This window comes from Dermochelys coriacea, chromosome 3 (genome assembly GCF_009764565.3).
Source record: "Dermochelys coriacea isolate rDerCor1 chromosome 3, rDerCor1.pri.v4, whole genome shotgun sequence".
In the NCBI taxonomy this organism is placed as follows: Eukaryota; Metazoa; Chordata; order Testudines; family Dermochelyidae; genus Dermochelys; species Dermochelys coriacea.
The window spans coordinates 166,946,679-167,190,471 of NC_050070.1; the positions used below are offsets into that span (position 1 = coordinate 166,946,679).

The 243,793-nt window shown below is 41.1% G+C and overlaps 1 protein-coding gene across 3 annotated transcripts; it reads right to left on the bottom strand.

The window, feature by feature from the left end:
• Positions 1–18,779: 18,779 nt before the first annotated feature.
• KCNK2 (potassium two pore domain channel subfamily K member 2) lies at positions 18,780–242,330 on the bottom strand. Of its 3 annotated transcripts, XM_043511755.1 has the most exons (9): positions 242,236–242,330; positions 241,725–241,881; positions 210,975–211,165; positions 158,084–158,394; positions 138,901–139,015; positions 76,549–76,709; positions 68,588–68,774; positions 56,936–57,075; positions 18,780–20,441 (listed from the first exon to the last, which is right to left on the bottom strand). In XM_043511755.1, exons 3-9 carry the CDS (start codon positions 211,006–211,008, stop codon positions 20,124–20,126), a joined length of 1,266 nt encoding a protein of 421 aa, XP_043367690.1. In that variant the 5' UTR covers positions 211,009–211,165; positions 241,725–241,881; positions 242,236–242,330; the 3' UTR covers positions 18,780–20,123. The 3 variants fall into 3 exon arrangements, with proteins under 3 accessions (XP_043367690.1, XP_038251838.1, XP_038251839.1); XM_038395910.2 differs by lacking the exon at positions 242,236–242,330 and having other exon boundaries at positions 241,725–241,945; XM_038395911.2 differs by lacking the exons at positions 210,975–211,165; positions 241,725–241,881; positions 242,236–242,330 and adding an exon at positions 160,694–161,559.
• Positions 242,331–243,793: the final 1,463 nt, after the last annotated feature.

Below are 243,793 nucleotides of genomic sequence, written 5' to 3' on the forward strand. Positions count from 1 at the left end.
ATGAATATGAATGCAGTTCTCCACATAGTCTGTCTAGACTGGGATTTAAAAGTGTGATGTTAGTTCACATTAGCTAGTTCAGTCTAATGAACACCTTCTAAAACTCTACTAGAGAAAAGACACGTTGTACTTTAGCATGTGCTAAATTGATTGAATAAAACCAAGGGGGAAGCCTAAGCTTTAACTTGAGTAGTTTAGTATATGCTAAAGTATGATTTATCTTGTCTTGACTAGAATTTTAGAAGGTGTTAGATCAAGCTAACAGGATCCAACAAGATATCTTTAAACCTTCATTTAGGCAATGCCTCACACATTTTTTTACTTCATTTAGCAATTCCTTGAGTAGCCAAATTCACCCCAGAGCTGCAAGCCTTGCTAAGAATTTCTTTTTAAACACACTCTGTATCTGACTCTCTTGGAATAGTTGTGAATCTTTACTGCAGTTGTACAGAGTATCGTGCCATTCAGGATCAAAGCCAGCTAGAGAGAAAGAGGAAACCAGGGGGCTGGAAGTTAGAAAGTTCAAGAGTTAGTCTGCACACACCTCTCCTTCCTTCTGTACTAAAATAAAAAACTAAACCAGACTAATGTGTCTGGCCTAACTGCCTCTCTGCATGACAGAAGCCAGCTGCAGACATTGATACATTATTTTATCCTTACAGTTTTATTGGGCCAAAAAACATATTCGTTAAGTAACCTTCAGCAATAAATATGACAAAACATGTTCTTAGGGAAATATGAATACAATAACTGTGAAGAGGAGGAACAGGCATCCCATCTTTTCCTGTATTACACATTCACCTTCCTCCTGGGCATTTCGCTGATGCTCCTTGATTTTCTCTATCGATACACTGTGGTTGCCATTAAGATCTTTATGGTTTTTCCTAATTAATGTCACTGGGATATTCCCTATACGCAGGGAATACCACAAATGTGGAAATGATAGTTACTTGTAAATGCAAGTTATAAAGATTTTCACAACAAAAACAGTATAGGTAATTTCTCCTATATGCTTTCTATGGTAATCTATCTATCTAATCTATCTAAAGTATCTAGGTATTTTTATGACCCTCATTGCTAAAGTATGCAAGTGCCTTTTAATCGTTAGTGGGTTTTATCCTCACTACACCCCTGAGAGGTGGGAAAGTTTTATTCCCATTTTACAGATGAATAATAGAGGAGCAACATAGATGTTGGGCTTGTCTTCATTGCCACAATTTCCAGCTTAGTACATTTGAGTTACTCCACTTAAGATAGCCTAGCTTGCATGAGAGTAAAGTGAGGAAAATCACACTGCGAAACAATACTCCAGCTACACAAAAGTGATTTGATTAACAGTTGATGAGCTGGAGCTACTGCTTCCCTGCTGTAACACTAGCTGGAGCAAGAGCAGCAATCCAGCTTCAACCCACCCCTGTATGTGCCAGCTAACATGAGCTAAAAGCACAGCTTAACTTGAACTAGCAATTTTTGTGTGTAGACAACAGTCAAGTTGGGGAAAAACTCGAGTTATACCTCAAGATAACGATGCAATGAAGACAAGCCCCAGACTATGACTTGCCTATGGGAAACATTTGAGTAAGCTGGGAACTGAGTGCAAATCTACTGAAGCCCAGCACTGAGCTATTTCTATTAAACTGCTAGTATTTGTGACAACTCCCTAGTTGGCCATCAACTGGGACTGAACACATGACTTGTAACTCTAAAACCTATATCCCACTTGAGCTAAAGGACAAAGTCATCTCTCGTTCTCTAGCAAGCTATCACTGCCCTCCACCAATTGGCCCATGGTGCCAGCCTCAACTGCCTACTTGTTATATTTTCAAACAAGCTCCTTTGTGCTTTCTCCCATGTCACCCCACAGGCTTGGGAGGTACTTCCTGTAAACATCCACAAAGCTACCTCATTGTCAACCTTCAAATCCCTCCCCAAACTCTCTTTTGCCTTGATGCCTACACAAAAACTTGACAATGGGTAGGTGGCTGGCGTGGTCTTTGCACATTAACAGCCTATAGCGCTGACCAGTATTGTCTTATTGTTTCCTAGTACTCCTCCGTCTGTATCCATTTGTCGTCTTTTGTGTTATACTTAGATTGTAAAGTGCTGGGGGCAGGCACCATCTTTTTAGTCTGTGTTTGTACAGCACCTAGCACAATGGGGTCCTGGTCCATGGCTAGGACTTCTAAGTAACACTAAATCTTAGAGCTTGTCACAGAGTTTGGGTTGCAATCCAGACCAGTGAGGGCTTGCGCTACCACTTGCTCAGCAGCCCTTTATAATGCTTTGCTGTAGCTCCCAGCCTGGGATGCTAACAACCAGCCTACGAGCTTCAATTGTTTTGATTCCACTACGCTTAAATTACATAGGAGATAAGTAAATTGCTGCCTTCTTTGTCTGGAAGGGAAACTGTTTCTCCCTGTTGGGCCTCATACTTTAAAGCATAATATCATTAAATACCCATATTTCTTCATATAGTGTTAATACATATATTTCACAATTATATTAATCACCAGTGAGTCATTAGCTTTCAGGAAAGACCTCATTCTATACTTTTATAATACAGTAATATGCTATACAATCAGTTGGTTCAATTGCTTATCACTTCAGATTCAGCCCCCCGTCTTCATCGACCAGTAAACCTTTGCTATGTATTATTTGAAAAATAAAACCCAGACCAAGCTTCTCTTTCCTGTTTGCTGTAGACACCATGCGGTTTCCTCCCTCACTTTTTAAATAAGTAGCTTTATTTACCCAATATGTAAAAATGGACCTTCATTGTCTTTGCCTAAAGACTGGGCTTGTCAGAGAATCAGATGCACATTCCTTTGTCTAAGGCAGTCTGTGCTTATGCATTGCTTGCCAAGCACACTTTAAGAATATAATGCTAGTACGTATTCATAACTTTTTGTACACATCCAGTGCATACATCATGCAAAAATATTAATGATTAGCGAGTTATTAATTTTCCAATGATATCTTACATGATACTTTTCAGATAAAGATTACAATCATAGTGAGTTGGATACACTGAATTGGTCAGGCCAGCGAAAGTCATTACCCAATATCAATGAGCCCCTTGCCCTCTGGCACTGTAATGCTTTTAGGGCTGCAGTGATTCACATCTCAGCTCAGTGTGTTATATTGATATTAACTACTGTCCCTCGTTAGTCTTTCAGCTTTTCCATTACAAAGCTATATTTCAGGGAGACGGCATTTTCTCATTTGATCAAGATTTAAATCATGATTTAAAGACTTCAGGGAGCAGAGAAGCCTCCCTCAAGTCACCCATGCCCCATGCTACAGAGGAAGGCAAAAACCCTCCAGGGACTCTCCAATCTGCCCTGGAGGAAAGTTCCTTCCCGACCCCAAATATGGCGATCAGCTAAACCCTGAGCATATGGGCAAGATTCACCAGCCAGATACTACAGAAAATTCTTTCCTGGGTAACTCAGATCCCATCCATCTAATATCCCATCTCAGGGGATTAGTCCTATTTACCCTGAATATTTAAAGATCAATTACTTACCAAAATCGCATTATCTCATCATACCATCTCCTCCATAAACTTATCAAGTAGAATCTTAAAACCAGATAGATCTTTTGCCCCCACTGCTTCCCTTGGAAGGCTATTCCAAAACTTCACTCCTCTGATGGTTAGAAACCTTTGTCTAATTTCAAGTCTAAACTTCCTGGTGGCCAGTTTATACCCATTTGTTCTTGTGTCCACATTGGTGCTGAGCTGAAATAATTCCTCTCCCTCTCCTGTATTTATCCCTCTGATATATTTATAGAGAGCAATCATATCTCCCCTCAACCTTCTTTTAGTTAGGCTAAACAAGCCAAGCTCCTTAAGTCTCCTTTCATAAGACAAGTTTTCCATTCCTCGGATCATCCTAGTAGCCCTTCTCTGTACCTGCTCCAGTTTGAATTCATCCTTTTTGAACATGGGAAACCAGAATTGCACACAGTATTCTAGGTGAGGTCTCACCAGTGCCTTGTGTAAAAGTACTAAAACCTCCTTATCCCTACTGGAAATGCCTCTCCTGATGCATCCCAAAACCGCATTAGCTTTTTTCACAGCCATATCACATTGGCAGCTCATAGTCATCCTATGATCAACCAATACTCCAAGGTCCTTCTCCTCTTCCGTTACTTCTAATTGATGCGTCCCCAACTTATAACTAAAATTCTTGTTATTAATCCCTAAATGCATAACCTTACACTTCTCACTATTAAATTTCATCCTATTACTATTACTCCAGTTTACAAGGTCATCCAGATCCTCCTGTATAATATCCCGATCCTTCTCTGAATTGGCAATACCTCCCAGCTTTGTATCATCTGCAAACTTTATTAGCACACTCCCACTTTTTGTGCCAAGGTCAGTAATAAAAAGATTAAATAAGATTGGTCCCAAAACCGATCCCTGAGGAACTCCACTGGTAACCTCCCTCCAACCTGACAGTTCGTCTTTCAGTAGGACCCGTTGCAGTCTCCCCTATAAACAATTCCTTATCCACCTTTTGATGTTCATATTGATCCCCATCTTCTCCAATTTAACAAATAATTCCCCATGTGGCACGGTATCAAACGCCTTACTGAAATCTAGGTAAATTAGATCCACTGCATTTCCTTTATCTAAAAAATCTGTTACTTATTCAAAAAAGGAGATTAGGTTGGTCTGGCACAATCTACCTTTTGTAAAACCATGTTGTATTTTGTCCCATTTACCATTGACTTCAATGTCCTTAACTAATTTCTCCTTCAAAATTTTTTCCAGGACCTTGCGTACTACAGATGTCAAACTAACTGGCCTGTAGTTACCCGGATCACTTTTTTTTCCTTTCTTAAAAATAGGAACTATATTAGCAATTCTTCAATCATTCGGTACTACTCCTGAGTTTACAGATTCGTTACAAATTCTTGCTAATGGGCTTGCAATTTCAGGTGCCAATTCCTTTAATATTCTTGGATGAAGATTATCTGGGCCTCCCGATTTAGTCCCATTAAGCTGTTTGAGTTTCGCTTCTACCTCAGATATGGTAATATCTACCTCCATATCCTCATTCCCATTTGTCATGCTACCATTATCCCTAAGATCCTCTTTAGCCTTATTAAAGACTGAGGCAAAGTATTTGTTTAGATATTGGGCCATGCCTAGATTATCTTTAACCTCCACTCCATCCTCAGTGTTTAGCTGCCCCACTTCTTCTTTCTTAGTTTTCTTCTTATTTATATGGCTATAGAACCTTTTACTATTGGTTTTAATTCCCTTTGCAAGGTCCAACTCTACTCGACTTTTAGCCTGTCTCACTTTATCCCTACATGTTCTGACCTCAATTAGGTAGCTTTCCTTGCTGATCTCTCCCATCTTCCACTCCCTGTATGCTTTCTGCTTCTTCTTAATCACCTCTCTAAGATGCTTGCTCATCCAGCTTGGTCTACAACTCCTTCTTATGAATTTTTTCCCCTTTCTTGGGATACAGGCTTCTGATAGCTTCTGCAGCTTTGATTTAAAGTAATCCCAGGCCTCCTCTACCTTTAGATCCATAAGTTCTTCAGTCCAATCCACTTCCCTAACTAATTTCCTTAATTTTTGAAAGTCAGCCCTTTTGAAATCAAAAACTCTAGTTGCAGATTTACTTTTGTTAATCCTTCCATTTAGTTTGAACTGAATTAGCTCATGATCACTTGAGCCAAGATTGTCCCCTACAACCATTTCTTCTACGAGGTCCTCACTACTCACCAAAATTAAATCTAAAATGGCATCCCCTCTAGTCGGTTCAGCAACTACTTGATGAAGGAATCCATCAGCTATCGTATCTAGGAAAACCTGAGCCCTATTATTATTACTAGCACTGGTCCTCCAGTCTATATCTGGGAAGTTAAAGTCTCCCATGATCACACAGTTTCCATTAGCATTTACTTTATTAAAAACATTAAAAAGGGCTCTATCCATATCCAAATTAGATCCCGGAGGTCTATAGCACACCCCAAGCACTTTACTTTACTAGTTATCTTCCCCAATGTAATTTTTGCCCAGACAGACTCTGTCTTATCCATTGCATCGCTTCTTATTTCTTTACATTCTACCTCATCATTGATATACAATGCTACTCCACCACCTTTATCTTTGTTTCTGTCTTTCCTAAACAGCACATACCCTTCAATACCTGTAGTCCAGTCATGACTACTATTCCACCATGTTTCTGTTATCCCTATAATATCTGGTTTCACTTCCTGCACCAGTAGCTCTAGTTCCTCCATTTTGTTACCTAGGCTCCTCGCATTGGTGTACAAAATCTTAATTTTTGCTGTTTGGCCTCGCTCACATTTTGTACCCTATTAGGCACAGTCATTCTACAGCCAGTATAACCTATTAGACTAGTATCCACACCGCCCTCGCTCCTTATATACATTCTCCTACCCACAGCTGTATCCTTTCTTACTTCATCTTCTTCCCTCTCAATGCTAAAATCTGGCGTGGAGATTACCTGGACATCTCCCCCTAATTCCTAGTTTAAAGCTCTCTTTATCAGTTGTACCAGCCTCGATCCTAGAAGTCTATTTCCTTCCCTACTCAGATGAAGTCCATCCCAAGAGAACTGTCCTCTGTCTGTGAATGCCTCCCAGTGGCCATACATCCCAAAGCCCTCCTTATAGCACCACTGCCTAAGCCATCTGTTGATAGTCATAATCTTGTCACACCTTTGTTTCCCTTCTCTAGGAACAGGAAGGATCCCACTAAAGATCACCTGAGCCTCAATTTCCTTAAGCGTCTTCCCCAACCTAGCATAGTCTCCCGTAATACTTTCCAGCGAGAATCTAGCCATATCATTTGTTCCCACATGAAGGATAATTAGGGGATTCTTTCCCGCTCCCTTTAAGATTCTTTTCAACCTCAGGTCTACATCCCATATCTTAGCACCCGGAAGACAGCACACCCTTCTATTCTCTGGATCAGCTCTAGTTACAGGCCTGTCTATTCTTCTCAATAAAGAGTCCCCTATCACATAGACCTGCCTTTTCCTGGTGACAGTGCTATTCTCCAGTCTCTCCCCTGTTCGCTCTGGCTGCAAGTTCTTTCTATTCCTATTTTCCCTTATAATCCTCTTCAACCCATCCTGTATCCTCCTGGGGCTCATATTTGGTGTAGTCTCCCTTGACTCTTCCGCTTTTTCTATAGGACTAGCCTCTCTTCTCTTCTTCCTTACCCTTCCACCTTCAACAAGTACCTGCTGAGCCCCTTCTTCATTTTCCAACTCTGCAAACCTGTTCCTAAGTTCTATTTCTCCTTCACTAGCCCGTCTTTTCCTCTGCCTGGTCCTTTTAGTCACATGCTTCCACTGACCACTTTCCTCCCCCAGTCTCCCCTCAAAATTCCCCAGCCCTGCTTCCATCTGTGAGTCTGAGCTTTTCCCTTCAGATACCTCATATCTTTGCTCAATCATCTGCTCAAACCCCTTCCTAAACTCAACCAGACTTTCCACCTGCATCTCCAGACCTCGGATCTTTTCCTCCATCAGCTCTATCAGACGGCATTTCATGCAGAAAAAACTCTTACCAGGTCCCCCCTCCAGGATCATGTACATACCACAGCTTCCACATCCAGTCATCCTCAATGTGTCTTCCACTACAGGAGTCACTCCCACAGCTGCCTCCGTATCTGTCATCGCCTTCCCACCTAAATCCTGTTAATCTGGGAAACACAAACCACACCAAAAAGAACCCCCCCCCAGTAAAAGCAAACCCCAAACAAGCACCACAATCCAAACTCCCCTTTCAAACTCCCACTCAAACTCCCCTGTTTACAGCTCTGTTTGCTAGCTCCTGTGCTGCTGCAGCTGTCTGTGCCGCTGCCTGACTGGCTGGCTACCTTTATGGGACCTCTAGTCAGAAGCCTCAGATATACTGAGGTCATAGTGAGTTGTTAAGTCTCTATGTCTTTAAGTCTCTATGATATAAATCTTTATTACATTTTATTCATGATTTTTCACTGTCAGGAGAATGTTTGAAGAGAAACTGCCAAATATTTTGCTTTCTGAAAATCTAGAAGACATCTTTGCCACTATTAAAATGATCAATACCCCGCCACACACATATCTTTTGAGATTCACATATCTTTTGGTCCTACATACACCTATCACAACAGGTAGTGTACCTCATCCCAGTCACTAAATGCCCCAATAAGAACAATGTGGTGAAACCAGACCATAGGTGCTGACTCTGTGGGTGCTCCAGGGCTGGAGCACCCACAGGGGAAAAATGGTGAGTGCAGAGCACCCACGGACAGCCTCCCCCGTTCAGCTCCCATCTGTCAGCGGCCCTGCGGATCAGTGAGAGCCTTCTCCCTCCTTCCATGCACTTCATGCCCACCACAAACAGCTGTTTTGTGGCATGCTGGGAGGCAGAGGGTAGGAGCAGGGACATAGCGTGCTGGGAGGAGGGGGCAGAACTGGGCGGGAAGTGGCAAGGTGAGGGTAGGGCCTTGGAGGAAGAGGTGGAGTGGGGGCAGGGCCTGGGGCAGAACCAGGGGTCGAGCACCCCCCAGCCCCGGCAGTTTGAAAAGTCAGCATCTGTGAACCAGACAGACAATCATTATGTTCTCAAATGAATGCACACAGGAAAATGATATAAACAAAAACACCACATCACCTGTGGGTAAACACTTTTCACAAAGTGATCACTCCATATCTGACCTATTGGTGCTCATCTTCAAAGGAAACCTGCACAACACCTGCAAAAGATGAACCTAGGAGCTTAAATTCATAACTTTGCTAGACACTAAAAATTATGGACTGAACCAAGACACTGGCTTTATGACTTATTACAACAAATCTGTAAGTCACTAACAATGATTCCCTGAAATATGTGTTAAAGACATGCGCTAACCAATCTGTTCAAACCTTGTATTTAGCAGTGACACTCTGAGGTAGTTTCCCAGCCCTGAAAAAGAGTTCTGTATAAGCTCAAATGTTTGTCTCTCTCACAACAGAAGTTGGTCCAATAAAAGAGATTACCTCATCCACCCGTCTCTCTAATATCCTGGGACCAACATGACTACAACAACAACAACACTACATACATTTTTGCCACTGTCACCAGTGCTGAGTGCTTGGCACAGCAATCGTGTGTGTGTGTGTCACTGTATGATTACACTAAGAGAGAAGCATAGGCAGTTAGAACCCCAGGTACATGATGAAGTTAAACTGATGCAAGTCCTGCTATGGGACAAGGAGAAGGACATAAAGCAGCTTGCTCAAAAGGCCAAGTTGCTTCTCTTTCCCCCACCGTTTCCTATCCTTTAATAATTCACATTGTGTAGGTCCATGCTCTTTAAAGATACTGCCCAATAGGAAGACACATAGCTTAATAGGAACAAGGGAATCTCTCAACACACAATAGTATCAAAACTCTGAGCAACTAGGGACCTGAGCAGTGGCTGAAGATCTTTGTGCCACTAGTGTAATGCAAAGGGACCTTAAGCCAGCCCCAAGTGGGATGATGGACATTTTCCCCAGTGTGGATGAAACCTGGACTAGTGTAAAACCATGCAAACTGGCTTTATGATACCGCCTCCTTACATCTCCCATGTAGGGGATGAGTGGGAATGGCTGGACGTGGTGCAAGGTGATGATGAGGCAGGGCGAGAGCATGATGTACCATGCCTGTTGCTGGTCACGGAATAGCCAGGAGGGGAGCATTCCAGGTGGCACAATTTAGAACAGCCCTATAGATGTTCCAATTTGCGCCAGGGTCACTTTGACCCCCTGGCAAGCCCAGGAATGGAATAAGTGTAACTGTGGCTTAGAGCTACCTATGCCTCCACACACTCTCCCCGCTCAGCTGTACTGAGATTGCAGCTGGGGCTTGGCCCCAGGTCTTCATGCTGCTGCTCACTTTTTTCAGATACAGCACTTGCCCTTTATATTGAGTTCATACTACTCATTTCTAATAGAACAAAACAAAAGGAGTGCAAGCCACATACATACAGCAAATAAATTGTTTAAACTATAGTCATTATGCAGGATGTCACTAAAGAACATAAAAATGTATTAAGTTAATTAACTATCACCTATGCATTGAAACAGCCACATAATAATGGGCACTTACTTACTCTTATCTCTTTAGCCAATTTTACATTTACATATTGAATTTTTCAACTTAGAATAATTGGGTTTGATTTTGTAATGAAAAAGGAAAAAGCCTTATTGTATTCCCTGTAGCTAAGAGTCTATACATATTTTCCATTGCCATTCTCCACTTTTAGAGTGGTAGGGTCAGAGCCTGCTCTCTCTGACACCAAAAAAATATGAAGTAACTCCACTGAAGTCAATGGACTTACACTGAAATCGGAATCTGACCATAAAAATTTGTTTCAGGTCTAAACTTGGCACATGTGGTTCTCAGCCAAGAAGCACATTTTTTTAATTCACAATTTTTTTTAAAAAAAGCATGATGTTCATGTTTCAGGCTAGTGTAAAAAACCCTTAGAAAACTACAAGTGCTAATTTAGTTTTAAAAATAGTTCTAATTTAATAAGAAATGTTGACCAAATTCAGAGGAGGAGCAGCAATTCCATAGGTGAGACTGGGCTACAGCTCTGATCCTAGCTTGGCAGGTTGGATTTTATTCTTCCAACCTCTCTCCTTCCTTCTCCCCCACCCCCCAATAAAATGCAGTTTCTGAGGTTTCATGGAGGTGCCTGTATCTTTACCAGTGACTCCTTATTCCATATGGCTGCTTTAATCCTATGAGCCCTAAACCTATTTCTTATTTCATACCCCCAAAAGGAAGGCTAAAGAATAAGCTTTGTTCACCTCTCATGATACACAATCTTTGTTGTTTGGCACTGAAATAAGATGGAATAAATTCATTTTTAATGCATGAACTGAGCTAACAGCAGCATTGCCTTATGGGGAAGTTCACTTCTGAGTCCTCCAGAAGGACAATAATAATGAAAAGAAGCCTTTGTGCCTATAAGCTTTTGGGATAATTATACTCACACAGTAAGGGGCATATTTCTCCTATCACCACTTTGCACAGCAGAGCCTAATAAATATTGCTGTTTTGCTGTAGTACAAGAAGATGTATTCTACTAAAATTGATATTCACATCCAATGACAACTACAAAGTGGGAAAGCAAGTATGACGATTGGGCGAACTCTCTGCTCCATTCTGCAACACACTGGCCTCACACCAGCCAGAGATTCCCACTGAAGTGTTCCCCCCCGCCCCCATGTAGGAGGAATCTTTGCTGCTGTTTAGCTAGCAAAGGTCGCATAACTTCTTATGCCAATGCCCTGTCCAAGGGCATAGGGGAAGGAGGAGCTATACTCTAAGTCTCAAGCTCCACCAGATTAAAGGACTTTGCATCAGTGGTGTAAATTACAGCAGTACCTCTCCTGCTCCAATTTATACCAGGAGTTAGTAGTCCTGAATTAGGGAGCTGGCAATGGCTCTCTGCAGTCAACACTTTCCACTCTGTGCAAGCACAGCCTGTATTTGGAAAGAATGGCTCTTTTGGTCATATCCTCAGCTTGTGTAAATCAATGTGACTCCACTGATGTCATCTTACATTACTTGAGGATCTGGCCCTGTGGATTTTCCCAAGAATCAGATTTAAAAAAAAAAAAAAAAAAAACCTCAGAAATCTTAGTTGGTTTTTCCACAGATGATTTTTTTCAGGAAAATTCTGAGTAGTGTAAAATAAAGGGAAACTTTGGACAAAATGACCATCTTGAAGACAACTTTAAGATATATCTTAATTTGTCCTATTTAAGGGTTCCTTAACTTCTGAAAAGACCCAAGTATTATTACTACCATCTTCACAGACAAGGCAAAAGCCAGACACATGTAGGGCCAGATCCTCAGCTGCTCTAAATTGGCATAAATGGAGCTAAACCAGTTTACACCAGCTCACGGTCTGGACTAAAGTAATCTAGCAGATTTAGTCTCTGTCTCCTCTGAACCAAATTTGGCTAAACTTTGGTGATGTTGAAAACTTATATTATCATTTTACAAACACTTTTTAGACTCAGCTATGTAATATAGAGAATCTAATTACTAGTGATAAAAATCCGTAGTAGATAGCATTAATCTTTATAATTTAAAAAGTCATTTCAAGCTGCTGTTCATCCACCAGAAAATACTGTTATTTATTACCACACCAATCAGGTCAGACGAGAAGGAATTGCCACTCTGAGACTCTTAATCATAATTCTTCCTGTAGTTGTGCAGCCTACGTATTACGCCTCATACAGGGTTATACCTCAGGGCATAAGTTAGAATTATATTGTCAGCAGTGTGTTTGCAAAGTAGTTATTGTATATTGTCTGAGGAATCCAAAAGTGTCAGATTAGAAAATTCCAACAAATAGTAAGCCTGCTGTACCAGACATAGCATAGGCAATGGTAAAGACAACAGAGGTTTTATCCAACTGCTCCACTGACAGATTTAAGCTCAGGTTTACTAATACAATGTGTTATCTGTCAGGGAGAAAGAAATGAGTCATATCGTTTGGTGGCATTTGAGGCTGTAAAGGTCACAAACATGTCAGATCGGTCAAGCCATTTTGGTGCTTCTATGACCGTCCTTTTTTTTGTGCTATTGGCTTGTGTTCATTATTGAACATAGTGAAATTCAAAATTACACTCTACCAAAGTGATATGTAAAAATCTTGCCCAGCCTTAATAAAGCAGCAAATGCCATGTCAGGCTGAGAACAGTTCTCTGCACATACAAAGGAAAATAGGTCTAAAAGGGGAATTTGGTGCCGTCATAACAATAATTATTATGGCTCTACATTGGGTATGTTGGACTAGCATATTTAATAATTTAACCCATTTGGAAGGAAAAAAGGAGCTGTCCTGGAACTTCAAAAGACAAGAAAGATCTGATTTTTATGTTAAAACATATATTTTTGCCAGTATGTTACAAAAATAATAAAGGGATATCTTTCAAGAAGCTGTGTCAATGCATGTTCAGCCCCTATAGAATTTGTGATACGATTCTGTATCTGGGGCAGTGGGGGAGCGGGGAGGAGGAGGGGAGAAATCTTCAGGTAAAATTAATGTTACTGGGCCATATGAACTCCACCGATTTACACCATCTGACCTATTGCATATTTTTGTCTTAATTCACTAAACTTCTAAACACTAGAACAAACCATTTTACAAATAAAGGCCAAACCCACCTATACTTTGTCCCATTAAGACAGGATTTGGCCTGCAATTTAAATTGAAAGAGAATTTCTTGAGAGAGAAAAAAAAGTTACTGATTCCCTGTGTACTGAAGTCTTAAACTGGATTCTTCCCCCTCCAAATATCATTGTGAATAAATGTTAAAATGATTTAACAAGTAGTAATAATAATAGTGAGCTTTTCATCCTAGGATCTTAAAACAATGTACACCTCACAGCAGGCCTCTGAGGGAGCAAGTGTTCTTAAAATACCCCATTAGACCTTGATAACTGGAGACAAATAGTGTTCTCTGATTTTGGATGATCTAGGTTTTAAGTGTCCAACACACAGTTCTAATTTTCAGAGATACTGAGCACCAGCAGCTCCCATTAAATGTAATATGCTCAACTTCTCTTAAAATCAGGCCCAAAGTGTCTCAAGCTGGACTCCCAAAAGCACTGGAAGCACCCACAATTAATAAATACTTCTGAAAATTTGTGCCTAAATGACTTGCCCAGGGAACACTGCAAATCAGTGGCAGAGTTAAGAATAAAGAAAAGGAGTACTTGTGGCACCTTAGAGACTAACAAATTTATTAGAGCATAAGCTTTTGTGAGCTACAGCTCACCTCATCGGATGCATCCGATGAAGTGAGCTGTAGCTCACGAAAGCTTATGCTCTAATAAATTTGTTAGTCTCTAAGGTGCCACAAGTACTCCTTTTCTTTTTGCGAATACAGACTAACACGGCTGCTACTCTGAAACCAGAGTTAAGAATAGAATTCAGTAGTAAGGAATGTGCTGAATGTAAGCACAGAACTCCAGAACCCCTGATATCAGAGTAGGAAGATGGGGTTCATTTAGCCCCCCATCTGCCCTTCTCACAGGTGCCTTCCTGCTAAATCCCCTACAACTATCCCCTCATCCTAGATCCGAGGGCACCCACACATTACAATAAATGTTTTCAGGAGGCCACAGGGTCCTGCTCCCCATCCTTATACCTTCCCTTTGTGGCTAGTGGCGCTCTCTATCCTCTTGGTTTTCAGAAGTGTTGAGAATGATTTAGGAGAAAGGCCTTGTAGAGGTCACTGCTGCCCAATCCATATAGTGCATCTGGGAGTGCAGAGACCTGATAATCCCCTAGCATGTTAACTAGGGAACCTTAGGAAGATATCAAGTGTATAGCTGATAAAGCTCTCAGGGTTTTCCTCACTATTGCATTAAGAATTATGAGGTATCTTTGTTGCCTGTTAATAAAGTATTTATTTTGTTAATGTTGCTATTGGGGAGTGGAAGGAAGTGTATCCCTAGGAGGTCCACCCTTGTTGGAGGAAACAGCTATCTGGCATCTGGAAGACCCTTGTTAGGGGTGAGGGGGCTGTTGCCTCAGGAAGATAATCTCTCTGAAGACACCTAGTTGCAGGGGGTGGCTGTGGATTTCTCCGGGAAGCATGAGTTCTGAACCACCCAAGTGAACCAATACCTGCTGCTTAACCCCACTTGACATGGCTCACCCAGAATGAACCCTCCAGAATTTACATGCTGATGAGTTCTAACTCTCAGTGCCAAGGTCCAATCACTATATTTATGGGTCATCATATGGACCCACGGGAAGGAGGCCCTGGAGGAATTCCACCTGGATTTCAACAATTTCCATCCCACCATCAACCTCAGCCTGGAATAGTCCACACAAGAGATCCACTTCCTGGACACTACAGTGCAAATAAGTGATGATCACATAACCACCACCCTATACCGGAAACCTACTGACTGCTACTCTTACCTACATGCCTCCAGTTTCCATCCAGGACATATCACATGATCCATTGTCTACAGCCAAGCCCTAAGATACAACCGCATTTGCTCCAAACCCTCAGACACAGACAAATACCTACCAGATCTCTATCAAGCATTCTTACAACTACAATACCCACCTGGGGAAGTGAGGAAACAGGTTGACAGAGTAAGACAGGTACCCAGAAGTCACCTACTACAGGACAGGCCCAACAAGGAAAATAACAGAACACCACTGGCCATCACGTACAGCCCCCAGCTAAAGCCTCTCCAGTGCATCATCAACTATTTACAACCTATCCTGGAGGTTCCCTACTCTCACAGGCCTTGGGAGGCAGGCCAATCTCACAGCCCCCCAACCTGAAGCAAATACTCACCAGCAACTACACACCACACCACAGAAACACTAACCCAGGAATCAATCCCTGTAACAAACCCTGTTGCCTTCTCTGTCCCCGTATCTACTCTAGCAACACCATCATAGGACCCAATCACATCAGCCACATCATCAGGGGCTCATTCATCTGCACATTTACTAATGTGATATATGCCATTATGTGCCAGCAATGCGCCTCTGCCATGTACATTGGCCAAACTGGACAGTCTCTACATAAAAGGATAAATGGACACAAATTAGACATCAGGAATGGTAATATACAAAAGCCAGTAGGAGAACACTTCAGTCTCCCTGGACACTCAATAACAGATTTAAAAGTAGCCATTCTTCAACAAAATAACTTCAAAAACAGACTTCAAAGAGAAACTGCAGAGCTACAATTCATTTGCAAACTTAACACCATCAATTTGGACTTGTATAGGGACTGGCTGGCTCACTACAAAAGCAATTTTCCCTCTCTTGGTATTGACACTGCCACATCAATTATTGGGAGTGAACCACATCCACCCTGACTGAATTGGCCTTCAACATTCGTTCTCCACTTGTAAGGTAACTCCCTTCTCTTCATGTGCCAATATATATTGTGACAAAGCTCAGTCCTTGCCTCCGTAGGTCCCGCATTTCCTGGCAGATTTCGCTAGCCTCAGAGGCTCACCGTGACCCTCCACGTAACCCTTCTTTCTCTAGAGACAAGGGTCACAGTCTACTGAGCCATTTTCATCATAAGCCAGTGAGGGAGGTGAGGAGCAGTTATCCTTCCTTGCACAGTCTCTGTTGTCTCCCAGTCTCAGTGATTAAACAGGGGACAAAGGTGGGCTGGGGGGAGCCTGGACCCACCCTCTACTCCGGGCTCCAGCCCAGGGACCTTAATAACATCAGCTATGGTAGCTGACCTTTTAGAAACATGACATGTACAATTCCCTGGGCTACTTCCCGCACAGCAGCCCTTACTTCTTCAAGCTCCACTTCACCCTTACCTCAGGGCCTCCTTCCTTGTTCCTGATATGGCGTGTACTACTCAGCCTCTCCAACCATGCAACTTGTTCCCACAGCTCCCGACATGCACCCCCACCTGACTGACTGGGAGGCTTTTACCTAGTTTCAGCCAGCCCTTGATTGGCTTCAGGTGTCCCAATCAACACAGCCTTCTCCCTGTCTTCTGGGAAGTTCTTAATTAGCCCCAGGTGTCTTAATTGACCTGGAGCAGCTTCCATTTCACTTAACCTGGTACCAGGGATTTGTTTAGCCTGGAGCTAACATATCTATCTCCCACTACTTTTCTATAGCCATCTGGCCTTGCCCCGTCACAATATTTATGCCTGTATCTGTAATTTTCACTCCATGCATCTGAAGAAGTGAGCTTTTTTACCCATGAAAGCTTATGCCCAAAGAAATCTGTTAGTCTTTAAGGTGCCACCGAACTCTTTGTTGTTTTTGTACATATACACAATGGATCGAACAATGGATAAAGGCCATGAGATAATGGGGACCCATTCCACTCCTGAAATGATATCAAAGGAATGTCTGTGAATAGCATGATAACTTTAATTTCTTGGTCACCTTTGGTTTATTTTATTACATAAGGATTAAAGATTGCTCACTCAGTGTTGCTAGTTTTAGAGCCAAATTCAGCTCTGTGTTACTTCATTGACTTCAGTAGGGTTTCACAAGTGTAAATCAGGGCTCAGTTTGGCACTTATTTTGTCCTGATGAATTTAAGTGTTAGATGATATACAAAAGAGTATGTCAGTAGGTACAGTATATTCCAAGGGAAGGGACTTATACGGTATATATTGTGACAAAGTTTCTTCTCTGCCTTGGTGGGTTCTGCGCCTTCTGGCAGATTTGCTCGCCTTAGAGGTTCACAGCAGCCCTCAGTTTGCCCGATTTTGCTAGAGGGTCAAACCTGCCGTTTACTCAGCTAACCTCATCACTGGCAAGCATGGGGGAAATGGAGAACAATCTCTGCAGTCTCTGTTGTCCCACCTAGTGGGTCAGGGACAGGCCAGATCCCTTTCCAAATTAGACCTTCCCCTCTGGTGTGTCTCACAGACCAGGTCAACTCCTCCTGTGTCAGATAGGGAGTTGAACCTCTACACTGCCCTGTGGATAGCAGATGTCTAAACATCTCCTGTATCAGTTGCGTGACAATTACAACTCCCTGGGCTACTTGCCCATGGCCTCCCGAGCACCTTATTTATCCTCACCGCAGGATCTTCCTCCTGAAGCCTGATAACGCTTGTACTCCTCAGTCCTCCAGCACCACACCTGCTCACTCTCTGCTCCTTGTGCATGCCCCACGAACTGATGGGAGGTCATTTTTAAACCAGGTGTCCCGGTTTATAGCCTGCCTGCCATAATTGATTCTAGTAAGTTCTTAATTGGCTTCAGGTGTCTTAATTAGCTTGCCTGTCTTAATTGATTCTAGCAGGTTCCTGATTGCTCTAGGGCAACCCCTGCTCTGGTCATTCAGGCAACAGAAAACTATTCATCTAGTGGCCAGTATATTTGCCTTCTACCAGACTTCTGCCCCCAACTGGTCTGGGTTTGTCACAATATATACATTATATTCCAAGGACTTATACTTTCTAATTGAAAAGTGTATTAGAATTGAAATTCAGGCCTGCCAAATTCCTTTTAAAAATAGCCACAAAACAAAATGTAAAGGTGTAGCAACCCAAAGAACATTACAGTTTAATATTTAGAAAAAATTTTTGATTGTTGGAGTCAAGTTCTTCTTTTCATTGTTAAACCATCTTAAATTCAAGCAGGCTGCAAACGAGTATAAAGACTGTAACCTTCGAGCCCTCAAACAGCTGGTGTCTCAAGTGATTTCTCAACATTCTGGTGGGGCAGCACCAAGCAGGCGACTCAGAAAAGCTTATTTTAAGTAAAAACTTTATTTTTCATTACAATTCACAGTTTATACATGGCAAGAAGAGCTTCTCACCACGTGGACATTCAGAACACTGTGCTGGGAGAGACAGGGGTCTTTTTCTTTTAAAAGAACATGGCCTGGTACTAATTCATGGAACTTTCCTTATTTTAAAAGCTTACTCTCTGTAAATGTTAATTGACTGATATTTACACTGATAGCGTTGATTAATCAGAGAACAAGATTAAGCATCCAGAATATTAACATTCATATTTTGTATGTTATCTAATGGTCAGAAATGCTAAAAATTTGTAATTTTCATCATGGCCAATCAACAAAGTCTAATTTTTCTTTAATTTGCACAGAGCCTAAATTATTCCCTTAGGGCTTGTTATATTCATTTTATGTACAGCCAGCTTACAATAGACTAAAATATGAAAAAATTTAAAAAAGACAAAATTATCCATTCCTCGTTTTTATCCTGCATTCCTTCTGAATCTCACACACAACTATAAACAAAACAACAGTTATAGAATTAAAATCAATGCTTTTCTTTAAAGCCAATACAGAAACCCCAAGGATTGGCTTCAGATCTGCATATCATCAGCCTGTCCTATCTGAACAATCATCGGCATTCAGATTGTGCTATTTATCAGCTTTCCTTCATGTCTGTATTTGTATTCAGAGAAGTCTGTATTTTATATGTAGAAAGTCACAGTGATACCAGTTTCAATTGCATTCCCACATCAGTCATAGTTCCGGTGTAGGCAACCAATGTACAGTGTGACATTCAGGAAAGCACTCCAATAGGATCCAATAGGAGCCTGGTGTGACTTGGCTTAAATAAAAAGTTTAAAATTCTTTTCAGAGAGTAACTTTCTGGCAGCAGATTTATGATTATTAGAAATTGCTGTGGTATTTTTCTGTAATGTTTTAATGAGTATGGTTATTAGAATGTACCAATTTAAAACATTTCCATATTGTATTAACTTTTACTTCTTCTTGTCATCTAGCAAATAATTTAATTACACATAACTGGAGATTTTTGGTAATCTGACACATGGGATAACATTGCTGAGCAATTCTTGAAAAATAAAACCCAAAATGGATCCATAAATTCTACAGGTCTGGTTCTAATATAGTGTGAGCATGCATCACCTTGATGTGAGTAAAATAAATATTTTCAGGGGACATTTTTGCAACTCTTGTAACTGCCATGCCTTTAAAGCTAGATATAGGAGTGTCGATTTGATGTCTGTTGATTTTTGGCATCTATTCTCAATGCTGGTATCTTCACTAAAGACACCTTTAAAACATCATCATTTCAGGCAAGATGAAAGCTCAAATGAAATACATTACTCATGCAAAAAAACAAACAAACACAAACCATATAAGAGTTATAGAGGTTCTGTTTCTTCAAAAGATAAGGCACTGACAAAAATTTCTTAGGTAAAAGGCTGCATAAGAATTTCTTGCCATTTACAAATGTGTTGTAGTCCATAAATGGTCCATTCCTAGGCTCAGTAAGGTAGACCCTGAAAATGTAAGGACTGATCCCTCAAAGCTACATTGTTAACATAAACAAATATAATTCATTATTTAGGCCATATGGCACATTAGGAGAAATGAACAACAGTCTGAGCACAAAAAGGCATTGGACGTTGCTTGCTCCAGCATCTATCAACAACAGAAATTCCATTCATCTTGTGTCTGAAGAGATATGATGGTGACACTGAATCCTTATCGTGGTGGTTTCTGTTGAACTCATGCACATGTATAAAATGCTACTAGCATCAATCATGGATAGGAAAAAAAAGGAAGTATATGGCTAGTTTAAGCCAAAAGCTTCTCCAAGGATCGGCATCCAAAAAGTCAGCACTACTTAATGTTTTCAATCACAGCAATATCTTCTGCTGCACAGTGAGGAGTCAAACCATTCATATAAATGCTGTCTGTCTTTGTTAGAGCAGGCAAGATGTCCTTCTCGCTGGAGAGGTGGTTGACTGACAGGGTTCTCTTGCAAGGGGTCAGATCTTGACTGTGGTTGACAGCGAGCTCTGCAGAGAGCTTCCTTTTGATGGAGGTAGCCCGTTGAAACTTGTCATAAATCTCCACACTTAAACGCCTGCGGGTTTCTTTGAACTCTGCCGTGACATTGGCTGTCCATTCGGCAGCATGAGCTCTGAACTCTCCCACCTGCAGCACACACAGTGAAAGAGAAGGAGAGAGAAACACAACATGACTAGGCACTTCAAGGATGGTTTATATTCAGGACCCCAGAATGAATAGAGAACAAAACTGTTGACCATTGGCACAACTCTTTTTTGGTTCAGGTTTACCTTTTGTTAAAAAAAGAGTCTAGTTTCATAGAGTTATATTCTTTCGTCCAAAAGGAAGAAATATTAATACAAGAGCTAAGAATGACATTAAACACAACAACAAAAATCTATACAGTTAAAAATGTACAAGCTGATTTATATAGAATCAATAAGGGGAAGTTTCCATTAAAAATGAGGTCCTGACAGTTGAGAACAACCCAGCTGGCCAGGGAGGTGTTGAATTCCCAGAAATCCAGACTGTGTTATGTATTGTTACCAGGGGAGATGTACAGGGTATTTATGGACACACTTACTGTCTGTGTAAAGATCTCTGTGAAGCTTGCCACAGGATTTTCTAAATATAGATGGAAAGGGCTTTTTAAAGAAAAATGTCAGCTGCTTGTATTCTATTTTTAGTGCATGTTCAAAACAAGGATTAATGTAAGTGACAGTTTTAGTCAAGTCAGCAATATACTTTGCTTTTTCTTTCCATTTCAATTAAGTCTGTTATTTCAAATAGAGAAAGGAATAGGATTACAATGTGGGACTCGAGGGCTGTCACTAATTATCCTGAAATGAAACCATGTCCACTAGTCAGAGAGCAGAGATGTTGTGGAGTCTCACAGCTCTATGATTCTATTGCCATTATAAAAATGCCTCCATTCTGATTGGCTACGGGAGGTGTTCTGATTTGCATAATGACTGCTATTTCTCAGTTAGGAAAGATGCAAATCCCTGCATTTTGACTGGTTCCTGCTCTCAGCACTCCAAATGCATTTGCCAGGAACTAACACAGGGGCTGATCCACTCTCACTGAAGACAGTAGTCTTTCAACCGTGTTTCTCCTCAACTTTACACTCCACTTAGCTTTCAGTATCAGCAGGCCTGAAGAACATGTGTGCACACACATGCATATGAGTGTGGGCAGGGGGTAGGGAGAGTCCAAAATTACCCTTTACTTCCCAGTGCCCAAAATGTTCAGCCTTTTGACCACTTGAAATAGGAAGGGCACTCTTTTTTGTAGAGGGGGTAAATGGAGCAAAGAAAAAGATAAGAGGATGGAGAGAAGTAAGGGAGATGGAAAATGGGGGTGGTAAAAAAGGAGAGAGAAGCTTTTAAATATACTGTTACAAAACTTATTTTTTTAAGGGAGCTGTGTGGGGGTTAGGGTTTCTTTCTAAGTAGCAAAGGCCCGGGAGGTGCTGAGGTGTAGCAATGGGAGGAAATGGATAAGAGGAGGGAGAAAATGTTTTCATATAATACATGGAGGGGGATTCCTCTAAATTTGACAATAACCTTACACTGCGCTGATATGAACCTCAGCCTCTGACTTTATTTAACATTAACACACTGGCCTTTAACTGTACTTAGCCCAGGATATAGTTATTATACCAAGCAGAGAAACCCCTCCATTTATCATTTAAAATAAATGAAGAGGACTCCTTGGAATGATTAGCTTGTTTTTCAGGGTTTTGTGTTGTTTGTTTTTTCAATTAAACTCAGGAACAGATATTTTTGGAGGTTTTTTTCCCTTAAGTCTCCACTTTTCAGACTGTTTTAATGGTAAGTTAGGCTCAGAAAGGAGATGGTAGAGTAGACTAATGTAAATCCAAAGCATAGTACCTTAAAAGAATTAAACCACTTAAATAAATTACTCTAATTTGTAGTGCGGAGTCCCAGAATTTCAATCACTGGCAAACAAGCAGTGACAAGGTGAGCACATATTTGTTCACAAAAATCAAATTAAAATAAAGTCAGAGAAACAAGAGGCTTTGCCTTTAAAATGATTATGTACATTAGCTCTGGAAGGTGGCCACAGGACTATGTATATTTTGCAGTGCCACTGGAAACAGAAACACAATGGTGGTAAAAGTTATCAGCTCATGGGAGAATGATAAGAGGGTGTTGAATCTAGCTTTTCTTCTCATTTCACAAACAAAAAAGCCCCCAGATCCAGGTCATGTTATTAAATCTGTACATCATTCAGCTTCAATATAATTACACCAAAAATGAATGTGGCCTAATATCTATATTTTTAAAACAAGACTTCTTTTCAGTTTTGCATAGCAGTTTACGCTAGCTGAATAATTAATCAGTATTCAAACCGGGCTAAAAGTAACACTGACATATGTACTTCATATTTTAGAAGAATAAAGCTTGTGATATCTACAGATTTTAACTGTGCCAGTACTTTTCTTAATAGAAAACAAGTAATGAAACCCCCCACACACACACCAAAATAATGAGCTAGATCCTCCCCTACATTAGGGCAGCTTTGCCCTACTGCACTGGTGCAAAGCTATCCTAAGGACGGCTTTCCCAACGCCTAGAAGATCCCCTGGAGAAGGGGAATCCTTAGATGGCACAGAAAAAGCATATGGGTTGTGTTATGATAATTGACTCTACAATGCTACTTTTTACAATGGATCTTAGGGTATGTGAAAGTTCATAAGATGTTACAATAACCATAAAAAATAGGTCAGTTGTTTACAACGATGAATGTTACAATAGATGTAAGAAAACCACACAGAGAAACGATTAGTCCAATCCAAATGGCCTACTGATATAAATCAAGGACTGTGGTGAGATTATACTTGGTAAACAAGACAATGTGGGAACAAAGTTACCTGTGCCAAATTTCTCCTTACAGAAATGGATGTAATTGGTGGACAAAACAATGAGGATATATGCCACCAGCTTTAATTCTTTTGGGACAGTTCATCCCCTAATGTGCCAGCACTTCAACGCCTCTCAACTCTTCTAAAGGACTCACTTCCTGAGAGGAAGGCTTGCTGGCCTTGCTCTTGTTTAAGGAACTTTGTCTTCCCATTTCAGAGCTGAAAGTCATTATATTATCTTGACATCCAGTCTGCAGTGAATAGCAGAGAGGCGAAAAGAGGGAGTTTGCCTGGGATCTGTCTGAGAGAAGGTATGCTAAGGGCTGCATTAGGGAGGTTGTATTGGTGAGTATCTGAGTGTCTGTTGTGGGGACAGTTTGACAGTTTGACCGTGTGACCATGTGGTTGACTAGTTGTTTGAAAAGTGTGAATTGGGAGTGCTTTGTTCCAGGTGAGCCTTGAGTGGGCCTGACTGTTATAAAAAGCCAGTCAGCTGAGCAGCGAAAAGCAGAGAGGCTAACAGAGGGAGTTTGCCTGGGAGTTTGCCCATGGAGAGCCCACTGAGGCTTACAACTTGCCGACTTCTCCGAGTAGTTTCTATAACTCCTGAGGAAGCTCGTAGAAGGAAGGTAATATGGATGGGGAGCGTTCAGCTGTTGTGACCTGAACTGGATGTGCCATGTTTGTCTTTCTTCCACAGGATAGAAGCGACTTTGTCTGTACAAAGTGCAAGCTGGTCTCCATATTGGAAGAGAAGGTTCAAGGTCTGGAGAAACAAGTATCGACCCTGCGTGCATAAGAGAAACTGAAGATTTCCTGGACAGACATCAGGATATGCTTCTACGGGCACAATGTTCTGAAGATTCAGAGCAGGCTCCACAGCGGGGACAGGAGGACAGTGAAGAAATTTGGTAGCATGTGACCTCCAGAGGAAGAAAGGGGAGCGTTCATGTACCAACAGCGCAGATACAGGTAAGCAACCATTTTCATGTTCTCTCCACAGGTACTAATGTGGAGAGTTGACTAGATGATACATCTGAGGGAAGGGAACACAAAGAGACTCTGACGATTGGAAGGCATGAGATGCACTGTCCTAGGGATGGGGGTTCCACGACCACCACTCGCAAGAGGAGGAGGCAGGTGGTGGTGGTCGGGGACTCTCTCCTCAGGGGTACTGTCTCCATCTGCCGCCCCAACTGGGAAAACCGAGAAGTCTGCTGCTTGCCAGGAGCTAGGATTCACGATGTGACGGAGAGACTGACAAGACTCATCAAGCCCTCGGATCGCTACCCCTTCCTTCTCCTCCATGTGGGCACCAATGATACTGCCAAGAATGACCTTGAGCGGATCACTGCGGACTACATGGCTCTGGGAAGAAGGATAAAGGAGTTTGAGGTGCAAGTGATGTTTTCGTCCATCCTCCCCGTAGAAGGAAAAGACCTGGGTAGAGACCGTCTAATCATGGAAGTCAATGAATGGCTACGCAGGTGGTGTCCGAGAGAAGGCTTTGGATTCTTTGACCATGGGATGGTGTTCCAAGAAGGAGTAGTGCTAGGCAGAGATGAGCTCCACCTAACGAAGAGAGGGAAGAGTATCTTCGGAAGCAGGATGGCTAACCTAGTGAAGAGGGCATTAAACTAGGTTCACCAGGGGAAGGAGACCAAAGCCCTGAGGTAAGTGGGGACTGGGATACCAGGAGGAAGCATGAGCAGGAGAACGCGAAAGGGGAGGGCTCCTCATACTGAGAAAGACGGACAATCAGCGAGTTATCTCAAGTGCCTATACACAAATGCAAGAAGCCTGGGAAACAAGCAGGGAGAACTGGAAGTCCTGGCACAGTCAAGGAATTATGATGTGATTGGAATAACAGAGACTTGGTGGGATAATTCACATTATCTGGAAGTACTGTCATGGATGGATATAAACTGTTCAGGAAGGACAGGCAGGGCGGAAAAGGTGGGGGAGTTGCATTGTATGTAAGACAGCAGTATGACTGCTCAGAGCTCTGGTATGAAACTGCAAAAAAAGCTGAGAGTCTCTGGATTAAGTTTAGAAGCATGAGCAACAAGGGTGATGTCGTGGTGGGAGTCTGCTATAGACCACCAGATCAGGGGGATGAGGTGGACAAGGCTTTCTTCCGGCAACTAACAGAAGTTACTAGATCGCAGGCTCTGGTTCTTATGGGAGACTTCAATCACCCTGATATCTGCTGGGAGAGCAATACAGCAGTGCACATCCAATCCAGGAAGTTTTTGGAAAGTGTAGGGGACAATTTCCTGGTGCAAGTGCTGGAGGAACCAACTAGGGGCAGAGCTCTTCTTGACCTGCTGCTCACAAACCGGGAAGAATTAGTAGGGGAGGCAAAAGTGGATGGGAATCTGGGAGGCAGTGACCATGAGATGGTAGAGTTCAGGATCCTGACACAGGGAAGAAAGGAGAGCAGCAGAATACGAACCCTGGACTTCAGAAAAGCAGACTTTGACAACCTCAGGGAACTGATGGGCAGGATCCCCTGGGAGAATAACATGAGGGGGAAAGGAGTCCAGCAGAGCTGGCTGTATTTTAAAGAATCCTTATTGAGGTTACAGGGACAAACCATCCCGATGTGTAGAAAAAATAGTAAATATGGCAGGCGACCAGCTTGGCTTAACAGTGAAATCCTTGCTGATCTTAAACACAAAAAAGAAGCTTACAAGAAGTGGAAAATTGGACAAATGACCAGGGAAGAGTATAAAAATATTGCTCGGGCATGCAGAAGTGAAATCAGGAAGGCCAAATCACACTTGGAGGTGAAGCTAGCAAGAGACGTTAAGAGTAACAAGAAGGGTTCCTTCAGGTATGTTAGCAACAAGAAGAAAGTCAAGGAAAGTGTGGGCCCCTTACTGAATGAGGGAGGCAACCTAGTGACAGAGGATGTAGAAAAAGCTAATGCTTTTTTTGCCTCTGTCTTCACAAACAAGGTCAGCTCCCAGACTACTGCACTGGGCAGCAAAGCATGGGGAGGAGGTGACCAGCCCTCTGTGGAGAAAGAAGTGGTTCAGGACTATTTAGAAAAGCTGGACGAGCACAAGTCCATGGGGCCAGATGCGCTGCATGTGAGACTGCTAAAGGAGTTGGCGGATGTGATTGCAGAGCCATTGGCCATTATCTTTGAAAACTCATGGTGATCAGGGGAGGTCCCGGATGACTGGAAAAACGCTAATGTAGTGCCTATCTTTAAAAAAGGGAAGGAGGAGGATCCTGGGAACTACAGCCAAGACAGCCTCACCTCAGTCCCTGGAAAAATCATGGAGCAGGTCCTCAAGAAATCAATTCTGAAGCACTTAGAGGAGAGGAAAGTGATCAGGAACAGTCAGCATGGATTGCCACCAAGGGCAAGTCATGCCTGACTAATCTAATTGCCTTCTATGATGAGATAACTGGCTCTGTGGATGAGGGGAAAGCAGAGGACGTGTTGTTCCTTGACTTTAGCAAAACTTTTGACACGGTCTCCCACAGTATTCTTGCTAGTAAGTTAAAGAAGTATGGGCTGGATGAATGGACGATAACGTGGATAGAAAGCTGGCTAGATTGTTGGGCTCAACGGGTAGTGATCAATGGCTCCATGTCTAGTTGGCAACCGGTATCAAGTGGAGTGCCCCAAGGGTCGGTCCTTGGGTCGGTTTTGTTCAATATCTTCATTAATGATCTGGAGGATGGTGTGGATTGCACCCTTAGCAAGCTTGCAGATGACACTAAATTGGGAGGAAAGGTAGATATGCTGGAGGGTAGGGATAGGATACAGAGGGGCCTGGACAAATTAGAGGATTGGGCCAAAAGAAATCTGATGAGGTTCAACAAGGACAAGTGCAGAGTCCTGCACTTAGGATGGAAGAATCCCATGCACCGCTACTGACTAGGGACCGAATGGCTAGGCAGCAATTCTGCAGAAAAGGACCTAGGAGTTACAGTGGACGAGAAGCTGGATATGAGTCAACAGTGTGCCCTTGTTGCCAAGAAGGCCAATGGCATTTGGGGTTGTATAAGTAGGGGCACTGCCAGCAGATCGAGGTACGTGATCGTTCCCCTCTATTTGACATTGGTGAGGCCTCATCTGGAGTACTGTATCCAGTTTTGGGCCCCACAATACAAGAAGGATTTGGAAAAATTGGAAAACATCCAGCGAAGGGCAACAAAAATGATTTGGGGACTGGAACACATGACTTATGAGGAGAGGCTGAGGGAACTGGGATTGTTTAGTCTGCGGAAGAGAAGAATGAGGGAGGATTTGATAGCTGCTTTCAACTACCTGAAAGGGGGTTCCAAAGAGGATGGATCTAGACTGTTCTCAGTGGTAGCAGATGACAGAACGAGGAGTAATGGTCTCAAGTTGCAGTGGGGAAGGTTTAGGTTGGATATTAGGAAAAACTTTTTCACTAGGAGGGTGGTGAAACACTGGAATGCGTTACCTAGGGAGGTGGTGGAATCTCCTTCCTTAGAAGTTTTTAAGGTCAGGCTTGACAAAGCCCTGGCTGGGATGATTTAGTTGGGGATTGGTCCTGCTTTGAGTAGGGGGTTGGACTAGATGACCTCCTGAGGTCCCTTCCAACCCTGATATTCTATGATTCTTCAGCCCATCAGTTGGGACATCTAATTGCCAGCACCACAAAGGTACCTAAGATCCTGTATTGTATTCCCTTTCCTTGTGTTATTTTCTGCCCTCCTATCTTTCCTCCTATCCTATCTCTCTAATGTAGGTTTTCATCAAATCCACAAGTCAACTATGCTGCATTCATTTAAACCTGCCTTGTCTAAGGAGAAAGAATCCAAACAGATGACAGCCCTAACTAAATCATAACTAACCAGAGTCCAAGCAGCGGGTGTTGTGGTCAATGTGCCAGCCAAAGCATCCACTCATAATTAACCAGAGATGCAGCATTCCAAAAACATCAACAAAAGCCATATTTCACCTATCTTTTCTATCCTGTCTCTCATCCACCTTGTGTCTGTCTGTTTGTTAAGAACAGGATAAGTGAATGCCCTTCACATCAGAGCTGAGAGTAAAATTAACCTTTTCCTTTTCATCAAAGAAAGGATGTTCTGAAAAGAAGAGACTCTGATACTTCAACTCCAAAAGGAGAGGAGACTTTGATAAGGTCTGAAGTTTGTTTTGTATAATCACTTAACCAGTTTCAATATAAATCTTGTTTTACTTTCTTCTTCTTTGTATGGGAGTGTGAGAGTTTAATCCGTAAATATTCAATTTGAATGAATGCTTTTGGTGTTTGCCAAGTAAACAAGTAAAACCAAGGCCTCTGTTTAAAATTCACCCCAAAGCTATCTATCACTGTTTAATGTTGACCAGTGATGAGTTTATAAACACCTTGAACTTTTTAGGCCTTTGAGATCAATATCCATACAACATTTCCCATGCTATCCCCACACCTTTGTACTCTCTCAGCTGTGTCAGTACTTCTTGGCTATCGCTGAGGATCTAGCCCAGATATTTCACTTTGAGACACAAGTCGCGTTTCAAGGGATGTTGTCAAGATTGGTACATTTAAATTTAGACCTGCTGAACTAGCTTTGTTTTGATTACCAACCTTCTGCTCTGTCAGCCTGCTCCATTCTTATGCCCAGGCAAGCTACTGAAAGCCACAAGCATTCTGAACTGACCTACCCACCACCCTTTTAACCTCATTCTTATTTTTCTTCTATTGGCAGCTTCAGCTCTATTCTCCCCACCCACATGCTTTCCCCGCAAATAATCAACTGGCTGTGCTGCTGGCACAACTAATTATTGGCAGTCCCGAAGACAAGCTTTGTATTCACTATTCATGGCCACTCAGCGACATGCAGAGGACCATGCTATCTTCATAACACTGGGCCACTTGCTGTATTTTAACTGTTAGGCACATTAATTATTCAATGGGATTTTAAAAGTGTAATTGTTAGGTTATCTAATAATTACATTCTAATAAAATCTCCTTTTGGGGGCTAGGTGGTGTAATTGGTGAGGCTCTCCAATAAATATCCTCTTCGGAGACTTTGATTCAACTCCTGATTTAGATAATAAAAGACGTGAATGTCGTGGTCTTATCATCTGCTCGTGTTTCAAAACTATCGCACAGTTTGCCATAAATCAATTCTTATAAAATAAGAGAAGGAACGATTGAAATGCAGTGGTGCTGCACGGGGAAGCTGGAATAACCGCTGCACAGGGAAGCTGGAATAAGTGCTATGTATCCTATGCCTGGCCCAAATTGCTGCTTTTGGCCCCTAACTTTTGTGGGCCCTGGAATGCACTTAAAGAAAAATTTTACCCTTTCAAAATACAACATCTTTTACCATGTAACATTTATGGACTTGAGCTCAAGGGGTTATTGAAAGAGTAATGTGCAATTTCTAAAATTGCCAGACCACATAAGCAACCTGCTCTTGTAATTTAATTCCTCCTCTGTTCATAACGACTTTTCAATGAATGTTCAGGTTCTTTCAGTCCCCAAGGTATGACATTTCCTCATACTGCTTTCAATTTTAGCTATATTTGGGGTCTGGTAGGCACTTCATATCTGATGCTAAGTGATTGAAATGCCAGTTGTCTCTGCTGTTCAAAATCAAAAGTATCTGCACATAAATTTCTACAGCAAGAACTGTTTACTTTTTCTTCAAGTCCCCTTGCCTCACAAAAATAGATTACTCTGCAGACTCCATAGGAGACATGTCTGCTTTTTTAATCAAATAGTTCTGAACCATATGATACACTGATGAAGACTGCTAATCACTAACATGGAGTGCAAGGACTGGAATACGCACAATATTTCTTAAGTGCTGGTGAAAGGTATCAGAATGACAGCCCAAAACTCATCCACATAACAGACAGTACAAGTGCCAGCAGCCCAATATCTTCTTGCCAATGGAACCTAAGCTAGAACACCATCATTAAATGTGAGCAAGTTCCAAGTCCAACCCCAAGTGTTGTCTTTTTCTACAGAGGCAATCAAAAATAGATTTGGGAGGAGTTAAACATCCTCATTCATCTCAGTGGAGTATTAACTCTAAAGCATTATGATGGCAATTTAAATGTCAATGACTAACTAACTTTTCTGATAGTTTTAAAGAAAAAAATATCAGCTATATTGTGACTGTGGGTAAGTCCTGAATTTGTGGGCGGAGCATGACTCACCTCCAATCTAACCCCAGATCAGGCATTCAGGTTATAGGTAGTTGCAACTTTTCTTTTAACCTCTCTGAACTGTATAAGCAATGTGCACTAATTTAGAATTTACAATTTAAATTACTGTGGTAATTTACGTATTCAGTATTACTTAATTTGCTTTTAATAGGAATTTTCAAACACTGCTTGTTTGCTTTGGGCTCTCCTGATCATGGACCTTTATGCTATTATGTTTCCTGACCCAACAGACACCACAGTCCCACAAGTCTTCCCATAGCAACTTCAAATGTAGCATCAGATTCTTCCAGAAATATGGTAATGTACTTATCATGGAACAGGAGAGAGCTCACTATCCTGAATAATGGAATTCATATTGAACCAGATGTTCAGATGCTCTCTTGAAGAAAGACCATCAATCTGCCTAAAGTGAAAATATCAATCTCAATTGGTTATAACATAATGTGGAATATTCTCTAATTTACAAATCTCTGACATATTTATCAAATAATATAAAACAGTTAGCCACCATTTTAGTGTGACACACCTAAAATATGTGAACTTTCCTGTTCAGTAACAAAACAGACCTTTGCACAGACCTTTTGCTGATGTTGCTAATAGACAAGCATGGAGGATTTGGCAGGACTAGGGAAAGTCCCCAACAGCATTAGAGTGGTCTAGTGGTTAGATTAAGAAAGTCAAACCCATTACCAAGAAGCCATGAAGATAAATGGAAGTGTCCTGAAATGGCTTGAGTCATTACAAGCAGCCGTCCCTGCACCTCCTGAGCCTTTTCATTTGGAGTGCCACAAGGCTTAGTCCTCAACACCATCCTAATCAATATCTACACAAAACTGTTGGGGGAGATGGTGAGAGAGCATGGGCTACAATACATCGGTACCCCGTATGTCAAATGCAATCAGCACCCTCTTCCAGCTTTCTTACCTCAGATCAGCGCCTCGATGAAGATTCATATAGCCTATGGCCAGAAGGGAGCATCTGGCTAAAGCAGAATACAGGCAAGACTGAGATGATGCTACTGGGAAGGAAAGCACTTTGAACAGGGTGACCAGAGAACAAGTGTGCAAAATCGGGACGGGGGTGGGGGGTAATAGGCTTCTATATAAGAAAAAGCCCCCTCAAATATCAGGGCTGTCCCTATAAAATCGGGACATCTGGTCACTCTAACTTTGAAGGACTTGTGTCTCTATAATTTCCCCCACTATGTGGGAACTTTACTCTCAGATCCTGCAGCCTTGCGATCCTTTGGGACTCCTCATTGCAATAGGTGCCCAAACAACCATAGCAACAAAAATTCCTGCTTCCATCCAGCAATACTGAGTCCCATTATATTAGACAGGGATCTGACCACAGCAAGGCATGCATTCATGACCTCCAAGCTTGATTCAGTCATACTAGGAATGAAACAAAAGACAATAAGACAGCTCTAGTTGGTACAAAGCACAATAACCGATCTTCTTAGTGACACAGATTACTGTGAGCACATCACCCAGGTGTTCTGTTCTTGCCTCTTGCAGAGAGTTGAATTCAAAACCTCTCTCCTGATATTAATAGCCCTTTATAAAACTGATCCTAAGCACCTGAAAGGTTGCCTCTCCTTCTGCAACCATGACTTCCAATAACAGTTCCTATGTTCCACTGGAACTATGAAATTGTTAAAAAATAGCAGAGGAGTTGCGAGAGACTTTGGAACTCCCTACTAGAAGAGGCAAGAATGACTATGGACCTTTCCACTTTCAGAAATAAATGCAAAACTCATCCTTTGACTTAGCTTTCCTGCTACAAATTCATTCTCTCTCTCTCTCTCTCTCTCTCTCACACACACACACACACACACACACACCCTATAATCTTAGCAAGCAATTTACTTCTATTTACAGGGAAGGAAGGGAGATATCACTATTTCTAATTAAGATACACTCAGCTACTGTGATAATGGATGCTATATAAGGAGATAGATAAGTACTGTGTATCACAGGAGAGGAAAAAGGAAATTTTATAATAAGTATTTCTATTTACTTTGTTTGGTTTTCCTTGACAGCTGTACTTTTACATTATTTTCTTTGGCTTGTGCATTTTAATCATTTTCCTAAAGCTACTTTAAGCCAAAAATAGGAATTAAATAACAATTTGGTGGGCTGGGGCTGGAGATATCCCCCTATTAATTCTGTAGAGAAATATGTGAAGCCTGGTTTACAGATATTCTTAAAGCACATGCTCCCAAGTCTGTAATGTCTGACAATTACCACTAATACCTTCCTCCAAAGCATTGCAATTTCATTTTTCCCTGAGGTGAACTCTTCTTCAAAATAAAACTTCAAATTAATCTCTCTTGGACACAGTAGTCTGAGTCAAAACTAGAAAGAGTATGTAAGTGTCACATTGTCCTTGCAGAAGAGGAGAGTACATAATGTTTTGTCCTTTGAGAAACTCTTATGCAATATTCTCAGAAACTGTACAGTTCAGCTCTTTTTTTAAATGTAATTCATATAGATAGGAAACAAGGCAACAGGGCAATTGTTGGGTGGGTTGATACATGGCATGAGCAGCAGAGCTGGCCTATTCCTCCCCTACTGTCCTGCAAGTGCAGGCTACAGCTCTTCTGGCCTGCGGGCATTACTGCACTGAACTAACTTGTTGCACAGCAACAACCTTAGCCACATACAGAAGCTACTAATGCCCCTCTGTTACAAAGAGGGGTCCTCTTCAAGGCTCACACTGCTGAAAGGCTCTTTGGGCTTCCTGGCTCTCTTTTCCATCTTTCTCACTATCTGTCCTCCTATCTCTCCTCAATACCACTACTCCACCAAAGTAGCTTCTTCTAGACTTGTCTGTCTGTCATTCCCCACAACGATGGGGGAATTATTACTATATATTACTATTGTATTATGATAGTGCCTAGCAATCCCAGCCAAGGATCAGGGCACCATTGGGCTAGATGCTGTACAGAGATGTAATGAAACAGAGGACAATTCCTGCCCCAGTAAGTTCATAATCTATAGTTCAAATAGTATGCAACAGGAGGCTAAAGCAAAACGATGTTATAAGAAAATGAACAGAATTGAGGAGAAAGATAGAAGTCATCAACTAAGTCAATCTAGCTGGGAGGGATTTGTATGCATTACAGCAAAGGAAAGTATAAGGAGAGATTTGAAAGTGGAGTGGCTCTACATATCTTCAAATCCCTTCCAGTCTCCTAACCACCCTCTACCCACTCCTTTTCATACACTGGATGTTTGCCGCTGATTTATATAAAATGCCTCATGTAAAAGAGGAGTCTCTGACCTCCATTTTTCCGTATTTCCATTGACGTATAGATTTGTGACTATCCATTGTAATGCTTCAGAATATATCAATTTGTAATATTCAAGAAGGTTGTTTTTTAACGGTAAAACAAACCTGACCATGTAAAGCCATATGCACAGGTTGTCACTGGCTCAATATCTACAGCAGGCTGAATGTTTGGAGATGCAGGTTTTAGAATGGGGTAGTCAATAGGCAGACCTCTGGCCAAATCCATACCACTAGATGCTTTTGAATGGACCCTGAAATCTTTTTATTTATTTATTATCATTATTGTTATTGCAGTGTGAAAAATGTTTCTCTGGAGTCTGGAGCCTTGACTTTATCTTGACCAAAAAATGTGGACCTTGACAAAAAAATAAGACTGCCCCTGTTCTAAAACCAAATTTTCAAGAAAATTACGAAGGCACTGTCCCCCTCTCATAGGACAGTGAGAGATGGGAAATACTCCAGAGAGATTTATTTTGTCTGGATTGGGCTTCTGTTTGGACATTCAATAATTTCTTTGCTCCCAATAGTATTCAGCAATCATGCAGCACTTTACATTTTCATAGCACCACATAAGCTTTAACTAATTGATGCTCAAGTGCTACTTTTGAAAATTTTAGTGCATGACCAAGTAACAGTTTTAAAGATGTGGGTCACTTCCTTTTTTTTGATGGAAACAATTTCCTTCTCTCTCAGACAACGCACAACCACAATGATGATGAGACCTACTAATGTTTATAAAAAAAATAAAGCCAGCTTCAATTACTTACAACATTATGCTAGGAAAGAGAACAATCAAAAGTGAGCCAATGTATTAAGGTGACATAAGGATCATGTAACTGAGTAGTGGATAATAGAGAGTTCAGTTTATTGTGCAAGCATTTCTCACAGAAGATTCCCAATATTACATTATCAGTGGCTAAATCTTAACTTTTAATGTCAAGATTTACTTGGTCCTTTGACCCTTTGAGTTATAGTCATCTCTGGTTTAATTCCATTGACATGGAGTGGAATTATACCAGGAATTGATTTGGCCCACAGTTTTGGGACTTAAATCCTAAAAACTGGAAAGTGCTTTATTTTTAAAAATAGAGTATGGATACTGTTGGGGAAAGATATCAAAAGGGTATTCGAGAGACATGGTCATATCTTTTACTGGCTCATGAATAAAGTACATGCATTTAACATCTTTCATTTGGAAGGCTCCCCAGGCACTTGATAGCCATGCAATGCCAATTTGCCAGAGAAGGCGGGCACCTTCCAGAGCATGTATAGCAGTTAGGCACACAGCAGATTGCCCAACAATAGCGGAAAGTGATTTGGAAAGCTAAGGATCCCTTTTCTTATTAAAAGATGTCATGGGAGCTTCAGGAGCCACACAGAATACTAAAAAGGGGTACTAAAGTTTCACACCAAAAGTACTGGACTCCGTTTATTGACATTGAAAGGCTGAAGGACTAAATCAATCCTACTGGAATTTGAACCCGTGGTTACAGAGAGCTATTCTCAACTCCGTCACAAAACCATGGCTAACTTCAAGGTCTATAGTTTCTTATGTGCTCATTAGCATGACTTTGCAACTGAAAAAGTACACTGAGCTTATGAGTCAGTTATTGTCTCTCCCCTATGGGATTTAACTTAATACACTAGCCTTCCACTTCTGGAGACGTGGGTTTCACTATGCTTCTAGCCATATTCTAAAAATGTTGGTTGTTTGCGGCTACTACAGGGTGACAATTTCCATAGAACTGACAAGGAACACAGATTCTTCTGGTGAGTGACCTTAAGCTCAGGAGCTAGAACTTTGCACAAATATGCAAAGTAATTTCTGCTGACTAATGCTGGAAGGTAGATACAGCTATCTCCAAGCAGGATAATAGAAGAGATTTGAGTGTCTCTCTGAGGCAGAAGGAACACAGAGCTGGGTTTGAGAGAAAACCCTAAAAACAGCCTACTTTGGTGAGAAAGATCATCCATGGCTTTTTCCTTAAGTTATCAATAAAGTCAAACAAACTCCAGATAAGCAGTAAGCCTGGATTACATATGTTGTGTGCATACTCTTTTCAGAACATGGTGGGAACAACAGCTTATTACAAATACCTATATGCTGAGAAGTTGGAAAGAATAATTTCCAGGAGCTATCTAGCAGTAGAATAGTTCAATGTCTAAAAATAATCCTTATGTGCTTACTCATGTTTAACTTTCTGAAAAAGAACTTAAGGAATAAAAGAATACAGTAACAGTGAGTAGTTGTGTGTTTGAAACTGAAAGAGGCATGTTATATATTAAGTAACACTCCAGAAGAGGGCAGCTATTGGTTGAACAGGACTTCTTCATTTCCACAATAAAGGGAAACATTAGCTAATAAGAGAAACATGAGCACAGGACAACTATTAAATGATTAAGATCATTTATTTATTTTTATTTTTAAAAATCAAAAGGATAATCACTGAGAGATCTCATATGAAAGATCTGTTCTGTGGTGATGAAGGTCACAATTAGAGCTGGCTGGAATGTTCCAACTCTTTGTTTTTTTATGCATTTAGTGAAAAAAAGATTTGACAACACCAAAACATTTTGTGAATTTGGATTGATTTCACAAATATGTTTTGGTTGAAAACAACTTTAAACAAATCATTAGACTCAAAACAAAGCTTTTTTGATTTTTCTATTTGCCAAAAATTTAGGACTGAAACAATTTTTTTTTAATTCCCAGCAAACTGAAACGTCCATTATTTGCACAGGTTCAAATCCTGACCCCTCGCAGGTGGTAGAGTCCAATGGTTAGGCACTGTGGCTCATGCTTACTACATACACTAATCATAACTAAGGCTCCATGTTTAGCATGGATTCCGTGACTTTCTGTGACTTCTGCAGCAGCCTGGAGCAGCTGGCCTGGGAGCCACTTGAGCAGCTCAGGTAGCCCCTGGGTCAGTTGCACTGGCTGCTGCTGGGGCAGTCTCAGGCCCCCCTGTACCCCAGCAGCAGAAGTTTGGGGGGGCCTCAGGATTGGGGTGTGGGGCAGTGCTTACCTGGGGAGGCTCCCCAGAAGGGGCTCCCCTCCCTCAGCTCCTAACTCCACATGCTGCCTCTGCCCGCAGGCACTGCCCCCACAGCTTCCATTGGCTGCAGTTCCCAGCCAATGGGAGCTGCAGAACCGGGGCTTGGGGCAGAGCAGCGGCAGCACATAAAGCTAGTAGCTGGGATCCCCGCTTCTCAAGAGCTGGGAAGGGAACCTGCCCCAGCCCTGCCAACCCCCCCCCCCAGCAGCCACGGTGTCCCCTGGGCCACAACTCCCTCCCCCGAGTACCTGTGGTGTTTCCCTGGCCATGCCCCTCTAGCACCCCAGCCCCCCCCCACAAGCACCTGATGTGCTTCCATGGACCACGACCCCCTTAGCTGCTTCCATGCACCCGTGCTCCCCCAGCACCCACCACACCGCCCGGGCTGTTCCCCCAGCACACGTGGCACCCCCAGGGCCGCCCCCCACGAGCCACCCTCCCCAAGTTTTAGTCAGGGGTATACAGTAAAAGTCATGGACAGGTCACGGGCCATGAATTTCTGTTTACTATCAGTGACCTGTCCATGACTTTTACTAAAAATACCTTTGACTAAAATGCAGCCATAGTCATAACTACCTTGCTGTTTCCTTGTGGTCTCCCCTTCTGTTTGCTGTATAAATAGCAGTCTTGCTTTATATTTAGAAACAATAAGTGAAGCAGGGACAGTCTTTTCATTATACAGATATACAGCATTTAACACAATGGGGTCCTCATAGTTGACTGGGGCCTCTAGGCACTACCACAATACAAATATTAAACCACAATATCATCACCACCACAACAAAAACACCTCAGGCCTGATTCTGGTTCTTGGCTCTGGCTCTTTTGTGCTCCAGCATTTCTAGGGGATGGAGAGAGCTGGTCCATACCACTCACCTTTTCCTTCCCCTTACGCAGATGGAGGGGGCCATTCCTGCATGGACCATGAGCATGAGATGGCCAGAGACAGTGTTCTCCAATGATCACGGATGTCTAGGGGACTGCTCTAGTCAGCATAATTTAGAGTAGCTCTTAGGCTGCTCTAAGGTATGCTGGGACCTGGTTTGGCCTCTGGTCAGGATGAGGATAAAAAGAGTGGAAAAATAGCTTAGAATAATCTTGCCGTCTATTCCAGGTCATGCACCAGGCACAACTGAGTTGTTCTAGGGCTCAGTAGACTAAGAGCCCGAGGAGTGTCCCTGAACTAGATGAGCAGACTTCTTCATAGAATATCAGGGTTGGAAGGGACCTCAGGAGGTCATCTAGTCCAACCCCCTGCTCAAAGCAAGACCAATCCCCAATTTTTGGCCCAGATCCCTAAATGGCCCCCTCAAGGATTGAACTCACAACCCTGGGTTTAGCAGGCCAATGCTCAAACCACTGAGCTATCCTTCCCCTCATCTTCATGTTATGTGCACTTCATTGCATTTAGTAGCTATGTTCTCTTTGTGACGGGTGCTCAGTACAGGAGCAGTGTATGGTGGACTGCACTGAGTATTTCATAATTAAAACCAGAATCTACAGCACTATAACCCACAATCAGGAAATATTGTTTTGAGAAGGGGGAATAGGCCAAATTCCACTCAGAATCAATTCAGCCAGATCGCCACTAATGGTTAATGATACCAATACTCCTGCTCACTTACTAATTGCCACTCTTTTTTGAATCTCTCATTAATAAAAATCTCTTTTCCACTGATCCTATTAGCATTATCTGACCTATTTGGTATATGGAGATGGTCACTATCATCCAGTATGAAAATTACTACTTCAGGGACATATGCAAGAGACAAAATATCCATTCTAATCATTAAAAAAAATTCCATTGCAAATTTTTTCCAGGATATGAAATTTAACAGCTAAGCGGAGTAGATTTAGAAAGTTTTCAAAGTACATGGCACCATAGTGCAATAGCCATCCAGTTAATACTTTTCATTCATAACAGCACACAAAATGCATGAGAGGTGAACTGTATCTCAAATAGATTTTTTTAAAATGCAGTTGTTGGATTAGTACATCTGAGCAAAGGCATCTGGATGTATATTCTGCCAGAACCATTTATGAGTTTAACAGTGCTTTGGGCCTTTCTAACATCTGATTCAAATATAAATGCCTAGAAACTATTACGTTTCTGAATCCAGCACTTCTCTATAAAGCACACCTCACCCAATATCCTGGATTGACTGAACAGACTCTTGGATGTACCAGCTACATTGAAGCACACTTCTACTCAAGATGCAAAAGCATTCGACAAAGGCTCTCATTCTTTCACAAAATAATACTATAATTCATAACTATAAAGAGATAAGGGATTTATTAACTAAAACTGACTTGTTTTTCCCTTTTCCTCTCATTATAATCTATTCCTCATTCTAAAAGAAGATCATGTTATGAAAAGCTGTGCACTTTCCAATTGTTACTTACGTTTTGAGAGAGAAAGTCAAGCTGGGCTAAACTCATCACTGGTGTAACTGCACTGACTCAAACATTTACGGTAGTAATGAATTTGTCCCATTATACAGCACTGTGCAATTGGAAAATATTTAGGAGTCATTCAGCAAAGACTACCTCTGCATCGCCTTTCAGTTTTTTCATGGGTCTCCTAAAATTTAAATATTTGACATCTATGTCATAATATCATCATCCATTTGTATTCCAGTGGTGTCCAGAGGCCCCAGATGAGATTAGGCCCAAGAGTGCTAGATACCTTACATAAACATAGTAATAGACATCACAGTGCAAATGTACAAAAGGTAGAATCTCCTATTTTTTGAGTGTTTGACTTTGCAACCTTTTCATATTGTTTTTGTTCATTATATCTTTTCACACACTGAAGCTAATGCAAGATTCCTCACTATAGTACATCTTCTACTCATACCTAGTCCAGTTATACCATTACTGAAGTATAGGGGCTCTCACCACTCTCTAGAGAAGTTTACTCCACAGTAATTAGGAATTGTAATTAGGAAATCTTCTCTGATATTCAGCTTAAATTTACACCTTTGTTCACCTTTCACTCCAACTTATTTTTGCAGAGCTGTCCAGTTTTGTCCAGTTCCATTTGTGAAACTTTATGCAAATTATTTGCAAAGATGCAAATTAGCTCACTGCATAATTTACATATTTTCAAGTAATTTGTATATGACCGTAACCTTCAATTTACCTAAAGCTGCACAAAAGGTGGTAGCTGTGGTAGGCAGTTAGATGATGAAGGAAGCCTTGGGAATAGGTGGGTGTTGGGTAGGGCTGGTTTGAGGGGAGGAAGCCAGGGCATGTGGGTTTATGAGGATGTTTGGGTGAAAGATGAAGGTGGATGGGGGCTACCAGAGGGTCTGGGTGGGTGGAAGAAGCTGGAGAAAACTGGGAAGTAGCTAAGGGAAGTTGTGTTTCTGGGGGTGTTTAGGCAGAAAACTGGGTAAGGGCGGTTGAGTGAATCTAGGCATAGCTAAGGGAAGGTGGATTTGAGGGGGTGTCTGGGTGAAGCAGGGAGAAGATGGAGGAGAAATGAGTTTGTGGTGTTGTCCAGTGAGATAGCTGGCTAACTAGCGATTGGCTGAGTGGTAGCTAGGTAACCAAGGATGTAGCTGAGTAGAATGGGAATAAACTGGGGGCTAACACAATAAATAAACAATAAACTGGGGGCTAGCACTACAGCCTCCATGTTCTCCTGCTATCAACGCTGTCACTAGACTGCTCCACACCAGCTCCTCAGATCCAGCAGGGGAAGCAACAATATAGAAACTACTTAGGCCACTATGGTGCCTGCTCAACTGGCATCGCTAGTGTGGGGGGCCTCACGATTGCAACCCATTTCTGCAGACCAATAGAATGCGTGACATTCAGTCTGGGCTGCAGGAATACATGAGTGGTGGCCTGCATGAGTGTCGTGACCCTTGGCAGGACTGCACTAGATATAACCATTAAAGGAAAATAACCTGCTTCATTAACAAACACTGGATATGTCCTAGATTTCATTAAATTCATAAATTTAAAGGCCAGAAGGGATCATTATGATGGTCTAATCTGAATTTCTGCATAATACAGGCCATAGAATTTCACCTGCATTGAGCCTATAACTTCTGGCTGAGCCTCGGGTGACCAGCTGTCCTAATTTTATAGGAACAGTCCCGATTTTGGAGGCTCTTTCTTATATAGGCACCTATTACCCTCCCACCCTGTCCAAATTTTTTACACTTGCTGTCTGGTCACCCTGGCTGAGCTACAGGTTTATATTTTAGAAAGACATCCAATCTTGATTTAAAGAATGCCAGTGATACAGAATCTACCATAGCTCCAGACAAGTTGTTCCAATGCTTAACTACCCTCATTGCTAAAAATGTGTGCCTTATTTCTAGTCTGAATTGGTCTAGTTTCAGTTTCCAGCCATTGTACTTTATGGTAGCAGACACCCATGTAGCAAAGTGCTCTCTACTATCCTCTCCCCTTGTGGGTATTTACAGACTGTTTTCAAGTCACCTTGTAACTTTATCTGGAATAAGCAGAATAGATCGACTTTTTTACATCTCCAATTATAAAGCATATTTTACAAACCTGAAATAAGTCCTGTAGCTCTTTTCTGAACCCTTCTTAATTCTTCTACATCTCCTTTGAAGTGTGGAGCACAGAACTGGATGGGACTGGAAGCAATATTCCAGTCAGGGTCTCACTAATGTTGTCTGTAAAGTACCATTTCCTTTCTCCTACTCAGACTTCTTCTGTTTACAGCCATGGATTGCGTTAGCCCTGCCTACCAGAGCGTTGCACTGGGAGCTCATGTTCAGCTGGTCACTGACCACGACTGCTAAGTATATTTCAGATTCACTACTTTCCAGAAACAGTCCTATATCATGTGAGTGAGACCTACACTTTTTGTTCTTAGATGTATGATCTTTTATTTGACTTTATTAAAACACACATTCATATGAGCCCAGCTTACCCAGTATCCATTTGTAGAACTGACCTGACTTTATATATATAGTTACCATTTCACCAATTGTTTTGGTCACCTGTAAACTTTACCATCAATTTTATATTTTCTTGCAGATAATTGAAAATGCTGCATAACAGGTGATATTTCCTTGAAAAGAGTCCCAGCCTTTCCATTATTTTGAAAGAAACAAATATAGAGTAATATATCACTTAAGATCAAAATTTATTTTGTGTCCTTGTAACATACTACATACTTTTGTAAATATACTCCTAGTGACAAATTGCTTTTATTCATAGATTCCAAGGCTAGCAAGGACAACTGTGATCATCTAGCCTCATCTCCTGGATAATACAGGTCATAGAACTTCCCCCAAAATTCCTAGAGCATATCTATTAGAAAAACATCCAATCTTGATTTAGAATTTGTCAGAGATGGAGAATTCCAATAGTTAATTACCCTCACTGTCGAAAATGTATGCCTTATTTCCAGTCTGAATTTGTCTAGCTTCAAGTTCCAACTATCAGATCTCATTAAATCTTTGTCTGCTGGACTGAAAAGCCCATTATTAAATGTTTGCTCTCCATGTAGGTATTAAGACAATAACCAAGTCACCTCTTAACCTTCTCTTTGTTAAGCTAAATAAATTGAGCTTTTTGACTCTATTACTATAAGGCATGTTTTCCAGCCCCTTAATTATTCTTGTGGCTCTTCTCAGAACCCTCTCCAGTTTATCAACATCCTTCTTGAATTGTGGGCACCAGAACTGAACACAATATTCCAGGAGCAGTCACAGCACTGCCTAATGCAGAGGTAAAATAACCTCTCTACTCCTATTCAAGATTCCGGTTTATGCATCCCAGGATCACATTAACTCTGTTGGCTGCAGCATCACATTGGGAGCTCATAGATTCATAGATCCATAGATACTAAGGTCAGAAGGGACCATTCTGATCATCTAGTCTGACCTCCTGCACAGTGCAGGCCACAGAATCTCACCCACCCACTCCTATGAAAAACCTCACCCATGTCTGAGCTATTGAAGTCCTTAAATCATGGTTTAAAAACTTCAAGGAGCAGAGAAGCCTCCCTCAAGTCAACCATGCCCCATGCTACAGAGGAAGGCGAAAAACCTCCAGGACCTCTCCAATCTGCCCTGGAGGAAAATTCCTTCCCGACCCCAAATATGGCGATCAGCTAAACCCTGAGCATATGGGCAAGATTCACCAGTCACATACAGCAGAAAATTCTTTCCTGGGTAACTCAGATCCCATCCATCTAATATCCCGTCTCAGGGGATTTGACCTATTTACCCTGAATATTCATGTTCAGCTGATTATGCACCAAAATACCCAAATCTTTTTTAGAGTCACTTTTCCCCAGGATAGAGTCCCCCATTCTGTAAGGATGGCCTACATTCTTTGTTCCTAGATGCATACATTTACAGTTAGCCACAGTAAAATGCATATTATTTGCCTGCGCCCAGTTTACCAAGCAGTTCAGATCTCTCTGGATCAGGCTACCTGTACTCTTCATTTACCACTCTCCCACTTTTTGTCATCTGTAAAATTGATCAGCAATGATTTTATGTTTCCCTCCAAAAAAATGTTAAATGGCATAGAGCCAAGAACCGATCCCTGCAGGACCTTACCAGAAACATTCATGCCTGATGACGATTTCCAGCTTACAATTTGGAGACCTATCAGATAGCCAATTTTTAATCCATTTAATTTGTACCATGTTAATTTTATAATCAAAATATCACGTGGTACCAAGTTAAATGCCTTATAGAAGCCGAAGTATATGACATCAATGTTATTACCTTTACCAACCAAACCTGTAAGCTCATCAACAAACAATATTGTTAATTTGACAGGATATATTTTTCATAAATCCATGTTGATTTGCATTAATTACATTCATAGAAGATTAGGGTTAGAAGAGACCTCAGGAAGTCATTTAGTCCAACCCTCTGCTCAAAGCAGGACCAACACTAACTAAATCATCCCAGTTGGGGCTTTGTCAATTCATAGAATATCAGGGTTGGAAGGGACCTCAGGAGGTCATCTAGTCCAACCCCCTGCTCAAAGCAGGACCAATCCCCAATTTTTTCCCCAGATCCCTAAATGGCGCCCTCAAGGATTGAACTCACAACCCTGGATTTAGAAGGCCAATGCTCAAACCACTGAGCTATCCCTCCCCCCAGTAAGCTAGACCTTAATAACTTCTAAGGATGGAGATTCCATCACCTTCCTAGGTAACCCATTCCAGTGCTTCACCACCCTCCTCGTGAAATAGTGTTTCCTAATATCCAACCTAGACCTCCCACACTTGAGACCATTGCTCTTTGTTCTGTCATCTGCCACCACTGAGAACAGCCTGGCTCCATCCTCTTTGGGACCCCCCTTCAGGTAGTTGAAGGCTGCTATCAAATCCCTCCTCACTCTTCTCTTCTGCAGACTAAATAAGCCCAGTTCCCTCAGTCTCCCCTCATCAGTCATGAAGACATTAACCTCCTTTAATTCTTTATTAGTTGAGCCACATATCAGCATCTTGTAACTTTTAACATTTATTATAGATGGAGCTAGACATGTCTGATGATGCAGTTGTCTTTCTGGCATGGCGTCTACGCTGGGAAGTAGACTTACATGACAAATTGTCAATTTTATCCATCAGACAGCAGATGGACATGACGATTCACAAGCTACTCTAAAATCCCTCACTTAAATGTAACTATTAAAACCTTTATTTTTTTTAAAAAACTCAAGACTTGCTTTACATTGCTGAAATTCTATTTACACAAACTGATGAGATTTAGTGTTTTCCTGCAAAATACCACAGTGTGGGGTTTTTTGGTCCAGCCAATCCCAGCCACAAAGCAGTACATTTTACTGCTCCCTCATTAGGGCAGCGGGTCCTGCGGGACCCTAATCCCACTGCAGTGCTCTACCTACAAGTATAATAATTTTCCCCCTCAAATTTCAAAGCGAAGGGAAGTCACTATTTTTCATTGCTGAAGTTCTAGATCCACTCTTTAAAGGCCTTACCCAACTCTGCTCAAGTCAATGGAAATTATCCCATCAACTTGAACAGGAGCTGCATCAGAGCCTGAGGCTGCGATTTTCAAAGGAGCCTAAGGGAGCTAGGTGCTCAGCTTCCATTGAATTTCAATGAGATTTGAGCTTCAAAGTCCCTTAAACTCCTGTGAAAATCCCAGCCTAAATTATTAAAATACTTGACCTGGGCATGTATTCTCACAGGAAACACAGCAATTTAAGAGCAGCAGCACTCAGAAGTCAAGAGAAATCCTACAAGGGAGAACTCCTGTTGAAAGGAACATATAGTCAAAAGACCAAATTAGAGTTCAGAGTAATCAAAGTCTAGAGAATAATGAAGAGGAAATGAAATAATTGTTTGAGGAAAGTTAGAAGTGTCAAAGCTGAACTTCAGAGAGGCAGATCGCCTACTTAAGATTAGTGCGCACAGCATGCTCCCGTGCCTTTCTGACTCCTCGTCTGTCTTGCTGTATGAATTGATTCTATCAACAGATCTAGCCTCTAAAAACTCCCACCTCTGTCTCTGCTTGTCTTTCACTTTCCACCCCATTTCAAACTCTCAAGTGTGCTGCAAGAGTCTAAATTAGGATCATCTGAACTCCTGGCAGGCATGTTGGTGATCATACTTTTAACCGTAAAAACACTGAGATATTACTGAGTACCTCCCATAATTAAAAATCTTCAGCAATGCAATGGCATTTCATTAAAGTAATTCTATTTTAAAAATATAAACAATGCATTTAAAAAAATCAAAGGAAGTGTATCATCAATGGGGTGGTGTAGTTTTTCATCACACCACCACTTATTCCTGACAGACTTACCTGTGGGATCTCAAAAATGGTATTATGAATGTTATTTCTGTTGGGACAGTAAAATGTATTATTCCCTCCATACCTTCTGTAAATTCCTTTTTAAGAAAAATATTAGCAAAGGCAGAAAAGGTTACATAGGCCTGTAGATCTTAGACAATATTAATTATCAATAAGACCATCTCCTAAGTCCCAATTAAGTACTGATACGCTACTCTTGACTTTAGCAAAAACCCCAAGCAACGGTAATAGAGTTATGTGCATTATAATGGCCATATATGAAAGCAGCTATCAAAGACAGACTAAAACATGGTTGATTTGTATAGGGGCTGGGGACGGGGGCAGGAGGGGATGGGTGCTTTACAACTGGGGCTGGACTGATACCTGGAGCAATTTAGAACATCTTGAGGGCTGCTCTCAGTTGCTTGGGCTGATACTGGCATTCAGAAGGCTATTCTCCCAGTTGGAGGTGACCACAGCGGAATAGTATTGCAGCCATGCCTCCTCTCCATATGCCTAGGGCCAGTAGTGGGGAGGAGGGAGTAATTTCTGTGTGCTGGGAAAATCCACAAATGACTGGTTAAAGCTGGCTTTCGGACTACTTTGTGCTGCCATACCAGATTACAGCAGGTTGAACAGGGATCCAGGATCTATTCCACAGGTGTAGTTTAAAAGACACTTATTCTTAATGAGTTAATGTACTTAATAATAGGGCTGATCTGCTCCTGATTCAGGAATTGATGTCAGGAATTTTGCTATTGATCAGTGGGAACAGGGGCAAATCTAATGGAATCTTCTGCTTTTAGAAAGGCTGGCCTGTAGCCCTTGAACAATAAGAAAAACAAAACTAAACCATGGTTAGCTGTTAATACTATTAAAACTTATATGGTCCTTGTAAACCAGGCTCTGCTTTGGCCAGCTAACACTCCCTACCAAACCTTACAGAACTGCATTAGGAAATGCAATGTCTGCCCAAATCAACTAATTTACAATCAGTTCTACTTTTCTTAGTAAAGGGTCATGACAAATCTACCATAAAACCTGGGTAATTTGCAGGCCTTATTGCTGTATTTGTAATATTTTTATAGCTGTGTAACTCTACCCTAACTGTTGACATTAACAACCGAGGATTGTCATTAGCTACTGCAGCTTGGTTGAATAAAACATATGCTGCAGCAGCAAAATTTCCTTTAACTAATATTTATCTCATCACTTGATTGGACAAAAGATTTTAGCTCTTTTCAAATGTTCTCTCGGACACTGGGGCTAATTAGTGGAGTCATACTGTTGTTTTGTTGAATCATAGAATCATAGAATCATAGAATATCAGGGTTGGAAGGGACCCCAGAAGGTCATCTAGTCCAACCCCCTGCTCAAAGCAGGACCAAGTCCCAGTTAAATCATCCTAGCCAGGGCTTTGTCAAGCCTGACCTTAAAAACCTCTAAGGAAGGAGATTCTACCACCTCCCTAGGTAACGCATTCCAGTGTTTCACCACCCTCTTAGTGAAAAAGTTTTTCCTAATATCCAATCTAAACCTCCCCCATTGCAACTTGAGACCATTACTCCTCGTTCTGTCATCTGCTACCATTGAGAACAGTCTAGAGCCATCCTCTTTGAAACCCCCTTTCAGGTAGTTGAAAGCAGCTATCAAATCCCCCCTCATTCTTCTCTTCTGCAGACTAAACAATCCCAGCTCCCTCAGCCTCTCCTCATAAGTCATGTGCTCTAGACCCCTAATCATTTTTGTTGCCCTTCGCTGTACTCTTTCCAATTTATCCACATCCTTCTTGTAGTGTGGGGCCCAAAACTGGACACAGTACTCCAGATGAGGCCTCACCAGTGTCGAATAGAGGGGAACGATCACGTCCCTCGATCTGCTCGCTATGCCCCTACTTATACATCCCAAAATGCCATTGGCCTTCTTGGCAACAAGGGCACACTGCTGACTCATATCCAGCTTCTCGTCCACTGTCACCCCTAGGTCCTTTTCCGCAGAACTGCTGCCGAGCCATTCGGTCCCTAGTCTGTAGCGGTGCATTGGATTCTTCCATCCTAAGTGCAGGACCCTGCACTTATCCTTATTGAACCTCATTAGATTTCTTTTGGCCCAATCCTCCAATTTGTCTAGGTCCTTCTGTATCCTATCCCTCCCCTCCAGCGTATCTACCACTCCTCCCAGTTTAGTATCATCCGCAAATTTGCTGAGAGTGCAATCCACACCATCCTCCAGATCATTTATGAAGATATTGAACAAAACGGGCCCCAGGACCGACCCCTGGGGCACTCCACTTGACACCGGCTGCCAACTAGACATGGAGCCATTGATCACTACCCGTTGAGCCCGACAATCTAGCCAGCTTTCTACCCACCTTATAGTGCATTCATCCGGCCCATACTTCCTTAACTTGCTGACAAGAATGCTGTGGGAGACCGTGTCAAAAGCTTTGCTAAAGTCAAGAAACAATACATCCACTGCTTTCCCTTCATCCACAGAACCAGTAATCTCATCATAAAAGGCGATTAGATTAGTCAGGCATGACCTTCCCTTGGTGAATCCATGCTGACTGTTCCTGATCACTTTCCTCTCCTCTAAGTGCTTCAGGATTGATTCTTTGAGGACCTGCTCCATGATTTTTCCAGGGACTGAGGTGAGGCTGACTGGCCTGTAATTCCCAGGATCCTCCTTCTTCCCTTTTTTAAAGATGGGCACTACATTAGCCTTTTTCCAGTCATCCGGGACTTCCCCCGTTCGCCACGAGTTTTCAAAGATAATGGCCAAGGGCTCTGCAATCACAGCCGCCAATTCCTTCAGCACTCTCGGATGCAATTCGTCCGGCCCCATGGACTTGTGCACGTCCAGCTTTTCTAAATAGTCCCTAACCACCTCTATCTCTACAGAGGGCTGGCCATCTCTTCCCCATTTTGTGATGCCCAGCACAGCAGTCTGGGAGCTGACCTTGTTAGTGAAAACAGAGGCAAAAAAAGCATTGAGTACATTAGCTTTTTCCACATCCTCTGTCACTAGCTTGCCTCCCTCATTCAGTAAGGGGCCCACACTTTCCTTGGCTTTCTTCTTGTTGCCAACATACCTGAAGAAACCCTTCTTGTTACTCTTGACATCTCTTGCTAGCTGCAGCTCCAAGTGTGATTTGGCCTTCCTGATATCTTTCCTACATGCCCGAGCAATATTTTTATACTCTTCCCTGGTCATATGTCCAACCTTCCACTTCTTGTAAGCTTCTTTTTTATGTTTAAGATCCGCTAGGATTTCACCATTAAGCCAAGCTGGTCGCCTGCCATATTTACTATTCTTTCGACTCATCGGGATGGTTTGTCCCTGTAACCTCAACAGGGATTCCTTGAAATACAGCCAGCTCTCCTGGACTCCCTTCCCTTTCATGTTAGTCCCCCAGGGGATCCTGGCCATCTGTTCCCTGAGGGAGTCAAAGTCTGCTTTCCTGAAGTCCAGGGTCCGTATCCTGCTGCTTACCTTTCTTCCCTGCGTCAGGATCCTGAACTCAACCAACTCATGGTCACTGCCTCCCAGATTCCCATCCGCTTTTGCTTCCCCCACTAATTCTACCCGGTTTGTGAGCAGCAGGTCAAGAAAAGCGCTCCCCCTAGTTGGCTCCCCTAGCACTTGCACCAGGAAATTGTCCCCTACAATCATACAGCCAACATTAGTACCTTTCAGCAAATACTGAAGCTGCATTTCTTCAATACTAACAGAATATCATTCATCTACATTTAACTTCTGGAGGGCACGTTTTCATTTTTGGATGGAGCTCTTGAGCGGCCTGCTACAGTACTTATCAAACAGATTTTCTGAAACCTCTGGCTCTGTGTTCATATCTGGAGAGAGTCCAAGTTACTGCATGTTTGAATATATTTTAAAAATATATATTCTTAATACTATATTTCTTATATAAACTGTTCAAACAACAAAGGAGAAAGGAGGAAAATACACACACGATTCTTTTCTGATAGAAAATGTAATAATTCATGCAGGCAATACTGTTATTCCTTTTCCAAAGGGTCCATAAAGTTTCTTCACAGGCTTTGAAAAGATGTCAGAATTATTCTGCAATCTGTACATCATTCCTTCAGAACCTGCTGCCTGTTTAAGTGCAATTCTGTTTCTCTAGGGGGACAGATACTCTTTCAATGGTACAATTGGTTTTGCCACTATGAAAGCTTCGTGTAGCCACTTCTTACAATAAGTAAGGATAGTTAAGATTAATGTTGTTCACAATACTGCACAGAAGGCTGGAGTAGCTTATTATGATGATTGGTCCATATCCTGCATTACTTTCTGACTCAAAGTTCTCTTTGACTTCAATGGGATCTTTCCCGGATATGGCTGTTTAGGCCCATCATTTTTAAGTCACTTATTATAAATGTATATTGTGTTTAATTAATAGAGCAAGACAAAATGTCTTAAAGAATTTACAAGCCAAGTTACCAAAGACAAACAAATGAGAGAGGACTATAGTTCAGGTGGAGAGAAGCTCTGGGGATTATTGATGATGAGAAGGTGGTAGGAAGAGTTACTGGAAAAAAAGCAGTGGATTGCAAGAGCTAGTTTGCATATGAGAATAGGGAGGCAGGCAGTATGAGTGAAGGTGTAAAGCAGAAAGTGGGTGGAGGAGACAAAAGGAGAGAGGATTGAGAAGGCATAAGGAGCAAGTGGAGGAGTACAGGGAAATTAAAGTAGAAATGTAGGCATAGCTTGTATTTTGACATCTAATACAGCTTTAACCTGTCTCATAATCCATCTGTTATGCATGGTTCTACTATCCATGATATATGCTCTTCACTTTCTACTTCACACCTTCAGCAAATCCCTATTGTCCTTAATTTTAAGCAGAATATTTTAATGGAGTCCAATATATTCCACTAAATAGATTGAATTATTTCCGTTTTAGCCATGCATCATTTATGGCATTATAGATTTTATACTAAACTCTCTCTCATTGGATTTCAACAATTTCATTTTTCTGGATTATGACATAATGAGCAATTCCTCCAGAGTTGGAAAGAGAATCAAATGTCCCTGATGTGTAGTAAATCATCAGGCTGCTATTTAGAATTTTCTATTGCAGTCATCATTGTGGCACCTGAGTTCCAATCAGGGACCTCCACCAGAATCTGCACAGTGAAAACCAGAACAGACCATGGGTGAACTTGGCTCCAATGTCTACCTGAAAGCCAAACAAATACAATACTCAGGTTCACTCAGAATCTGCTCTGACTTCCTTGAGTGCAGAACCTTGTGGGGAGGCCAGGATGACAGAAAGTCAAGTGGGCGTTCCCAACAACAAAAGAAAAAGGGGAACAAAGGAGCACTCATTTAGCACAAAATCAAGATGTAAGGAATAACATTTTAATCAAGGCACCAGGGAACTTGAAGAGAAGAAATTCTTAAATTGACTGTGCATCAATGCTAGGAGCCCAGATATTAAGATGAAATAGAATTGCTCGTTTATCAGTATGAATTAGACGAAGTTGATATTACTGAAACCTGGTGGGAAGATTCACATGACTGGAATCTTAAAATCCTTGGTATAACTTATTTAGGAAGGTATGAGTGACCAAAAAGGGAGGGGGAATGGCATGCTGATCCTGAATCCTTATGGATTAATGTTCTAACAGATAAAGCACAAAATGGAATACTAATTGGCGTCTAAATAACATTAGAGAACGACAGCCTAGTTACACATCTATCTACAATGTGTAGGGGTAAATATCATGGAGGACTTAAATCTGAGTGACACATGCAGGTGATCTCATGCTGCCAGTAATAAAACTTCCTTGACATTTCTAAAAAATTATAGACAAATTTCTCACTCAAAAAAAAGTTGCATCCAATATATGGGGAAATTCTATATTAGACCTCACCTTGTCAGATAAAGAGGGACTTGATCTCAGAGCTTAAAAAAAAAAAAAAAAAAAAAAAAAAAAAATCAGTGGTTGCTTAGGTGCAAGTGATCAAGACTGGATTACATTTGTAATGTGCACACATAATAAACCAGTAGTATATTTATGTGGTGCTTTTAAAGGGCCAATTTCCCAAAGTTGAAAAAAATTCTGAGCCAAATCAGCTGGAAGAAACAATTTAAATAGAAAAATGTGAATAATAATTGGGAATTGTTTAAGAATATTTTACTGAAAAAGATTTGGGAACCATAGAGGAAAATCCATTGAACATGAAGTCCCAGTGCAATGCTGTGGCCAAAAGGACTAATTCAATCCTTGGATGTATAAACAGGGATATCGAGTAGGAGTATATTACCTCTATATTTGGCAGTAGTGCAATCTATTGGAGTACTGTGTCCAGTTTTGGTGTCCACATTTCAAGCAAGATGTTGAAAAGGGTTCAGAGAAGAGGATAATGATTAAAGGATTAGAAAACATGGCTTTATCACAAAAGGTTCAAGGAGCTCAGTCTCATTGTCTTATCAAAGAGAAGGTTAAGGGATGACCTGATCACAGTCTGCAAGTACCAACTTGGGGAACAGGAATCTGTTTATGAGTGTTCTCCAGTCTAGGAGATGTAACAAGAACCAACAGCTGGAAATTGAAGCTAGACAATTTCAGATGGGAATGGCATGTACATTTTTGGTAGTGAGGATGATTAATCATTGGAATATCTTAAGGGTTGTGGTGGATTCTCCACGCCTGGAAATTTTAAAATCAAGATTGGATGTTTTTCTAAAAGACATTCTCTAGTTCAGTGGTTCCCATACTTGTTCCACTACTTGTGCAGTGAAAGCCCCTGCCGGACTGGTTTGTTTACCTGCCGCATCCGCAGGTTTGGCCGATTGTGGCTCCCAATGGCCATGATTCACTGCTCCAGGCCAATGGGAGCAGCTGGAAGCAGCGGCCAGTACGTCCTGCACCGCTTCCAGCAGCTCCCATTGGCCTGGAGCAGCGAACCGCATCCATTGGGAGCTGCGATCAGCTGAACCTTTGGATGCGGCAGGTAAACAAACTGGCCCGGCCCGGCAGGGGCTTTCCCTGCACAAGCGGCGAAACAAGTTTGGGAACCACTGCTAAAGTTCAAGCACAGCTATTGGACTCAAAACAGGAATTAATATAGGGAAATTATGGTTTGTGTTAGACAGGAGATTAGTCAGGTAATCATAATGGTCCCTTCTGGCCTTAAAAATCTATGAACTTCTTCATCATGGGGTCCTCAGTCAGTCGAAAAGTCAGCCTCAAAATTATACTAATGGAGTAGCATGTTTGACCTTGAAAAGTCACTTGTAGAGAGAACTCTTTGCACAATAGGGCAAGGAACCATCCTGTATGGTTGGAGAAAACACTGAATGAGGTAACTGGGCTTTTCAAGTTAAGCTTTTACAATTTATCAACATAGAAAAAGCTTCTTCTAGACAAGACTTACAGCATAATACCATATACCTTTATACAAAGTGCATAGGAGTAGAATAGAAAAATAGTGTATTAATATTTTCTTAGAATAGCACAAAAATCTGCCAAAACTCAAACTGATTTCTGTTACTTCTGAAACCTTAACAGCTATGGCTACAACATTCTCTGTTGTGAGTACTCACAGACATGCTTGATCAATGGGTTAAAGAAGCACACAGTGAGTCTTTGCATTTCAACACAATGAAAATTTCAGTACCTGAGGGATGCAATTACTTGAGCAAATAGTGCCAGCTATTCTATGGCTGTATTTAATCTGACCTTTAAAAAAAACAGAGAGAGAAGTGTATGACAATATCCTGTATCCCTGCATTAGCTAAGGGAACATGAATATATATACATATATATGAAGAATGAAATGTTCCTTTCTGTAGCGACAATGAATATGCTTGTTGAGGCTACAAAAGAGAGAAGGGAGGGGAAAGGGAATAGGGTATGCATTCTTGGTGCTTGAGGGACATCTGTTTGGCACTGTACAGTGCTGCATCACCTGGCAAGTATAATTTTACTTAATATGCAATAGGGGAATGAATTTAAACGCATCCATAGGCCTTGCCAACTTGTATCTGTTTAACTCTTACTCAGAATTGAGTTTGGACTCAAATGCCTATAGTGCATAGTTAAAATCAACACACGTGAAGTTTAAAAAAAAAATCCAGGTCCAATTAATAAAAATAAATCTTAATGTCTGACACGGTAGTGCATAGAGGCCCCAAGCAAGAGTAGGGCTCCATTTTGCTAGGTTCTGTACAAACATTTGTTAGCGATAGTGCCTTACCCAAAGAGCTTACAATCTAAGGCTACATCTATATTTGGACCAGGACATGTGATTCCCAGCTCATGTAGAGGTACCAGCTCTATCTCTGCTCGAGCTAGTGTGCTAAAAATAACAGCGTAGCTAGAGTAGCATGGGTGGCAGCTCGGGCTAGCCATCCCGAGTATGTACCCACCCAGACCCTCTGGGCATGTACTTGGACAGCTAGCCAGAGGTGCTGCCATGCCACCTCATTGACAGTGTTATTTTTAGCATGGCAGCTCAAAGAGAGCTAATGCTGATTTGTCTATGCAAGCTGGGAATCACATCCTCAGCTTCAAGTGTAGACATAGCCTAATAGAGAAAATAAAAGGGTATACAAAAAGAAGCTTTATTATCTCTGTTCTATAGATGGGAAACTGAAGCACAGAGAGAATAAGGACCAGGTTCTCATTTATACTCTGCAATGAGAAGTTAATGTAAATGAGAATCAGTTTTATGTGACTTGCACAAGGGGACACAGGAAATCCACGACAAAGCAAGGAACCTAACCTAGAATCCCAAGCCAGTGCGTCAACCACAACACCAAAATGTTCCAAAAATATTAAATTACGTCCTTGCAGTTTCACCAAGTTCAAAGCATGTTCACTGAAACCAATAGATATGGTAAACATTAATTTCTGGAGAGCTTTCAAAAGTGTAAATGGGATTTAGGAGCACCAGTTCTGTTGACTTCCAATGTGACTTTTGCCCCTAGGCAAGGCCTCTTAGGCACTTCTGAAACTCTCTCCCTTAGTGATGAAGTGCCCATCTCCACACAGAGTATCTGGGATGCTCAATAAGCTTTAGAGAGAACGTAAACAAAACGTGGATACATGCCCAGAGAGATCAGCTTGTTTCTTTCACAAAACTGGATGAAAGAAAATAGTCCAAAAATAGCAGATGATGAAGAAAAAAGGAGGAGATTGAATTGGTAAAGATGCACTGACATGAATAGAAAGGCCTTGCTCTAAACCCTGAAGAGAGCCACAAAGGGAGCCTGGCACAAATCCTTACCTAGGAGGTTCCAGAAATTGCTTTCCTGAGCTAAGGAGGCCCTGTAAAGGAAAGATTCAGATGGAATATCAGGAATACTGTACAAGAATTACCTAGCTGACTAGTTATTGCCTCAGTATAATAGAGAGAGAGAGGTTTTTCCTCAAATGTGTCAGGCTCAGATTCATGGGCAGTGGGGATAAAAGGTCAGGGGAGGCAAAAGTCCACCATGCAGCGGCAGAAATGGCTGTGGCTGTGGTGCAGGTCACCCCTCCAGAAGCGCGCCAGCCCGCCACTTTTGGAGTGCCGTAAGCAAAGCTTGATAGAAGGGGGTGGAATGGTGCCCGTTCCATAGCCCCGCTCATGCTCTGCCTCATCCCTGTTCCACCTCTTTCCCCAAAGGCCTCCCCACGGCCATGCTCCTCCCTGCCTTTTCCCCCGAGGATCCACCCTTGGGCCACCTCTTCTTGCCCCTGCTCTGCCTTGTCCCCTATGGCCTCTCCCTGCCCCCTCTCTTCCATCGCTCACCTAAGGCAGGAAAAAGTGATGGGGCCATGACCCCATGGCGGCCCCTGCCGTTCTGGGAAGGGGACCAAGAGAAACAAGTGGCAGGGGCCTAGGGGGAAGGGGCGGAGAGGAGTGAGTGGCAGGCGGGGCCTTGGGGAGGCAAGAAGTGGAGCCAGGGTGGGGATTTGGGGGGGGGGGGAGAGGCTGAGTGGGGCGGGGCCATGGTCCAGGTGCCAGTGGCCCAACCCACTTCTAGGGCATTTCCGGTGCTCGCATGTGAGCCTCCCCAAATGGAAGACGCACACACCCCCATGCTAAGATTACTAAGGGCTATAACAGCAAGATTTGAAGTAACCTGTTTATTTACTAGCAGCCAATGCTGAGTGGGCATCATAGATTCCTTCACCACTTTTCCAGAGAGCAGGGTTCCAAATGTGCAAATGGTTAAACATGTTGTGAATGCAACTAATCACATGTATAGTGTCATTGACATCAGATGGACTATTCATGTAAGTAAAGTTACAAACATCCTTAGAGGTTTGCATGAATAAGGCCAAGATGAGCAGCTATCTTCAACTACTGCAGAACTAATACACTTATTGTCTTCTAAGAGAGGACATTAGATTAATACCCTTTCATTAATTAGATGTCAATTCTTTTCTCAGAATAAGTGACTATGAATTCACACTCAAAATGCATTCATATCAATGCTTTGCAATCAGCTACTTGAATGATACCACTAAACATAGGCAACACAAGACAGCGCTAGATATAGCAGAGCAGTTCACATTGTATCTCCACTGAAAACAATGATTCCTTGTATTGTCTTTGATTACTGCAGACTAAGTATTTGCAGATGACGTGAACCTAGAGCACATGGAATAAATATCTTGCTTCTGAACAAAATATTTTTTCTTAACTAATGAATTTCTGTTTAAAGCTTTTTAATCAAGCCTGTTCTCATTAGCCATAACCAAAAGAGGTTTTACTTATCCCCAAATGTTTACTGAAACCAAGCCATTTGGCTAACTGATTACATTTTAATTAAACTACTTTATCATCATTCCAATGATGGAAACAAATTTACATGAAAAAGCACATTTGAACTTAAACCAACACATCTGACTGCGAATTAATATGTATGTAACTGAATTAGACTATTGTAAAACATCTCTGGGCATATTTTAATGGTCCATGCCTTAGGTGCAGTGCACTGTATGAGAAGTAACATAAAACAAATTAATGTATCACTAAAACAAGTCCAGGAGTCTCTTACTGTTTAATATGACTATGTGGTGGTACATTTGATTCTTTTGCTTTACATATCTGTATCATATAGTGAAAAATCACAGGAAAATATTATTATTACTCCAAACACTGAGTGCATAGCTTAACTATCAAAAATAGTTCCTATAAAAAGAGACATTTCCTTCCAGCAAGGTAGGTGTACTTTTCTACTGCACATATTTTCCTTTAATTGATATCTATGTTTACCTGAGTTTATATATAGTGACATAAAATCAATATATATTCAACCAGACTGGTACAAATGAATTGTATGACATCAGCAATTTCAGCCCATGCTGTACCTCATATATAGGCAACTTTGATTCATGCCTTAAAAGCAAACATTTACTATATGTTTGCCTGTCCTCTAATCCAAATATAAATGAAGAAGCAAGTTGTTTTTAGATGCAAGATGCTTTTACCTCTTCCTTTGTCTTTTTCGATATGACTCTTAGCCAGTCTCCAATCATGCTCAGGACAGCAGCAAAATAAGCAAGTCCTACAAGGATCCAAAACCACACCACTGGCTTGTAGAAATCAAGGTATTCAATGTCTGATCCCCCTGAAAGACAAAGTTAAAAATAAAGTGTGCTTCATATTGGTATACACAAAATTGTACTTAATGCTTTTTTTTCCTAAAACACTCAATTTTAAAAAAGTACATTTTAAGGCTTTTAAAAAAATTCTTTTTCCCCAACTGAGTTTTTCACATCAGTACAAATAAGAATAGGCAACAAAATTAAAGGAAAGAAAATCATTGAACAAGACAAGGGGCTAAATTCATCCCTGGTAGAAAAGCACTGAAATCCATTGCATTACACAAAGGATAAGTGTGGCTCAATAACTGCTATCAGGTTATAATAATTATAAAAATGAGCCCACCTAACAGCTGACAAACTTATTTATAAGCACTGCTGGTTCTCCCATACTTGCTCCAAACTCCCATACTATGTCAGCTTTAAGGGCTGATCCAAGTTTAAAGGAGGAGTAGGTAATATGTCAGGGTTTGGGGGGTGGGGTGGGGTGTTTGTGGAAGCAGTTAGAACTACATTGAATAGAGGTTTTTATCTGTCTAGGTATATTCATGATCCCCATCACTTTAGTGCCCTGAGCACCTCACAAACATGAATGACTTTGTCCTCCCCATGCCCCTGAGAAGCAGGAAATAATATCACCTCCATTTTACAGATGAGGAAACCAAAGCACACGGAGACTAACTAAACTGCTCAGGGTCACAGAGCAAATCTCTGGCATGACACAACCCAGATCTCTTTAATTCAAGTGCCAAGATCATCCATCTTTCCCCTTTTATTAAAAAGTAGAGAAAAATCTGTGAAATGCCCATGGTGGCGCCATCATAAAGAATAGACATTCCAATTCCAGAGGGGACTCAAGTTATGGTTACCACAGAGCTTTCACTCAACATTAAGTAGTTTATATTTAGTACCACATAGCACACTGAGCACTAAACCCCACACTAGCAATTCAGCCTGGCCATGATATGATAAAGCCCCTAATCTGGAGCCTCTGAGACTGCAGATTTGGCAGCAGCATCCAAACCAGCCATGTTTATAAGCTTGTGGTTGTTATTAGTCAATGAATCCACCAGTTACATGGAAATAACATACAGATTATGGAATTCTACTGATGATTACTTATTAGAGGGAAAGGCTTTTTAATGCATAGATTTAATGCTATATGTACAAATAATAAACGTTCCTGTCAATCAAAACTGTTGGAGCAAACCCATGGATAACAAGATTTTTTATCCAATTGTGTATGAACTTCCAAAAATACAGGGAAATTCTGAATTCAGTAACATTCTGCAATTCCACTGATGGCAATGAAATGTAAAAAGAGGCTGCAAAGATATAAGAACATAAGAATAGCCATATTGGTAAGATCAATGGTCCATCTAGCCCAGTATCCTATCTTCCCATAGTGGTCGGTGCCAGATGCTTCAGAAGGAATGAACGGAACAGGGGAATTATTGAGTGATCCATTCCCTTTCGTCCAGTCCCAGCTTCTAGCAGTCAGTGGTTTAATACCTGGCACATGGGATTGCATCCCTGACCATACTGGCTATTAGCCACTGATGAACCTGTCCTCCATGAACTTACCTAATTCTTTTTGAACCAAGTTATACTATCTGACCTTTACAATATCTTTATGTTTTACCTTATTATATACTCAGACTACTATCCTTATAAAACTGAGGTTTGAGTTGAAATTATATATCAGCAACATAGGGAGGAAAACCTTAATATAGAATGTTGTAATTTAAGGATAGAAAATTCATTGCCAGGATAAGGTGGAAAAATATCACTTGCAAGTGTGAATTTAGCAGCCACAAATAATGAGATATAAAATGTGCTTGACTTGATAAGAAAAATCTTATCTATAAGATCCACTAGTGTGTTTAAAATGAAATTACAGCCATTAAAGTGATGAAAAGATATTACTGGCTTCCTGTGTGCTTGCTCAAATGTAGTCTACTGGACAACGAGGCAAATGGATGTGAATGAGGGTGGTAATTTGACACATTAAAAATGTTGGTCAAATGTTATCTAATTGCTTTCAAGACAGAATGGAATCTTAAGCTACTAACTGAGTCAGAGTTAAGTATTGATGAAAAAAATCAAGTACAAAATCTTTTTCGTATGGACTGCAATTCCCCTTACTTATGCAAAGAGATGGATCCTCAGAAATAGGTAACACCCATTTCTCCCAATTTAATTAGGATCTTATGTTGGTATGGCAGAATATTTTTCATATGCACTTTTTGTTTATTGAGATAAAATACAAGATTTAAGGATTGCCTGTTAATGGGAGGAGTTTTTCTCATTTGTCTTAGAACACAAACATGCAGAAATAAGAAGGACATGGAGGTTGCTAGTCATAAGAGCAGCCTGGGAGGAGATCCCAGACTTCATTTTGCAGCATTTTTTGCTTCTCCATAGCGGATGTTATTCTTATATATAATTTATCATTATTTTAAAAGAAGAGGTGCTTTTAAAAAGTTTTAACACAAAAATGATAGTCCTTCTACCGTATTGAATTATTATATACTTGTTAGTTTTTATACTGTGGAGTTTGTTAACAAAACAACTGTAGTTGCACTATGCACATTTTTATTTCTCCTCTGGTTAAAAAGGTGATCCATGAAGGGAAAGTGCAAAATTCCAGCAAGTTAACTAAGTGTGATAAATACACTCAACAGCCAGCCTAGGAGGGGCATTCAGCAAAATTTTCCTTTATAAAAGTGACTTTTTTTCTTTTAGATCCCAGAATATTCACCCCATTGCAGCTGGCTCCCACTCCAAGCAATGGCTCTGCCACCAATAAACCTTGCTGGAGTCTGGAAATAGTCTATAGGAAGTCAGGAACGTGTCCATTTAAAATAAAGTGCTTGGTCTTGCACATATAGGAAAAACATAAAGGAAAAACTATTTTAAATATGGAAAACCCCATATATATGTTTTAAAGCCCTCAGCATTTAGCTGACTCACTAAAAGCTGAGTCCATGCTACAATAAGCTTCTCTAGCAGCTATAAAGTCACAACCATGGTGCATGCTGCAGCATTATTCAAAGTGGGAGTCAGATAGTCCCTATAGAGATGGTTGTGTGGCACCAAGCCTGGAGCTAATATGTTAACTTCTTCTCTTCCTCTGGCTGTGGGAAGGATTCAGCACATAAGGTTAAACCTCATGGAGTTCTGTAATAAGGTTAACCAAGAATCTCATTAAATTAAATAGGTAAGAGAATGGGATTCAAATCACTAATACAACTGTTCTGAAGTTAGAGTTAATTAGATTCATTAACTATTGAATCACAGTTCAGATGAATGAGTATGATAGCAAATGCATCCCCAATAAAATGTATGAGAGTAGCCAGCTAATGAATTTACCGGTTTATACTGTAAAAAACAAAGAAAAAGAAAGGAGTTCCATATGTAACACATTTGCATTGACTTTTATGCAGCATAATCATTTACTCAACGTTGTTATCTTTATTTTAAAAGCCAGAATGCTCTATTTAGCAAGAAGCAGAAACCATTTGAACATGTTTCAGAGTAGCAGCAGTGTTAGTCTGTATTCGCAAAAAAGAAAAGGAGTACTTGTGGCACCTTAGAGACTAACAAATTTATTTGAGCATAAGCTTTTGTGACCTACAGTTCACTTCATGAAGTGAGCTGTAGCTCATGAAAGCTTATGCTCAAATAAATTTGAGCTTTTCTTTTTTTCATTTGAACATGTTTTGCTTTGCAGAAACAGTACTGAGGGACAAAATTCTAGTTCTTTGGCCAGGCGGTTTGCGCAGCCTGGATGCAGTTACTAATAATGACCATGGAGAAGAGCTGTGCCGCTCTACCCAGGGACATGGTCTGTTTGATCTGTGCACAGATCCATTGACCGCACCCCTTGCCTGCCCATAATCCTCCCTTCATAGGGCTCTATAGAGGTCCACCACTGAGACCTCCTCACTAGTATGCAGGGGAGTGTGGAGTACACCAGGGGTCTGACCCAAAGCCCTTGAAATCAATGGGAGTCTTCCCATTGTCTCCAGTGGGCTTTAGGCAAAGCTCCAGGATGGGGTCTACACTACTACTGCCTCTCTGCATATCTTCCCCACAAATAAGTGATTTGAGACTTTCAATGGTTACCTAATATACCCTAGAACCTGGGCCCAATCCAAAATATAAATATATTTATTTATATATAAGTAAGAGACAAGATAACCCCTCCAGTGTTGTAAGTTTCAGTATTAAGAGGTGGTTACCCTAAAGCTAACGCTTCAAATATTATTAGTGCCACTATAAAAAATCCTGGCTCTGGTGAGCTGTACATTTGAGACAGCCAGCCAAACATTTTCAGGCAGATGCAGGACATGTGGCAGAAGCAGTCTAAGGTAACAGGGAACTAGGCCATTTTGGCTTTATAAACTGTAACTAGTACCTAAAGCATATAGGCAGCTACTGCAGAACATGAAAACAATTACAATATGGTCTCTCCAGTCTGATCTATTGAGGAGGTGTATAGCAACATTCCACACTAACTGAAGTTTCAAGTAGCCTTCATAGTTCACTCCAGGTAGAGCTTATTGCAACAATCCAGCCCTGAAGTGACAAAGAATAGTTTATGTGAAAACTGATGTAACCCCAGTTACAATTATAAGAACTTATCAGTAAGATCATCTAGTGGTGGAAGACAAACTGTGCTGCAGTGACTAATACACTTAGCATTCCAGCTTTACGAGGTTGTGTGAAGCAAAAACTGTCACTAGTATTGAACTTTGCTTTCAATTATAGGGCTAAATAATTTCATTGACTCCAGTACATTAGTGGAAACATTTAAGTCTCCATCTTAACGTTGTTAGGCCATTTCTGTGCCCTGCAGACAATGGCAGCACTATCAATAATGCCAATATACTGAATCTAAGCACTGCAGAACACCGTAAGGAATTTTAAGGTGAACTTTAAGGTGGAGGCAAGTAAAGAGGATATTTTGGAGTCAATTTTCAAAGTGGTGAGCCTGAGATATGCAGGCAAATTTTACCATGTATTAAACTGCACTGGTTGTGATGTGAGCTTACAAGTCATGTCAAGTTTATTAATAATGACTCAGCCATAGGCCAAATGAACCAAAACCTAAATATAGTACAATAAACTAAATTCAGAATTTTAAAATCTGTATAAAAACAAATTTGAAAGAATCTAAACTAATTAAACCATATATACTTCCTAAGCCACTAGTCTTTTCCTTCTTTTAGCAGTTGACTATACAAATAGGACAACCCCTTGGTGCATAGATACATTGTCAGTTCCTAATAAGTATTCTGTTTTCTGAGAGTTTATAGAAAAAGGCATCCAGGGACAAAAACACTGAAAGCCATTTTGATCTCAAGTGGCAATACAAATTACAATATAATAAATAATGGGGTAGGACTTCTACCTGGCCAGAGCTGCATGGACAGAGACAGTTACATTTCTCAACGCTGGTATATTGGCCTTCTGAGTAAGCTGACTGCATAGATTGAAAATGGAAAGCTCTAAAGGCCCTCTTCCTTAACTTGTTATTGGACAAACTGTCTAAATATCTGGCATATTGATAAGTCTTTTTAACAAGGGGGAATCAAGAGAACATATTGCCATGTCTAGTTGCTTATTAATATCATCTATCCCATCTTGATTAGGGATTTCATATTTTTAAACTTAAATCTAATCATTTCCAATTATCAGAGGTCTAGAAAATGAAAAGAATTTTGAATGTACTCTAACCAAGAAAATGTATGCGAGAAAGTCCTGCTGAACAGTTTCTCTAAGCAAAGCCTTTGCAAACATTGTGGATGCATATTATGAATGGGAAACCAAAAATTAATATTATGGTATTACACTTTGGATAGAAAAGAATTCATGCTTGACTCGACTCTAAGAAGAGCAGCTGGGGTAGTATTTGGGAGACCAAGAATCTTTCTAAGAAATTTGTTTTCAATCACTTTCAGTCTTAAGGGATTATTCCATGCCCATATTTCCGCACCACGCAAAATTTGAACGTATACCTGACACCTTGGCCTCAATCACTAAGGGCAAGAGCAATTAAGTTGTCTCAGTGAGCCAACAATATCATGCATAGCTATGAAAATTCAAGCCTAACAGACTTGCATAATTTATTTATATGCAGCTCCCATCTTTGACCTTTGTCTAATTTACTTAAGTTTTTGGACATCTCATTTCAATTATATATATAATACCTGCCATATTAAGATTAGCTATTTCAGAAAGGCTTGACAATACCTGTTCATCCACCTGTTATCTACTTTGCACTATTTTTGTATACAAATAATTTATTCTTGTGTTACAAATATTGTCGCTTTGAGGCTAACTTTAGTACCTGATAATATCTTTCATTATACTGAAAGATGACAGATGTGACATGAAAAAGCTCTCCACTTTTGACCTTCATAGAACATTTATATTATTGGCCTGATTTATTTTGTACTATTAAAGTCAATGGTTTCACTTCAAAGCAAGAGAAGGAGAGAATTTAGAACCATCGTGTCCAATTTTTCAACAGAGGATATAGGTCATTCCACAAGCCCCGTCTCTTACCTCATTTTCACAAATAGGAACTACAGCTGTAAAGCTTTGTTCAGTTATGGAAATTATTTCTTTCTCAGGGACATGACCTGCAAATTAGATGGTCTACCAACTACCTAATTCTGCCATGCTTACCTATATTGATTAGTGCCTTCCTCTACAAGTAGCCTCACTGGAATAAAGGACACTACTCATATAGTAAGATACTACATCATGTGAGCAAAGGTGGCAGAATCGAGACCTATGTTAATTAGACACTATTATTTACATAGCAACCAAAGCACAGCACACAATTCTGTTTACATCAGTGGAGTAACACTGGTTTACACCTTTGTAAAACATATATATATGAAAAATGAGAGAATAAAACGCAACATAAAATAACTCAATGGTGAGGTCAACACACATCTTGTTAAAACTACTATTTATGTTTACATGGTATTTTGTTTGATTTTTATAGTACTCAGGAAAACAAAATCTTTAGTATTAGAAATCAAAATACAGGATATGGAACAATGGAATGCCACATTTTACCAGTCACTTTTTATTTTCCTCAGTAGGTACTGTAATATTCCATTTGAAAGGTTTGTCACTTTGTTATGTGTCGTGGCAAAGTACAATATTTTGACACTTGTTTTTGTCACAAATTGGATCATCAAAATATCAAATCCTTTCATAGGAAGAACATTATATAATTATTTTCTTGGACATATAACAAAAGAACTCTCTCTCCATCTCTCTCACCCCTTTTTTCCCATCCTGGGACACTTCAATCCTCTATGGTTGCTTTAAGATATCCTACTCTAATGGAACTAGCCACTGAAAGTTTCCACTGGTTCCAAATGGCAACTAGGTTTTGGATAGAATAAAGATATGTTGGTCTACTGCTTCCTGGGAATACTGAGTCTCAAACAGAAATCAATAGAGACAAGGAGAAAGAGTCTAGTGGCATCTACTCAGGGGTGAAAGTAATTTAAAGGACTTACCGGTACTCTGGAGTCCTGAGCGGGGGGCATGGCCTTGACCTGAAGAGGCGGGGCCTTTAAATACCCAGGCCCTTTAAATCAAGATTTAAAGGCCCCAGGGCTCCGACTGCAGTTGGGAGCCCTGGGGCCTTTAAATCACCCCTGGAGCTACCAGCTGCAGAGGCAGCTGGGAGCCCCGGGGCGATTTAAAGGGCCCCAGGTTCTGGCCGCCGCTACTGCAGTGGAACTCCGGGCCCTTTAAATCACCGCTGGAGCCCTGCTGCTGCTACCCCAGGGCTCTGGCTGTGGGGCTCAGGTGGCGCTTTAAAGGGCCCGGAGGCTCTGGCTGCTGCAGGGAGCCCTGGGGGTTCGGGGGGGGGGGGTGCTTTAAAGGGCCCAGGGCTCCCTGCAGCAGCCAGAGCCCCAGGCCCTTTAAAGTGCGGCTGGAGCTCCGCTGCCGGAGACCTGGGGTAACAGCGGCAGGGCTCCGGCCGCACTTTAAAAGACCCAGGGCTCCGGTCGCTGCAGGGAGCCCAGGGCCCTTTAAAGCGCCAGCCTGGGGAAGCTGGTCCGGTCTGGCGCGGCATACTTGCTCTTGCCGGTATGCCGTATCAGAACATACTGGCTTACTTTCCCCTCTGCATCTACTGGAATTTCTACCAAGGCAGCCTCCATTACAGCCTTTCAGTTTCATTACTCTTCTCTATGTCCAAATTCTTCTGTTTGCTCCCTTCCTTGTCCCAGCTACTCCAATGCACACTCAATCTCTCTCTCTTGTCTCCCTAAGGATTCAAGTCTCCTCCTTAATTTTCTCAGCCTCTTCATGTCTTGTTTTCTGCAAGGCTCCTCTCTTTAAAAAGCAATGAAGTCTGGGCAGGTGTAAGATGCCAGTCTGGGGACTTGCCTCTTCTCTTTAGGCACAAAACAGGCACCATTCAGGCAGTGGAAGTGGCAAGCTACACCACAGTGCCCAACCAGCATACCTTAGTTCTGACCTGGAAAGATCATCCCTAATGTATGGCTATACTGCAGCTGGGAGTGCTTCCCAGAGCAAATAGACAGACATGTGCTAGCTCTCCTCATGCCAGGACACTAAAAATAGCAGTGTGGCAGCGGTGGCACAGGAAGCGCTTGGGCTAGCCATCCAAGCAGGTACCCAGAGGGTCAGGCGGGCTTATATTCAGGCAGCTAGCCTGAACCACTGGCCGTGCCAACACAGCCACACTGCTATTTTTAAGCACACTAGCTCAAGCAGAGCCTAGCACGTGTTTGTCCACCAATGCTGGGATGCATGCTCCCAGCTACACTGGAGACATACCCTAAAACTGAGAGGAGGGAGGATACTTCAGACTCAATTAAAACTTGGCCCTCACTTCTGAGACAGCAGCAGTGCCAGCTGTAAATGAATTTTTCAGATGTAGACACCTATGCACTAAGACCTGGACTACAGATCCATTGTTACCTGCCGCATGACTCAATTGTAATAACTACAAAACTAGGCATCATTTCACATTTTACAGCTCCAACAAACTAGGAGATTTTATTCAACTGATGCACACTACTGTCTCAAAAGCATACAGGATTTACCCACTACTTCAGCAGAGCTAAATAGAAAAAGGAGAAAGCCATGCTACAGTGACTGAGCAAAACTCAAATCTTAATACAGTACATGATTCCTATTAAGTAGCTAACTTGCAAACGTTCTGTATGCTTTCTCATATCTAATAAAGAAACCTAACCATTAAGTTAGCTGTATGTTTAGAATTATGGAGAAATGAACTGATCTTTGCAAAATATGCCAGACACCTGCTGCTTATGCAGAATAAACTAACTCACAAACCAAGGATGTTTAACAAATCACCCTCCAACTTCAGATCTGTTGCAACCATTCTAAGTGTCACAGCTACAACAGAGATAGAAGTCTGATGCTCTTCCTCTAAAAGCATGGGCCCTTACAACTTGAAAATCACCATTACCAGTACACAGGACCCAGGACCCAGGACACAAAGGCAAGCAGTTATGTGGTAGACACATTGATTACATTACTATATAAATACCAGTCTTCTGCACATTAATCTGAGTGGAAATAAAAATCAATAGTTTCATGTTAATAGTGGAAATGTGAAATGAAAATGTATATAAAATGAACTATTACTGAGTAAAATCATGCCAGGATGTTCTGCAGAAAGATAATGTGTTTTCTGGTAAAATACAAGTTTTAATTATACTGTGCGGTGGAGGAACAAAATTATATCAAGTGAGCCCATGAAATGACAAATGTACAAACATTTATATTGAAAGAAATGATTAATGTGTACTCAATGTTTCAGTTATAGCCAAGTGGGCCATTTCACATTATGCCCCTACTATAAATATAACCAGGCCTTGCATTAATGTACTGCTGATTGCATCAAGATAATATAAAACTCCCAAAGCTTTGGCTTTGAAGCAGTGTGTCAGCTTTGACATAGTGCTAGCCAGCAGCAGGTGAATCTCACTGGAATCACAAATTCTGAGCCAATGTCTACTCCTGCAGCCAGAACAGCAAGCAGAGGAAAGGAAGAGAACATAAAGACTATAGAAAGGAATATGGGAGAAAAAACAACAAGAGACATAAAACATAACATGCATTCACATTTTATATTTATGTATATGTCACACAAACACTATGTTAAAAGAACATTACAGTTTTCCAGTCAAGCACTCGAAAATTAGGAAATGCCACAATTAAGTTTGCCAGTGCAACCTTAATTCAGCCCCCTTGGGCATAAGCATTATGCTACATTCTTTAATTACATGATCACATGCTATATTTTACACAGGGTCTCTGCCTCATTCAGTTCACAGGCTAGAGGGTGCTCATTGAATAAATCCTAGCTGCTAGGAGTAGCAATTGCAGAGAAAGACCTGCTCAGTTCCTGCAGACTTGGATGAAGCATGCTTAGTCACTCTGTGGGGATTTTCCACTACATGTATCAGATGAAATGAGCTGTAGCTCACAAAAGCTTATGCTCAAATAAATTTGTAAGTCTCTAAGGTGCCACAAGTACTTCTTTTCCTTCTGTGGGGATGGTGCATGTACAGTCCAATTAGCACTTGGGAGCTGTGAACATGCTCACAACAGAAAAAAAACTCTTCAGAAAAATGTAGCTCCCAAACTCTAACAAGTTTTAACCAAGCGTATGTGAACTGTGACTTTTCAAAGCCTATAATTTGGCCAGATTTTTACAAGAACAGACACGTTCTTTACATCAGGACAACCTCCCTGCCATGTTTCAAGTTCCTGCTAAAAAAACATGGAGGCATTAAAGCTTCTCAAAGAAACAGTTATAGGATTTTTTTTTAATGTGGACAAATAATTTTTCTTTATCCTCATTTTGAAAAGTAGTTACAGAGTTTTAGCTAAAACTTTCATTAAAAAAAAAAACAGACACTCAGTATGGACATTTTCAGCCCAAACAGTTAAAGTCTGGCAAAGTTATAAGTAACTGAACACAGGGTCTTGTAATGGAAAGTGCCACACAACCTTAGCTACAGCACAGTGCTGCCAACTCTGCCTAAAACATACACACACACAAATAGATACAGGGCAAAAGTGAACACAGGACACAGAAAGCACAGAAAAAGAGAGAGCATGACAGCTAGGAATATTTGTACAGCTGAAACCAAATTCCGAAACAATATTTTGACAAGTGAGAGCAGAAGATCACCATTGTCAGAGCTGTTTTTAAATGACTCCAGTGTAAAAACCAAAATATTTAACAACCTGAAATAATTTACTTATTATAATATTGTACTTGTCTAAAGTACGAAAAAACTATTACAAAGTTAAAACAAGTTTTTTGTTCTTGTTCATGCAAATGATTCTGATTGAAATATCAAATAGCAAAAGCATCTACATTCTGATGGCTACATGAACAATAGTTATATTAATTATCACAATGCAAATCCTGTATAACTATTAAAAATATTACAGATTTAGGTTGCGAAAAGAATCATGACAAAATCTTACCTGCAACATAGTCACCAAATCCAATGGTAGTTAAAGTGATAACTACAAAATATATTGCATCTAATGTGCTCCAGCCTTCTATATGCTTGAATATTACAGCAGGAAGAGCAACAAACAGCACACAGCCAAACAATATGAATATTATTGTTGATGTGATGCGAATCTTTGTTTGACTCACATTCCATTTCTACAGAAGAAAGGGAGAAGGGAGAAAGAAAAATCCATGGTTAATAAAACTGTGATTGTACTTGAGCACCTATCAAATCCAGAATGAGGAGCATCATCTTTACTAAGGAGCAGAGCTGGATGAATAATTATTTTTTCAGTTCATTGGCAGTTAAGAAAAAAAAATCAGTCAACCAGAACGGCAACAAAACGTTTCAGAATTTTTGGTAAACTGACACAAATCAACAGAATTTTTTTTTCCAGCTGAATGAAATATTTTGTCCAACCAGAAACAAAGTGTTTAATTTAGTTTATAGGCATTTTAATTCTTTTTAAAAATAAAAGCAAAGGAAATGAAGGGCTGGAATTACAAAATGGCCAGAGGAGGAGAAGGAGCTCTACTTATAACCTTTAGCCAGTGGGTATGCACTCAGCTAGGATGTGTGAGATACAGGTTCGAATCCCTAATCTAAACTAGGGATTAGAATCCAGGTCTCTCCCTACCAGGTTGAGTGCCTTATCCCCAGGCTATTGATTATTCTGGAGTGGGTTCCTCTCAGCCTCTCCTGTTAAAGCTATTCTACTTCACACAAATAATTAAATATTCATTGGAGCAGGGTCTTTAACTCAGGTCTCTCCTTCTTTCTCATCAACATCTCAAGTAGCTCCTAAATGTCCTTGTGAATCCAGCCTGAAAAAAAAATTAGAGCTGAAATGATTCAACAAATTTGTGACTAGATTTCAGTCCACCTAAACTGCATTTTTCAGCACATAAACTATTTGTCTGAAATTTTTTTTCCCAGCTGCACTCAGAAGGATAGGATATTATCATTCTGGGTACGTCTACTCTGGAATAAAAGAGCCGCAGCTGGCTCAGGTCTACCGATCTATGTTTGTGGGGCTCAGGCTGCAGAGGTAAAAATTGGTGTGTAGATGTCCTGGGTCCCAGAGCTCAGGCTCCAGTCCAAGACCAAATGTTTGCACAGCAATTTTACAGCCCCACAGCCTGAGCCCCATGAGCCCAAATCAGCCAATCCAGGTCAGTCACAGGAGTTTAATTGCTTTGTAGAATTACCCTCTGAGTCCACCACAGGAAGAGAGGTTTTTATTCAAAGCAAATGTGGATATTCCAGGAAACATCTGCAGACTCTGAATGTGATTCCCTTTTTGGGCTGAACGAATGGCATTTATACCACTAAGTAATACTAAAGTTTCAGCAGATTTGTCATACTGGAATACTTAACTAAATGTTTAAATGGGCCTCAAATGGCTTCTATTTTTGTGGGTGCAGTTTTGCACCTGCAAGTAACTATGAGTAAAAATCATGCATTTTAGCCTCCTAAATATCTGATTGCACCCACAAATCAGGTAGTTGCCTAACTATACTGGTTCAATTAAATGCAGGCAGAAAATTGTACCCACAAAATTTGAGACTTTCTTAAAATCTGGCCTATTGTATAGATAGACAATAAAGGAGCTCAGAAAAGAGCTAAACTGGTTCCTGATTGACCTTTCCTTACATTTTTTTTAACTAGTTTAGTGCTTGTGAAAGCTAGTCCAGACAATCATCAAGACCAAAGTCAAGCTTTTATCATTCAAAACCAGGAAGCACAGGCTGTGGTGATGTAAAATCTCCTATGATGTGTCTCAATTTTTATTTTATTTTGCTGGTGGGGAGTGGGAGGGAAAAATCACCTCTAAGAGTGAGAGAGCCATTCAGTGTCTGACTATTGAAATCAAACCTGAAGAGACTGCCAACAAGGGAGTAAATTGCTGCTCAGTTTTAAAATATGGATACTGTGACAAATTTCCTCCTCTACCTTGGTGGGTCTTGTGCTTATTGGCGGATTTGCTCACCTTGGAGCTTCACAGCAGCCCTTAGTTTGGCCATTTTCATAAACCCACAGTCTAGGTCAACTCCTCCTGTGTATGACCAGGAGTTGGGAGGTTTGAGGGGAACCCAGGCCCACCCTCTACTCCGGGTTCCAGCCCAGGGCCCTGTGGAATGCAGCTGTCTAGAGTGCCTCCTGGAACAGCTGTGCGACAGCTACAACTCCCTGGGCTTCTTCCCCATGGCTCCTCCCAACACCTTCTTTATCCTCACCATAGGACCTTCCTCCTGGTGTTTGATAATACTTGTACTCCTCAGTCCTCCAACAGTATGCATTCTCACTCCTAGCGCCTCTTGCTCCCAGCTCCTTACACACGTACCACAAACTGAAGTGAGCTCCTTTTTAAACCCAGGTGCCCTGATTAGCCTGCCTTAATTGGTTCTAGCAGCTTCTTTATTGGCTGCAGGTGTTCTAATCAGCCTGTCTTAATTGTCTCCAGAAGGTTCCTGATTGTTCTGGAACTTTCTCTGTTACCTTACCCAGGGAAAAGGGACCTACTTAACATGGGGCTAATATATCTGCCTTTTATTACTCTCCTGAAGCCATCTGAACAAATGGGTATAAACTGGCCACCAGGAAGTTTAGACTTGAAATTAGACGAAGGTTTCTAACCATCAGAGGAGTGAAGTTTTGGAATAGCCTTCCAAGGGAAGCAGTGGGGGCAGAAGATCTATCTGGTTTTAAGATTCTACTCAATAAGTTTATGGAGGAGATGGTATGATGAGATAATGGGATTTTGGTAAGTAATTGATCTTTAAATATTCAGGGTAAATAGGACTAATCCCCTGAGATAGGATATTAGATGGATGGGATCTGAGTTACCCAGGAAAAACTTTTCTGCAGTATGTGGCTGGTGAATCTTGCCCATATGCTCAGGGTTTAGCTGATCGCCATATTTGGGGTCGGGAAGGAATTTTCCTCCAGGGCAGATTGGAGAGGCCCTGGAGGTTTTTTGCCTTCCTCTGTAGCATGGGGCATGGGTGACTTGAGGGAGGCTTCTCTGCTCCTTGAAATCTTTAAACCACGATTTGAGGACTTCAATAGCTCAGACATAGGTGAGGTTTTTCATAGGAGTGGGTGGGTGAGATTCTGTGGCCTGCGTTGTGCAGGAGGTCAGATTAGATGATCAGAATGGTCCCTTCTGACCTTAGTATCTATGAATCTATGAATCTGGCCCGATCCTGTCACAATACCTATCTGTTAAGAAATGAATTAAGCTATTTTCCACACAGGGAGACAATTAGCCAATAAATGCAAATAGAGCTGGTCAAAATTTTCCAGAATTTGAATTTTTCAACAAAAATTTTCATGAAAATTTTGATTTTTGAAGAGAAGTAGTAAAGAATGATCAAAACACCTCATGATGTTTTCTTTCCATTTTTTTCAGCCAACTCTAGATGCAAATGGCTCTTGGTTGCCAGTCATCCAGCTGGGTTTGAAATGGTGGCTTTGAGCTGAAAGTCAGTACCCTGAGCCTTTTCTTCTCGCTTGTCTTAAAGCCAGCATTTGCTTGGTGGATGGAACTGTCTGGCATAACACCGTTCTGCATTGTGAGAATCTCAAAAGCAACCATGCTAGCAGACAGTTCCTACTGTAAAGGAAAACAGGCAAACAATATGGCATGCTGCACAGAATTGGTCCCTTTGAACCTACAACAGTTGCAGTGCTCGTACAAACAACAGGAAACTGCACTGCAAATTAAGGCTGCTAAATAAACACGTATTTAAAAATGTAATATGACAGGTACTGCACCACCTGCTGCCACTGGGACAACCAGTGCTCGGGTTGTAGCTGTAACTGCTTCAGCTACTGGAGGCTGAAGTAGACCTAGATGCAACTGAGGGACTTCTGGCCCTATAGCACAACAGGCAGCCACAGAGAGAGGCGACACGGAGGAGGAAACACACGCTTCTGTAGGTTTAACTAGGCAGAGGCAGAGTTTGCTGCTGTCAGCACATGCTTCTTGCTGCCTCTGCTTCTGCTTTTTCCCGATCCAGCAACAAGTGTGGGGGGCAAGACTCATCGTGGTGGACGTCAGGTAAGAATGGGGAGGTTTCCATGTGACTGGCCCTACTACAGTGTCTTTAAAAGGAGCAGTTTTGCCAACTTTCAAATGTTTATTGCAATTCTTGCAGCCGTTGGCGTTTCTCTTTAAGTCCTGGCTGCTGAATTCCTGTGAATGTGTAAGAATCTCAGCTTTCATTTTATGTTTTTAAAGTGTCCACCCTTCATGGCTGCAAAGATAAGCATGAAAGTGTGACCTCGGTGCACCTAACTAAGGCTCAAAAACCAGAAAGCCAATAAAAAGAAACCCAAAAGTACTTTTCTAAAAATTGCAATCCTAGAGGGCCCTGACTCATTGATTTTTGAATGTTTGGGGTTGGCAACTTGCTCCTAAGTTCCCCCGGGACAATTTTTGTGCTTTTACAATTACACTGTCCTGTTCTGAAAAGATGTTCTTCTCTGCCCTATTTCTACTGTAGATTAAAGACCAACCCGAACAGGGGCCACTTGCTCAGACTTCAAAGACTTATGTATGTGAGTAACTTCACACGTGAACAATCCCATTGACCGCAGCAGAACACCTGATGGTGTCATAAGTAGGACTCAGGCCTCAACTATGCCAGAAACACTGAAGCCAAGACCTGTCAATTACACATGAAAAAAAATGAAATAAAAGAAGAATTTTTTTCTAAACAGTTACATTAATTGTAGGTCTTACTTGAAACAACAGAGAAGTACAAATTTTTAAAAAAATCATACTCTGAAAGTTAAATTGCTAGTGTCCTTTTAGATATCTGTTTTATGGCAATCAGTGGGATAAAGCTATTATAGGCTCAGAAAAATAAATGTATAAAACAGGCAATGGGACTTAGTTTCAAATGGATTCTTGTGTATGTGTAAGCACAATTTTTGCATACTACCACTTGCACATGCTCAACCCGTGTAGTCACACTTATAATGAAGCAGAAGAGAGCACTGGCCAACTAAAACCCTCTGATCTCTCTCAAGTTCTATTTTCTTTATAGAGAGTATTCTTGTAAAGACTATATTCTCTCCGCCCCCCTCCTTTTTAAAATTAAACAGAAGGATGCTTGTTTTAGTTCAGGAGAAGTCCTGGAGAGGAGGAGAGTCCAAAGATCACTTCCTGTGCTGTGGGTGCTGTACAAGGAGGGCAAGATCTCAATACAGTATGGGGAATGGAAGGGCAATAGAAGGGCTCACTAGAAGGTGAAGCAAGGAAGCACAGGAGTTCACTTCCTGCTCACTTTGAACACTGCCTATGATATCAGTTTTCAGAGTCACTGCCATGTTAGTCTGTATTCGCAAAAAGAAAAGGAGTACTTGTGGCACCTTAGAGACTAACAAATTTATTAGAGCATAAGCTTTCGTGAGCTACAGCTCACTTCATCGGATGCATTTGGTGGAAAAAACAGAGGAGAGATTTATATACACACACACAGAGAACATGAAACAATGGGTTTATCATACACACTGTAAGGAGAGTGATCACTTAAGATAAGCCATCACCAGCAGCAGGGGGGGGGAAGGAGGAAAACCTTTCATGGTGACAAGCAAGGTAGGCTAATTCCAGCAGTTAACAAGAATATCAGAGGAACAGTGGGGGGTGGGGTGGGAGGGAGAAATACCATGGGGAAATAGTTTTACTTTGTGTAATGACTCATCCATTCCCAGTCTCTATTCAAGCCTAAGTTAATTGTATCCAGTTTGCAAATTAATTCCAATTCAGCAGTCTCTCCTTGGAGTCTGTTTTTCAAGCTTTTTTGTTGAAGTATAGCCACTCTTAGGTCTGTGATCGAGTGACCAGAGAGATTGAAGTGTTCTCCAACTGGTTTTTGAATGTTATAATTCTTGACGTCTGATTTGTGTCCATTCATTCTTTTACGTAGAGACTGTCCAGTTTGGCCAATGTACATGGCAGAGGGGCATTGCTGGCACATGATGGCATATATCACATTGGTAGATGCGCAGGTGAACGAGCCTCTGATAGTGTGGCTGATGTGATTAGGCCCTATGATGGTATCCCCTGAATAGATATGTGGACAGAGTTGGCAACGGGCTTTGTTGCAAGGATAGGTTCCTGGGTTAGTGGTTCTGTTGTGTGGTGTGTGGTTGCTGGTGAGTATTTGCTTCAGATTGGGGGGCTGTCTGTAAGCAAGGACTGGTCTGTCTCCCAAGATCTGTGAGAGTGATGGCTCGTCCTTCAGGATAGGTTGTAGATCCTTGATGATGCGTTGGAGAGGTTTTAGTTGGGGGCTGAAGGTGATGGCTAGTGGCGTTCTGTTGTTTTCTTTGTTGGGCCTGTCCTGTAGTAGGTGACTTCTGGGTACTCTTCTGGCTCTGTTAATCTGTTTCTTCACTTCAGCAGGTGGGTATTGTAGTTGTAGGAATGCATGATAGAGATAGGTGTTTGTCTCTGTCTGAGGGGTTGGAGCAAATGCGGTTATATCGTAGAGCTTGGCTGTAGACAATGGATCGTGTGGTATGATCTGGATGAAAGCTAGAGGCATGTAGGTAGGAATAGCGGTCAGTAGGTTTCCGATATAGGGTGGTGTTTATGTGACCATCGCTTCTTAGCACCGTAGTGTCCAGGAAGTGGATCTCTTGTGTGTGGACTGGTCCAGGCTGAGGTTGATGGTGGGATGGAAATTGTTGAAATCATGGTGGAATTTCTCAAGGGCTTCTTTTCCATGGGTCCAGATGATGAAGATGTCATCAATGTAGTGCAAGTAGAGTAGGGGCATTAGGAGACGAGAGCTCCTAATGGGGCCATGCGGGTACCCATCGCAGTGCCGCTGATTTGAAGGGATTGAAGGTATATGATTTTGAAGGTATACCTTCAAATCAGCGGCACTGCGATGGGTATCCGCATGGCCCCACAGTATGCCAACATTTTTATGGCTGACTTAGAACAACGCTTCCTCAGCTCTCGTCCCCTAATGCCCCTACTCTACTTGCGCTACATTGATGACATCTTCATCATCTGGACCCATGGAAAAGAAGCTCTTGAATTGGAATTAATTTGCAAACTGGATACAATTAATTTAGGCTTGAATAGAGACTGGGAATGGATGAGTCATTACACAAAGTAAAACTATTTCCCCATGGTATTTCTCCCTCCCACCCCACCCCCCACTGCTCCTCTGATATTCTTGTTAACTGCTGGAATTAGCCTACCTTGCTTGTCACCATGAAAGGTTTTCCTCCTTTCCCCCCCCTGCTGCTGGTGATGGCTTATCTTAAGTGATCACTCTCCTTACAGTGTGCATGATAAACCCATTGTTTCATGTTCTCTGTGTGTGTGTATATAAATCTCTCCTCTGTTTTTTCCACCAAATGCGTCCGATGAAGTGAGCTGTAGCTCACGAAAGCTTATGCTCTAATAAATTTGTTAGTCTCTAAGTTGCCACAATTACTCCTTTTCTTTTTATGATATCAGTGTATGCTTTATCTGTGGTTTACCATAAATCTCAAAGCGTCTGCACCGATTCCCCTATATTATCTAAAGTAATCCCATTCAGCCATATTTCTGTGTCAGTGACTTCTTACTATCGTGCAATACTATAATTTTTTGAAACAAACTGTTGCTGCTCTAGAGTATTTTAAAGGAAAATAAAAAACATAAGTTGATTTGATTTAGATCCAATTTCTTTTCCCAGTCCTAATTATTTTAGGAAACTGAATCTAAATGTATATGTTGAACTTCACCCAGTTCTCTATCAACAGTGTGGGATAACATGTATTTAAAGTAACCTTCAACACACCTTTTGCCAGACATTAACAATGACTCAATGCATTATTCTCTTTAAAAAGTTTACTGTATTTTTACTTAATTTTAAAGTGAGGAGTAACATTTAGGACAATATATTTTAGCATACTTACAACAAATGTATCTTCTACTTTGGCAATTCCTTTTCCAAATATGGTCCCTAGTTGATCTCCAACTCCAGCCAACAGAAAACCAAACAGAGGAATTCCCAATAAGGCATAGATGATACAGAATATCTTTCCACCTTCTGTACGTGGCGAGATGTTCCCAAAGCCTACATTACAAACAACTTGGGCTATTTATAAATTACTTACACGTATTAAATTACATGTCCAAAAGTATTACAGGAGGAGAAAACTTAAGCGGTCCCTGTTGGATCAACCACATTATACACTGTATATTTCTATAGATTCACCCTTATCATTTGATTTTCTCATTTTCCTCATTCAGAGTGTTGTCCAATTAACCTATTTGTCTCCCTTCTACGTATAATTCTTATATCGCTGAATTTTTTTCCTTCTCCCACAGAGTAGCTTCACCATAAAGGCTGACTCCTTGCACTCCTTACTCAGGCAAATCTCCCACTGAAATCACTTGGAGCAAATCTTCCATTGACTTCAATGGGAGATTAACCTGAGCACAGGGCACAAGATCAGACCATACTAAGTGGAAATTACTATAACTGGAATTGCAATTTTGCAGACTGCAATGCATTGAAACTGTATGCAACTTACATTCAAATGTAGTATAAACAGTGTTCCAAGATCACAATGAGCCACATTTTCAAGGGAGGCAGTATGAAACCACACATTTGGATGAGCAAGATGAGGATTTGTACTTTAAGTGAGACTATTCATATACTTTAGGACTGAAGGAGTGCACACATACAGGTTTTTGCAGGCACAATAAGACTTTGCAATTTGATGCCACTGTCCATTTGAAAACTCAAATCACTTACGAAGATTATTGAATTTAGTTAAAAACATACTTCTAGCATGCATATTAGCTCTATTTCAAAACAGGTAAATGGAGGTATAAATAGTTCAATCCTGTAAGATGCTGAATGCTCTTAACTCCAAGCACCTCACAGGACTGGACCCTAAATGACTTGTCTGTGGCCACACCAGAAGACTATAGAATAAAATCCAGATCTCCTGAGTCCCAGTCCTGTGTCTTAACCCAAAAGCCTTCCACCTTCCTTGGTTCACCCAAATTTTTCATGGGATATTTGCTGCAATCTCCTGTCCCTATAAGCAATTTCCATGCTTCACTTTTCACCAAGATGGTGGCCACTAATAAAGGCCTGCAAATTTCAGCTAAAACTCCCTCCCCCTCCCCCGGTTCATATTCATCAAAATCTTCTGCAGAAAATTTCAAGTTTTCTATGAAATATCAAATCAAAATATTTTGGTCACAAACCAAAATCCGTTTTGTTTTCAGGCATTCAGTTTTTCAACAAAATATCAAAATTTTCCATGGAAAGCAGACATTTTTTGCAAAAAATTTTGTTTACTCAAAAATCCAATTTTCTATTGAAAAACAATTTAGACAGAAAACTTTCAACAAGCCCTACTCAGAATTTATAATTACTTTTTTTCTTTCTTATAGAGTTCACCATTTATACTGATTGAGATATATTAGAGGCATTTGAACTTCAAGAATGCAAGAGGTCATACAAATAAGTGAAGCTCTTTTTTGTATTTAACCCAATTTCTGTTTGTTTATTTTGAGCATGCTGGTTTAGCACCAAAAACAAATTTTCTTCATATGCAGCATATTGTTTATTTTTACTACTGCCCTTCTTGAAATTTAGAGATAAATCAGAACCAAAATCCTGTATCCAAACATCTCCCCTTTTCCAACACATACACACTTTGGAAAATTTTAAATGAAAATCTGATTATGAATGCTATGGCTTGAGCCATACATTGGAAAAGTTTGTAATAAAGTATGTAGCAGTTGTATTGAACTAAGAGAAACACTGTTATTTCAAATTTCAAGAATGTAAAGTATCCCAAATCAAATTTATGTTTCAGGCATTGTATTATTCTTAATAGAAACACTACCAGTATCCTTTTGTATACACAGGGGACAAAATGATCCCTGGAATAACTCCCCGGAAGTAAAGAGAATTATACAAGGTCTGAATTTGGCTCAATATGGCCTTAATGTAACCTTTAACCTTAATGTAAATTCCCAGACAAAAAATGAGTTATGAGGGAATTAAGGTTGAGTACAGATCAGGAATCAACAGCAAAAAATGTTATCTGTGTTGTAATTATCCCAGAATCAAGCATTATAAACCCAGAAAATTCAGTTAAGGTTAAATGAAATGCCAACCTATTAAGGAATAGAGATGCACAGTTAGGGCACCTAAACAATCTTAACTCTGCCCTGTAGTGACACTATGTAAAAAAATCACAATTATAATTAAAACATTTTAGCATTTGTGGTCTCTTATTAGACTAAACTGATTTTAACTAAATATATGTTTTCTCCCTTCCCTGCCCACTACCCCCATGATGTCACTATAGGGCAGTGTAATACAGTGCTCTGAGTTAATCTGGAGCCAGGACTGGAACCACTGAGGTTCACCATTCAGGGAGTTGTAAACTGATGTATTCCCCACTTTACTGCACCAAGCAGATCTCAGGGCACGATAGAATCTGGCCCCAGATTTTTAAAATAAATTAGCTTTTGTTTACTGATGGCCAAACCAAGAGAACGAAACAAATACTAGTTAGTCTGGTTTAATTAACAGGTCTGTGTATACGGCTACAGTACTTTTGAACAGATTCTGTTGTTCAGTTTTTATAAGGCCTTTGAGAGTAGCAGCCGTGTTAGTCTGTATTCGCAAAAAGAAAAGGAGTACTTGTGGCACCTTAGAGACTAAAAGTCTCTAAGGTGCCACAAGTACTCCTTTTCTTTTTATAAGGCCTTTGCGTGACTTAGAGCCAAGCATCTAGGGGCACCACGTGCAATTCAAACTCTTGTCTTTGGGAATAGCCCTTGATTTTGGTAGAGCAAAGAGACATGTTTCCCTGTTCCACATCCTCTCAGTGATGATAAAATACTCACCCAACTAAGCATACTCAAAAGAAAGAGGCTGTTTTTTTCTTTTTGACTCTGACATTTCCATTTCCATTCCTCCCACTGCTGTCAGAGGAGATATGTTTTTTGTGCACTCTATTTGTAATCTGCTACTAATCACTTCCAGGACATCTAGTTCCCATTCAGCTCTATATATTTACATCTTTACAGAGACGTACTTTACATAGGAACCAGATGATGCATCTCTTTGCTTTTACGGCCCTCAACTACTTGTATATGCTCTTCATAACAGATTTTTTCATGTAGAAACACCATAGAAAAGATCTCTTTTTAATTAATTACATATGAAGGGTTCTCACACACACACATTCTGAATTAACAGCCAGCCGTGACAGGTGGTGCAATGTACCTCTGGCTGGATGTGCACTTCTCAGGAAAAAAGACAATGTATTTTGGGATCTATCATTATAACTTAGTGCCCTAGCAACATGGTCTGTTATAAGATTTCCATCACCCGCACAATATTATGTTTCATAGTAATATGCTACCATGTATTACAAATCAGCCTGTCTTGATAGCTACATTAATTGTCCCTAAATAATAATGTCTTATTACTTCCCCACATTGTGAGGTATTCTTTGATTTAGGGAATGGGAGAGTAAATTTACATGTGCTTATTGTGGTTGATTTAATTTTTGAACATTTTGTCTAAAAGAAAGCTATGGTTCTCTAAAAGCATGCTGCTCCTACATAACACAAGAGAAAAACTACATCCCACATAGCTTCATCGTGCTGATCCTAGCATAAACCGTAGGGACACCACTATATGCCTCCAAGTATCATGCAGCTCTTTTCTACTTTCAGTGATTACATAGACATTCACAGCATTACTGTACTTGCTATAGCTCTATCACTGAATAAGTTACATGGCAGCAAAGATCTTCACTGCAGAGTTCTCTCTTTTGCTCCATTAGCAGCTCTAGGCCCATCCAGATGCTGGATCCTGTTCCAAGTCTGCCATATTGGCTGAATTACCTCTCCAAATCAGCAACATTTACACCCCTCCACACACTCTCTCCTCCCATCCCCTGGACCAGAATTTGTAAATAGAAACATGGCTGGGTTCTCAGGCTCTGCACACAGGTCAGCACCACAACCACACAGGCAGTTGCTGTGCAAGGAGAGATTCTTCACACCTCCTGTCCTATGTGTGTTTCTACTTCTCTGGTTCTGGTACATAAGTGATTCCTGGATTTAGCATCTAGAGTCAAAGTATTACTTTCTAACAGTGGACATGAACTAAGGTAGTGTTTTTCAAACTTTTTTGGCTGCATATCCCTTTCCTGATAATGTAGCCTACCACGTACCCTCATCTGAGATAGAGTCATAATATACCTATGATTAGATTGCCCAGTCTTACTAAATAAAACGCATTGTCCGCCATTACAGGATTTTTCTCGCCTAGACCCAGTTCGAAAACCACTGAACTAAGGGATCCAAAACCCACTGAAGTCAATGAAAAGATTCCCCTCAAAGAGCTTTTATCAGGCCCTATCTGCAGTGAACTAGAAGAGAATCAAACATTTTACTTCCAACACTGGATCACAGACGGAATGTCCCTTACCTTACTTTAATAAACTGTAGCATGACTTACCTCCTGGTTTCCTAAAATCCCTTCCATGCTGTGTAAAATGCTAAGTGTGCCACTAATGTCCAAAGGGTTCATGTGCAGTTTGAGTATGTTTAACATTTCAATTTCTAATTTTTTTTCCATGACCAACAACAATTTGCATTGAAAACATGAAAAACTTTGAATTTCATGGAAATTTTTGCTAAAAGCAAACACTTCTAGGCCACAAATTAGCCTGAAGTGAAATGACAAATTCTCACATACAACTGTACAACAAAATGGTCACTTTTTCATCATTCTAGAAGAGAAATCATGTCGATAGCCAGTCACATATATAAAAAGGAGACTGAGAATGAATGTACAAAATCTAACCTCTATTCTCAGTATTATCAAGCTTTTGCTTTGGTTTCCCAGTTAACAGCTTGATTCAGTCATTCAGGAAAGAATCCTTAGGTCCTTTACTATAGTTTCAGCCAATTCACCACTATACTAAAGAACAGACTTATCAGACACATAGATTAACACAATTTGTTGGGGGAAAGTCAACATGTTTTGTGTAAAGGGAAATCATGCCTCACCAATCTACTAGAATTCTTTGAGGGGGTCAACAAGTATGTGGACAAGGGGGATCCAGTGGATATAGTGTACTTAGATTTTCAGAAAGCCTTTGACAAGGTTGCTCACCAAAGGCTCTTAAACAAAGTAAGCTGTCATGCAATAAGAGGAAAGGTCCTCTCGTGGATTGGTAATTGGTTAAACGATAGGAAACAAAAAGTGGGAATAAATGGTCAGTTTTCAATATGCAGAGAGGTAAATAATGGTGTCCCCCAGGGGTCTGTATTGCGACCAGTACTGTTCAACATATTCATAAATGATCTGGGAAAAGGGGTAAAAAATGAGGTCACAAAATATGCAGAGGATACAAAACTACACAAGATAGTTAAATCCAAAGCAGACTACAAAGAGTTCATAGATTCATAGATACTAAGGTCAGAAGGGACCATTCTGATCATCTAGTCCGACCTCCTGCACAGTGCAGGCCACAGAATCTCACCCACCCACTCCTACAAAAAACCTCACCTATGTCTGAGCTATTGAAGTCCTTAAATCATGGTTTAAAGACTTCAAGGAGCAGAGAAGCCTCCCTCAAGTCACCCATGCCCCATGCTACAGAGGAAGGCAAAAAACCTCCAGGGCCTCTCCAATCTGCCCTGGAGGAAAATTCCTTCCCGACCCCAAATATGGCGATCAGCAAAACCCTGAGCATATGGACAAGATTCACCAGCCAGATACTACAGAAAATTCTTTCCTGGGTAACTCAGATCCCATCCATCTAATATCCCATCTCAGGGGATTAGTCCTATTTACCCTGAATATTTAAAGATCAATTACTTACCAAAATCCCATTATCTCATCATACCATCTCCTCCATAAACTTATTGAGTAGAATCTTAAAACCAGATAGATCTTCTGCCCCCACTGCTTCCCTTGGAAGGCTATTCCAAAACTTCACTCCTCTGATGGTTAGAAACCTTCGTCTAATTTCAAGTCTAAACTTCCTGGTGGCCAGTTTATACCCATTTGTTCTTGTGTCCACATTGGTGCTGAGCTAAAATAATTCCTCTCCCTCTCCTGTATTTATCCCTCTGATATATTTATAGAGAGCAATCATATCTCCCCTCAACCTTCTTTTAGTTAGGCTAAACAAGCCAAGCTCCTTAAGTCTCCTTTCATAAGACAAGTTTTCCATTCACAAAGCAATCTCACAAAACTGGGTGGCTGGGCAACAAAATGGCAGATGACATTCAATGTTGATAAATGCAAAGTGAATGCACATTGGAAAACATAATCCCAACAATACATATAAAATGATGGGGTCTAAATGATGAGGTCTATAAAATCATAACCGGTGTGGAGAAAGTAAATAAGGAAGTGTTATTTATTTCTTCTAACAACACAAGAACTAGGGGTCACCAAATTAAATTAATAAGCAAAAAAAAGGAAGTATTTCTTCACACTATGCACAGTCAACCTGTGGAACTCTTTGCCAGAGAATGTTGTGAAAGCTAAGACTATAACAGGGTTCAAAAAAGAACTAGCTAAGTTCATGGAGGATAGGTACATCAATGGCTACTAGCCAGGATGGACAAAGATGGTGTCCTTAGCCTCTGTTTGCCAGAAGCTGGAAATGGGCAACAGGAGATGGATCACTTGATGATTACCTGTTCTGTCTCTCTGAAGCACCTGCCTTTGGCCACTGTCAGAAGACAGGATACTGGGCTAGATGGACCATTGGTCTGATCCAGTATGGCCATTCTTATGTCCTAATTTTCAAAACAACTGCAAAGAATATGGGCTCTACTGTAAATTAATATTTGGAAATATACTCAGACAAATTCCTGAGCAAAGCACAATCTTCACTAAGGTTAGCTGAGCAGAAAGAAGTATTTTTATGCAAAAGGTTGCATACATCATTTTGATTTATGTGAACAGACCCAGGGAGCTTCCTGTTTTATTTGCAATATTAAGTAAGCGAGAAAGTCTCACTGATTCACTTATGTGATAGTGATTTATCTTCACAATCAAGTGGGATCAAAGGTCTGCTCTCTCTAATATTTTCCTTTCATAAGAAAGTGCAAGTCCACATTTCAAATGGGTGTTTTCTCGCAGTGAGTTTCATAGGTCTCGGGACCAGAAAGAACATGACTGGTTTGATAGCAATAAAGTGAAAGTTATTCTATGCCAAAACAACATGGTCAGGACACAAACATGTATATTTTGGAGATGAAAAGAGAATAAGATAGCTTACCTGGCTGGGATCAGTTTTTGAAGGCTCTGCCCCTGGCTGCCTCTCATCCTGGATTGATGGAGGGTCGTGGTTGTTGGTGCTGGCTGTTGCCTGCCCCAAGCTGGCAGTTCTGGCCATTTTCTGCTATCAGCTAGAGCAGGGGTCCCCAACATGGTGCATTTCGGCGGCAAGGCTTCTTTGTGCTGCTGCTTCTTGGCGCTGGGGTGTTTGGTGCCTGCCACAGTCTGTTGGGAATAGGAATGTACTATTCCCACAGAAAGGTTGGGGACCACTGAGCTAGAGGATACTCTTGCTTGGCTGCTGCTGCCAGGAGCTAGGGCTCTACCCTCTGCTCCCTTGCTGAGGCCCCAGTGGTCAGGGAAAGATGACTAGAATACTGCTTAATGTCACTCTAGCTGTAGCTCCAAGTAGTGATGGTTAGGAATTTTCCATCTGACTGATTTTCTCATGGAAAATGCAGTTTCAGAAAAGTTTCGATTTTACTGACATTTTGATTTACCATCAGGAAAGTCAAAATGAAATATTTTGTTTCAGAACAGTTTGAGCCAAATTGAATATTTCAGTTTGTTCAGGTTTCAGAGTAGCAGCCGTGTTAGTCTGTATTCGCAAAAAGAAAAGGAGTACCCGTGGCACCTTAGAGACTAACAAATTTATTAGAGCATAAGCTTTCGTGAGCTACAGCTCACTTCATCGGATGCATTTGGTGGAAAAAACAGAGGAGAGATTTATATACACACACACACAGAGAACATGAAACAATGGGTTTATCATACACACTGTAAGGAGAGTGATCACTTAAGATAAGCCATCACCAGCAGCAGGGGGGGGGAAGGAGGAAAACCTTTCATGGTGACAAGCAAGGTAGGCTAATTCCAGCAGTTAACAAGAATATCAGAGGAACAGAGGGGGGAGGGTGGGAGGGAGAAATACCATGGGGAAATAGTTTTACTTTGTGTAATGACTCATCCATTCCCAGTCTCTATTCAAGCCTAAGTTAATTGTATCCAGTTTGCAAATTAATTCCAATTCAGCAGTCTCTCGTTGGAGTCTGTTTTTGAAGCTTTTTTGTTGAAGTATAGCCACTCTTAGGTCTGTGATCGAGTGACCAGAGAGATTGAAGTGTTCTCCAACTGGTTTTTGAATGTTATAATTCTTGACGTCTGATTTGTGTCCATTCATTCTTTTACGTAGAGACTGTCCACTTTGGCCAATGTACATGGCAGAGGGGCATTGCTGGCACATGATGGCATATATCACATTGGTAGATGCGCAGGTGAACGAGCCTCTGATAGTGTGGCTGATGTGATTAGGCCCTATGATGGATGTAGAAGCCCTCTACACCAACATTCCACACAAAGATGGACTACAAGCCGTCAGGAACAGTATCCCCGATACTGTCACGGCTAACCTGGTGGCTGAACTTTGTGACTTTGTCCTGACACATAACTATTTCACATTTGGTGACAATGTATACCTTCAAATCAGCGGCACTGCGATGGGTACCCGCATGGCCCCACAGTATGCCAACATTTTTATGGCTGACTTAGAACAACGCTTCCTCAGCTCTCGTCCCCTAATGCCCCTACTCTATTTGCGCTACATTGATGACATCTTCATCATCTGGACCCATGGAAAAGAAGCTCTTGAGGAATTCCACCATGATTTCAACAATTTCCATCCCACCATCAACCTCAGCCTGGACCAGTCCACACAAGAGATCCACTTCCTGGACACTACGGTGCTAATAAGCGATGGTCACATAAACACCACCCTATATCGGAAACCTACTGACCGCTATTCCTACCTACATGCCTCTAGCTTTCATCCAGATCATACCACTCGATCCATTGTCTACAGCCAAGCGCTACGATATAACCGCATTTGCTCCAACCCCTCAGACAGAGACAAACACCTACAAGATCTCTATCATGCATACCTACAACTATAATACCCACCTGCTGAAGTGAAGAAACAGATTGACAGAGCCAGAAGAGTACCCAGAAGTCACCTACTACAGGACAGGCCCAACAAAGAAAACAACAGAACGCCACTAGCCATCACCTTCAGCCCCCAACTAAAACCTCTCCAACGCATCATCAAGGATCTACAACCTATCCTGAAGGACGACCCATCACTCTCACAGATCTTGGGAGACAGACCAGTCCTTGCTTACAGACAGCCCCCCAATCTGAAGCAAATACTCACCAGCAACCACACACCACACAACAGAACCACTAACCCAGGAACCTATCCTTGCAACAAAGCCCGTTGCCAACTCTGTCCACATATCTATTCAGGGGATACCATCATAGGGCCTAATCACATCAGCCACACTATCAGAGGCTCATTCACCTGCGCATCTACCAATGTGATATATGCCATCATGTGCCAGCAATGCCCCTCTGCCATGTACATTGGCCAAAGTGGACAGTCTCTACGTAAAAGAATGAATGGACACAAATCAGACGTCAAGAATTATAACATTCAAAAACCAGTTGGAGAACACTTCAATCTCTCTGGTCACTCGATCACAGACCTAAGAGTGGCTATACTTCAACAAAAAAGCTTGAAAAACAGACTCCAAGGAGAGACTGCTGAATTGGAATTAATTTGCAAACTGGATACAATTAACTTAGGCTTGAATAGAGACTGGGAATGGATGAGTCATTACACAAAGTAAAACTATTTCCCCATGGTATTTCTCCCTCCCACCCCCCCCCCCCCATTGTTCCTCTGATATTCTTGTTAACTGCTGGAATTAGCCTACCTTGCTTGTCACCATGAAAGGTTTTCCTCCTTTCCCCCCCCTGCTGCTGGTGATGGCTTATCTTAAGTGATCACTCTCCTTACAGTGTGTATGATAAACCCATTGTTTCATGTTCTCTGTGTGTGTGTGTATATAAATCTCTCCTCTGCTTTTTCCACCAAATGCATCCGATGAAGTGAGCTGTAGCTCACGAAAGCTTATGCTCTAATAAATTTGTTAGTCTCTAAGGTGCCACGGGTACTCCTTTTCAGTTTGTTCAATATTTTGTTATGAGGCAGTTCAGCATTGAATTGCATGTGCCCATTGTGTTGCTTTGTCTCATGGGATTTGTAGTTTGAGTGCCTGATGCCCCCATTCTCTTCTATGGGCTGAGCTCCCTGGCCAGATTACCTCTCCCCTCTGACTGAGCTGTGTGGTGCATCATGGGAGTCACATGGCTGCAGGTGTATCATGGGAGAAAGACAATTAAAAGGTTGGTACATTTCCCAAACAGGAAAATCCTTTTCATTGCCATTGGCCATGCCCTTTCTATGATAAGCACCATGTAGCACAGGTATTGGTAGATGAAAGTATTGTGGTTTGTTTGTTTTAAAATAATTGCCCTATTTACACAGACTTTATTCCTACACACTCTCACAGGGTCTCATGCCCTCCTAACCATGCATCTGTTACAGTAATTCCCCTTTCCAAAAAGACAACGGTGTGTTTTGGAGGCACATGTTGATTAGGAGGGAAAGAAGAACCCTGCCTCCACTCCCCACTCCCCAGGGAATGGTCTGATGGAAAGGAATTATATGGAATTCCTCGTCTCCAGTGCAGGTTTTTCCCTTTATAGACTGTGGTTTGGGTTTAAGAGATTAGTGCTAACATATATGCTTACCCATCAGTGTCAAAAATTATATATATATTTTAATAGATTTACGTCTATTGGTAACTGGTAAATGGGTGAAAACAATGATATTTCTGCACCACATAACCACTCAGTGAGTTGTTGCTACACATTTGATGCCTTCAAATGAAAATTGAATGGGTGGGTTCTGAAAATTGAATGGAAACAGGCAAACTGAGACATTTGAAAGCATTGGCTGATACATAAATAGAAATGCCTAATTTTACTCATTTTAGTTGTATAGTTATCTTGCTGGTTTTAAGCCAAAAGAAGAAAGATCTGAAACAATCAGAAGGCAATATTCTACCATAAGGGACATTGCTACAATACATAAAGAATAGATAACAATTATGTTTTGAATTTCAGAGCTGTTAGTGCCAGTTTGCCAACACACTGGTTTGCTCTTTCAAGAAGGCTGCTATAGGACCTCCATGTGAATGCTTGCAAAATGTATGTGTACTATTATTATTATTGGGGTAGTGCCTATGAATCAGTCACTGATTAGAACCCTGTGGTGCTAGATGCTACGCAGTCAAAAAAAGGGTGGTATATGTGCCCATATGGCAAGTGCACACCTTAAAAATTCTATTGCCTGGGCATTTACACTCAGGGTGTGGGAATGTTCAAATTTACAATTGGTCCTTTTTCCTTATCCACTCTTTTAACTATCTTGCCCAGCAAGAATTAATGTATGTGCACACACATACCAAAACATATACTCAGAGAAGGTAACAATATTTTATGGCACTGGCTCTCAAGTTGTGGTCCATGGAGTACTTGCTGGTGGTCTATGATTTAAATCTCCTCCATCTTGTTTCTAGCTGCTAAATTACAGCTAGAAATAATTAAATACTTTTCCACACAAACAATGACAGTTGCTCCAGTACACTAGTTAGCAGCTCAAATTTAGCTAGGGTGCCATATGGGCTTGAACTGAGACTACTCACCTATTTTAACGAAGTTAGCTAACCCAAATTAAGAACACACCTTGTTTTGCAGAGAAGCCATACCCTGAGTTAATTACCTGGGACAGATATTGTCATATAATCGCCTCTTATTAGTTCTGTTCAATTGTCCAATGCAGCTTTGCTTTTAGCATGATCTGGAATCCAACCATTACAACACCAAACATAGTTCTCATCAATACATTGGTCTCTGTTGGAACACTTCCAATATATTACACTGGACTGTAACTATGTTCCTGCACATGCCTGAAAGAATCTCTGTATGTCAAATTCTCTAGTAATATAACTGTCTTATTTTTCAACATTCGTCAACAGCAACAACAGAATTGTTGTTTATATTATATATATTATATAATATATATTAATGTTTATAAAATGTGTTTATAAACTATTATAAAATACTATATTAATGTTTATAAAATGTGTCATATTCCAGAGCAAGAAATTCACGAGCCAAGGGCCTTATCCTGATACATGTGAAGTCAAAGTGATGGTACGTTTGGTTTAGTCTTCAGTGGGGATAGAAACTCCAAGACAAAAAAATCAGGGTGCCAGTATTCACAGAAATTAAGTCTCCTTTCAGTTAAGGTAATGTGCCAGAGTGGGGAAGGAGATAGTCACAGCCTCGGTATGGGTCCTGAAGCTGTTGAAGAGTCCTGTAGCTGACATTCTGTTGCCAGGGTAATTTAGGTCCTACTAAAAGCAATCAATTCAGAGAGCTATGCTTATTGGCGTTGGATCTTTATTTCACATGGCGGTCACTTTGCCCCGTGAATATGAACTACTTTTATCAATAAAATATGTCTTTTTTTTTCAATTTTTTATTTGTGATTTTTTACTGTTATATGAATTTTCAAAATGTAATACTTATTTTAGCAAAACTGATACAATTCAAACAAAAAAGTCCAACCATTATTAAACACACACACACACACACACAGTTTGCTGAATGAGAATATACTTAGCTATCCAATTTATTAAAAAAAACTTAAAATCAAGCAAGTAAATAGTTGCAGACATCATAGATCTTGTATTACCCTCATAAAATAAAATTATGCTTATCAAGTACAAAGTAACATGTATCAACCTTAAATCTGATCCAGAATGAATATGTTATTTTTACCAGTAATCTCGTAATATAAATACAACAGAAACCCTTTTGAAAAAGAAACAAAAATTGTGTTTTTTTGAAATTAGTGATGCACACAGTATACACACTGATGAGTAAGCACATTATTGTCCCTTGGCAACTTTAACAGATTTTGGAAATATAGTGTTTGGTTTCTGGAACTGCAGTGTTTTATTTAAACATACCTTTTTTATCTTTCCATCCATTTTTTGTTGTTTAAAAACCAAGGAGGTTCTGGTTAATAATGGCTTTTGCTCATGGATCATTCAAACTACACAATCTATGCCCATTCACTAAGTAGCTAAGTTATGCTGTTTCATACTCCGCAGGCTAGATAATAATATGAGAGTACTCCATATTTCTAAAGCTAAACTGTCTCTTTATTAAAAATAACTATTTACAGAGGTGCTCCAGCTGCAGTAAGCATTCAAAGCACATGTACACACACTTGCTTCCTGGTGCCTCCTCTAAACTCTTCTCTCCAACAACCTGCGTTCCCCCTACAAGTTCCATGCAGGTTGCTACACCTTTCCATTCAAGGATTTTTGTTGTTGTTGTATATTTTGTGCCAGTATTTGCTGAGGCCACAGGTTAGTAGTACTGTAATGCACAACAGGAAGATGGCCTTTACTGCCCTCCCATTGCGACCTACTAGCCCTCATAGTCCTTCAAGGTGGTGATCTTTGAATAAGTCTCCCATTTGCAATGCTGAGAAATGAAAAGTAATGCACATTGGATAAATAAACATTGGAAAAAAATAATCTGAGCTATAGATACAAAATGATGAGGTCTAAATTAGTGTTACCACTCAAGAAAGACCTTGGAATCATTGTGGATAGTTCTCTGAAAATATCTGCTCAATGTGCAGCATAAGTCAAAAAAGCAAACAGAATGTTAGGAATCATTAGGAAAGGGATAGACAATCACAGAAAATGTCATAATTCCACTATATAAATCCATGGTACGCCCACACCTTGAATATTGCATGCAGTTCTGGTGGCCCCATCTCAAAAAAGATTTATTGGAATTGGAAAAGGTACAGAGAAGGGCAACAAAAATGATGAGGGGTATGGAACAGCTTCCATATGAGAAGAGAGTAAAAAGACTGGGACTGTTCGGGTTGGAAAAGAGATGACTAAGGGGGGATATGACAGAGGTCTATATTATCATGACTGGTGTGGAGAAAGTGAACAAGGAAGTGTTATTTTCACATAACACAAGAACCCAGGATCACCCAATGATTCTCCAACAACAGGCCAGCTGATGGCTGAGGCTCTTTTTAAATCTTCCTTGTCATAGATCTGGCCTGTCTGTCCAGCGTGCCTGCTATCTGCCACTATTATGCAGTTATCTTTGGTTTTGTTGCCACCACTGTCCTGAGAAGAGCTGGGTGGGAAACAGTTTTCCCATCCCATGAAGCTTTGAGATTTCAAAAATGTTCTTGTTCCACATCAGGACAAAAATCAAGCCTTTTCCATGTGTTCTGAGAAGAGAGATTGGCTATTCTGGGTTGGGTCTATTATCTGTCGGTCGGGGCACTCACCTGGGAGACCCAGTTTCATGTTCCTGCTTTACCTGACTCTTGGGAGGGTCTCTCATTATTTCCTGATGGAGCTGTTCCACTTAGTATGAGGGAGAGAGAAAGAGAGAGACTGACTGGCTCTATAGCCCAATGGTTAGGGCACTCACCCAGAATGTGGAAGACCCAAGTCCCTGCTCCAATGAATATTTAATTATTTAAACAATGTGCAACAATTCCAAACAGTAGAGAATGAAAAAGACTGAGCCTAGAATAGACAATAGCCTGGTGTTTACAGCACTCATATGTTAAATCCAGGTACAAAACCCTGGTTTGGAGCAGGAACCTGAACCTGAGTCTCCGACAGCCCAGGTGAGTGCCTCTGTGGTGAATCTCCTCTTTCATGTTGAAGATATTCTGGTGTTTTACTGTGATCAAATCCATAACTTGGCTGCCCTGCTGCTCAGCAGTGGATGGTGCTCCTGTGTGTCAAATTACTATAAACTTCAAGTGATAATGTCTCCTATTTCTTGGGTTTCTTATCCACAGTCTGAATTTGCCCACTGGCCTCAGACTGGTTTTACTGTACATCACCACCACTTGTTCACATTTCTCCAGTCTAATATTACTGCCTATCGGTGTAGCTGGGATTACTTGGCAGCTGGCTCCACAATCCAGCTGGAATTTAATTGTTCATTGGTTTAATAACATAATTGCAAATGTGATCGTTGAATAGCTGGCAGAGTTCTTCTTTAGTGCATGTACATTGTGAGTCCCAAATCTGATCAAGTCACACTGCAAATTTCCTCCTCTTCATTGGATATCTCTATGTCCTCAATTACTGCATGCATGACAGAGCTTTTCTTTCCTGGTGTCACTGCAACATCAGGACATCAAGTGGTTCTGTTTCCCACACCCCTTGCACCATTGCCACTAGGCTGGGTGGTTTTTATTCTGCCTTTTGTGTTGTTTTCCAAAATAGATACACTGGACCATGATACTTATATTGTTGGTCATTCTATCTCTGACCTGAGGTCCTGGGTTCCTTTAGCTTGAGCCTGCATATTTGTTTTGCACTAATGGCAGTGGGTCTCGGTTTTTTTAATCCTTTCACTGGACCGTTCAGATGCCCTTGCTATTTTGGAGACATTTATCAAGTGTTAGAGCTATTTTTCCTCAACACTCTCTCCTGGAATCACGTGTCCCACGAACATCCTGCCTTTAATTAGGGAATGTCCAAAATTATATATGTGAGTGTTAGAGTTCTCAGCTCTGTAATATGAATATTTATTCCCTTTTCTGCTTCTTGTTGTTTATTGTTTTTTGGTGGAAAAAATCTCTACCATCTCATTCTGTTTGGGGGTCAGAGTACTCATCCAGCACCTTGATCAGCTGTCCCAGTGTTTTGGGCATTATTCCCAGGAGCAGTGTCCATTCCCTTCTCATCCTTTTCCCCCACACAATGAGATAGTAAAAAAGCTTCACCTTCATTTTCTCATTTTTTTTCTCTAGGGCATGGTCAGGTCTGTATACAGATTGAATTCTTTCTTCCATGCTTGTGCAAGGCTTTTGTCTGGAGATCCAGTATTCCCAGTGGTCTCCATGCTGACTCTTTGGTGTTTCTAGGTCCTACTTTCTTTGTTAATTACACCATCTTCTTTTTTTGTGTGTCTCACTAAAATGACCACTACCACTATGTTTTGTATACTGTGTGCTGGGTCATAATAGAGGACTCCATTTTTAAAAAACTGAACTGGCTCTTTATTAAAAGAACTATTTACTATTTACAGATGTGCTGCAGCTGTCCTTCCAAATATGTGCACACAGACTGAGTTCCTGGTGCCACCTTCAAACTTTTCCCTCCTGCAGCATGTATTCAATCTTCCTTCCAAGTTCTAGGCAGGTTACAGTCTGCACTGTACATGCACGCGTGGCTACAAATATTGGTCAAATGTGCCAAAATTTCTTAGCAAATTAAGAACCAGATCCAAGACTAGAACCTACACTGATTAAGTCTGCCACCAGCATTTAACCCATTAAGCCCAGTGTCAGCCAATGTATCGAATCTCTGAGCATTACTCTGTTTAAAAATGTGGCTAATAATAATGCTTTCCAGTTACTTACTGATTTTCCATCTATATGTCTCAAGCACTTAACAAGGTTGTTAAACATTCCTAACCTGATATTACAGTTGTTCTAAATACAGTTTATATATTTATATATGGGGCACTATGGCTACTGGAGAGATCAAGTTTGTATTTCTAACTTTGCCATAAGATTGCATGTTAACTTCTGACAAGTCATTTAACTCTGTTTCTCAGTTACCTCATACACAGATCCCAGCGTTTCCTTTCACTATCGAGAAGTAGCCTTGACCAGTTTGGAATTCAGCTATGAAAATATTTTCCCTCATCCCCTCTTTTTTTCTTCCATCTGCTTCATTGAAAGAGAATTGTGTGCTTTAAACATTTTACTATTCTTACCGTTGAAAACTGCCTCATTTGTGAACCAATATTAAAACATACCTGTATGTTAAGAAGTGTATTTTCCCTGAGTGGATCAAAGTTACAGAGAAACACAAAATATTGCAAAATTCCTAAGAGGTTAAGGATTTTTTACTTTTAGAAGTTCTTGCTCAAAAAAAAATTCAGAGAACAGCCTAGTTGTTAATAAGACTTACACCTAAGTGTCTTGAAGTGAAAGGATGTTTTACTTCTTTATTTTTTGGAGGCACAAGAGGGACTTAAATCATCTTCATAAGGCGACTGAAGTTGCAATCTTAAATAAAGATAGGTTATCCCCTCTCCCTAATAAAACAACATACAGTTGATGAGCTAAGACTGGAGGCCTTGGTCTTCCTGTGCCACAAAATACAAGCTTCCACCATTAGAGCAAAAGGAATATCTCTGATAGCTGTCACCTACAGAAACACTTTTAATTTTCTTTCTAAGCTGTAATGAGAAAATAGTGGGTAACATGCTAGCCCCACCCTGGAGGGCCCAATTCAATGCCAAAACTCCCACAGACATCAATGGGGATTGAACCAATATTGAGATGTGTGTCAGCTGGTGTTTTGCTAACTGCTTCTTCACACTTATTAAACAGTACTATTAATACCACCAAAATGGTGAAATGCTGATGAACCTAAAATGTAGGTACTAATCTTTAAAGCCTTCAATGAGCTGGGGGGACAGCTGCCTTTGAGATTTTTTCTCTTCATGAGATCTGCCATGACAGCTATGATCGATGCCTGATGGAGTCCGCAATGAAACTCAGTGTGATTAAACTTAACAGACTGTATATCTGAGTTATTTTATATCAATTCTGAATTATGGAAATTTTATTTCCCAGGTAAATCCTGAAGTTATTGCTCAGTTCTTACTCAAGCAAAACTCCCACTGACTTCAGGTATTTGGGTTGACTCTTGCTGTGCATACTGTAGCCCTGATTCAGCAAACTACTTAAGCACACTCTTAAAATCATCCCTACTCATCAAGCATTTAAGCAAGTGCATATATACATATCCTATATGCATACATACATATACAAAGATGTATATAACCTACTAAACAAAGTAGTAAAAAATGTATTAGCAGTTTTTAAAAGTCATGAGGTAGCAGAAATTGTTCCTGGAACTCAAACTGTCCTATGTTCTCTTACTTCCTAGAATTTCACTCTGCATGAGAATCTCTTGGTTCTGATGTTATTTGAAGAGCTAAACCACGCACAGTTACAGGACAGTAAAAATATTTTTAAACCTTTCAAAGGACTAATAATTAATTCTATGTTTTCAACTTGTAGGAGCCTTAAAACGATTAAATAGATAGATAGATGTTGCTTTCTGTTCAATACAATGGATGCTATGCACTATATTGCTCACCAACATTATAGAATGGTCCCAGTTCATCAGTATGCGTAAACATTTACATACGAACATCTAATACACTGATTAACTGAATCCTCAATTAATATTCTGACTTGATTTCTTTGATACAGCCATAAAGCCAAAGCTGGGAAAGTTTGGAAGTGAACAGAGAGGGTATCTTGTAACATTGGCCTGGTGCTTCTAACACAGAGTTCTCAAAAGACAGGTCCCTGAATCCAAAATTGTCACTGTTTGTGATATAAGCAAACACAAAAATTATTATTATTATGAAGTACACTATCACGTTTTATTGGTTTTGGTCCATGGAAGTATTTTTGCTTTCCAAGCCCTTCTTGTTTCTAAAGCCATCCATCCAGCACAATTTTCCATGGACAGCAATTGCACCAATCAACAAAAAAATTGCACCATCTCCAGGTTACTTTGCTGTTAAATGTGTAGGCCATATCTTTTCTTGAATTAATTGAAATGAAGTGTTCCATAATATCAAATCACTTCACCTGGCTATGGGAAAACAGAACAAAGTAGAATGGAACACTTTACAAGATACTGATAGACTTTCAATTAAGGGACCTTAAGTTAAATTGGTTGAGACCTTCAATTCAGATCAAAGTGAGGCACAGAAAGTAGTAGAATATGCCCTATGTTAGAAAATGAGTGGCATTTAAAAGTCATTTTTCACTCCTGCCCCCCTCTAAAACTGATCTTAAATGTATATGCAGACCAAGCATGTGCAGCACAGGCCATCTGATTCAGAAGACATATTCTAGTGCAGCTCTGACGATGTATCTTGTGTGCTGTTCTTGGGTCAGGTGCTGAACAGAGTTTGGCCAAACATGCCAGCTCAGCATGTTCAAATTTGAGGGGGCTGAAGTTGTCTCTGAAAACAGTTTTCAAACCTGGCTTGCTTTCTAGGGTAGACAGGGCTTTTTTTTCCTAGGAAGGATAGCAGGATTTGTTATTAAAACAAATTAATAAAGTTGCATAACATCTTAAGCAGCAAATAAATCTTTCTTGTTTACATGCAAATAGCCTGAGAACAGATGAAAGCTAAGTTTTCAAATTCTTGTTTGGTTTTCCACTGACTTTAATGGGAGTCATGCACTAAATCCTTATATTCCTTTCTTAAAATCACATAGGTATGGGATTCTGGGATACATTTCAGCTAGTGCTCTTCTAAATTCTTCTCATGCTCATGTAAAAGCACTAATAACATCACTAAAAAGATTACAGATCTGAGGGTGGCTATCCTTCAACAAAAACAGACTCCAACGAGAGACTGCGGAATTGGAATTAATTTGCAAACTGGATACAATTAACTTAGGCTTGAATAGAGACTGGGAATGGATGAGTCATTACACAAAGTAAAACTATTTCCCCGTGTTATTTCTCCCCCCCACCCCACCCCCTACTGATCCTCAGATGTTCTTGTTAACTGCTGGAAATAGCCTACCTTGCTTGTCACCATGAAAGGTTTTCCTCCTCCCCCCCCCCCCCCCGCTGCTGGTGATGGCTCATCTTAAGTGATCACTCTCCTTACAGTGTGTATGATAAAACCCATTGTTTCATGTTCTCTGTGTGTGTATATCAATCTCCCCACTGTGTTTTCCACCAAATGCATCTGATGAAGTGAGCTGTAGCTCATGAAAGCTTATGCTCAAATAAATTTGTTAGTCTCTAAGGTGCCACAAGTACTCCTTTTCTTTTTGCGAATACAGACCAACACGGCTGCTACTCTGAAACTAAAAAGATGACTTCCAAAGAACCTGATGTGCTGATACTACTCTTTAATCTGTCAACGGACTAGCAAGTAGTTCTCTGAGGAAAGCATCCCTACCACATCCCACATGCTTAAATTTAAATCAGTGGGATATACACACATGCTTAAGTGCTTTCCTAAATCAGGCCTTACAGAGAGATAGGGAGGCAGACACTCTTCTGTGATCCATTGTAAAAGCTGCAATCAAAGGCAGATAGAGCCCCAGGATGAAATTCTAGGGTCTAGGCTCTCCTTGTGGTAGACTCTTAATATGAAAAGGAGTACTTGTGGAAGCTTATGCTCTAATAAATTTGTTAGTCTCTAAGATGCCACAAGTACTCCTTTTCTTTTTGCGAATACAGACTAACACGGCTACTACTCTGAAACTCTTAATATGTAATTCCTCAGATCAGGGTGTGTAAGAATCTTACACTTCAGGATACAATGTAAAATGCATCTTTTTGTGCAAGCCTTCACTCAGTGACAATGACTGCAAATGGTTGGAACTCTCTTGGGCACACACTGAGAACCTCCCTCTTAAGCAAGCAGAATAACTGATGGCAATTATATTACAGAATAATAGCAATATAGGTATGGAAGGGACCTCAAAGGAATATGTAGCCCATCACTCCCAGTTCCCCGCACTGAGGCAAGATTAAGTATACCTAAACCATCCTTGACAGCTGTTTGTCTAATCTGTTCTTAAAAACCTTGAGTCAGGCATTCCACAGTCTCCCTTGGTAACCTACAGTATTCCAGTATTAGCTATCCTTATAGTTAGAAAGTTTTTCCTAGTATCTAACCAACATCTCCTTTGCTAAAGATTAAGCCAACTACTTCTTGTCCTACATTCCCTGGACATTGAGAAGACTTGTTCACTGTTCTCATTATATGAGCCCTTAATGTATTTTAAATGTTTATTTTATTTAAAATTTAAAATTTATTTTAATGTAGTGGGGTGGTCACCCGCTCTGGACCTGGAGGGGTTAAAACAGCCCTGGGAAAGGGCTGCCCCAGGGTGCCAATAAGCTAGGCTGATTGGGGAAGCAGCCACAGCTGGGGCCATGCCCCAATCAGGCCACAGCTGACCCTATAAAAGGGCTGCTAGGCAGGCAGGGGCACCAAGCTGTATGGGACCATGGTGCCCAAGCTCCAGCAATATTCAGGGCCTGATTCTACCAATGTTTGGGGCCAGGTCTCTCCCCTGGCCCTGCCTGCCCCCTCTCCTCCCCCCGCACCTCTCCCAAGTGTCCCCCAACCCCCCTTGCTGCCCCCGTGCCCCTCCCCCGGTCCCGGAGTGTCCCTGCCTCTCCTCTGCAGCTCCACCCTGACTCCGCTCTTCTGGTTCCCAGCATGAACTGCCGCCACAGGATCCTAGTGCCCCCCATCCAGCTTGCCTTGCCTTGCCCTGCCCTGCCCTTCTGCCTCGGACCCTTCCTTTTTCCAGCAGGACCCTCCACCAGCACAGAGGGGCCCCCCGCCCACAGTCACCGCTCCTGCCCCACGCTGGGCAAGGGAAAGCCCCATCCCCCACCTCCAGTGAGGCTACAGTGAGGGGCAGCCGCAGGGGAGGAGGTGCACATGTGATGGCAGCTCCCCCCGGCGCCCACCATAGGGGAGGCAAGGGGGCTTCCTGGGCCTGAGAGGGGCCCTAGGAGCACATGCAGTGACAGTGGTGCGAGTGAGTGTGCTGCAGGGGGTGGATGGGGGGGCCCCTCCCCCAGAGCTTACTGCTGCCAGCGGAGAAAGGGCTGAGGGGAGTCCTCCTCTCTGGCCCCAGCCACGGGGCAGCCTGCCTGCACCCCAAACCCCTCATCCCCAGCCCTGCCCCACCCCACTCCAGAGCCCACACTCCCAGCCAGAGCCCTCAACCCCCTGCACCCCAACCCTCTGCCCAGCCCTGAGCCTCTCCAACACCCCAAACGCCTCATCCCCAGCCCCAGACAGAGCCATCACCCCCCGCACCCTAACCCTCTGTCCCAATCCTGAGCCCTCTCCTGCATCATGAATCCTCAGCCCCACCCCCCAACCCTGCACCCCATCCCTCCGCACCCCCTCTCACCCCCAAATTCTCTCAGAGTCTGCACCCCCTCCCTCCGCACCCCCTCCCATCCCCAATCTCATCTCAGAGCCTGCACCCCAGACCCCATCCCGCAACCAAACTTCCTCCCAGAGCCCAACCTCTCATCCCTTCTGTACCCAAAGTCCCTCCCAGAGCCTGCACTTTGTACCCCAAGCCCCTGCCCCAGCCCAGGGCCTGCACCCCAAACCTCCTCCCCCCACCCAAACTCCCTCCCAGAGCCTTAGGCAGGTGGGGGGTGGAGTTTGGGTGGGCTGGTTCTGGGCACCACTAAAATTTCTACAAACCTGCCACTCCTGGGGAGCTAGGTCAGTCTGTCTCCAGCCTTGGAGGGAGACGGGCCTGGCTGCCTGGGAGCTCAGGGCAGGGAGCGGAGCAGTGCTGGGGAAGGGGCAGGCTGAGCTGGGAAGCTCAGGCCTGGCAACCTCCCAGGCTACAGCATGATAAAAAGTCCAAAGCCGGTACTGGGCTGCAGGGAAAGGCAGCAGGTCCAAACCCCACCGTGCCAGTGATGAGTGGATTGCAGTCTGCCCCAGCGAGCAGGAGCTAGACGATGACTGGCAGTAGCCACTGAGGCAAGGTGGGGATAGAGGATTGGGGGTTCCCCGGGGAGGGGAGGACCAGAGACTGCAGGGATACTGCAGAGAGCAGAACCCCGAGGTAACGGGTCCGGGAGGGACACGGAGGGGCCTGAGGCAAGTGGGACATTGGCCAGCAGAGGGCGCTCCAGAGCTGGAGAGCTAATTCCCAGGATGACCAGCAGGAGGTGCTGCACCAGTGAGTCATCGGACCTTATTACAAGGTCTCTTCTCAGTCTTCTTTTCTCAAGATTAACATGCCCAGATATTTTAACCTTTTACTCATTGGTCAGGTTTACAAAAGCTGTTATCATTTTCGTTGCTCTCCTCTGGACTATTTTCAATTTGTCCACATCCTTCCTAAAGTATAGCACCAAAAACAGACACAATACTGCAGCTAAAACTTCAATAGTGCAGAGTAGAGCAGAACAATTACCTCCCATGTCTTACATACACTACCATTAATACATTCCAGATGATATTTGCTATTTTCACAACTGCACATATTCTTGGCTCAAATTCAGTTTGTGATCCACCATATCCCCCAGATCCTTTTCAACAGGACTACTGGCTGGCCAGTTATGCCTCATTTTATATTTGTGCGTTTGGTTTTTCCTTCTTAAGTGTAATATTTTGCATTTGTCTTTATTGAATTTCATCTTGATTTCAGACAAATTTTCCAATTTTATCTAGATCATTTTGAATTCTAATCCTGTCCTAATAAGTGCTTGAACCTCCTCCCAGCTTGGTGTCATCTGCAGAATTTATAAGCATACTCTCTACTCCATTATCCATGTAATTAATGAAAATATCGACTAGTACCAGGACCAATCCCTGCAGGACCTCACTAGATACATCTTTCCAGTTTGACAGCAATCCATTGATACCTACTCTCAGAGTACATTTTTGCAACCAGTTGTGCACCCTGGACTTTTCAGAGGAACTGATGATATTTTTAGATTTGGTGTCTAAATATTAAAGTGATGGATTCAATAAAAACATATAAACAGTAAAACTACTCACTTCCTCTCCCTCTGTAAATAACTTTTCCCCAAATCATTTCTCAATAGATTTAAATTACACTCAGTTATACAGTAGTGAGTTCATAATGTTCAAAACAAGCATGTATATTGGACAGAAATCAAATGTTTAATGAAATGCCTGAAGGCAAAGTTTATTCAGTAAATGACAGCTATCATATGCACATTCCTAGTAGATTAAGATGCTTATAAAATTTATTCTAGTAAACATAAGATATAGAAGTAAAGTTAAGTGACCCATTGCTACCTTTAACTGGACTAACCAAAAATAAAATAAGCAATCCTAAGAATCACACTTTTTAAATCACGCTCAGGAAACTGAGAGACTGTATGCAAGAGATTTTGTATAACATAATAGCACAGTGTTACTTTAGCATGCATTGTTAACTTCAGAAATACAATAAATCTGTAAAAAAAAAACTAGGTGCAAAAATATTGATTGGAGGGCCTCTATTTTTACCCAACTTTCTAGAAACTTGCCATAGGTGTCACTAAGAGAACATCAAAAATGCTCCAAAAAATAGTACCACTGAGGTATATTGACATATGTGAATGTATTTATTTACAGCAGAAGAACCTTCCCAAAAATATACTCAGACCAAGCTACAAGCACTAACACAATCAGGAACCCAAACTCAGAGCCTTGTATATTGTTCTAAAAATACAAATAGTAAGCTGTCAAGGTTCCTTCCCCACTCTGAACTCTAGGGTACAGATGTGGGGACCTGCATGAAAGACCCCCTAAGCTTATTCTTACCAGCTTAGGATAAAAACTTCCGCAAGGTACAAACTTTGCCTTGTCCTTGAACCCTATGCTGCCGCCACCAAGCGTGTTAAACAAAGAACAGGGAAAGAGCCCACTTGGAGACGTCTTCCCCCGAAAATATACCCCCGAGCCCTACACTCCTTTCCTGGGGAAGGCTTGATAAAAATCCTCACCAATTTGCATAGGTGAACACAGACCCAAATCCTTGGATCTTAAGAGCAATGAAAAAGCAATCAGGATCTTAAAAGAAGAATTTTAATTAAAGAAAAAGTAAAAGAATCACCTCTGTAAAATCAGGATGGTAAATATCTTACAAGGTAATCAGATTCAAAACATAGGGAATCCCTCTAGGCAAAACCTTAAGTTACAGAAAGACACAAAAACAGGAATACATATTCCATTCAGCACAGCTTATTTACCAGCCATTTAAACAAAAGGAAATCTAACCCATTTCTAGCTAGATTACTTACTAACAAGTTCTAATACTCCATTCCTGTTCTGTTCCTGGCAAAAGCATCACACAGACGGACAGACCCTTTGTCCCCGCCACCCCCCAGCTTTGAAAGTAACTTGTCTCCTCATTGGTCATTTTGGTTAGGTGCCAGCAAGGTTATCTTAGCTTCTTAACCCTTTACAGGTGAAAGGGTTTTGCCTCTGGCCAGGAGGGATTTTATAGTTCTGTATACAGAAAGGTGGTTACCCTTCCCTTTATATTTATGACATAAGCAATGAAAAATAGACTGTATCATGCATTTGCACATTACAGGACCAGTCTTTCACCTTTTGAAGTCAATGGGAATTTTGACACTGAAGGAGCAGGATCAAGATGTGACAGATATTGCAATTCCATGCAGTATCTTTGGGAGCCATTGTATTATAGTTATATAGGATTGTGCTCCACTCCATGGAGGAGGATTACCACAGCTTTTCCAGGAACTAAGAACAAAGGGATGATTAAGATGACTCACTTAAATTATAAACACTTGCAGAGAGGTACCACCCTCAGGTATGGTGGCATATACTGGTTCAAATTGGTTTTCCAGAGACAGACTAAAGAAGTGCTTTTGACATAAAAAGACTGAGTTTAAACTGACTCAGGGCCTTCTCTCTGATCTAGCAAATGGACAGGTCCTTCTGTCCAAAGGGGGCCTCCACAACCTTTGAAAAAGGATTAAAAAAACTCTGGCCTACTAGGGCTCCATATGACTGATGGGTGACTCCTGGTATGTTTAGTGCATGCTTAAACCTGTTCATTGTTTTTATTGTTTTCTCTGTAGTGCTGTTACCTTAAAATAAGTGTGTTTGCTTAGAAAGAGCTGTGTGATCACTGGGAACTGCTGGCAATACATGGTTCATAGCCCTCAAAGAGAAAAAGCAAAGCACAGGCAGTGGCCTTTAGGCAAGCTGGCTTGATGCAGATATCAATGGAAGGCAGAGAGCTGTGCAGTCTTAAAACCACTGGTTTAAAGTGAGTGGGACACTGGTCCCTCACCAGAGTCAGGTGATGGCTGGAGACCTGAGACCTGACTGGGAACAGCTGGAATGGACCATGGAGGGAGGTGTATAGGTGCAGTTATCCTGAAACTATGACACAAGCCTTGACAGAAGAAACATCAAGATGGGTAGAGAATATCCTAAAAATCGTTTGTACACGGGACAAATAAATATATATGGCATACAGTGTTAAAGCACAGAGGCTGGCTTGTTCTCTCCCACCACTATTTTTGTCCCTATGAATGTTAAATCCCAAAACTGCAGTATTCTCCATTCTGATGAGGTACTTGTATATCACAAGATCCCAGGTATAAAGCATGTGAATCATATTCTCAAGCACATCTAGGTATGTTTTTGACAATTAGAAAACTACAAACTGTGGGAAATGCTGTAGGTACCACAATAGCACCACATCACTCTTCATAATGAATCCTGAAGGCAAATTATTCAGCAAACTGATAAGTAAACTTTTCAGATATGGACACTAGCCAAAAGAAAACCAGAACCACTTCAACAATACATTAAATTCCATCCATCAATAAAAGTTCAAAATAGATTACTCTCCAAAACAATCCTATCTCTTAGATACCACCAGCACAACAGCATATGGTGAACTACAAATAGCCATATACAATAACACAGAGACAAGAATAGCTATCTCATAGAGCATGCTTCTTTCCCTGCACATCTTAAAACATCCATCATATAGGGCTAAACCACCTGATGCTATCACATCTATTTTCATTTTCACATGCTAAAAGGAGGTTTCTGGAAAAAAGGGCTATAAATCTGATCTCTGCACTTAAGAAATATAACCTGTGCTTAACAGACCCTGACATGAAGTGTTTCAGCACAACCTGCTTCCCCAATTAAAAACCACATTGTGTAGCCCCAACTGCAACATAAAATCCACACTCACAAACCTTCAGTAAATACCACTGAGCTTAAGTAAATATCTATTACAAGATCGATCCTTCCCACAGCAACTTTGGTATCATCATTTTCATGACCTACATATCTAAAATCAGTTGGTACAACCGAAGCACCCAACTGAACAATTTATGCTGGGAAACATGGGAAGTAAATCTAAAAATATGGACCAGCACAGCTATTTCAAGTATATGTAAACCTGAAGAATAAAAAAAAAATTCCAAGTCCAATTATTGTTTTCTTGCACTTACAATAATGATAGCTGGGTTTTTTTTGCCTATTGTTCATTTTATTAAAAATGTAAGTTCCTCAGAACAAGGATTTTGTCTACTCCATTGTACCCCCAACATATTTTGAGCACTCAGCCAATAATAAAGAAATGGAAATGTGTTTTCTTACCATACATTGTCTATTTAGAGTCTTATGCTATGCTCCATAGACAGTGCCTAAATTAGTGAAACTGGACAGAAAGTGAGAAGCAGCATGAACATTTTATAAGTCAAACTTTAAAACTGAACAAAAAAAGTTGAACAATTCTCACAGACAGATTGACTGACATTTCTTCTTTCATTCTTTTCTCATTGTAACCCCTAGTGCCCTCATGCTGGTGGTAAACACATCAATCTCCTTGGGCATGGAGTGTTTCTTATTATGTGTCTGTACAGTGCCTAGCACAATGAGGTCTCAGTCTTGGCTAGGGTCTCTAGGTGTTCCTGTACGACAATTAAGAATAAAAATGACAACAAAACTTCTCCCTGCCCTTAGAAGGATCTTGAGGTTCCTGAGACGAAATGAGAAAACTTGGCTTCTGCCGCCTCTTTACCTCCCTTTCCCCATCTCAACAAGAAAACCTCCCGCTCTCCCTGTCCAGCCCCCTTCCTCAGCTGACCCTTGTGAGGCTCCTTCCACTGCAGTTGTCCTCTCTTGCTCCTCACTTCAAGGCAGATATAGAGCCTCACATTCCTGCCTGCTTTACCTCAGCCACCAGCCCCTTTTCCCTGCACTGACATCTTTGCCACCAACGTACTGGTTTCTGGCTTCAGCTAGCTACTACTGCAGCCTGATACCTCCAGCTGTTTTCTGCCTGAGGGAGGGAGCAGGAGCTTACAGGAAAGTGAAGTGTGGCATCCTGCACCTGGAGGCTTGAGGAGGACGGTGGTTCTCAGTAAGAGGGAGGAGGGCAGGGATTTTTCCCATCCCAAATTAACTGAATGAGCTTCTGCTTATTTGCCCCTCTGGCCCTTGGAACATCCACACACACAGGTTTCAGGGGTCATAGCAACCAGTGAGCCCCCGGTAGCATAACTCCAATGGAACCATTCTGCCTAGATGCCAGAAAGGGAACTGTGCCTCAGAGATAATGTGGAGGCCCAAGAACCCCATACAGATGGTGCTTTGCTCCCAGTGGATATCCTAAGACCACTATGTTCTGGGAACTTGAACTACTTAATTAGTCCTGTGTGAGGTAGAATTTGGCTGACAGTTTCAAACACGCTTGTTACTGGTGCAGTTTTGATTTATAATATAGACAGGATCTTACAATCCAGCACTGAAAGCCCTTGGAAACATTATCAAAGAGCTACACTATACTGAGTTTGACACCTTCAGAAATACTTCCCAAGAAACACCACTATTGTCATTCCAACACCATCCTTTTCCAACAAGTTGAGTTTACTTGTCAGGCAAAAGCTCCACAGAGAAGAGAACAGCAAAGTATATGGTGTCACAGACCCCTATGATAACTAAGTGTGTATACACATATCAGCTGAAGATAGCACCCAAGAGAGACAAAGACATTCAAAGGAAGTTAGAAAATTTGTTTCACCATATATATAAATATCAGCTGCACAGGAGAAATAGTTAGTCCCTTTGAACCAAACGGTGATTTCAAAAATATAGATAATAAAGGACAAAGAAATGACTTCTCACAGTTGATTTGCCTCTAGCCTCTTTGTACTGATCTTAAAAGGAAATCTCCACAACACAAGAAATCGACAATTACTTTACAACAGATGGAAATACTAAATTTATGATGAAAAGTACAACCATATATAGCTTGTGTATAAATGCATATATATTTATAAACATTATATATGTGTGTATATACATACACATAGTTACATACGTATATGCAAGTATTACACGTGTACATTGTATGTATCTGCAAATCAGAAATATAAGAAGATAGTGACATACTGCTCTTCTTGGCGTCTGTATGACTCATGATTGCTGAAGCCAGTTTAAACAAATGCCAGTACATTCTTTTAACCTCACATACTATCATGTTTTGGGTTTTTTTTGCCATATTACAGAGAAGTTATTTTAACTCCTAGTGGATCTGAGCAAGGTAAACTGACACAATCATAAAAACACCTCTGTCCAGTCTATATTAGCACTCCCACTAGCACCAATGAAATCGCCCCGATGCTAGACCAATGGAGGGTGGGGAAATTCCTTAAAGATCTCAGGGCAGAAGCACCTGACTTGACTGGACAGGCAGACTCAGTTTCAGCACTACCTCTCTAGCATATTGTACGCTGAGATAGCATGTGTTGCATGAAGATGATAATAAGAAAGACCAAGATCTGAAAGTCTGTGCACTGCAGCAAGTCTTCATTTCAATTTATTTTAGGTTAATACTTTTGGGGTAGATAAGGGTAGGGGTAGAGTCCAGAACGTGCTGGGGGTGGGAATAACAGAGCAGCAGCTGGAAGCAAGTAGGAGTTGAGAATTTGATTGAAGAGTGGGTTTAAATGCTTTAAGCAGAATAAAAACCCATCCGCCAGTAAGAATATTCAACTTTAATTAAAAAATTAACTGAAAGAATGTGGATGCGGAGAGGGCTTAAAGAGTATGGAGATAATCTAGACATGTGAGGAGGTAAATTCTGCAGTACAGAAATTTAAGAAGTGACACGTTAAAAGAAAGGACTGAAGAGATTTCTCAAAGAGGTCTCAAAATCAGATTCTGGAGCTACACATATTGCTGGCATGAAGAGATTTTAAAGATTGCCTGTGTGTCCAAATACTCTACGGTATTCAGAAACTTACTTTTAAAGTGGATCCTTGTAGTATTTGCCATGTTAAAGATTTAGGAAACCTTATTTTAAAGTATGATTTTTTCCAATTGCCCTCAGATGAATTTATATTAAAATATCACAAAGCAGCCAGTGAGGAACATAAAATGTGACAAGTTCAGAAAGAAGCTAGAGTAGTATGTTACTATTGCAGGCAAAATATCAAACAGAAGAGTGAAAAATGTTGAGTCAAAGGGTATGTGTACACTATGAAATTAGGTCGAATTTACAGAAGTTGGTTTTGAAGAAAGAGTTTTTATACAATCGATTGTGTGTATCCCCACACAAATGCTCTAAGTGCATGTAGTCGACAGAGTGTGTCCACAGTACCGAGGCAGCCATCGACTTCCGGAGCGTTGCACTGTGGGTAGCTATCCCACAGTTCCCGCAGTCTCCGCCGCCCATTTGAATTCTGGGTAGAAATCCCAGTGCCTGATGGGGCTAAAACATTGTCGCAGGAGGTTCTGGGTACATATCGTCAGGCCCCCCCTTCCCTCCCTCCCTCTGTGAAAGCAAGGGCAGACAATCGTTTTGCACCTTTTTTCTTGAGTTACCTGTGCAGACGCCATACCACGGCAAGCATGGAGCCCGCTCTGCTAACCGTCACCGTATGTCTCCTGGGTGCTGGCAGACGTGGTACTGCATTGCTACACAGCAACAGTTTATTGCCTTTTGGCAGCAGACAGTGCAGTATAACTGGTAGCCATCGTCGACGTAGTCCAGGGTGCTCTTTTAACCAACCTCGACGAGGTCAGGGGGTGCCTGGGCAAACATGGGAGTAAATCAGCCAAGTCATTCCCCTTTTAAGTTTCGTTTCATGACGATTCAGTCCTACCGGCAGTGCACTGTCTTTTAATCTGCAGCCAGCAAAAGACAATGGCCAGCAGTCATACTGCACCATCTTCTGCCGAGCACCCAGGAGATGACGATGGCTCGCGGTCGTTCTGCAGTCTGCTGCCAGCAAGATGTATAAAGATAGATGAAGTGGATCAAAACAAGAAATAGACTAGATTTGTTTTGTATTCATTTTCTCCTCCCTCCCTCCATGAAATCAATGGCGTGCTAAACCAGTTTTGAGTTTTATCCTTGAGGTTTTGACTTCTATCCTTGAGGGGGCCATTCTGTTTCTCGCAAAGCCACCCCCTTTGTTGATTTTAATTCCCTGTAAGCCAACCCTGTAACCCGTGTCGTCAGTCACCCCTCCCTAAGTCAGAGCAACAACAGACAATCGTTCCGCGCCTTTTTTCTGTGCAGACGCCATACCGGCAAGCATGGAGCCCGCTCAGATCACTTTGGCAATTAGGAGCACATTAAACACCACACACATTATCCAGCAGTATATGCAGCACCAGAACCTGGCAAAGCAAAACTGGGAGAACAGGCGATGTCAGCGTGGTTACGAGAGTGATGAGGCCATGGACACAGACTTCTCTCAAAGCACGGGCCCTGGCAATGTGGGCATCATGGAGCAAATGGGGCAGGTTCATGCAGTAGAACGCCGATTCTGGGCTCGGGAGACAAGCACAGACTGGTGGGACCGCATAGTGTTGGAAGTCTGGGACGATTCCCAATGGCTGTGAAACTTTCACATGCGTAAGGGCACTTTCATGGAACTTTGTGACTTGCTTTCCCGTGCCCTGAGGTGCAAGAATACAAAGATGAGAGCAGCCCTCACAGTTGAGAAATGAATGGCAATGGCCCTGTGGAAGCTTGCAACGCCAGACAGCTACCGGTCAGTCGAGAATCAATTTGGAGTGGGCAAATCTACTGTGGGGGCTGCTGTGATGCAAGTAGCCAATGCAATCAAAGATCTGCTGATATCAAGGGTAGTGGGAAATGTGCAGGTCATAGTGGATGGCTTTGCTGCAATGGGATTCCCTAACTGTGGTGGGGCCATAGACGGAACCCATATCCCTATCTTGGCACTGGAGCACCAAGCCGGTGAGTACATAAACGCAAGGGGTACTTTTCAACAGTGCTGCAAGCACTGGTGGATCACAAGGGACGTTTCACCAACATCAATGTGGGATGGCTGGGAAAGGTACATGACGCTCGCATCTTCAGGAACTCTGGTCTGTTTCAAAAGCTGCAGGAAGGGACTTTCTTTCCAGACCAGAAACTAACCATTGGGGATGTTGAAATGCCTATAGTTATCCTTGGGGACCCAGCCTACCTCTTAATGCCATGGCTCATGAAGCCATACACAGGCAGCCTGGAGAGTAGTCAGGAGCTGTTCAACTACAGGCTGAGCAAGTGCAGAATGGTGGTAGAATGAGCATTTGGATGTTTAAAAGCATGCTGGCGCAGTTTACTGACTCGGTTAGACCTCAGCGAAACCAATATTCCCACTGTTATTACTGCTTGCTGTGTGCTCCACAATATCTGTGAGAGTAAGGGGGAGACGTTTATGGCGGGGTGGGAGGTTGAGGCAAATCATCTGGCTGCTGGTTATGCACAGCCAGACACCAGGGCGGTTAGAAGAGCACAGGAGGGCATGGTGCGCATCAGAGAAGCTTTGAAAACCAGTTTCATGACTGGCCAGGCTATGGTGTGAAAGTTCTGTTTGTTTGTCCTTGATGAAACCCCCTGCCCCTTGGTTCACTCTACTTCCCTGTAAGCTAACCACCTTACCCTCCTCCCTTTGATTACCACTTGCAGAGGCATTAAAGTCACTGTTGCTTCACATTCATGCATTCTTTATTAATTCATCACACCAATAGGGGGATAACTACCAAGGTAGCCCAGGAGGAGTGATGGAGGAGGGAAGGACAAGGCCACACAGCACTTTAAAATTTTAAAACTTTAAAACTTATTGAATGCCAGCCTTCTGTTGCTTGGGCAATCCTCTGGGCTGGAGTGGCTGGGTGGCCGGAGGCCCTCACACTGCGTTCTTGGGCGTCTGGGTGAGGAGGCTATGGAACTTGGGGAGGAGGGTAGTTGGTTACACAGGGGCTGTAGTGACGGGGTGCTCCAGCTGCCTTTCCTACAGCTCAACCATATGCTGGAGCATATTAGTTTGATCCACTAGCAGCCTCAGCATTGAATCCTGCCTCCTCTAATCATGCTGCCGCCACCTTTCAGCTTCAGCCATCTCTTCAGCCCGCCACTTACTCTCTTCAGCCCGCCACCTCTCCTCCCGGTCATTTTGTGCTTTTCTGCACTCTTACATTGTCTGCCTCCACACATTCGTCTGTGCTCTGTCAGTGTGGGAGGACAGCATGAGTTCAGAGAACATTTCAACGCGAATGCATTTTTTTCACTTTCTAATCTTCGCTAGCCTCTGGGAAGGAGAAGATCCTGTAATCCTTGAAACACATGCAGCTGGTGGAGAAAAAAAAAGGGACAGTGGTATTTAAAAAGACACATTTAATAGAACAATGGGTACACTCTTTCACGGTAAACCTTGCTGTTAACATTACATACATAGCACATGTGCTTTCGTTCCAAGGTCGTATTTTGCCTCCCCCCACTGCGTGGCTAGCCCCTTATCCCTCCCCGTGGCTAACAGCGGGAAACATTTCTGTTCAGCCATAGGCAAGCAGCCCGGCAGGAACGGGCACCTCTGAATGTCCCCTTAAGAAAAACACCCTATTTCAACCAGGTGACCATGAATGATATCACTCTCCTGAGGATAACACAGAGAGATAAAGAACAGATGTTGTTTGAACGCCAGCAAACATACACTGCAATGCTTTGTTCTATGATTCCTGAGTACGTGCTACTGGCCTGGAGTAGTAAAGTGTCCCACCATGGTGGACGGAATAAGGCTGCCCTCCCCAGAAACCTTTTGCAAAAGCTTTGGGAGTACATCCAGGAGAGCCGCGAATGCCAGGGCAAATTAATCATTAAACATGCTTGCTTTTAAACCATGTATAGTATTTTAAAAGGTACACTTACCAGAGGTCCCTTCTCCACCTGGCGGATCCAGGAGGCAGCCCTGGGTAGGTTTGGGGGGTACGGGCTCCAGGTCCAGGGTGAGAAACAGTTCCTGGCTGCCGGGAAAACTGGTTTCTCTGCTTGCTTGTTGTGAGCTGTCTACAACCTCATCATCATCATCTTCTTCGTCCCCAAAACCTGCTGCTGGTTGCCACCATCTCCATTGAGGGAGTCAAACAATACGGCTGGGGTAGTGGTGGCTGAACCCCCTAAAATGGCATGCAGCTTATCATAGAAGCAGCATGTTTTGGGCTCTGACCCGGAGCGGCCATTTGCCTCTCTGGTTTTCTGTAGGCTTGCCTCAGCTCCTTAAGTTTCACGTGGCACTGCTTCGGGTCCCTGTTATGGCCTCTGTCCTTCATGTCCTGGGAGATTTTGACAAATGTTTTGGCATTTCGAAAACTGGAACGTAGTTCTGATAGCACGGATTCCTCTCCCCATACAGAGATAAGATCCCGTACCTCCCGTTCGGTCCATGCTGGAGCTCTTTTGCAATTCTGGGACTCCATCATGGTCACCTCTGCTGATGAGCTCTGCACTCACCTGCAGCTTGCCACGCTGGCCAAACAGGAAACTGAAATTCAAAAGTTCGCGGGCCTTTTCCTGTCTACCTGACCAGTGCATCTGAGTTAAGAGTGCTGTCCAGAGCGGTCACAATGGAGCACTCTGGGATAGCTCCCAGAGGCCATACCGTCTAATTGTGTCCACAGTACTCCAAATTCGACCCGGCAAGGCCAATTTCAGCGCTAATCCCCTTGTCGGGGCGGAGTAAGGAAATCGATTTTAAGAGCCCTTTAAGTCGAAAAAAATGGCTTTGTCGTGTGGACGGGTGCAGGGTTAAATTGATTTAACACTGCTAAATTCGACCTCAACTCCTAGTGTAGACCAAGGCTGAGTCTCAGTGGTCTAGGAAATAATGAAATCTACTTTAAATCCCCAGCACATTTCAACTTCACAATAAAGAGATTTCCACATATGCCCTCTAAGGCCCTGACCTTTGGTGAGACTCCTCACATACTTAAAGTTAAGCATGTACATAAGTGTTTGCAGGATCGTGACCTAACATCTTAACTCTGTCACGTTTAGAACATTGTACAGTACTTTTAACTGTGCTTATGTTATATGCTTCTGTCCATTTATGGTACAAATTTAATAGCAATATGTACAAATACACTTGATTTTTTCATCTAAACCTAAAACTTCTGTCTGGTATCACCTTACTGATTTAATTTAACTTTATATTTCTTTATTGGGTAAAAATGATCTTGAATGTTCTGTAGGATTTAAGCATGACACTGATGATAGCATCATGTGCTACACGCTATATACAAGAAACACTGTAGTGGAATTGGGGGTACGTAATAAGCACACTCTTCAACTGGGACACTCTGAACAAGCCATTGTTATGATTTATCTTAAAATCCACAGTACTTTCAGTGGGTCAGATGCTGATACCCTTGTCTTTATTTCAGTGGGGCTGCTTAAGAAGTAGGGTACTATTCGACTAAGGATATCAGAATGTGGCCCAGTGGCAAAACAAATTGGTGGGTTATATATTTATGATTAAAAAAATAAGGTGGTTCTAAATGGTGTTTTCTTTCCTTGGTTTAACCAATTTGAGATATTGTCATTTATGATTCAAATGCAATAGAAACACTTTACATATCTTTAAGGAATCCTTTTCACAGTCCTAAACTTCCTCATCTTTATCATCTCTGTGCAAGTATGTAGTGGCATGCTGGGTCTACTACAGATAACAGGTATGAGGTCACTTCTTTCATCTTCCAACAGCCTTTAATGCTGTATCCCTGTCATTAGATGTAAGCTGTTTGTAAGGAAATCAGGATAACCCATTATAATAGGACTGCTGCTTACTTCGTTGCCCCTCCTATCCACAACTTCCCCCCTCTGTTTTACCTCTCTTCAGGGCTCTTTCAGAACTCACAGAGGCTTTGGTTAACAAATGCCCTGTCTGGGGTTAGTTTAATATCAGAACCAGTTTACAACCACCCAGAGTCCCAAACTCAGTCCATTCCAGCAACACAAAGAAAAAGTCCATACTTAGCGCACAGACTCATAGACTTTAAGGCCTGAAGGGATAATCATGATCATCTAGTCTGACCTCATGCGCATCACAGGCCACAGAACCTCACCCACCCACTCCTATAATAGGCCCATAAACTCTGGCATTTTCCTCTCATGCCCAGGGCTCTTCTTCCATCCTGGTCTGATCTCTCAGCCAGTCCTGCCAGCTCTCCCCTCAATGGGGCTCTGACAACCAGTCCCAAATGCAGTCAGGGTTTCCCACCCCTCCGGGAGCCTCCTAATCACTGATCTTTATTCGCCAAGCTCCCTAATGCCATGGGCCTGCAGGAACCATTTTGTTTTTTATCCCTGAAGTGTCGACCAGTATAGCTGCAGCTCCCTGGGCTTCCCTTTTTTAGTGCAGCCACCTTCTGCTCCACATAGGGAATTGCCTGATTCCCTTCTGGTGTGGCTTATTCCGTAATCAGGATTGGTTTAGCCCGAGGGTCTCCAGCCAACAGGGCAAGCCATCCTGTTACACTCACCTTTGGCAAATTCCTGACTTTGTCCAACAGAGTCATGGGGAGGGGGAATAAAGCAGTTCCAGTTGTACATCCAGCTCAAAAGTCACCCCGCAATTTCAGGGGAGGATGGCCAAGGGCATGGGGCCACCACGCACTGCTTATTGCCCTTCCGAATAGGAGTACAGTATACGGCCTCAGCAAGTGCATCCTGCTGGCTACAGCCTATATCCTAGCTTGGATAGTCCCATAACTGGCAGGCTACACCCCCTTGGGGGATAACAATACCTTGATATTATACTGCACTTTTCATCCATAGATCTCAAAGCGCTGAACAGGGCACACTGATGTAGATAGATGCCACCCATTTAAACACTATGGGCCTGCTTCTGCTAAAGTCAAGTGCAAAACTTTCTTTGTCTTCAATGGAAGCAGGATAAGGGCTTATGAAGGGACCCTACTCTGCGGCTAATGTGGAGAGAGTTTGGGGAAAGAGACCCTCTTTGCTTTCTTTTTCTCTACCCTCTAGCACACCTGTGAAGCATGGGACAGGATTTTGCTCTGTACTTTTTGCACAATCTGCCAACACCTGGAGAAGGGAAAGCTCTTTGGCCTTGAAATGAGTGTACTAATAATTATTTGCTTGATTGACAACTAAATTATCTATATTGCTTATCTTTCATGTATTGTATCTATAAATTCAATTATGAGCTTTGCTACTCTAAGCTCATTGTTTTCAGAGTGTGATGGAGAGTGTGATTATTTATTTTTAATTAAGTCCAATTTAATGTTTACACAGGAAAAGTGGGTCACCTGCAACAAATTCTTGAGTTTTTTTTAAACAGCAAATATGAAAAACTAGAATGCACTAATTATGCAGTTACTAGGGAAACAGGTTGGAACAAAATAATATAAGACAGATATGCTCTCGTTCTAAGGTTTTAATCAGCAATAAAAAAATCTGTCAGATTTTAGGGTAGCAACAAAGAATATTAACTGTCATCTCCATGCAAGGGTTAGTGTTGGCACAAACGTGAATTTGAGAACCACAAGGGGAAGGAGTCAACAGTTCAGCAGGAGCTCTGGTTTCACAAACAGTGCCATTAACCAAACAGAAAATGGACCAGCTCTAGATGGCCCTGATCTAAAGTCAATTGGAGCCAGTGAGAGTCCTTCCATTGATGTCAATGGGGCTATGGATCAGGTCCTAACCAGGCAAGTATGGAACTAGTTTATTCATCCCAGGAGAAAAATAAATCACATTATCTTTCCAAAACTCAGGTGAAAAGGCTGTTTCACAGACAGATCCTGGCCAAACTATGAGATAATAATGAGACCATTTGTGACAAATTCACAGAATAATAGAACAAATAAAATAGATAACACAACATATTTTATTTCTCTAGAGAGGTCTAATAGGCAAAGACAAGATGAAAAAAATTATGCATTCTGAAAGAGAAAACATGAGCAGAGACAGATAGATTTGTAGACTTCCTCTTGCAGTGCTATATTTGATATTTGTAAGTTCAAACAAATTCAAACCCTTTGGAAAAGTCCTAAAAAAATTAGATAGAAAGATCATCTTTCTTCTAATAAATTTTATAGGATGGTTGAAACATTCTATAGAAAGGTGATCTCGCTTTTAAATTAATCATATTTTGAGTAATTTATCCATTTGGTTGCAGTAGGACATTTCCACAAAAGAATAAACCCATATTATGCAGGATAATATCACTAATGCCCTGTGGTTTCTGAAATGTCCATATCTCCAGACCCAAACATGTACAGAAAACAAGTTTCAGCCTATCTGCAAATAATCTAGAAGTCTGATTAATAATGATCATTGCCCCAATCTAGTGCTGCCTCCTTCACACAACAGTACCTGAGCATTCTCCACTGCAACCACCTGAAACAGCTTTCCCGTACCTCTTAATCTGACCATTTCTTTAAATCTCCCTTGTAAACATTTTTTTTGTCCCTTACCTATACATGTTACTTAAACTATTCCAATTTTTATTATAGAATGCTCTGTGTGTTTTTTAACTCTGTAAATCATCCCAGTATATAGAAAATAGAATTTCTCATATCATATTACACTGTTTGTCCAACAAGGCCAATACTTGCCTCTGGCAGTCGCCTGTTACTTCAGAGTAGTGTGGAAAAATCCCACAACATAATGCACCTTTACCATTGTGTCAGACTATCTATACACAGGAGAAACAAATTATCTCCTGTCCTTTGTGCTGTTCCACAGAGAGTTTGTATTTTGCAGAGAGAGTGCATTTAACACTAAAATTAAGTTTAATGTAAACATTATATAACTCTAACACAAGAGCAAACAGAACCAGTGGTTGATTAGTAAAGAATAGAATTATCAGACACACGCACAAATATGATTTGTTGGGCAAGAGTCAACACAATTTTCATAAAGGGAAATCATGCCTTATTGATCTATTAGAATTATTTGAGGGAGTTAACAAACCTGGGGACAAGGGTGATGCAGTGGCTATAGTGTACTTGGACTTTCAGAAAGCCTTTGACAAGGTCCCTCACCAAAGGCTCTTAAGCAAAGTAAGAAATCATGGGATAAGAAGAAGGTCCTCTCATGGATCAGTAAAAGACAGGAAACAAAGTGTAGGAATAAATGGTCAGTTTTCACAGTTGAGAGAGGTAAATAGCAGAGTCCCCCACAGATCTGTATGAGGACTAGTGCTGTTCAACATATACATAAATGATCTGGGAAAAGGGGGTAACCAGTGACGTGGCAAAATATGCAGATGATACAAAATTACTCAAGATGGTTAAGTCCAAAATAGACCTCAAAGTATTACAAATGGATCTCACAAAACTGGATGACTTGGCAATAAAATGGCAGATGAAATTCAGTGTTGATAAATACAAAGTTATGCAAATTGGAAAACACAATCCCAGCTATAAAGATAAAATGATGGAGCCTAAATTAGCTGTTACCACCTGAGAAAGACCTTGTAGTCATTGTGAATAGTTCTCTGAAAACATCCACTCAATGTGCAGCAGCAGTCAAAAAAGCTAACAGAATGTTAGGAACCATTAGGAAAGGGACAGATATTAGGACAGTAAATACCATAATGCCACTATATAAATCCATGGTCTGCCCAGACCTTGAATACTGAGTGCTGTTCAGGTCTCCCCATGTCATATTAGAATTGGAAAAGTTACAGAGAAAGGCAACAAAAAAGATTAGGAGTATGGAAGAGCCTCTATATGAGGATAGATTTAAAAATCTGGGACTGTTCAGCTTGGAGAAGAGATGACTAAGCGGGGATATGTCAGAGGCCTATAAAATTATGGATGGTGTGGAGAAAGTGAATAAAGAAGTGTTATTTACTCCTACACATAACACAAGAACCAGGGGTCACCCAGCAAAACTAATAGGCAGCAGGTTTAAATAGAACATAAGGAAGTACTTCTTCATACAATGCACAGTCAATCTGTGGAATTCATTGCCAGGGGATGTTGAGAAGGCCAAAAGTATATCTGGGTTCAAAAAACAATTAGATAAGTTCATGGAGGATAGGTCCATCAATGGCTATTAGCCAAGATGGTCAAGGATGCAGCCCCATGCTCTGGGTGTCTGTAAACTGCCAGATGCTGGAACTGAATGATAGGATGGATCACTCAATAAATCCCCTGTCTGTTCATTCCCTCTGAAGTGTCTGGTATTGGTCACCATCAGAAGACAGGATACTGGACATATAGTATAAGGCAGTAAAGAATCAGGCCGACCAGTGTAAGAATTTCTAAATCATATCAAGCTCCACAATTACAGAATATCTCATTCAATCCTTGCAGCTGTCTGCTTCCTTGGTATTCACAGAGGGTCAAATCTTGCACCTTACATCAATGTAAACGGGCTTAGCTGAGGGGTATAGAAACCCCCATCCCTCTGCCTCCCCCGCTTCCCGGGTCAGACCCCACCCAAGGCCACGCCTGCAGCCTCAGGGCTGCAATAGGCTCAGAGGAAGCTGTAGCCCCATCCTTTTTGCAGGAGGCCCTGACAGTAAACCTTGTAATCCTTGAATTCCAGGCCAGCCTTAACACCTTAATCTCTATATACAGCAATTCAGCCGAGACTTCTATGGGATCCAGCTACTTGGGTATGCAGTGACTGCAGACCTCCTACTTCTCTACTGGCTTCTTACTTCCCCACCCAGTGCTGCAGAAATATACAAGCTCCACTGCCTAATAAGCCTTTGGCCCAATAGTAAAGAAACACAGGCAGAAGAGTACTTGTTTCTTCCTAGAATAAAGGTGTATTGTGTTCAGTAACTGATTCAATTCTTCTCTGATCTGCAATGGCAGAAGAAGATTACAACTTTAACTCAATAGTCCAGGTTTTTGTTATTTCATATACGTTTGTGTGCCTGGAAATAATGCACACTTTATTTGCAGTGCCTAATTTGAAGTGGGCAGGGGGAAGGTTGCATGCAAACAGATTCATTATTTTATCTAGGTTCAAACAGCTGAAAAAGCATACTGCTTTCAAAACACAAAATTGGAAGTTAAGTTCAATAAAGATTTAATTGCTATAGAGGAACATTGTATGAAGAAGAATTTTTAACAATGAAGTAAACAGAGAACTAAAGTGTTCCCAGCAAATGTGATGCTAAATTATGTCATTACCTATTCTTAAAAAGATAATGTCTCAGGACTCAGATGAAGATTGGTTAATCCCATAAAGAGGTACAACGAATGAATAGGCCTCAATCTTACGAAGTAGAATGATGGAACAGATAATAAACCCCTGTTCTGAGATGGACAAATCCTCTGCCCAGTGCTTAAGCCAAGTAGGAGCTCAGGAAATAGACAGATGTATGGACAGGCACGGGGAGATAGACAATTCCTCCTCTTTCAGGTGGAGGAGCCGTTTTACTAAGGCTACTACAGTCCAACAGCTGGAATGAGCTCTGTAGCTCTTACGCATCTCCACCTGGGAAGTGGGGAGAGACAAGGATGGAAGGATCCATGCAACAACAGGTTCCCTGGAGCTGCTTTTTCCTCTCAACTGCTCCTTCCTGTGCACTGCCACGAAGGGAGCCCTCATTTATCTTCATCAAGAGCCTGGCTGCTGAGTTCTCCAAATAATCTGCAGTTTTCTGATCAGCTTGGAGTCCATCAAACAGTATTCAAGTTTGGATCCCATAAAAAGCATGAATTACTGCCCAGGTCAGCTTTCAGGAGGACAGGATGAAACCTGGCAATGTTGTTGACAGTATAAGAGAATTTGGAGACACCTGAATATGTTCTAGCATATTTACACCCAGACTGCTGACAGATGAGACTGATATGATTTTACAGTGGTTGCCATTAAAATTGATACAAATGCCTCTGTAAGTTATTGTTTGTATTACTAATGTAGCCATGTTGGTCCCAGAATATTAGAGAGACACAGTGAATGAAGTAATATCTTTTATAGGACCAACTTCTATTGGTGAGAGAGACAAGCTTTCGAGCTATGCAGAGTTCTGACCTAAAGTTTGTCCAATACAAAACGGTACTTCACCTACCTTGTCTCTCTGTGTAAGTTATTACAAGGTTAACTCCTAAGGGGAATTCCTCAAATACCATGGACCTCCTTGCAAAGGAAAAGGTGCAATGATTTTAATGGCAACTACAGTAGAACTATTTAGGTGAGAAAATAATTGAAAGGATCGAGATCAACCTTTGCTTGGGACTCAAACACATTATTTCAGTTTTCCTGATTAGTTTTCTTTTTTTTAAGTGCTGTGCCAGCCAGAAATTTACACCCAGAAGACAATAGATCATAGTCTGATCTCCTAAGCTGCCTACCATACCAGCAAAATTAGAAGCCAGTGTAGAAAGGACTCAGTAATAATTTTTACCATTATTATCTAACTTAGCCGTTGCTGGAAGAATAGTGATAAGACATCCCATACATTTTAATTATGTCACTCGGAGGAAGTACAGAACTCTTTGACCTCTAGTGCAGAAATTATGTCCTGCTTCCAGAAAGCTCAGAAATTAAAATTAGCAGTATTAGCTACATATTGTAAAGAGATCTCAGATATTTGCTTAAAGTATCATCAGTTAAAATTAGCAATATAGAGACATTTGGGATATTTCTTAATGTTATCATTATTATTCTTTATTGTTTGTTCTCCCATCTAATTCAGGTCCCCATTGTGTGAGGCACTGAACAAACACCTATAAAGACACACTGCCAGCTTTAAAGACTTTGTGATCTAAATAAACAAGACTGACAAAAGGCTGGGGAAAGGGATACAACACACAAGCACAATGATTAGGTTGATGGTTGGGCAAATGTCATATTAGTTCCATGTTTGTTAGGATGCATCATAAAGTAAAAAGCCCCAAAGACCCCTGAACCCAGATCATTAATCCATATTTTTTCTTTTAAATATTTTATTCCAAATTACAAAGACGGAAAATTTAGACAAGCTGAACACAGTAGTCCTTATTAGGTAAGATGTAGACTATAGTGTGGACTTATGCTCTCAGATATTCATGGCTCTGATTTAAATCATCTAACCCTAAGAAATAATTTGTTAAATAGGTGTCATATATTCGGAAAAGCAGCAGAGGAAATGAGTCAACTCTTCTCTTATTAATCATGGGAACCATCTGAATGAGGAAAAGAAGAGTAAGACAAATGTAAGCAGACAAGAAAACTCAAAAGAAAGCAGCCAGAATTGAGAAGCATAAGTAATATGATAACATATTATGGTATCCTATAAAGCAGAGACTCTGTAAAAACAACAGGTCAACTAGAAATAACAATAATCAGGCTTAGGTTTAGGAAGTTTAAAGGAAAAAAATGGTATTGTGAATTCAGACAGTGAAAAACAGCAGCTGTATATATAGAATAAATTGTATTGAGAAGGGAACCCTAGAAGCTATTGTGCTATCCCATATTTAAGAAGAAGACTGAAAACTTTTATAGTGCAGAAAAAGGATTTAAGGGCCAGAACCTCAGCTAGTGTAGACAGTTGTAACTCCACTGGTTTATATATTAGTTATATGCTATAAAGGATCTGACCCTACAAGCATTCCATCTTCAAAGAGAAAACTCTCTTGGGATAAAGAAGTTTTGTAACTACCCACAGAGTCAGAGAGGGGTATTTTTGCCAAATCCCCAAATGGCAGAAATCTGAGATGCTATATTTGAGAAACATTAACCTCAGACTATTTGCCTAGATAGGAGAAAATAAGGAAGCAAGAACTGAGAATGAAAACAAACTGGACCTGATTGCAAGAGCTGAGATGAAACCAGACCAAAAGAGAAGAGCCTCCGTTTTCGATCTGGATACATTTCTACCCATCCTCCAAGACATCCTGGGAGATGAGAACCATCAACAACCAGAGACTTCCAGCAATTTTGCCCTGAACCTAAAACAGAGTACAGTGTAGATATCTGGCACATATCAGACAAAGTATAGCCTAAACACACATCGAACCTGAGAATTCCACTAAAACTGTGATGCAGCTGAAAAGAGTAAAATGTGTAGTTGATGGAAAATGTCTGAACAATGTAGTGAAACCCAATACCTGGGCATGCTGCAGAGCCAGACAGAATGAGAAAATGAACTTTACCACCCAAGTAATTTATTTTAAAGGCATTTTACTATCTCAGGGCCATTCTAACTCATGCTGCATATCACCTTCTGTCTATTTATCTTTGTATTTACATGTATTTACTCTGTGACGGACTACACCCTTGTATTCACACCCTACACACTATTGTAATAATCTCTGCACAATGTATGCCTTTTAAAGTATCATTTGAAAACTCATAATTTGATAGCCAGTATTGTCCTGGTAAAATATGTGTGGAAACATTATATGTGAAGTTATAAGATTCCCAGATATGATATTATTAACACCTGTTGCAAACACCACAACCCTGCCCAGGCAGAAGTCAGGTCTGTCCTAAACAAAGGAAGGAATGTGTGCTTCCCTTAATTTGCATTTAAGCAGTTAACAGAGTCATCAAGCAAGAAGAGAAGACAAAGGAAGTTCAAACAAGTGAAAAAAAATCAGGGAATATTCTTCCACATAGACTCTTTGTTTCCCAGGTTTCAGCTGGAAATGTTTTTCAAGAAGGGGACTGAAACTATAAAAAGGAGGGACAAACACCCGCAGGCAGCCTCTCTCTTTCTGTGCCCATTGCATTCACTGCATCTGAAGAGACAAAGGAAGGTTTCTGGGAGAGAGGTCCCAACCTAAAGAGTTTGGTCAGTAAGACTGCTGAAAGTATGTGCTGAGAAAACTTTTCTTTGAATCTAATGTAGTTTGTTAATTTAGGCACCAGAAAGTGTTTTATCTTTATTTTTCTGTAACCATTTCTGACTTTTATGCCTCATTACTTGTACTCACTTAAAATCTGTCTCTTGTTAGTTAATGGATTTTTTTATGGCTTTATCCAATCCAGTGTGTTCAAATTGAAGTGTCTGGGTAACTCCAGTTGGTGTAACAAATTGTGTGCATATTATTCCCTTAAAGGAATAACAGACTCGATATATTGTGTACCTTCTAGGAGAGGGTTGGGCAGTACAGGACATATGTTTCTGGGAGAAAATCTAGGACTGTGCTGGGGTCACCCTGTAGTAATTTTTAAGGATGATAAGAGCCAAAGGGTGGTTGGCTGGCTGGCTGCAGCACACACAGACAAAGTTGGGAGTAACTTACATGCTGGAGTCTCTTTGTGGGCAGTCTATGTTGGAGGCTACAGCAGCAAGGCACTGTAAAGAGCAACCCAGGTTACAGGACAAAGGTGACATAGCTACTCATTAGTCTGGATTGTACCCTGATATGTCACCCCCTCCCATCTCCTTAGTATCAAAGCACACTGCATCTCATGGTCTTCAACTGGACGACTTGCTTGAGTAATATCACACTCAGTAATGTGAGTGAGTGAGTAATATCCGAGAGCTAGAACCATGCTGGAGAGGACCCTGAAGGATGCCATCTGCTGCCAATATGTGGAAAACCTGATATAGAAGCTACACCATAAGGCGTTCGAGGTGACGTGCAAATGGGACCACTTTCTCCCCGGGGACAGCTTCACCCGATTTGCCGACTGGAGGTTCATCCACAGGGCCCAGCTCAACTGCGTCCCACTGAATGGAACCATCCGCCACGGGAATCGGGACAAGTGATGCAGGAAGTGCAGTTACGCCAACGAGACACTACCTCACATCCTGTATAGCTGCAAGCCCCATTTGAGAGCTTGGCAGCTGCGACACAATGCCATCCAAGATTGCCTGGATAGATCCATCCCGCCACCTGTGGGGAAGGTTGCCATAAACTCTGCCATCCCTGGAACTGACAGTCAGCTGCGACCAGACATCGTCATCACCAACGAGGACCGGAAGAAGATCATCATGGTGGACATCACAGTGCCGTTCAAGAACAGGACCCCAGCCTTCCACAATGCCTGAGCTCGAAAGGTAGAGATATAAGCCCCTCTGGCCAAAACCTTGAGAGCTAAGGGTTACCAGGTCCAGACACATATACTGATCGTCGGCGCCTTGGGCGCATGGGACCCCAGTAATGAGCGAGTGCTGAAAGAATGCGGAATCAGTCAACGCTATGTTCGGCTGATGCGGCAACTCATGGTGTAGGATGTCACCAGGTGGTTGAGGGACATCTACACAGAACACATCACTGGGCATCAGCAATACCAGGAAGGATGAGCTGGAGTGCCAATGAGAAGCACAGTCAGGAAAGTAACAAATACTTTCCTCATGGATTGTATTTTCTAAATGGACAACCAACCTAATTCTCAATTACTGAGGGACAATCTCCATTCATTGATATATTTTCCTTTCCACAACCAAATCTCCATAGAACTTTTCATGAGTGATGTACCCGAGTATTTGGATTCTAGTATTTAAACTGTATTGTTAAATCTATTCACCTAATTTGGGTTATTGCTGATTATGTACTCTATGTATCAAATGACTTTTAAAAACTAACTTTATATTTGTGAATAATCTAAGCACTGTACCTAGATGTACAGATACTCTTTTCCCAACCTTATATAACCTTTCCCAATATTATATATTTTTTAACATTAGCTTTAATAAAAAATTTAAATATGCTAGCCGTTGAGAGTAAGGGAGGCAGAACTGGGATGATAACATCCATTGGCCACCGGGAGCTGCAGGCAGCTGTGCAAATGTAAACAAACTGTCTGGTGGCCCTACAAAGGATTACCCTGATGGGCCATGTGCGGCTCACGGGCCACAGGTTTCCCACCACTGCTCTGGACTATGGACTTATACAAATGGAAGCATTCTAACCAAAGGACTGAGGACCTTCCAATGATTTGGAAGCAACCAGAGATTTAACAAGCCAGCAGTCTATTCCATCACTGCTACAAGCCTGAACCAAGAACTTTGCAATTATTGTATGTATTTGATTCCTTTAACTAATTTTAACTCTCGCCTTTCTTTCTTTGTTTCTTTTTATAAATAAACCTTTAGATTTTAGATACTAACAGATTGGCAACAGCGTGGATTATTGGGTAAAATCTGAGTTATATATTGACCTGGGTGTGTGGCTGGTCCTTTGCGATCAGAAGAACCTTTTATTTGATTAAATAAGTTTTAAAGAAGCACTCATCTTTAAGTCTAGTGTTTTTGGTGGTGATGCAAGGACTGGATTGCCTAAAGAAACTGATTTTCTGACTTCTTGTTAGCCAATGTGTTGAAACAGAACTTTACTTTTGTTGCCGGTTTGGTATATCTTATGAGAGAATAAGGACCAGTTTTGGGGTGTGTCTGCCCTATTTCTCAGCAGTTTGTCCTGGATTTGGTAGTCTCTGTTGTGACCCACGGAGGCATGGTTACACCATCATGTTTTCTTTCTGCAAAATGGGGCTCACATTTAGATAGTTCACTGCGGGACATTTCCCAAAACATTCAGAAAAAAAGATGTCTTACAAGTGCCATGATAATTTTTTGCCTCTAACTGTTTGGTTTCCTCCTATGTCAGTCCAGATAAATGGATGAGAACTCATGTTATACAATGAAAAAGAGAAAAGCAAATCTCCAGTGAAGTCACCACCCTATAAAACTGTCTGGCTGTTTGACCGTATACCCTTCCTGAAAAATGAATACTACTAATTCTTGAATAACTAAATAAATACTCTAAGAGCAGTTCTAACTCTCCCAATACAAAAAAAAATCACATCAAGGATGCCAGAGCTGGAAGAGAATGACTTAGAGAAAGTAAATTTACAAGAAACAAAAAAATACCATTCTTCAACATCTTCCTATGCCAGTCAAGATAGTTGGGAATGTAAATGGCAGTATCCAGTATCAGGACAGAGGACAGGCACCTAAAAACAAAGAACAACTGGTAGACTGCAGCTTCAGGGCTAATGGACACTCATCACCCACTATTTATTTTTCAGCTGAGCTATTATGCAGCCTTCCTTCCCAGTTTATGGCCCCTGCCTTCCTGCTGGCTGTTCCTTGGTCAGGCACAGGGTGGCCAAGAACTCCATACTATGTGAAGGACTGTTGGAGAGACTTCTGTGACCTACCCTTGCTCCTCCAAACTGGGGGTTCTTACCACCACCTGCCTTACACTAATTTCCAAGTGCATAGGGTGCTTTTGAAAATGTGTCTGCTCTGTGCATTTGGTGGCAGAAATCAGGTGCACAGTCATCAATACCCTGGCTTTTGCACCCAACCAATTCATCTGCATTATCAGTACAACTCCTAATTTTCAAACACCTTTGCACTGTTTGTTTGCTTGTTGCATTGCTTTTGCAGATTCTGGCTCTGCACACACATGCCTGCTCAAACAAATGTTCACTTTTGAAAATGTAGGCCCCCTGAGCCTACATTTGTCTGAGCAGAAGCAATGCTATAGCCACACAGAGCCCATAAAATATCTCCCTATGCAGACCTCATAGTAGGATTGGGCCATAGGAGTGAGATTCTTCCAAAGAATTTAAGGAGTTTAGGACCACAAGTCCCATTGAAAAAAATCAATGGGATTTGTGCTCCAGAATCCATAAAGTGTTTTTGAAAATCTCCCTCTAGTCTTTATTTCTTCCCAGCACAAGTTTTCCAGTTAGTTTTCAGTGGGAGCAAGCTACTGGTGATAACAGGAACATAAGAGAGAGAAAGCAGTATATGGAAGGCAAACATACATAAAATACTGATGGATTTTCTTTAGACTCTTCAGTGATTGATACTATGTTGTATCATGCTAATGATAAAGCGACTCTGACTAGACACCATCTCCATCTCATTTCTTTCTTCAAGAAATCTATTGGCACTATCATGCTCTCAATCTGATTGTACGTCCTATTTCTTGAGCAATGAAATTGTAGTTGCTTTTCAAATCATTAAAGACCACAGAAATGGTAGAATCCATAAATCTAAGAGGTACTATTTTTATATCAGGTTAGACAAGCTCTTTTTATTTTTGTTTTTAAAAAAACTTAACTGAAAAGCTTTTATCTTCCAAAACCTCAGGTCAGCATCCTGACTTTCTACAGCAGCATCACTAAAACATAAAACAGTACAGGGAACTGCACTTCTTGTGCTATTGTAGGCATTAGCGAGGTTGTCAAGTATAGCAGGAGAAATACATGAACACTGAATTCATATTTTGATGAGTAAGGAAAGGAGGAACTGATTTTAGATTATATTTGGCCAGGTTCTCAGTTGATGAAAACTGGCATGGTATTATAGCAAATAAATAAAAATAAAATTGGCTACTATTGGACAGATTTCCAAAATTGCTCAGCAAGAGATCTTCAAGTACTTAGTACCCAAAATTGGGGCTGATTTTCAAAAGAAAAGGCACCTAAATAAAGGTTTTACTTTTGTGAAGCTGGCTGACCAGGTCATGCAAGAGTATATTCGGGCCAATTCACTGGTATATTAGTATAGATCAGTGGTTCTCAACCTGCAGCCCAATCAGCACACAGCTGGGGCCCATGTGATCATACAGGTGACAGGGCCATACAGGTAGTATATATATTGTGTGGATGCAGCCCAATAACATATAGAGAACTGCATATGTGGCCCACTATGGTAAACAGGTTGAGAACCACTGGTATAGATCAAAATGCATGTAAATATAAGTATATTCAGGTGTTTAAACTTCACAAAAACTAGTGGAATGTTATTTGTATTGTTTTCACTTATCTGTTCCTGTTATAATGTAATTGCAAATATTTACATTATGTATACCCACCCATCAAAAATCTTGTGAAATGCTAATGAAGGACTTAAGGACTTTAACAGAAAATGCTAATTTCAAAGCAAGTGGCCATTATGTATGATGGTCGGAGGTCAAAACACTAAGTGCATTCTTCACTCACTGTCATCAAAGGAGAAGCCCATGTGGATAGAGATACTGTCAGCTTGCTTTCTGTGTGAAGAAGCTATAAATATGGATTTTAAGAAAGATCCTTCATCTCTGAACTGTTTGGACTCTTACAGGGAAGTGTGCCAGATGCAAACCAGAGATCCCCAGAAACAATCTGGGTACCCTGAAAACACTTTTGGGAAACTGGCAGTTTGTTACATCACTGCCACCTTTTGGAATTACAAATTGTGATTCACTTGTACATATATTTTACCTGCTTTAACCTCTCAATTATTCTTGTTCTTTTTTCTTAGCCAGTAAACCTTTAATTATTTTACTATAGATTTGGCTGCCAGCGTTGTCTTTGGTGTACAATCCAGAATACCAATTGACCTGGGGTAAGTGACTGGTCTCTTGGGACTGGGAGAAACCTTATGGGGTGTGATTTTTGATTTAAGCGACCATTATCACAAAGTTCACAAAGGTTGTCTGAGTGGCAAGATAGGCTGGAGAGTCTAAAGGGACTGTCTGTGACTCTCTGGTAAAACCGGTATAGTGATCCAGGAGTTCACATTTGTTACTGGCTTGGTGAAATCTAATTATAGAACACACCACCAGCTTGTGGTATCTGCTTGTTTCTGACAGTCTGTCCTGAGGTAGGCCTCACAGTCATGAGCCACTCCAGCTAATGTGACAACTTTCAAAAGTGGCAACTTTCAGCAGCCAGTAACGCCTACCGTGATATTTATGGTCAGATTTTCAGAAGAGCTTAGCCCCCAACATACTGAGCTCTTTTGAAAATTCTGACCTCTTATAACTATTTGACTGAAAGGTGAAGCCAAACAGCTGTGAATCATGCGGCACAGGATGGTAGATATGTTAACATGGTCAAAGGAGAGTTTACCATCAGCTTACCCAGGAGATCTACAGACTACAGACTAAGTGCTTTTATAGTGACCTTTAATAGATAAATACAAATCAGGACTCAAAATCACATGCTTTCTTCTATATTTTGTAAAGGAAGTAAAGCACAAGATCATGTAACTTTGCTGAGATTTCTTCCAGATGCAAAATCTTGTGACCCTCTCCCTTACAGAATTTGAGGCTCTGGTGGTTAATTTTACCAGTCCTGATGCAATTACTAAAACCAAGAAATAAATGAATGGGGTATTGTTTTACTCAGACAAGCATCCTAGAAATAACTTTGCTACGTTTAGCTGTTCTCTATTTTACCCCAGAAGGCTTCACTTGGCATCAGCTTATTATAATGTGAAAATTTCAAAGTTCCATACAGTGAAAATGGGAGACATCTATTTTATCACAGTTGATATTTAACGCAACAGCAATATTTTAGCAAAGCTAAATGTACAAAGTTGGATTTCCCTGTTGGATTCCAAAGTTGGATTCCTGAGGTAACTGAACCTATCCCTACCTCTCCCCTCACTCCCAAAGTCTGTCTCTTGTTCCCATTTGAGTCAGGCTGCTCCTCTTCCATGCTGCTTGATCACCAGTAGGTGAGCACTGAGAGCACACAATTGCTCTCAGTTCCTGTACTAAGCATCACAGTTCTTGGAAGCATCAATTACTGGGAAAGTACGGCTCAGTCCCAGCAGTCCAAGGATGGAGCATGCTCAGTACAGATGGAATCTTTGAGGAATTTAACTGCCAAACTCTCACGAGTCTCTCCTTAACATGTGCAAACTGAGATTTTTTTTCAAACTTACAATTTGGTCAAATTTGGGTGGTTTTTATAGGAACACTAAAAGGCATTTCATAGAATCATAGAAGATTAGAGTTGGAAGAGACCTCAGAAGGTCATCTAGTCCAACCCCCTGCTCAAAGCAGGACCGACCCCAACTAAATCATCCCAACCAGGGCTTTGTCAAGCCGGGCCTTAAAAACCTCCTAGGATGGAGATTCCACCACCTCCCTAGGTAACCCATTCCAGTGCTTCACCACCCTCCTAGTGAAATAATTTTTCCTAATAGCTAACTTAGACTCCCACACTGCAACTTGAGACTATTGCTCCTTGTTCTGTCATCTGCCACCACTGAGAACAGCTGAGCTCCATCCTCTTTGGAACCCCCCTTCAGGTAGTTGAAGGCTGCTATCAAATCCCCCCTCACTCTTCCTTGCTGCAGACTAAGTAAGCCCAGTTCCCGTAGCCTCTCCTTATAAGTCATGTGCCCCAGCCCCCTAATCATTTTCATTGCCCTCCGCTGGACTCTCTCCAATTTGTCCACATCCTTTCTGTAGTGGGGGGCCCAAAACTGGACACAATACTCCAGATGTGGCCTCACCAGTGCTGAATAGAGGGGAATAATCACTTCCCTCGATCTGCTGGCAACGCTCCTACTAATGCAGCCCAACATGCCATTAGCCCTCTTGGCAACAAAAGCACACTGTTGACTCATATCAAGCTTCTTGTCCACTATAATCCCCAGGTCCTTTTCTGGAGAATTGCCACTTAGCCAGTCGGTCCCTAGCCTGTAGCAGTGCACTTGTCCTTGTTGAACCTCATTAGATTTATTTTGGCCCAATCCTCCAATTTGTCTAGGTCACTCTGGACCCTATCCCTACTTTCCAGCATATCTACTTCTCCCCCCAGCTTAGTATCATCTGCAAACTTGCTTCGTTTGCAATCCATCCTATCATCTAGATCATTAATGAAGATGTTGAACAAAACCGGCCCCCAGATCGACCTCTGAGGCACTCCACTTGATACTGGCTGCCAACTAAACATCGAGCCATTGATCACTAACTGTTGAGCCTGAAAATCTAGCCAGATTTCTATCCACCTTATAGTCTATTCATCCAATCCATACTTCTTTAACTTGCTGGAAAGAATACTGTGGAAAACTATATCAAAAGCTTTGCTAAAGTCAAGGTATATCACGTCCACTACTTTCCCCATATCCACAGAGCCAGATATCTCATCATAGAAGGCAATCAGGTTGTTCAGGCATGACTTGCCCTTGGTGAATCCATGTTGACTTTTCCTGATCACCTTACACTCCTCCAAGTGCTTCAAAATGGATTCCTTGTCCCTAACAACACAGTCCCCTCCTCTGCCAAATTTCAATTCTTTGCTCTCAAGTATGAAGGTGATAGAGCTTTTCATTGAATTAATGGTAAGATTTTTTTTTAACATGGGCAAAACAATTTATTTTTCTGTAATCTTATTTTTAGAAATGACTGAACCATTTCTACTGAAACTTTTCAAAAATACTCATCCCAAAACTAACACCCAGCATGGAAAATTTCAGCCAAAATGGTTAAAGTTGGATTAAGTTATAAGCGACCATAAATAGCATCTTATAATGGGAAATGTTGGGCACCCGAAGTATAGATGACACTTTACCAGCTCCCTTTACAATTCAACAGAATAGAAGCAGAGATCTAACAGACATATAAAAATAAGAATGGAGAAGATAGTATCTACAAAGCTATTGAAGACAATGTTTTATATAAGAATTGGGGTGAGTGGATGGGAAGGCATACAAGAAATTAAACTAAAGAAAAACTGAGTGCTAAAGGCATGTAGATGTGATTTCTTTAAACAAAATAGTTCTTTATGTTAGAATCATATATTTTTAAAGATAGAAAAAATACATTGCTAAAGAGCAGAAATGAGGTGTGGGGAGTGGATTGTGTGCAAAGTAAGAGGTGGAGGACCGCTCTAGTTCTGGCTCCTAAAACCCCTCATTCCCTAGCAATCACCTATGAAATGTCTGCCATCACCACATACTCAGAACACCATTTGCTTCTCTGCCACCTTCTGCCTGCACCACCCCTATGAGTATTTGCAACAGGTTACTCTCCCCTTCCGTACATATCCAAACAGCTGTCTGAAGCTCCATGACTTCTGCTTAACCCTTTGCATTTCCAAGCCAGTAATAGAGGGAAGGTTCACTGCTGTGGCTTGATGGTGCCTTAACTGGAACCCTTGATAGAAAACTGAGAAAGGTTCTTTGGCTGGCAAAGTCACATCGGTCACATACTGCAAACGTCACAATGCAGAAAAATTTAAAAACTTGAGGAAGAGCCAGAGAAGAATTTGACTAGAAATCCACTGACATCAAGAGAATTACAAGGGGGATGAACTGTGGCATATGTTAATTCAAAGTAGACAAGGCTAGAGAGTGTTCTTGGCATTTTTCCATTTTAAAAGTCCCTGAGTTCCTCATCAGCAAAAATTTTCAGACACACAAAAATAGGTAGTAGAGTGTTTTTCTGATAACATCTCATACAGTCCTAATCATATTCAGATTTCTCTTTGCAATTGCGTCTGGTAAGGTGGAGTTCACAGCTGTATAGAATCTACATTTGTTTGCTATTTTATTTTAAGAAATATCTATATACCAATTCTTTGTATGAAGTTAATTAAGCTAACACTTGTTGCTTTCTGACAGTAGGTTATTGCAACATCCTATTAATCTTTGACAGCCAGTTTCTGTAGCACTCAAGTAGAGGAATGCCCCAGAGAAATTTGCATCAGCAAAATTTAGTGCATTTATTCTAGTTTTGATCAAGTGATAGCCTTGTATTGCAAAGGTCTGAACTATGCCAAGATGGAAAAAAAATCATATAACAGAACATTTCTTGGCCAACTATTTTATATATTCTTGATCATTATGAGGTCTCAGCATTTATAACCAGGTAAACCTATACCAGTACTCTTTTGAAATGTAACATTTATACTGATCCTTGACAGCTCACTCAAATGTTTATGGGAACAATATAAATGACCCCTCGTTCCAGGGCTTGTTCTAAATTGTGTGGATGTTTGGAGGGGAGATAAGTGGGTGGGAAGATGTTACTTCATCTGTTTCATTTAAATTATATGATGCCACTAAAAACTACACTGTATTCTTTTGCTGCTGGGTAGCACCAAAAATGAAAAAGAAAATAATTCGATAGAGATGAGTAGATGATACTACCTTGTCCAGCTGAGCCAAGGAGAAAGATCATTTGCAAACTCAGATGTCTACAATGACTATTTGGCATTATACAATATGTTTGTGCTTTTGGTCACTGAGTTAACACATATTCCTTACCGCTGCAGTGAAAGTCTGCCAGCAAGGACAGTTAGCAGTACCATTTTATAACTAAGTCAAATCAATAAACTACATAACAAGAGTTGTTTAAAAAGTGCTGATTTCACAAAAAATACAATCATCCACAGAGTTACATTCTTCCACAAAGCTACATGCAACAGTCTTCATGATGAAATTGTATTTGAACATATGTAGACCAGACATCTAATTATAAATGTGAAATTACAAAATTTAATTTTGTCTGCCAAATGCTAGTTCAAATCTGTAGACTAATGTGATCCGCCTTCTAGAATGCCAACAATTGTTTGCTATTTGCAATTGTTTCCTAAAACAGAAATTAAAAAAAAAACCTCTACATTTTATTTCAGGAAAATATGCATATTTCTTTATGCTTTATGATAACACTTGATATCTGTAATAAGAGTCTAGGGATTTGGAGCCAAAAAGCATGAGAGTCTTAGTATTACAGTATATTGGAAATTTAAGTTCAATATTGTCATGGATGGGATCATTGCAAACTTTGGTGGCTTCAGGCATGGGATATGCATTTTCACCCAAGACATCAAGTTTCAGGTGCACATAACAACTCTGGATGGCAAGCCAGCCAGAACCCAAGTTGATGAGAAATGTAGAGGCTGGTGAAAAGAGAGTGAAAAGAAGACTGAGAGAATAAGGGGGAGAAAGAAATGAAACAATCTGCTTTGTTGACTTGGTTATAGAGGTTTCCAAGAAAATTCTTTGGCTGGGGCACCAATACACCTAAAAAGTATACTCCAGAGCTCAGAAGTTACCTGTGAAGCTCTGTGGACCCATTAGATTCTTACATATGGAAGGACCTAAAAATAGGTGTGCAATGCAGCTGCAGCCAGTCCTTGAGACACCAGAGTCTACCCCACAACTGCTGTGTAAAATATTACATTCTCTGGTGGTTTAAAAAATTACAGCTATTAAATATTATTCTTGTTGTTTGTGTAATTCTGATGCTTCAAGAAGTCATTGTAGACAGACTGAAGAAAAGGCGGCATTATTACAGCTGGCTGTGGTGAAGCTGGGATATTTGTTGTAGTCTACAGGCATTTTTTCATTTATGAACATTGTTACTGATGGATTTGTGTAATGAGAAAGCTGTCATAGGGAAAAAAGCCAAGTGAGCTCAAGGGACTGCAGAGGGTCTTGAAACTTTCACCTAACATGTTTCTTTTTACTTTTCTGTACGTAGGTCTGACACTGGACTTCTGGAGAGAGAGTTCCCCTTTCCTCACCTGCTATTTAGTAAGTTTCAGAGTAGCAGCCGTGTTAGTCTGTATTCACAAAAAGAAAAGGAGTACTTGTGGCACCTTAGAGACTAACAAATTTATTTGAGCATAAGCTTTCGTGAGCTATAGCTCACTTCATCGGATGCATCCGATGAAGTGAGCTGTAGCGCACGAAAGCTTAAGCTCAAATAAATTTGTTAGTCTCTACGGTGCCACAAGTACTCCTTTTCTTTCTGCTATTTAGTAGTGAATTTTCCCAGTATCTAAAATGTAAGGGTTCTTCTCATGGAGACAGGCCTATTAATTCTTCTCTTTCCAGCTTCCTACCAAGAGTAGGCAAAACTGAATGTGCACAGGCAAAAAGGATTGTCCAGAGCAGAAAGTAACGGTGAAAAAGCATTTCCCCTCCCCCCCGCCCAGTCTGCAGCGCTACCTCAAGTTTTATGTATTTCTTAACTTATTTTGTTCAAAGGTCCTGGATCAGGAATGCCTTAATAGCATAGCTATAATGGGGAAAAGGAAGATACCTTATATTTTTCATCATCCATAGTTCCCCAGGGAACTATGGTTAAACATGTGATCCAACCACCCTTTTTGATATGTCCCTCTATTGCTTACCTCTTTGTGAAGAGGTAACAGGGGAACATAGTTTCTATATGAAACTAAACAGGGAGACACGAGTTCCAGGCACCCATCATCTATTCTGAGTATATATCCAGAGTGGCCTTATTGTTTCCCATTTCTTTGCCATACCTGTAACAAAATCTTGCCCCCAGCAACCACGGAACACCAGTGTTAGACTCTGAGGTCCCTTCTTGGGCCAGGATCTCACATTGCTGAACAAAGCTAAGATCAGTTCCTTTTGACGTACTTCCCTGTGTCACATTCCCTCTACTTGCCACTGAACATCAGCCATCTCTCAGCCATGCCCTCCCTGGCTCCTTTACAGTCCATTCTTGCTGGCTGACACGCTCTATTTTCACCCTCATCTTCCTCAGCAGCTGAGATTACAACTATCGGCTGGCTTTGCACTAGGGATTTCTGCACCCTTCACCATTCCGCTGTTGGCAATAGGACCCTTCACTCACCAGCCTTGGGTGATGCTGAGCTGTTATCAAAGAGCTGTGTTTCCCTCAATGAGACTCCACCAACCCCTGCCACACTGCTGTTACAGTCAGACACAACCAACATAAAGGGTTCCTACATTCAAAATCTTTCTCTGCTCAAAGGGATACAGCAGAGACCACAAGGGGCCATGGCATCTGCATCATCCTGCTTCTCTTCTTACACTTTTTTACAAGGCAAAGTCACCTATTTAAAAAATAAAAAACCCTAACATTGAAATGTAATTAAAATTAAAAGTGTTAAACCCTGATCCTTCAAATAAATACTGGTGTGTTATCTTTGCTTTTTGTTCATTGGTTACTAATTCAGTAATTTTGGATACCCCAGTCAGAGAGACATTAGTGAGATTTCGCTGCAGCTGCTTCCTTCTCCTCTCAGTCCAACCTCTCTCACCTAACTGCATACCTCAAATGAGAATTTCAAGTAGTCACTAGCTTCACTTCTGGGTTTGAAAAAAACTATCGCCCCAGGAACCCAGCTGCAACGCACAGAGCTATAATGAATGCTGATAAGCTTGTGCTTGCTTTGCCCACATCATTCTGGGTTTGAGTGAACCTGAAAATCTAGATGAAATTCAAAGAATATGAAACCATATGCATCAACGGCATCTAGAAAGTCTGTCAAAATTGGCATGGTTTGAACAGCTCTATCTATCTATGTACTCATGTGGCTCCATTACTACAGTGTTTGAATTTACCCAATTGAAAACTCTTTTCCCTGTTAGTCCCTCTGCTTGTGTGGCAGAGAAAAAGGTTCAAACACCATGATTAATCCCTAATTATATGTTTGTCAATCCCTCCAAGTAAGTGGTAGCCAGTCTACTTGACAGTGATGGACAAATATATAACAGGAATTGTACACCTGGGAGAAGATTAAAACAAAAGTTCTATAGAGGCAAACCTTTCAGTTGCCTTAAGAATTCTGAGATGCCTAGATGCTACAGTGATGAGTGTGGTAGAAATGATTAGATAAAGATCTATATAGATGAGCAATTAAGAAAATCAAGGAATGTGCTGTCAGCCGTTATACTTAATAGCTATAATTTTCTGTAAATGGTAGTAATAATACCTTTTTCATGTATTCAAGTACATGGCTGAGGTATTGCTTGTTATTAAAGAATGAACAAATATAAGAAAATAATTATAAAGTTCCCTCTGGAATTCTGCATAGACTATCTGTAATTTTTGGTTGAGTCACCTGAAAACTCTTTGGGGATGTCCATGGCCTGCATTTTCAGTCTCACGAGCATTTAAAATATCAAGTTTGGTAACTGCCATCTGTCCCAAAATTGGCAGAAATGCCTCAGTTTCATCAAGTGATACTGAGTTCTGATATTACGAAACTTGAAATACATTTAGGACAGAAATTTCTAAATGTATTTCAGGCTCTGTAATATCAGGATTTAGTATCACTTGATGACATGTCATCATGCTATAAGGAGTCAAATCACACACTGAGAATACTTTTTTTTTGAAGGACCAACAAAACTGCAGCAAAAAATGACACTAGTTTCTGATTTCATCACTTCTCTCAGGGTTTTCATGGCAGCCAAATTTCCAGCATATCACAAGCCCTCTGCACCATCATCAATTTGCATCATTTGCCTTGTCTACACTACTGGGATAAGTCAACCTAAGTTATGCTGCTCCAGCTACATGAACAATGTAGCTGGAGTCAACATAGCTTAGTTTGACTTACTGCGGTATCTACACTGTGCCGCATCGACAGGAGACACTCTCCCGTCGATATATCTTACTCCTCTCATTCCAGTACTGGAGTCGACCAGAGAGCACTCTGCCATCAATTTAGCGGGTCTTCACTAGACCTGCTAAATCAACCCCCACTGCATCGATTGCAGCAGTGTCAATCCTCGGTAAGTGTAGACATGGCCTCTGTGTCACGATAGGATGATGTGGTGTCAAATATGTTACAATGTAAAGCCATGACTTTGGGTGGGGGTAACCAGTACATTTTAGAACTGAGGATCATTTCTATTGCCTAATTCAGTTTAGTATGTAGTTTATTAATCTAGGAAGGATTAGAAAACAAAAGAACAAACAGTTCTTAATGTAGTGCCTGTATTACTTAGAAACAAATATAAGCTCTTGCGCAGGACAAGAGCTGGTCAGGAATTTTCCGTCAGTGGAAAATGCATATTTGAAATTTCTGAAGGATTATTTTGATTTTGCCAAAATATTTTGATTTTCTGTTAGGAAAAGTGATACAAAATGTTTAATTTGGGGTCATTTCAACCCAAATCTAATTATTTTGGCTTACCGAACTGATCCAAAATGTTGCATTGGAAGTTAGTTCATCATTAAACTGCATTTTCCTGTTGTAGCACATTGCCTCATGGGAGATGTAATTCTGAGGCCTAATACCCCCATTCTTTTCTATGGACCATGCTTGCTGTTCAGAGTACTTCTCCTCTGTGCCTAAGCAGGATGGTACATCAAGGAAGTCATGTGGCTGCTTGAAAGGTCACCAGGCCTGAGAGTATCGCCCTAGGAAAGAATTGGGGCATCAAACCTGAATTACAACTTCTATGTGCCACCATAGAGGAATGCAGTTTATTATTGAATTGACTCTAGATGAAACATTTTGGGACAGTTCACAAACTGAAACAAAACACATTTAGTTTCAGAAAAAACAAAATATTTTGTTTTGATAGAAAATGCCAAAATGAAATATTTCACCGTTTCCAAATCTTTTTTTTTAAATGTGTCATTCCACAGAAGTTTTTGGTATTTCAATTCTTTGTCCAGATTTGGGTCACAAACAAACAGCTGAAATATCAGAATGTCCTGCAGGTAGGATATTACGATTTCACTCAGTTCTACTCAGGACTGTGCATGCTGGTTTATTTGGAACTAACTGCCTTATTTCTTCCTATTGTTTAAAATATTCAAAATAATAGGAAGAAATGAGGAATTTAGAAACAAAACCATAATGACCTAGAATAAGTTCTTGACCAGTTCTAATACATATTACACAATTAAAGTGAGATTAATTTGAGGCAAAAAAGCCTATTGATATTAGATAAAGAAGGATGACTCAAGGCCCACGTCATAGCCTTGCTTCTGAATTCCCTTGATTTTGTTGGCATGTATTAGACTGATATTTATATTTTGATCATTTATTTTATGTTTCACTATAGGTGAAATCCTGAACTCTGAAGAAAATATGAATTTTGCCATTGGCTTCAATGGGGCCAGGATTTCATCCTATATGCTGATTGTTTTGGTTGTTTATGACTTGCTAAAATATTACATACATACACACACATTATTATATATATGCACATACGCACACTCATGTATATGCACAGATATAAACTTACAGATAATAAATAGAGTATAAAATGCACCTATATAAAAAAGTCACCATATTAAACACAATTGAAGAGAGAATCCTTTTCCTGGAAGAAATGTATGTAAAGATTACATTACAATAAAAATGTTAACAGTGCAAAAATGATCTACATAATTGCCTACATACTACATTTATAATTTTATTTTTTCTTTAAATTAATAAAGTTTTTATAGGTTTCAGAGTAGCAGCCGTGTTATTCTGTATTCGCAAAAAGAAAAGGAGTACTTTTGGCACCTTAGAGACTAACAAATTTATTAGAGCATAAGCTTTCGATGAAGTGAGCTGTAGCTCACGAAAGCTTATGCGCTAATAAATTTGTTAGTCTCCAAGGTGCCACAAGTACTCCTTTTCTTTTTGTAAAGTTTTTATGGGTGCCAATTCTATCCCCTACGGACTTATCCCATAATTTAAAATAAACAGGAGAACAAAAAAGACTGCCCATACATAAATCAATAACTAGGCTATAAGGAAGCTGCATTGTCTTGAGGTCAGAACAAAGGACTTAAAAAGTCAAATATTGTTTTTATTTACACCTGCACAGCAGAGCAATGGCTCTTAAGAGTTTGAAAGAGTCTAGGATGCCAACTGCTGATTAAGCATGTGACCACAGACAAATCATCTGGAAGCTCTGAGATTCACTGACCCCAACAGGAACTTACTGAAAAGCAAACCAAGCTGTTGCATGCTAGTCTGACTATCAAAACCATTTTTATAATGGACTTAGGGCTTGTCTTCACTACAGGGGTAAGTCGACCTAAATTACGCTACTCCAGCTATGTGAATAACATAGCTGCAGTTGACGTAGCTTAGGTCGACTTACCCCGGTGTCTTCACTGCGCTGCATTGATGGGAGATGCTCTCCGGTGTACTTCCCTTACTATTCTTGGAGAGCTGGAGTACCAGGGTCAACCAGAGAGCACTCTGCTGTTGATTTAGCGGTTCTTCACTAGACCCACTAAATTGATCCCTGCTACATCAATTGCAGCAGTGTCAATCTCCCCGTACTGAAGACCAGTCCTTAGTAAGGTTAAATTGAATCCCTAGAGGTTTTTCATCTCGCTTGGAATTTATAAAGGACAACAATAAAAATGCTTGATTGTAGAGATTTGCAGCTCTGCATATCTAAATGGCTTAATGCACATATTTGATTTAAAATGTCTAATATTGAGCTATTTTGATAACACAGCTACTAAATTCAAATATACTTTCTCCTCACAAAACTTTTTCACATTCTATTAAAGACATATCACAGAAATCTACTTCTCATTAATGGGTCACTTAGTCTGCATCCCTGAAGGAAATCTCGTATTTCTATCCCTAAGGCTACATAGTAACTCTATTATAAATTAGAAGATTTGCCATAGTTACTATTAATCCCCACTGCCACCCATGCACACACATTTAAAATTAAATTACAGCTCATGTACTGTAAAAATATAATAAGTTGTGTCCTACCTATGGTGGTAATAACAGTGCCAGCAAAGAAGAAGGAACTTCCCAAGTCCCAGTGACTGATTTGAGATGTGTTTCTTAAAGGTATGATTCCTGCATTTATTGCTGACACTACGTGCTGCAAGTTTAAAAAAGACACTTGTCAATATTCATGAAACATAAACAATGATGTTAACATACATTATGCAGTAGATTCACAAAGATAAAGCCACTTATTAGATGTAAACAATGAAAAAGAGAAAGGCTCACTTTGGTCAGTTGGAGTTTTGCCGTTGACTTTAACGAGGCCAGGATTTAATCCTTAGAGTAAATCTCAAACATTAAGGACCAATTTCTGCAGTCCTTGATGTCTACTGGAATTTTATTGTGTCAGGACTCCACAGTTGGACTGAAGGCGTCGAGCGCTTGATCCAAAGCCCACTGAAGTCAATAATAAGGCCCTTATTGACTTCAATGAGTTTTGGATCACCCTAACTAGATAAAACAATTAGAATTAAAAATGTAACCCTTTCTCTGCATGCAGAAAAACACATATTACATGAATACTTTACATTTAGTTTCCCAACTACTGTTCACATGGACTCCATGGAACTATCTGCGAGTAAGGAAAGCAAGATTTGGTCGATAGTTTTAAAAAACAGAGCCACATTATCCCATCAGTTGTTAAGGAGAGATTCCCACTTATATCAGTGGAGAAGTCTGTTTTAAAATACTGGTAAAATACGGCCCCAAGTAATTTTATGTCAAATAAATTCCAGTTAATTAAAAACATTCATAGAGGATAGAAAATGTAATAATTAAATATCTTTAATTGTATGATAAGGTTATTAAATCTTCAATATGATAACCACAAATTCAGAATTAAATATTATACAATAATTATCCATATAAATTGACCTCTAGATTTATACTATTATATATGTAATACAGGTAATTACTGAAAATGTATTTCTTGAACACATCAGTTCTGTCAATGGAAATGAATGAGCACAATTTTTGTGAAATTTACATTTTCACAAAAAATTCCCAGATCCTGCAGTGTCATCTCACTGAGATTTATCTTATCACAAAAAAGTCCCTGTGTAGCAGTTTCGAGTGCAGACCCATACCAGTATTTATTTTATTTTTAAGCACCAAGAAATTATGCTATTTTAACACTTATTAAACTGTTTTATGAAATATAAATTAAGGGTGTATTCTATAACATTCACTTAAACCAGAACAAATTTTACAAGTGATCGTTATGTTTCAAAAACCAGCAAAGAGGAGTACAATATTGAAGTGAATGTTTTAATTACCCAAGGCCTAAGCACAGATATTGTGAATTTAGCTATTCCATATACTTATTCTGGAATAGCTCTCCATGTGGACATTCTTCCAGTGACTTTATTCCAGAATAATACAAAGTTAAGTAATTATTCCAGAATAAAATCACTTTTATTCCAACACACACTGGGGAATTATTCTGGAATAGAAAATTAATAAAATTAGAACTATTCTAGAATAGCTATGCCAGTCAATTTCTCTCCATATAGACAAGTCCTTAGAGCCAGCATGTTCAATTTTCTACTTTCAAAGGTCAGTTGCTTAAGTAGTAGCTGTTAGGAAGCCCAGGACTGCAACTATATGTCTTTAAAGGTTTTAATTTTGATTTGCTTTAAAAATAGCCATGGCAGATCTCAAAGGTCTGAAAGTTCAGATGTGTATCCAAAAGTTTGGATGCCTATTCATAACTTAACTCTAGTCTGCTTTCCCCATCATGGTTTTTCATTTCACAAGCACCCGCTCCTGTGAGCAACTGCATACTGACTGCTCAGACAACAAGACTAGGTGTTTGTAATATGGAGCACCGGGGTTGAAAGCAGAGCTGCAGGCTTTCTGTGCCCAGCCTCAAGGCAAAGGATCTCTTCCCCCATGCTACTGAAAGACAGGTTGTGTACAGGTACAGCTCTCCTCTCCTCTCACAGCGCTGCACTGAGAAGTCAGGGTGATTGTGGCTACTGCTCTGGGTTGGAGCTGAGATCAGAACTCCAGTGGATTGCAAGGCCACAGCTCTCCCCACCTCTATATCAGAGAGAAGTGGTTTAACCCCAGTATAGGAACAGGGACTCCCAGAAAACCTTAACCTCCTCTTCCCTCACCTCCCATCCCCCAAAAAGACTAGCATATTTTAAAAGACGTGGCATACTATTATTATTAAATAGTAACACATAGAAATAATAATGTCTAAGTCTTACACAGTGCTTAATTATTAACCCCAATCATCACATTTTTAAAATAAGAAATGGAAGGCCCTTAAATGAAGATAAGGGGCAAGACTGTCTTCTTGCCTAATACTGGTGTAAATCAGAGTTACACTAGTGTAAAAATTGGTGAGAGAGTAGAATCAGGTCCAGTATCTGTAAATTGTATATATGCTTACGGACAGTGCTCAGAAGACATATAAACTACTGTGACTTAATATTATATTTATGAGGTTAGGGCATACATATAGAATCACAGAAATGTAGGGCTGGAAGGGACCTCAAAAGGTCACCTAACCCAGCCCCTTGCGCTGAGTATACCTAGACCGTCCCTGACAGGTGTTTGTCTAACCTATTATTAAAAACCACCAATTACGGGGATTCCACAAGCTCCCTTGGAAGCCTACTCAAGAGCTTAACTACCCTTACAGTTAGAAAGTTTTTCTAATATCTAACCTAAATCTCCGTTGCTGCAAACTAATCATCTTGCCCCACCGTTGGAAGACATGGTAAGCAATTTTCGCAGACATCTTTACATATTTGAAGACTGTTATTAAGTCTCCCCTCAGCCTTCTCTTCTTCAGACTAAACATGCCCAGTTCTTTCAACCTATCCTCATAGGTCATATTTTCTAAACCTTTTATCGTTTTGTTGCTCTCCTCTGGAATGTCTCTCGAATTTGTCCATATCTTTTTTACACTGTGGTGCCCAAAACTGGACGCAGTGCTCCTGCTGAGGCCTCACCAGTGCTAAGTAGAGCAGAACAATTACCTCCCATATCTTACATACCACACTCCTATGAATACATTCCAGAATGACATTTGCCTTTTTTGCAACATCATGCTATCGATTCACATTCAATTTGTGGTCCACCATAACCCCCAGATTCTTTTCTGTAGTACTACTACCTAGCCAGTTATTTCCCATTTTGAAGTTGTGCATTTGATTTTTCCTTCCTCAGTGAAGTACTTTGCACTTGTCTTTATTGAATTTCAACTTATTGATCTCATACCAATTCTCCAATTTATCAAGATCATTTTGAATTTTAATCCTGTCCTCCAAAGTACTTGCAACCCCTCCCAACTTGGTGTCATTCACAAATTTTATAAGCATACTCTCTACTCCAACATCCAAGTCATTAATGAAAATAACTGTGGGACCTCACTTGATGTGTCCTCCAAGTCTAACAGTGAACCATTGATAACTACTCTTTGAGTAGAGTTTTTCAACCAGTTGTGCACCCACCTTATAGTAATTTCATCTAGACCATATTTCCTTAGTTTGCTTTTGAGAATGTCATGTGGGAATCTCATCAACAGAACTTGGTCCAATAACAGACATTACCTCACCCACCTTGTCTCTCTAATATCCTGGGATTGACACGGGTACAACTATACTACATATGTGCAACTGTGTCAAACCTTATTAAAGTCAAGCTATATCATGTCTACTGCTTCCCCCTGTCCACTAAGCCAGTTACCCTGTCAAACAAGGAAATTAGATTGGTTTGGAATAATTTGTTCTGAACAAATCCATGTTGACTATTACTTATCACCTTATTATCCTCTAGAGACTTACAAACTGACTGTTTAGCAATTTGTTCCAGTCTCTCTCTAGGTAGCAAAGTTAGGCGGATTGGTCTATAATTCCCCAGGTCCACCTTTTTTGTCCTTTTTAAAATAGCTATAGTTCAGATTGTAAATATATCGAGTAAACAAAATTCAGAATTCACTGTTGGACTGGATCTGGACAACACAGCCTTGTACACATTAGCACATTCTACATCAGTTAACAGTAATGAGTGAACCTGGTATTGATCACTGTTTAAATGTTAGTTTGGAAAGACAAACTGTTTTAAGCAACATTTCAAAAAGAACTGTTATACTAATTTAGTTATACAATAATAGTACTATACAAAATAGTCCTTTTGCTATTGGAAATTTTGCTGTACTACATTCAGTAAGTCTCAGACCATACTTAGGGGTGTAGCACGGTTTCACTTCAATGTGAAAGGGTTTTGATCATAAATCCCTGCATCTGGAAATGGGAACATACTCCCTAGTGTGTATGTGATGTGGTAAAGCAGGAGATCAGTACACTTTTATGGGAGTATTCATGTTGTGTTGTGGTTCTTTTGTATTGCAGTAACACTATACAGAGCAATGCACATGTTTTTAAGCAGTTTTACCAAGACTGACCTTTCTAATGTGATAGAGGCAAAATGTTTTCTGCACTTTTTATTGTCACTGAAACTTTTCAGGCTACAGTACATCATTCTCTCTTATATATAAAATCTGCTCATCTGTAAAATATGAGGATACATTAACACTATCAATGTCATACCTATGGTACACTGCAATTGATCACCACATCAAGAGATCTCTCCCTTGGTCAAAAGGGTACAATTTGAGGATGTTTTTAGTCACAAAGGGACAAGAGATGCCAGTCTCCATTATGCACTTATTAAATTTTAAAACAAACACCTTGTTCTTTCTCCGATGCTGCCCTTCATGCTTGGAAGGACCTCTCCGTAAACCCCCGTGATTATCCATCTTCAAATCCCTCCTCAGAACTCTCCTTTTCTGTGATGCCTACAAAAAACCTGACCGTTTTAGGCTGTCGGTGTGCAAAAACCACTGCCTGTGATGCAGACCAGTATTGTTTCCTTGTTTCTTTGTCCTTCCACATCTGTCTGTCTGCCTCCAGCTGTCATACATAGATTGTTAGCTCTTTGGGTCAGGCGTCATCATTTTGTGTTCTGTGTTTGTACACAGTCTAGCCTGGTCCATGACTAAGGCTCCTCGGTGCTACAGTAATATAAATAATAAATAATAATATCTCCAGGTGATATAAATCCACATAGTTCCCTACATTTCAGAACTGGGGATATGGTTCAAAGCATCCAATATAGTCTTCGACATCTCTCTTTTAATGCATCTGCCCTACTGACCACAAAGTTACCTAGAACCATGGTTCCCAAACCTTCTAGTACTTAGAGATATTTTGGCTCCTCAGAACAAAATACAATATTTTTACTGACTCAGGACACCAGATTCAATAGTTCAAGAGACTAGAGTCAAGAAGCACACTAAAGTTTAGACAGTTTTGTGACTTTTTTCAACTATATGATGTATGCTTAATTATAAAAGCCAGTCTAATCCAGGTTTTTTCAAACTACAGTTTGAAAATATGGATTTGTGGCATGTTTGGACACAGCCTAAGATTTTACCAACAAGGATGGGCCTGGTTCAAACTTCATAGTTGCACCATGATTGGTTGAATCTCTGATAGCACCAGACATAATCAGTTTCCAAGTTTAAACTATATCTCTGTTTAACTTTCACAGAAATCATTGCTGAAAATCCAGACTCACAGAAGCAGCATTTTCATAGCTTCATCACTGAGTTCTTTGTATTCTATTTTAACAAAAATCCAGAATTCCTGGTTTGCTAGATTTGAAAACTTGATCTTCAGTGTATGATTACTTGATAATTCTAAGAGACTTTCCTATGCCAGAATACTTAATGTTGGAATGGAGTCAACAATTACCAAGAATGGGTTTAGAATCCAGTCAGTATCCGGAGATTAGTGTTCAACGCCAAGAAAATATTAATCAAAATGGGAATACAAGACAGAAAAATTAGCTAATCTTTGGTTTTTAATGACATTTTGATTATTTTCACTTTGTTCTTTTAAAAAGTCTGATAACACTGGAAACGTCTCAGTAATTCCCTTTTCAATGTGATATCACCAAAGACAACATTTCTTCATGAATCCCTTGATCTTCTCTTTTAAATCTGGTATATTTGTACTTCTACCTTGAAGTGTTAGGTTCAGTGCATTCAATTCACCAAATACGTCCATTAGGTAAGTCAAGAAGTCCACATTTACATGTGTAATCTGGAAGGACTGTTTTCCCAAGGGGGAAATCCTCAATTCATCATGCAATTCAAAGAGGGTTGTAACACTTTCCCACATCCCCACCACCAGACCTCGCTGTGAGTGGACTCAGAGCTCATCTAGTCACACTGCATAGTAAAACAATGTGTGTACACTGCCTGGGATTGTACAAAATTAACCATTTTAATAACAATCTTAAGGGCCTCATGTACTCCAGGTTGCAACTTTTTTGATGTCAAAGCTTGGCATTGAATTATGCTGTGTATCCAGACTGCTGCTGATGCCACTTTATTTGTGCTGAACCTCCACTGGTCTTTCTGGTCATAGCTGCTGCCTCATCAGTGCAAAACCCCACTTATATAGCCCAGTTGAGACTTTCCTCTGCTATGAATTGGATCTTGAATATTTGCTCAGTGGTTGTTTGAGTTGGGATTTCTTTGCAAAATAGAAGTTCTTCAACTATTGGACCAGCTGTGACAAATCTCTCATAACATAGAAGCGTAGCCATATTGGCTATGTGTGTGGATTCATCAAGATGCAGTGCAAAATATTGACTCCTCTTTTCTTGGTCTATCAGCTTGGTCAATCCTGGACATTTTCTGCAAGGTCATCCATCAGTGCATCAACAGATGGCATTATGTGACATAGGAATGGTTTTCATGGCTGTGTGCTTGCTAATCATAATTCTATACATCTACTATAGAAGGGTCTTGCTATGGTATGTGCCTGTTTGCATTTTGCACTTTGCATGGCTACAATATAAGATGTTCCTATGGCTTTGTGAGGAGCAATTGTTTCTTTAGACAGGACTTTTTTTATTCCCAAACAACAGAGGCTCCCCCATGAACCATTTGTGGCTCCCCCAGGGAGCAATGGCTGACAATATGGGAATCACTGACCTAAAATAATAGTATAAATCTTCCATTGATTTCACTGGGGCCAGAATTTCACCCTTAATGTACAAATAGCAAGATATTTATTGCCAATGCCTATTTATCTTTGATTCTGTTTTCCATGTTATTTTGTCAGTCTTCCGCCTTTCCCCTTGACTGCTGCCTTGCTGTAATAACAGTGAAAGCATAGTAATTTCATTTGTCACAAGTTTGGCATGACACTGTCATCTTTATTTACAATTTTTTTCCCCTGTCAACTTTGTCCTTCATTGGCACAGCCCTACTTATCCCGTGGTGTAATTAAGTCTGTATATCTCTAGCGGTACTGTATCACTTTCCTTTAGCCTGAAAAAGTTAGAATCATGGAAATTCTGTATAATCTGTACTTTTATCATCACTGACCCAATTTATTCCATTCAGCCTCTTGAGATGGTTTACAAGATTTTAACAGGAAGGTTCCTGGACTTAACTTTACTACTGTAAAATAAATTGTAAAATGTGACCAGATTAGTAGACTAAATTATTTTTTCTGTGTTACCATCATTCAAATTTTGACTTAAAATTCACCTCTGCTGCACTGCCTATAAACCACTCAACAGTAGCTAGGCAATTGGTGTGCTGACACTTCTACTTATTGAGCTAGTTAGGATTGTTTCTCTGGTTACCTTATCCTCCCTCAATTTATTTGTTCATCCACCTGTTATTGTCTCATCATATGGTGCCGCTAGACTGTAAACTCATTGAGCCATTGAATAAACTCAATGAACTCTGTTTATTATGTCTATGTGCAGTGCCTAGCACAATGAGACTGGTTGAAGGCTTCTATGTGCTACCATAATATAAAATAATAAAATATTAATAATTAATAAATACATTAATAGTATTCAGAATAGATTGTTCACAACTTACTGTTCTTTAATTCTTTTTTTCATGGTTACATTGTGTTCTATTTCTTGGCAGTAAAGAGAATTGAGGTAAAATTTTCCAAAGTGTCTAAGTGACTTGGGACCCTAACGCCCATTTTCAAAAGCAATATAACCACCTTAGCAGCCTATGTGAGTTGCCAAGCTCCTAAGTGCTGATATAACTTTTGAAATTGAGACTTAGGCTCCTAAGTCACTGAGGAACTTTTCAAATTTTTGCCTGAAAACTCAGTCTGTAGTTTTTCTATTTGAAATAAGATCAGTGCCAAAAACAAAACACTGTCAACTTTGAATACTCTTTTAAACTCAGTATCCACTCTGTATCCATCCTTTAGCTATGCAGCCATCTCAAAAGGGTCAATATCCACATACAGAGTGTTTCCCAAAGTCATCCGCTCCCACAGTGTTACTCCAAATGCCCACACGTCACTAGCACTGGAAAATTCATTGTTAACAAAGCTTTGAGGAGCCATCCACCACACTGGCCTGTTTTCATTATCTCCCAGACAATGATAATCCATGGGAAACAGGTCTCGGGATAGCGCATTGTAAGTAATCTTAACCTGAAATGAATCATCAATGATCCAGTTTCTAGTAGCCAGGTCTTTTAGTCCTTCTGGCTAAATAGTTCATTCCATGGGCAATATGAATAGCCATATGAACAAGATCCTGCTGGGAAATTACCTGAGGAGTGTTGGCCTCTACTAACTTGCACTGGCGCAGGATCAGTTTAAGGTTGCCCCAGGTCATGTAAGGCAGCAGCACCATGGGTTTCACCCCATCTTCTATACAGACATGGGTGATAGGGAATAGGTTCCTATGGATTCCCTTTATACAGTAATTTTAGAAACTTTTTTCTTGCTAATACATTGCACAGTCATTAATTTGTCCTTTTTGTACTGCAACACATTGGGATCATATAGGAATCTGTATCTAGAGGCTGTCTCAGGTTTGCCTGATAGGCTACCATACACAACTGTGTGAACTGACAGCTAAAACTAGAGACAAAGTTTCAGCCTTCTAAAGCAGCAAGTTCCCCCTGTACAAAAAAAAGACAACTGTCCTGGTTCCAGAGTTCCAACTAAGCAGTGTCTTCAGTAAGCCAAAAATGGAGTAAGTAGTATTGAATGCAAGCAGTGAATATTTGCATTTGTCTACTTTAGCTACTATGCTTTTATGAAACAGTGTAATATATAATCATGAGTACTCATCAGAAACAAACTGGTATTGTTTCAACTATAAACAATACAGGTCTATTCTAGCACTGCACTAGTCCAGCTGAGTAGTTAAATCCTTGACTATCTATCCACAGATAAAAGTGAAACCATCTTAAAATATCTTTCTGATTAAATAGAGAAAACATACTGTTTTGTTCCCACTGATTTCTCAGCAATCAAAAGTAGCTTGTGTTTCCTGGCAGTACATAAACAAGGGATGCAATGCTAGGAATAGTCATGAGGCACTATCTAGACACGGGGAGTTTAGCAGCATATTGGATTCAGCAGATGGATCCCCTCAGAATAGACTGGTGGTCCGTTCAGAAATAGGAACTGGAACAGACTGTTGAGAGGAATCTTTTACAGCAGATCAAGTCCAAGCCCTGCCTATAATGCAGATTCCTCTACACTATGGTGTTGTACATCAGGGATACAGGCAGAGATGGCATGTTTGACTATGGAATGAAGCAGATAATAGTGTCCGGAAATTTATTTTTAGCAAGAATGGAGTAGACAGGATCTAGGAAAGGGAGAGGCACCTGCATGGAAATTAGGGAACACGAGAAGGTGGGGAAACAAGAGGAGAAAAATAGAAATAGGCCACAATTCAAAAGGGTGGGACAACTCATATGGTTACAGTTAAGAATGAGCTGAAGTGCTTTGACTGGCAGGAGCATGCATGGAGGTGGAGGCACAAAGTCCATTACCTGGGCTTCCATGTGTAAACTGCCTTAAATGAGACACCTTAAATTGTTCCCAACACTCAATAAAGAAGGTATAATACCCTTGATATTTGCACTTCCTTATGATCTTCAGTTCTCAAGTGCTCCAGAATGGCCTTGTATATAAAAAAACTGATGCAATTGCAGTTTGAATTGCCAAAAGAATATCCTGCAGCATCAGTTTTTTATAGACAAGGTCTTTCAAGGTTTTCAAGCCTAACACCTGCTGCTTGCAAGCCAGAGCATGGTGTGTTGTTTTGTGTGGTGTGGGGCTATGAATGTTAACAACCACCCACCTTAAATTCCCTGGAAAAAGAAAACTGCCTGCATGGTAGCTGTGCAAAATAGAATATCCACAGAAATGATGCCCTTAATTTTGTGGTTAAAGTAAATTGATCTAATTTTAATAAATCAAGCTTATAAATCTCAGATTTACAAAGTATATTTCAGGACCTACACAAACCCTGTGTCTCAGTCAGGGACATATCATGATAGCTCTGGAAATGACACAGCAAGAAGCGTTTTAAGCTTTTTAATACCTGGAAGAGAAACAAGAAATCCTACTTAATCATTTTAACTGCATAATAGTTTTCTACTGAATCTGACAGGTTGCATTTGAAGGAGCCTACTGGCAAAAATTAAAGAACACCCTTCAGAAAATGCAACAGCATTGGTTTCCTGGGACTAAGAGACAAGATGTGAAACACTTTATGCATGGAACAGAAAGTCAATTAAAGGAGAGGTGCAGTGTAACGAAAAATATATTCTAGTTACATCTAGTTACAAAAAAGAGTAAAAACAGCTAAAATAAGTGTTTAAAGTGTCAAATATTTTTAAAGAGGAAATTAATCACATAGCAAGGAGTTATCCTGGCATTCTGGTGATGAAAGTTAAGGCACAAGGAATGCAGCTCCAGTTATTTTTATAACACCCACAAACATACGAGGCTTTTCTCAGAAAACAAAGAGAAGACAAATTCCTACCTAAAAGAGTTCACAGTCTAAATGGTGAATGCACAGACAAGGGAGTTTTTAACCAACACCAGGTTAGGGTGAAAACAGACATAGGTTATGGAAATATGATTATAGGGACCCTAGCCTTGCAAGCTAATCTGTGGAGGTGGATCTCATGGGAAACACCATACAGATCACCTTGTGGGAATGGGGTCATAGTCACTCAGGTTAGATACACCCAGGTGATTCACAAAATATTTCTAAAAACCTGAACTCATATTTTGTAGGAACTCAGTTTTCAGGAAGAGCCTGCATACTTTGGAGCAAGCTGGATTTAAAATTCTGTGGCAGAGTCCTTCACTACAGGGGCACTTTGGTGCAGCAGACAAGACTCTGTGGCATCTTCATTTACATTTTAAAAAGTAGGTTTTTCCTGAATTAAATAAGAAAATGAATACTACACTCAGTGCCTTTGACCCCGTGTTGTTTATTTTGATATTACATTCCCCACCAGTTTGTGATGTGGGATAAGCACATTTGTAGGATGTGTCTGCTAAAAGAATCAGCCATGAAATATAGTCATTAACATTACTGACATCTTTAGTTTTAAGTCTTAAGGTACATTTAGTTAAAGTGTAATCTATAGGTTTCAGCGTTAACATACTGAGATTACTGGAGCAGTTCACACTTCTCTGCAATATTATTTCAGTCTGTGCAGGCTCCAATAGGCACATTAACACTGTGCTCTGTTCAGACATAAGGAGGTAGAGGAGATGACAGAATGCAAAGGGAAGAAGGAATGAGCAAAATATCTTTTTTCACTCTAACTGGCTCCAAGCATTCATACAGATTGATTGTTCCTCACTGCTATGAAGCAACCCAGCAGTCAGCCCTGGGCAATCCACCCCACTCGTTGGGACGCACCAGTCTAAGGTATTTTAACCAAGGGATGACATTTCTTTTATTTACAACATTTTAATGCTTATGTGTTATATTACTTTTCCGTTGAATATGAACAGATTTTGTTGGGTTTTATTTTATAAGGGCCTACCTTAGAAGCTGAGCTTCACTTAATTGGGTAGCATTTAAATAAAAAGTTCTCCTCATTTCTCTAATCAATTTTCTCTTTGGCAGGAGATGACAAAGTAGAGCTCTTATTGCCAAGTTCTCACTCTACTCAGGCATCCCAGAATACATTGCAGTGCTGACTTCATTCTCTATTAGGAATAACTCTTGAGTAAGGAAGCAACCTATGGGCTGGGAAGCCAATCCATTTTTCCCCAATAGACAAGTGTGTTGAACATTCTCATTTTTATATTCTGTGAGGTATATATTCTATATGGTATAAAATACTGGATATAAAATAAGAATACTAACAATGTTAGAAAGTTGTTGACTACACAATTCAGTCAGACTCACCTTTCCCCACAGATAGACTTTCTGCACTTGCATTTATTGTCTGTGTGGAGCAAGAACTCAACATATTAACGAAAGCAACCACAAAAAAGTGTGTGTGTATATATATAATGATACTATAATTTCACCTGAGGATTGACCAAAAATAGGCTGAATCATTAGAGATGTGTATTGTCGAATGTCTTCAAAACTCTGTTACTGAGCATGTGTGCACAAGTACAGGAGGGGATTCTACCAGGTACTTTGCAATGTACTCTGTGCATCTGAGATTGCAAACTGCCTCAAACATTTTCAAATTTTCAGCAGCAGGTATACTATAGGGAACAATCCTACACTAGATCTAAATAGATTTTTTCTATCGCTGATTCCTGTAGTTCTTTGTATACCAGTTTCTAGAGAACACTTTTATTGTATACCAGTTGCAAGAGAACACTTTTATTCTGTTGTATGACAATTCTTTGTTAAGTTGGCCCTACCACACAATGCAAGATGCTCAGACTGATCAATAACAACAACAACAAAAACACCTCTCAGGTTATTTACATAACTTTTGTTCAGCCAAAAAACGACACAGCAGCGAAGTCTCTGGCCACATTCCCTTCATGCAGTTTAGTAGTCTGCAAACTCTAAACAAGTTTTTTAAAAAATGAACAAAACATAAGCAAGGCAGATCTTGCATCCCTAGAGCTCTCCATCCTGACTTCAGCAAACCCATCTTTTTCTCTCCTGATAATAGCTGAGTCCCTTTTAAAGACCCTCTCAACTGAAACTTTGAAACCCTAGGTTTAATCTAAAAAATGAACTGCTGTCTGGTTTTTTTGTGCCTCTTCCTATAGGGACCACTAAAAGGTAGTATAAAGTATAATAGCAAGCTCCCCCTCTAAAAGGCATACATCCCATCATGTGCTGCTGTACACTGCCAACTTGATTGTTGCCATGCACAATATATGGTGAACCAGGCGATATTGCCTGTAATATTGATTTACGTTAGACTGGCCTAAAATGGCACTGAAAGTTGGCATCCAGTGTTTGAACCCTAACCCCACTGACTACAGAGCCATAGTGCCTATAGTTGTGAATGTTTTATGCCTTCTGGACTTAGGCAATAACTCAAAAATCGTTATGCATCTTGATTCAGCACTGAGGGTCACACATTCCTGTACTTCATCTCAGGCAGGTTTATATTACAGGATACAGAGCAGACAACTGGCATGGTTTCCACTGAAGATGGTTTGCAGCACTGGATCATGGAAGTTAGAGATGGAAAAATTAATTGATGGCAATTAATTGATCTTTGACTACTAGAGGTAGATATGCTCAATGGCCTGTGATGGGACGTTAGATAGGGCGGGATCTGAGTTACTACAGAGAATTCTTTCCTGGGTGTCTGGCTGGTGAGTCTTGCCACATGCTCAGGGTTTAGTTCATTGCCATATTTGGGGTTGGGAAGGAATTTTCTTCCAGGGCAGATTGGCAGAGGCCCTGGGGATTTTTTGCCTTCCTCTGCAGCGTGGGGCATGGTTCACTTGCTGGAGAATTGTCTGCACCTTGAAGTCTTTAAACCATGATTTGAGTTAACATGACTTATGTTAGGGGTTTGTTACAGGAGCTGGTGGGTGAGATTCCGTGGCCTGCGTTGTGCAGAAGATCAGACTAGATGATCATAATGGTCCCTTCTAACCTTAAAGTCTATGATTCTATGATTAAATCCATATCTCTGCCAAAGCAGGAGTGATACCACTGGACTAGGCTGACCCTCCCTCCCACTCCTAACATTTGTTAGCAAAAGCCAGTTCATTGTTCTGAGGCAGCTGTTTTACCAAAAAGGTGAGAGTGTCCCATTTCATTAGCCTTTTATATATCCTAAACTGAATAACATCTGTCCATTTTCTCATGCTTCATATCAAAGCATATAGAAAAGTGGAATACATTCACACTCAGGACCCTGGAGTGATCCATACCCTCTCATGAAACTGTAAAAAGACAGTCATCCAGGAATTCAAGCCAGCCAAGGAAACTGTGGGTGCTGAATAGTTGGCATTAATACACAGTCTTGTTACCACAAAAGAACTGCTGTGGGGTATTTTGGATATTTTCTGATACTGTGACCTGAGTGCATTATATTGTATTATAACAAGCTGTCATCAATATAAAGGGAAGAGTAACCACCTTTCTGTATACAGAACTATAAAATCCCTCCTGGCCAGAGGCAAAACCCTTTCACCTGTAAAGGGTTAAGAAGCTGAGATAACCTCGCTGGCACCTGACCAAAATGACCAATGAGGGGACAAGTTACTTTCAAAGCTGGGGGGTGGGGACAAAGGGTCTGTCTTTGTGATGCTTTTGCCGGGAACAGAACAGGAATGTAGTATTAGAACTTGTTAGTAAGTAATCTAACTAGAAATGGGTTAGATTTCCTTTTGTTTAAATGGCTGGTAAATAAGCTGTGCTGAATGGAATGTATATTCCTGGTTTTGTGTCTTTTTATAACTTAAGGTTTTGCCTAGAGGGATTCTCTATGTTTTGAATCTGACTACCCCGTAAGGTATTTACCATCCTGTTTTTATAGAGGTGATTCTTTTACTTTTTCTTTAATTAAAATTCTTCTTTTAAGATCCTGATTGCTTTTTCATTGCTCTTAAGATCCAAGGGTTTCGGTCTGTGTTCACCTATGCAAATTGGTGAGGATTTTTATCAAGCCTCCCCTAGGAAAGGGGGTGTAGGGCTTGGGGGGATATTTTTTGGGGAAGGCGTCTCCAAGTGGGCTCTTTCCTTGTTCTTTGTTTAACATGCTTGGTGGTGGCAGCATAGGGTTCAAGGACAAGGCAAAGTTTGTACCTTGTGGAAGTTTTTAACCTAAGCTGGTAAGCATAAGCTTAGGGGGTCTTTCATGCAGGTCCCAACATCTGTACCCTAGAGTTCAGAGTGGGGAAGGAACCTTGACACATGGCAAAGAGAAGCTTTTATTAGGCAAAAGAGAAACTAGATGGACACTAATAGGCTAGTGAATTTTGTCTGGGTAAACACAAATTCAAATCCTTTCTAGGCTGAATTTGTGCTCTCAATCTAATCCTCCTGGTATATTCATATCACCAAACCACTTCATAATTTAGTAGGATTGACCCCAGTTAGAAACTTCTGATGCTCAAGACTGTCCCAGAACTAGGATGACCAAATTATGCAGGTCAGAACTCATCTGAATAGGAAGACCCTTGCATCATAAGCTGTCCGAGCTCTGGCTAGTGACAAATCAGAGTGAATATCTAGAGCACTAAATTCAAAATCAAAAGTTTAGTGTTTCACTATAGTTTGAAGTAAAGGTAAAAACTAAAGAGAATATTGTAATTTGTATGTTCTGTAATTTTCTTCACATACAACTAACCATTACAGTTACTTAATACTGTAGTATGCATTATTTTCAGACAGATATCCTTTGAGGATTTCTAAAGTATCATTCACACTGATGTGCCTACTTTTTCTTCATCACACTCATTATTTTTGTATTCACATAGAGTAATCAGAACTGAAGAAATGCTATATAAAAATTGTATTAAGAATTAGACATACTCTGAAAAGCCAGGCTATTTTCTTCAGTAATTTAGTATCTGTTCAAAGGTACCAGGTTGACAACAGTGGGGTACAAAGTCTTCCATTTACCCTAACAAGATGCATAGCATTATCTTCCCACAGCTTTTAGGCCAAACATACCTCAGGAAGGACTATCTCTAGCTATGAGTGACAATTCAGCACCATGACACTTCACAACAAGAACTTGCTCTAAAGTAAAAAAGCATTGTAGGGTGCAGGGAGAAAGGAATAGTTTCAATAACTTTAAAAGGCTACCATTTTTGGAACCCAACTTGACTAAAAAATAAAATTCCCAAACTATAAAAATTTTCCATGTTTTACCAATTTAACTTAAAAAGTAACATACTCGAAAAACAACTTTGGTAAATCAGACCTCTGCCTTAAAAATTTGCAGTATATCAAGTGTCTGGAGACTTTAAAGCCAAAAGGGACCATCATGATCATCTAGTCTGACCTTCAGTACATCACAGGCCACAAAATCTCACCCACCCACTCCTCTAATAAACCCATAACCTTTGGCTGAGTTACTGAAGTCTTTAAATCATGATTTAAAAACTTCATGTTACAGAGAATTCACCATTTATTCTAGTTTGAACCAGCAGATGAACCAGGCCCCATGCTGCAGAGGAAGGCAAAAAAAAAAAAAAAAAAAAAAAAACCAGGGTCTCTGCCAATCTCATCCAGGGAAAAATTCCTTTCCAAGCCCAAATATGGTGATCAGTTAGGCCCTGAGCATGTGAGCAAGATCTACCAGCTAGACACCTGAGAAAGAATAGTCTCTAGTAACTCATAGCCCTCCCCATCTAGTGCTGCTGGAGATATTTGCTAATAGCAGTTGCAGATGGGCCACATGCCATTGTAGGCAATTTGCATCATACCATCCCCTTCATGAATTTATCAAGCTCAGTCTTGAAACAAATTAGGGTTTTTGTCCCCCACTACTCCCGTTGGAAAGATGTTCCAAAACTTCACTCATCTGATGTAAAGCCCTATATGGGACTATTTTTTTAATCTCGCTCCCATCGTGCCCTGAAATATCTAATCCCACCTGCTCCTGTATTGTTTCTTATATATTTATCCCACTCCCATCTGCAAATCCCACAACAGAGACAGATTCCCCCATGGTACCAAAAAAACCCACCTCACCTCAGTTGGTTAATATATATATATATAAATGGAATTCAGACACAATTTTTACCACTAAAAGAATAAAACAAATCTTGCTTTAACCATGTAAAAAAACACTTTAACTCCTGACATAATAGACATTAATCTCTTTCAATCTCTCACTTAAAACCTTTATTTAAATAAAAGAAAAACTTGCTTTGCACTGCTGAAATTCTATTTATGACCAACTGATGAGAGATTTAATGTTTTCCCACAAAATACCATAGTCTGATTTTTTTGCCCACCCAATCCCACCCATAACAAAACACTTTACCTGCATTTTACCTGCCATTTTAGGACGGCAGCGAGTCCTATGGAATCCCAGTCTCATGGCAGGGCTCTACTTTGATGGTTAGACACCTTCATCTAATTTCAAGCCTAAACTTATTGATGGTCAGTTTATACTCATTTGTTCTTGTGCCAATATTGCCCTTAACTTAAATAACTGCTCTCCCTCCCTGGTGTTTATCCCTCTGATTTATTTATAGAGAGCAATCGGATCTCCCCTCGGCCTTCATTTGGTTAGGTTACACAAGCCAAGTTCCTCAAGTCTCTTCTTGTAAGGTAGCTTCTCCAGGCTTCTGGTCATCCTAGTAACTCTTCTCTGCACCTGTTCCAGTTTGATTTCATCTTTCTTAAACATGGGAGACCAGAACTGCACACAGTATTCCAGATGTGGTCTCATCAGTGCCTTGTAAAACAGTACTAACACTTCCCTAACTCTACTGGAAATACCTCTTCTGATGCAGCCTAGAATTGCATTAGCCTTTTTTACAGCTGCATCATATTGACAGCACATAGTCATCCCTGTTTTTCTCCTCTTCTGTTGCTTCCAACTGATACAGTCCCCAGCTTATAACAAAAATTCTAGCTTTAGTCCCTAAATGCATGACCTTGCACTTTGTACTATTAAATTTCATCCCATTTCTATTACACTAATTTTAAAAGTCATCCAAATTTTCTTGTATGACATTGCAATCCTCTCTGTATTGGCAATACATCCCAATTTTGTGTCATCCACAAATTTTACTAGCTCATTCCCACTTTTTGTGCCAAGGTCATTAACGAAAATGTTAAACAAAATTGGTTCCAAGAATGATTCCTGAGGAACTCAACTAGCAACCTCCTCCAGCCTGACAGTTCACCTTTCAGTATGACCAGTTTTAATCTACCTTTTACCCGGTTCCCTACCTACCTTTCGATTCTTGTATTAATCCCTATCTTCTCCAATTTAACTAATAATTTCTCCTGTGGAACTGTATCAAAAGCCTTACTGAAATCCAGGTAGATTACATCTAATGCATTTCCTTTGTCTAATAAATCAGTTATCTTCTCAGTGATCTACTTTTTGTAAAAACATGTTGGATTTTATCCCAATTGCCTTTTTTACTTCTATGTCTTTAACTACTTTCTAAATTTGTTCTAAGACCTTGCATACAACTGAGGCCAAACTAATGGATCCGTACTTTCCCAGATCACTTTTTTCCTTTCTTAAATATAAGTACTAAATTTGCAATTCTCCAGTTATAAGATACAACCCCTGAGTTCACAGTGCCATTTGAAACATCAGAGACTATGATGAGCCAGATCATCAAGTGGTATAAGCTGACTTCAACAGAGTGAAACTGATTTATACCAACTGAGGATTTAGCCTTTCAATGTTGGAAAAAAATAAAAAAATCAAGATTTGTAATGGAAATAGCTAGCTAATATTATTTTGCTGTATTTAAAACAAAAAACTGTGGAAAGAAATGTACAGCTAAAAGAGAGAATTGTTTGCTAAAGTAATGATAAATCTGAACTTTCTTAAGGTAATGGTTGGCCATGCTCTGCTTTCCCAATATTGACAAAGCAAGTAAGGCTCAATCAATACACCCATTCCTTTGTGAACTATTAAATTATACATATTGCTAATGAATAGTCATTTAATTAGCACAGGCGCATTCAATTTAAAAGTTGTCTATAATGCACACTGAACATAAAAAAATTAGCAATGACTTTTCAGCTGAAGCCTCATTTGAAAATGCTATTGCCAACCTTTCTCTCAAGTTAGACTTCTTGCTACATTTGTAGCTCACATGCTGATACAGCAGTGTCCCATTTATTACAGAACCATTGCTGTAGAAGAATTCATAGGAACAAGTTACTTTTTTGCATGAATTACCTGAATTAGTTCATCGAGCTCCGATGCATTCACACAGGAATGCTCAGATACAAACGTCTGCTTCTGAATCACAATGGTGGCTCTTTGGGAAGTTTCATGTGGCTGCTCCAGGGCTTTGAAGACAGTAGCTCCAATTATTAAATATACAACAACCACCAGAAAAATTGTTGAGACCGTCTTCCATTTCATAACATTAATAGCCGAATCACATTCCTCCCGTGACGAGAGCACTGTGGGTTTTGTAGAAAATGATAGTCGTGGTTTGGAGTTCTGAGTAGCAGATTTGGGATCCAGCAAGTCAGGTGCCGCCACTAATAGAACAGAAAAAGAATGTTAATGTTGACAGCATTGGACAAAGGTGTATGTAGCTGTACACCCTTCTTGCCAGAAGGTTACAGAGATCCTATTAATTCAAAATAGAGTTCATAGATAGCTATGTTATAAATGCATTTCACTTGTACACCATGTTATATTACTATAGAATTACTGGTTTCAGCAACTGCTAGGACTAATAATATACTATTTATATGTACACACATGCATACACACACTTGCATTGTTTAATATATATATATCTAGAAATACTCTGCAAGTGTAGTTCTAACATGCAGTATTTTCCCTATTTTCTTGTGTTCCTTTGAATCAGTATAAAAAGGTGTTTTTCAGTAGAGCGTCCTCACATCTTGAATAATCTTAGGCATTGCTAATATGCTTCTCAGACTACATTTTAGTTCAGCATTAAAAAACTATCGGGAAAACAGGACTCTTTCCTTAAGTCTTACATACCCTCAACTCTGCATTCAGACACTCATTAGAATATTTGCAGTTCACTTCCAAATTCCCCCCACACAGGTAACTATAAAAATTATCCATTATTAATCCTAACAGTTTGAAAGTGTTGACTATACCCTTTTAGAAAATACCAAAAACACATGTGCATGCCTACTGGAAAAGTCAATCATCTTATTATAGGATATTTGATTGTTTACTGCTACAAGAAACCCACTGGGACAGTAATGATCACCTGAGTGTGTTATCAAGTAGACCCATAACTTAAGTGATTACACCTAACTACACTAGTAATTAGATAAGAATAATCCACATCAAGTACACTTAAAGGTCTCCTGAGGGAAGACTGCAACAACAATACTATATTTAAAATGATTAATATATTTTGAATGGCTGCAACACCACTTTCAGCTGTTGTGGGGAAAGCCTACTTCTAAATGTAGATTCAAAAGTCTCTCTCCCAGGTCTCTGGAAGCTGGGCATGCCCCAGAGGAGGGAGGGAGTGTCATTTTCCACATGGATAGGATCTTCTCTTGAGCACCCGCTGGAGGTTAACCTACAGGGTTACAGGAACTCACATTCTAAAAGAATCGTGCAATACAGGTCAGAAGAAAGGCAGACCTAGGAAATTAATACAGTGGACCTGAACCCTGAGGGGGAGGGGGACAGGGTTAGAGGATGAACAGGCAGGCCCAAATGAAAAAGCTCTGCTCGTGACTTGGGGCACAGCTGTGATATAGTTACTGTTCAGCTACTAGAAAACTAGAATCTGGTTCTAGCTAATTGGGAGCACCAGACCAGAATGCAAATACCCTTCAAGTGTAGTGGGCATGGAATACTGTATGATCCTATTGATATGCCCCTGTACAAAAATCGATGTGTGTGGCTAAGTTTGGAAAGGACACCTGATTTAATAACTGCTCCTTCAAGCTGTGCTCTCTCCTGGGTTTGACATGATTTGTGATGGGGGGGGGGGGAAGAGCGCCATCACATGTTCCTTTCAGTCAGAGCTCCCCTTGCCAGTCGGAATTTTTCCTACTATATTATCACGACCCTCTGTCCAAAGCCAAAACTGGGGGCACCTCAGGCTACACCAAGCCTCCTGCTGTAGACTAGGAAACTGCTCCTCTTTCTGCCTAGCTTCAACACTTCCAGACAGACACACACGCATCCTAGCACCATGAAAAAGGGCAGGCCTGCCCCCCAGTTCTCCTGCTGCACTCCTGAAGCCCGCTGAATGCAGCTAACAAAGGAGAACAGGATGGCTGCGAGGCGCCCTAAACTGATCCACCCAGGGATGCTCTGCATCCCTCCCATCAACTTTCCCAGCCCCCTGCTGATACCCATCCACTTTGCCAGGAGACGGGATAATGCAGTCGACAAGGACATTTTCACACTCCCGAGAGGGGCAAAACGTGGACGCTCCAGCCAGAACGGGCCCTGGCCCCTATCCTTCACTCCTCTCCCCAGCAGCCAGCTCGCAAAGATGCGCTAGGTTTAAAGCCCTTGCAAAAGGCATCCTTGCACAGCGGGGTTTGGCTGGAGATAAGGTCCGGGTGGGAGCCCGGAGCCCAGCCTGACCCTCCCGAACAGGGGGAGCTACACCCACCTTAGATAAAGGAGAAGTGTTAGAAACAAAAGGCAGGCGGGTGTTTAACCGAGCCTGCAAAATCCGGGAGGAGGCGCAGGAAGGAAAGGGGCGAAGAGAGGGACTGAGCAGCCCTGGGTGCCTCCTGCGAGGAGGCATTGGGAAAGCGAGGGAGCATGCAGCATTCAGACAGACTTTGATCTAGAAACACACGCCATTGTGCCAGTACTCACTTCTTATTTACAGACCCGGCGCCCTCTCCTAGCTTCACGGGCAGGCATTTTTTCAGGGCTTGGGTAGGTGCCGTTTGACCAGATGAAAAGAGAGAGAGAGAAAAGGACCAGACCCAGGGCGGGTTTGCTGCTGCTGAGCTCAGATTCCGCGCGCAGCGGAGCCTGGCGTCCTCCCTGTCACTGGAGGGGTGTGTACGATCACGGTGTGTGTGTGTGTGTGTGTGTGTGTGTGTGTGTGTGAGAGAGAGAGAGAGAGAGAGAGAGAGAGAGAGAGAAAGCGAGCGATCACCCTGTGATTGCCGTGTGTGTGATCGCCCTGTCTCTGTGTGCGAGATCGCCGTGTGTGTGTCTGTGTGTGTAATCACTCTGTGTGCGAGATCGCCGTGTGTGTGTGTCTGTGTGTGTAATCACTCTGTGTGCGAGATCGCCGTGTGTGTGTCTGTGTGTGTAATCACTCTGTGTGCGAGATCGCCGTGTGTGTGTCTGTGTGTGTAATCACTCTGTGTGCGAGATCGCCGTGTGTGTGTGTGACTCGCTCAGGCGCCAGGTGTGTGTATCAGCCTCTTTCGGCGGGTGGCTGCCAGTCCCTGAGGCGTGTCTGTCACAGTCTCAGTGTGTCTGTGTCTTTCGGTCTGTGTGTGTGTGTGTGCGTCCCGCTGTCAGTCAGTGTGGGCGGGGGCCTGTCTCCTCTCGGCCCCTCTTTCTCCCGTGTGCATCTCAGCCCATCTCACGCCGTGTCCGTGCCCCGCTCTGTCACTCTTTGTCTCAGGCACTGGGCGTGGGGTGCCTGACTCTGGGTGCAGCTGCGTGCCTCGAGAAGTGTGTGTGGGTGTCCTTGCTCCCTGCCTCTGGGTGTGGGTGTGTTGGTGTGCGCGTGTCCTTGCTCCCCGCCTCTGGGTGTGAGTGTGTGCGTGTCCTTGCTCCCCGCCTCTGCATATGGGTGTGTGCGTGTCCTTGCTCCCCGCCTCTGGGTGTGGGTGTGTGGGTGTCCTTGCTTCCCGCCTCTGGGTGTGGGTGTGTGGGTGTGTGCGTGTCCTTGCTCCCCGCCTCTGGGTGTGGGGATGTGGGGGTGTGTTGGTGTCCTTGCTCCCTGCCTCTGGGTGTGGGGGTGTGGGTGTGTGGGGGTGTCCTTGCTCCCCGCCTCTGGGTGTGGGTGTGGGGGTGTCCTTGCTCCCCGCCTCTGGGTGTGGGTGTGTGCGTATCCTTGCTCCCCGCCTCTGAGTGTGGGTGGGTGTGCATGTCCTTGCTCCCCGCCTCTGGGTGTGGGTCTGTGCATGTCCTTGCTCCCCGCCTCTGGGTGTGGGTGTGTGCGTGTCCTTGCTCCCCGCCTCTGGGTGTGGGTGTGTGCGTGTCCTTGCTCCCCGCCTCTGGGTGTGGGTTTGTGGGTGTGTGGGTGTCCTTGCTCCCCACCTCTGGGTGTGGGGGTGTCCTTGCTCCCCGCCTCTGGGTGTGGGTGTGGGGGTGTCCTTGCTCCCCACCTCTGGGTGTGGGTGTGTGCATCTCCTTGCTCCCCGCCTCTGGGTGTGGGTGTGGGGGTGTGTGGGGGTGTCCTTGCTCCCCACCTCTGGGTGTGGGTGTCCTTGCTCCCCACCTCTGGGTGTGGGGGTGTGCGTGTCCTTGCTCCCCACCTCTGGGTGTGGGGGTATGGGTGTGTGCATGCGTGTGGGCGCCCGCTCCTCTCCTCCTTCTCTTTCCCCCGTGTATCCCAGCCGCTGGGTGCGTCTCCCCCTTCCTCCTTCTACCCCGCTCCAGCGCCAGAGCCAGCGGCACCCTCATCTCGAGGTGCTGCTCGGCCTTTCTACCCAGGCCCTTCGCTCGGCAGCGCAAGGACCAGGCTGAGGCAGATGCTGCAGGGATGAAGGGGGGAGAAGGTGGTTAAGAAAAGTGGTCCACGCAGGAAAGAGAAATCCCAAACTGGTGGGCGCTGACTTGGGAGCCCCCAGGGCAGAGCCATGGGGTGGAGGAAAAGCCAACAGCCACCCCCACCACTGAGACACAAGACTTGCTCCTGGTCTTCGCCCCGGCTCCTAGGGGAACTTCCTCCCACAGCTTCCCCAAGAAGGGAACTTTTAAACGGGATGAAATATCACTGTGGCGAGCAGAGAGCCCTCAGGCCAAGCTTGGGAAAGTTTGAGTGTAGCGAGCTCTCACATCGCGGGGACCCTGTCTATTTCTACCTCCTCCGCAGATCTGTGTTGTAACCCCCCAGTCGGTACTTTGTTGGGAGGAGTTTATCACCTTGGAGCAAAGAGTCACGGCTTGGTACCTCTCCCATACCATGAACAAGCTTCTGCTTGCTTCCAGTTTGAATCGGCACCATAAAGGAGAAAGAAAAGGAGTACTTATAGCACCTTAGAGACTAACAAATTTATTTGAGCATAAGCTTTCGTGAGCTACAGCTCACTTCATCGGATGCATTCAGTGGAAAATACAGGGGGGAGATTTATATACACAGAGAACATGAAACAACTGACACCCATCGTTTCATGTTCTCTGTGTATATAAATCTCCCCCCTGTATTTTCCACTGAATGCATCCGATGAAGTGAGCTGTAGCTCACGAAAGCTTATGCTCAAATAAATTTGTTAGTCTCTAAGGTGCCACAAGTCCTCCTTTTCTTTTGGGGAATATAGACTAACATGGCTGCTACTATGAAAACTATAAAGGAGAGACTCTGCTTCCACTGCAATTTTAGCCCTTGAGATTATTGTTATGTTCATCACAGACTGATTTTAGGTCTCCTTGTTATCTATCAGCTGTGACATTACCCTTGGGTCAATTTCACAAGTGGTTAATAGGTGAATGCCTATTCAGGGTAAAATGTATTGCCAGTATGCAGCAATAAATATCTACAATCCACCTGCCATCATTCCTCCTCTGGCCAAAAAAAAAAAAAAAAGGTCAGAACAAATACAAATAGTCACGAAGCAATAATAATAAATTGGTTTGGGTCACAAACATTTGAAGCCAAAGGCTGTATCATTAAAACTGCTGAAGTATGGCATTCCTCCCATAGTTTATAGGCTATCATCCTCCTTGAATCAGAAGCACCATCACTGAACTGACTTATTTTAAGGCCTCTCCCAATTAAAGTGACATAATACAAATTGGACAAACGGATACATTACTGAGTTCCCCAGAACTCTGATTGCAGCAGTATCCATCATGCCAGTCTTCTCTAGGGCATTCATGTCTCTACAAGAATCAGAGTATAACTCTAAATCTCATCTGCTGTTTCAATCTGAGCTTTGCAGACCACTCACCACCATTGTGGCCTGGCAAAACAGTTGTTGAGTAATAAGAGACACTGGGCCAAATCCAAAAAATCCAGTTGCAAATTGTGCTTAAATCACACAGTACCATTTCATTGCCTTAAGAGCATAATCTTGAAACAATACAAAACATGCAAGTAATTTCATTCACGCAAGTATTCTACTCAGACTTGTCACCCCAGTAAAATTACTCACTAACTTAAAGAGAAAATGCCTTGCATAATCACAGGTTTCAGAGTAGCAGCCGTGTTAGTCTGTATTCGCAAAAAGAAAAGGAGTACTTGTGGCACCTTAGAGACTAACAAATTTATTAGAGCATAAGCTTTCGTGTGCATTCAGTGGAAATACAGTGGGGAGATTTATATATACACACAGAGAACATGAGACAATGGGTTTTATCATACACACTATAAGGAGAGTGATCACTTAAGATGAGCTATTACCAGCAGGAAGGGGGGTGGGGGAAGGAGGAAAACCTTTTGTGGTGATAATCAAGGTGGGCCATTTCCAGTAGTTAACAAGAACGTCTGAGGAACAGTGGGGGGTGGTGTGTGGGGGAGAAATAACATGGGGAAATAAGCTTTCGTGAGCTACAGCTTACTTCATTGGATGCATTCGATGAAGTGAGCTGTAGCTCACGAAAGCTTATGCTCAAATAAATTTGTTAGTCTCCAAGGTGCCACAAGTACTCCTTTTCTTTTTGCGAATACAGACTAACACGGCTGCTACTCTGAAACCTGTCATGGGGAAATAGTTTTACTTTGTGTAATGAGTAACATATGAATGACATTATGTCACTAGCTTAAGTAATTGCAGGATTGGGCTCTAGTACTATGTAGGAAAGCAAGGGTTTGCAGGATCAGGTCCCCTTTTAGTAGAGAATCCAGATAGCCTGGGGGTCACTGCTTATTTACATGACCCAGCTCTCTTCCTTTAGAGCTTGGAACATTTCATACATAAACCACCACCATCTTTTCGCTTTCCCCCTGAAAGGTTTGCTACCCCTAAGCCTGTACAAATACTTTCTGTTCTTCTCATGTGGAAAATAATCTTTCATAGGATTCCTTTCAGTCCCTATGGGAAAACAAGCATGAACACTTTCTTCCACTCAGCGCTGAGACAGTAAGGAATATTATGGAAAATAGTACCACATGCCTTTCTTTAAAAAGAAAAGGAGTACTTGTGGCACCTTAGAGACCAACAAATTTATTTGAGCATAAGCTTTCGTGAGCTACAGCTCACTTCATCGGATGCATTCAGTGGAAAATACAGTAGGGAGATTTATATACATAGAGAACATGAAACAATGGGTGTTACCATACACACTGTAACCAGAGCGATCACTTAAGGTGAGCTATTACCAGCAGGAGAGCGGGGCGGGGGGGGAACCTTTTGTAGTGATAATCACGGTGGGCCATTTCCAGCAGTTGACAAGAACATCTGAGGAACAGCGAGGGTGGGGGTGGGGGTGGAGGGGTGGTAAACATGGGGAAATAGTTTTACTTTGTGTAATGACCCATCCACTCCCAGTCTCTATTCAAGTTAATTGTATCCAGTTTGCAAATTAATTCCAATTCAGCAGTCTCTCATTGGAGTCTGTTTTTGAAGTTTTTTTGCTGAAGTATTGCCACTTTTAGGTCTGTAATCGAGTGACCAGAGAGACTGAAGTATTCTCCAACTGGTTTTTGAATGTTATAATTCTTATAATGTTATAAAACTGGATACTCTCATAAAAAATCAACCTTCCACACAAACTTCCTCGTGGCTGGACTTTACCAAAACTAGACAAGCCATTTACAACACACACTTTGCTTCTCTACAAAAGAAAAAGGACACTAAACTATCTGAACTACTACATGCCACAAGGGGCCACAACAGTGGTTCCCTTAACCCACCCAGCAATATTGTTAATCTATCCAACTATATTCTTAGCCCAGCAGAAGAATCTGTCCCATCTCGGGGCCTCTCCTTCTGCCCCTCCACCCCCACGAACATGATACTGTTCTGTGGTGAAGTAGAATCCTATTTTTGACACCTCCGACTCAAGGAATATTTCCAACACACCTCTGAACAACATACTAATCCACAGAGAGCTTCCTACCAAGACTACAAAAAGAAGGATTCTGGATAGACTCCTCCTGAAGGTCGAAACAACAGACTGGACTTCTACGTAGAGTGCTTCCGCCGACATGCATGGGCTGAAATTGTGGAAAAGCAGCATCATTTGCCCCAAAACCTCAGCCGTGCAGAACACAATGCCATCCACAGCCTCAGAAATAACTCTGACATCATAATCAAATTGGCTGACAAAGGAGGTGCTGTCATCATCATGAATAAGTCGGAATATAAACTAGAGGCTGCTAGGCAGCTCTCCAACACCACTTTCTACAAGCCATTACCCTCTGATCCCACTGAGGGTTACCAAAAAAACTTTTTTACCAAAAAAACCATTTGCTCAAGAAACTCCCTGAAAAAGCACAAGAACAAATCCACACAGACACACCCCTGGAATCCCGACCTGGGGTATTCTATCTGCTACCCAAGATCCATAAACATGGAAATCCTGGATGCCCCATCATCTCAGGCATTGGCATCCTGACAGCAGGATTGTCTAGCTATGTAGACTCCCTCCTCAGGCCCTATGCTACCAGCACTCCCAGCTATCTTTGAGACACCACTGACTTCCTGAGGAAACTGCAATCCATCGGTGATCTTCCTGAAAACACCATCCTGGCCACTATGGATGTAGAAGCCCTCTACACCGACATTCCACACAAAGATGGACTACAAGCCGTCAGGAACAATATCCCCGATAATGTCATGGCTAACCTAGTGGCTGAACTTTGTGACTTTGTCCTCACCCATAACTATTTCACATTTGGGGACAATGTATACCATCAAATCAGCAGCACTGCTATGGGTACCTGCATGGGCCCCACAGTATGCCAACATTTTTATGGCTGACTTAGAACAACGCTTCCTCAGCTCTTGTCCCCTAATGCCCCTACTCTACTTGCGCTACATTGATGACATCTTCATCATCTGGACCCATGGAAAAGAAACCCTGGAGGAATTCCACCGTGATTTCAACAATTTCCATCCCACCATCAACATCAGCCTGGACCAGTCCACACAAGAGATCCACTTCCTGGACACTACGGTGCTAATAAGCGATGGTCACATAAACACCACCCTATACCGGAAACTTACTGACCGTTATTCTTACCTACATGCCTCCAGCTTTCATCCAGACCACACCACACAATCCATTGTCTACAGCCAAGCTCTACGATATAACTGCATTTGCTCCAACCCCTCAGACAGAGACAAACACCTACAAGATCTCTATCAAGCATTCTTACAACTACAATACCCACCTGCTAAAGTGAAGAAACAGATTGACAGAGCCAGAAGAGTACCCAGAAGTCACCTACTACAGGACAGGCCCAACAAAGAAAATAACTGAACGCCGTTAGCTATCACCTTCAGCCCTCAACTAAAACCTCTCCAACGCATCATCAAAGATCTACAACCTATCCTGAAGGATGACCCATCACTCTCACAGATCTTGGGAGACAGGCCAGTCCTTGCTTACACACAGCCCCCTCAACCTGAAGCAAATACTCACCAGCAACCACACACCACACAATAGAATCACTAACTCAGGAACCTATCCTTGCAACAAAGCCCGTTGCCAACTCTGTCCACATATCTATTCAGGGGACACCATCATAGGGCCTAATCACATCAGCCACACCATCAGAGGCTCGTTCACCTGCACATCTACCAATGTGATATATGTCATCATGTGCCAGCAATGCCCCTCTGCCATGTACATTGGCCAAACTGGACAGTCTCTAAGTAAAAGAATAAATGAACACAAATCAGATGTCAAGAATTATAACATTCAAAAATCAGTTGGAGAACACTTTAATCTCTCTGGTCACTTGATTACAGACCTAAAAGTGGCAATGCTTCAACAAAAAAACTTCAAACAGACTCTGAGAGACTGCTGAATCAGAATTAATTTGCAAACTGGATACAATTAACTTAGGCTTGAATAGAGACTGGGAGTGGATAGGTCATTACACAAAGTAAAACTATTTCCCCATGTTTATTCCCCCACCCCACCCCATTCCTCAGACGTTCTTGTCAACTGCTGGAAATGGCCCACCTTGATTATCACTACACAAGGTTTCCCCCCCCCCCCCCCGCTCTCCTACTGGTAATAGCTCACCTTAAGTGATCACTCTGGTTACAGTGTGTATGGTAACACCCATTGTTTCATTTTCTCTATGTATATAAATCTCCCCACTGTATTTTCCACTGAATGCATCCGATGAAGTGAGCTGTAGCTCACGAAAGCTTATGCTCAAATAAATTTGTTAGTCTTTAAGGTGCCACAAGTACTCCTTTTCTTTGTGCGAACACAGACTAACATGGCTGCTACTCTGAAACATGCTTTTCTTTAGTTATCTAAATTTTTTGAATGGGATTCTTTTTCCTGAGTTCTTACAAAGTGCTCAAACGGTGCCAGATCCAGTGCCCATAATCTGAAATCAGTGTGAACCTTCCAATGACTTCAATGGGTTTGGATCAGGCCCTAAATCAATACACTCTGTGAAACAGGTAGAATCTATTTTGACAACACAAGAAACTCCACTCCAGGAATTACTGTATTGTATTCATAAATCTGATACCTGAGAAGCAGTCTCTGGGAAATTAATATCAATTTGTCAACTGCATACACTAACTAGCTATAATTTTCCACCTGAGACAATCACTGGTAACATTCTTGACTGAAGCTTATTGCTTTCTTAGAAAGGAGTCTAGCTATGCCACAGCACCCACTTTCTGTGCACTCAGCGCTAATGCTACCAGATGTGGCATTTTTATGAGATGCTTCTTGAAATCCAGAAAGAACATTTCCGTTGGTGGGGTATAACAAAAATTGTTGTGTAGAAGAACTCCTTTTCTGGAGGCCTTCTAGAGCCCCTGCATCTATTCTGTAGAGTCATGACCTCTTATGTGTTTGTTGTAACCTACACCGCACATTGTTTGAATATTGTGTGTGACCGTTTTGCCCTCAGAGTTGAAGCTGACATTTAAACAGTTTGAAGTGTCAGGATTGTAGCAGTTCTGAACTTTACTAAGCAAACACACTCAAATACAGCCCATTGCTGACAAAACATACCACCAACCAACATGGACAGGATTAAATAATAGGAGGGGTTACAACAGGAGTCTCAAAAAGGAGAATCTGCACAAACTCCGAAGTTCTAAAGTGAGCAACACAGGGAAGTAATTCAGTACATGGAAATTATGTCAAAACTTGTCTATTACATGTTAATTACAGAGAGAGCGAGGGAACATATTATTGGCATGAGTTTGGAATGGCAAAATTAATCACGTACAGTGGCTGCTGAAAGCTGCCCAAAAGGAGGGATATGTTAAAAGTACATTTAACAGAGATGGATGGATGGGAAGAGTGCAGGTGAAGGAGTCAAAGTTACACAATAAACAAACAACATATTCATACTATGAACAGCTATAGATGATCTAAACATAAACGTACCTGTAGGGAAATCGTTGTTTCACAAAAATACATCACTGTAAGCAGAATCGTTCCAGTGTAACAGGAAAAGGCCTGACTGCCAAAATAGCCCCATCTCTTGGGGGCACTTCCTTTATTCCCCTTCAAGCGTGGGGCACTTCCTGTCTGAAAGGCTAGTCCTTCACTCTTAATGAAGAGCAACCGCATTAAGTATGAAGTTAGTGACTCTTCCTTAGCACTCTGCTGGCTCACTTGTGGCAACTTCTCTTCCCATTCCTTCTCTGCTCAGCCTGATAATAGGCTTGCAGTGCAGTATTTAATACTTATTTGGTCACTGATTTGGTCACCGATAATTTCTGTGTTCCCAAAGGATTACCACAATGGGATTTCACTACAGGGAAAATTCTACTCCCCTCCAGCTGCAAGACAGAGATTTGGGACCCCTGTCAGAAACACAGCATCCCAGGCCTAACCACACAGGAGAGGCAGGATGGGGGGGGGCAGGGCAGGGCAAGAATCTGGGCACGTTTTGCTACATGCATACATATCTATGCACCGTCTTCCTCCCAGTGAACAGGAGTGCAGCTCTGATGCTGAAGTACTGGTTATGAAGTGTTTTTTTTGCCTTTTTGCAACCTGGAAAAGGATTTGTACTTGAAATGCCATGTGTTTCCTTACAAATTCCTTGACTTTGATGGGACTATTCACATACTTAGAGTTCCACATATGCTTAAATGCTTTGGTAGATCAGGGCCTTAGAGCATGGGCTATGTGTTAGGTATAGGATTCAGGCTGTGTGTTGGGGGGTATAAGCATAGGGAAGAGTCTGTGTATCAGGAATGGAAATTCATTGAAATACATAGAAGCAACTTGAGACTTTCGGAAAAGGCCAGACCCTAGATCCCTTTGAAGTCAATGGCAAACCTTAAATGAAGTTTCATTATAGCCGAGTTTAAAATAAGTAAGTTCTACTGTATTTGGTTTACAAAGTTAATTTTAAACCTAATTTTATTAATTCAGCAGGTCTTTTTTTAAAGTGGTCTGTCTCTAAGTTTCTTTGGAGAGATAAAGATGTCCCTGTCAGGTTTAAGCATGGCTAATGAGGACGCTGGGGCCATATTCTGCCATTAAAGTGTTAGTCATATCCTTCCACAGAAATCTGCATGAATAAAAAATTAATGACCTATGGCTTGTCCCTCCCACATGCAGATGGGATTGGTATAGGCTGTGCTCAGAAGCTGTGTAGGCAGCAACCTCACAGTGCAGTTCAAATAGGGGTGCGCTCAGTTTGGTGCACTGCAAGCTGTACCTGGATTTTCTTCCAAATGCACATGTAGCCAAAGTAAGGTACAGTGGGGCACATTGGACATGCCCATTGGACATTGGACAGAGGTCCTAAGCCTTCATCCACAATCTGGAAACTGTTATGCCTGCTAGGAACCAGAGTGCAGCCAGCACCACTCCCAACTTACCTGGCTGCTAAATGGTGTTGCACAGAACTCAGCCACTCCCATCTCCTATAATGTCTCTCCTAATGCACTGTTACTAGCCCTCTGAAGGAATGAGCCCATTAATTCTCATGTATGTTATGAAAGACTAACTGCACTAACATTGCATCAACCAATGTCCAATGTTTAAAATCAGACAATATTTAATTGTAATATTTTACGTTGAGAATAGATATCGAGTAACACCTCAACAGTAATTACACCCACGTCTGATTTACAGTGTGATAAATTATTTGCAAAACAGCTAAACAATTCTCTCACATCATCAGTTTGTAGAAAAGTGTTTGTATATGCCTGTCTATTTTCATACAACACAGCTGTCAGTCTTAGTTGGGCTCCAATTCTTTCCATCTCTTATAACTCTTATTCACATGCAGTAAGTGAGAAGATGTTTTAGAATTCATGAAGTAGTTGCTGTTGTAATTAATATTGTAAATCTGGATTTTTCTTCACTGGTTTGCTAATCTCCCAGTGGGTTTCTCTCCTTGTCCATGTCATACTACAAGATCTAATGGGATTTATTTCTCAACTGGTTTTTTTTGTTTGTTTGTTTTTTTGTATTTGCTTTCACAAATCTGTTATCCTCGGACAATCTCGGAAGAGGCAGTTATGACAAAGTCTTTGTTGCCACTCTTCAACAGATAGATGTGAATTACTGTGTGTCACCAAGTAATGGATTACTTGTGTGCAGAAAAAATGGATTACTATTTTGAATTAATATTCTATTGTGGAAGAAAAGCTAGTGGTGCTCTGGGCTGCTTCCAAAAAATGTTCTTCTGTAATTAACTTTGTTTCTTTTCTTCATTTTTGCCTAATTAGTCTAGGTTCAGAGCAGGAGATCTAAGTTCTATCACTGGCTCAAATCACCAATTTATACAAGTCATGTTACTCCCCTGTTAGATTTTCATGGCAGTCCTGAAGATTGATAATCTAGATATATAGACATGATCTTTCTATTTTGTATACACAGAGAGGCAGTGATAGACTACACTAGTACAAAAAAAGACATGCATATGCTATTACATGCATTAGGCCTGACAAAATAGTCTTATTTAGGTAACATTTGCACTGACTGTAAGGGCAGTTTGGTTTGAGCAAGGAAGTAAAGGCCTTGCCTTGCAGAGCTTAGAATCTCCCTTTTACATTTGTAAAGTGCCACATATATATTTTATAGCACTCTAGTAATAGCTACAATGATCTCTACTACAAAATCCTTAAACAAAAAAGTTTTATAGATATATATTAGGGCTGTCAATTAATTGCACTTTACTCATGCAAAGATGCAATTAACTCAAAAAAATTATTCGTGATAAAAAAATTAATTGCGATTAATCACAGTTTAAATCACACTATTAAACAACAGAATATCAATTAAAATTTATTAAATAATTTGGATGTTTTTCTACATTTTCAAATGTATTGATTTCAATTACAACACAGAATACAAAGTGTACAGTGCTCACTTGGTATTATTATTTTTGATTACAAATATTTACACTGTAAAAATGACAAACAAAAGAAATAGTATTTTTCAATTCCCTCATACTAGTACTGTAGTGCAAACTCTTTGTCATGACAGTGGAACTTACAAATGTAGATTTTTTTTTGTTACATAACTGCACTCCATAACAAAACAATGTAAATCTTTAGAGCTTACAAGTCCACTCAGTCCTACTTCTTGTTCAGTCAATCGCTAAGAGAAATAAGTTTGTCTATAGGTGTCAGAGTGGTAGCCATGTTAATCTGTATCAGCAAAAACAACGAGGAGTCCTTGTGGCACTTTAGAGACTAACCAATTTATTTGGCCATAAGCTTTCATGAGCTAAAAGCTACTTCATCAGACACACGGAGTGGAACAAACAGTAGGGAGGTATAAATACACAGCATATGAAAAGATGGGAGTTGCCTTACCAAGTGGGGGATCAGTGCTAACGAGCCAATTCAATTTAAGTTGGAAGTAGGCAATTCTCAACAGTTGACAAGAAGGAGTGGAAATCACTTTTGTAATGTTAATGAGACCAATGTAAACAAGGTGGCCCATTTGAAACATTGACAAGAAGGCGTGAGTATTTAGGAAGGGGAAATTAGTTTTTGTAAAAGAAACAAGGAGTACTTGTGGCACCTTAGAGAGTAACAAATTGATTTAGTTTCTGTAGTGACCCACCCACTTCCAGTCTCTATTCAGACTTAATTTGATGGTGTCCAGTTTGCAAATTAATTCCAGTTCTGCAGTTTCTCGTTAGAGTCTGTTTTTGAAGTTTTGTTGAAGAACTGCCACTTTTAAGTCTGTTATTGAGTGACTAGGGAGATTGAAGGGTTCTCCTACTGTTTTTTTAATGTTATCATTCCTGATATCAGATTAATGTCCATTTATTCTTATGCAAAGAGACTGTCCGGTTGGCCAATGTACATGGCAGAAGGGCATTGCTGGCACATGATGGCGTATATCACATTGGTAGATGTGCAGGTGAACGAGCCCAATTGTGTGGCTGATGTGGTTAAGTCCTACGATGGTGTCTATATTTACCAGAGATAATGCTGCCCACTTCTTATTTACAATGTCACCTGAAACTAACAACAGGCGTTCACATGGCACTGTTGTAGCTGGCATTGCAAGATATTTACGTTCCAGATATGCTAAACATTCATATGCTACTTTGTGCTTCGACCACCATTCCAGAGCACATGCTTCCATGCTTATGATGATTGTTTAAAAAAAAAAGGGTTAATTACATTTGTGTCTGAACCCTTTGGGGGAGAATTGTATGTCTTCTGCTCCATGCTTTTACCTGCATTCTGCCATATATTTTGTGTTATGCTAGTCTAGGATGACAACCCAGCATATGTTATTTGATTTAAGAACACTTTCACTGCAGATCTGACAAAACACAAAGAAGATTCCAATGTGAGATTTCAAAAGATAGGAAGGGCACTCGATCCAAGGTTTAAGAATCTGAAGTGCCTTCCAAAATCTGAGAGGGACAAGGTGTGGAGCATGCTTTCAGAAGTCTTAAAAGAGCAACACTCTGATGCAGAAACTACAGAACCCAAACCAAAAAAAAAAAAAAATCAACCTTCTGTTACTGGCATCTGAGTCAGATGATGAAAAAGAACATGCATTGGTCTGCACTGCTAGTAATCGAGCAGAACCTGTCATCAGCATGGATGCATGTTCTCTGGAATGGGGGTTGAAGCATGAAGAGACATATGAATCTTCAGCGCATCTGGCATGTAAATATCTTGCCAGACCAGCTACAACAGTGCCATGAGAACGCCTGTTCTCACTTTCAGGTGACACTGTAAACAAGAAGCAGGCAGCATTACCTCCTACAAATGTAAAAAAATGTGTTTGCCTGAGCGATTGTCTGAACAAGAAGTTGGACTGAGTGGACTTGTAGGCTCTAAAGTTTTACACTGCTTTATTTTTGGATGCAGGGGTTTTTTTTTTACATAATTCTGCATTTGTAAGTTCAACCTTCATGATAAAGAGATTGCACTACAGTACTTGTATTAGGTGGATTGAAAAATACTATTTCTTTTGTTTTTTTTACAGTGTAAATATTTTTAATAAAAATAAATATAAAGTGAACATTGTACATTTTGTATTCTGTGTTGTAACTGAAATCAATATATTTGAAAACATAGAAAACAAATATTTAAGTGGTATTCTATTATTGTTTAACAGTGTGATTAATTTTTTTAATTGCTTGACAGCCCTAATATATGACACTGGAAATCACCAAAAATAGTATTAGTCTTTGTTACATAGTAAGCAACAAGTATAATTTAAAAGACACAAAACAGTCCAGACAAATGCAAGAGAAGAAAATACAGTCCAGACACTATTAAGAAAGTATCACACAGGCAAAATCAGAGAACTCGCTAGCAGAAATAAAGAAAATTGATGAGCAGATATAAAAAGGGGAACATTATGTATCTTCTATGTTTTAAAAGATCTGACCCAAGCTAGATGGCAGCAGTTATTAAAGGACAGCATTTGTGATATATACATATGGAGTATTTTCAAATGCGCATATGAGACTCATTTCTGGTAGTCCGTGTGTATTACTGCATGGAGATCTGTCTGGGAACGATGAGGTATATTTTTTCTACAACAAAAGGCATTTGGAAGAAGTCATTTTTTTATTACATTGATAGCTTGTTCTAAAAGGACACCTCTTATTTTATCTCCTCCCAGTTATTTTGGATGTCTTTTCCTACTCTCATGCCAGGCACAGAACTCTTAAATCACCAGTATGGGCCTGAGCCATGCACCGAGGCTGAGGTCAAACTATGGTAGTTGTAAATAATGATTATTTAACTTAAATAAGTTTTCAAACCTAGATTCCTAACAATAAGCTCCCAAATTCATATTTAGGTGCCTAAATAAATGTGGCTGTGATTTCTAGAAACGCTATGTAACCCCATCTCTCATTAATAGCCTGACATTAGATATCCAGATCTGAGAATGCTGACTATCATTTTTATCCAATTAACTTCATGATAAGCACCCCCTGCCCTCACTGGGGAGTGAACCCCTCTTTGGGCACAGGGAGGACAACCCCTGCAACAACCTGGGTGAATGAGACCCACTTTTCATAAAGCACTTGGACTATGACAAGTGCTACCTTAGTACTGCACATCGGTATTGCATATTGGAGTAAATTTCACTTGTAGATAATAGGTTAGTAGTAATATTGTTCAGTGCTGCCATCCTCAGACACAGAACCCCTACATTTTTTAAAGAAGTGCATAGCATTTTGGCCACAGGATATTGGGCTTCGGAAAGGAATCACTGGTGAAATTCTATGATCTGTGTTATGCAGAAAATCAAACTAGATGTTCATAATTGTTCCTTCCAGCCTTACAATCTGTGTGAATACCTTCTCACATTTTCTACAGATAGGGCCTTTCAGCTGTGCAATACAACTCCGGTTGCAAACGTTAAGAAATAACGAGTTCTTTGTATTGCATAGAATCATAATATGTTTCACTTTCAGTTACAGGGAACGCTAAATACTGAATGTTCCTCCAGCCCAGGATCCAGGTATTGACTCAGACTGCAGGAATCAATGGGGAAAGCATGTCCCATGTTCTTATCCTTGCACAGATGTGAACACACTCCACCCAGCAAAGAGAGTCAAGCAACATTTAGGCCTAACATAGTTAAGAAACTAAGGCCCAGATCCACAAAGGGACTTAGGCATTGTTATGTTGATCATTGCAGTGACTAGAAAACGACAGGAACAACACTACGATCCATGAAGCCTGAGTAAAGTCTCCCTATGTAACGAATGGGAGAGAGAGGAGCTTTCAAATAGGATTCACAAAGCTAGCACACTACACGGAAGCTGCCTAAACTAGCCAATCGGAGATGCCAAGTAGAGGAGTGTATGCTAAGCCCCACCCTTCTCACAGAGACAGACACTTAAGTGCAGGCTACAAGGAGGCACTGATCTCTGCTTGTGGTCCGCGAACCAGAGGAAGATAGGCATTTGGCTGCCTAAGTCACATACAGGGCCTAAAACAAAACAGCGGGGGGCTGGCCCTCCCTCATAACCTTTAGCCCAGTGGACGGAGTACTCACCCAGGATGCCGGAAACCCCCAGCACAAGTTCCCCCTTCACCTCAGGGGGAGAAAGGATTTGAACAGGGATACGTCACCTCTCTAGCCACTAGATCGCAGGCAGCCCATCAGGGTAGTCCACTGGTGGACCGCGAGACAGTTTGTTTACATTGACCGTCCACAGGCATGGCTGCCCACAGCTCCTAGTGGCCGCGTTTCACTGTTCCCAGCCAATGGGAGCTGCAGGAAGTGGTGCAGGCCATAGGGATGGTCAATGTAAACAAACTGTCTCATGGATTACCCTGATGGGCCATGTAAAGACCGCGGGCCGCATGTTGCCTACCACTACACTAGACTATAGAATCATTCTAATTCTTTCTCTGGCCAATTAATATTTGGAACAAACTCAACAGAAGAGATGGAGGGAACCCCACATCCGAATATCCCGTAGCTCAGTGATTAAGACCCTTACCTGAGAGGTGGCCAACCCCTGTTCAGATCCCTTCTGCCCCTAAGACAAAGTGAGGACTTGAACCAGGCATTTTCCGACATCTGGAGTGAGTACCCTATCTGTTAAGCTAAAGATTATAAGGGAAGTCCTTCTCCTCCATCTCTGACCATTCTGTGTGAACTTGGCTGAGGGACCCAACCCGCTAGTCAACCTCTGAGCACACCTCCCGCATCTGACCTAGGCAGCTGAACCCCTATCTTCCCTAGTTTGTGAATCACTTAAGCAGCACATAGGCTACTGGGTACCTAGAGGGAGGCTGCAGTGCGCATGCTCAGAGGCCGATACACAGGGGCATAGGGAACTTTTACTTCAAACACTGAGACGCCAAGTAAGTTTAAGTGCCTACAGAGTTAGATGGCAGTTGGGAAGGAGTTTTGTGGATCACAGGGATGCCCAAGTACTTTCGTGGATTGCAGCCTAAAGCTACATCTACACTACAAGCTAGGAGCTCATAGTGTGATTCCCTTGCCCACGTACGCATACTCGCACTAGCTGTCATCAAGCTAGTGTGAGTATAAACAGCAGCATAGCCGTGGTAGTGGCAGTGGAGGCCTGGCTCAGCCATGCCAAGCAGGTGGGTTTTCACTCAGCACAGCTGAGCCAGGCCTCCGCTAATGCTCCCCGTGCTCCTGCAGCTACACTGCTCTTTATACTTGTGCTAGCTCCATGAGTGGACTCACACCCCTAGCTCATCGTGTAGACATAGCCTTTATGCAGATTAAGTCAGTGTAATGAAACAGCTATGAAAATTTACCAGCCCAGACACAAAAATCTATACCGTTTCTAATGTGATTACCGTCTCAGTAAATAAGGTTTAAGGACTAAATATATTTTATTCACTTTCTCCAAAAAACTTATTCATTCCCAATTGAATGGGCAGGTAAGAAATTGCAAGGTTAATTAAACTACTGTATCAGGCTGGCTTAGCCTATTGTCAGAACTAGCTTTTTGCTACTTTTCTTTTTTTCTTAAATTGCTCTAGCTTAGCAACTGAGTACCTGACTGGCTTTCTGTAACTGGTTCCTTTTCTTCAATAGTATCTTTGTGAAGGATGCTGATATATATATCTGTTATATATAACTGTTTTATATAATGTATAATATATGATGCTGTTTTATAACCTATTATTGCCAATATCATTTAATATAAGAATTGTAAAGAAATCAATTTCTGAAATTCTTGCTTTTCTAGCTTTTCATGTTCTTCCTCATAATCATTTTACATTTTAAGGAGATTGCTAATTCAAACATTTATGTAAGGCTTCATCCAATGCGAACATCTTAAAGGGAAAAACTACAACAAAACCTGTCCCTATGGAAGCTGTAAAAATATCTCTCATCCCAATTTAAAATGTTGCAGAGAGTAAGTTCTGAAAATTGTGCTCTTAATGGTAATGTAGAAGTGCCTAAGTGAATAAGAGCCCAGATCCTATTTTCAAAAGTACCTTGGGGCCAGATTTAGAAAAGTACTTATGTGCCTAGTGAGAATTACAAAAATACATAAGCTAAATTGCCAACACAACACCCTGGGGCATAGCCTCAGAGAGTGTAAATTTATGACAATTTACCCCAGCTGAGAATCTACCAGTGTGTATTTTAACTGCACGTCTTTAAATTCTAACATACCAAAGTTAGAATCCCAACTAAGACTGAATTGATCTATAATGATGAAAGACCCTAATGAAAATGGTAATCTTATTCTTTAAGGCACTGCTCCTGCTCTTATTGGTCTAACTCCCAAGGACTTCAGTTATGGTAGGATCAAAGCTAGAGCTGGTCAGAAATTTTTCATAAAATGATTTTGCAATGCCAAATTGTCCTTTCTGCCTTTGAAAAATCTCACACAGGGAGCTAAACACATGTACATACGAGTTCCCAATCACATGATAGAAACAATACAACTTTTAGTTGCTTGTGGGTACATTTATCATTAATGGATATCATAACCTTATTCTTTAAACACTAGAATGACAATATCTCTCTTCAAAGGTTTCATCAAAGTTACGTGCCTGACACTTAAAAAGACAAACTACTCAAGGATGCAGCAACACACAGAAAATTCCTGCTTACCTAGTTCAAACACAGTAATTAACAGAATGAATCAACTTCAACTAAAATAGATCAAAGAAACTTCCCATTAGTTGACTGTTTAAAATAACTCCAGGAAGAAATCATTTATTCACTAGTGATCTTTTTCAGCACTCTTCTGACCCCAACAGTTTGATGGTGATGGAAGAATAAAAAAACAAAAAAAAAAAAACAATAAAAAATCCCCCTGCTTATCAGAAATTTTTGTCCTTACTACTGAAATATGTGCTATTCCCAAGTATCCACCCTCTTTTAGACAAATAACCAACCCAACCTGCCAACTGTCCAAACATGCCAGGTGTTCAATATAAAAACTAGTAATCCAAAATGATCATCTGAAGAATAACCCCTATTATATACCATTCATGTAGAGTATTTGGCAGTAAGCTCTATGGGGAAAAGAACAGTCTTATATTTTTGAAATGTCACATGCACCTATGGCTCAATAGAAATAAACAACATTAATATGGTGTAATATGTACTATTAGTGAATCAGCAGTGACACACACACCGATTTATTACTTATACATAGTTGCAGATATAAATGTCACACACACATACACACACGCACACACTCTCACTCTACACGTATAGGTCATCATTCATCTACAGCTATATTAAAATACTTTTACTAATGAGATAAATACTACAGTAGAACCTCTGAGTTATGAACACCAGAGATACGAACTGACCAGTCAACGACACACCTCATTTAGAAACGGAAGTATGCAGTCAGGCCACAGCAGAGACCAAAAAAAAAAGGCAAATACAGTATTGTGTTAAATGTAAACTACTAAAAAAAAGGGGGAAAGCAGCATTTTTCTTCTGCATAGTAAAGTTTCAAAGCTATATTAAGTCAATGTTCAGCTGTAAACTTTTGAAAGAACAATCATAACGTTTTGTTGAGAGTTTTGAACATTTCAGAGTTATGAACAACCTCTATTCCCAAGGTGTTCGTAACTCTGAGGTTCTACTGTAGTAGTTTAGTGATCTTGTATGCAAATAGGAAAACTGAACTCTACTGCAGCTCGCATAAAGGTTGGGGCTGTCGCTAAACAGTACAGAGTTCTGAAAGAAAGCTGCTTGTGTGAATTTCTAACCTAGGTGTCCTTAGCCTCTGTTTGCCAGAAGCTGGGAATGGGTGACGGGGATGGATCACTTGATGATTACCTGTTCTGTTCATTCCCTCTGGGGCACCTGGCATTGTCCACTGTTGGAAGACAGGATACTTGGCAAGATGGACCTTTGGTCTGACCCAGTATGGCCGTTCTTACATTCTAGAAATGAAAGGCTCCATATCCCTTTGCCAATTTCCTGAGAGCCCTCCCTATAGACACCCCGACATGCAAGAAGTTGGGATAGTACCAGCAATGTCATGCACCTCATCTCCAGATTTTTTTAATGCTACCGCATTCGTAAAGTGAAAGCAAACAAAATCCATGCCAGAGCTGTAGAAACAAGGAACCAGATTTTAAAGGTATTTAGGCAATTAACTCCCATTGATTTCAATGGGACTTGGGCACTTAAATACTTTTAAAAATATGGGCTCAGGTAAAGTTATCCTCTCAGTTACTGTACATAGGTACAAGCCTCTCGACTTAAGTTGGATTGCAACAGTGTAACTAAGAGGTTTTCGCCCATTAACTTTTTAATTTCACTGTTATGGGCTTTGTTCCAGGCTAGTATCTGTAGTAGTGGCATAAGGAGAAAGGATGCAAGTCTTGGGTAGTGAAACGTTAGAAGAGCTCATAGACTCATAGACTTTAAGGTCAGAAGGGACCATTATGATTGTCTAGTCTGACCTCCTGCACAACGCAAGCCACAGAATCTCAGCCACCCACTCCTGTACCCCTAACCTATGACTGAGCTATTGAAGTCCTCAGATCATGGTTTAAAGATTTCAAGGTGCAGAAAATTCTCCAACAAGTGACCCGTGGCCCACACTGCAGAGGAAGGCGAAAACCCCCCAGGGCCTCTGCAAATCTACCCTGCAGGAAAATTTCTTCCTGACCCCAAATATGGTCATCAGCTAAACCCTGAGCATGTGGGCAAGACTCACCAGCCAGACACCCAGGAAAGAATTCTCTGTAATAACTCAGATCCCACCCCATCTAACATCCCATCACAGACCATTGGGCATATTTACCACGAACAGTCAAAGATCAATTAATTGCTAAAATTAGGCTATCCCATCATACCATCCCCTCCATAAACTTATCAAGCTTAGCCCACACTAGTCATTGAGGTTGAATTTAGCAGCATTAAATCGATTTAACCCTGTACCTGTCCACATGATGAAGCCCTTTTTTTCGACTTAAAGGGCTCTTGAAATTGATTTCCTTACTCCACCCCCGACAAGGGGATTAGCACTGAAATCGGTTTTTCTAGGTCGAATTTGGGGTACTGTGGACGCAATTAGATGGTATTGGCCTCTGGGAGCTATCCCAGAGTGCTCCATTGTGACAACTATGGACAGCACTCTCAACTCCTGCACTGATCAGGTAGAGAGGAAAAGGCCTGCGAACTTTTGAATTTCAATTTCCTGTTTGGCCAGTGTGGCAAGCCGCAGGTGACCATGCAGAGTTCATCAGCAGAGGTGACCATGATGGAGTCCCAGAATCGCAAAAGAGCTCCAGCATAGACCAAACAGGAGGTACAGGATCTGATCACTGTATGGGGAGAGGAATCTGTGCTATGAGAACTACGTTCCAGTTTTCAAAATGCCAAAACATTTGTCAAAATCTCCCAGGGCAGAGGCCATAACAGGGACCCGAAGCAGTGCCGCGTGAAACTTAAGGAGCTGAGGCAAGCCGACCAGAAAACCAGAGACGAACGGCCACTCCGGGTCAGAGCCCCAAACATGCTGCTTCTATGATGAGCTGCATGCCATTTTAGGGGGTTCAGCCACCACTACCCCAGCCATGTTGTTTGATTCCTTCAATGGAGATGGAGGCAACACGGAAGCAGGTTTTGGGGACGAGGAAGACTATGATGATGAGGTTGTAGACAGCTCACAGCAAACAAGCAGAGAAACCGGTTTTCCTGACAGCCAGGAACTGTTTCTCACTCTGGACCTGGAGCCAGTACTCCCTGAACCCACCCAAGGCTGCCACCCAGACCCACCAGGCAGAGAAGGGACGTCTGGTGAGTGTACCTTTTAAAATACTACAAGATTTAAAAGTAAGCATGTTTAATGATTAATTTGCCCTGGCATTCGTGGCTCTCCTGGATATACTCCCAAACCTTTGCAAAAGGTTTCTGGGGAGGGCAGCCTTATTCCATCCACTATGGTAGGACACTTTATCACTCCAGACCAGTAGCACGTACTCGGGAATCATTGTAGAAAAAAACATTGCAGTGCATGTTTGTTGGCGTTCAAACAACATCCGTTCTTTATCTCTCTCTGTTATCCTGAGGAGTGTGATATCATTCATGATCACCTGGTTGAAATAGGGTGCTTTTCTTAAAGGGACATTCAGAGGTGCCTGTTCCTGCTGGGCTGTTGGCCTATGGCTGAACAGAAATGTTCCCCGCTGTTAGCCACACGGTGGGGAGAGGCAAAATGCGACCTTGGAACGAAAGCACATGTGCTATGTATGTAATGTTAACAGCACGGTTCACTGTGAAAGAGTGTACCCATTGTTCTATAAAATGTGTCTTTTTAAATACCACTGTCCCTTTTTTTTTCCCTCCACCAGCTGCATGTGTTTCAAGGATCACAAGATCTTCTCCTTCCCAGATGCTAGCGAAGATTAGAAGGGGAAAAAAACGCACTCGCGATGAAATGTTCTCTTAGCTCATGCTGTCCTCCCACAGTGACAGAGCACAGACGAATGTGTGGAGGCAGACAATGTCAGAGTGCAGGAAAGCACAAAATGACCAGGAGGAGAGGTGGCGGGCTGAAGAGAGGGCTGAAGCTGAAAGGTGGCGGCAGCATGATGAGAGGAGGCAGGATTCAATGCTGAGGCTGCTGGAGGATCAAACTAATATGCTCCAGTGTACGGTTGAGCTGCAGGAAAGGCAGCAGGAGCACAGACCGCTGCTACAGCCCTTGTGTAACCAACCACCCTCCTCCCCAAGTTCCATAGCCTCCTCATCCAGACGCCCAAGAACGCGGTGGGGGGGCCTCCGGCCACCCAGCCACTCCACCCCAGAGGACTGGCCAAGTAACAGAAGGATGGCATTCAATAAGTTTTAAAGTTTTAAACTTTTAAAGTGCTGTGTGGCCTTGTCCTTCCCTCCTCCACCACCCCTACTGGGATACTTGGTAATTATAACCCTATTTGTGTGATGACTTAATAAAGAATGCATGAATGTGAAGCAACATTGACTTTATTGCCTCTGCAAGTGGTAATCAAAGGGAGGAGGGGAAGGTGGTTAGCTTACAGGGAAGTAGAATGAACCAAGGGGCAAGGGGTTTCATCAAGGAGAAACAAACAACTTTCACACCGTAGCCTGGCCAGTCATGAAACTGGTTTTCAAAGCTTCTCTGATGCGCACCGCACCCTCCTGTGCTCTTCTAACCGCCCTGGTGTCTGGCTGTGCGTAACCAGCAGCCAGGTAATTTGCCTCAACCTCCCACCCTGCCATAAACATCTCCCCCTTACTCTCACAGATATTGTGGAGTGCACAGCAAGCAGTAATAACAGTGGGAATATTGATTTCGCTGAGGTCTAACCGAGTCAGTAAACTGCGCCAGCATGCTTTTAAACATCCAAATGCTCATTCTACCACCATTCTGCACTTGCTCAGCCTGTAGTTGAACAGCTCCTGACTACTCTCCAGTCTGCCTGTGTATGGCTTCATGAGCCATGGCATTAAGGGGTAGGCTGGGTCCCCAAGGATAACTATAGGCATTTCAACCTCCCCAACAGTTATTTTCTGGTCTGGGAATAAAGTCCCTTCCTGCAGCTTCTGAAACAGACCAGAGTTCCGGAAGATGCGAGCGTCATGTACCTTTCCTGGCCATCCCACGTTGATGTTGGTGAAACGTCCCTTGTGATCCACCAGTGCTTGCAGCACTATTGAAAAGTACCCCTTGGGGTTTATGTACTTGCTGGCTTGGTGCTCCGGTGCCAAGATAGGGATATGGATTCTGTCTATGGCCCCACCACAGTTAGGGAATCCTATTGCAGCAAAGCCATCCACTATGACCTGCACATTTCCCAGGGTCACTACTCTTGATATCAGCAGATCTTTGATTGCATTGGCTACTTGCATCACAGCAGCCCCCACAGTAGATTTGCCCACTCCAAATTGATTCTCGACTGACAGGTAGCCGTCTAGCATTGCAAGCTTCCACAGGGCTATTGCCACTCGCTTCTCAACTGTGAGGGCTGCTCTCATTTTGGTATTCTAGTGCCTCAGGGAAGGGGAAAGCAAGTCACAAAGTTCCATGAACGTGCCCTTACGCATGCAAAAGTTTTGCAGTCACTGGGAATCGTCCCAGACCTGCAACACTATGTGGTCCCACCAGTCTGTGCTTGTTTCCCAGGCCCAGAATCAGCATTCCACCACATGAGCCTGCCCCATTAGCACCACGATGCCCACATTGCCAGGGCATGTGCTTTGAGAGAAGTCTGTGTCCATGTCCTCATCACTCTTGTAACCGCACTGACGTCGCCTACTCGCCGGGTTTCGCTTTGCCAGGTTCTGGTGCTGCATATACTGCTGGATAATGCGTGTGGTGTTTAATGTGCTCCTAATTGCCAAACTGATCTGAGCAAGCTCCATGCTTGCCATGGTATAGTGTCTGCACAGGAAAAAGGTGCAGAACGATTGTCTGCTGTTGCCCTGATGGAGGGAGGGGCGACTGACGATATAGCTTACAGGGATGGCTTACAGGGAACTAAAATCAACAAAGGGGGTGGCTTTGCGAGAAACTGAATGGCCACCTCAAGGATAAAACTCAAAACCTCAAGGATAGAACTCAAAACTGGGTTTAGCAGGCTGTTGATTTCACAGAGGGGGGGGAGGAGAAAAAGAATACAAAACAAATCTGGTCTATTTCTTGTTTTGAGCCACTTCATCTATCTTTATACCTCTTGCTGGCAGCAGACTGTGCAGTACAACCGCTAGCCATCGCCACCTCCTGGGTGCTCGGCCGAAGACGGTGCAGTATGACTGCTGGCGATCATCTTCTGCTGGCTGCAGATTAAAAGACAGTGCACTGCTGGTAGGACTCAATTGCCATGAGATGAAACAAGGGAAATGACCTGGCTGAGTCATTCCCATGTTTGCCCAGGCGCCCGGTTAAAAGAGCACCCAGGACTATGTCGACAACGGCTACCAGTCATACTGCACTGTCTGCTGCCAAAAGGCAATAACCTACTGCTGTGTAGCAATGCAGTACCACGTCAGCCAGCACCCAGGAGACATACGGTGACGGTTAGCAGAGCGGGCTCCATGCTTGCCGTGGTATGGCGTCTGCACAGGTAACTCAAGAAAAAAGGCGCAAAACGATTGTCTGCCCTTGCTTTTACGGAGGGAGGGAATGGGGGCCTGACGATATGTACCCAGAACTACCCGTGACAATGTTTTAGCCCCATCAGGCACTGGAATTTCTACCCAGAATTCAAATGGGCGATGGAGACTGTGGGAACTGTGGGATAACTACTCACAGTGCAAAGCTCCGGAAGTCGACAGTTGCCTCGGTACTGTGGACACAGTCTGCCAACTACATGCACTTAAAGCATTTGTGTGGGGACACACACACTTGACTGTATAAAAACGCTTTCTACAAAACCGACTTCTATAAATTCGACCTAATTTCGTAGTGTAGACATACCCTTAGTCTCGAAGCCAGATATGTCTTTTGCCCCCACTGGTCCCCTTGGAAGGCTGTTCCAGAACTTCACTCCCCTGATGGTGAGAAACCTTCATCTAATTTCAAGTCTAAACTTCCTGACCAGTTTATATCCATTTGTTCTTGTGTCCAAATTGGTACTGAGCTTAAATAATTCCTTTCCCTCTCTGGTATTTATCCCTCTGATATATTTATAGAGAGCAAGCATATCTCCCCTCCGCCTTCTTTTGGTTAGTCTCAACAAGCCAAGCTCTTTGAGTCTCCTTTCATAAGACAAGTTTTCCATTCCTCGGATCATCCTAGTAGCCCTTCTCTGTACCTGTTCCAGTTTGAATTCATCCTTCTTAAACATGGGAAACCAGAACTGCACACAGTATTCCAGGTGAGGTCTCACGAGTGCCTTGTATAACGGTACTAATACCTCCTTATCTCTACTGGAAATATCTCACCTAATGCATCCCAAGACCGTATTAGCTTTTTTCACAGCCATATCACATTGGCGGCTCATAGTCATCCTGTGATCAACCAGTACTCCAAGGTCCTTCTCCTCCTCTGTTACTTCCAATTGATAAATCCCCAGCTTTTAACAAAAATTCTTATTAATCCCTAAATGCATGACCTTGCACTTTTCACTATTAAATTTCATCCTATTACTATTACTCCAGTTTACAAAGGGATCCAGATCTTCCTGTATGATATCCCTGTCCTTCTCTATATTGGCAAGACCTCCCAGCTTTCTGTCATCCACAAACTTTATTAGCACACTCCCACTTTTTGTGCCAAGGTCAGAAATAAAAAGATTAAATAAGATTGGTCCCAAAACTGATCCCTGAGGAACTCCACTAGTAACCTCCCTCTAGCCTGAGAGTTCACTTTCAATATGACCTGTTGTAGTATCCCCTTTAACCAGTTCCATAGCCATCTTTCAATTTTCATATTGATCTCCAACTTTTCCAATTTAACTAATAATTCCCCATGTGGAACCATATCAAATGCCTTACTGAAATCGAGGTAATTAGAGCCACTGTGTTTCCTTTGTCTAAAAAATCTGTTATCTTCTCAAAGAAGATCAGGTTGTTTTGGCATGATCTGCCTTTTGTAAAACCATGCTGTATTGTCCCAATTACCATTGACAATTGTATTGTCCCAATTACCATTGACCTCAATGTCCTTAACTATTTTCTCCTTCAAAAATTTTTCCAAGACCTTGCATACTACAGCTGTCAAACTAACAGGCCTGTTGCATGCTATACATGACTAGTGAGCAGAAGGGAAGAAAGCCTGGAAATCTTTACCACACCTAGAAATCAGGATACCCCCAAAACAAAAATGAATATTTTTTTTTAAAACATTCTGTTTCCTCAGACAGAAGGCTGCTCCTTTGAAAATGCTGCTTTGGGATCCAGGAGAAAATCCTCATGACTTATTCCATTTCTTTCTTGATATGCTCACCCCCACACACACACACCAAAAATGGCATTGGAAGGACCCAGTAGTGGTCTACTTGGCAATTTTGCTGCCACCACCACGTCCCCAGAACCATGAGTTATGAAGTCTGCATACTCTGTGGGACTTGGAGCACCCTGGCATTCAGAACTCAAGAACACCCGTGCTGGAGGCTAGATTCTCCCTGTGCCCTAGAGCAGAGGGCAGAGGGGATGCACTGTGATTGGAATGCTAGTTGAACCAACCAGATTTCCTCTTCTGGACTCCCAGAATTTTCTCTACAGCTTTTGTTACTGGTCATTTAGCCAGGAAACACTTATTATTGGCACCCATGCTTAAACAGGCCAAACCTCAAAGCCTTCACTCCATTTTTACACAGTTCTTATTCAGGCAAATTCACACTGACAGTGGAAACTTGAAACTTGACAGGCATTCAGGGCCTGATCTGGAGTACCTTGAATTCAATAGGAGTCTTTCCATTGACTTTAATGGGTTTTAGATGAGGCCCTCAATCCTTTCAGTACCTAGCTGGCTAATTAACTTAATGAGAGTCCTGAGAGAAGGGTCCTCAGAATTTGACCATCAGTGCATGAAAACACACACAACAACACTGGCCAGATAACATTGGGAGTAGGGAGACTTCCACTAAACCTGAGAAGCAAGCATATTCTTTTGTTCACTGTGTATATACATCTGCAAATGGGGCATGTATAAAACAGTCTTCAAGATGCAGTACCCAACAGTAGACAGACTATGTATGAAATAGATTGAAATGTATAGTCCAAGCCTGCATCCCTTCCTAGGACTAATCACATGACTAAGGGTTGCTGAATCTATCTATCTATCTATCTATCTATGCCTTCATTACTATAGTATCTAAGCACTTCACAATGTTTAGCATATGTATCTTTTAGGGCTGTCAAGCTATATAAAAAAAATTAATCGTGATTAATCACACCGTTAAACAATAGAATACCATTTATTTTAATATTTTTGGATGTTTTCCACATTTTCAAATATATTGATTTCAATTTCAAACACAGAATACAAAGTGTACAGTGCTCACTTTATATTTAGTTTTATTATAATTATTTGCACTATAAAAATAAAATTTTTCAATTCACTTAATACAAGTACTGTAGTGCAATGTCTTTATCATGAAAGTTGCACTTACAAATGTAGAATTATGCACAAAAAATTAACTGCATTCAAAAACAAAACAAAGTCCGCTCAGTCCTTCTTATTGTTCAGCCAGTCACACAGACATATACGTTTGTTTAAATTTGCAGGAGATAATGCTGGCCACTTTTTGTTTACAACATCACCTGAAAGCGAGAACAGACATTCGCATGGCACTGTTCTAGCCGGTGTTGCAAGACATTTACGTGCCAGATGCACTAAAAATTTATATATCCCTTCATGTTTCAACCACCATTCCAGAGGACATGCGTCAATGCTGATGATGGGTTCTGCTCGATAATGATCCAAAGCAGTGCAAACCGACGCATGTTCATTTTCATCATCTGAGTCAGATGCCACCAGCAGAAGGCTGATTTTCTTTTTTGGTGGTTCAGGTTCTGCAGTTTCTACATCGGAGTGTTGCTCTTCTAAGACTTCTGCAAGCATACTCCACACCTTGTCCCACTCAGATTTTGGAAGGCACTTCAGATTCTTAAACTTTGGGTTAAGTGCTGTAGCTATCTTTAGAAATCTCACATTGGTACCTTCTTTGTGTTTTGTCAAATCTACAATGAAAATGTTTTGAAAATGAACATGTGCTGGGCCATCATCTGAGACTGCTATAACATGAAATATATGGCAGAATGCGGGTGTAAAACAGAGCAGGAGACATACAATTCTCCCCCAAGGAGTTCGGTCACAAATTTAATTAACGAGCATCAGCAGCATGGAAGCATGTCCTCTGGAATGGTTGCCAAAGCATGAAGGGGCATAAGAATGTTTAGCATATCTGGCATATAAATACTTTGCAATGCTGGCTATAAAAGTGCCACGCAAATGTCTGTTCTCACTTTCTGGTGACATTATAAATAAGAAGCGGGCAGTATTATCTCTCGTAAATGTAAATAAACTTGTTCATCCTAGCAATGGCTGAATGAGAAGTAGGACTGAGAGGTGTTGTAGGCTCTAAAGTTTTACATTGTTTAGTTTTTCAGTGCAGTTAGTTTTTGTGCATAATTCTACATTTGTAAGTTCAACTTTCATGATAAAGAGATTGCACTATAGTACTTGTATGGGGTGAATTGAAAAATACCATTTCTTTTGTTTATCATTTTTATAGTGAAAATATTTGTAATATAAATAATTAAATATAAATAATAAATAAATATAAAGTGAGCACTGTACAATTTGTATTCTATGTTGTTCCAAATCAATATATTTGAAAATGTAGAAAAACATCCAAAATATTTAGCACATTTCAATTGATATACTATTGTTAACAATTCAATTACAACTGCAATTGTGATTAATTTTTTCAATAATGATTAATTTTTTGAGTTAATCACATGAGTTAATTGTGATGAATAGACAGTCCTAATATCTTTACAAAAGGTCTGGAGGTACTATTATCTCTGCCTCACAGACAAGAGATTACGTGACTGTCCCAAGTTCACACAGGAAGTTTGTGATGGAGCATGGAATTAAACCTAGGTCTCAGGATAGCACCCTAACAACCCCTGGATAGAGCCATAGATTGTAAAATGTCCAAATTCTGCCTTTGGGTGTTTGCATGCAGCTCCCATCAGAGTCAACGGAGTCACATATGCACCTCTGAGAAAGGAATTCAGCCCTTATGTGCCAAAACAGTTTCTCTTTCAGAGGGTATAATTTACACACCCAAATCCCCCCTTGTCCAACTACCTTTCTTATCACTAAATGCCCCAGCCCTTGAAGAAAGCACTCACTTCTTCCACCAACAGGATGCTGGCCGGTGCCCATGCATGGGTGCATGCTATCCTTCCTCTCTTTTGCACCTATGCAGGGGTTGGCCAAAATCTGACCCTTGGGATTGTACAGTGCCAGAGCCCAACAGAAGTGCCACAGAAAATGCTGGACCCCTTTCATTGTATCCTGACTGCCAATAAAGCTTTCAGATAAATTCACAATCCCTTCTAGAGCTACAGCATTTCTGTTATGATTCTATTGCTATTTGCTAAGCACCAACAATATGTCCCTGTAGAAAATGCAGATATTCAGGCACTCTGTGCTCCAGATTGCTTGCAGGCTAGAAGAGGTGGAAAATAAGAACTGGAAGTTCCAGAAAAATGATTTATGAAAGAATGTTTTAGAATACCCTCTTTTTGTTACATTTTTTCCCATTTTAACTACAATAATCCTTGAATCACAATGAAAATTGGGCAGGTTTATACCACATTATTGTCATGAAAGTGGATTGCTCTTCAGGATCTTCTGAACTCATCATTGCTCCAAAATTAGTAAAATTTTAATATATTGATAACTTGAGGATGTTTCCGGTTTAGGAGCTAATAACTATCTAGGGCTGAAGGAATTCCCAGCCCAAAGTGTTTACAGCAAATAAGCATTTAAGCTCATGGGCAATAGGAATTTATTAGCTGAAGATGAGGTTACTGCTGAGTGAAGCAGTACTCTCAGGTTATGTAATTAAAATTGTAATTAAATATTAAACGAAGGAGAAAATAAACTAAACTAGATTACATGAGCTGACAAAATGCCCAGATGCAAACTATAGAGAAAACCAGACCAAAAGGCTGTTTTCACCCCTTTTATTATCATCTCTTCTCACCCCCCTTAACTTTCTCCCCTCCCTGCAGCTCTATTCTCTTCATCTCCACCCTTCTCTCCCTACAGGCCAGAAGGCTATTCCCCGCCAAAGCATAGGTCTGTTTATACCAGCGGTTCCCAAACTTTTTACCTCATGCCCCCTCTTACCTCTTACCTCCCCCAAGCCAGGAGCAGGGCCACATCTCCAGGAGATGGGGACACAGACAGGGGTAAGAGGGCCAAGGCTAGGGCCACAGCTGGGGGCAAGAGCAGGGCCAGGAGCAGAGCTGGTGGGTGGCGCTCCCTCCCCAAGCCCATGGGAACCTCTAGTTTATACTTTGTTTAGAAACTGAATGAGGAGAAAAAGGCTGGGTTCTCCCACTAGAAACCAATGATGATGAAGGCATAAAGAGGACAGTTCTTCTGAGGACGAGAACCCTGCTGTAAAGAATGAAGGAGGGGTTTGTGAGGAGAGAAGGGAGGAATGAGGGAAATGAATCAGGAGTGTGTGTGGACTACCACGAGGATCGTGGGTTGGTTGGTTTACTTACTGTTTTCCCTGAAACAGTTTCACAGCACTCTTTTCTTTGCTGTTCAGAATTATTTTTCCTATTCTTGGGTAAATTTTGCAGTATTTCTGCTTCATCCAAGAGGAGCAAGTAGGTGACATGGCATCTTGAAATGTCTAAGTATAGATGCCAGGAGAATTCTAGCAGACATACTAAGGAGTGATACATGCCTATTCACAGTGGCATTATTGGAATGGAACTTTACAACCATTATGCTACTCCCTGCATTCTGACTGGCTACCGCACAAATAGCCAGATTACAGTGATTCTTCTACTTCCCTATTATTGAATAGTAACACTACAATTATGCAGATTAGACATCCATGACCAGACTGCAGAAAAACCTCTAGTTAGATATTCATAACAGTACAAGTCCTTGCACTCTGAATGGTTGAGTCCATGTACAATGCTATATGATGAAGAATAAAATCAGCAAAATAGTGTTTTCAAGTTGTGTTCACCTATTGCTTTTTGTATTAATAACTACAAGGCTTGCCCCCTCCCAGGTTATTCAAACATTAACAAAGGGAAAGAAGAGGCTGTTATAAAATTTAGAGAGAGAGAGTCTTAACTAAAGAAGGCACACATCCCAGAAGACTCCCGGCAACAGTATTTTGTATTAGTTGTGATAAGATTTTTAGGTCCACTGCCTTCTAATAGAGGACCAGTCCTGTATCTTGTGATCATGGGGTTATTCCCAGTCAGCCAAACTCCTCTCCCCATTGGTGAGCCTGACAGACTGGGCTGGACAATGGGGAAGTCAGTGGGGAGAAGACTGGAGGGAGGAATCCTCCCTTCTGGACCCAAAAGGGGGAGTGTTTTGATGTTCCAGGCTTGTGACCTTCAACAAGGGTTGACAAAACACCAGAGGATCCAACCGGAGGCAGATCTCTCCAGCCCCATCACATGTGCAACAGCATGTAGAATAGCCCATGGAGTATGACACCATGCAGGGGTATACACTATCTGCATGCCATTCTTAATGCCTACCTCCCAATTCTATAGCAGACATCTACCATATGCATGGCCCTCTGCACCTTGGAGGTGAAAATAGGATTGTCCTGGTGGGAGAGCAATATTTCTATGCTGGAAAAACACAGAGTTTAAATAGCGTCTGCAGGTTTACTAGAAATCCTGAACTTTTTTGCAAAGCTTGCGTTTTCCTCCTTCAACAGTAAGCATGCTTCCTGGAAACAGACCTGTTTATCTTTCCTGCCATTGTATTTCCTCCGTCAAGAGAAACTTTTATCTTTTTGATCCAGTGCAGTTTTAATTCAGTTCTGAAGAGAATAAAAGGCGTTCTATTAAACCATCACACTGTTTAGTGCTATACTTACACAGACGCTGGCTGTATTTTAAAGAATCCTTGTGGAGGCTGCAGGAACAAACCATCCTGATGTTTAGAAAGAACAGTAAATATGGCAGGTGACCAGCTTGGCTTAACAGGAAAATCCTTGCTGATCTTAAACTCAAAAAAAGCAGCTTACAAGGAATGGAAGATTGGACAAATGACCAGGGAGGAGTATAAAAATATTGCTCAGGCATGCAGGAGTGAAATCAGGAAGGCCAAATCACACTTTGAGTTGCAGCTAGCAAGGGATGTTAAGAATAAAAGGGTTTCTTCAGGTATGTTAGCAATAAGAAGAAAGTCAAGGAAAGTGTGGGCCCCTTACTGAATGAGGGAGACAACCTAGTGACAGAGGATGTGGAAAAAGTAAATGTACTCAATGCTTTTTTTGCCTCTGTCTTCACGAACAAGGTCAGCTCCCAGACTCCTGCACTGGGCAGCACAACATGGGGAGGAGGTGACCAGCCCCCTGTGGAGAAAGAAGCGGTTCAGGACTATTTAGAAAAGCTGGACGAGCACAAGTCCATAGGGCCGGATGCACTGCATCCGAGGGTGCTAAAGGAGTTGGCAGATGTGATTGCAGAGCCATTGGCCATTGTCTTTGAAAACTCATGGCGATCGAGCAAGGTCCTGGATGACTGGAAAAATGCCCATCTTTAAAAAAAGGGAAAGAGGAGGATCCGGGGAACTACAGGCCAGACAGCCTCACCTAAGTCCCTGGAAAAATAATGGAGCAGGTCCTCAAAGAATCAATTCTGAAGCACTTAGAGGAGAGGAAAGTGATCAGGAACAGTCAGCATGGATTCACAAGAGCAAGTCATGCCTGAGTAACCTAATTGCCTTCTATGATAAGATAACTGGCTCTGTGGATGAGGGGAAAGCAGTGGACGTGTTGTTCCTTGACTTTAGCAAAGCTTTAGACACGGTCTCCCACAGTATTCTTGCCAGCAAGTTAAAGTAGTATGGGCTGGATGAATGGACTATAAAGGTGGATAGAAAGCTGGCTAGATCATCAGGCTCAACAGGTAGTGATCAATGGCTCCATGTCTAGTTGGCAACCGGTATCAAGTGGAGAGCCCCAAGGGTTGGTCCTCGGGCCGGTTTTGTTCAATATCTTCATTAATGATCTGGAGAATGGCATGGACTGCACCCTCAGCAAGTTTGCAGATGACACTAAATTGGGAGGAGTGGGAGATACGCTGGAGGGTAGGGATAGGATACAGCGGGACCTAGACAAATTAGAGGATTGAGCCAAAAGGAATCTGATGAAGTTCAACAAGGAAAAGTGCAGAGTCCTGCACTTAGGATGGAAGAATCCCATGCACTGCTACAGACAAGGGACCAAATGGCCAGACAGCAGTTCTGCAGAAAAGGACCTAGGGGTTGCAGTGAACAAAAAGCTGGTTATGAGTCAACCGTATGCCCTTGTTGCCAAGAAGGCTAATGGTATTTTGGGCTGTATAAGTACGGGCACTGCCAGCAGATCGAGGGGTGTGATCATTCGATGTTGGTGAGGCCTCATCTGGAGTACTGTGTCCAGTTTTGGGCCCCACCCTACAAGAAGGATATGGAAAAATTGGAAAGAGTCCAGCAGAGGGCAAGAAAAATGATTAGGGGGCTGTAGCACATGACTTATGACGAGAGGCTAAGGGAACTGGGATTGTTTAGTCTGCAGAAAAGAAGAATGAGGGGAGATTTGATAGCTGCTTTCAACTACCTGAAAGGGGGTTCCAAAGAGGATGGATCTAGACTGTTCTCAGTGGTAGCAGATGACAGAACGAGGAGTAATGGTCTCAAGTTGCAGTGGGGGAGGTTTAGGTTGGATATTAGGAAAAATTTCACCACCCTCCTAGCGAAAAAGCACTGGAATGGGTTACCTGGGGAGATGCTGGGATCTCCTTCCTTAGAAGTTTTTAAGGTCAGGCTTGACAAAGCCCTGGCTGGGATGATTTAGTTGGGGATTGTTCCTGCTTTGAGCAGGGGGTTGGACTCCTGAGGTCCCCTCCAACCCTGATATTCTATGATTCTGTGACGCTCTCAAGAACATTTACATTCTGAAGACACTAGTCACCCTTTCATACTAAGGAGCTCATAACCAATCTTCTGCTATTTCACAGTTTCAAAGGCACATTGGAGCCAAAAGCTTGTAGAATTCATCTGACGGAACCCATCTATATAGAGTTTCCTTGACATACCGGCCCTCTTTCTTACCTGGCAACAGCTGGGTTGAACTTTTATAGTGGTGTTTTCTTATATTTAAGTTGTGTTAATTACCTGGTATAACAAGTATAGAAGTGAGGAGCAAATTCAGAACATAACAATCAGATCTTTCTTACCCTATATTTAGGAAGACAGAATAAATGCAAGGAATCCATTTAACAATGACAAAAAAGTGCATTTTACAAGACTAATAAAGGATGTTTTTCTTCTCTCTCATGAGGATCTTAGTTATTCAAGGACAGAATGTTTGATTTGTAGATACTCATTCAAGGACCGACTTTTCAGCTGCAACTTTTTCTAAAAACACCCAGTGTGTACAGTTTCTATGTATTCTTAGCTATGAGATTTCACAGCAGATTAAATCTTGTACCCTTGTTGAAAATGTATAGGTTAAAATTTCAGTTCCTTTTGGATATTTTAATATCAGGTTGCAACTATATATAATGAGGTTTAAAAAAACCCCACCAAAAAACCGCAAGGTATTCAAAACACTTCAAAGTAGCCCAGAGGAAAAAAAAGATCCCCAGAGCCCTCACCATCATTAAGCAGTAGAACCATAAACTAGTTCATGTGCAGGAGGACCAAAGCATCTCATAGGAAAAGGCCACCAAGAAAACAAGAGGCAAGAGTTCTGCAGAGGATCTAACCTCAGTGAAAGGAGTATTGGGAAGGGCAACGGAAATCCAAATAATTACCCTTACCTCAACCAGAAGACAACCCAGCACACATCTAAAGGAAAGAATCAAAGTTTAGCTTTATTCATCAGGACTGCAGTCCTAGGAACCCTTAATGACAGTGTTCTTTATTTTATAAATTATGCTACAATCATAATTCTGATCACATATGGTGGCTTTAATTTAAATTTAAGCTATGTGGTTTTACCAGTCTGCAAGAGATTTGACCTTTCAGTTGCCTCTCTCAATTACCTAACACCACATTTTAGACAATGCTGCATTTCTGGCTTGGAATAAGATGGAAATGAAAACAAAACAACAAAACAGTAGGCATTTCTCAACTGGATAAAGGGCAACGAAGCTGGAGATTCTGTTTCAAAGTGATTACTGCGAAATCCAATCCATTCTAAAATGAATACTTCACTAAACAGCACTTCATCTTTCAGCTGATTGCATTTGTGGAACAAGGTTTTTTATTAAGAGTCTGCCAAGTTCTAGTATAGCATAACCTATGCTACTTAAAATATGGTGGGGTATACTTTAAAAAAAAAAATCTAAGCAGTCTATACAAATCATGCAATCATTTTTGAACTGCATGAAGAGATAAGAAACAGAATCACGACCCATAAAATAAAAATATTCTGTCAACTTCAGTGCAGTGTTTGGTTTGTGTAGTAAGCATAAGGTTGTGCAATATGGTTTGATCCATAACATGGCAGTTAGCCAGTCTTCTATAAGCCCCATTTTGACATGCTGTTCTATCATGGGCCTCCATGCCTGCACAGAGACCCATTAACTTCACTGGGACTACAGGCATATGTATTGGTAATACAGATAGAAAAAGTGCATTATAATACATTTTGACCAATCAAACCATAAAAATATAAATGAAGCTTCTAATGTGGGTTACATATTTTGAAGAAGATTGTGTTGTTGCAACTTAGTTTTAATTTAAAAAGCGATTTAGACAGCAGTTCTGTCTTGTTTGCAAGAAATCCAACACGACAATAATCTGAACTCAAGTAAGTACTGAAAAAATATTAAAAATTGTGATGTGTACAGTAGGAGTTGAGAATTTAAAAAGAAATTGCATATTATAGCTAAATATAATCTGCAGTGGACCAGGTAGAAAATATGAAATTTGTGTTAATAATGCAGCTGAAAATAGTTATTAAATTTAATAAACTACACTGAACTTGAGGCATATTACTTCTGATCCAAAGTCCACTGAAGTCAAAAGACTCCATCTGACATCACTAACCTTTGAGATCATGCCCATAGTTCCTAAATCAAAACAAGGGTTTTTTTTGTTTTAGAAGACTGAGGTAGTAGTTTGACTGACTGCACTTTTAGGAAGCATAATTAATTCCTTTGAATAGTAACTTTAAGAATAAAGCATTGTGGTAATGAAAAAAAAATCCATGCTCTTGATAAGTTTTAATTTTCAATTATACCTTTAGACATTTGCTGTCATAAGACATTTTTTATTTTTCCATTCAGCATGTAAAGGTTTTCTTACAAAATGTAAATAATCAAAATATTTCCCTAAAATATTATTTCCCAATAAAAGTATCACACAAACAAAGTTTGCAACCCCCGCTGTCCCTGTAATGCTATCATTTCTGTGCTCATGCTTGCATGTTAGATAGGCAACCTGTGTCTAGTATGCAAGCTCCTCTCTCCTGGAAACAGGTATGCGGTTTATCTTAAAAAAAGGTACAATCCCATCTGAGAATTTACAGTACGGAATCACAGACATGTTTACCCAAGATGGTCAGGGACACAATGTTCAATGCCATATGTTCAACGTTAAGGTTGAAAAATAGTTTTTGTTCTAGGTCCTAGTCCTGTGGCCCTTATTACCATGACTAGTTCATTAGCAGGATTGTACATGTGAGTAGGGGGTTGCAGGTCTGGACCCATGGCCTTAGTTTATCGACTTCTAACTTCCTCACAAAGGGGAATGGTGTGGGGAAGCCTCTCTCCATCTTCACGTTTGTTATACTCAGACTGGAGGAGAACGTTTTGTTTTATTTTTGAAACGTGAGTTAATTAGCTAATTAAAAAAAATTACAGGACTGAGAAGAGTATCTATTTATAAAAACATCCTATTTTTCTACCCTCTCATAACCAGAGCTTTGTGAAACCTGGTGGTTTCAGTTCAGAGGATCTCATGGGAATCTTTTTTCTGCTTCATGTGAGTTCACATATCCTGAGTTTTGCTTTTTAATCTCATTGTTCCTGGAATACATAACAGTTGAAATAGTTCGGTGTTTAAAAAAAGCTGCCAAAAAAATTCTGCTTTTAGGGACAGAGCAGTATGTTTTCATCGATCTGCAAGCGCACATTCCGCAAGAAAAAGCTACACTGAGATAAGGATCACTTTCTAAAATACACTATCTCAAAGAATTTCTAGAAAGAAAGAGAGACCTCATTTGGCCTACTAAGAAAAACAACTCACAACCACCTCTGTTTAGTCAGTTAAATGCTCCTGAAACAAACTGCATTTCTTTAAAGACATACATAGTTTTAGATAAGAAAGGCTCACACACAAGAACATAAGAAAGGCCATATTGGGTCAGACGAATGGTCCCTCTGCCCAGTATTCTATCTTCCGACAGCAGCCACTGCCAGATGCTTCAGAGGGAACGAACAGAACAGGGAAATTTCATGTAGAGCATGAAGTTGTGTCCCTGATCATCTTGGGTAATACCTATTGGATGTATCTATCCTCCATCTAATGTATCTAATTATTTTTTGAACATACTCCTCCTTTTCAGTACAATTAGCAATGGAGTACTCAGAGAAGAGAGGCTGATTTTTAAGTCTGCATTTGCAATGCAGGACTTACTGGTATCCATGTAAGAGGGTTGCAATGGTTTTTCTGTCATGGTAGACATAGCACCTTCCCCCACAACAGAAGACGATGGAAGCATTCTTCCATCAACCTAGCTGCCAGTGGTTAGGTTGGCATTACTACGGTGCTCTGGAGGTGTGGCTTTTTCACACCCTTGGCACCACAGAGATGCCAACCTAAATTTGAAGTATAAGGAAGGCCAAAGTGTACTGTTGCTTTAGGATGAGCAAGGAGATGTGCTTCAATTCTTTGACATGTATGATACTGGCAAATTATGCTATAGCATTTTAACACCAAAGGATACAGAAGTTACAATGAAACAGAACCACCTATTTTATTTACACAATGCTTGACATTCCATTTAAAGGCAGGTAAAACAATAAATACTGATAAAAGAAAATTGATTGTCCGCTCTTTCTAAAACATTTTCATTAAATACAAAAGTTTAGAAAGAAGTGCCCATATGTTATTTCTCTTCTGCTTTTGCCTCTGATAATTTAGCCAATAAAAACACTTTTTGTTGCTTCCCAGGCCTCAACAGGCCAAACCTATAAACCTATAACTCAGTTCTTATTCAGGAAAATTCACAGTGGACTTCAGCAGAAGCCAGAAAACTGGCAGGCATTCAGGGTCTGATCCAGTGCCCATTGAATTCAATAGGAGTTTGTTTTTTTTTCCCAGTGACTTCAACAGTCTTTGGATCAGACCCCAAATGCTTTCAGTATCTAGCCAGCTAATAATCTTCAAAGGGAGTTTGCTGGAGGAGGGACCTCAGAATTAGGCATGAAAACACAAGGGACAATATTAACAAGATATATCTGGGAGTAAGGAGAACTCCATTATATACGAGAACTAAGCATCTCCTTTTGTGCAGTGTTTATAGCTCCTGGATGGAAGTAAAAGCACAGTAGAAAGCAGCACCCACCAGCCCCAAAACATTTAAAATCATCAAATCTATCCATGCATAAATAAGATCTGCAAGATGTAGTACCCAACAGTGGCCATACAAGGCATTAAACAGTTTTAAAATTTGGGGCCTAGTCCTCCGACCCTTCCTTGTGTCACAGAACGACTCTCATGAGTAAGAACTGTTGGATCTACATATCCTAGATACTTATATGGTCTCCCATTACCATAATATCTCTGCACCTCATAATCTTTGATGTATTTATTGTTACAACACCCCTGTGAGGTATCTCAATTTTACAGATGGGGAACTGAGGCTGGCAGATAGATTAAGTGCTTGCCCAAAGTCACACAAGAAGTTTGTGGCGGAGCAGGGAATGGAATTCTAGGGTTCTCACATCCCAGGCTAGCATCCTAACCACTAGGTCACCCTCCCTCCAGTGGATGGGGCATCTGATTGTAGAATGCCCAAAATTATCTTTGAATACTTGTATGCATCTCCCCTCAAAGAGAATGGAAGTCACACTTGGACCTCTAAGAAGGGAAGTTGGCTTTCCCTTCTCAGAGGAACTTTGACTCATTAATGTCTTACAGGCAGCAGCTTAATTTCTCTTAACTAAGAGAGAGATACAAAGTGATGCCTCTTAAATTTGCAAATTGCTCCATGGCGTGCTCAAAATCTCCAGAGAACTGTACCCTGTACAGAATTTTACTCTGTAGAATAATTAGTAAAAAGAGTATAGTGCAAATAATGCAATCTATTTATTTTAGGCAACATTAGCAAATTTTTAAAGGGTGGCTATTGGGGCAAGACCCTCATCTCTGTTCCTCTAGGTTTCTGCAGGGAAGAAGGCTGAAGTGGTGTAAATGGATCTTAAAAACCCCATATCAGGCCAGGAGGCCCCCCCCCCATCACGTAAGTATGGCCTACATTCTTTGTTCCTAGATACATACATTTACATCGAGCTGTATGAAAATGCGTATTGTTTACTTGCACCCAGTTTACCAAGGGATCCAGATTACTCTTAATCAGTGACCTGTGTTCTCTTCATTACTTACCACTCCTCCAATTTTTGTGTCATCTGCAAAACTTTATCAGTGATGATTTTGTCTTTTTTCCCAGGTCATTGATAAAAAATGTTAAATCGCATATGGCCAAGAACTGATCCCTGAAGGACCCCTCTGAAAACACACATACCCCTCGACCAGGATTGCTCATTTACAATTATATTTTGAGACCAATCAGTTAGCCAATTTTAAATCCATTTAACATGTGCCATGTTAATTTTACATCATTCTATGTTTTTTTCCATCAAAATATCATGTGGTACCATGTCCTTACAAAGTCTACGTACATTTACATCAATGCTATTATCTTAATAACCAAACTTGTAATTGCATCAAAAAAGCTATAAAGTTAGTTTGACAGGATCTATTTTCCATAAACCCACGCTGATTTGAATTAAACTACCCTCCTTTAATTCTTTATTAATCTTCCCACCAGGTTTCAGTAATATCAACTAGATCAAATTTATGCTAATAAATTAGCTTCCAATTCCTCGTTTGTTACTGAGAGTGCTAGTATTGTATAGACAACTAAAGAATTTATTCTCTTCATACTTTTTGATTTTGTTCTCAACATATCAATTTTGTGCAAATTGAGTGCTCACATCTTCCCTCTTTTTACCTTCCCCTTTTTGTTATTAGTTTAATGCCCTCCTGACTATTCCAGCCTAGCCCCAAGAAAACTGGTCCCTCTTCTACTAAGATGGAGGTAATCAAAAACTATACAGCTCTTTCTTCCCATAGACGGTGGACCAATGTTCCACCAAGCCAAACCCTCCATCCAACGCTGCTTCTCTAGACAGCGGTTCTCCTGCAGAATCTTCTGCCTTCCTTCATCCATGGAACAAAAGGATCTCAGCGATGATCGCTTGGACATACATCAGCAAACTCAGAAGCGTGCTGAAGAATAAATCTATTATTTGTGAGATAGCACTGACACTGCATCACAGGGCGATATGAGCCATCATCAACGGATTCTTACTAGCCAACTTCAGAAGCCTACTGAATCTTAGAGTGACATCTTGTGGCACCCTAGAGACTAACAAATTTATTTGAGCATAAACTTTCGTTTTAGCCCATGAAAGCTTATGCTCAAATAAATTTGTTAGTCTCTAAGGTGTCACAAGTACTCCTCGTTCTTTTTGATGATACAGACTAACACGGCTACCACTCTGAATCTTGTATCTTGGCTCTGGGAAGACAGCACACTCTCCTGTTATCCACCTGTCCTTTGCAGAATGTTCTTCATCTGTCCAGTGAAGACAAACTATTCTTGTTGGGGATTCAGTACGCAGAAGAATTGAGAGAACTCTTTAGGGGCAAACTTGATTTTCTTACGGGTTGGACCAAGCTGCCATCCACAGGTATGACCTGTATATCTATTCATTCCCTTGGACCAGCTGGATCTTGAAAGATATCTTCCACACTGAGAACCTGGTATCCTTCTGGAAATATCTACCTGTACAGAATTCCTTCTGGTCCTCTTCCCTCTGCTGGCCACAGCCTGCCCATCCTTGTCTGTCTCCAGCTGCATAGAATGCCCCCATATTCTTTCCTGGGAACTGCCAGGCCTTCTCTGACATTTTCCTCTGTCCACCTCCTTCATGGTCAGCTCCTTTCTTTTTGATTATACCCTGCAGGCAAGATAGGCTGGGGGAATGGCTAGTTTGAAAACCCCAATGAGGCTCAGGCATGATCCGGGGTTCTGAGCAGCTCGTTAGCTGTGGAGCAGCATCAGGACTTAGGTGGCTTTGTGTACGTCTACCTGCGGAAACTTAAGTACCTACGGAGTTTAGCAGTAATTGAGTGGTGGTTGTGAGATTTCTTTAGCACCTAAATGTTGGGCTTAGGCACCTAAGTACCTTTGTGAATTTAGCCCTCAGTGTTTCCAGCTCCCAGTGGAGTAAAAAGAAAGGGGAGAAGATACACCGCTCCCCCTGGAATGCTGCCCAGGACACAATAGTATGCATACCTATGTGCATTATTTTGTTACGTCACCTTCATCTCATCTTCACCTGAAACAGAAGAAGAATAAAATTCTGATCTACCCCATCCCCCGCCCCACTCTCCCATCAAAGAAATATTACATTATTTTTGGACAACCCAGAAATCATTAAAGAACTGCACTTTTGTTTATTTACTATCCTTTTTTAGTGTACTAGGTAGTGTGTCAAAATACTAAGCAACTAATAAAAGGGCAAGATTACTTTTATCAAGAGTCCTTCCTTCTGCACGAGCCAAATAATCAAGAAGGAAGAGATAAATCATGCAGTGGAGGGATGCCAAAAAGGAAGTTTGTCTTCCTATTACTCTGAGGTTTACCACATCATATTTAAATGTTTAAACAACAAGAAAGGTCACAGATAGTTTGCTGTCAGCATGGTCCAGCTTCCATCTCTTTAAAGAGGCAGCCTTTATCAAAAAAATGGGCCTTTAGATGTAAAGAGTCCTCTTCCCCAAGTCAGGTTAGTTATGAGGGGAAGGAGAAGAAGGGGTGCTGGAACTAGGGGTGCTGCACACACCCTCTGGCTTGAAGTAGTAACACCACCAAATACATGGTTTTCATCATCAGCTCCCCCACTATAAATAATGTTCTAGCACCCCTGAGGAGAAGTGGCTATTCCTTACATGAATAAAGAAATTAAACCAAAATCTGGGTGCTTGCAGACGTTGTTTAAGTGGATACGGCTTTACAAATTATTTGCCCAATCTTAACACATACATTTTTGTTTGTGAAGTGTCTGCAACCATCATAGTCAAATTATCTTTAATACAAATAAATACTTAAAATACGTATACACACACACACACACACACACACACACACACACCCTAGTGACTGCTAAAATGAAACAGCCAATTTGAAATCTAATGAGGCAAATTGGGTGAGGGAATATCTTTTATTGGACCAACTTCTGTAGGTGGAAGGGATAAGCTTTTGAGCTTCACAGAGCTCTTCCTCAGGTCTGGAGAAGGTAGCCAGCGTGTCCAAGCTAAATATAAGGTGGGACAGATTGTTCACACATGCTGAAGGAGACCACTGGAAATGGACAATTAAAGGTTAGCAGGCGGTAGAGTGTTTTACAAAGTGTTGTAGTGTGCCATAAAACCAGTGTCTCTGGTAAGTCCATGGTTGTGTCCAACAGAGTTATGAATTTAAGTTCCCAGGCTCATCTTTTGAAAGGGTTGTGCATATTTCCTTTGATGGCTAAGATTAAGGGATCTGGAATGGAGTGACTGCTTTGTGGAAAGTTTTGTCCCAGGGTGATAATGTTTTTCTCTTATTTTACTGTGAGTTCATTTGAAAGTACAATGATTATCTGGCTTCCCCACACAGTTGTTGCTGGGGCATTTGATGCACTGGGTGAGGTACATTACACATTGTGATAGGCACGCGTAGATGCACCCATGCATCTTTTAAGGAATGTTGTGCAGCATATTGATCATTGTAGCAGTGGAGATATGTCTGAAGGCTTTGCAACTGTTGTTCTAGCAAGATCTGGTGCTGCTTTGAGTTGGCGTGTCCTGGTCTGTGGGGAGTTTGCATCTGATCATGAGCAAGGCAGGGTTGGGGGGGCAGAGTTTGAAGGCCAGAAGAGGGATAAGTGAAAGATTTCTCACAAGATGTGGTCCCCATCAAGTATGGGTTGTAAGTGTTCCATGTTACTCTATACAGGTTCCAGTGTGGGGTGGTGGGTGACAACTAGGGGTGTGCAGCAAGTGGGGTTTTTCCTCCCCAGTTCTGAAGCAAATTCTTCTGGTGCATTTGAGGGCCTTTTCCAGGATGCAATCTACTTCCCTTTTAATCTTAACTGCTTTGTTATTGTTATAACTTGTTGCACTTACAACTGCATCTTTTGTAGAACACTTCCTTTTTTTAGTGACAGCAGTTTTAAGGGTGTATCCTGGACTTTCTTTTTGGAGCAAATTTTGTGGCATCTGAGAGCCTGCCTGTCGATAACAGATTTCTTGGTGTGTCTGGGGTGATCACTTATCTCCACAGATCAGCAATCAGTTGATTTCTTGTATATAGCCATTTTGCGGGTTCTATTGTTGAAGCTGATGCTGGTGTGGGAGTGTTCTAGATAAAATTTGATAAATGGAGAGTGGCTGAAATTGTGGTGGAAATCTATGAGGGAGTTTAAGTTGTCTGTCCAGAGGATGAAAATATCATCGAGGTATATCGTTGGATTTGTGGTGCATTTTCCCAGAAATTCTTCCTTGTACTGGTCCATGAAGATGCTGGCATATTGGAGTGCGAGCCTAGTACCCTGGGCTATTCCCATGGTGCAGGCAAAGTGTTTGTTGTAAAGTTTGCGTGGGTGACAACGAAATGGATGAGTTTGGCGAAGTATTTTGGGTGGATTTCTGAGCATTATTCATGATTTTGTAGGTATTTAAGCCAGGCTACAATGTTGTCATGGTGAGAGATGTTGGTGTATAAGGAGTTGACGTCCATGGTGGCAAGGATGGTGTTCTGGGGGAGGTAGTTAACAATGCAGAGTTTCTGGAGAAAGTCGTTAGCGTCTTGGAGAAAACTGTCCCTTTGCATGGTGGGTGGCTTTGAGGATGGTATCTAGGAGCCCTGATATTTAGTAACAGTGCCATGGCCAAATATGATAGGTCTGCCTGTATTACCTTGTTTGTTTATCTTGGGAATCATGCAATTTGTAATCTAGTAATTTTAGAAGTGTTTATGTACCATACCTGCCTCAGAATCTCATGAGAAATTTGGTGAAGTGTTTTTTTTTTTGTGAAGACCCACACAAACTGGGCACCTTGGACATTGACCAAGTAACTAAATACGGAGAGAAGATGGTGAGAGTAGCGGAAGGATGGTCTAATGGAAAGGGAGCTGAACTGTGAACTCAGGACGCCTGCATCTAATCTCCAGTTCAGCCACAGAGTTCCTGTGTCTCCTTGGACAAGTTACTTAGCCCTATGCCTCAGTTCCCCCTTCTGAAAAATAGGGATAATGCTTACCTACCTTATAGGGGTGTAGCAAGATAATATTCATTAATTATTGTGAGGCATTCAGATAATGGACAGATGGGGGACATATAAGCATATAGGCCTGGATCCACAAAAGGATATTAGGTGCCTAGGGGGAAAAAAAAAAAAAAAATCACATGTACAACATTGCAATTCACAAAGCCCAATTTAGGCACCTAGGCTTCTATATAGTTAATGAGGAGGGATGTGATTCACAAAGCCAGCACACTAAGCAGGGAGTCATCTATGCTAGCCAATGGGAGATGCCATAAGAAGGGTGTGGCCCTGTGCCCTGCCCCCTCTCATGTGAATAGGGAAATCCCAGCTACAGGGAGGCTCCTATCTCTGCTCGTGAGCCACGAAGTGGAGAAAGATAGGCAGAGAAGCACCTAACTCACATTTGGGACCCAATGTGGTAAGCATACTCAGAGGCTTCCTAACTGCACACAAAACAGCCTGGGGAGATGGGGAGGGGGAAGGCAGTCCTTCCTTCTAACCTTTAACCCAGTAGTTAGAGCACTCACCCGGGATGTGAGATAACACCAGTTCAAGTCCTGGCTCTGCCTGATTAGAAGAGGCTTGAACAGGGGTCTCTCACTTCTCAGGTGAGGCTCCTAACCTCTGGCCTATGGGATATTCTAACCTGGGGCTCCCTCACTCTCTCCTATTGAAGTTGTTTCACTTTAATTATATAATTAAATATTAATTGGGCCAAAGAGAAAGAGACTGACACCATAGCCCAGGGGTTAGGGCACTCTCCTGGGAGGTAGGAGACCACTGTTTACATCTCTTCTCCCCATCAGCCAGAGGGAGAACACAAACTGATGGTCTACAATGTCCTGGTTCATTGACGCCTCTGAAACTTAGGGGAGGAGATAGGCATCTGGACACCTAGAGCAAGGCAGCAGCATGCATGCTCAGGGGAAATAACTTGGGCACCTAGAGAGCTTTTACTGCAAAACCTTCAGTGCCAAGTGAGTTTAAGTACCTATAGAGTTAGATAGTAGGTGAGTAGCAGTTTTGTGGATTACACTGACACTAAAAACAGGCCTTAGGTACCTAAGTAGCTTTGTGGTTCCATTTTTGGGCATGTAGCTGTGTGGAAAGTGCTACCTCGCTGTCATGATAGCAATAATAAAAGCCAATGAATGGTTTTCAAATGTTTTCATACTGTAGATCACTTCTTAAGACTTAGGTCTTTGTAGATCACATCCCCTTCCAATCTTTTACTCCTTCCCATCAGTAGGCATGGTAACTGATTACATTAAGACAGTATTAAACAGGACAACACAAAAAAGGAATTCATGTCAATGTGATGCTGCTTAATTCTCTCGCCTTCATTTTGTATTCGTATTGTTTATTTCTTCTCCCTAGGCATACGACTTCACACTTAGTAGGACTGAATTTCTACTTATTGTCTCGTGCTCACATTGCTCCAGTCTCACCAGGTCTCTTTGTAGTTTACTTCTGTCCTGTGCATTTGCTACCTTCCCAAATTTCACATCAGTCACAATCTTCATCACCGTTGAGTTTGCACCAAAAGAAACTGGACCATGAAACACAGCACAATCATACAGGCTGCGCCCAAGTGTAAACAGCTTCTGAAAACAAAGTGCTGAGCAGACCTACAACTGCAGGAAACATCACTGCTTGAAGGAACATAAGGTACAAGAGTTTAGGACAACCTGTCTGGTAAGACCACTGACCTAAGGCACTGTTTGACCAACTGCCAGTCCTGCAGATGTTTTAAACAACTGGAACTTGAAAGTGCTGCTGTGGGACACTCTCCAATTCTTTTATCTTTCCGTTTCAAACATGACACTGTTTTAAAGCATGTAGAATTTCCAATTCTGGCTTCCTATTTTTTATTCCCCTTTACACACTTCCATCTCAGCTTCTCAGGTATGTTTGGAAAATGAAGTCCTGGTAGTGCTATTTGGGGTAACAGGATGTTTACTAGATTGTAATATTTCCTCTGTTAAACTAGCCTCTCTAATTTTATATTATGGCTTTACTGGCAATGTCTATTCTGTGAGTACACAAATAGCAACATGGCTATGCAATCAGAGTAAAGCCCTATTAGAGACTACTTTAAAAACAAATACTGTCTGCTCTAAATGGCCCTTAAGCATGATGTTATTATTCACAGGATTGGGTTTTGCTCCACTGTCCATGGCCAAAATTTCCCCTAGCCGTTCTGTTGTACTGTGCACCAGTCAGCTTCTGCTAGGCCCCCCAGAGTTTGATGCATTTCACTAGTGTAGTATGACTACACTTTGAGAAGGATGAAAGTTCTAATATAAATTAAAGATAGTATTAATAAACCTATGTAAATATAGCACTCCAATGCTTCAGGATTTCTTGAGAATCAGCTCACACTCCCTCTACTACATTCACTTACTTTGTCAGTTTTATTGATGGCCATCATTAAGGGTGGAGGAGCGGGGAAGTCACATCCACCACAAAGAACTGATAGTCTTTGGAATGAGATCGCCATCTCATTCTGAATTTACGTGGCTCAACTGCTGTTTGCTTCAGGATGTGTATAAATCCCCACTACATCTATCTAATAATGGATACAAGTTGCCAATAATATCACTATTGAGCATTAAAATTTTAAGTGGTTAAAACTGATGCGTCAATCTTAAGTCTTTCAGTTGCATTTGAAGTATTGCAGCTTGCAGGGTACAATTCACCACAAGTAAGTATTACAGGCACCCGTGAGCCATAGCACTGAATGCACAGCAGATAAAATTCATCCTCTCCCTTCTCCCAAAACAACAAACAGGTTTTATTCAAGGAACTAATTTGGGGTTTGAGGCTAGGAGGCGACTCCCACTGACCCTGCCTGTTCCTGCTTCAGCAAAGCACATGCTGACTTCTCTCCAAGGCATTCCTCCCTTATGAAGATAACCTGGCCACTGGATCTTTTTAAGTGCTGTCCTAGTAATTCCCTACTGCAGGCTAACTCTAACACTGCTTTCTGCACCAGCCTACTGGGACCTGATGCAGAGCCCAGGTTCAAGCCATGCCTTGTCACACTAATGCCAAGACAGCCTGCGTGCCAACCTTGTTTGGCCACCTTCCACAAAAGGGTGAATTATTCTCAGTATGAAGAATTCAGAATTAACTGTTAGCTTCTGAATTTGCTTCCTGTGGCTGGTTAATGCCAGTCCTAATAAAATTTTACAGACAGAAGGGACCCAATCCTGCTGTGTGTCCATATGTGACATTTTCTTTGACCGTAGGTAGTTATTTCCTTTATTTTTATGTGGGAGGTTCTCTTTTAAACCAAAAGAAAAAGAGTACTTGTGGCACCTTAGAGACTAACAAATTTATTTGAGCATAAGCTTTTGTGAGCTACAGCTCACTTCATCAATGAAGTGAGCTGTAGCTCACGAAAGCTTATGCTCAAATAAATTTGTTAGTCTCTAAGGTGCCACAAGTACTCCTTTCCTTTTTGCGAATACAGACTAACACGGCTGCTACTCTGAAACCTTCTAAACTAAAGTTGCTTAGATTTCAGATTGACCACAACACCTGCTATGAAGTTATGTTCATCACATAAATACATAGTCACACATATTATTAAATGCAGATTGTATAACAACAATATGGCTGTGTTCCATTATGAGGTTGAAAATTATTAACATAATAAGTAGGGTCATCATTTCAAATGATGGCTGCATGCACATGTAATTAGTCTGTGTACTAAATATTCTGAGAACCAGATTCTGGCACCCTTACTGATGTTGAATAGCACCTTCCTCTGCAAGCAGGCTTAGTGCTCTGCTTGAATTCTAGTGTAGGTAATTGCGTTCTGCCTATCTAAGTGCTCCCTGTGATTTCACAAAAGCATTCTTCATATTTTGTGCTGGACTGATGCGTAATGTTCTTGCGAGCTGTTAAACAGCTGCCATACTTCCTGCAGATTTGGGTGAAATTATGATCTTGACAAGTCTGTCTGTGTCTCACCTTAGTTATTTGGGGATCACTGGAGATATTATTCAAGATACATTTAACATTGACTTAATATTTAAATTAGTATTGAAAATTAAAATATTTGTCATTTTATTTTTCTTCCAAAGTTTCAAGACTGTGTTATAAGCTAGTGACTTGCAAATTATTAAAGAAGTTTCTTGTTCAAAGGAGACAATAGCCATTATTCTCTAATATCATACTGACTTTCCATGGGGTGGAGAAGTGAGAAGTAATATAAGGAGAAATCACTCAGAGTTGTATTTAATTCCAACTTTTACAGCCAAGTTTCATATCTTAAAAATAGGTTTATGTAAAGGAATGATTAACAAAAGCTCAAGTTAAAACCAGTGAATAATGGCACTATAATAAAAAAATAAGGGCTAAGTATTTGAGAAGATATCATTTTAGCATAACCCAGCATGCAAAAGAAAGAGGAATCCTATTTCTATTTCAGAAATACCAAGTTATGAACAATAATCCAAAAAAAATTGCAAATGAAAACATTTACATTCAAGAACTAACTTCTATAGAGAGGTACTAAGAGCTTGTTCCTGAAAGGTGATGGGCTTCAGCCCTAATCCAGGGAATCACTTAAGAATGTACTTAGTTTTAAGTTCAATATATATTTGTCTTAAGAAGGACCACTAAGTACTAACGTTTTCGAAGAAAAGCAAGCACTTAAGAGTTTTGCTGGGTCAGAGTGTTGAGCATATTTCAGGATTGAGCCCTAAATAGATATGGAAGTGTATGCGTACCTCAAGATACATCACTGGTGTATACTAGATCAGATCAAAGAAGAATTAAACTTCATAAATGATAACTGAAGATAAATTACAGAGAAATTAGTGGATTTGCTTAAATTTTCTCATCTAAATACAGAGAAAGATAGAGATACAGGCACATAATTTGTCCATTAAACACTGTAGCTACATATAAACCTTAATATAAGATCTTAGTTTCAAAAGAAACCAGATAAAAATATTATCTGTTTATTTGGATTTGGCAGGTAAATTGAAAGCCATTGAACTGTAGCTTCAAGATAGAAATTAGTTCACCTGATCCACCATGTCAAGCTCCACAGTCTGATCAGACATTCAGAATTACAATACCACCAAAATTATGCAGTATGGGCTTTTAGTCTATAGTAATGATACTTACAGTAGGAGTTATGTCTTCTTTGTGGGTTCCTCATTTGGTGATGTAATTTTCAGAAGTCACCATCTTTTTGTTCTTAGATACAGCAGTTCTTCCATGGTTCCTTTTAAGTACTGTTTGGAACAAGCTGTTTCCTCATAGCATATTTCCTTAAGTGCATATAAATTCTGTGCTTGGATTTCCTGTCCAAAACACTCAAGTGTATACAAGAGTCAGTCAGTCAGTCAGTAATAAAAAGTACATAGCACGGGGTGGGCAAACTTTTTGGCCTGAGGGCCACATCTGGGTATGGAAATTGTATAGCAGGCCATGAATGCTCACCAAATTGGGGGTTGGGGTGTGGGAGGGGGTGAGGGCTCTGGGATGGGGCCAGAAATTAGCTCAGAGTGTGGGAGGGGGCTCCGGGCTGGGGCAGGGGCACTGGCAGGGCGCAGGATCCAGATGGCGCTTACCTCAAGCAGCTCCTGGAAGCAGCGGCATGTCCCCTCTCCAGCTCCTATGCAGAGGTGTGGCCAGGCAGCTCTGCGCGCTGCCCCATCCGCAGGCGCCTCCCCTGCAGCTCCCATCGGCCTTGGTTCCTGGCCAATGGAAGCTGCGGGGGGCAGCGTTTGGGGCAGGGGCAGTGTGCGGAGCCCCCTGGCCGCCCCTACATGTAGGAACTGGAAGGGGGACATGCTGCTGCTTCCGGGAGCCATGCGGAGCGGGGCAAGTCCTAGATCCTGCTCCCCAGCAGGTGTTCGAGGTCCGGATTAAAATGTCTGAAGGGCCAGATGTGGCCCCCGGGCCACAGTTTGCCCACCCCTAACATAGCATGTATATGGCATTTTACATCTTCAAAGCACTTTACAAATGGGAGCTGATTTCATCATTTACTTAGTTCACTTTGCTCCTGAAAAAAATTACTGAGAGTCCTTTAGTAGATTGAATACTCAAACCATAAATGGTCCAGAAGATTTTTAAAAGGCCAGAAATTCTTTACTGTGAATGAAGAGATCAAAATTATTAATCCTATTTATTCGGTCTCTCCAGAATACGTACCATTCACGAACAAAACATGTACATGCAGTATGTCATGCAACTACTACCGTAATAACATCTCAAATATATTTTACAGGCCCACTGTGCTTTGAAGTATATAATGTTTCTGTTCTTTAAAAAGAAAGTTATTTTTGAAGCTCATGAGCTTGCTAAGTACAGGCTTTTCATGCTTGTAGTAAACATTCCTGGAATCTATTAATGTGAACTGATTGAGAAATTAACCAATCCTCAAAGGATTTGATTTTATTGTTCCTTATTACATTTTAATCAATGGGAAAAAAAAATTACTAAAATTTTATTCCAACGTCAAACATATCGTAAATACCCAAGAATTACTTGAAGGAAAAAACTCTCTCTTAGGCTGCACAAAGCTTTTTGCAATGCTCAGACATTATAGATTTGAAGCATATTATGTTTATGCAAGTTCCAGGGAAAGAGAAAAAATATGCCATAGAGTTATACATGTTCATCCCTTTAGAAAGCAAGTTGCTCTGGTACACTGAACCTATAGAAACTGGTATGTGTCATAATATCAGCCTAAAACCTGTAGAAACATAAAATTGCCATAGTAAAGTCAAAACAAAAATACAGCTGAGCAGTACTATTTTAGGTAATGTGGTGATCTAGTAGTAATACAATCTGTTTTGGAATTTCTAGGCATACCATATTAGATTTTTGAACATCTGGTTTTAATAGGTCAATAAATGTGATAATATTCATTATACACTATTTCCCAATACAATTTCACAATGCAGACATTCATCTACAATAAAGGCAACCCAATCTGAAGCAAATACTCACCAGCAACCACACACCACACAACAGAACCACTAACCCAGGAACCTATCCTTGCAACAAAGCCCGTTGCCAACTCTGTCCACATCTATTCAGGGGATACCATCATAGGGCCTAATCACATCAGCCACACTATCAGAGGCTCGTTCACCTGCGCATCTACCAATGTGATATATGCCATCATGTGCCAGCAATGCCCCTCTGCCATGTACATTGGCCAAACTGGACAGTCTCTACGTAAAAGAATGAATGGACACAAATCAGACGTCAAGAATTATAACATTCAAAAACCAGTTGGAGAACACTTCAATCTCTCTGGTCACTCGATCACAGACCTAAGAGTGGCTATACTTCAACAAAAAAGCTTGAAAAACAGACTCCAACGAGAGACTGCTGAATTGGAATTAATTTGCAAACTGGATACAATTAACTTAGGCTTGAATAGAGACTGGGAATGGATGAGTCATTACACAAAGTAAAACTATTTCCCCATGGTATTTCTCCCCCCCACCCCACCCCCCACTGTTATTCTTGTTAACTGCTGGAATTAGCCTACCTGCTTGTCACCATGGAAGGTTTTCCTCCTTTCCCCCCCCTGCTGTGGGTGATGGCTTATCTTAAGTGATCATTCTCCTTACAGTGTGTATGATAAACCCATTGTTTCATGTTCTCTGTGTGTGTATATATAAATCTCTCCTCTGTTTTTTCCACCAAATGCATCCGATGAAGTGAGCTGTAGCTCACGAAAGCTTATGCTCTAATAAATTTGTTAGTCTCTAAGGTGCCACAAGTACCTCTTTTCTTAAAGGCAACTTTGCAATCAGAGAAAATTTGTTTTGATGTATTCATTATTTTGTGACTTTCAACTGCGACCATACATTTCCTTGTGTCTAGTCTGCAGTCCCTAGTGTATATTTGCATACTCTGGATGAGGCAAAAATCATCTGGAAGCTTTGCCCACCATTTAAAGCTGCTATTGGGCCCAATCCTGTTCTCACTGAATTCAAAAGGGAGTTATGCCATTGATTTCAAAGGGACATAGTTTGGGCCCAGTTCTTCTGAACAGAGCCACACACGGTAAGCTTTAAAGCAGGGGTGGGCAAACTACGGCCTGTACGCTGGATTTGGCCCACGAGTCATTTTAAGACAGCCGACAAGCTCCCGCTGGGGAGCAGGGTCTGGGGTTGGCCCCGTTCCGGTGCTCCAGCTGGGGTGCAGGGTCGGGGGCTACACCACAGGGCTCCTGGAAGCCGTGGCATTGCCTCCATCCAGCTCCTATGTGCTCCAATGGCCCCCTCCAGTGCTCCAATGGGAGCTGCAGAGGCTGTGCCGGAGGACGGGGCAGCACGCAGAGCTACCTGGCCGCGCCTCCGCGTAGGAGCCAGAGAAGGGACATGCCGCTGCTTCCGGGAGCCACTTGAAGTAAGCGCAGCTTCAAGCCTGCACTCCTGAGCCTCTCCCGACGCCCCTACCCCAGCCCTGTTCCCCCACCCACCTGCCAAACCCCTCAATTCCAGCATGCAGCACCCTCCTGCACCCCAAGTCGGAGCGCAGGCTTCCCCTTCTCATCCCCAACCCCACTCCAAAGCCTGCACCCCTTCCCACACCCCAACCCCCTGCCCCAGCCTGGAGCCCCCTTCCGCATCCTGAACTCCTTATTTCTGGCCCCACTCCAAAGCCCACCCCCCCAACCAGAGCCCTCACCCCCTTTTTCCCCTCAAACACCAATTTTGTGAGCATTCATGACCCACCATACAATTTCTATTCCCAGATGTGGCCCTCGGGCCAAAAGGTTTGCCCACCCCTACTTTAGAGCAAAATATTGTGCCACTGAGCAACAGTATAATATTCTGTTGGTGGACTATCTTTATGCTGTCTTTTGTTGTGGTAATGTGGCCATTTCTAAGTCAGTCTGATTAGCGTTTAAGCATTTCAACCATTTCTAGCATTGCCATTTCTAGTGATTTTATGAGTCTTGTGATATTTGATGTTTTTCTTAACATCTCAGCTCTTGGAGTAAGGTAAATGCACAAGGTTGGGAAAGAAAAATATGAATCCCTAAAGTGTCAGAACCAAATAAAGAGCTCCTAACAATTTCTTTTACTCATGACTTTGGGGGCCTGACTAATGATTTTTGAACAGTTGGGGTTGGTAATACTGGGTTTTAAAGTGTGTGTGTGAGAGACTGTGTAAGTCAGCATTATAGTAAGAATTGTCCCTGTGTTATTTGTTAGTAATTCTGCGATATAAGTAGCTCTGCAAGTGAAAGATGTTATTCTATTTTCTTCTTTAAACAGAGCAGCTCAAGTCTTGTTACAGACACAGCTGCCATTTTATGTTTCAGTTCAGATACAGAATGTTACTTTGCTCTCACTTACTTTGAAATAAAGGTAAACTAAGCTGAAGAGGTATTTTTCTCCCTCTCTGTGGAACACACAAATGTTTTCAAGGCTGCCACTGAAGCGGCAACAAGAATCTGTCCTATAGGAAACCACGCACCAGGACTTTTAGCTTATAAATAAGTAAAGATATTATTGGACCTGAAGTACATACTATACTAGTGAGGCACTGCAGATGCTAAGCTAGTGTAGTTCATGTTGCAATTCAGAGGTATAATTTCCGAACTGTTTTTCACAGGACATGTTTCTGTGCTCTAATTCTGCATGGGACCCTTGACTTGTTTATTTAGAAGTGAAACGATTCACCTGGACTATTATATTTTCTTTATTTAAACAATCAAATAATTTCACTATTAGATATACATATACAGGGCCTGTTAGTTAGGCACAGTTGCAGGTCTCATTTCTGTGAGCAAGTGCCACAAGTATGTGCGTGAATCTGGTACCTGTGCGTTTGAGAACCAATTGTGATTAGCAGTGTATGGAACAAAATCAGATGGAATACTCCTTATTCATACAAAGCGATAATCAGGTTAACTCCACTGATGTTAGTGGAGACTTACAGGTGTAAAAAATCAGCTTGAGAGGAAAATCAGGCTTTGTGATCCTATGACTAATTAACCAAATTTTCTTGAAACTTCAGGAAATGCAAATTTCACTCAGAAAGCATGTCCTAGGAATCAGTGCCGACCCAACTCTGTTTTATTTGAGACAGAGAGAGAGCGTAAATCCTGTTTTTAGTGCCAACAACATAACCTTAACTCTAGCATTGCCACGGCTCTGTCATAATCTGGGATTTTTAAAAAGTCTTATCAGGAAAACTGGTAAAATTGCTCTCCCCACATTGCAGCAACACTGCAATTTAATTTTGGCCTGCTCTTTGCAGCTTGATCCTTTCCTTCCTTCTCCCCTACCCTGCCCTCAGCAGCCCTCTAGTCTCCTCTTTAGAAAGATATTTACAGATATCTTAGATAGTTGGCCCCAGAAGTCATCAATGTCAAACAGGATCACTAGAGCAAAAAGAAACAGGTTCCATATGTTTGTCACACTTTATGAAACAATTCTCTGTTTTCTGTTGGTTTCTAATGTTTACTTTCATGTTCATCTGTGGTTTTTCCACTGTCCTTTACAATTTGTGCATGTGTATTTTCTGCAAGTAGGAAACATTTGTTTGGATCTAGTTTATCAACACTGAAACCCTTAAAACGTCAGCGAGATCACCGCAACATTTTTACTTTTCCAAAAAAGAGACAAAGTAAGTTGATTTGCAATTACCTTTACACTGTTTTCCTTTTTGACTGCATCTTAGAACGAGAAAATGTGGTGACTGTTATTTGCTCAAAGTGTGACATCCACATACTCTGTGGTACTAGGTGTGTTAGGAATACAGGAGTCAGTGTTCTTGCAGGTTTCAGACTAGCAGCCGTGTTAGTCTGTATTCTCAAAAAGAAAAGGAGTACTTGTGGCACCTTAGAGACTAACAAATTTATTTGCGCATAAGCTTTCGTGAGCTACAGCTCACTTCATTGGATGCATTCGGTGGAAAATACAGTGGGGAGATTTATATACACACACAGAGAACATGAAACAATGGGTTTTATCATACACACTGTAAGGAGAGTGATCACTTAAGATGAGCCATCACCAGCAGCGGGGGGGGGGGGGGGGAGGAGGAAAACCTTTCATGGTGACAAGCAAGGTGGGCCATTTCCAGCAGTTAACAAGAACGTCTGAGGAACAGTGGGGGGTGGGGTGGGGGGGGGAGAACTAACATGGGGAAATAGTTTTACTTTGTATAAATGACTCATCCAATCCCAGTCTCTATTCAAGCCTAAGTTAATTGTATCCAGTTTGCAAATTAATTCCAATTCAGTTGTCTCTCGTTGGAGTCTGTTTTTGAAAGTTTTTTTGTCGAAGGATAGCCACTCTCAGGTCTGTAATCGAGTGACCGGAGAGATTGAAGTATTCTCTGACTGGTTTTTGAATGTTAGAATTCTTGATGTCTGATTTGTGTCCATTTATTCTTTTACGTAGAGACTGTCCACTTTGACCAATGTACATGGCAGAGGGGCATTGCTGGCACATGATGGCATATATCACATTGGTAGATGTGCAGGTGAACGAGCCTCTGATGGTGTGGCTGATGTGATTAGGCCCTATGATGGTGTCCCCTGAATAGATATGTGGACAGAGTTGGCAACGGGCTTTGTTGCAAGGATAGGTTCCTGAGTTAGTGGTTCTCTTGTGTGGTGTGTGGCTGCTGGTGAGTATTTGCTTCAGGTTAGGGGGCTGTCTGTAATCAAGGACTGGCCTGTCTCCCAAGATCTGTGAGAGTGATGGGTCGTCCTTCAGGATAGATCCTTGTAGATCCTTGATGATGCATTGGAGAGGTTTTAGTTGGGGGCCGAAGGTGATGGCTAGTGGCATTCTGTTATTTTCTTTGTTGGGCCTGTCCTGTAGTAGGTGACTTCTGGGTACTCTTCTGGCTCTGTCAGTCTGTTTCTTCACTTCAGCAGGTGGGTATTGTAGTTGTAGGAATGCATGATAGAGATCTTGTAGGTGTTTGTCTCTGTCTGAGGGGTTGGAGCAAATGCGGTTATATCGTAGAGCTTGGCTGTAGACAATGGATCGTGTGGTGTGATCTAGATGAAAGCTAGAGGCATGTTGCACTCTTTCAGTATTAATTGCCCTCTTTACTGTCCTCTACCTGTAGACTACTACTATTTCTCAGCAAACAACTAGAGAAATAGGTAAAACAAAATACTCTTGCTGGAAGGTTGCAGCATAACACTATTTTATTTCTTAGAATTCAAACATACATGAGAAACCAAAAATAAACCAGACACACAAAGCAAGCTGCTCCCTAAAATAGAGAGGCACAAGTTACTCCACCTTACTGTAGACTGGCTGTCTGCAAAGTGACTGCTCCGAGTCCCAGGGTTTTCTATGGAGCTCCCCAGCCTGCAAGCAGGACTAAGGAACCCCCTGGCTCTTAAAGCTAAAGATTGCAATTCCAACACAGTCCTCAATATTACACCACAATAATAGACCCCAGAAGCATTCTCTCTCTTCGACTGCAGTAGTTAGCTTGCCATCAAAGTAAGACATTGGTTAGTACCACCTTAGTTGGCAAAAATACTGCATAAAAACGGTTCAAAGGCTTTAAAGGGTATTTTTGGTTTTCTTCCATAAGCCCATAAAAACACCAACAGGTTTATAATAAATAAGAATGAGTCACACAAGTTACCCTTCTCAGAGGGGGATAACAAAAGCCTTTCCTGTTTACACTGTTCAGATTTTGGTCTCATACCTTAACTCTCCTTTGTGATAGTTTATCACAAAGGAGAAATAGGTAACATTCCTTCTTCCTTTTTATAAATCACAAGCCTGTTAATTAACCCCAGCAGATTCCCTATTGCTAGGCTAAATCTTCCTCACCGAGAGGAACTGGACTCCATTCTGACACCTGAAACAATGGGCCAAATTCAAACCTGATGCATTTGGGTACTCTTCAGCTGAATTATATCACGTCTGAATTTGGCCCATTTGGTTGTGGGAAGGAAAATTTGGCTCCTACTCTAGATAAGGATATTAACTTGCTGTGCACCAGAATGCAGGGTATACATTTCCCATGACCTTTTTTTTTTCTCCCCCACCCCCAAACATGCCTTCTAGGAAATATCAGACTATGCAATGGCTACATATAGTGCCAATGCTATGATGGCGAACAAAACATAAGATTCAAAAGTGTTCATCATTGGCCTAACTCTGCTTCTTTTGAAGTCAATGGAAAAACAATGATTTTGAAAATCCCAGCCATATGGTCTACCAAAGATATAAGAAAATAAATGAGTCTTCTGGAAATTGTTTTTCTTCTTAAAAGCACTATGCTACCAACAAATAAATAAAAATGAGGATATTTTATTCTTCCCTAATGCCTGAATTAAATCTCACACCACCACAGCCCTGAGGTAAGCATGAATTTCTCTCTTCTTACAGATGCAGAAACTGAGGCACGGTAAGGTAAAAACCTGCCCTAGGTTAAACAAAATGGCAGAAGAAGCTACTGAACCCATATCTCTAAACTCCCACAAGGCTTCATGTCAGCTAAGCAAAGCCACTTAAAATGGGTATCAAAGGAGGACTAATAGCACTGAAAGCCAACATAGACTGATCAAGAACATAAGGAGAAAACAAAAGAGAACCAACCAGCTCTGAAAGATGTTACACTTGAGCATTAGCAGACTGCACTAGGGAAGAGACTAATTCCAAAGACAAGTACGTACCTCGCTCTCTAAAGATCTGTTAAAGACTTTGAAAAGTTGCAGAAGTATCTTATGGTCCATTGTGGTTGTGAAAATTGTCTAAGCTGTGAGATGGTCTCTAGTAGCCACATCTCAGACTTCCTAGGGCTTTAAAGACATATACATGCTAAAAATTATTTTTTAAACTATATTATACTAATGTGTACTTTGTGCCTTGACTTTTTAAATTTGGGGATCTGTTCTATGCTAGTTTAGATTAATTTCAATATTGTTTCTCACGGTATTGTCAGGTATATTTTGATAGTAGAATCTTCTCAATTCTCCCAGAGTACAATATCTTGTAAATGGTTTCTGTTCACCTTCAGTGTTACAGCAGGTCTGCAAAACCATATTGGTTTCAGCTGTTGACACTGGTGGCCCTAGACAAACTATTTATGCAGCTGGGTCTCTTTGTTTTCACTTAAAGAACTAAAAGAGAAAACCCCCTACAGGAACTGGAGATGTGAATTTCAGCTGCAAAATATTTTTTTTTAAGTCATATACGTTGGGCACATGTATTAGCAAGAAAACAGTTATACAATAGGAGGCTAGTATAGCCCAAAGGCATAATTTCACTGTTTGTGAGCATTCAGTAAAAATGAAAAGTGGCAAATTCAAAACTGGTCAAAGGAAATACCAAAGGGGGATGCTGAAGCAAAAACTTACCAAGATTCATAGAGAAATTGGATATGATATGATATGAAAAACAAGAATATCCAGAGCTGTTATAGATAGTGCTAACAAAGTGTATCGATATAGATACACACAGGGAAATAAAACCTCATATATCAATGCTTAAGTAAATCTCTATTTGCCCGGTACTGAAGGCAGGCTTACAGGCCTGTAATTGCCGGGATCACCTCAGGAGCTCTTTTTTAAAAATTGGCGTCACATTAGCTATCCTCCAGTCATCTGGTACAGAAGCTGATTTAAATGATAGGTTACTGACTACGGTTAGTAGTTCTGCAATTTCACATTTAAGTTCCTTCAGAACTCTTGGGTGAATACCATCTTGTCCTGGTGACTTATTGCCGTTTAATTTATTTAATTTGCTCCAAAACTTCCTCTAATGATACCTCAATCTGGGACAGTTCCTCAGATCCGTCACCTAAAAAGAACAGCTCAGGTTTGGGAACCTCCCTCTTATCCTCAGCTGTGAAGACAGATGTAAATAATTCATTTAGTTTCTCCGCAATGGCCTTATTGTCCTTGAGTGCACATTGATCGTCCAGTGGCCCCACTGGTTGTTTAGCAGGCTTCCTGCTTCTGATGTACTTTAAAAAAATTTTGCTATTACATTTCGAGTCTTTTACTAACTGTTCCTCAAATTATTTTTTGGCCTTCCTAATTGTATTTTTACACTTTATTTGCCCGTGTTTATGCTTCTTTCTATTTTCCTCACTAGGATTTAACTTCCACTTTTTAAAGGATGCCTTTTTGCCTCTCACTGCTTCTTTTACTTTGTTGTTTAACCATCATGGTTCTTTTTTGGTTCTCTTACTATGTTTTTTAATTTGGGGTATACATTTAAGTTGAGCCTCTATTATGGTGTCTTTAAAGGGTACAGTACCAAAAGTGAAATCTCTGCAAATTGCGTGGAAACTTTTTAATTTCTGTTTAACTAAATTAAACTTTCTGAAATTAAATGCTACAGTGTTGGACCGCTGTGGTGTATTTCCTGCCACAGGGATATTAAATTTAATTATATTATGGTCACTATTACCAAGCAGTCCAGCTATATTCACCTCTTGGACCAGATCCTGTGCTCCGCTTAGAGCTAAATCAATATATTATAGTGGCATTAATGTACATTTCAGCTTTACTGTTGAGACAAGGGGGGGTGGGGGGTGGCAGATAGGCAGATTTGCAGTATGCTCTTGACTCCTAAAACAGGCAGCAAGAAAGCAGCAGACCGGCCTCATGGTGGAAGCCTCCTTATGAAGTTATAAGGGCCAGATTTTAAAAAAGGTATTTAGGTGACTAATGGGATTTTCAAAAGCATTTTATTCTAAAAATGTAACTTTAGTGATAGAACTAGATTGGGATATCATCATCACTGGAAAAAAATAAAAAGTCAGGAGGTAATGTGAACCCCAAAAGCTTGGCTAGTCACAAGATAAAAAAGGGGGCCATGTCACTACCTTAAGTTATCTCCAAAATATTTTATGACCACAAATTTTTCAATCTAGTCTACTTCTCAAATTCATAAGTGGTGTCCTGCAGCTAATTTTATTTTTCCTGGAGTAGGATCATGATCAGTAATTGATTTGCCATGTGTTGAGTTCAAAATCATGTATTTGGTACTGTTCAAAATTAAAATACAACTGTTAAATCTCAGTAATGGACCCAGTCCTAACTAGAATCTTGAATAGGGTGAGAAAGGCACACATGCACTTTTTTAAAATTAGGGCACTGCACTGTTTCTGAGCAAATCAGATTTTGGGAGCCTGGATATTTTCTAGTGTAATGTATTTATTTATGAAGTGTACACAAGTCCTGTTTATCTTCAGAGGTGGCCAAATCTATACACATGAAATTCCACTTGCAGAAACTCAAGCTAAGACACAGAGTCCAACTTGAGATACCAGAAGCAGTTTCCTTTTTTCTGGTATTTGATCTTTTTTGCTTATTCTCCTATGCAGCCCTCATCCACCTATGTGGGAAGCCCTCACTCCCAATTCATCAGCCTTTCATCACATAGATGTAATTGTTGTCAACACCTAGTTAGCATTAACCTCTAGAACCTAACAACTAACAACCTAACAACTGGTCAAAATTTTTCCATTTAACCGCCTCCCCCCAACCCCCCCCCCATAAAAAACAGTAATATGGGGGTTTTAACTGAAAACTTTTGCAAAAATCTTGCCATTTTTCTGAATTTTTGTTGAAGTTTCAAATTTTGCCTGAAGTTTTCATTGCCAAATGAAACAGAATGAATGTCTGAGGGGTTCCCTCCTCCCATTTCCATTTATTTTTATCCACTCTAATTCTTTCCAAATTTGATAATTTGGGTGGGGGAAATGTTACAAAAAAAGGAAGGAAAAAATTAAATTAATTCCATCGCACTGTGTAACTGTCCTGAAGTTGAGGAAATTTTGAAAAAGGAAAGTATCAAAAAGAAATAAATTATGCACAGGTTTGTTTGTTTTTCCCCCAAGCCATTTTATGGCACTCAGTGGCAGAAAAGGAAAATAGGGCAAACAAAAATCTAAATTTTGCAACACATTTAAAAACACAAAACAGAAACAACTGTTTTTTAAATGAAGAGCTCTACTTCTCAGACAGTAGAATCTATAATCAATGTCCATTAGAGCCAACTCATCTTCTGGTTTCAGTCCAGACTAAAAACAACTGTGGGTGCCCTTAATGATCATCCAAGTGCTGTTGATACATCCAGCCCTTTCTATGAAGAGAGTTTCAGATAAAAATACATTTGTAGAATTCATTCATAAAATGCATTTCATTAACTCAGTTGCCATAACAATATACTGGGACATTTACCCATGCTCAGGATGTCTAAAACATGACATTTCGATTAACAGATCCTCATTATGAAATGGAGGAACATATCCACCTCAGTGAGCCTTGTAGAAACAAACTGTGGTGGATGGACAGCTCATCCCTATCCCAGTTCACAGAGCTTCTTCAAAATAATTCCTAGAGCAGATCTTTTAGAAGAAATCCTAATCTTGATTTAAAAGTTGTCAGTGATGAAGAATTCACCATGATCCTTGTTAAATTGTTGCAATGGTTGATTACTCTGACCATTAAAAATCTATGCCTTACTTCCAGTCTGAAAAATTATAGCTACCACTACTTTTTTTTTTTTAAAATGGATTCCCAAGGGGTCCAAACCCTCAACTCTTCCTCAGGCAAACCTTTCATTGCAGTCACTGGGAGTTTTCCCTGAATAAATCTTCAGTAAGGACTTTGTTTGGTCTATGTGCTGGATTGGCTGATGTTATAAAACTGGTCACAAACAGTAAGTCGCATGAACTCGTATTGCTTTTAAGGAGAACAGTATATTTTAGGACAGTTTCCTGCAACTATTCCCCTTTGGTGTTTGTTTTGAACCATTTTGGCATCGCTCCTCAGTCCATCTACTAGAAGTATAAAAACATTTAAAAAAAAAAATCTTAGCAGCTTGCCTGTTTGAAGAGTGGTGAAAAAACCACATTACCTACTGTTGTTCCTTGAGATGTATTGCACATGTCCATTCCACTGTATGTGGATGTTGTCAGAGAATTCTCTCTCAGCGGTACCCACCAAGGCAGCTCACGCGCCCTTGCCATCGTGCCCTACTGCGTGCTGGTATGGGAGGATGGAGCAGACCCCAAGCCTCCCCTCAGTTTCTTCATCCAAGACAGACTCCATCACAGAAAGGAAGGCGGGTGGGACGTGAAATAGACGTGTTCAACACATCCCAAAGAACAACAGCTGTGGAAAGGTAGGTAAACTCTTTTTCTTCAAGTGATTGAACATGTCCATTCCACTCTGGGTAACTCACAAGCAGATTAATATGGAGGTAGGCTCTAAGTCTACCTGAATAGGGATTGTAGAATAACCTGTCCAAAACTGTTCTCATTCCTGGACTGATGGTAATGGCACAAATGAGCACCAATGTATGAACTGATGACCAGGTTGCTGCTTTACAAATGTCTCAAATAGGTACTTGCACTAGGAAAGCTGCTGAAGCTGAAGCTGCTTGTGTTCTAGTCAAAATGAGCCAATACTCTCGAAGGGGGCGTGACATTATCTAACTGGTTGTACTCACAAATGCAAGAGGAAATACTCTGAATGGAAGCCAGTTTACCTTTCACCCTGTCTGCAAATGTGACAGTTAACTGAGCTGAGGCTCTAAAGGATCTGGTGAGGTCCAAGTAGAAGGCCAACACTCTCTCCTCACATCCAAACGAATGAAGTTTCTGCTCATCTGTATACATATGAGGCTTCGGGGGGGTGAAGAAGAGTTGACAAATAAGTGGCCTAGTTAATGTAGAAATTGGGAAACCACCTTTGTCAAGAACTTTGAGTGAAGGCAGAGGTAAACTTTATTCTTATGGAAAACTGTAAAAGAAGAATCTCAGTTCGACTATTTTCCTTACTGAGGTTATAGTAATGCCACTTTTACAGAGAGGTTCAAAAGGGAGGTCCCATTAAGTTTTGTTAGCATGAGGTTGAGATCCCATAGGGGAACAAGTTCCTGTACCTTTCTGTCATCTGTCCAACCGTTTCAGAAATCTGACAGTTATAGGACTGGAAAAAAAAAAAGTCATCTACTGCCCCCTGGAGAGGGGAACACTGACATCTCTGCCAAACATACTCTAATGGAACAGTCAGACCTGGATGTTCTAGGTGCAACAGATGATCCAAAACATTGTTAAAAATGGAAGCCTGCACTGGAGATGCAAATTGCTGCTGAGATCAGACAGAAAAATGTTTCCATTTGGCCAGCTAAGTACACCTACTTGAAGATTTTCTGCTACTCAGAAGCACTTCCTGAACTTCTTTCAAGCAAACCATTTCCATTGGTGTCACTCATGAAGCACCCACATTGTCAAGTGGAGGGCCTGTATGTTGAGGTGGAGCAGACAGCCACAGTCCTGAGAAATTATATCTGAATCCAATGAGAGAGGCAGAGGAGCTCTCATTGACAATGCTAGTAGGGTCAAGACTAATGTTGCTGAGACCTCAGTTGTGCTATTAGTATGAGGGAAGCCTGATTCCGTTTGGTTTTGAACAGGACTCTGGGTAGTAATGGCATCAGAGGAAAGGCATATAGCAGGGAGTTTGTCCATGATAGCAGAAACCTGTCCATCAAAAAACCCAAACTGTGACACCTTTGGGAGCAGAACTAACAGTACTTTGTTGGCCTTTGTTGCAAACTGGTCCACTTTGGATACTCCCCCACAGCTGGAAGATGGACCTGGTGATGTCTGCATGTAGCAACTAACCATTTGTGGTGACAAAGACCTGCTTAGGTGATCTGCCAACGTGTTCTGCTCTCCTGGAAGATACGCAGCTTTGAGGTGAATGGAGTTGACTGGGAGCTTTGCATAAAGTAGACAGTTGGGACAAATGGGCCCCTCTCTGTCTGTTCTCATAGAACATAGTCACTGTGTTGTTCATTAACATTAGCAGATTTTCCCCCCACAATATGTGAGAAGAAAGTTGAACAGGCTAGATGGATAGCACGTAGAGCCCTGATGTTTATGAGTCCTGAGATCCTGTGGAGGACCACAACCCTTGAGTTCGTAGAGTTCCGATGGGTGTCCCCCAGCCCAGGGATCTGGCTTCTGTGACCAACACAAGCATTGGTTGCAGAGAAATGAAGGGAATTCCTACACAAGTGTTATGAGGGTCCGCAAACCAGTCCAGAAAGGACAGAGTTCCATGTGGAATGCAAATCACTGTCTAGTGAATGTTGACAGGGGACATATACTGATGTTAGTCATCCCTGAAGCCTCCTTAGGTTTAGTCAGACGTGCTGTACTGCATAGGTACATACTGCCATGTGCCCCAGGAGTCTGAGGCAAGTGTGAACTGTAGTAACGGTTTCTTTCAGATCCAAGACCAGGTCTTGGAGTATCTGGAACCTTGACTGGGCAGAAACAGTCTGGTTTTGTACCATCCATGAGTGCGCCCAACAATTCTAAAACCTGCGCAAAGAATAGAGTTTATTTGTCCAGACTGAGTAATAGCCCCCAGGCCTTGAACGCAGTCTGGATGGCGGTAATGCTGGATAGTATCTGAGACTCAGACCAGCCAGTCATCCAGGTAGGGGAACAATCTCCTCAGATAAGCAGCTATCAACACCATGCACTTTGTGAAAACCTGAGGGGCTGCCGACAGGCTGAATGGCAGTACTGTGAATTGGTAATGGATTCCATTCACTACAAATCTGAGAAAAGTCCAGTGGGCCAAAAAGATAGTTATACAGACCTTTAAGCATCCATTAAGTTGAGGGCAGCATACCAGTCGCCCTGTTCCAGGGAAGGAATAATGGAAGAAAAAGGTAACCATGCAGAAATGAATTTTCTTCAGGTATTTGTTTAATCTTCTTAGATCTAAAATAGGTCCGAGATCACCTTGTGCTCTGGGTATGAGAAAACAACAGGAATAAAAACCCTTTTTCCTGAGGAACTTCCTCAATGGCTCCTTCTAGAAGGAGAGACTGGACCTTGCTGAAGAATGGTCTCATGAGAGCGATCCCTGAAGCGGTATGGGGAAGAGACGATGAAAAACAAATTGAAGGGAATATCCCAGATCCACTGTACTTAGAACCCACTGATCTGATGTGATGCGAGTTCATGTATGAAAAAAATGGGATAGATGTTTGGCAAAGATATGGGTAGGGACAAATTGGTCTGTAATATTGTTATGCTGTCCTTGACAAATAGAACAAAATGCATGTTTAGACGGGGCTGTTGGTTCAGAAGAACCTGCTGTTGCAGATGATGGGGGGGGGCATGGGGAAGAGGCTGCCTTCTGTAATTCCTGACCCTTTTTCTTGGGGGCAGAGATTTAAAAGTTCTGATAGCTGTGAGCCTGCTGGGGACAAAACTACTTCCTCTTTGTTGCTGATGTGTAGATTCCAAGCAACTTCAGTGCTGCCCTGGAATGTTTTAGACTATGCAGCCTGAGCTGGGCCACAGCTGTGTGCTAATTGGGCCGTATGCAGCCCGCCAGCTGTGGGTTGAGAACCACTGAGCTAGAAATATGGTGCAGTCATGGCTTGCTTTACCATCTAGATTCCATTTATGTAGTATGTTTGTTGACCACTTTGGTACATCCAGGTTTGCTTAGTTGTTGCATCTAGCCCATCGTTTATTGCAGTGGTTCAGGGGGTCTGCCAAGCAGGGCCAGTGTTAGAGTCACAGGAGCCCAGGACAGAAAGCCAAAGCCCCACTGCACGGGGCTGAAGCCTGGGGCCCTGAGCTCTGCCACCCGGAGTTGAACCCGAAGCCTGAGCAATGTAGGTTTGCAAGGTTCCCATGCAATTGCCCTGCTTGTTATGGAGTTTTTATAGCATGTTGAGGGGACCTCAGAAAGAAAAAGGTTGAGAACCCCTGGTTTATTGTCTTATTGACATGGATGTAGATGAATTAGGCTGTTGAGAGGAGCAGCCACACTTCTTGTTAAAGTCCTAGACATCTTGAGTGAAATCCTCACCTTACTGATGTTAATAGGAACTCTCCCATAGATTTCAATACTGATACTTGAACTCTACACTCTTATTTTAAAAACTTCCTTTAGATCTTCTAAACATTCAAGACCTAACTAAGAGTCATGTTGGATACTTTTCACTGTCACTTACATCCTGTTGCATTACATAGAGAACATGCACCAATGTCTTGTGGCTCTAGCTGCAATGTCCAGTGGATCAGATTTTGCCCCATTATATCAGTGAAACTCCAGTAACTTCATATCTAATTATTGTAAATATTAATATCCAATCATAGTGAGTTGTACTCCACTTAAATATTTACCTACGCAGAACTAAAGTGTTCAGTACAGTATGTATGTATTCCTGAGATGCAGCCCATGAGTCAAGTCAAGTCAGTGGCAAAACTCCAGATTTCTAAATCAGATCCTGTGAATCAATTATATTGATTTATATAGATTGACTGATTAGATTGATTTATAGATTTCTACTAGTGTGAGATCAAAACCTTGCACATTGTCCCTTTCCCAAGCTCTACTATTTTCCACTTCTGTAGCTCAAAAGACATTCATACTGAATCACTCCTATGACAAGTGAGAACACAAGGTAGAAACATCATAACTGTCATTAACAGCTGTGAAGACCTTTCCCACTGACTAGCAGAGAGATCTCATTCCGCTAGAATCTTTTTTTCTTAGATAGTGAAGGAACAGTTATTGTATCAGTGTCACATTACAAACTAGCTTCAAGAGTTTTACTGTTTTCAAAGCTCTATTGTTAGGCTCATCTCTTCTTAACACAAGATGACTTGTTATTTAACAGTGGTCTGTCACACCTTTCTGAAGTCATTGTGGCTGCATTTATCAGTTCATTGCTATTCACCAATGTCAAAACCAGATAAAGAAATATTGTGCTTTATAACTAAATGCTTTAAGTTGCATAACTGGCTTAGGTCTTAAAAGATCCTAAGGGAGTTCAGGACTACAGACTGCAGAGCACACACTGTGCTGCCAGATCACATCTCCCACCCATGTTGTAAGGAGAGGGCACAGTGTGGGTGCACCAAACAGGAAGTTTCCTTCCAACAAGAAAACCCAGCTGCAAATGCCTAGCAGACAATTATGGCCTCTTTGTGCCATCTGAGAGGTACTCAGAGGCCATAAGCCACGTAGTGACTGTCAGTCTAACTTTTATTAAATCATTTATTTGCATTCTAAGGAAAGATATCTTGATTTTGCTATTAGACAAAGACATCCATAACAATTCCTGAATACTCAGATAGCACCACTATTTTATGGGAAGTTACAGTACATACCCAACATGAGGGATACAACGATTATTCATGCAGAAAAAAAAAACAAAAAAAAAGTCGGATTTCATGTAAATAACTCTCTTTCATGGTTCCTTATTTTTGATGCAAGTAATTTTTAAACACTAAGGGCATGGCTACACTTGCAGATGTAGAGCGCTGGGAGTTAAACCAGCCTTTGGAGACTACAACAGGGAAAACGCTGCCGTGTGTTTACACAGTCAGATTCAAGCGCACTGGCGTGGCCCCATTAGCAGCTCTTGCAATGCCACAGAGAGCAGTGCATTGTGGTAGCTATTCCAGCGTTCAAGTGGCTGCAACGGGTGCTTTTCAAATGGGTGTGTGTGTGGAGTGTGATAGGGAGTGGTGTTGTGTGTATGTGGGGGGAAAAGAGAGTTGGTTTTTGGGGTGCTGAGAGTGTGTCAGCATGTTGTCTTGTAAGTTCAGACAGCAGCAGACTCCCCTACCCCCAGCCTCTCTCTCTCTCTCTCTCTCTCTGTCTCACAACAAGCAGCATTCCACAGTGATGGTTGCTTTGTCCCAGAGTAGATAAGCATGCCGGCTGTCACTGGAGCTTTCAAAGGGGATATCCACGTTCCTACAGCCGAGTTCAAAACAATGACAAGAGTGGCCACTTGACTTCAGGGATTATGGGACATTTCTAGAGTAATGCAATACCTCATTTCACACTGACGCCGGGGCGTTTCAGCCGAGGTGCAACAAGCTTTATGCTTCTCGTGGAGGTGGATTACAAGGAGCGTTCCAGCTGCAGAGTCCGGGCGCTCTAAGTGCCTGGCCAGTGTGGACGGGTTGGGAGTTAGGATGCCTGGGGCTGCTTTAATGTGCTCTAACTTTCAAGTGTAGCCAAGCCCTAAAAGGAAGGGCATGCCAAGTCTGTGTAGATTAAACTGAGTGATTTCCTTCAAATGAGGGACATTTGAGGAAAGCTTGTGTGCAAGTCTCCGAGAAAGCTATTAATCACATTTTAGATTTTTTTTTTTTTAAACAAACATAAAACCCAGTTGGACATCTGGAGATTAGAATACAGGCCTCCTTCAATCACACTTTGGTAAAGCAACAGGATGACAGCACAGGGACTGAGTTCCCAATGAGGTCTCAAGTTAACACCATATGAAAGTTTTGCAAATATTACTACATGTAATATATTTGAACTACTGTTTTTCCTACTGTTAAATGTTAGAGCTGTATGCAATGTGTTCATACACAAAGTGCGGTAATTGGACTCCAGTGAAATGGATGATGTGAATGACACCAGAAAACTAACAACTTATGAGAGACGATGGCCCTAAACGTATAGTCTGTGCAAAATGAAAGCTGATTTGGAAGCCACTATGCAACCCGTCTCCACCCGTGCTGTGTGTGTACTACAGACCCCCACACACCATGCTCTTTATTCATTCAGAGACAATGAGCAGTGGAAGCAGCTTCTATTAAATCACTTTGAAGGTTGCCTGCACAAGAAATTTCTGAAGCATCTACCCATCTTTCCTTTGGTGCTCATATTCATTATGTGTAGGCCTAAGATTATGTCATGGAGGCTATGAAGACTGCCAGAAATCTCTCTGACATTTTTGTTTATTGCCTGTGACTGGTCCCTGTCTTTTACTAAAAATAACTGTGACAAAATCTTACCTTAATTATGTTTGATCAACAGACCATATAGAATGCAGTCCTGTGGGTAGGTCTTCTGATGCTCTTGACTTTTCATTCAATTCTTTTATAGCTTGTGCCATCATAGGAGAAGGCACATGAAGAAAAGGAAAATTCACCTCAGATTAATAGTACTATAAGCTAGATTGTGATCTCCACAGCAGTGGTACAGATACAGAGGAATTCCTCTGACTCCAGTGACAGTACTGCAACTTGTAGCAGATCAGAAACAGATTTTTAATGTGACCCATCATTCAGCATTTCTTTGTTTAAATGAGCTTTTCAGAACGCCACTTGTGGAAAGGCAAAATCCATCTAAGGCGGCAGAGTAGCAAGCCTACATTAAAATATTCTGGCACTGATTATTTTCTAAAGAAAAGGCAGATGATGGAGGTCTGTCCACAGAATAGGTATATTATAGACAGTAGTACTGTATATAATTTACCTTTGTAAAGTTCAAATGTTCACAGGAAAGAGCCCCTTCTGTTTGTGTTAAAATGCTTTTTAAAATAAACTGATGTAGTATTTACTGTAGATGGTACAAAATCATCTGTTTATGACTCCAATAGCAACCTTTTGTTCCTTTATTTGGCTGCTCAGGATTTCTGAGAAGGAAATTATACTGATAATTATTTTCCCTAGAAATTCAGGGCAGAATAATCACATCAAATCATTTCAACTAATTTATGCATTTTGTTATTTGTTCTGTTGGCCCATTTTGTCAGGATGACCATCATATTCAATATCCTTGGTATATTAGCATCCTGCAGTAATGTATTTAAGTTGGGCATGTTATTGTATTTTTGTCTTAAGTACAAAAATAATAGAATGAGATGCAAGATAACTAAATACAAGATGTATGGGCTTATTAAGCTACGTATTTGCTTCTCTACTGGTTTGCTGATTTAAAATGTAACTCAGCAGCAGATTCAAAATACAATTTATTCATTACAGACCAAATCCAAGGGCCAGCAGTCCCAGAAGTGCAGAACCTTCAGTAGTTCTTTGGCCCAGACAGGCTCTGTAGAAACAGATGGAAAAATCCCAACAAGGAGCTGGGCATCTTTACCCTTGGAGAGAGGAAAAGAGAGAGAGGGCTACACATTTTTGTCTGGTTGCCTATCCTCTACTTCTCCAAAAGTGTGCAGTCAGACTCCATACAGCCCATCTCCCATACATGACAATTGAGTCCTAAGGACCAATGTCACTAGAAGACATATGCATGCACTTCATTTCCCCAAAATCCCCAGAAAGGCAAGAAGGTTCTTCCACTCACTGACAAAAAACTAGTGAGGGTCTGACTACAGACTTTGGCAAATCCTTCATTAGCCCATGGCACTGGAGTATGAATTGCATGCAGAGTAGGCATTATGGCTTTGGCACGTATCCTAAATTAGAATTTCAGTTGCCTTTACTTCTTTACTAATGAAGAAACCTAGCAAAGTGCAGAGTGACATGTAATTATTTTCAACTGGTTCCAATCTTATTTTGATTTGTGCTAGTCCATTATATTTTTTCACATATTGTAAATCCAGTTTTTATTCAAATATTAAAATCCATAACGCATGCATAGGCACTAACAAAGACAACACTGGAAGACAGACATTTCTGAATTCTAATCCCACCTATTAAATGCAGACTAAACTTTTCACCTATTTAAAAAGCAAAGAAACCAAGGACTAGGACATGACAGGTCAATTATTGCCTCTGAAGTGTACAGTATCAGAAACAGCATTGGAAACTTACCTCCTCACTTTTTATTACCACCAAAACTATAATGTTAATCATGCCTGCTGCGACCCAAGAACCTCTTTCTGCCTACTGGCCAGCAGGTTAGAAGAATGTTCTGATTCTGGTTTATACTTTGGTAAACTAGAATGTATGGCACATGATATCTTAAATGAAAGATCACAGGTCATTTATATCACTGTGAAATCTATGTACAGATACTATGTAAAGAGCTATGTAGACCTACTGAAAATATGTTCTAAAGTCTATATCAAAGCAGAACCATCTGGCAGAAAAGCTGTTAGTCAAGACATGTTTATTCACCTGTTTCTTTTGAAATGTAAGTTTTGTCTCATTTACAAATGAGTCTCGCATCACCCATCTAAGCTAAATGCAGATAAATGATTGTGAGAATTTCAGCCAACAGGTATAGAAACAGAGTGGAAGAGAACATTGTCTTGAGACACACTACAAGGGGTTTGCTGGACTATACTTAGGGAATAACGACAACATCCCTCCCCCCACTCCATCCGGCATCTTGGAAGCAAACGGCAGCATGTTTAAACTCATGAAAAATGAGATCACAACCAGTCTTGGCTGAAACACTGCAGAGGACTTCAGGGGTAAGCTGCTTTAGACAGCAGGTTAGCCTGTTAATTTTAGTTTCTAGAAAGCATGTTATGATTTTATATGTAACCTTTTATTTCCATTATTCATACACTCACTCTCTCTCAAAATCTTTGGAAATAATATATATTTATGTGAAAACAAGAATAAGTGTGATGGTATTAAACAAAGGAGATGATCCTAAGTGGATTCATACAAGCTGGGGTGCATGCTGTTCCCTTGGGGACAGCAGGTCTGGTATTTCTGTGGGTGTTCAGTGGATAAGGGACTGGGCACTAAAGCGGAATGCTTGAAATGAACTTGCGGACTGGGGCCCACCTATTGTTAACCTGCAAGGCAAAGTAAGGTCTAGTATTTCCAGGAGGAGAGGGCTTGAGTGGCTAACAGAATGGTGGTGTTAGGGAGCTGACACCATCACACCTGTGCATATTTTCTTTGATATACAGATTTAAAAGCCTTAGGAGCTTCACTTCCTAAAAACTGGGGAATGTTGTGACTGAGTTTCCTCTCTCTACCATTAGTGGAAATAAGTCTTCCAATGATAAAGGAGTGCACTGAAGCCTAGATGGAATTTCCCGAAGGCAGATTGGGGTTCCTTTACAGAGTACTTAGAACAGAGCATTGTAACCATCCCATTACACATCTCTTCCATGGAAGATGCAAACTGGCATTTTTGTTGTGCCACCTTTAAAGCTGCAAGTGCAACAATTCCATGCAGCTTCCAACCAGTGTAAATTCCATGTTTGAACGAGGATTGTGCAGACCGGCTGAGGCATTATGAGCAATCAGATGATCTGGAGATTGCAGATCATCTTATAGAATCATTCCACTCGCCAGTCTCGATGGCGGGAAGCGACAGTGGTGCTTAACTTTACACAGTCAGTCAAGCCAGAAGAGATGGAGCTTAATTCATCGACTAGGTGCAGCTCAACATCCATATGCACAAACCAGGCCAGCAGTGAGTCCAAATCAGATTGCCAGTCATCTGTTGAAGCACACCAAAGCTCCTGTTGACAAAGCTATCAAATGACAGGTAAAGGGCTGAATGATTTAAAAATGGGTACAGCTCCTGGATATGATCGAGTTGCACCTGAATTCATGAGACATCTGGGTCCTTGCACTCAGGAATGGCTCCTCAGAGTTCTGTGTGAATCCAGATTGCCTAGAATCTGGCATCAAGTGAGGGTCACTGCCTTGCTGAAACCTGGGAAAGATCCACACTTGCCTTCTAGCTACAGACCAATTTCACTTCTAAGTGTCTGCTTTAAGGTGCTCAAGAATCTGATTTTGGAAAGAATTTCACCATCTATGGAAGGCATACTGGCACCAGAGCAAGCCAGTTTTCATTGCAGTCATAGTACATGTGATCAAGTGCTGGCATTGGATTCCAACATAGCCTGAAGAATGGTTCAGTTTTCCTTGTCCTGACCATGGCGTACGATATGGTTTGGCCCACAGGCCTTTTGATGACATTGTCTAGAAATATGTCAAGTTGGTTAGTATGTGCAACGGCTCCGTTTCTGAGAAGTCACCATTTCTGTGTGCATATTGGTACTAGAACAAGTGCTTGAAAGCACCAGAATAAGAATGGCCTCCCGCAAGGAGGTATTCTCTCCAACATTATTCAACTTATATTAGAATGACCTACCACATACCGGGTCCCACAAGTTTGTTTATGCAGACAACATGCGCCTCGGAACACAGTCACACTCCTTTGACATACTTGAGTGCCCTGAATGCAGATATGGTGGTTATGGCAGATTATTGTCATCAGTGGTGCCTGATATCAAGTGAAAGTAAGACTGTGTTGAGTATTTTTCTCTTACATCATGCACAAGCAGGCAGAGATCTGAACATAGTTCTCAGTGGTCAGCAAATAAAGCATGATTCACACCTGGTTTATCGAGGTGTCATGTTGGATAGAACTCTTCACATATCATGACCATCTTACAAAGACAGCAACTAAAGTAAAAAATGTGCAACAATCTGCTCAGAAAACTGGCCAGAACGACATGGGGCACCAATGCCCAAAAGTTAGGCACTTCAGCCTTGGCACTCTGTTACTTGGTAGTGGAGTCTCACACTCCAGTATGGGCTTGCTCATCTCACACAAAGATGATCACCATATAATTTAATTGCACCATGTGTATTATTTTAGGCACATTTAAAATCTATTCCTCTACCATGGTTACTGGTTATCTGCAATATTGCTCCAACCAGTGCTCACAGAGAGGAAAGTATAGTAAAGCTCATGACGAAGTTGTGCAATACGCCACATCTACTATTAATTAAAGACTTGTTTAATCCACCACATGGTCATCTGCCCTCATGCCACCTGTTGTGGATAAATTTACTGGGTAAGGGATTTATGGTAAAGGATGTGTGATGAGTGTCATGGTCTGTTGAGAAAGTGACTAATCATTATCTCATCTCAGACCCCACTCAACATTAATCCAGGTTTGATTTACTGTGAAGGCAATCGAGCCTTCTGAACCAGTTTCATACCGGACACGAAATTTGTGCTGCAGTTGATCTTCAGTGGTGTTTAGAGACAGTCACTATGTCAATGTGGGCAGCCACAAACCATAACACATATTGGTCTTTGTGCCTTGAACATCATTGATAAGAATGCTGTGGCTTGGCTTCACCGGATTGAATATACCAATTAATAAATAAGTGGTGTGCTAGTCAACAAAAGTTCCAATGCAAGACATATCAGCTAAAGAGCTGAAATTAAGCTCTTATGTTAAACAAAAATCATTACAACAATCTCTTCCTGAATTACCTGCATTCTCTGGTGCAAGAGGAAGGGCTGACTGAGGCCTTGTCTACACTGGGAAATTACACCACATTAGAACATGACCATGACCTTAAAAATCAAACACAGAGGGCCTTAATATTTATATCCATTAAGACCCCTTTACGCTTCCAAGGTGACGTAGGAGACTTTAGCATAAAAGAAAATCCAGCCCTGAACGTAGCCAGAGACTGCCCTGTTTAACATTGTGTTAGTTACCACTGCAATTCCCCAGGGTCATGTTCTAAAATGGATGTAAAAGCGGCAAAGAGTCCTGTGGCACCTTATAGACTAACAGACGTATTGGAGCATAAGCTTTCGTGGGTGAATGCCCACTTCGTTGGATTATATAGTGAAAATTTCCTGAGGCAGTTATAAATATGCAAGCAAGAATCAAGCTAGGGATAATAGGTTAGTTCAATCAGGGAGGATGAGGCCCTCTTCTAGCAGTTGAGATGTGAACACCAAGGGAGGAGAAACTGCTTTTGTAGTTGGCTAGCCATTCACAGTCTTTGTTTAATCCTGAGCTAATGGTGTCAAATCTGGAAATGAACTGAAGCTCAGGAGTTTCTCTATGCAGTCTGATCTTGAAGTTTTTTTGCTGCATGAAGGCTACCTTTAAATCTGCTATTGTGTGTCCAGGGAGGTTGAAGTGTTCTCCTACAGGTTTTTGTATATTGCCATTCCTAATATTGGATTTGTGTCCATTTATCCTTTTATGTAGGGACTGTTCCGTTTGGCCGAAGTACATAGCAGAGGGGCATTGCTGACAAATAATGGCGTATATTACATTGTTGGACGTGCAGGTGAATGAATCGGTGATGGTGTGGCTGATCTGATTAGGTCCTGCGATGGTGTCACTGGTGTAGATATGTGGGCAGAGTTGGCATCAAGGTTTGTTGCATGGATTGATTCCTGAGTTAGAGTTACTATGGTGCAGCGTGTAGTTGCTGGTGAGACTATGCTTCAGATTGGCAGGTTGTTTGTGGGCTAGGACTGGCCTGCCTCCCAAGGCCTGTGAAAGTGAGGGATCATTGTCCAGGATGGGTTGTAGATCAATGATGATGCGTTGGAGAGATTTTTGCTGAAGACTGTATGTGATGGCCAGTTGGAGTTCTGTTGAAGAGAAGGGAGTTACCTCACAAGTGGAGAACGAGTGTTGAAAGGGCTGTGTTGACAGGGCCAATCCATCGAATTGGCCCTGTCAACACTGGCTCTCCACTTGTGAGGTAACTCCCTTCTCTTCATGTGTCAGTATATAATACCTGCATCTGTAATTTTCACTCCATGTATCTGAAGAAGTGGTTTTTTACCCACGAAAGCTTATGCCCAAATAAATCTGTTAGTCTTTAAGGTGCCACCAGACTCCTTGTTGTTTTTGTGGATACAGACTAACACGGCTACCCTCGATACTTGTTACCACTCAAGAAAGAGATCTTGGAGTCATTGTGGATAGTTCTCTGAAAACATCCACTTAATGTGTAGCAGCAGTCAAAAAAGCAAACAGAATGCTGAGAATCATTAAGAAAGGGACAGATAATAAAAGACAGAAAATATCATATTGCCTCTATATAAATCAACCCATGGTATGCCTGAGCCTTGAATACTGCGTGTAGATGTGGTTGCCCCATCTCAAAAAAGATATATTGGAATTGAAAAAGGTTCAAAAAAGATGACAAAAACGATTGGGGTATGGAACAACTTCCGTATGAGGAGAGATTAATAAGATTGGGATTTTTCATCTTGGAAAAGAGATGACTAAGGGGGAATATGACAGAGGTCTATAAAATCATGACTGGTGTGGAAAAAGTAAATAAGAAAGTGTTATTTACTTCTTCTCATAACACAAGAACTATGGGTCGCCAAATGAAATTAATAGGCAGCAGGTTTAAAACTAACAAAAGGAAGTATTTTTTTTCATACAACACACAGTCAACCTGTGGAACTCCTTGCCAGAGGATGTTGTGAAGGCCAAGATTATGACAGGGCTCAAAAAATAACTAGATAAATTTATGGAGGATAGGGTACATCAATGGCTATTAGCCAGGATGGGCAGGGATGGTGTCCCTAGCCTCCGTTTGCCAGAAGCTGGGAATGGGCGATGGGGGTGGATCACTTGATGATTACTTGTTCTCTTCATTCCCTCTGGGGTACCTGGCATTGGCCACTGTGGGAAGAAAGGATACTGGACTAGATGGACCATTGGTCTGACCCAATACAGCTGTTCTTATGCACAGTAAGTTATCAGTTTCCAGGAGTCATAGGGTTATGTGTATGACATTTATTTAAGGTTATTATAGGAGGAGTCAGACAAATCATGGGCTTCTAACGCTTCCTCATCTTAGGAAGGAATAGCCAAGCCTATTATAGAGCCTTGTGAAGAGGGCCCCACATGGTATGGACAGTGTGATGTTACAAAGTAACAAATAGTATGGGACTGTAATGGTATGTGCCATTGTAATAAGTCCAATTGCAGTTAGAATAAAATACTGCTCTCAGATGTCCATGGATGTCACTCCCAGGGGGAAATCACCTGTGTGCATCCAAAAGGAGGATTTCTTGTGAATATTTTGACATTGTCAAAGGCTCTCTGAAATAATAATCAAAGTCCCTCATCAAGGGCTCTTAAGCAAAGTACAGTCCTACACTTACAATTCAGTTTATCACTGCTCTACTTAGGTATGGAACAAGTTTACAGGTGGGCCAAAACCATAACTATCTAGCTGAACCATGCTGCTCACCTTCCCTCTGATCTTTGAAGGCTTGGATAAAGTGAGACCTGAATCCAAACCAGCTTTGGGTTTGGTTTTGCAAAGGTAAAACCCTATCCTACAAAGCCATTCTTGCTTTCACCCATTTCTACAATGGAGCCAATAAATACTACTACTTATATGGCACCATAGATATATACAGGTCTGAACATAGGACAGCTGTGCTCAAATAAGAACCTGGGTCCCTGCCTACATGAGTTAAAAAAAAAAATCTCCTCTACCCCACGCCCAGCCTGTGTTGCCAAACTTGGCATAGGGGATTCTCTGGGACTGGGGAGAAACAGTTCTCTTCTCCAGATTCCAGAGTACTGTAGTAGCAGAGCCATTCCATGGTTGTTCCTGCAGAGCCTACCAAACTCCAGTGCTTCTGCTCCATCAGGGGACAATGGTGGGTGAGTGAATCCAGATAGAGGAGAAGTCACCAACATGGTTGTGTGAGTAAATGCTTTTTAGAGTCCAGGCTCCCTGAATCCTCTTTCCCTTCTGCCCAGTGCAGCGTTCAGTTCCACATTGGTTCCTGTGGAGCAGGGGGCAAGATTTGCCCTTCAGGACATGTTCTGTACCATACCATCTTAAGCAATATGATGCCATATAGAAGCAGGTGCTCATTGTAGCAGAAATTGATGTTAAATTTATTTCCAGTGCTATCTGTCAACAAGCTATTTAAGGCTTGTCTCTATATTTTTATCCTTCCTGCCAGTCTGAGTTTCTGGATGATTATTGCAAATTAATGAGAAAGATAATAGCAAAATAGGCTTCCTTCCAGTGGCTGGAAACATGTATTTTGGAAACATGTTGCTCCAACAGTTTACTGCAGCCAGAAATTAAGGATTGCAAGAATCAAATCATGCTATTTATGTATTAGACAAAAGACAAAGGAACAGACGTTCCTGCTACCATTTCAATGAAAGGAATGACTCTAATCATTTCATTAAGGTCTATTTAAGGGGTAAGTAAACAGATGTAAGTAAAGTAACCAGGGCAGATGAACTTACGTTGGTTCTTGTGTGTAATGCCACTGGGGTTACAGATTTTACGTGATGTGGTTTATGTTGGTTTTAGGTTTAAAAGTAGTAGCTCCAATCCTGCAATCTTTGTGCCAAGCTCAATCCTGCAAGGTGCTGAGCACTGTTAATTTTCGTGTGTTGGCTCAAGTATTGGCACACTGTCCATTCTCTTGCAAAAGCTAAACCTCGTTCATTTAGATATTTCCTTAACAAAATTGTTTCATGCCTAAGTAATAGTTGGGCATCGCTCCATGCAGTGACTACAGACAAAAGGTTTTTTAAGTCCCTATCCTCCAAGCAGTTGGATTTACATACACCATCACTCCCCAATCTCATGTCTTCACAGAGCCACACTGAAGTTAATGGACTCTTCACTAGCACAGCTAGTTACAGAATCAGGGTTTTAGATTGTTGGTCTAAATCCTGCCATCACTGTTCCTAGGAAGGAAGATTTAGAAGTAGTAGGGTTTATTTAACACATTCCTATAGCAGTGAAGGTATACCAAGTTGCACAGCAAGCTAAATAGGCATTGCAATACATTTAGTTTATGATAATACAATCCACTGAAAACATATAAAGGGGGAAAAAAGAGAGAGAGGCACACACAGAGGAATACAATTGATTCCTATCAATACATTACCGATCTGTTTTTTAAAAAAAAGTGTTGAGTCCTCATAGTTCTCATTTATTTTGGTTGGGGCTGGAGGCACTAAGCACTTCTGAGAATGAGTTCCTAGAACTTCTAAATAGGTTTTTGCATTTAAAATGTTATTCTCAATATTTGTTTTACTCTATTTGTATTGTGGTAGCGCCTAAGAGCCCCAGGCAAGCATCACAGCCTGTTGTGCTAGGCACTGTATAAACAAACCAAGAAAACAATCCCTGCCCCTAAAATCTTACAATCCCAGTCTGCCGTATCTGGACTAGCCCCTATATACCATGATGATGAGCAGCACAGTATATATAGACAGTGAGGTAAGCACTTCAGATGTTTTCACCTCTTGCAAGTTTAACAAAAACTTTTATTTGTGTTTTAACAAGAAATATTATTTTACTTTCAACTCTATGGTGAAATCTCCTGGATATGCCACATTCAAGTACAGGATAACACACACAAAAACACAGCTTATATGTGTAAGCTGTGTTCAAAGTTTGTGCTTGCTGATATGCTTGTGCTTTTAAGATATTAAGTTTTTAAAAAAGCAAGCTGATTAATGTTTTTCTTTTGGTTTATTTTTATGAGTCACTCCGCTAAGTATTTGCATTAGCAGGTATCCTGCTGCCACTAGATCGCTCAACCATGTTTGTTTAGTTGCTGTGCCGCTTGTAAAGTGCAACAATATTGAATTTTTCAGGGTCTCCTTTTGGGTTCTACTAAACGTTTAAGTCTAATTTTTAGACAGTTGATTAAACACACAATCCTGCAATCCTTCTGTGAGTAGCCCAACTGAAGCGGGACTACTCTCTTGAGTAAGCATTGTAGGACCAGACTGATGTTTTTATTGTATTTTCTTTGTATTTTCCTCCTGCTGGAACTGTATTAAAATGGAGGGCAAAAAACAACATAGCTGAAATGTCACTATCATTAAGTGCAATGCTTTTGTTTTCTCTTATGCTTCAAAATACAAAGCTATTTACTATGAACTATTTCTCAAACAAAAAACAACCATTGATTACCATTTTTAAGCCACTCTGGAAAGAAGAATTATATTTCCATTTTAAAATTAGAAGTTCTTTAACATTTTAGAGATGCTTCATGTTAGAAGCCAGCATCTTGACTGGGACTAGCATTACCTTACTTCTACAAAATAAAATGTAATCAGAGGTCTTGTTGCCTAGTTATATCAGAGTGGAACTACAGTCAAGGTTGTGGCTATGTTGACTAGCACCAACAGTAGAAGCTAAGTCTAAGGGAGATTGAGGAGTTCCTAGATTTCTCTGTTTCCCTTTCGGAGGCTGCTCATCCATACTCTGTTCAACCTTCTGAATCTCTTTTTCTTATCAGATTACTCTCTCAGCAAAGCTTTAGTTACCCCCTCCAAGATTGCAGGTATAAGGAGAGAAAGAGACTCTTAATTAAGTACAACAGGAGTAAAAGCCTTTTCCACTAAATTAAAATAGAATAAAAGTCTCAGTGCTTACCTGTTTACAAGGAAGCCTGTTTCAGACCAGAGATCTTCTGCTGCTGAGATTTTGGGTCTCAAGGGAAGCATTTGTAATAGCAGCTCTTCAGAACAGCACTACTTCTACCACATTAGGTATTAATGGTATTTTTCCTTCTCTGCAGTTGATGCAATGGCTGATGGGAGAAAAGGGAGTGTTTAAGGACTATAAAAGGTTTTATGAGACTTAAAAAGCGTTAGTATGTCTGAGAGGTTTTAGAGTAGCAGCCGTGTTAGTCTGTATTTGCAAAAAGAAAAGGAGTACTTGTGGCACCTTAGAGACATAAATTTGTTAGTCTCTAAAGTGCCACAAGTATGTCTGAGAACAGCCTTCTCTTGAATATATAGTTAGGATCTATGCAAGTTTGTCTTAAACTGCAGTACTACTCTGAAAAGTGACCCATTGTATCTTTTTACTGATCACATCTGTTCCCTGTGTGAATTCAGATTTGCATCTGCTGACTTCTGTAACAAAAACACTTTTTTATTACTTCTTATTCCTGCAGCACCAAAACAACTCAGGAAGAGAGAGCTACATCTCTGTTTGTCTATCATTGACAGAACTATGTCATGTGTGATAATTTCAAGGCTAATCAGTTTACATATGTGAAGATCAACTGGTCAAGTGAAAGTTAAGGCATAACTTGCAGAAACTTTATCACCTGTGATGATGTGCAAGGTAATAAGAACCTAACTTAATGATTGGATATCTGGTTGAATTTGTAGGCTTAAGGGAAAACACATCTTTTCAATTTGAAATGTGCTTAGCTTATAAGTGAAGTTGCTGGAAGATATTAAAAACACAAGATTTCACAAAGCTAGCATGGAACTTCTCCTGATATAAATACTGTATGGTTATACATACATATTAGCTGTTTCTCTTTATGTTACCTAGTAAATCAATACATTAATTAACATGATCAGTTCCTGCTGGAGATTTTTCTTAACAGGATAACTCCAAAAATCTCACACTAACATGCATTGAAATTAAAACCTGTTTTTAAAGACCAGGGACCACATTGTACCATTGATTTTAAAACTGAAACCTCACTTGAAGAGAATAGCAAATATGGTCCCAAATCACTCAACATTTCTAGCTCACTATTTAGTTTTAAATACACATACACAGATACTACTAAATAATTTTCTGGTACAGCTAGGCAGGTTCTACTGAATGTAGACTCAGAGAAGCTACACCACTAGGAGCAGAGTTCTACCTCCCCTTTGTGCAGTTATTCTTATTAAATCTAGTGAATAAGCACTCAAGTTCTCAATACTCTCCTACTTAGGATGAATCAGCACAGTTTCCATATCTTTGAAAAGAAACTCTTGGAGTAATATTTAGTGCTTCTCTTTCTTCATGTATGCTTCTTCATGTATGCTCATTTTCTTTCAGAAGTCTCCTAGGTTAAGGTTTAAGGATGTCTCTGTTCTAGACAGAATAAGTTTGTGGTCTAGACTACAAGGTATTTATCATACAGCTAAACTAGTGTGCTGTTCTTTTTAAATAAGGAAAAGCTGCATGAATACTATTTGACTTCTGCATATGCCAAGGTTCTACAGGGCTCACAATTCTCTGGAGTGTTCACTATTCAGGTGACTGATGCTGTACATAAACTGAGATCTTTCCAGGATCAGATTCCTCTCTTCTGAGGTTACTTGCAGACATTAGACGATTTAAGTATTCTTTATAATATTGGGAACAGACAAAGCCTGGCCACAATGTGTTTTCAACAAGTGTTGGAGAATGGGCTCTTAAAGTGATTTACTAAAGAAGTCAGTATCATTATCTCCATTTTAAAGATGAGAAAACTGAGGCAGAAAGCAGTGAAGTGACTTGCATAAGGTCACAGAGCAGGCCAGTGACAGAACTGGGAACAGAACACAAGTCTCCTGAGTCCCATACTAGCACTATGTCCACAAAACCACACTGCCTCCCTAATTAAATATATTTGGTAACAAACAATGTTTTTTGAAATATTTCAAAACCAAAAGTTGGTGATAAACAACAGATCACAATTTTTTGCTGGGAGTAACTGTTACAACCTA

Coding starts and splice junctions, on each gene's coding strand:
- KCNK2 (XM_043511755.1), bottom strand. CDS start 211,008: ATGAGGAACCCACAAAGAAGACATAACTCCTACT. Junction 57,076..68,587: donor ATTTGGTGACTATGTTGCAG/GTAAGATTTTGT, acceptor TTTGTCTTTCAG/GGGGATCAGACATTGAATAC. Junction 20,442..56,935: donor CGAAAAAGACAAAGGAAGAG/GTAAAAGCATCT, acceptor TGTGTGCTGCAG/GTGGGAGAGTTCAGAGCTCA.